The sequence below is a fragment of the Strix aluco genome, chromosome Z, assembly GCF_031877795.1.
Source record: "Strix aluco isolate bStrAlu1 chromosome Z, bStrAlu1.hap1, whole genome shotgun sequence".
NCBI lineage: Eukaryota > Metazoa > Chordata > Aves > Strigiformes > Strigidae > Strix > Strix aluco.
In genome coordinates this window covers 64,754,705-64,998,497 of record NC_133971.1, presented here as the reverse complement: position 1 = coordinate 64,998,497, position 243,793 = coordinate 64,754,705, and the positions used below count along the sequence as shown (strand labels likewise).

Genomic DNA, 243,793 nt, shown 5'->3' with positions numbered 1-243,793 from the left:
TTACTCTGTTATACCAAGCTTTCTATATATCAAGGCTCACAGAGTGGCATGTCTGTCTGCAGCTGCAGAAATGTGCCTAAGTCAAGAGGCAGGAGGCATTTGTTTTATGGACTACTGTAGCTGTACCTGCTGCGATGCATGGCTCAATGGATTTGGCTACCAGACACAGATGCCCAAAAGAGGAAAAATGAAAACAACAAAAGAAACTTTATTTTTTATTGAAAATTAAAAACCATGTGAATCATGTACAATATTTTCTCATAAGGAAAATTTTAGCTGTTTCATAACGTTTCACAAAACTGTAAAACATTTCGCTTTTATGAAGACTTTTTCACAAAACAAAGGTAAAACTAAAGTAGTATTACAAAGTTATTTTCTAAATCGTCAACAGAGAACTGAAAATGTTTAACAGATTAATTCATACAAGTGGCAGGAGGAAGGACTCTTCCATTTGTAAATCTGTAAGAGGACACAAAGGTATAGAGGGGCATGGGTTTTTTGTTTAAAAATGTTTAAAATCAAGTGACATGTTAAAAGAGTACAGACATGGATTCATAGGATTGTACAAGTTCTAGGACTGCATTTCTCTACACTACCTCAAACAGTGCAACAGTGATTCAGTGTAAATCTCTACAGTGTTTCATTGATTCAATACTTGTGTTCAAGTATGTGTCCATGAGAATGATCAAAATCCCTACTTAGCGATTTTAATTTTCTTTTTCTAATATAAGTTACAGTAGATTATCCCCTTCAGTATGTTTCTAAATCAAATGAACTGATTTCACAATACATTCTGTAATAACCTGTTCAATAATGTTAGCTTACTCACCTCAACATCTGTTGCAAAATACACAAGATCATTCTGACTCTGAATGCCAAAAATATAATAAAATTAAAAAGGGCTTTATTTCCATATACAACAAAACTATTCAGCTAAGTTAAAATAAATTCAAGATAACATGACCTTTTTTTGGCAACAGAGAGATGACCCTACTGAAAATAAACATTTAAAATACTAGTTACTATTTTTTAAAAATTCTGATAAATGTATCCAAAATTGTTCATATAAAAATTAATTATGAAAATGTCAGAGGATAAAACAAGTTGGCTGTCTAACCAAAACAGCTAAGGATGTCTGGCAGGCAAAAATAAATTAATTTGATTAAATTATATGTAATCTGATAATATTTGGTCTGAAGAAGCGTGCATGTGTGTGTGTACGTGTGTGTGTGTGTTTATAAATAATAAGATTGAAAGAGCTGAGAGCCAGCCAGCCTGACAGAGGTCAACTCTTTTGTTGCATTTTTTGCGCATAAAAGTCCCTGCATGTCTCACAGCATCGCTGATACCACCTCATGTCTTGACAGAGGTTCTTCTCTCTTATCACCCTGCAGTACACAGGCCACTGGTCTCCCAGGCACTTGAATGTTAAAGCAGCTGTGAAACAACAAAAAAATCAAATATGCATTACTGTTACATTTATTAGTGAAAAATCAGGTAGCAAAGGTGAGCAGGACACCAGAAGTGTACCTGGGGAAGGGAAAGGAGAATAGATGTAGATATTCAACAAAAAAAAAAGAGAAAAAAATCCTCCTGCTGTCAATATTTTCAATATTAATTTTTTTAAGGCCAGTTTAATTTATAAATTGGATTAAGCTGCATTGAAACTAATTGGTTTAATGTCATACAGCTGTCCCCTCATGAGAGAGTGAAGCCCATCTTTCTGCCCTATACAGAGGTGGGCTGAGGCTGGGGCCAGGGCCAGGACTAGGTGGGGGCTGCAGAGCCAGTTCCAACAAAGCTGCATGAAGAAGCAGCTTCAGCTGAAACTGCCCTCAGTCTGAGCTGGAAGTTGCCACTAGAAAAACAGAAAGACCTCAGCTTGAGTAATACCAGAACAGGGTTCTCAATGACACCTACAAGCAGATTTTTTTTTTTTTTTGATCAGAGGCAGGTAGGGAAATGTAGGGATTAAAGCATGGAGAATGCTGCTGGTTTCTTGATCAGCTTTTGCTCAAGATATCAAGACTTTGTGCCATGCTGTCAATGAATGGAAACTGAACAAGACAACATGATGTCTTACATCATCTTTCTTTGGGAGTGAAATAATCTACTAGACCTTTAGTTTTGTCTGGCTTCTTCATTCAAAGGAACAGAAATATATTGTCTTGCTAGCTTGAATGCTAGAGATGCCACACTATGAGGCACTCATAAGGTTTGAAGACAGTTAGCATGTCCCATGGTACATTTTGTAATGCAAATCCATTTTATCTAGAAAGTGAAACTACAGTATGGAATCAATGACAGTTGACATGTTGGCAAATGTACTTGTCCAGGCCTAATTACTGCATTTTGGACTTCTCAGATGCACAAACACTGTGCATTTCTTACCTTCTTGACCTTTTTCTCTCCTCTCCAAATACATTCAAAATGTTTTTTTTTCTGGTGTGGGTTTTTTTTTTTTTTAAATTGTCTTCAAATACACTGGTCTGACTGCATCACCCTCTTTTTAATCACTCCAGTGGGTCTCCCCTCCTCCACATCAAAGTCAGGATATTGTAACCTTCACATCTTTCACGTCTTATCTTCAACCAGTTATTTATGTTGCTCTATTAGTAGTCTGTTGCTGCTTTCTAGCTGTGGGAATCCCTGACTAACAAATTCTTCCTCAGAAACCTTCTAAAATGATGCCAGCCTGAAAAGCCACTGTTTGATTTATTCTACCTCTTCCCATGGTTGTTATAACTATTCGGTTCTCTCCAGCAGTTGTAAACATTCAGATGCAGAAGCCTGACTTGTATTGTATGCCTGTTGTACAAAACAGGCATATTTTCATGTGTGTTGTCTTTTTTCTTGTGAAGCCATCTGTTAATCCATCCACCTGTTTCACTTACAAAAGCCTCTTACAGTGCTTATCATAGAAAGACCCTGGTACCAAATTTGAATCTTTGCACATTCAGTTATTCAAGCTGTAGTGCATAAATGGAATTAATATGGGAAAACAGTGGAAAATAGGACAGAAGAAGCAGACAAAAATCACCACAAACACTGAACTGAAAAAAAAGTCACAGAAGATTTGAGTTACTCTCTTTTTTTAATAGAAGGGAAAGAGAAACTAAGAGTGTATTTATAGAAAAGCAGAGATGGTGCAATGCACATCAGCTTGGTGCAATCCACATCAGCTTCCACTAGCTTTACCCCCAAATCCAGAGGATCTGTACTGCATAATAGGAATGGAACTGGAGGCCAAAATGATCAATATGTTCAAAAGAAGCATTGCATTATGTATTTTGGAGATGTTAATGTTTCTACCGTCTTGGATTCTGTCTCCTGGTGGATGAGGTTGACCTGTAGATTACTAAAATCAGTGCTACATAATCCATTCTATGAGGACAACATAGACCAATATTTTTTGTGCACTTCACATTAAGTCAAATTTTAATGAATTTGATGCTGTATTTTTTTTGTGAAACTCTGTGATTCACTTTGCTCTGTGACACAAAGCTGCTTACTCTTCACCAGAGAGAGAGCATCGGTGATGGGGCAATGGCCTCTTGCTTCTGAGAGATCAGTTGAACAAAGAAGGATAAAGTATGAAGGGCAACCTTACAACACTGAAATAGCAGAGGATAGGGCCATAAGCAACAGCTGCCATCTCATCCAGCAAACTGAAACAACGCCTGCTACACAGAAATGTTTAAGGGTTAAAAACTTCAAAGAGAAATACCCTTCACTGACTTAAAGGAAGGATTACATACAGCTTGAAATTTAGACTTGCTTTACATGCAGGAGTAATCTATTTGACAGGAGGGTTTATCATAACATGGGCTCTGGAAAATCATCTGGAAAGGGTATGCTATTTTACAGCAAGCCTTTGAATATTCCCCAGTCATGCTCAAGACGAATAATCTGGGGAGCTAATGGCAAGACCATCATCAACAACCCACTAGGAAATAACAGTTAACAGAATTAAGAGTTCTGTAGTTATGCAGTAACATCATTTCTTTAAGCCCAAGAGAGACCTCCAGGAACAGCAAATAACCTCTTCACATTAGTAATTTTCCCTCACGCATCCTAATCCATCAAGCATAGATTTTAGACATTTGAACTAAAGAAAAATGGAAAAAAACTATTTGTACTTGAGGAACAAGGACAGACCTCCTTGATCTCATAAATAGCATGAGAACATAGTCTGCAGAGCTTTTAAAGAGGAAAACAAGGCATTTTCTTACGTTAGAAATGTTTGATAAAATTGAATGAACAAAGATATATATACACTTAAATATATATATAAACATATATAATATGTTTATAATGTCTCTACTATAAACATATTTATATCTAGGATGTTTTGTGTCCATAACATCATACAGTCGCTTAAAATGGTCCTTCCTTGGATAACAAAACCCTTCATCATTATGAGGTACAGTCTCTGATGTACACACTGGAAAACTGAGGTAGAGAGATGAGTCTCTGCATAGAATTTACATCTCCTGAGTCCTAGCCCTCCATTTTTAATCTGGGATTGTCATTACTCTGTAGAGAGAAAGAACTAAAAAGAGTTTCCAGCAGGAATGTGTCATTTTGACTGCTTACCTAACCTGGGTGATGTTATTGTGTTAACATTAATTTTCTCATTGCAGGGGTGGAGATGACAGGGTCTGTAGGCTGCAGGCTTTTCTGAGGAAAAGCATTCATTGCCATGCCTTCCGGTGATCTTGTGCATGCACTGGATGACTCGGGACTGCATCCCTTTGCCACAGGTGACAGAGCACTGGAACACACAGGAGACACACGTTCATTGGAAAGGTATTTTTGCCTGTAAACATGAAAGTGAAATGCCAGTCCAAGTGAAGTCCGTGGTCAGCATTCCAACATTTCTGCCTTCCATTCCATTAGCTAAATGAAAATCAATTAAAAAAGCACAAATTAAGTGGCAGTGTTTATTGAAGGACTGATTCCAGCATCCTGTTGCTGTCAAGATCCACTTTGTAGAGCCTGTGATGAAACACAGCAATGTGCCTGAAGGGAGCAGGGGCTGTTCTCCTGTATCTGTGTCCTAATTTACTCTTATTAGAGGTAAAAGTGATGGAAAAAAAGAAAATGCTCAGAGACAGTGATGGAGAGAAGCATTTTTAATTAAGCCATTACTCCTGCCAGTGCAAAAGTGCTCTTTCTACCAAGCAGAGTGTATGCCTCCTGTCTTTCTGTGACAACTACATGTTTTCAGGTGGGTCCCACAAACGAAACACACAACATGACATGCTGTCTGGCCTTTAATCAACCTTCCCATCTTGTTGCCACAGAGAATGAGGTGAGAAAATCAAACAGCTGCGCACTGTAATGATGGTAACATTGTATTTCTATCACAGTAACATAATATATTAGAATGAAAACTTGGGCAGTGCTATATAGGTGTATACAAAACCTATTCCAAACGAACAAAATACATGTTTCCCCTTCACTAACTTTTTGTTAACAAAATTTCACAGGGCATGAATTACTTTTGTGTCCATTGACATATGTTCCATTGCTTTAATTACAATTCATTAAAAAAAATATATATTGCCAATTTCTCCTACCCACTAACGATTTTGACTCAGGTAGCCACAAATTTCATTAAGTTCTGGAGAAATTTACTATAGACGACATCTTCAAATATTAAACAATTTCTTGCAATGAATGGTATGAGCACTGCCTGAAAATTTATGCCACTACTATCCACATAATTCTGAGAATATTTTTATTCTAAAAAATCTTAATTACATAAATATTGAGAATAGTTTCCTGAGGAGGTTTCAAGAAGCAGCTGGAAAAAATATTGAAATGAGAGAGAAAGACAACGAGAGGGTGCTATAACAAAAGAGGTTTCCCAACCATCCTGTCTCAAGGTGGAGATGGGGAAGTATAGTCTTCTGTAAAAAAATAATAAATTTTGAGTGTAGGAAACACGAAAAGTGGTTTTACCCTTTACTTTCATTATCTGTGTGCTTTTGAGTGACATTTTAAACCCTGTTACTTGGAGGAAAGATTTACACATGTCAAACTGGAAGTAGAGGACTTGCAACCAATTTACTGGAGGGGAGAACAGGATTTGAAAACACTAGACTTCTACTGACAAAATGGGCTCCCACTGGTTTATCTGCTAAGTGATACTGCATAACAATTCATGTATACAGGTGTCTTTGTGGAGATCACTCTGACAGCAGTCACATCTTTTCTATATCAAATGAGCTATGGCCAAAAGCTTCTTGTGACTGTAATGGAGACAATATGCACCAGCAGACAGATCTCTCTCTCGGCTAATCAGTGTTTAGGCCCCAAGTTTCTATGCAGAGTTTGACAACATTTTGATATTAAAATCTTAACTGGTGAATTAACATCCCTTTAATAACTGAGGTGCTACTGGCCTTTGTGAGATATTTCAAAGAGCATTATGAAGCATTACAATGTGATCTTCTATACAAAGATGTATACATCTTTCAAACAATTAATTTTAGTCTTGCATGACCTACTTATTAACATCACAACTTTAGAGGAAGAAACTGACAATAAAGGATGATAAAATAAAATGTCTCAGTTCATATAGGAAATATGTGGCAAAGCAGGAAAGGAAGAAATTTGCATTCTGTTTTATCTTCTTTTCTTTTCACAGATATGTACTATTTTTAACTTTGCATTTATTCTTATTTTATAAAAAACTGAGGACTTCTATTAAGTCTTGTAAGATGTGTGGGGAAAACTGTGAAGAGGCAGGACTACCACACTGCAATCCAAACCTTTCAAAGCCAGCCTCATCAGTTTACAAGTAGAGAGGTTTTTCCAAGCCACTAGTGTTTTAAAATCAACCGGGGATCTTATACTCAAGCTGTGCTCTTCCATGTTCACACATCAGCAGCAGCAGCGGTGTCTGACTTCAAAATTAAGAATTCTACTGACTGGAAGCCAGAAAAAAATAGTATCTTTTTACAGTATCGTTATTATGTCACATTCAGTAGTATGAAATAGGGAAAACACACTTCAGGGACAGCATTCAGCAGTGCATTTGCTATATACGCAGACAAACAGTGAGATTTTTGTTTGTCTCCATGGAGTGGTCTTGAACCTGAATTTGTGCTGCATACACACCAGCCAACTGCTGGTATAACTGACAGCAGCCATTGAATATTGGAGGATAAAAGGCATCCATAATATTTTTCTTTTTCACTCTGCAAAGCTATGGACTTGGTCCAATTTCACTAGGAGACACCTCAATTTCTGCAAACCAGCTAGATGCAACTTAAAGCCACAGCTCTGACCCTCATTTTGATACTCATTTCACTGCATATGCATGTGTACATTCTAGCTGAAGCAGACTCTTCCAAAGCTGTCTCCTAAGCTTGCCTCAGTTTTGGATTTCTCTCACTGAAAATATTCAACCTGAGGCAAATACCTCTCACTGGATGTGCAGATGTCACATTTTAGGTAACACTTGTATGTAGTTAAAGCTGCATAGCTTCTGCATACTTCTGGAGTTTCCATGTTTAAAACTGTAACAAAGCTTTCAACTTACAGGAAACAAAAAATACTTTCAATTTTACATATTAAGCAGTGAATTTAATCAGAAAGCAATCTGTCTGTCAAAAGTGCTTCTATTTGCCATGACTTTATATATAAATATATATTAATATAAAGCTTACATATATAAAATTTACAGAAAATGCCCACTCCAAACCAATCTGTAGCAACATGCATAAATTCAGCAGATCTCAGATTAATTTCAACCCCAGGTTTTATTACTAGTGAATGAAGAATACTTTTCTATAGCTCTTCTTCCCACTGCCTCCACCTCCCAGATGTCACTCTTGCACATGCTATACTTTATTTTTGTGGTGGTTAATTACATTTTACTTCTGACTGTTCAGATGACCTAGACTTTAAGGCCATGTAGCTGATTAGCAAAAATTCCCGTAGGACAATTGTGTTTGTAGGTTTAGACTAAATGTTCTAATATGCAGCCAGAGGTTTTTTATGTGGCTGTTAATCTGTGCATTTTGGACACAGTCCTAAAGGTACTGTAAAACCATTCAAGCAGCAAGACATGTAAAACATTCCTGTTAAAGATTAGTAAATATAGTTAACAGCTATTTTTTTAAAAGTTTTTCTTTCTTTCAAATAAAATCTACCCACCCTGCTTGAATTTTGTCCTACTTCTAAACTTCTTTTAGACATAATTTCAAGGACAGAAACCTAGGCGTTAAATATAACAATCCTTACATTTGGCATGCACACCCGTTACCCAAGATTCCTTCTTTCTGTTCCCTGCCAAAGATATATATTCTGGAGAGAATGCATATTCCCAAGGCCAACAGCTGAGAAAGGTGCTGTAATGCATTAGCTGCTTCCAGCTGGCCTTCATAAGAAGTAGGAATTCCTAAATTAAGGGAAAAATTGTCACTGGCAGACAATAATGGTCAAAATGCATCTTTTTGCCAAGACAACAGGCAATCACTACAGAAGCTGATACAATCCTCAATGAAAAACCCAATTTGTGACAATATTAACAGAATTGACTTGGACAATTTATTTTCAAGAATAAATGGACTGTTCAATAAAAGGTTTTTACAAATCTAAGTAGCATTCAAAGTGGAGAGCGATGTGCTCATAAGGAAACTCAGTGATGAGTTCTACTGGAAATTATTAGCAGAGCATTCCTAATCATTTATGTATAGGTTCATCAGTTCCAGCATTTAAGCAGTTTCAACCTTTGCATAAAGTGAGTGTGAAACAAGGATAGCAAGCAATCAGACTTAGCAACAGGATTCATATTTGCTAACATGCTTGCAATCTTTTCCTGTGTATTGTATTTTTATGAAGTTTGCTTTTGAAGGCAGGTAGTAGATAAAAGTGGTGCATTTGTTTTCAACAAAGACTTTATACTGAGTTAGCAATATTCTTAAAGGTTACCTAAAAAAGGCAAATAATCTGGAGTTTAAGCACTTTTTTTGGGTTGTTTTTATGAAGGCATTTGTGAATAGTGTAACTAATACAAAAAGAGGGACTAATGGATCCAAACATAAGATGGAGTCTGAGTTCTCCAATGCATCATTTCCAGGAAGGTCTTTCTGCCTCTCTCATTTCTGACACACCCAACACCTCAGTATGTGAATGCCAAATTTAAAATTCAGAACTTGTGCTAAGTTTAGCTGAAAAAATTCTACTGTTGGTCTCTCCTAAGTTTAGCAAGTTTGAGTTGTCCTTATTTAGTTTACTTTTCTCCCTTTTTTTTTTCCCTTCTTTTTTTCCCCTTCATTTTTTCTTCCTAGCTCTTCTTTCCAGAGTAAGAATTAGTACCGGATAACTTCAAAAGAGATAAGATTTTAAAGTAAGACAGATAGACCCCCAACTCACCTTTGATAAGGTGGGCTAGAGACAGGGTTCCTATGGAGGAAACCCTCATCTCAAGAATCTGGACCTTCCTTTTGTCCTTTTTTTTTTTTTTTTATCCTTCTTAGTTTCCCATGCACAAAAATCCAATTGTTTGGTGGACAATGCAAAACTGCTTTGGTAACAAGACAAGAAGCAACTGAAAGTTACAAGTAAAATCTGGTTGAGGAAAACCACGTAGAATTTGGTGTAATATGATGATTAATGAAAAAACAAAAAACAAATAATTTTTTCTAGGACAGTGTATAAAAATCTATATTAGAGAATATAATTACTCATTTACTCTGAATCAATAGTGGGGTTTGATAGGCTTAAATTTTAACAGACTTGCTGCACTCAGCTTGGAAGTAGCAAATTCTCTGTCTATATTTGAAACCCAGGTTCAGTTCCTCAATTTCTTTCTTGGATGAACTAATGAAACACAGTCACCCACTTAATGATTTAAAAATCCCAGTGAAACTAGTTTGTTTTGTTAGGACAGTTGGATTTATTAGTTCATTTAAGAAGGCTACTTAGAGAAGTACTAGTAGGACAAGAATCTTCTCAAGCTCAGGCAAGACTGATGCCTCAATATACTTCTTACTGGACTATGCAAGGAACAAGTTGGAAGACCCTCGAATTTTGAAGGGAAAATGTCTTGTAAGACTAAAGAGTTTTCGCATGCAGCACACAGAATGGATTTGGATCCCTCTGGAACCAGAAAAAGAGCAAAAGGGAAGGGCATGTTTTTCTGGTGGATTCTTCCACCAGCTTTATACTGACTTAAAAGCTTTTATCATGAAGATTTTCCTTTCCTCCACAAACAGAAATCTGATTATGATTGTATTACTTTCCAAAAAAAATATATTATGATAAATGTTCCTGAAAAATTGAAGATTAAACTTCAGCATTAAGCTGCAAAAATTCCATGTATGCCAACCTGGAGTCCTGATCCATAAGAACAACAGACTGTATTACAGTCTCTCATTTCTTCCCCAAATCAAGGAAGGTATCAACATTATTCTCTGATCATTAATGATCTATGTCCAAGCATGGACAAAAACTGTAATACCATAACAGATATAGGAAGCCATGTTTCTCTATATGATCCAGATGCACTTTACTTTCAAATAATTTTCAATTTTGTATTTATACTTTCTATAGATCTATATTTAATACAAAAGCACCTTCAAGTTTTAAGACCATTTTAAGCAATTCTCCACCTGAAAAATCAGTTCTTTATTCTTATTTAGGTATTTAGATACATTGTTAAATAGTATTTGACATCCGAACACTGGTGGATTTTAGAAAAAATAAGGTGGTGAATGCTAACAAATGATTAATTACACATCAGTATTCTACATGGCTGCAGTATTCTACAGTAAAAAGTGGAGATGTTCAGACTTATTGATAATATACAAATATGTCCTATGAACTCTTAAAAAGAAATTGAAATATTAGCCTTTGAGTATATAATTTAATGTTAGCATATATCACAATGCTGGCCTGCTGCTCTGTAGAAAACCTTCCAGGAAAAAGGGGCTCATCAGCACAAAAATGTAATTAAAGGATTATGGCATTTCTAATAAAAAGACAAGTCAAAGAACCCATTAAGGACATAAAGGGAATGTCACAGGAGGGGAAAAAAACTTCCCCAAAACCCCTTTCTCTTAAAATTTTCCACTATTTACTTTTCAGAAATCAAAGAAACGTATGTCAAAAACCTTTTTTGTACTACATAAAATTAGGTATTTGCCTTTAAATAGCATCACTCTATATAGCACTCTCACGTTTTTTCCAGTAGTATTAGATGTAAATGAAAGAGCTCATCCCTAACAATGACTTTACTTCCACTCAGTACAAATCTACCAAATTTTAAATCATTAAGATCTGAAGTGACAGCAGGTAACTCGGCTAAATGGATATGGAAGATATTAAAAAAAAAACCCACAACAAATTAAGAGTTTATGAGGAAATTGAACCCTAAGGACTTTTTTTGTTTTAGCTGAAATACCATGATCCCACATAAGGGTCATTACTTTTGAAATAAAAACCTTAAAAGAGAAACAGAGAAAATGAAGTAGAAAAATAACTTACAACTATCAATAAAACTTCCACCAGTTAATTTTCTCTCCAAAATGTCTAAACACATTCTTCATGGGAAGAAAATGGATTTCCACAAAATGGTTCTGACTGCTTAGTTAGTAGGAAAACCATACTGAAGTGTAATACTGTCATTATGTATGATGAGGTCACCCAAAAGCATGACTGTCCTGAGGGAGCTATCACAGAGGGCCAGGAGATAGACAATGTTGACCTGAGTTGTTGTGATCCTATGATAAACTTACCAAAGAATGATCATTACTTTTGGGTGAACTCTGTTTTATGTCAACATTATTGGAAGCATTTGTGTCAAGATTAGATGAGGGAACTCTGGAGATTAAACATAAATCTATGAAATACAGCCTGAAACAGCACAGATAAAGCTGAAAAGTAAATCTTTCTTACAGTATTTAAAAATACATAATATTGCCTGTAATTCTTTAAAACTGGTAAATAAATAATGTAGCTATTCTGATTCTGTCTTGCCAGTCAGAAATCACAGACTAATTTGAAACAATTATTTCAAAAGAAATTTTCAAGAATTAGTTATTAATTATATTGCTTTCAGCTTGTAACTAGTTATAAGGTATTAGAAAACAGTAAGAAGTGAGAATCACAGAGATTAAAACAAAATAAAAAAATAGTAAATACTTTTATGAAAAAACGTGGACGTCGTAGAAGATCACGTTTATCACAAGAGTGAACGTCTGAAGCAGTATTATCTACATTAACTGCATAAAAGATAGGATAAAAAATGCATGAAAGAAAAAAGTTTTCCAACATGCAAAAAATCAATTAGATCCCACAAGAGCAGAAGGATTACACAAATTCTAACAGAACCCAAGCGAACTGGCTATGAGTTACACGCTGGCAGATGATACAGTCAGAGATGCTGAGGAGAACATTTGGAAAGAGAGATAGATGATCTTAGAGATGGAGATACACCAGGCAAAAGAACGCCTCTGGACTGAGTCTCAGCACTGACTGAGTAATTGAATTTTCCTGCACACACTGACAGCTTTGGAATGACTTGTCAGCTATCAGAGAAAAAATCTAGGCATTATCATGAACAGACTGATGAAATGATTTGCCCAATATATATCACTAAGCAAAAGCAAGAAAGAACATTAAGACTGAATTTACAGTAACGAACATGCAGCAAAAGCCTATGCTGAAAAGATAAAAAACGTATGTGGTTCAAAATGTCAGGGGACTGGTGGTCTCCTCGAAACTGTGAGACCAGCCATGAAAAGTCAGATGAACTGCAGTGTTTTCCAGTTTGTATACTGAGATAGTCTTACAATCAGTTATAGTCAGTTATTGTAAAGAGACTAGAGATCCTTACATAGGATGGGCTGTACATACACAATATATTAATTTCCGTTAAGTGAAATTTTGAGAAGATAAAACAGAAGTTGCTGCTTTTGTTTGTCTTGTCCCCCCCTTTGCCATCCAATGTTACTTCTAATTCTATTAGCTCCTTTCTTACTAGTGATGTTATGTGATGGTATTTTTTGCACGTAAATTCAGCATAGCTCCTCGGGACACTGAAATTCTGATGCTCAGTGTAGTCCCTATCTTATAAAGTTTTGTTGAGAATAATCTTTGTAGAGCGAACCCAACTGAGCAAGAATTAGTGTCAGCACAAGGACACTGAAAGGATGCTCAGTGTTCCTACACTTCCTCATTCAGAAGAGTACTCTGGGATATGCATCCTGCTAGTGGGGCTATAAATTTCTGCATCATAATGGTTGTGTAGTAGAGTGTTAAAGATTTTACTGGTGAAGAACTATTTACCTACCTGCTGAGTTATGCATCAGCCTTCCAGAAGACTCATTGTTCAAAGATCCCAGGAGCCCTCAACAAAAATTGGTAGGCATTTCTGGGAAAGCACATAGTGAAGTCATGGATATAGGACATTGCTTCTATTCAGCAATTCCCAAGAATGCTTTCCTTTATTTAAATCTATGTTCGTATGCATATGTGTGCAAATGTAAGTCCCCTGCAGCAGTAATGTCTGGCCTGGCACTATAAGGCTCTCAGAAAAGTCTGGGAGTTCATATTTGACCTGATCAAGACTGCACTAGAATGGCTTGGAAGACGGCTGCAGTGGCAAAGGAGGTGATGGGAAGCTGCTACTGCTATGATCTGTGACTACTGCTTTTGTACCTTCATGATACATCTCCTGCTAGGTGTGAGCTTGTCTCCTTCGCTTGGCCTTGTTTGCTCCAAGAGATCATAACATCCAAATGTTGAAAGACAGCACTGAGCAAGCCTCAGCACAAGTGAGTTCCTGCTATCTTCTCTGTAGTAGAAACATTTAACAGTTATTCAAAGGCATCCTACTTGTACTTCTACATCTAATAATTATAGCTAAGGTGTTTTTTTTTTTTCTAATTATAGTTTTCTAGTTTCTAATTCAACTTTTTTTCCTTTGAAGGTAATCCCCATCTCCTTTTTAAAATGAGATCCAGTACCAAAGTTCAGTGTGGCAATACAAATGTACATGTATGATTTTCTCTTTGTGAAGACATTCAGTAATGCCATGACGCTTAACAGTTTAACCAAACTTTCTCCCTGAAGCCATACCTTTGCATTACTCTGTAAAAATCAAGAAGCCTTTCACCTAGTTGGTCCAAAAAAAAGCCATTCCAAGAACTTATCCAGTTGACAGTATCTTGTTTGACTAATCCACTTCTCATGAAAACATTTCAGCTTAATTTTTGGGAGCTGAAGCTTAATTTTAAAAAATGCTTGAAAAATATTCATACTATTCTAGACATTTAATTTTTTTACCTCATTGTGTATAGTCAAACACGATTTTTTAAATATCAGAAAGATTGTTATAAATTAGCATTTTTGAAATCTGATATATGCAGTTTCTGGACTCCAGATTACAACTCTGTTCATCACAGCTGAAAAGGGCCATTAATGCTAACAGACAGTATCAACACTTTTCAGGCTGCCAAACACCCACACTGTTACTTTTCAGTAAGGCTGTAGGAAGAATAATTTCTTCAAACACCGTCATTTGCATGGAAAGAGGTGTCAGATCACAAAGCTCAGTGGATGACCTGGATCTCTGCATCCAGTATACCACTAAAATATCTATCGCAGCCACCTATTCTTTTGCGCAATGCCAGATTGACAAACCTGGCAATTCAATAAACAGCTAAACAAGCTGCCAGTATGGATCCTAATTACAGAAGGTAAACGGACAGTTAGTCAACAATAGAGAACAGCAAAAGAGGAATTGTATACAGCATGGATACCTACAGTCTATTCAACTTAAGATAAAATGGGCTGCATTGTATAGTGAAAAGATTTTTAAAATTCATGCCAACTGACACACCAATTTTTGCTTCACTAGAAATAAAAGTCTGCCTTGATATAGACACATCTTTTTCACACCAGTAAGCCAGAATCCAATCAACCATACCTGTAAATTTTAAGGAGTGCCAAACACTGTTAAGGCAAATAGCAGCCAGACTGCTTCACTTATAGCTATGGTTTCAGGCTGTAGGTAGAACCACAGAAAATATAGCTGGAAGGAATGCCCAGGAAATTTATAAAGCTGCCCAGATTTGAAGTCTATGACTGCATACTAATACTAACAGTATTTAGTTCTAAAATATTGCTGAGCATACATGGAGGAAAATGTAATTTATTTATAAAGTTCTCAATTATCTATTTTAACAGCATTTTTATAATTTTACTTCTACTACCAGGAAGTGAAAAAAAAGCCAGCTTGTTCAGATATATTTCAGATCTCCTTTTCTTTTGTAATTTCCTAGACTTCCTCTAACTGTTAAAGTTTATGAAGGTGCCATAGAAGTCAACTTTTTCACTACTGATTTATATCCCTAGCATGCATTTCAGCATGCCTCCCTGAAAAGCACTCTTTAAAATCAGCACAATCCAAAGCCATTTCATACAACCGCTGAACTCATAGATGTTACCCTTTCTTTGTCAGACAGGCAACAACAGTTGCTGTGTTACTGAATCTCCTCTTTCCCCATACCATTCTTTCAGATAGCACCCTGAAGCATGCATCTCATTATGCAGTGAGACTGTGCCTGTACAGACCCACTTAGGCATGGGGCTGTATTTGCCTCTGCTACATGCTGCCATCTTCCAGGCATCCTCTTCTAGCTATGAAAGTTGGTTTTTTTTCATCTGTTCACCTTCTTTTTGCATTACACCATCTTTTGTGCTCCATTAGAAGGTCATTATGGGCATCCACTTGTTTACTTCTTTAAGAAACATTCAAAACAAATGTATAAAGGCTGTACCTTCTGCCCAAGACCCTCTCCTATGACACACAGGAAAAAAAAGTAGCTGTTATTAGGTGGATTTAAAATGTTTTTTACTTTCTTTCCCTTTTCATTATCTATCTGATTATATAGTTCTCCCCTTACCATGTCACTTGTCAGATAAGACTGCAAGCATCTTTCAGCAGGAACTGTAAGCTCCTTTTGTTCTTCTTTTGTTCTTGCTTTATTTTCCTATGGGACCTAGCAAGGCTCAATCATGATGGGAACTTAAGTTGATGTACCTCAACTTAATTTTTTTCTAATATAACCCCACTTACAGATAATGCAGTTCAAGAGACAACACAACATGTACCCATAGTTACCTTTTGATTCCAGTTTGGCATTCCCAAAAACTTTGTTTACCCTAAAGAGGCTTGTAGCAGAAAACCAGCAAAGATGTCCCAGTAGATCTAAGTGTGATACAGATACCAGAATTTCCCATTTCTGTGTGATTTTATGTTTGTGCAAAATGGGTAATGTTTACTTTTAAGATGTTTTTCAGTCTTATCAGTGCTTTTGCCCATGGGTGGTCTTGTTCTGTTTTTCTAGAAACTAGCATGACATTACATTTATTCCAGGAAAAATACTACAGTACATTGATCTATCAAAAAAAAAACCATCTGAAACAAATGAAGTTAGTGTTACAAGATTGGTTAGAAATGTACAAAAAACTCCCCACTCTCATTTCATTATATTGATATCTTCCATATGATTTGCTCATACTTCATTTCTGAAACAAAGACATACCTCATTTACTGGAAACTAACTGTATAGTTAAGTCAATATAAAAGTTATTAACGTGATCCCAGTATTATTTTGCATTCTATTATTTCATAAAAGTCACATAATTTCTTTGTCCATAAATCTATTAATAGTGTCATATTTTGACTCATGGGCAGCACTGTTCCATTCCCAAAATCTAAAAGAGCTAACAGTTTTGGATGGGGATCCAAAGAATAAAACCAAGGCTAATTACCTTGTCAATAAAACTGTAATATTAATATTACCCAAATTCTATTTTTTAATTGAAGGAGATTAAATCAGCTGAGTCTATTTGCTATGGAAATGTAAGGGTTGCTTAATGTTTAAGAACACAGTCTAAAGGTTGAATGTCCCATGCTGTCAAATAGTTGGCAAAAATAGAATTTGGGTTTTTCCCCTCTCTCCTTTTTCACATGTTCTTTGATTGGGACAGAAAAGAAGCAATCCTTATCACTGCTTTTTGTATCAACCAATCGAGAGATCTCTCTGTGACCTGTTGGGTTCACTCTGTGTCCCCCCAACAGCTTGACTTCCTGCTCTGATACACACACACACTTTCTAGAGGGCACTGCGTATACTATCTTAAATAAATAATTTGGAATAGGTAATGAATTTTGGGACTCACTGGTGTGAAAACCAAGCAGATGCTTCAGATTTCCTTTCAGACTCACTGGAAAAAAATTTGCAGATTAACCTTTGTTCCCCATTTTTGCTTCTTCAGGCTACAAAGTGAACTCCATCCCAAAAATTGAGACCATTACCTCAGATTTGACTCCTCTGCATCTCTGGTCTAACTGTTTAGAAATTCTGCTGCTACTGCTTCTTTAGTTTCTGTTGAATGCATCCTCTTTCCAGCTTCCAAAGATAAATGTCTTTTTAGAAGTTATACCATACTATCTTTCTTGCGTCTCTCATACACACATTATATTTCTTCATCTTACAAAAGGCTGCTCCTAAATTCTACTCCATTGTCCAGTGTTTTGATCCTATTATCCCCTGCTGAATCTCTCCAAAAATTTCTGGTATAATATCTTATTTAAGCTTTATTTTCAAAACCCACTCTCCCTCCCAAAATTCATCCTGCCTCTCATGCTACATTTATTCCACCAGTGTTCTGAAGATTCCAGATAATAGCAAAAAAACCCCAAACCACAGCTTCCTACATAAAGTAGCTTAGGCCTGCCTTTCAAGCACCCTATGCTATTGACACTGAAGTCTCTTTTGGAAAATGACTTCTACAGTGATGTGAACTCTGGTAAGCCAGGTAGATACGTGAACACAGTTCATATGCATTTCATTTTACCTCTCCCCTGCCTACTTGGATGAGTTCCTCTAAGCATGACCCTGTCCTCATATAGCCTTGAAATGGGTAGCAATGGGCAGCTTAGTAAAGGACACTGCTGCTAATAAGGCTAAGCTTACACCTTGCACTAAGTGGCACTATAGTAGCTACCAGCTATGAGCTTTCCTCATCTGAAGGTAACTTTTACATTGTTAAGTATGGTATTTCAAGGACAGCATTCACAGGGAAAAGACAGTATAATTGGTAATGTTGGCAGGTGCTGGCTCCAAAAGCTCAGTTTGAGCCTTTATTCTTTAATTTCTCATCATACTAATTTTCCTCATGAGGGCAGGCACAGAACCCGATGGGTGTTAAGAACAGCAATGTTTAGCGTATTGACCCACCTTGATGACTTAAGAGCTATTATGGAGTTTAATGCTGCATAGAAGCCAGGTTATACACCATACTTTTAAATTAAGTCAGAGTTTTAGAAGAATTGATGTGTTTATTGTCCTACTGGAGCTTGCAATTTTGGTCAAATTTTCTTTGATCTTGGTACTGTTAAAACATTAAGCAGAAGAATTATTTGATCTATGTGACTGTACCTCTGAAACAAATTAACTCCATTACAGCACTACTATGATTATTAATAATGTAATCTTTTCAGTAATAGTGCAATTTAAGCTTCATTTAAAATTACGCCTTGGAGTTCAAGGGGAGCAGCAAAGCCAATAAGGATCACATTAAGCCTCTTGTTTCAATGTGTGAGAAGCGTCATTTAAATTTTTCAAGCCAAGTCTTGGCATTGGCTTGGGGGAACTTGGCTCTGCTCAAAGGAACAGCCTTCTGTCAATGTCAAGAACAATCCTGAAGAGTAAAAACAGTGAACACAGAAGGCTGAACTGAACCTCTGAATTAGAAACAAACAGTGAGCAAAGATTAACATTTATCTGAGTCTTCTATTTTTTTCCTCCATTGCAGACATATTAACATGTATGCCATGACTTCATGTTGCTATGTACTCTAGCAATGGAACAGAATAGCAACAGGGAAAAAAAAAAGGAAATCCAAGTATACTTTAAATTGAACTCATGTCTCTGTAGAGAAATTAAAGTATCTATTTTTTGGTATAAATCTTGGAAAATCTCACAGCCTGACTATGACTTGTGCAGCTATGTTAACTGTTCAAAAGATTTTGTCAATCCTGTATGAAATATTTCCTCATCTCCTAATTTTGAAGTTTAAAGTACAATTAGGTGACAGTTTTACAGCTTTGACTGTAGGAGGAAAGCAGAACATACAAGATGTCAGTAAATTTTAAACAGGAAGAAGCAAGTTCTTGTATATTTATCTATGATAAAGATGTTTGTGAAAAGTACTGAATTAGAGAATAAAGCTCTTCTTTTCTCCGGAGGGCACTGGGAACACAGTGTAAGTGTCTGAGCATCTCGACATAGCCTCAGCAACCCTGATTTGAATGACTGCTTCAATTAAGAAAGCAGATGGTCATTTCTCCATAGTCTACTCCCTGCTGGTGTTAGTGCTAAATGATGCAGGTGCAGTTCTGTGGTGTAGAAATACAAATACTAAATTTTATTGTCGAACACATCTTCTTGTAAAAGTAACCCTGTTACTGAATGTTAGGTGCTTCTGTGGTTTCAAAAATTAATGGTTATTTGTCATTTTGAAGTAACTAAGGTAGGAGAGTTATATTCTAGTTTTTGTGAGGCTGTTCCAGAATATTTCCAAATACTTTAAATTATCACCAATATAAAAAAAAAAATCATGTGACACCATCCTTTATCCTTTAAATGTAAAGAAAATGGAATAAATAGTAATGTGATAGTGACAGTTTGTACCCCGTCATCATAAAATGGGAGCTCCCAAGCAGAATTCTGTGAAACACTAGTTGCCCACAGAGTACTTGCAGCTATTTCTTGGAAGGCTGGCTAGTCATACACTGCTGGCTTTAGTCCTTGTTTCCAGCTGTTATATCACATGAAAGACAACTAAAAATACATTAAATACTTCTCCATACAAGCAAGTTAAAAAATGCTGCAATAATGTTAGGCACTGAAAGTAAAACTGTGGTGTTCAAAGTTGTGAAGAGAAGCAAGGAAAAAAAAAAATTTACAACTTCTCTGCTAAAGTGTGGTCTGTGATATGGCAAGAGAAAACCTTGACAAGGTTCAATTTCCGTATTTCAGCACGTTTTGGATATTCAAAACTGTATCAGATCTTCAAGGTCCCAGTTCAATAACACACTCAATTACAGATATAACCAATATTTTCTGTTACAGTTTGGCCTATGCTTATATACCTCACTGAAATCAAAGCCCATGTGCCAAGTAATCATGTATTGACAGCTACATCAGGTGTTCAGAACAGACAGCAATAGATGCTTCCTAGATATTAGATATGTGGAAATTTAATAGGCTAAAGGTGATTCCTTATAAGGCCGGAAGGTGTCACTTATTTGAAATACAAATAAAATGTGCAAACACAAATTAATGAAGTGATGAAAACTGGGAGGTTAGAGTGAGTTGCAGTTTCCGGATTTGTTTGCCTGCCTACTGACAACAGTAAATTTATATTTGCACCATATAAATATAATTTGCATCATGTAAATATAAATTTGCATCGTATTGAATATTCATCTCACACTTCCTTCATATTTCTGATTTTTATTTATACTGTGGTCTCAGTGTGACTACATGTTTTGGGTTGTCTTTTTTTTTTTAGCCTCATTGTTTCCTCAGCTGGGAGACTCCCACACTTCTGATAAAAGTAATTCTTACAAACAACTCAGCTTGCAAAATGTATTACGCTGTGGGGCACTAGTATCAAGGATGCCTCACCTTAGACCAGTCTCCCATTCTCCAGACGTAGCATTTGGAATAGTCCTCACAGTCCTCTGCTTCTTTAGGTCTTGTGGACAAAACACATTTCTTGCGGGGATTGGTACACCTCACAGTCCGATGCCGTACTCCTTTACCACATTTTACAGAGCACTGTTGGAAAAAGATGTTTTTCAGGTTCTACAAAAGTTGCCAGTTACCCCATTTTATCTGCTTTTAATGACCTCTGACAGGATAACATAAATATTTCAATACTTCAGTGACTGCTTGACTTCCAATCTTCAATTGCATAGACACTGGATTTGTTAAAAACTAACAAATGAACAAAAATTCCTTACGGGGCAGAATGATAATTTTTTCATTTTCAGCTAAAAATATATAATTACATCAAAAATTATTTGCTTAAGGGAAAACTAGGCTTTTGGATAAGAAACATCTGAAAAGTTATTATGAAGTGAAAGCAAAATGTTATACTGAAAATATTAGGCAATCTCTGTTCTATGAATGGAAGGAAATATAATGAAAGAAAATCTAAATAATGTTCATAAGAATAAGATATGAAGCAACTTCAGAAAATGTCAGCTAGTGTCTAATAGACCTTTTCTGGGAGGGAAAAAAGTTAAAATGAAAAAGTAAATATTCTAAACTATGCAAGTATCCAGACTGAATTTGAAAATTCAAAGTCACTGCATATACAGCATGTGAAAACTCTCTTCAAGTTGCACAGAAGGTCTTAATCTATGTTTTTTTCCACCATTCCCACTTACACTGCCAAAAATTATGCCATTTCCTTCTCAAAACATTATCACTGCTTTTGATCATCCCACTGCTTGCAGATCAAAATTCTCCTTTGCCAAGCTGGTTATAACTGCAGGAAGCACTAATGGCTAGCTTCCAATATAATGGTGATAGTAGGAATGGCCACAGAAAACACCTCACTCTTCAAAATATATTTATTGCTTCCAACAAAAACATGCTCAATTATTTCTCCTCTCTCAAGTAAAACAAACCAATCAACTAATCTCACACCTCTGTAAGTGAATAATCTTCTCACAACCAGCTCTTGCATTGTAAACCTCTGTGTACCAAACCAGGAACTGCTGCTATTTACTTCTCTTATCTCTACCTTAGCATCTGCTTTTTATCTTTGAAAACATTCCCTATGTCTTAGCTCTTCCTTACTTGGGGATCAAGGGGTGTTGCTGAGCAGAGGAGCCCAAAGAAGGGACTGCATCCACATTCAGAAGCTGCTATTTGTATTTTGAACCCAGAGGGACCCATAGCACAGCTTCTGGTATGGGAGGCAATCTGAATTGCCTTTGCTCTTCCAGTGGAATGAGAAGCACCAAATAACCCCTTCAGCTTGTCCAGATGGCAGTGATAACAACACTCTTCTTCCTCCACTGTCAATTATTCTTAGAAGTAGTATAGCTTTTTAGAAGAAGAAGAAAGCCAAATGGACATGCACATTAAAAGATCTTAAATAGAGCTTTCTGAATAACAGTTACATTTTACAGCAATGCTTCAGGATGCAACGTATGCAAAATCATGTTATTTACAAGCTCCTTTGCACACTGCTTGTGCTGTTCTTGGAAAAAGAGGTGAGAAGAGATAGGAAGGGAAGAAAATGTTCTTCTTTACAAGCAGCCCCCTCATAGCCTCTCTGAAGCAGAATGGCAGCAACTATCTACTGATCAACATCCCTTGGTACAAAAGTGTTTCAGAGATGATCCCACTCTGAGCCCAAGGTCTGGTAGCTGATAAGTGATGGCCATAATTCCATTTACTCCTAGTTACCTACTACTACAGTCACGATATACTTGATTATACGTGCTTGAAAACTGGCCATTATTCCAGCTCATTAACTAGGTAAAATGTAGTAATTCTACATGGCTGGTTTTCCTAGTCCCTGGTCCCTTTGCCAAATCGTTGCATGAGGACCATGAAAATCATTGGGCTGAGCTGTGCCACTTGCCACTGAAGAAATCATATTCCCAGAAAATAGGCATAAATAATCACTATGAACTATTTGTATAAATAAATGCAGGACCTCAGACCAGACTCCCGCCTCCCACACAGTCATGCAGTCCTGGCCTTCACAGCGCTGTGCAGAAGCAGGCTTTGGCCCAAGGCAGTCTCTCTCCCTAGCTCTGATCAGGGTCCCATTTCTGAGCTGCTGTGTGCAGGCTACTTGTCTGTTCTGGGTCCCTTTTCCGCATGTCCTTGAACATGGAGTCCATTCTGTCATCATCCATCTGCAAAGAAATACAGGCAATGCAGTAACAAGAAATCAGGAAGGGAAAAGTACCATCACATCATCTTTCTCTCCTGCTTACCAGTACACACACCCAAGACATACTTGTGTATTTTCTGTCTCCTTTTAAGTTCACTTTGTTAATGGACTACTTATTAATCTAACATATTTTAAAATAAATAAGATGATGTTCGTATCATTTATTTCCCTAGTCCATGGTCCCTACGTTTTCAGAGTACTCTCCTCATTATAATTCCAATTAAAAAAGCTCCAAAATGCACATACATTTTTAAGACGACAGATCACTGATCAGCCTGTCTGTTATTCTCTATCTATATGACTATATGTCAAGTGCATGCCATGCATGTGAAGTCCAGCATTCTTTGAAAATACTCAGTTACAAGACAGAATCCCTCCTGTGTGAAAGGCTTGTTGCTCTAGAGGAAATACAAAAGCTCAGACTTCTTCATGTTCTTCAGGGTCAGGCCTAACTCAGGTTGCGTGATTTAAATCACAGCAGCAAGGAAAGCTGATGCATCTTGGCAGAGCCCACATATCTGGAGAGCAATCATTCAAGAACATAATTTTCCCCAGTTGTTCTGTAGCTCCAGACTATGGTCATGTGCCCTTAAAAATCAAACAGACCTGTCACTGATGCAGTACAAAAGTGTATCCCAGGAGACTTAGATTGCAAGGGAGATTTTTTAGGAAACTGAGATTTAACAAATCTGTTCCAACCTTCTGTCACGCATTTGTTGTAAGAAAATAAAACATTTAACTAAGATTTTTTTATTATCAGTCCAGAGACTCAATTTACAAATCACAGCCTGTCAAGATAATGCAATACAGTTTAAGATACTTCTTCAAGTGCCAATAACAACTAGTTATGCAAGTGTATCCTTTAGTTATATTTCTGTTGAAAGCTAACAATATTTGTTTTGTAATAATCACTAATACTGTATTAAAAATTGGACATAAGGATCATGATATCTTTCTACATCTCTCAGCACAGCATCTCTGAATACAGTTAGCAACATTTGAAATGTTTAATTTAATAAGCTGCAAGAAGTACAAAACATTGAAAATTTATAGTTGACAATGCCTCAGAAAAAGATCAGACTATTACATTTCTATCCACTAAGTGCACAGTGATGTAAATAAAATAATGATCTGCTCAAGTACGTATATAATGAAATACAAATAATGCCTCCAAAGTGTAATGCCCTAGTCTGGGGAAGTCCAAACCTCAGTGGTTTGGCCTTAAAATGCATCATACCTTGCATTTTATCAATTTCAGTATTTCATCCTTTTCAAGAAAGCTATGTCTTCTGGCTCATTTTACGTACTTTTTCAACAATATTTTCATTTTATTTACTTTGCATTGTGTTTTTTTTTTTTTAAATACCATCTACCTCTCATCCAGATGACTGCAGTAGACCTATTCAAGTGCTTACTCCTGGGGATGCTAGCCAACTATTGCTAGCTGCTCTCCCCTCCCTTGAAAGTCCACACAAGACTTTGGGACTTTATTCTTAGCTTCTTAGCTGCCATATGGAAACAGGATGGCAAACTGAAATGGTCAGTGCCAGTCTGGCTAGTCAGAGTAAGGAGCAGGCTGCCAGCTCAGCTGCAGGGACACCAAATAGGATGGGCTTTGCAGGGCACAGGTTGCATGCTGCAGCTGCCTCCTGGGGTAAAATTCAGAGGAAAAAAGCTCCTTCTGCTTCTTCCACCATTCCACTGTCAGAGTCTAGTTCTGCCTATTGATCCCCATGCAAAGGGATGGGGGGAGAGGGAGGAGCGGAGCGAAGGGAAGGCTATCTATACTTCAAGTTGCATCCATGTAGAAAACCTGATTAACAGTTATTTATTTATTTATTTACTGCTTAGTGCACCCAGAGCTTACCCACAGCTTTTAAAGGAGCAAAGCCTTGACTGAATGAAACACTAAAATATATCATTAATTAAAAGCACAGGATTAAATCCATCTTCATATGAACAGCATTTGAATTTCAATTTCATAGTACACATCAGTCTCTGAGAACACTTCCTGAAGAAAGTAATGAGCTGCTTTATTGCAGCTCTCTTTCATTAAAAGTCAGGAGAAACAACAGCCAGTGTTTCTGTTTTCCCTACGTTTTGCATTATAACCTCTTGGATGTATTTATTTACTGCACAAGCATTGCCAGAGGCAGTCATCTCTCTTAGCTCCTAAGATTTTCACATCTAGATATTACAGTTTAATTTAACCAAATCACTATTACCTGGTCTGGCATGGCTGCTCATTGCACTTGCGGATCTGTGGTTCAGGTTTTGTTAAATATTTGCACTTCTTGTTGTCCACAAGACTGATATTCTTGTTCATAATCTTTGTGCAAGAAACTGTTGTCTTTCTCTCACCTAGTGAAAAATAAAGCAGGTATGTGGGAAAACCAGGAATATGCAACTTTGTTAAAAAAGGGAAGGACAAAGGTGTCTTTATCAGGTACAGATACTTCATGTACAGTTTGGCTAAAAGAACTGTAAAACCTGTACAAGAAAATAAAAGCTATCAGGAAGCCCAAAAGGGATATTGAAGTTTGTAGGCAACAATGTGATTTTCTAGTCCAATCTTTGCACACCACTGTCAACAGTTTTGCTGCTTTATTTGTGTAACTAGTCATAGGCCAAACCTTCAGTCTTACTGGAATAACTGTTTCTCAGCCACTGAGACCCCAGCATTGAGAAAAGCTTGCAGAGGAATTACATAGAAAAGTATGGTTGTTAATTAACATATAAAATAAGGAATGACAAGTCCTGCTTCTCCGTCTTGCTTCAGTTTAGTAGTTCTGCCTAGTTTAGCAGTATATTGGCAGGCGTGGCTGGCAATCAGCTAAAGGGAATCAGCACATACACCCTTCAGTAAGGAACCTGCACTATTCCCCATGAACTAAAGAGGCCACATAGAATTATTTAGGAAGTTGGTTACTGCCTGCAGAGATCTAGTGCATGTTCTGTACAGAAACCTTGCCCTAATGGGTGGGTTGGAGCCTGGTGTCTCTTGAAGCTGGAAGTGTTAGAAATCAAAATTTAACGTAATACCTACCGTAAGCAGTAATTTGCAATTAGACTGGAGTCTAATTTTTAGAAAACTAGCAATCCTTGAATTAAAGATTTCACTTAGTAGAAAATAGGTTCATTACCATTTATTCCTATGGTTACATTTTAATACTGTTTCTATCTGGAAGTTTACTGACAAACAGGGTGTGTGCAGGAGCAGGGTAGACTTAAGCACGCAATGTTCACCAGTGGTCAGAAACATTCCTGCGGATGGAGTAGTTAAGTTATAAATGCACATCACGTGTGTGACCACAGCTGACATTTTATATGGCGCTTGTGTACGTGAGAGCACATGCAACTAATCCATCATATACAGCGTCTGAAACATTTAACAATTCTTTCTGCATTTATGTATGCATCTGTGTGTTCATATTCTCTCACACACAAAGAAAGCTTTTCTGCAACACAGGAGGTCGCAGATCAGTTACATGTATAAACATATGCAAAACCACATGGCTTCATCAATAGTTTCAATCTGACATATGCTTTAAGCATTTAAGCAAAACTACTGAAAACTGTTATATTTTGTAATCAGATTCATCAAAATATTGATGTTAAAAATTGAAACATAAATATTTATACACAGTACAAGCTGAAGCATTTTAATTTCATAAATGCTTCATATTTAAGCCAAGAACTAAAAGAATAGTTAAAATGGTTTTGTCTAAAGTAAGAAAAATCCTTCACTTGTATTTCAGAGTGTTTGCAGTAAAAACACCTTTTATGGAACTTTGTATTAACTCAGCTATTTTAGACTATAACATAAAATGAATGTCAGTTACAAGATAAAAATATAATAAATAAACATTACAGTAAAACACTTAAATATTTATTTAAGCATTAATGTAGAATAAATTACCAACATACTCATACTGCATTTTAAGACTTCTCCAGATGATAGGTAACTTTAGAAAGATTTGGGGCAATAATGAGAGATTGTGGTAGCATTTAAATTATTCTAAAAATACTTCAGGAAACTGTAAAAAGCATGAAAATTCCAAGTGAATAGGAACACACTACTAAGAAACAGAGGATGCTACTAGCACCACATACAAAATACTTTCAGGGAAGAAGCTTTCTTACCAAACCACAAAAAGCATGTTTATGGAAACTACAGTAATCTGTCATGACACCAGGATTGTTCACAGAGTCAAAGGAGCTAGAACACTGTGTTCCTTATACTGCTGTTATGAGAAAGTAAAGTGTTGCCAGGCCTTATTCAATCACAAGGTGTTCAACAGTTTTCAGAACTGCTGATTGGAGCAACCATGACTGTGAAGGTCATAAGCAGGAAAGACAGGTATCAAAAATCAGTTCAGTATTCACAGTCTATGTCTGACTAATTACACAGGTATGAACAGACCTCTACAGGTTGCATTCATTAAAAAAACTCTCAAGCGTTTTTTCAGTGTAGTTATCTACCCATCTTCTAAACAGCAGTTTTAAAGGATTTTGTTACAGCAATACTGTTCATGTTCCAGTATTTGTTTTCATAATCGTATTTTGTTCTTCCAAATTCACATTTTTTATGGTTTATAAACATAAACATAGGAAAAACAACACATCAGCATACTAATATCTGCTGTTGTAATATTTGTTCCATATGTTTCTGGATCATCCTCAACTCATGTTACTAACTGTACATATTTGATCCGAGACTGGGGTTCAGTTTTTCTGTAGTTTGAAATGTCTTTTACAGATCATTTATCTTCAATAGTTCCAAATATGGAGTGGAATGCATATGAACTTTCTATTCTTGTTCTAGCTCTTGCACTTGTATTTCTTCTTGGAAACTGTGTCCTGAATTTGCTTTGCTAATCTAGATTTTGTTCCTTCACTACCATCTTTTTCTACTTACTTTATTTGGTTTGAATCTTTTCCTAGAGTTATCACTATTCTTTTAATATAATCAGGAAGCATGAAGAATGTCCACCATTGTATGGAATCATACAGCCACAATGAGGATACTACTATTAAATACAACACTTATCATCAGTCTTAAATATTAATACACCATGTGTTTTAATCGAGATGTATATATACACACACAGCGTATATACATATATATGCATATTGTATACACACACATACATGTGTTGCATATTCTGTATATACATGCATATTGTACATAAATATACATTTTTAATATTGTGTGTTTGTAGATTATTTTATTTTACCTCCTCCACATACAGCGTCACAGTCCTCCCAGCCAGAATGAGTCCACATGAAAAGAGGCTCTGGCACTTTAGAGCTCTGATTCTCAGGAAGAGGATCCAGTGGGATTGTGTACTCGTAGTGTAGACCATAGCTCTGGTCATGGAAGAGCAGCACCTACAAGATACAGAGAAGAAAACCTACCTATGTAGACAGACACTGCACTACAAACTCTGAACTGTGAGGAGATAATCTTGACAAGCATCACAGAATGACTTAATGCCCTATAGCCCTTCAATCCTCTTGATGGATTTTGTAGAAAAAATTGAGAGCATCCAAATCAAGACAATGGGAAAAACTATTTTACTTAACATAAAGGTCAGAAAGCTCTCCATGTGAAATGAGCAAACAAAAATCACCAGAAATCTGCAGGATGATTATGTCCTGTGATTTCAGTGCTCATAAATAGAGGAGGTCTTTCTTAGATGCATCAGATTTAAAACTATTTTAGATATACCAGATAATTTGTATTTGAAGGATTTTGAATTGTGAAGTACTTCCTCATCATCTCTCCCTCTTTCTTTCTGATGACTATCAACTTCTCCACCCATACACTGAAATGCATCAAAACTCTACTTCTTCATGGAGAACTTGATGACTGCAATCATGAATTGGTGAGACTGTGCTATAGTCATTCAGGACAATAAACATCTGATATTAATTTGAATCCCTCTCCTTAAGCAGCACATCAGCTTTTATGACATTTATAAGAAAGCTGAAACCTTCCATCCTGCCTCAACAACATAAAGATTATTCTCCAATTTAAATGCATTTCTTTAGAAGTGGGCTGACAGATCTATATAGATAACCAATTTTTTTATATATATATATATATATATATATATATATAAAGCAGGTGTATCTTACATAGATCTCATTATCTTTGGGAGCCTGTAAAAACACTAGTTATCATGCTATATCATAGGAATCAGATAAAAAACCCCAATCCATATTGTCATACCAGTAAATGCAAAGGCGATGTTGTGGGACCTTTGGCTGATATTTTCTCCCAGAGACCTCTCCGAACATAATGGACAGTGGTCCCAGCAATATTGTATGTTCCTGAATGCTCTATCTTCCAGTCACTATTGATTGACTGTTTTCCAGCATCTCGAAGAGCTGTAAAATATATGATAAAAGACCATACATATATATATCTATATATATAAAAGGTGTCTGTTCATAGTGATTTGGGTCTCCTTTCATTTCCTGTTTGGATAATTTTATAAGTAGGTGAAATCACCTAACCATTTGCAAAGATATTTATGGATCCTACTATACATGAACTTCAGTTAGAACATGCTTCAGAAACACTTTGTGGAAGGAATGCTTGGCAAAACCATGTGTGTTTAACATTACTTGAAGTTAACATCAGTGTTTTAATGCCTGAAGAGACTGACAGACTCCAGCATATTTCATAATTTGATCACTGAATTAATTTAAGGTAAAGGAGCCATCCTCTATTCCTAGATCATTTCTACAATCCACACAGGCATGGGAAACAAAATTTTCACAAGACTTCAAGATTTGTGGAATTAGGCTAAAACTGAAAACATTCTAGTTCAGAATTCTTTCCCCTCTAATAACTACGTTTGCCTTTTTCACCTTTAAATGTGACAAAACTACTGTCATTGTACCTAAACACTTATTTTATACACACTCACCACAAATCTGATGCTCCCAACAAATAGGAGAAGCTTGTTCTTTTTGGCCGAATCATTCCTCTTGTTGGCCTAATTTATATTCAAAAGCATCATCAAATCAGGTAAGATATATTTCATACATTGAGAACACAGGATTTTACATTAGTTTTCTATAGTAAACGGAATAGATTCTTCTGTGAAGGACTTGAAATTTTACTTATTTTATTTTATTTTGTTGAGATCATGTCTGAATAATCATGTGAAGTAGAATATACTTGAAGTCACCTTCTGGACAAAAAGTTTTACACATTCCTCTTCATTGAAATTGCATGTTTGGCATCAGACTGTTGTAAGAGAACATCAACAGTTTAAGCCTTGTCCAGAATTTCTTTTTTTAAGTTGTAAGTTAATGTGAGTCACTCCTGTAATCATCTTCTCTCCTATTCATATTTATACTGTTATGTTTTGTTTCTATGGGAAACAATGGCAACAGGTCTATGGACTGGCAGAAATCCAATTGAGTAAGACACCACTGATGTGCACCACCGCAGCACTGTGTAATAAATGTTAAGACTATAAAATCCACTAACACTGTAGAACAACCCTGTACTAAAAATAGCCAGTGATTTTACAAGATTTAAAAACTGCTATTTTAGGTTTAGACATTCTATTATTAATGGTAATTAAGTTCTATTTAGTGTTTAAACTGTAGGGGCCTATCCTCCTCCCAGTGGAGAAACAAATGTATTCAAAAGTGCCAAGGTCCAGTTGGGTCATGCTGCTCAGATGGAGCATCATCCTCCCCCTGGAGAGCAGCAGACCTTGCATCATTTTGTCTTGTCTTTAAAATGAACCTGTGTGCCACAGCACACAAACATGTGCAGGGGACTGGAATCCCAGCCCCAGAATAGAGAAATATGCTAGATCTTGCATTTTCTGCTTTCAGATTCCTCACGTCAGCCGCTGGGGTTAGATGAAGTAAGAAAGGGTATCCTCAAGCCTAAAATTTAGGCTTGGATTCAGGCAGTCCAGCTTCTGTTCTTGACTCTGTCACACCCATATTGTAAGCAAGTTCACCGAGTTTTATTCCACACCACACATGCACTCCCACTCTACTTAGCTTTTGATAGGGAAGGATTTCCTGTACAAGGTAATGCAATACAGGAAGAAAATTCAGCACACAAGTGTATCTTCTCTCAGGCCATAAAACAAATCAAGCAATACATCTGCAACTAAAAAGACAAAGAAAGAAAACTTGGACTGGGAAAACCTACTGCAACTGTAACCAAGACCAAAATTTCAGTGCTAAAACAAGGGACCTAATTACAAGTGTACCTCTGCAGAGCAAATAGCCATCATCACAATGACAGCTAAGTGATGGTGATGGGTGCAATGTATTCCTTAATTACTGTACCAGGGATATACAGTCTTCCTATATAAATAAGGTGCAAGAGGTTACACAGCCGTAGGGATGCAACACTTTACAGTTCAGCTATTGCATCTCCCAGTGCTCAGTGTGAAGCAACAGTGTCCTGGTCCTGGTCATTCACTTGGTAAATCTGTGCCTACTAACTGTTTTATTTTTTTCCATGGAAAACTGTAAAATACTACACCACTGTATTAACTTTGAAATTTTTGCTTAAGTTGAAATTTTCACACTTTACAGAGAGGTTAAGAAAAAAGGCATTTGTACTGAAATAAGAGGGAAGTTGATATCTTTGTGAATTGTGAATTTTGCCTTTTGCTCTGTGCAAAATTTAGTCATTAGAAAAGTAACAAAACAATTTAATTTTGACTGACACTTATTTTTCTGAAGAAAATTGTTTCACTTCCATTCAGGTTATCATGTGTTCCCTTCAATCCTTCTTAAGAACATTAAGACTTAAGATTTGAGTAACTTTTTGAAAATTTCAACTGAGGTAAGGCTGACTGGTCAGTAGTTCCCAGGGTCCTCCTTGTTATCGTCTTTAAAAATGGTGCCATATTCCCTTTTCTCCAGTCACTGATGACTTCGCCTGACTGCCATGACTTATCAAATATCACGGAGAGGGGCTTGGCAACTATATCAGCCAGTTCCCTCAGGACCCTGAGATGCATTTCATCAAGTCCCATATAGTTGTGTATGTTCAGGTTCCTCAGGGGGTCTCGAACCTGATGGGAGAGACTTCATTCCACTAGTCCCTGCCTTGATGTTCAGGGGCTTCAGAGATGTGGGAAGAGTGTTTACCATTGAAACTGAGGCAAAAAACTGCTGAGTACCTCAGCCTTCTCCATGTTTGTTGTCATTAGTTCTCCTGCCTTATTTACCAGGGAGTGTGTTTGTGTGTGTGTACATTTTCTTTAATCTTCATTTTCTGACTAACATACCTGTAGAAGCCCTTATTCTTCTTTGCATTCCTTGCCAAATTCAGCTCCAACTGTGGCCTAGCTTTCCTGATCCCATCCTTACATAACTAAGCAGCATCCCTATATTCTTCCCAGGATATATGTCCCTGGTTCCACTGCCTATGAATTTTCTTCTTACACTTTAGTTTGACCAGGAGGTCCTTACTCAGCCATGCTGGTCTCCCGCCTTCCTTGACTGATTTCTTACATGTGGGAATTGAGAGATCTTGCAATCTAGGAAAAATGTTATTAAAGAGCTGCCAGCTCTGTTCTGCCCCCTTTTTCCTGAGGGCAGTTTCCCAGGGGGTTCCATCCACTAATTCCTTAAACAACTGAAATTTTGCTCTCCTAACATTCAGAGTCCTGACTTTAGTCTTCACCTGGCTCAAATCCCTCAAGATCATAAGTTGCACCTGGGCATGATCACTGCAGCCCAGGCTGTCACCAACCTTGACCTGTCTAAATAGTTCATCTGTGTTGGTAAGCAATGAACAGGGTCCAGTTATGCTGCTTCTCTGGTTGGGCTATCACCTGGATTAAGAAATTATCCTTGATGCACTCCAAGAGTCTCCTGGAAGTTTTACAGCTTGCTGTGCTGTTTTTCCAACAGATGTTGGGTTACTGAAGTCCCCAAGCAGGATTGGAGCCTGCAAATGTGACACTTCCTGTGGTTGAAGTAAGAAGGCTTCATCAATAGGCTCCCTTGGCCCAGCAGCCTGTAGTAAACACCAACCATGAAGTTTCCTTTGTTGGTTTGGCCCCTAAGTTTCACCCATAAGTTCTCAACCTGTTCCCCATTGTTTTTCAAAGATAGCTCTGTGAAGTCAATCCAATTTTTTATATAGAGGGCATTTGTTTCGTCTTGATGTGAAATAGTTTCAACAGGAGTTAGTTGTTAACCATCTTCTGTGGCCTTCTATATACGAAAGAAAAACAAGTTTCGTCCTAGTGGACTGGTGTCTGCTATGGGACCAGGTCCTCAACTAGATGACCCTGAAGTTAGAAATTACACAGTCTAAGGATTTGGTCCAAGGTATTTTAAAACTATTAGCATTACCAGAAATGAGGGATTCAAAATTTTGTACTATTTGTCAGACCCCACCTGGCTTTCCCACACCCTCTTCCCCCAAAATGTGGTCCAACATGCTTTTTTTTTACTAGGAAACATATCTCATAAAGGAATCCGACAGAACACAACACACCTATGGACCTGATACTTATAAGACAATTGGCAATTACAATGTCAGGCAGTGTTAAATTGAAGGTCTGAAGGATCTATATCCCCAAAGCGGTTTGATAGCATCTTTGAGAATAATGATACAGTTAATCCACTTCAGTTCAGCTGAAAACAAATAATTCTCTCTTTTCCAATTAGCACAAAAAAATTTTAGGTTTTATATTGTATCTCATTTGTATAGTTATATACCATTAACCAATCTTATTAATTCATTGTGGGGCCTGGACCTGTCATGCCATTATACAAGCATCACATGAATGAGCTCTCTAATCTCCAATTCTGGTGGATCTCTCACACAAAAATACCATAATCTTCCTTTTTGTATCTTACATTAAGAACTTTTTTGGAAAAAACTTTTAACACCTGTTAAATATAAATGAAAACTTAGGGACAGAAAAGGAATCATCTTAGACAACAGCAATCTAGATAATGCTTGAAAGAACTTTTTTATAGCTGTTCTTACAATAATTTTTTTAAAGTAACTGACAATGAACTAAGTCCCATGTCAACACAGTTACAAACAGACAGGGTTATCACTGCTAGTTTATTCTTTAAAAATAAATGTCAAAATTCTTTCTTAAAAATTGAATCAAATTCCAAAATTAATAAGCATACATTTTAGGAAATATCAAATTAAATAAACACTCTTCCCTCTCTCTATACTGCTACAAATAATTCCTATTCCTGAATGCTATACAGATGAAAGAAGAATTCCAATCTCTTACACATTTTCTCACATAACTTCATTAGGGAGGAATACCTAATGCTTGGCTATATCACTGCTCCTATCTCCCCACAGGGGAAAAGAGACAGTACAGACCTCGATAAATCAATTGATTCAGTAAATGCAGTTGCAAGTTACACGTTATCTTTTCTCCTAGGATGCCAGAGCTTCTGTTACTGTGGTGTATTTTGATATACCTCAGATAAAGAAGATATCTGAGGTGTTCAGGTAGAATTCCTCCAAAGATTTGCTTCAATAGCACTATCACCCAGTGATGTTAATGATGTGGGCTGTAGTTTTACTGATCACTTTAGCAACATCATTGCAGCTTCCAGGTCATAGTGACGCTGCTTTCTGACCACCAAGTAAGTCCAGAGAGGGCCATTTCATTTTGGCACCCTCTGTATTTGACCTGTGCTGTACAACAAGGATCAAATCTTCCCTCTGTTTAAATTAGCCACAGCTAAGCCACAGCTCCTACTGTATACCGGATTAAATTGTGTTTACAGCTATATCACTAATTATACAATTATTATTTCTATTAACTATATATTATATAGCACACATTACATAATAATTTATACATATATGCATATTATTCTACGTACAATTATGATTAATTATAATTAATCAAATATTTTAATAATAATTATCAGTATAATTATTAATCATATAATGAGCTATATTATTTAAAAACCTTAATCCTAAAATGTGTATATGACAATTAGCAAAACAGAAATAGTGTTGGTCTGTATCGACTCAAGTACAGAAATGCAAAGTACCATGCAACATAAAATTAGCATCCAGAAATACAAGATAGAAAACAAATCAGAAACACGAGAGAATTTAATCTGTATTACATTTCACATTTTTAATCCCAGTATTTTAAAGAATATTTTTTTCTAAAGATGAGATTTATGCCTTCTCCCCAAAACTTTTAAGTTACTCCTATTAAGAAATATTCAAAATGTTACTCCTTTTCAGTTCAGATTTTTGTGCTTTCAGAATAAATCTCCTATAAGTGAAAAAAATTTAAATACACTAGTAAAAAAAGAAAAAAAAGGTGCAAAACGGAAGTTTTAATTCAAAATATTGTAACAGATCTGCTCCTGCTTCTCCATAAAGGCTTAACCAAAAACTATTGCAGTGAAATACTGGCTTATCCTTATTCAGACTGACATTAGTGAAATTCGGAAAAGTGGAATTTAAGTGACAAGCAATTAAAAGCCAATTATGTGCTAATTAGAACTTTTCAAAAATAAGCAGCATGACTGACATTATTTCATGGCCATAAAAAGCATTACATTCTTTTTGCCTTTTGTAAGGTAAGGGATGAATCAGTTTGCTACTCATGAAAAAGGAATTAATTTCCCTAAATACAATTCCAATATTTATTTATTTTTGAACTATTTAAAAAATAAAAAGTAATAGCATTTCTGTTGTCCACATACGTAACACAGTATTCACACTGAGGAAAATAAACTTGGAAAAATTAGAAAATATATCAATAAAACTTCAGTTATCAATTTGACACTCTTACATATTCATGCCTATGGTCCATTGGGGAACAATGAAATAATCCAGATCTCTAAATGATCTGTGATATCTTAACAGGGCAGGTGCAGACCCCATGATAAACCAAGATTCACCCATTGATAACTTAAACTTTAAGATTCACCATCTTCAACATTCTCTTAACTGAAATACTGAGAAAACTCATGTTAAAAGTTCCTTAAAATGTAGATATTACTTATAAGCAGAACTAAGGGAAATTTTTCAATTCAAATTCAGGGAATTCAAATTCAAACCAGGGAAGTTTTCATTTCACTGCCTATTTCCCATATTTTCTCTCTCAATTTAAACTTAAGCAATACATGAAACAGCACCAGTTATGTTCTTTCATATATTCACTTAAATCCTGTAAAAATAATAGTAATAAATTGTACTCCCCTGCACAACAGCTTTAGAACTCATTAAAAGAGAAAAATTTTTTTCAATGAAAAGAAAATTTCATAGAAATGGAAAAACTAAAAGTATTAATTGTGATTAAATTTGTTCATTAAAAAATATAGACAATTCCAAATAATGCAAAGAATATGTTTCTGCTTCCTTAGCCTAATTTTAGAACTTTTGTTTGACTTTGTTGGGGATTTGCTATATGTTGGTCAGTGTGGGTTTTTTTGTTGTCTGAGCACAAGTTATTCCATATTTCAGTATAAAATTGTTTTCACTAGTTTTAACATGAAGTGTTTTCCTTACCACTTTCCACATGAAAAATTGAAAATGTTAAAGTATGCAGAATTTTTCTTAAACCATCTAAATACATTATTTGAAACATTCTCTAAACAAAATGAGATGAGATAAAAGTTCAAAATAAAACCTATATGAGGAATGGTGATATAACCATTCTTTTATTTTGTTATTTCTACAGAATTTCTTTAGACATATTCTTCACCTTTTTTTTTTTTCCCACACAGAGTTTTGTTTAATCACAAAAGCATGTTTAGCTAGCACTCTTCAGTGCTGACCAAAAAAGGACATGAACACTAAAACATACAACATTTACCTAAATAACTGTGAGCTGGTTTTTCTTCCACAACTTTGATTCTCCTTGCTCCTGCAGGTATCACCAAAGCTTCCACATAACCTAGACATGAGGCCAGATGTCCCGAGTTAAATACAGAAGGGTAGAAAAGTACACCTTGTATATTTTTTTTATTTCTTTTCCCCTATTTTGCTTTTTAAATGTAACAAGTTATAATTTAAACAGCAGTGGTTTGAAGGTTCTTGCGAAATGTTGAAACACACTATGAAACTGTGTGTTATGTGTAATATATATACCATGATATACAATTAAGAGTTTAGCTAAGTAAAACATAACGAGAACTAGTGAGGCTGGGCAGGTTGGGCTGGAGCAGATGAAATTGTGTCTGGCCAAGTAGTTTAGTGTCCACCAGATAACCATAAAAGAATTCCAACTTCACTCAGCATAGAGAGACAGATGATACAGCACTAAAACCCAAACATCTTCCCACTGTTTGGCTTTTGTTTTGGTTTTGTTTTTTTAAAAAATTTTGTGCTCCATCTCCCTCTTCTTGCTTTAACACATTCAAACCCTGTTTGATGAATGGCTTTAGTTTTTAAGTTTTTTATTAATCATTTGCTTTACATTACAATAAGACTATAGAACAAAGACATGCTGTTGAGCAATTTGTGTTAGGTAAAAAGGAGTGAAAAGGCAATGCAGATTGAAAAACACTGTGCAAGCAAGAATGTTATAAATAATAAAAAAGTATTTTAGATTATCCATGTGAACTTCAAAAAGTGGACAGTAAACCAAGTTTTTATTCTGTGTAGCTATGTAATGCTCTATAACAAAATACTGAGGATTTACAACACCTTTTCAATAATCCTGAAATATGAAAATTAAATTGCTGCAAAGCAGCGTTATTTTTCTTTAATTTCCTTAAGAGCTAATAACACTTTCTAAGTATTGTTGGCAGTCCAGCTTCTTAAGAAGGAAAATAACTTACGCAGTTGTTTAGAAGGCAGTACCACAATAATGTGGATTGACACAGAACTCTCAGTAAACTTGAAAGTGTGTGGATATTCACATTAACTATAAAAAGGAGCTGACACACTGTAATTTCTATTAGCAGCCATCTTCTTTGTACTTTTTCATCCTGTAGTCTTCCAGACTCATCTGTGGTTTGGGATCCCTGCTCTGCATTACCTTCAGCTTAAGAGAGGACCAGACATAAACATCTAAAGACTGACTAAATTTTTCTTTTTTTTTTGAAGTACTATACTTCCGTCTACAATGCATTGAAGTCCTTGGTTTTCCAGATATACTGTCTGCTTCTAATTACAGTATTTTTTGATGTGATTTACTTACTGTTTTGAAATTCTGCACATTTTCTACTCAAGAAACTGAAAGTGTAATGGCAAACAAATGCTGAAAACAGTTGGCCAAACACTGTTTCAAAGAAAAGACTTTTCTTGGAGAGAAGGTATACATGGTGCACATTAAGGATTTCAATCCCCTACTCTGTCAACACTATTGTGCTGGAGCCAGTCAATTATTCTCATTCAAAGAACAGATCACAGCAGTATTTGAAAATCTCATGTTCATTCTGCATCAGAAAATCTATTTGCTTTTTATGATATGTTATTGTTAGTATAAAACAATGAATAAAGAAAAGATATAAGACTTCTTCACACATTTAGCTTTATATTCTCCCATTGCCTGGCTTGGTTTAGTGATGTTACTCTAGGTAACAGATCATAATTTGGGTATTTATTTTGAAGAACACTAAATTAATCTAAACACTATAAGAATTTACAGGTCATTTATTTACTAAAAATACACATTTTATTTCACAGATTTTTTAAAAATCAGGCTCTTCTATGAAATAATATGTGTCTTAATGGAAGACAGATAATTCCTTAATTTTATAATTGAAACAATTTGCAATGATTTTGCAACAATTAAATTTAAAAATACTCATGCATTCTTATCTTAAATGTCTCATTATCTTAAAAAAAGTAGATCTGAAGTTCTTGTGAAGAACTGTATAATTTTAAGACATATAGATAGCTTTTTAAAGTTCCCAATGTTCAAAGTAATCAAACAGCTACTGGTTTCCTGAGTATTTGAAAGAAACAGACTTACCTGCTCCTCTGGTATGGTTAAAATCACCTTTAATAACTTTGCATGACTTTCCATTACCATTGCATACACCGCAATGATCTTCACGAGCCAGAGATCCCAGTATGCCATCACAGCCAAATTTCTGTGGGAGAAGAAAATAAAGCTATTGAGACACAGGCCATGCTTTTCATAAAGCTGTCTTTAGTAGTGGACATCTCACCCTTCGGCAAGACACCCTAATCAACATGATCTAGCCCTGCTCAGAATGAGGGTTGCACCAGTTTGTGTGCAGAGATCCCTTCCATAATAATTTTTTCTATGATTTTATGTAGATTGTTGTATTCACTCTTCCTATATGGTTGGCTATCTCTACCAGCTGCTCTCCAAGAGAAATATGAGGTTCCCACCTCCCCCCTGGGACCTCTGGCACTTCTGAGCCACTGTGGAACACACACCCCACAGGCCCTCCTGCTCAGCCACTGCAACATGTGCAACTCTACTGCTTTCTACTCAAAATACGGGAGTTTCTTTGCCATACCCACAATGGTAAAGTGGTGTCTAATGTCAACCTAATGTCTTATTATGAATAGGATGTGGACACATTTGGAATATGTAAATGTAAATTGTATTTCTGTTTTGCTAAAAAGTATTCAGTTTAAAATAAATTAAGTTTACACGAGCACCTCCACATTACTACGCTAGACACATTTCTATCAATAAATATCAGTGGTAGCTTGACAACAGAAATACAGTTAATATCGTATGCTGGCCTGATATGAAATAAAAGCCTTTTAAAGTCTAGAGAAGTCATCACAGGGTAACCTTGTGCACTGTATAAATGCATCTGATAAAACCAATTAAACCTCAAGACTGTTTGATAAATAATGAAGATAAAAGCTTGGTAAAAGAGAAAATAAAGGATTCCTCTAAGACAAGAAACCACAGTCTATCAAGGTGCCACCCATTTTCAGGCACTTTAAGATTGTTACTTCACTTCATGCACAGAATTTTTATTAGAGTCCTACCTAAAAAAGCAACAGAGATTTCAAAACACAGGTTATAGCGTAAGCATTCGAAGAGCTGTGTATACAAAATGGCACATCTACAAGATAGAAATAGCTAACTCTACAGCTGTAGTCCCCAAAGTTCTTCCCAATGGGTTGTCTAAGAAGACAGGGTAAAATGTGTAAGACATTACAAATTAAGACTTTCAAATCTAATTAGAGCCTATCTGTCTGACTGTTGATATGCTAAGAAGCCAACTCAGTCTTAGTCTGGTGGGTTTCGTTTAAGGCTCTTTTTTTTGTCTTTATCAGTTGGTTGTGAAAAGTGAATGATTAAACATTTTTTCAGGAAAAATGATGTATGTATTATGTTCGTGATTAAATCTGTAATTGTTACATAGTGAACTATAGCCCCAATTCAGCAAAGTATTTAAGAGTATTCTTGTTTCACGCACTCAGTCACTCAAGAATGGATAACCATAGGTACATATAGGCATTTGTATGCATATGTAGATGCAGGCATGTATATGTCTATAAGTTAATTTGTTGAAGTTATTACAGTACCTAGCAATGCTGTTTCTCTGTTAAAGGTTGTTTTTTATACTGAATTCAATGTGTACCATTAGAAGTGGATAAAGAAAAAAAACAGCTCTGTGAGATTTTCATATAGAAGAGTTTCCATATGAGGCACTATGAACGTGACAAAAGAACTTCTATGAACTAAATGAATTCTGAGGATCAGGAACAGCATAAGCACTCAGCTTTAATTATCTGTTATTCTTCTCCTTCGGTCTTGGTTTATTTAGATGTAAAATTTTGTTCTGTTGAAAAAGGCAGAATTAGACATACATACGTATACCCCATGGCAAAATTTCCAAACCTGTTGAAAGCTGAGGCTTCTCTTAGAGGATGAAATCAGTTATACTCATTTTCCACTCTGCAGCAGTTTGTTAGTAAGCATCCTTACCATCACAGATACACATTCCCCAAGCTAACCCTTCAGCTGCTTCACATACTGTGTTGCACTGAGTGAAATTAGCTTAAAATATTTTAATATGATGCAAAAAGAGGCGTTCAGTCTTGATCATGTGTATTGCAACATGCTATCACAGAAATAACACATGCGCATAACAATTGTATATGCTGGCATATGTGTGCCTGTGTATCCAGGTTCAAAACAAATAATTCATACCTGGCATCTACCATCTGCACAGACATCTAACCCATGCTGGCCACAAGAAGTCCCATCCATCACCTTTTCTGTTAGAAGAACAGGTTGATCCTTTCCACCCGGTGAACAGAATAAGGCACATGGCTTTTCTGTAGTAGCAATTAATGGAAAAAAACACCACATTGGTAAAAGATCACTTAACAAATATTATCAACATTATTTTTAAAACTGATATTTGCTTATCTGTGTGGCATGAATCTACATTAGCATAACTTAGATACAGTGCAAACAAAAAGATTTTGATCCTTTTCTCAGCTATTTGAAAAACTCAAGTTCTTTTTCCTGCTAGAGCATACTGGTGCTATAAACTTAGCCTACATAGTACTCATGTCATGTTCATTGTTGCAATTAAGAATATGCACATTACAGCTGTTGGAATATTTTGGTTGTAATCTATACTTTCATTCTACTATATTTTTGGCAGATCATAAATATTGGTTAAAAAAGAAACTTAACACTTTCCAGATTTTCTAACTATACAGGTCAAAGAGAAAAAAATTAAGTAATGGAGACATCCTGGGAAGAAAAATACACACGTTTATAAAGTCCACATTTAAAAAAAAGACAAAAAACTGAACACATTCTTTCTAACATCTTTGCCAAGGTCAGGCAATTTTTTACTATGTTTGTAAAACATTCTGCAAATCATTTCTAATTTTGAAGGAGAATAAAAAAGTAATAATATCCTATGTATCAATGTACTCCTAATGGTCATAATTTATAAATGAAGTTTGCTTCACCACTGCCAAAGTAATACCAAATAAAATAAATTAAGTCTCCTCTCAGTGGTTAACTGAGTACAAAATGACATGATTTTTTCACATCTTTATTCACAAGTGTACTGACTCAGAACTTCTTCCTAAATTTGTTGCAGATTTTTGAAAGGATAAAGTCAATCCTGAACTTGAAACTGATTTCACTTGGACACAATGTACGCCACTCTGACTTCATTCTGACTTCTAGATTCCTGGAGTGCATTTTTATTAGTAAATTAAATAGTTCCAGGAAACGTTCATGGGCACTGGAATTCTACTGTCTATACAGCTGAACTGTAAAACAGTCTATGCCACATCTTTTTGCATGTTCTAACTAGCACTAGCTTGGTCTAGACTGGAAATTGCCACCTGAAAAGAACCTTTTCCAAAAAGCAGTTCAGATATGACCATCACTTTTAGAGTGCAAAAGAGCTGAAATGTATGGACACAGACTTCTGTGCCAGCTGACTTAAACATCAGAGAGTGGTCTGTGCACTTTTTAATTTACTAAAATTGGCACAGCTTCTGGGTATCTCTAGGGGACTGGTGCAAACAGTTGTGATCTCTTTCGCCAACAGGTGAAGCCAGTCAGACACAAGACATCTCCAACTGAGAAGCGTGAGTCTCTGTCTGAGTTTGTGCCCTCTGCATTCCTGATATACTCCTTAAATAATAATCCCAAAGTTCCCTGGGACATTTAAGTATGTATCAGCATTTTTTAAAGAAATACAAGACTAACAACCTAAACATTATTTTAAGGACACTGAAATCAAAGAGACAGTAACTCAACAACACCAGAAAACTTCAACAGACTATAAGACACCTCATTCCAATACAGCATCCATTTTGGACATGGTGCACAATTAGTGTCTACAAAAAGCTAAGAGTGTAAATAATTAAGGATTTGGGAACAATGTACTTCTGTAATGCTGGAATTCTTTAGCTGGTGTCTTTTGTGTCTCCTGAGAGATACCTCAAGACAACAGGATCTCTCAGAACAAAGTTAGACAAAAGCAACCATCCATACTCCTCAACATGGGACAAGAGAGTGTTAAGATTTTTCATCAGATGACTGAATAATATAATCTAAGTTTGCAGTATGCATTACATATGGATTTCTGCCAAAATCAAATACTGATATGTGAAATACTCAAGTGTTAAGCTAAAAGGGCTCACTCTTTCCTCAAAAACAGAAGCTTACAATATCCGTATTGTCTTCTTGGCTTTGTAGGCAGAAGGATAACTGATATATGCATGCTTAATGTAGTGTTCTTCTAGAAAGATGTATTTCTGAATCACTTCATACTACATTTCTGATTAAATAGGATCAAAGTGATACTGAATTTCAGTTCATATCAAGAAGGACAAATTCTATAGGAATAGAAGACAAAAGATTCCAGAGTGTGTGAAAATACCACCAGATCTTGTCTATGAAATAAAAATGACTTACCAAAAAACTTGGGCCTGCGCTTTGTTTGTTTGCTTTAGTATTTACCATATCTTTCTTAATCAACAACAATACCAAGCTATAAGCAATATGAGCAGATGATAATAACATGGGAGATGGTTTATACTTACCATCATCAATGACAGCCTGCCACTGGTGCACATGCTTCTGATATGAAGATCTGACACTGAAAGCCTGGCACTGCCAGTCCCTGAATGCAGGCATGCCAGCAGGACAAGAAGGATTTTCACATACTCTATACTGCATCGTGGGACCGTGACACTCTCCTTCAAGGCCTGAACTAGAAAAGATGGCATATATATAATGCTTTATTGTTGGTAACATGTTGTCAAATTTACAGCACATTTATGCTATTCACAAATTCAATTTAAATAGCAGGTTTTTTTGTTGATGCATAACATTTAAAAAATCACCCACAAAAAATCAAAGTCACAGAACAAAATATGTTTGTCTTCTCTTTGTACTGCTTATATTACATATAAAGAGTCGTGGGTACTAAACCATAATTTACACTTGGCCCCAAAGAAGCACTAAGACTAGTAGAGTTGTTCAGTAAGGAGAACCTCAACTGCAGTTTTGACATCATTCAGGTGATTTTTCTCTAGCCGGACTGAGACAAAGGTGCCACTGAAAGGAAGTAACACCTGCAGATTTGCTACCTCTCCTTTTTTACAACCGTGGCATTGCGAAGTTCAGACAGCATGCTTTGTTTCTTTTTGGTAGCTCCAGTTGTGCTTGCAGGTCCCAATGAACAAATGCAAAAGAACAGTGAACTGCAGAAACTGGAGCTAATTATTTGGAACCTTGCCTGGAAAAATGAAGAATGAAAGTGAAATTAAGACATCCCTAAATTCTAGAAATAGGCATACAGCTGGAAGTGGCATTTAGATGGCAGGAAATATGAAAGCATTCTGCATATCTAAGGATTCTGTTAAACTACAATACTTTTGTATAGCCATATCCAAGTTTTCCCGACATTTCTTTATGTAAACTTCCCTTTTTTTAATCCCTCTGTCTTTCCTGTCATTATTTTTTGCCCCAAATCTGTTATATTGTCTTCCATCTTTCTTCATTGTCCCCTATTGTTCTATTATTTTCCTAAATCATCTACTGTACTCTACTGTGACCTTCCCTGCCCTACCCTTCTCTACTCTACCCTGGTGTAATCTAATCTAGCCGAGTCTTCTCTACACTTGTCTTCATTAGTTTCATCAGCTCTACTCTGTTCCAACTTCTCTATTTATTCTTTTTTTCTTGGTGTATAAATGACCCATGAAAGAGAGATATGAGATATGAGTAATTAAAAGGAAAGTATCTTTTATCTGATCACTGACTATGGTGAAACAGAATCATTCAAGTCAATGGTAAAACTCCCTTTATCCCCAATGGCAAAAGGTTTTCATTTTTACAAGGTATGGAATCTAAATGTTGTTTCCAGATCTTTTATCTCAATGTCTGTGAAACTGGTAGAAAGGTCTCTTTGTAAAAGTTGCAATTACTTGGCTCTCCAAATGAGACAGAAGTCAATTTTCTCCAGCAAAAAACTGAAAGACTAGAATTACACACTGATGCTCTGCAAGTCCAAAATTACAAATATAATTTTCTGTCGCTTCTTCAGGTGAATCTTAAAAAAAAAGTTGTATTCTCCCATTAATATTATCTAAGATTTTGACAGAAGCAGAAAAGAGGAAAAACAGTGTTACCATGAAATAAAAACCCCAAAGTACGTATTCTCCTAAGTGTTTTTCAGTGTACATAAAAAATATATTGCTTATGTATAGGGCAACTATATCATAATGGGTTTCTGTACTCTTAAGATTTAAATTCTCTTTGGAAATTCTGGTGAACAGCAATGGAAACCTGAACTTGTTTTTACCCAGGGCATTTGCGTTGTCGACTGCTGATTCCAGTGTTGCAAGTACGGCTACAAGTGCTCCACGTGCTCCACTCCCCCTCCATATGCTCCGCAAAAGAGGTCCGATTGATACACTCTCCAGCCTTACACCACTAGGTGAAAATTCAGCTTTTAGGTAAATAAATCAAGGCATATGCAAAACACTGCTCCACAAGCAACATGAAGCACAACACAAACATTTTGTTCAATACACAGTTTTCATATGAGTCAGATGATATATGTCCTCCTATTGTTCCCCATAGCTTTTTTTTAAATTTTATTCTAGTAAATACAACAGCCAGAGACCTTTCTCTGGCTCAGTGGCCAGAGAGCAGGCGCAACTCTTGTTCACAAGCTCGAACACCAGTTCATTCCAATAAAGGATGCCTCCTAGAATAGCCTACTGGGAATGGTCCCCAGACCATGCTGTCCCCTTCATTTGAGCCTGGGCACTGCCTAAGAAAGTGTTTTTGGGTCCAGCCCAAACCCACTGCAGGGATTATCCTCCAGCTGAACTGTACAGATGATCACAGCACAGTGTTCAGGACTGTTCTCGGGACTTGTTTGGTTCACTATGCAGTTCCCATGTAACTAGCAGTCACTGTCACTGATTATCCAGTGACAATTTCAATAGAAGGATATATTACAAGTAATAGAAAAAATGAGACTTTTTTCACAACTTGCATTCAAAGACAGAATGGAAGCCTCAATAAGCTAGTGTTGAGAAAGTCAAGAGAATTTCTAGCATTTATTTGAATAATAATAATATTCACGTCAATAGTCTTGTATGCATATGTCGTTTCCCAGGGCAACAGCAATTTCACACTCAAAAACCATCCAGTCACTATTGTTATGCTCTGTAACCTATGTCCATATCTGGTATAAATCATCATAACTCTGCAGAAACTAGTACTTTATCAACTTATACCAGCTGAATATCGGTCCCATGTATTATGAAATTTCAGAAATTGCTAAATAGTAAGTCTACAAGTAGGCAATGAATGCTTAATGTCATTACCATCACTAATTTAATCCATTTCTCTTTGTACTCTGAATTATGGTGAATTACTGTTACCAATGGATGAAGTTCATGAAGAAGTCTTGTATTTTGAGCAAAACAAAACATGTCACTAATGCAGTCAGTAAAGGCCTTTGTCACTTTTAGAATACACTTCTGTTACTTGCAATGTCTGTACTAAATCCTTGTCTGGTGATCTTAAACTTCAACTGCAGTTTCAAACTGGTCTTCACTGATCAATTGATCTTAATTTTCTCTCTTAAATCATGACATTACAATGATGACATAATTATACCACTTTTGAAAAGCCTTCACATAGCATGGCTCCATCATTATATTGGATTTGCGATCGGATACTACAAATTTTGTAGTGCTCTTGGATGTTTCAGACCAAAACCACTCATATTTATTTAACGATATTCCTTCAGATATAATAGGTAAAAAGGATTTTTCTCTAGAGATCATCTGCCTTATGTAGAATCTGAGGGATGCTTATAAATCCTTGACTTAAAAAACAACCAAGTTGGAGAGGCTATGCAAATAACATTTCCATCACTTACTAAGATCCTGAGAGGAGCATAAGACAATATTCCATCTCTACAATATAAGTAAAACAAACCAAAGTCAGTAACTTGTGTAATCTGAAGCTCATCTTGGACAGATAATAAAGTAAACAAGAAGAATAATCCCTTCTAATACTCAGATGTTTCAGTAATGTTGGCTTAGTTTTTTACTCCTAGAACTAAATAAGGTATCTCTGTAGCCTGGCACAAGGCTCAATAAGCTGTTCTAATTAGAATCAGTATTTCGTCTTACCCTTACTAATTATTTACCCTCTACTAGCTAAACTCTATGATAAGGAGAACGGTGTTATGTTCCTCATTGGACTCTGCCAGGACCCATGTCACTACCATATCATAATGCTCCCACAAGTATAAAGCTAGAATGAGTCCTATGCGGTGAGTTGCTATTATCACCTTTTGCAAGTCAGACATTAATATGCAAAACGCACACTAATTTCAGGTGCCCAGTTCACAATGGTGGTGGTTTCAAAACGAAAATTCTGAGCAGTCTTAATAAGAGGTGCTGCTTTCTTAATCCATACCCTGGGCATGCCAGTCTCAATGTAAAGAATGCAACATTGACTACAAAAAGCATGTCCCTGACTTTCCAGGTATCGACTTAAGACAAAATATCAACTATACACATTTATCAGAATCAAAGATCACAGCAAATGTCAGTATTTTAGAGATAAAAAAATGAGTAAGACCTTTAGCATGTAAAATGATATTATTTGAACATTTTATCTTACTCAGTTGATTGATTTGTTTAGTTTTTTAGGGGGATGATGACAGTCCTGGTGAATGTAATACAATTCAAAGAGCAAATCACTCCTGTGGGAGACTGCTGTCAACACAGTATCAGGAAAATCCCAAGATATATGAATGCACTGCTCTGTTATCTATTTGAGGTTATTTATCTTCATTTACAGTTATATACAGAGATGACAGAGATTATTCAAACAAGAAGGCTCTTGAAGGGCATTTAATATAAGTCTGACTTCAGATGACCATTTAGTTTGTCTTGATGGCATACTTTTAATGACATCTATCACTCTTACATGCATTTTAGATGTAACTCAACTATATATGTATGATTTTTATAATAATTCAGGAAAGAAGGAACTTTAAACAAGTGCAAAGACCTATTCAGCTTGTTTCCTTTACTGTTAGGTGTTCAAGATAATTTATATTTCTTTCCACCAGAAATATACCTTTCCAGTGTCACAGTCTGTTCCATCCATCGGTGGATCCAGTTTAGTTTTGCATTCCTTGTCGCTTTCCACCTTGCACCACAACCCAGTGCAAATGACATGCTGAAAACCAGACACACAGGTAAGCACAAAATCTATCTTATGCAAAATTATTTTCTGCATGCAATCCACTAACGTCATAAAGTCACCAGTTTGATGGTACTGAAGTATGTTTAAAGACAGGTTAAACATGCGCAAAAAACACAGTGGGCAGATTCTGCTTAGAATTTTAATAATCATGAACACATGGAACAAGTCAAGCTGGTGTGTTGACAGAGTGGGGAAAGAACCCTCTAAGTATAACCCTACAGGTCACAGTCTTTGCATATGATAGATCTGACAAAATACATATGAACAACTTTGTCCCATGATGTGAAGTCACTGCGCATATGCACTACCCCAGAGACTGGAAGAGGTGTGAGTGTTCTGGGAATTATTTTTAAAATTAATTAATATTTTTCCTCTTTTTATTTAGTGCTCATGCATTTTATGTGAAAGGGAGAAAAGTAGCACAGTCACTAGCAACAAAAAACAAGGTTTTAAACCCAGTCCATTTCTATATATATTCAGACTAATGAATCTTTGTGAAGCTAGATAGAACTTTCACACGAGTTTTGTAAAAATGTGTTTGTAAGAAACTTTGAGGCTTCTTTGAGACTTCCAAATCCCCCTTATTCATACCATCCCAATGGGTGCTGCTATTTTATGCTCTTCCAATGATTCATAATTCCTCTAGAATTCATTCATTCCTCTAGAAATATCTCAAAAAAGCAGTCAAACCTGATATCCACAAAGAAGACACAAAGTAAACTCACAAATCAGGATGAAATATTTTTGCTGGGAAGAAGAAGAAAAGGGACGTAAGAGGGGTACTAGCCAGTAATGAATTTGAGAGATGGAAAGAAAAGCTGCTTACTCTGTCCCTCTTAGGCATCAGAACAAGATAATTTTACCTTTTTAAAAAGAAAGTACAGCCTTGAAGCATGCTGGCTTACATTTCCCCAAATTTCCGTGGAGGCCTTCCCTATTTTCCTCTTAAAAGTCCTCCTTCTCCCATGGTTTTCATTCATGACTTTATTCTCCTTGCTGCCTTGTTCCCCCCTTACTGGCAAACTAGGTGGAAGTGAACAGAGAGCATGTGGGGCTCAATTGTGGCCTCAATGTTACTGCATGTGCAGACTGATTCCCCCCGAATATGTATAGTACTCCCAAAGAGAGGCAGGAAGGATCAGGAGAAGGTGACAGGCTGCAGGGAGGATAAAAAATAAAGAGCTGCTGTTTTTTTTAAATCAGGGTTGCCAGAAGATGTTCTTTTTCTGACTGAAATGATTTGTTACATTGGTAAACCCAGTAAGAATATCTGTGCCTTTTATAGTATGCATGAAAAATGTGTGATAAATCTTATGCTACCTTGAAAACAGTCTTATGGCACAGGAAACATAATTCAACAAAAGGCTGTGTCTGAACCAAGGAACAGGACAGTTCCAGTGGGAGTCTAACATATAAAAATGTCTGTAAGATCAGCTTTCAAAACAGAAACAAGAGACAGGATGGCAGTAGACAAATTCACTCCTGATTCATCCTGTAACAGTTTTGTGCTGAAGCTGACCTAAACAAGAGTTAGCCTATGCATATCCTAAAATATAGCTACAGAAGTCCTATCCTGTTCCTGGATAATTTTAACAAACATTTTTCAAATATCAAACTGCAATTTCTGTTATTGTTCAAGGGAGAAAGAGAATTTATTCTTTTAAATTTTTCTGAAACATGCACTTTAAGATATAACTGCAGAGCCGAGAACTAAGCAAGATTTCTGGGACAGTTTTGGAAGACAATGTAGGCAACACAGAGTATCAGCTGTTCATGAGAAAGGGCTTCCATAGCAGATATGAAATAACAGACTATACTTTTGGAACAACTCCACAAAAATATATGTTAATTTAATGTTCCTAATTCAAATAATGTTTTTCATATCCCTAAATCTTCATCAATGACTACATTTGAGGAAAAGCCATCCAGGGGTTCAAAAAATAAAGTCAAATTTTTCTTTATGTCATCACATTTAAAGCATGTTATCCTTGTTTCCTAAACACTTTGATCTTGTGCTCAGTTTCACTGGCATATGGCTGCAGAATGGCTGACAACAAGTCTACAGTTCCTTACAAATCCAGAAACAATTCTTCTAAACCTAGGAAGACATGAAGACAGATTTGCAAAGATTTGGGTACCTGAACACACAGATGAACTTGAGCTGTGTAAAGTAAATCAAACAAATCAGATCAAGATGCTTGACTGGCTAATGTGCTTTGTATACATCTGCATGTTTCTGCAAATACTTGTATACCACCTCCTTATGAACTGTGAACCTAACTTCACCAGCTAGAAACACCTTTGAGCCTTAAGTGAACTGTATTCTAAAAACACTTCTCTTCACCAATTTTTAAAATAAGCATTTAATATTACTGTAACTTTTCATCCTAGACTTTGAGATTTCACAAACCTAAGAAAATGGAGATATGGAATTACTAAAATTGGAGAATGACTTGTAAGTTTTGTTCTGGGTTTTCCATTTCAGTGAAATCACAAATAGACTCCTTAGTTACTCTTCAGATTGTACTTCTGCTGCAGAAGTAAGAGAAATGGAGATTACTGTTACCATTTAACTTTTGACATTTGGGAATTTCTGCATGTGGGTGAGGAAAAACTTGTTTTTTTCATTAGCAACCTGCAATGCTGCAGATCAGAAGTGATTTGAAAACTAAGAAATCTGGAGGACAGCGTCAATATTACAGTCACTCCAAAATCAGAGCACAAACTTCTAAACCAGAAATTTACTCCTCTGGGGAGAAAGTTTCATTCAGTCAAAATCAGGATAGCAGTTAACGTTCACAGAGGTTTACTAGTTGTCTACCATAAGCACAGTGCAACAGCTGTTACAGTTTTTTAAACTAGCCAAGGGAAGTAGAAGTTGGAGATTATAAACTTATACTCATGATATTAGGCTACTCACAATCTGTAAAATATTTCATTGTGTTTACACTGGAAAACAAAATATTGCCAAGCACATACAAAAGATTTTTTTCTGAAAGAATGTGTTAATTGTGAGTTTTTAATAGCCAAAGCTTGTAAAATACAACATGAAAGTCAAAATGTACTACAGAAATAGCAGAGGTCAATCCAGCTTTCGGGGTTTTTTTTTTGAATGAAAAGAGTGAGGCAGGTCTGTGTGCATCAGAAGGATGCTTTCTAATCATGTAAGCATCTAGAAAGAAGGTCCAGTTGAGAGGAAAGACCAGAGACAAATAAGAACGTTTTAGAATTGTATCTGTACAAAGACAAGATTGTTTAAAGTGTGGTGGTGGAGATGAGGACTTCCATTTTTTTCATTTTGATCTTTCCCTGAAATGCCTTAAAAATCACCATGAAATATTACAGTCTCCTACTTCTTTGCAAAGATCACAGCTGTGTTAAGAAAGAATTGTTTTAGTGGACCTGACTAGATAGCATTTGCATCCTGGACTTTAATCTTAAAAGCCAACATTTAATAGTTTGACAATTATATTAAATTGTCAAGTTCTACAATCACATTTAATTATCAAGAACTACTTCTGAGTCATGATCTCACTATCTGTTATGTGAAACAATGTTAGGGTCTAATTGATTCTTGTGTGAGACATCATGGGCATAAAAGCAAACTTGGCTCCCTTACAAGATAAGCATAGCAACATGGTAAAAACCTTGTACTCTGATATCCACTCACACTTTTCTCAGGCTCTATAAAGGTAAAAAGGGAAAAATAAAGTCTGGACACCATGCATGGAAGAGGAGTGAGAGGGGCTCACTTAGAAAAATATGGGAGTAGGCCTTCAATGGTCCCTTCAGTCCTTTGCTTTAACCATTAAATAATAAAGAGGAATTCCTGATAGCAAGGGAGAATAATTTGCATCTGCAGTCTTTCTGAGGTTGCCATGTAATGTGACTGTAAATTATCCTAAAGTGCTGCTCAGTAATAACATTGTAGAAAATTACATCTCAGCAGAATTGCATTATTGATTGTACCACTGATATTTGTAGATTATTTTTAGATTAAGAAAATTATTTTCCATCATTACTCAAATGTTTTCTTAGTTGAATAGCTGTTATATATGAAACATACTGGCTTAATGTAAAAGACTGCATGGAAGTCTTTTCATCAAATTATGTTCCAGTCACAAAAAATGTAAGACCTGATGTAGTTCATAATTTATCTTTTACATGTTACACTGAAGTGCATGTACTGTTCAGCAAGTAGAATGTATCCAAGAAATCCTGGGCTATAAATTGGATTTACTGAATGAACCTTCAAGTTGTATGTTTCTGTCTCACTTCCTGGCTTGTGGACAACTGTATCCACAGTAAACTGCCAGGTATTGGCAGAGTAGAAGAGTATACAGAGATAAAAGAAAGTAGTTTGGATTTAATGGAAAATTCAGTGGCTGCCAATGTATAATAAATTAATTATTTTAATAAATTAATTCTGTAACTTGGGAAATACAGTATTCAATTCAGAGAAGTCTTCTGAATGTTGACTTCTCTAATGGCAGCCACAATAATCTGCCCAATCAACACAGTGAACTTTGAATCACCTTCAGAATATGTAAAATGCAATTACTTGGTTAAGTTAAAATCAACGTATTTGTTATTTCCATGTAACATCCTCATATTTCAGAGGGATATGATAAAATTAGCAACTGACTAATAGCGCTATGCAGTTAGACAATGTTGGTGTTGCACAGTGCATGTACTAGAACTCATGAAGGATTTCTGGAAAGTTTCTACAGCTTGGTTCTAGCCCAATTTAAATAGCAACATCTTTTTTTTCTTTCTCTTCATATATAGGAGATATATATGTAAGAGCAGAAGAACTTTTTTATCCTTTGGGCTGTGCTTTATCCATTGCTCTGTTTCCTCTTCACCATGAAAATCTTATTTGACTAGGATACTGTAAACTTCCCTAATACAAAAGATGAATTTAAGACCCACATCAGGGAACAAAAGAAGGAGATCTGAATATAGTGCCTAAGCTTGCTGTAACTAGATCTTTGGGTCTACAGTCTGGGAATCAAATTTCTTGGATTTTTTTTGTTGGGGGAAGGTGGGAGTGTAAATTTTGCTTCCAGACAAAAGAACGCAGAGGAAAACCAACAAGGTGATTTTACAGAGGTTGGCAGTGGAGCTTTGTAGAACTTCTCTTCTGCTTCAGTGCCCTCACCATATTTTCTCAATTCTGTCCTTAGTATTTTTAAATTATTTTAATGTAATTTCTTATAGGTGTAAAGCTCTTAAATTTTGTGGTTCAGTATTTGCTTACATGATTTCTGGTTCAGGATTACCAGTTTTGCAGAGGATTCTGGTGAAAATGCAGAAGATTATTCCCCTTGCTCTCTTCTCAGAAACTGTTACCAAGTCCTCTTTTCTTACTGTTAGGACCATAAGGTTATCAAGCAAGACTCGATTTATGAAGAAAACTGAAAATTAAATTGCAATTTGTCAGAAACCAAGAATAGCTTAAAAGATCACTGGCCTTTTGTATTGTCTTGTATCATTACTAGGTTCTTTCTTCAAAGAAAGCCCACATATCTTTGGATTTAAGTTACAATGGTAACAACCCTAATATTCAATAGGAATTATCCTCAAATAACCATGTTAATATAAAGTAATGATCCAGTAAGTGGGGAAAAAAGAGGGATAAGTGATTTAGCTGAAATCTTACATACAAAATGCCAGAAGAGGAGAAAATTATTGAAGATGACTAGAAATGGACAACTAGGTATCAGCACCTAAGCACTCTGTGCAAACATTTGAATACTACCAGGGTAGCGTTAACTGAATTTAACTTCCTAACATTTCTAAAATAATAATGAAAACCAAAGAAAACTTGGAGCCAGGACCTCAAGAGAGGAATATTCACTGCATCTGTGAATGAAACACAAAAGGCATGGGACCACTTGGCTATCTGAATTTAAATGCCTGAATTAGAACTAAACACAGGATATTAATGGAGGAGAAGTGCCAGAGAAATTAAAAGCATATAAGGTATTATGCAACAGCAAGTCTCCAGGTTTGACTATATCTTCAATTACTTTGGAAATTCTTTTAGCTGGTAAAGACGACCTAGAAGGAACAACGCTGTACCATTTTCTTGTCCAGAATAGGTTTCTAGAGAATGAGAAACCAAAATCACATCTTTTAATTGAAAACAAAGTACTAAAAACCAAGAAACAGACTTCAATTCATGAATAAAGCATTAGAAGTAATTAAGAACATTCGTAGAATCGTTACACTGAGTTCTACTTCTCATCTCTAAGAGTGAAAATGTTTTCAAGACAGTTAAATAACCAGTAACCTACAGCTCCTTTTTTTTTTTTTTCCCCAGCTATGCCACTCTCAGCAAGCAGTAGTCACACATGTATTACAATGTTTCCTTTGAGAATATTTAGGATAAAGATTACTCTCACTGAAACTCACTAAAGAAATAGTACTATGTCCAAGCTGAAAAGATGAAGAGAACTGAAGAACTACAGGAGTAAGGAACTAAGCTTTCATAATAAATACTCCTAACCTTACCAGGCTATCAGTCTGCTCTGACTCTAATGAAATTTTATTTCACAGTTCCTCCTAGCCCTCATTCTATCAACCCATAGTTCATGCTCTTTATACATTTGTAATATCATCTACTCATCTTGGTTACCTTCTCAAGGGCATCCAACATGTTTAGTACCTGTCCCATTGACATTAAAGAAGGGTGATTTTTCTCTGTTAAAACCATTGTTAAAATGCTTCTTCAATCAGATGTCTGCTAGTATTAGGCGATAAAATTATGAAGAACTCTTCAATTTTGTTAATCTGTCTTTTCAAGGTTAATATATAGTGACACTGTTTCATGCAATGGCATGAAGCAATGTCAGCAAACTCACTTAAGTACTGGAACTGCTATTGCCATGGCACTGCACAGCTCTGCCTGAGCTCACAAGGGAGTGCTAGGAGGCAGGATATATTCAGCAGTACAGGGAGCCTAGCTAACACCACTGTTCTCCCTTGGAGCATGCACAGGCACAGCATACTCTACTGAAGGTCAGATATGGAGGTTCAATACCCAAAACATAATCAAACAGAACCTATACACAAAATCTGGTCTCAGTGGAATAAATTGCAAACATTCCATTTCCTGCAGTGAGGTGACTTCACACTACGACATTTTCTAATGTACAAGGAACATATCAGTGGTATGGTATGCTACATGATTCAGGATGTTTGGAGCTCTAAAGCCAGCCTTACAAGATAAACAAAAGAAAATTTTCATATCAACTTCAAAGTGAAGTGTAAACTTCTTGTTTCAAAGGCGCTATGTCCTCTTTCTCTCAAGCACATGCACAAAAATATCTCTCACAGAAAAATGACTTGGTAGGTATATTTTCTGAAGTATACAGCCATCCTTACCTGCATTTCTTGGCAAAAGGAAGCAGTTGGTCCAAAAAGAATCTGACACTGTTCATCTGCAGTGTACGTCATTCCTGGGAGCTTGGAGGGAATAATCACAGAATTGAGGCTCTGAGGATTCGTCTGTAGCAGACAGTTACTGGCCTTTGACCTGGCAATATATAGAGATTCATAAGCTGAACAATTCTAAACAGTTTGATTGTCATGCTGACTTAAACATGCATTTAACATTAGAAAAATGTGGGTTCTTACAATTTTTTTATTTGTCACCATTGGGCTGTCATTCAGGGAAATGACTTTGTATAAATTAATATGACTTAGTTGAGATAAGTTAATGGTGTGTTCTGATGTTGCAGATTTGCAGAAAGAAAATATAATTTATCAGCTATATTTTATTATAGAATTTCAGGGAAGCGCTGGACAACATTTTACTGTAAAATTTATTTAACTGATTAAAGTTCAGATAGAGAGTCAAACAATTGTAAAAAAGCAGACGATTGATAACACATAGGCAGTTGTGTATCTTAGTTTTCACATCTAGCAGGACCTCAAATTAATCACTTCAGATTTTTTATATATCTTTTATATATATATATATATACACACATATTTAAAAGTACATAAATTTCTGAGCTGGTAGCCAGAAATTTAACTTTTCTAAAAAACTGGAGAAAAAATATTTGAAAATACTTAGACCTGTTAAAGCACCAGGTAATGATTTTGATTTCTGTCTAGGTTCAGTACAAATGTGTCAGACTGTTATATCTAACTTACACTAAGTATTCCAGTGTCATCAAACAGACCTTCTGAGATCTGCTTAACTGCTGCAAGTAAATTCTCAACAGATACATTTATGAACTTAATAAAGGAACAGAGCTTTAGGGAACGGATCTTATTTAAAAGATAGTGAAACTAAATGTTTTATTTGGTTTCTAGGTATACTATTCTCTATTAAATATCTCATAGTCAATTTCTGTTTTAAAAATTAACATGATGTAATTATACTGCATGGTTTGATACTGAATGGCAGAACATAGATCAGAGAATCTACATAATGTTCATAGGTCATTTACTGTCCAACATTCTTCAAAACATAGCATATTAATACATTTTAAACATTTACATATATATATAATGTATATATAAATATATATGTATAATCATATACATTAACATATGAAAATATAAAAATACAAATAAATGCTGCAAACAGATTTTAGTCAATCTGTCACATATTATGTAGTTCATGATTATTTATATTATTTTGATGGATTACGCAAACACAAATCTCCTGCAGAAGTAAAAAATACTGAAAACTTGATATTTCAGGATATTTATTGCAACTATTTGTAAATGACATACAGTAAGAATTCTTTTTCTTGAATGATGTACCTGAGAAATCTTTCCAGATCTTCCCTGCTACACCGAGACCATGAAACATCCCCGAGATTCTGTCCTTTAATCCACTCCCCAGACATGATATGGAGACCATCTGCACAGGATGGGTGGTCATTGTCGTGGTTTATCCCCATGCTGAATTATGAAATTATTAAAAATAAACCAAAGCACAAAAAATAAGAAGTTGTTTTCAAAATGTTTATAAGTTAAAGCTCTTGCAAGAAGCTATGAGTAACTTATTTATGTTACACGTGGGAAATCTCTTTTGATTTTTTTCCATGGTAACTTTCACAGAAGTACATGGAACAGTGTGTGGAGGACAATTCTATAGTGAAAGATAAAAGTGAAGCCTCATTCGATGAGCAGTATTACATTCTAATCAGCCATACAATATACACTTTGGACAACTTTTTGAATGTTTAGAACTGCAAAACTACTGCAGGTTTAATGAACTGTACTTCTCTCACTAATGAGCAACAAAAATACTGGAAATTTACTTTTTGAGATCCATGAATTGTTCGATATTTTGGCAGTGATTCTATCTTAATTCCATGTGGAACTGGTTTGTTGACATTTTATTGGATAGTAAATACTTACGAGTTTAACGCATAATTGTATCTAAAGAAAAATCACCTAAATGTGTTTTCCATGTCTACTGTTAGAAATAACATTGATGAAGCAATTCAATGGATTTTGATTTTAAAGACTCAGCATCCATATGCATCCCAGTGAGTTGTCACATAGGACACTGCAATGAAAAATTCTACTAAAAATCTGCTTGAAGCTGCTATGTTAACTGACGACTCACTGTCACTCTCATTCACAACCAGTAAACAGAGGGGAAGAAGATAGACTTAAGTAAAGTTTTGAAAATCAGCTAAGTGGATACATGTTTGACTGGCATTAAGAGAAATAAATTAAATACTCTCAGCTGTTTTTGAAGATTCATAAATGAGTACGGGACTACTCTCCAGAGCACTGGATTCAAAGTGGTGCTGGAATTTTGCAGCCCTAATCTGCCTTGCATAAAAGCAAAACTTTAGAGTGAATAAAGCTTTATACCTTGTATTGATTTCTTCAGCCAAAGAGCAGTTAAATCACTTAGAGACTGCAAAGACGGGAGAAGTTTGCCGCTTCTGTAGAAAAACTAGAGTACATCATGGTTCTCCATATTTTACCACACTGCAGTGCCAAAGGGCAAAAAAGGCCTTGCCACCCATCACCAAAAACACCAGCTCAGTTTTCTTCTCCACTTTATCCCAAAACCCCTCATGACTAGATGAAATTTTATATCGTTTTGCAAGCTGCATTACCTTATGTTTAATAATGAAATGAATTTAAAAGCTGTGTAGGGCTTTATCTTGCCTATCAGAGTGCTCAGTCTTTCACAGTGATGTGCACACCCCACAATCTGAAGCACTGGAACAAGCAGCTGTCCCTGCATGAATTGGATAACTTTGTTAGTTGTAAACAGTGTAACTGAGGTAAACAAATCTGACTCTTGTCCTAGCTTCTATCTCTTCTGGAACTGCCTGAATGGGACAAAACAAGCACATGAAAGTGCCTTTGCACTTCCCTTACATTCTTCTTACATGCTTCACATGTAGAATTTGAGATATCCTTATCTCCAGAGTTACATCCATAAGAACTATGAAAGAAGACACAGAAAATCTAATGACACTTTGCTGACTGCACGAGACATAGATTTTACTTACAGCTTTTCAATTTATAGACTTTCTTACTGCAAGAATACTCATTTATCAGTATCATATATATACTATGTTTTGAAATAAAGCATTTACAACATAAAAGTACACAAAATCTTGTTGATACAATTTATTATAGAATTGATGGCTCCCATTTATGCAGAGTGGGAATTACCACATTTACATGCTATTTAAAATATTTTTTTTAATTAAAACTTTTTAAAAAATTAAAAATAATTTCTGATTACTATTATTGTCCATCCACTCTGAAGAGCAATTCTTGAAATCAGAATTTGTCACAAACTAGTCTGTAAAATCACCCACAAAAATGTGTGTTGAGCTAAACCAAGATTTTCGCTATTTCACAAAACAATTCCACTAGCCGCCATCACATACAAACAGCAGTGTAACTTTTTTTCCAGTCTACTACCACAGAAGCATTCTGTATAGTCTATCATTACATGAATTCTGAGAACATCATTGTCTTTAAAGGTAAGAAGTAGTAAAAACTGGTGTACTCATAACAACCAGTTATATCAGCAACATTAAGCACTAATAAAAAAATCTAATTCCAACTGTCTTCCAATACTTCAGCTGCTATACTTTTGTAACACTTCTGTTCTGCTTTGACTCTCAAATGTAGTTCAGAGTATCTGCACTAATACAATAGGATTCTTTCCTTAAAATTCTCACCTCCAAATTAAGTACACATAACAAAATATCCAGCAAGTAGTGAAAACCAGTATTGGAGTCTTTGACTATCAGAATGACTAGCTATTTCAAAAGGGAAGTACAGGTCATTATGTTAACATCAAGTAATTAAATCTCAAGACAATATGTGAGGAGTTTGTTAAAGTAGCAACAGAACCTGCCCTTAAACTTTCTTAGAAATCTTTTCCTCAATACGTACTGTTGGTGTCTTCTATATCATGGTATTGACTGCATAATTTATCTGACCTAGTATCAGTTACAAGACCACATAAAAGTAGATGTGCAGTAGTATCAACTTCTTATTTCTTTCACCATATCACATTACATGTGTGGTGAAAAACAGTCATTGGTACCTTCCTATCCAGCAAGAGAGTAAGTAATGCAAGCATGTATATCTACTTCATTAACAATCAAGGATATAATAATATTCGATGCTCCCACTAGTGGTCATGGTATTTTTTAGTCTTTTTTGCTGTACTGTCTACATGAAAGAGACAACTACATCCTTTCACTAAAAGAAAGGCACCGCAGAAACTGTCTGTGTAAGGTGCTGTTCTGTACTCTTCCTGTAGAATTTATTATGTTAGCATTGAGCACATTTGGAACATCTCTGTCCATAAGATCTTCTCTCCCACAGCTGTGATCATTCATGCAGGACTAAAGCAACACCATGTGCATGTGGGAGGAAGACAAGGGGAGTCTGGGGTAAGAGGATAACTTTACAAGTCTAAAAAAGCATAATTAACAAAGAAGACAGTGCTGTACTTTAACAAGGAGTAGATCATATCTACATGGAAATAAATTCTGTTTTAAGAACAGACACATTATTTTCCACTAATATATAAAAATGCTCCACCCATTCTGGTTAAAGACTGTACACAACAGATATAATATGAAAGTAGGAAGCATCCTATGGAATGCATTCCCTAACTAAAACATTAGCAATATTTCAACTCACACTATGCAACTAAACTACATTTTAATAATCTCAGTTTAAAAGTATTTTGACAAAGAGCCTTGGTCAAATAAACTCCACTACCATTATACATGGTTGTCAAGTCAACTGAAAAAATATTTTTATCTAATAAAACCTCTAAAACTTGTTTAAAAAACACTGCCAGATTTTGGGGTTTTTTTGGTGATATCATGCAGAAAGTTGGAAGAATCTCTGCTAAGTTTTGAAGATGATCTCTGTTGATGTTTAATGAGCAGTAGGAATAGTACAAAGAAAAATCCTTAATTTCTGTGCTTAGAAGTCAGAATTAACAACTCAGGCCACAGAAAGTAGGAAACAAATATTAGTTCAATTTTTCAGCTAAAAAGTGACTCTTTTACAATTCACTACTGCTGCAATTATATGAATACAGCTGGATTCAAGATAGACAACAGATTTTCTCCTGCCATCAAGGGAATAATTCATATTCTTGCAGGCACAAAATGCATTCTAGTGTCAACCCACATATCAAAAATGTACCAAATACCACACTTTGATTTGATTTGATTATAGGCAAGTACTAAGAAATAAAAGCCCTTTTAAATCACAACAAAAGGTCCTCAGTCATTATGCTATATTTAAATAAGTTAAATAAAGCTATGCACACACCTTCTGGAAAGAATTAGATCTTCATTGTAAAGTGCTATTTTATATTTCTTCTCATTATAGGGCTACAGAATTCTCCTATATATGCTACATTCATTGCATCATCAATTTGCTCAGTGACCCCACATTCTTCCAGGTGGAAAGCTTTTTATTATTTATTCATTATTTTCATTGTGCTTTGCAAATGGCAGATGACAACCTGGTTATCACCATCACATTCCACTTAAATGCACGGTACTGCAGCTGAACATGAATGATGCAATTAAGCTAGCAGGTAATGCAGGCACAAAGACTAGTATAAAAAACTTAATAGAGGAGCAATTACTAGTTCAGCTAGATGTGGCAAACTACTTTAGGTGTATCTGTAAATTAAAAAAAAAAAGTTAGAATTAAAGAGCTTAAAGAGGACTACTACTGTTCAGAGTTTTACAGTCACTAACAGTGAGACAGGTTAGGAAATGAGATGGATTAGGAAATCCACAAGAGCAAGTACCCAAGGAACCAGGGGTAGGTTGTTGAAAGTTCTGTATAATAAATAGATTCCCAAACCCTAAAAGATAACAGTTCAGCCCAAGAGATATAAGCAGCAGAGGAATGATGAGTGTAAACTGCAGATCCAGGATAACAGTACTACTTTAAGCTCATGACAGAATGAAAATTATTGAAAAAACTTTCCCTTTGTGAAGGAGATAGTAAACCTTTGAATGCTGCTGCCAGTTTATACTGGTGATGTGTGATGCGATCAGGGTGGCATCTGATTTCTTTAAAAATTCATATTTTTATAAATGCTCACTACATATAATTTGTAAATTTACTGTAATTATTATCCTATAGATCTTTTTCCATGCTAGTAAATAAATCACAAACATATAATGGATTGTATTACTTCAAAAAGCAAAAATAAGAATTAATTAAAAATCATTATTAATTACAAAGTGTTATCCTCCCTATTATTGCCACTGTTTCTTGTCATCATTACATGCAATAGTAAGTTAGAATGATTAAAGTTTCTTAAACTATGGACTTGGAAAGGACAAGGTTTAAAATCTTATATGACATTTAATAGTACAATGGTTGTCCGAATGACTTCTCTAATCTGAAATTTTGCATATCACAGTATCACAAGGATGTATTTGACAAGTGAAGATAACATCACTCATTTGACAATCACATACAGGGAGAAGGAAGCTGCACTACTTTGTTAATAGTTGTATTGCACTTTATCAACAAAAAAAGTTTTATCATACTGCTATCTTTATGGAGAAAACTATGTAAACAAACAGACTAGTAGCAGGTTTCTATAAGCTATTTTATAGAATTAATGCAAAAATATGTATTACTGTATGTTGTGTTGGGTTTTTTTTAAATCCCAGTTAGTGAAGTAATAACTCTTGTATGATTTTTTTAGAAGTGTTTTAAAATATATGAGAGCTTCACAGATCATTGCATAAATGGCATAAGACACATGGTTCTACTTGTAAATGAATTATTTAGCCTAAAGTGAATTGAAAGGCAAGTAACCTAGCTACAGAAAAACTATGATGGTAAAAGGTAGAAGATGATTTATTTTGGAAAAAACTTTGTCTTCAAAGGAAAAATAAATCAGTGATAAAAAGAAAAAATCAAATATATTTATGCAATTAATATTTCTCTTTTCTGAATCAGTTACGTTGTTTGAAACTCAGATCACATTTTCAATCTTAAAACAATTGGGTAAAAATTACATGTACATTAATATATGGACATTAGCATATACCGGATTCTACTGTCCAGCTGAGTTTGTAACTTTTGCTAAACAGCTTTCTTCTTTATCACTCCAACACTTCTAACACCATACTTCAAGAAGCTGGATCTAGAGATAGCACCATGTCATGGTCCTTTGACTTAAGCCCATAAATAATTTAAAGCTTTGATGTGACAGATGTATTTAGCATCATAACATGATGACATGTATTGCCCCTTGCTGAAGGTTTTTACAGAGAGTATACAATACAGGAAAAGTAGTCACTTCTGGCAAATATGATACCCATGCCACATTCTGCAAACTGCAGTATTTCAAGATAAACAATTATGCCAAGGAAGAACACTGACTTATAGTATTTCTTCAAATTGAAGAAAATATGTAATCAGGAAAAAGACTTTGAGCTATCATGAACTTAAGTGAATAGACAAAAAAAAAAAGTTTCCTTATTAACAAAAACCATTGACACTATTATGATCTTTCTTCAACTTTTACACATCTAAATTAAATCTATCCATCCTGTTCAGTTACTAACTGTTCAGTTTACAAATGCTATTCTAAAGAAAGCTAACTATAAATCCATTCTGGAACATTATAGTCTGGCAGAAATGGAAGCCTTGATGCCTTGCTAGAGAAAGAGTTGACTAATCTTCTAAATTTAAATTACAAAATTACTGTATCTTTTTAACTTACTAAAAATGCTGATACAGTGCTACTTCATTGTCCCAGTGCTTCATTTCTTCCTGAGCTGTTTTTTTCTTCAGCTGTCTAGCTGCCAGCAAAAGGCTAGTGAGGCTTGATTTCTGCTAGGCATTGTTGTGATTTGTTTGCATAAAATAAGATCTTTCTTGAGCCTCTGTCTGTTCACAGAATTGGACTAAGCAAAACAATTTTTTTTCACGGTTTTGAATCACTATATAAACGTTGAGAGTAAGAGTAAATGGAAATGCAAAGTATGCAATAAACTGCATCCTTTTCTGTCATCTCTAATTGCAAGTGTATTTTGTTGGACAGTTTCCAGACCACTGTGAAGTTTGGCATGATATACCCATCTGCCCAATAAGATTCTAGGCTGATTTAAATCAGCATAACTTCATGACTGCAGAACACAGATGCCTTCTTCTCTCTGGAAGACCAGAGACTGTCGATTTTTAAAGAACTTAACTAACTAAAGCATGAAAACTGAATGACAGAATCTCAGATGATCTCAAGGACCTTGTGACTGCTTTTATGGGTCAATGCTATTTTTTGCCATTACTTTCTATTTACTATCATCACAGGGGTATTAAATGTCATGCTAATATGGCTGAACATCTAACAGACACTTTGAACTTCATTAAAATAAGTTAAAAATCAAAAGAGATATATTTTTTAAAAGGCTTTAAAGATCAGTCAGTGCACTGTGGGTTTTCTTATTGCAATAGTTTTGAACATTTATCTTATGGATTCTTTTCTTAATGCAACAGTAAAAAAAGCAGCATTTGTGATGAAAGAATTGGGATGATTCTTATATATATCATGTTTGAAATAAAGACTATCTAATGCTGAATGTCACGCAAAGTGAAAACCCTGTATCACCTTTTATCAAAACATTCAACTAAGTAACAAAGGGGAAGGACTGTATCCTTCTTATTAAGAGTAAATTTAAGAAAAGTAGTTTCTTATTAAACAAGTACAATACTTTATAGATAAAATTTCCTGTAAAGTAAACATTTTTGAGCAAATGGGACAGAAAATGTTACCACAGAGAGTAAAGGAATACTAAAAATAATATAAAAATATGTCCATGTTTTATGCAGCTATCTACAAACTGCAGAGAGTTATAGCCATTTCCTCTGTAAATCCATCAATGACACAAATATGTGTACGGGAAAGATAATTTCTTATAGCTTTTTGTGAATATATTTTCAAAATCATTATAAAGCTCAATTTTGCAAACTGCAGCTGTACTTTTCAAAGTGTATTGTGCAAAAGTCAGGCTCCTGTGTCTACAATTCAGTTGACAGTCAACAATAACTTTATTTTGAACAAAAAACTCAGTAATGATGAAAATCAGTCAAAGCAGTTACAGCTCAACATCTTTTGACAGTCAGGCTGCTTTTCACAGAATAAAAGAATCATCTAGGTTGGAAAAGACCTTGAAGATCATCCAGTCCAACCATTGACCTAACACTGACAGTTCCCAACTACACCAGATCCCTCAGCGCTACGTCGACCCGACTCTTAAACACCTCCAGGGATGGGGACTCCACCACCTCCCTGGGCAGCCCATTCCAATGCCTAACCACCTGTTCTAGAAAGAAATGCATCCTAATATCCAGTCTAAACCTGCCCTGCTGCAATTTGAGGCCATTCCCTCTTGTCCTATCACTTGTTACTTGGTTAAAGAGACTCATCCCCAGCTCTCTGCAACCTCCTGTCAGGGAGTTGTAGAGGGCGATGAGGTCTCCCCTCAGCCTCCTCTTCTCCAGACTAAACAACCCCAGTTCCCTCAGCCGCTCCTCGTACGACCTGTGCTCCAGACCCTTCACCAGCTTCGTTGCCCTTCTCTGGACACGCTCGAGTAATTCAATGTCCTTTTTATAGTGAGGGGCCCAAAACTGAACCCAGTAATCGAGGTGCGGCCTCACCAGTGCCAAGTACAGGGGCAGGATCACTTCCCTGTCCCTGCTGGCCACGCTATTTCTGATACAAGCCAGGATGCCATTGGCCTTCTTGGCCACCTGGGCACACTGCTGGCTCATGTTCAGCTGGCTGTCAATCAACACCCCCAGGTCCCTCTCTGACTGGCAGCTCTCCAGCCACTCCTCCCCAAGGCTGTAGCATTACATGGGGTTGTTGTGACCCAAGTGCAGGACCGGGCACTCAGCCTTGTTGAACCCCCTCCAGTTGGCCTCAGCCCATCGCTCCAGCCTGTCCAGATCTCTCTGCAGAGCCTCCCTACCCTCGAGCAGATCAACACTCCCACCCAACTTGGTGTCATCTGCAAACTTACTGAGGGTGCATTTGATCCCCTCATCTAGATCATGAATAAAGATATTAAAGAGAAGTGGCCCCAAAACCGAGCCCTGGGGGACACCACTCGTGACTGGCCGCCAACTGGATTTAACTCCGTTCACCACAACTCTTTTGGGCCCGGCCATCCAGACAGTTTTTTACTGAGCGAAGCGTGTGCCCATCCAAGCTGCGAGTAGTCAGTTTTTCCAGGAGAATGCTGTGGGAAATGGTGTCAAAGGCCTTCCTAAAGTCAAGGTAGACAACATCCACAGCCTTTCCCTCATCCAATAAGCGGGTCGCCCCGTCGTAGAAGGAGATCAGGTTTGTCAAGCAGCACCTGCCTTTCATAAACCCATGCTGACTGGGCCTGATCATCTGACTTTTAATGGCACCCAAGCTGATCTGCTCCATGACCTTCCCCGGCACCGAGGTCAGACTGACAGGTCTATAGTTTCCTGGATCCTCCTTCCTGCCTTTCTTGGAGATGGATGTCACATTTGCCACCCTCCTTTTGTACCCAACTACCTGAATCTATGGATATTTCTATATCTACGGATAAATACCCCTATCTATGTTTCTAAACCCGGGCTGAGAAATCCAACTTGGGACCATTAGCCAAAAAGGACAGAAAAATAAAGGAAAGAAACAATGGAGGGACAATGAGAGAGTCTGTGCAGCTGGGAGGAGGCCATGATGACAAGCACTTCCTCTGCACCTTCTATGGACTGCCCCTGTAGCCCATGGGATCAGGGATTTATGAGAGAGTAGGAAGCAAGTAGATTATTTGGACACAGGTTACAGACATGGTCCTCAATGACACAACAGTTCTGCAGCAGCTTCTTTCTTATTCAGTAGTCACTGCCATGGGAATGCCCAACATTGTAGGTCCCCAAGATAACCTGAGTCAGGATGCTGGGAAGCAAAAGCTCTGAGAGACCTCAGAGAGATATTATGGCCATTACTGAATAAAGGCTTAGCTTAATTATCAGTAAATGGAGTAATGATGCTAACATGTCAACTCAATATATTCTTGGTTAAATAACCTACACTGCCACCATCTTTTAAGGCAATAATTTATCAACAAATCAGAGTTGGCTAAATATATGTCATCACAGTATCCCTCTTATGCAGATCTACTTGAAGAGAAATGCTACGCAGAGCACATAAAAATAGACATATTTTGAAATTTATCTATGCTTCCTAGAAATTAATTCACTTACTGTTTATGCTTATAACTATAAAGGGATTTGTCTCACATTTCAACGGTACAGTGCTTGGAACGACAGGGCCCCAAAATTTGCTAGCCTGTCTCCTTCTTGCTAGTATACAAATTATAACAATACAACATCATAAACATACAAACAACGACAAAAACCATCTAAAATTTTAAGAGGATGTATTTGAACTAAAAGGCATATATCTTTCTGTATAGGGATTACAGACAGAAATAGAAGAACAGTTTCACATCAAGGAAGAGGAAGCTAGAAAAGCACAACCTGAACCAGAAGGTCCTGACTAACAGTAAATTTGGTATTCTAAAGCCAAAATAAAGAAAAGGCCTTTGTGGGTGACAAGAAATTAATTTCTCAGCCTCCTAGACCAACAAATTTAGAAATCCTACTGGCTCTTAACTGTATAATTACAGAGAAATAATTTGTAATGTAGCATTAGTGAAAAAAAATTTTTAAAATGGTAGCAGAGGCTTAAAAGTTCTAACATTTTAGAAGAGAAGGCCTAAAGCTGGAAAAAAAAAAAATCACTGAAAACATCAATAAAATATAGTCACACTGAACCTAACAGTTTCATATTTTTATTCTTTCACTTGAATCAGAAGCCTGAGTAATGGATTGCAGGACAAACTCAGGAAACATACTCTACTAATGAAGGCAGTTGCAAAGGAACTGTACTTGTACTGAAACATTTCTGCAATTGAGGAATCTCGAAAGACCACCTCTTACAGCATGAGCTCCTTAGCACTTTCACCAGTTTCTGTTTCAAAACTATTCTTCAACTTACCATACCTGCATCTATTTCCGCAGGAAAGTTTTCAACTTCAGCAACTGCTTACCTCATAATTTCATACTGTGATCCACTGTCCTGATATCATATATTATTTCACTTATGGTTCAGTTCTTAATCAACTAAAATGTTCTAAGCATTCAGAAAAATTAATTTGGCTGCCTTCTCAGAGCATAAAATTGCACTACAGAAAGTATTTTTCTTCCTTTGTGGTAAAACAGCATTAAAGTGTCACTCTTGTGCTTTCTAATTTATTCTAAAATAATTAATTATCCCACATTCTGGAATGTGAAATAAATCTAACTAAATAATTATCCTAAGAACAGTACAATCTGTTGCATGGCTACAAGTCAGCTACCTCATGTAAGAGGAGAATGGTCCTACAGAAGCAGGTAATTTCAGCAGTGTGATTCAAATCACGGATTGTTCATCTAGATTCTGTTTTCAGGAAAGAAAAGGGTATTCTGTTAATATAGATACCACAATTACAGTCCTGATATAGATATGTTTCCTTGTTTGGGGAAACAGAATAAAGCTATGCTTATCATGAGCTGGTAGGAATTACAAACTCTGCCTTTGTAGTCTGTCCCAGAAAAGGGGAAGGCACATGGAAGGGGAAGGAATCTCATCATTCATAAGAAAGGCTGCTGTCACTGACCAAGTAGACAGAGAGTTTTCTTCTGGTTTTGGTTTGTTTTTTGTTGGTTTGTTTGTTTTTTTTTTTTCCCAAATGAGTACCCAAACCCCTCTCCTGGTGAAGCTAACCTTTGAGAAAGTTGCCGAACTAACAGGCAGGAGACTCAAAATTCTTGGTATACCCCACAGATGGGTATTTTGGAAAAACAGTGCCACTATCCTGTAAAACCTCTCTACGCTTCTTTCTCAAGACAGAAAAGTCATTAAAATGTAAACAGTGGGTAGTCTGTACGCATATTCACCAAGGCATCAATTAAGGCTTCATTTTTTCTCTCACAGCTGAACAAGAAGGGATCAAAATAAATGCTAAACAAATAATTTGACTTAACATCTGAGTCAAAATGCCACATAGCAAATGCTGTAATTTGGTAATCCTTACTCATATGAATCCTACTGTGCACAGTTTTATCAGTAGAAGTGACCACTAATGCTCCTGAAGTTTCTCATTATACTTGTGAATAGATGATTTTCAAGATGTAAGGAGGTCTTCTACCAAATCTAATTAATACCTTTGCTTTGCATGTGCTAATCTTGTACTTGTTAAACACAAATTCAGCTGTAAAATTCTACTTTAACCTTATAAATATCGATAGGTCTTTTTTCAGTTACTTTAATGAGATTCCCTTCTCCACATTAGTAACTCACTCACAAAGATTGGTAGACATTTGCTTTTATTACTCTTGTTGGTTTTATTGTGTTCCGTTATCATATTTTGGGCTGTGATAACAAAAATGCATGAAGTAACTGATGCTCCATTAGCATTTCCTAGTCTCCCATTTAAAACTCTCTTCAAGTTCCACTGGATTCCATACAATTGTTTAATATCATCACAAAAAATGTATGTTGTTTGCTTATGAGTTATTAAGTAGGTGATTGAAAAATTCCACAGACTTCCTGTTTGGAACTACAAAATACCTGGTAGGATATCCTGAATTTTAAAAATAGGTACATTTCATATTTCACAAAATGATTACCAAAAAAAGAATGTGGATGTGTATAAAACTGATTGAGAAATTCCGACAGTATCTCTTTCAACTATTGAAAACAACTTTTAAAATATACTTAAGTGTCCATAATAATTGTTAATTAATATATTTGGAGACACTGCAGTTTACATCTATCCTTTATTTCTCCATACTTAAGAAAGAGTCATATCCCACAGACAGCAATCTTGTAAGTAAAATGAAGATATGTTACGTGATAATCAAAATAATACCATTCCTTCTCTTCTTCTCTCTGTTTTCCACATGGAGATGTCTTTTAATTAATTGTTGTCAGTTTTTATTCTATGTAGTAATATTCTATGAAGTAATATGACTTCATTATATAATTACCTCATTGCTCATTACATTTATTTTAATATATAGCCTTTGATTTTTAAAACTGAATCCATTAATGTGTTACAGTTTTTAATCTCTGATTACAGAGACTGGCTCCTAATATTTCAGGATAGAGCTCAAAAATCAACTGTTGACTTACAACATTAATTCTCAATGTCATTAAAAGATCATCTGCTTTCAGATATACACGACTAGAACAAAGACACTTCATACTGCAAAGTAAGGTTTAGTCTGCCATTGTATTTCATTGAGAATATTTCTATTTTAATTGGAAAAAATTAAGAAAATCACAACACAACACTTCAACAAATAACCATGTATAAGTATCCAATATAAAACTGTACTTCTTCAACTGCATTCCCATGCAAGCAAACCTAGATTTCAGTGCAGGGGGTACACCCCATCCCTCCCAAAGTCCCTAAACCTGTAATTATACAAATGACATCAGTGACATTAGAGGTCTCCAAAATTGTCCTGAGTTTGCAAATGATTGTGAGATTTTACCAGAGACAAATGAATTTCAAACATATAGATAACAGCATGGAGTTTGGTGTATAAAAACAAGCCCTCCAAAAGCAAACTGTTATCTTATGAAAAGGTATTTTTATACTTAAAAACAATGGCAATTGTGAATGTATTTGTTTATGTTCTCAGGCTGATCAGTGAAAATCAACAGAGTCTATATTGCATACATTTTGTGTCTATCTGAATAATTTATGGGCAAGTATATTATTTGTTGTACAGGAGACAAAAAATTAAGGGTTTTTTCTTTGTGCTTTGACAGACAAAGTCTGTGAAAGTTTTTGTTTTTCCTATTCTGTTGAATAGGACTCTCTTCACAACAAGAGCAACTAGAATGGTTAAAGACATTAGACAAAAAAAGAAGGTAATAGTTAAGTGACTTTAAGATTCAGAAAGACTTTGTGAAGATTTTCTAGAAAACATGATGTGTTGAAAGAGAAAAAGATTCATGACTGGTCTAGATGCTGATCATTTAAACTCCATTTCTGAGACAGTTAAGAATGAGCAAGACAAATCTCTGCGAGAAATACTCTAGTTATATATGAATCTCAAAGTCCTTTTCAGTGGGCCTTTCATTCAAACGTTTGTCTTCAAGTATTTTTATATTGTCTCTCCACAAAGGGTCAACTACTCCTAAACTGCTTCTTTGCGATCACCAGGGCTAAGCTGGCAGGCAGACAGTCATGCAGAGAAAACAAATGTCTCTGAAATATCACCTTACTCTCTCTGGTGCAAGACCACTCTATTTCAGATTGCAGTGGTTAAGGACTCTGGCTCCACAATGAAGCAGGGATCAAGCTGAATGCCTCTGCATGTCTTGTGGTGGAGGCTGCCCCTTATTATTTTTTTATTTTTTTGTGGCATCTGTTCATATAATTCTGTCTACCCATTCTTTCACTTTTGTGGCAGTCTTCCTAATTTCTACATAGCTTGTTACTACCCTTCATGAGGTTGAATTTCTTGAAGAAATGTGTGGTTCAAATAATATCCTGTCCTTTACTATGAAACCAGATTTGGTTTATTCTTTATTTCAATTGTTTTAAAATGTCTACTACAGTACCTGCAGAGAAATGTGAGAATGTCTCTAAGAACATCCAAATGCCATTATTACATTGAGTATATGATGGCTGGGATATCATCATGATTTGTTTTTCCAAATTTATTTGAATTAATATGGAGGGAAAGTTCTGAAATTTCATAGTGTAGTCTTTAACATTTCTGCCCAGGATTCATACATCAGCAATTTAGTTTTTAAGTCCCTGCAGGAAGATCATGCTAAATCCTTTCTCTTCCTCAGTCTCACTGTAATGCAAAGTCATGAAAATATTTCAAGATAAGGACCGAATGCAACAAGGGTTATAGAGCCTGGCCTGTGCAGCAGTCTTGGAAGAATGGCTAGGCATCAACAGTGAGCTTCCCTGTCTAACTTGTTCCAGTTACTGTTTGGCATCCAGTGGCTCTTAGAATGTTAAAAAATAGGTCTGACTTGTCTGCTGCAATACAAAAAATTCTTCATAAGATCAGTATCCCACATTCTCAAATTTTCTAGTGCAGAACTAACACATCACCCATAACTTTGCAAGAATTTTATACCTGCGTCCCGTTTCCCAAATATAGGATTTTCTACCTCACCATTTCCAGGAATAATAAGGTGTCACATTTCTTGTTGATCAACATGTCTCTTTTTTCAAATCCAGTAATTCTGCTGCCGGGCTTTTTATTCTATAAACATATTTTAATTGTGCAGAGCATAAAGCAGCACTTATATTTCTCTAAATTATCTGGTATGATCATATCCTGCCTCGAACAATTTTCTAATTTACTCCATCAGTGAACTTATCTGCAGATCATATTCAGTAATTGTTTCTTTCCCCTTATCCTTGGTTTACTGTCATAAGAACAAGTGTACAGAAAATGAGTCTTCCTCTACCCATCCTCCCTTCCAATGTCAGCAAACACTACAGTGAAAAAAGAAAAAGGACAGCATGTGGCTAAAAAACACAAACAAATTTTTCTTTTGAAGTCTTTCCTTTATCATAACTATCACTCAAACAGGATGGCTTATATTTACCTGGTGTTGCTTTCTGCAGTTATGAAAACTCAAAAAAAGAAAAAACAGAAGAGGTCAATTTCATGCATCATCTAATACTTATGTCACCATTTTCCTCCAAGCTATATAATTGCTCCAAATTTCCTTATTTTGCATCCAGGACAAATCTTAAATAGAAATATTTTAAGTTCTAATTCTTTCTTGTAATTAATTTCATGTTTCAATATTAGATGCTATCCCATTCTCAGACAGTCGTGACCAAATTTAAACCGAATCACTTTTAATTCAAAGTGTTTGTCCTAAGATACCTAACCTCAGTGTTCAGAGGTTCAAACGACTTTACAAAACAAACATCCCCGTCTGTTGTCACTCTGAAGCTGCTATTCTAAAAATGTATACGCAGATACCTGGAGCAGACACTGCAGGTAAAAATGACAGATAAATACACACCTCCCTTTTATTTTATTTTAAAATATGAAATCTCCTATTTATTTTTCTTTAACAAGCACTGAAGCCAAGAATCAAATACAACTTTCAGTAACAAATTTGATTATTGCAATATGAGAATTTTTCACTTTTGCTTCAAAGTATTCCTTATAGAATGAGGAAAAACATCCAATTGTGAAAGATAGTTACCTTCACCTTCACTTTGTCATCCTTTTCTATTAAGGGGAGGAAAAAACAATATTAATGTTGCAATGACTGATGACCATTATACACTTTAAAGGGATCTATCCTGAGAAAGCCAAATTAAATAAGGGCTCTTCCAATTCATGATCTCATTAAAGTGTTTGTTGGCAACAATAGTCAGAGCTGGATCCAATACACAATACCACACTCCCCAAAGAAAAAACATCCTGGGGCACCATCTTTTCCTCTAGACAATGTCAGTCCTTCCAGCTAACCTAGTTATTGTGTAGCTATACATATTCTTGTATTACTCCAACTTGTAAACATTTTCTTAATTTACATACTATATATTAATATATGTCACTATTATTATTAATAACAAAAGCTTGTTTTTGAAATTTTTCACCAGATTTAAAAGCCTTCCTAAAAGGAAAAAGGAAAAACTGAAGTACACAGTCAAATTAATAAAATCATAGCAATATTACATGCAAAAAAATACTAGAGTTTGTTATCCACACACTTACTTGTGACCCATTTCATGGGCAATGGTAAAAGCGAGATTCAGACCATTGTCCTCTGCAATTATACACTTTCGTTTTTCACTGCACATTCCACTCAGATATGCTATACCTAGGAAACACAACCACCACATTCCATTATTTTTTGTTATTACTAACTGTATGTATTTGTATGTATATGTATTACTAACCCCAAACAGGTCTGAAGCCTTACTGTGGTCAGAATCATCCAAATACATAAGCAGATATCTGACAAAAGTTTACTTACTCGTAAGCCAGAATGACTGACTTTAGCACAAAATTGGATAAAAGATAGCAAAGAAATCACAAGCAGTGGTAATATTACCTGATAGTAATATTATCTGATTACACAGACTGCAATGTGCAGAAAATATATTCTTTAGAAGTGTTGCTAGGTACCTTAACGAGATGTGATAGACCACACATATGAATATCAATACTACTGTAAATGAAAATAGATATCTACAACAATAGGGCACAAATCTGAACAGGTATTTCCTCTGACAGACTCAGAAGAACAGAATGTGAAGCACAGAGCGACACCTCTACATGATCACTGTTAAGTAATGATACAGTGTTCAGCATGTTAATGATTTTTAAAATGTCTAAAAGACTCAGGTGTCACAGAATGAGAAGAATTCATAGGAGACTGCAGCCTGACAAACACATTAATTGTAGAGGCTATAATGACTCTACTATATAATACCCAAGTTTTCAAAAAATAGAAGCCTGAATGGTAGGCTTTTGAGTTCAAGTTCAGCTTCTAAAAAGTAGAATGTCTGTAATTGTAAAAGCTTAAGGAACATGCAGCTTAATTTGGGTAATGGTAATTTTTTTTTTGACCACAAATACATTCTGATGACATTGTCATCACTTGTTTGAAATTTTGGAGTAAGCAACCAAAACGCTGTTTCAAGTGTTTGGCCTTCTTCCCAGGAACATCCTTTCAATGGAACGGTGCCCTCTGGATCAACATGTTCACTCGATGTTTGCATATAAAGGTCAAGTTTGAAATGTCTGACAGTGTTTGAAATTTAGTCATAATTAGCATTCTAAGTTAACCAGATAAAAGTAATTCTTCTTACAATCCAAGTATTTGTCAGTCTGAGCACAACGCCTCATCCACAACATGAAATTCAAGTAGTAACCCCATCACTAGTCTGGCAGTGTGGCTCTCAACAGAGCTGGCTGGAAGTTTTCGGACACAGAACTTGTATGACAAAAAATGCTGTTCAGGACTGAATAAAAGAATCACAAATTAGATTTGAATAAGGCAGAATATTTCAAATTTTACTATCTATTTCCAAAGAATGGAGAAAAGATGGAGCAAGGGTAAAAGTAATTTGGGATATTAAAAAAGGCAAAACATGTTCAAAGCAAAAAGTCCTTCAAATGACACCTCATGCTAAATGTAGCTATCACTTACGTTAACTCTACTGAAAATAAGAGAAGAAATGGTCTGAAATGTAATGTTTTAATTTGAATGTTATGCTCCAGTGGCTGAAATGAAAATATTTCTAAAATCATTTTGTGCCTTGCAGTTCCACAATTACATGCATTTTCTTTCAAGTTCTGATGACCAAATTGAAAAAGATAGAGCTGCTTTTAATATTGTAGCTCTAAGAAGTAGAACTGGTGACAATACCAGAAGAAGCAGACATCAGGGCTCTGACTTCAACCAACACCAATGAATTCACAAAGTGCTAAAACAAAACAGAAAAATTACTCTTGCCATAGACAAAATCCAGTGCTGTATTTTGAAGTGTTGTGAGCATTCCTATTACTATAATGCGAAATGTTCAGAAATAGTTTCCTTACTGTGCTGGTTTTGGCTGGTATAAAGTTTCCTCACAGTAGCTGGTAAGTGGCTATGTTTTGGATTTGTGCTGAAAACAGTGTTGATAATACAGGGATGTTTTCATTATTGCTGAGCGGTGCTTGCACAGAGTGAAGGCCTTTTCTGCTGCTCATACTGCCCCACCAGTGAGTAGGCTGGAGGTGCACAAGGAGTTGGGAGGAGACACAGCTGGGACAGCTGACACCGACTGACTAAAGGGATATTCCAGACCATAAGACATGATCAGAAATAAAACTAGGGGGAAGGTTGTTGGGGGAGCTCTGCTCAGGGACTGGCTGGGCATTGGTTGGTTGGTGGTGAGCAACTGTTTACATTTGCATCACTTGTTTGTCTTGGGTTTTATTTCTCTGTTATTTTCCTTTTCATTACTATTATTATTATTACAATATTTCAATTAGTAAACTGCTTTTATCTAAACTCACGAGTTTTCTCACTTTTACCCTTCTGATTCTCTTTCCCCATTCCACTCCAGGGGAGGGAGCGAGTGGCTGTATGGTACTTAGTTGCCAGCTGCGGTTAAACCACAATACACTGATGATGGCTATCCTCAGATAAAACTTACTTGCTGGGCAAACCTCCCTCTGCTTGTTGATGCTGAGTACTAACTGAAAACTGTCTGATGCTCTGTAGTTTTTTGTAGGGAAAAGAAATCTCCTAACCATCTTTTGGCAGGTTCAAGTGCATTAGCAAGATCTTTCCATATAACAACAGGAATACTATCAGTTGTTGTCACTATCCTGACTGTCCCCCAGTTTGTTCCCAAAGAGCTACACACATTGCAAGTACCATACCTATTCTGCAGAAGAAGCAGTCAGCAGTAGTAGACATTTCCAACAATACTCAATGCATATCACCAATAGTGTTTTTATACTTGGCATTCCTTGAAGAAAACTGATTATGTTTGACCTTTTTAAGTGTAACACACAAAACATAAGACCTGCATTTCATTTAGATTAAATTAGATTTCTGATTCTAGAAATGTCCAAAAGCATCAAGTGCAATTAATGCTTTATGATTTTCCCCTATTAAACAAAGTCAACCTTGTATGTGAAAGACACATCCAACAGCAGCTACTGGATGTAAATTAGCCAACTACTAGCCATGAATTAGTTTCATGTCTTGTCCTTGGTTATTAATTTCACATGTAGAGAAAAAGAAACTGACTTCTGTAAGCAGCTGCTCTTGCTTAGTCGGCTCTGCATTAGGTAAGAGAAGGAATTTCTTCTTTAAATACGTGTATGTTCACTGCAGCTTCCTGTGGCTTATTAACACAGCTGGAACTGCTCCAAGGTTAAATCCATAAGAAAAAAAAAAAAAGAAAAATTGCTCCCTTGTTATGATTAAGGTATTCCTAGTGAACCCCACAGTCTCAACACACAGCTTCAAATTAAAACACTTAGTATTTGAAAAGTGTTGGCTAGAAAGTGGTAACATCAGCTCGCTGACAATTTAAGGAAGGATCCTGTTATTTATCTATAAATAAATCAGTGTTTTGAAGCAAAAATTCACTGAATGAATATATGCCAAATGTAAAATATTCAGATTACTTCACTCTGTAGACAGGCATTTCTCAAGTTAATTCAAAAGAAAATACATACAGTATCAACTAAGAGAGTAAAGCTTTACCATTGTGCCCATTCTTCTAGAAGAACCACATAAGTGACTACATTTTCTTATCAAACATGTAAATATATAAATTAAAATACATGCTGCTTCAGAAAAGTAGAACTTTTGCCGAAGTCATAACAGTGGTTTATTACTACTACCATTACTGCTACCCATAGAGACAGGTATTTCTAAATAATTCTAAATAATATGATAGCTATTCTTTAAAATTTTCTGGTTTCTTAATGAATATCCTCATCAAACCATCAAACTATTTATTCTTTCAAAGTAGGAACACATTAACAACTTTTCTGTTGAAGAGCCATGGTTCAGCTCACAGGGATGTTTACACAAAACACGGTACCAAGTACAGTATCCAAACAAATTTGTCAGCTTTACCTACTCATTCATGACCTGCAGCCCACAACATAAATCCACTACCTATATTAAAAGACTACTGTCAGCATTGCCCACAGGGACAAAAATTCCACAGTAAAAAAAGAAAATCACATTAAGAAATATGCAGTCAAACATAGAGACATTGCTCTTTCTTACAGTGTGACTTGAATGTCTTCATTTGTAATATTGCATTCTAAAAGGCTAGAGAATGGTTATTATTTCTCACTTTATAGTGATCCAATGAAACAGAGTTAATATTCTAAAAGTCTTAATCACACAAATAACTTTCTTAGCACATTTGAATTTATTTTTCTCTGAATTTCCTTGGTTTCACAACACATTCAAACTTGGTTTGACACGCCATTAGTTATGTGTTTATTCTGAATCCCTTCCCTCATACTTGCTCCAAAAGCTACTTATTAATTTTAGATGCTGTTAAAAGAAAGAGACACTTCTGCATATTACCAGTTTAATCCATTGATATCACCTGGATATCACCTGGATATCACCTCTACACATTCCTGAGCTATTTCACAGCCTTTCTGTTTTGGGAACAGTAATGTTCTGCAAACAGGCTGGGGTTTTTTTCTAGATTATAAGGCAAATATGACCATAAAAAATACAGAACAAAGTTTCTGTAACATATTCTTTGATGAAGAGGAATAGAGGATCACCTAGATATCCCTTCTACTACTGATCAAGAGCATTCTACCTGAATTTCCAGCTCATATAATATCAAAATTCCATGAAAACCAAGCACATATGTTCCATTTCCAACTCTTGAAAACACAGGCTGAAAGAACTGAAAAGAGTCTATGTTTGTATAGCACAGTTCAGGGAAAAAAAAAAAAAAAAAAAGCATTTCCATTTTAAAGCGTTTTTTAATGAAGGAGTATATTATATTCTCAGGAATCTAGGGATAGTATGTTCCCTGATGTACTATCTATACATAAGTAAAAATTGTCAAATTTGACCAAGAAAACCAGTAAAACTGAAGAGATTCCCAGTGCCTACTGCATTCCCTATCGTCTAGGTAATATAACAAAGCACACTATTATTACTGAATGCACATTAGATATAATTTCGAGAATATTGAAACCATTCATGAACTTCATGAACGATGGATCTATTTTTACTAAATTAGTATACATACAACTGATACTACTTAAGCACATACTATGAATAAAAGTAGTATTTATGTTTGGAATTTTCTTCTGAAGTTTCTACACCAAGTTTCATAATCAGTAGTATAAACCACTGATGAAATACAGGTAAGACTAAATAGATAAAGAACATGCAGAAAAACTCATGATGATTTGAATCACAAACTTCGAAAAAAAATCTTTAGCCTTCAGAATGTGCCATGCATCAACACACCCTTGACAGCATAACCTTAGTTTGAATTATTGATGATGCACAAACCTAGCAAACCACTGCAATAGAAACATAATTTAGTACCCAAGTACATCTGGCTTTTGATTCAAACATAAGCACTTTAAATTTGAACTGGCAAATCAGTGGGCCTGTGAGCATAAATCATAGTACTTAACTGGACTTGATTACTAATCTAATAAATTTTTCTTTTTAGCAGTCCAGATGCTTTTCTTAAGAAGTAGGTAAAAAAGAGCTTTCCACAGATCTGATATTTAAAAGTCTAATTAGCACAAGCTAATTAAGAGAGTCACACACACTGACAATTTTCAGGATAAAAAAATTTCTGTCAGTTGTCAGTGAATCAGCAGCCCTTAAACACGGCAGCAATCAAAACACCAGTTAACTCAAGTGCAAACAGAAAAGCCTAGAAATACTTTTTTTTTCTTTTTAAGTGGAGAGATATTGACAGTGATGATAACTATACCTGTATGTGTGTATATATACAAATGCACATACACATCGATGCAAGACATTAGAAAAAATAATGGGATAAAACCCAATCAGCTTCTGCTGCATTTTACACAAATGTAACACAAATTTTATTCACCTGTTTTGTTAGTTTATGATTTATATACCTCTTAGAAAAACTAATGCTTCCAGAAAAAAACGTTATCAAGTATCTAATAAGTATGTGATTTTATGTTTCAGAATAGACTATTAAGCTTACTCTTCTCCGTTTAAACAAACTGCTGCATTTAATCCTTAGAGTGGGCAAAAAGTCTAAAAATGGGAAGGGCATATCAATGTATGCTATACACGCATAAGCAAATTCTGAATGTGTGATTGTACAGTTTTAGGTCCTTAATTCTTGCACCTTATGAACAGACTACATGTACCTAATATATTATTATACGAATGGGATGGCAGAACTGCTGAAGACACTGATTTTCTTCTAAAATGAAGCCAACATGGAAAACACTTCTCTCAAGATGAATAAACAGATCAGCCAGTAAGTGAATCTCCCCACTGTTCACTCCTGGCCTTTGCTGACAAGTGTTGTAGGGATCCCCTGAGCTGAAGGCTGCATCCATACTGTTATCTTTAACAGCCACCAAAGCATTTATTCTCTGAATTTGGGTATTCCTTCTTAACCTGCTTCAGAGTTTGGGTCCATAACATGTGATGGCAAATAGCTCCAGAGTGTAACTGTGTGTACAACAGTACATTTTTCTCTTTTTATGAAGACTGCGTATGGGGTATTCTAACTAAAACATAAAGCTCTATTAATCTACTCAAAGACTTCTATGCCTTCCTAGATATCTGTCAGCTATCTCAGTGACAAACTGAGAAGCTCTAAACATTTAGTGACTCATGAGGCACAAGCTAGCCACACCTTTTTTTCATTTTACAGCACTCTGCCTACCTTACCTTCTCTTGTTCTACTACAGCCTTTCTGAAAAAAGTGGTTGTAGTCAAAAGGTCAGATGTACTGACCAGCATTATGATTTTTCTATGTTTCTGTATTTTTTCCTAGTCAGTCCTACCAGTCGCTTTACTCAGCTGATCAGTGAACTGACATTTTCAGCTACCATTCACTATCATTCCCTGACCTCTTTCTTGACTGGTAGCAAAGCCCATGGTTTCATGCATATAAGCAAAAGACTCTTTCTTTTTTTTTTTTCTTAATATGCATTACTTTGTATTTGGCAATACTTCATCTGCTCTTTCACTGCCTTTTTGGTGTCATGATGTTCATCTACAATTATTCTTGTCAGCTTTATGCTGAACTATCCAGAGTGCTTCAAACCATATGAGAGCATACTCAGGCCACCACTATTCCAAATACTTTATGAAGCAAGACAGCTCTGAACTCAAGGACACCTTCTAATGTAAAAGCTGGCAAGTAATTCCCATGTCTTGTTTTTTAACTTTTAAGCAACGTATGAAAAAAATTTCTTAGAAATTTAAAGGAAAATTTTAAAGTAACAATACACCGTAACAGATCCACTGAGTACAGTCAGTATACTTCTAAAAACTTTTAATTGCCTTTTTTTTTGGTAAAGGCAACATTACCAAGTGGAACACTTGTCCATAATATGCATGAACAGGAAAAGACAGATGCAAAAGAAAACTGCATACTGGAAAATGAAAAGAAAATGTCATAAATTGGAAAAGAGTCACAACTTCCTTTCCTTCACATCTGACCTTCTTTTGCACCTGTAACTTAAAAGCAGAAAAAACTTGGTTAGATTGTGTAGAATTGACATTGAGGAGGTCGTAAGCCATTCTGTTCAGAAGAAAATGCAAAAAATCATAGCGTATGGAGTAATGTGTAATAAAGATTTTCTTTGCTTCATATTTTCTCATACTATTAATATGAAAGAATAATCAAACATAATCTTTCTAAGCAATAACTCAATCTTCTAAGAAATTGAACTAGTTTCATTCATTACTCTAACTTCCTCATGGTACGATTTGCATAAACAAATTTTCTAGATGTTTGTTTTATATAGTATAGAAAATTATTAATAATCTTGATGTACATTTGTAAGTTTAACTTTTGGACAGAAGTAGAAAAGTCTCTTTTTTAGGACTTACACAAGAAAGACTTTCAGTCCTTAAATTACATGGGTAAATTATAAGAGTGCCTCATGAAAGCTTCATGGAACTCTGCTGTATACAATCAAATAAAATGTGACTTTGAAAAGAAGACATGTCATTTCTTTGGAAACAAAACTAAAGGGGGCTTTCCAAAGTAAAGCAGAAGCTTGTTACTTAAAAACCCAAAAAGAGGTTTCAAGCTGAGCGCCAGCCTTTTCAGAATAGCTCTCACCAAATATATGCATAAATAAATTCATCTTGAGAATATGCTTTTCACTGATGTATTGGAAAGATGTAACAGACACACAGTTTACTTTGAATGAGTATCACATGCCTCAGATTAAGAGTTGGTGCCCATTTCCTACCCTAAAACTCTATTTCTGTATGTTGAAAAAACCCTAGTTACTCTACAGACAAGATGGGGAGAAGACAACAGTGAATGCTGCGGTATTTTTAGCAACTCAAACTTGCTTTCTGTGTTTTCCAACTTGCTCTACAATTACATTTGCTTTACAGGCAGGCAATGTGACAATGTTGTTTTGCAGTCTTTTGGGCTGTATTTGTAGCTTTCTCTACCAACCATTTCTGGGGATGATATTTTTTCCCGGGACAAAAATGAACAGGGAAAGTTATTTATGTGAACTAGCTGTTTCCAGTCCTCATGATCTCTAAGAATATGGCAGATCTGATCTTGGGATTAGCTGTAGCAAAACAGAAATAAAAAATGACTCTTTACAAAGAAAAGTTTTTATTATTGTCCATTAATCTCTTTATTATTGTCCATTAATCTCTCACAACATAAAAAAAGACCATCAGTGAGAAACATCTTTTAAAACATTATGCTAGATGGAAAAAAGCAGAACTTGAATTCTGCTTTTCTTTGATAGAATGAACCCTAACCTAGAAGTGAAGGAAAGACTGCTATTAATGGATCATCACAATGACTAGAAAATATATAAACCCAATCATACATTTTCCTTTTAATTATTTACCTTTATGACCAGATACACCACTCCTCCAGATTAGCACCTACAGTTGTATAAAGTGCTACATGTATGTGTGCACATGGTAGGAAGGCTGTGTCTATTTCTTTGACTGATTGTCTCTACATTTCTGTGTACATATATATACATGTCTCTTTTTTTCCACTCTTTTATCCTTATTTAGCCCATCTTTCTTTTTTCTTTTCCACACCTGCTTTACTTAAATGAACGTGTCTATTTAAAAAAAAAAAAAATTAAAAAAAGTTTATTATTTTGTGTCTGGTCAATAAACCCCTAAAACAGAAAAAGGGTCAGATGAGATGGGCAAGGATGATGTGCTTATGAGACTGAGGGAAGAATGTAGGGAGTGACTGACCACAGCTGTTGCAAAGAAAGCTGAACTTATCTCAACAGAAAAGGGACTGGAGGTTTGTTTTAGATAAATGCCTGTATCAGTTCAGTGAATTAACTGCTTGTGTAAATGTTTTTCCCTGAGTTAATCGAAACAGCATGAATGGCTTCCTGACTCAGACAGCCCAGCACGGGGTAAGTGCATAAGTGGCTCAGCCCAAAAGAGAGTATAGAAACTGAACAACTGACAAAACGAACTTTGAACAGAGCAATGGGCTTGAGCTGACTTTAACTCACATATTCCTTCCCAGCACCTGGAGATGCCCAGCATCGTTGACAGTGAGCATATAAAGGCCAATAATGGGAATCAGATTTGTACTATGATCCAACTGTATATTGCAATGGCTACACTGTGTTTGCATTGTGATTTCAGTACACTGCTGTATCACTCTGCTAAATCAAAATCCCATATAACATCAAATATCTTCAGATAAGTAAATTTTGGTTTAAACACTAAACCCTCCTCATGTGGACTATCTAATAGAGCCTGGACAAAAAGTGTTGGATTCTGATACACTTGCATTTCATTGCTCCCCACAGAAGATATTCTTTCGAAGAATGGAAGCAGAGGTAATACAGATCTATACAGCATCCATACAGAAATAGTGTTTTCCAAAATACATTCTCTTCCCTATTGTTTTCAGTTCGAGTCAAGTTCTGTTCAGTTGCTGGAAACTAACCTCATGTCAGAGAATATGGTAGCTCCTGAACCTGTCAGGAAGCAAGAAGGACGACTATGAAAATCTGGGATATGAAGTGGCTATCTGTGTTTAATAGTGCCACACAAAAACCTGAGAGATGGAGGCATTCTTGAAAGTGGGAAATTCTCTGTGAAGTTCTTTAAAGAGAAAAATTATTCTTCAGATGCATTTAAAAATAAATGTTCCAGTGTAAGAATGGGTAACAGGGGAAAATGTTTATCAGATCTACATATTTCCTTCTAGAACATTTTTTGAGAAATAAAACTTCTGATATATGGGAACAAATATCTTAGATGATTAAACAGCCTGATTAATATTGGATGACTCATATCTGGTATTTGTCAGTTCAAAAATCTGTAAGGAATGGATGGCATAGATCTACTGTGACAATTATGTTAAAACAGTTATCTTTCACAGAAAGAGAGGAACAAGTTAATTTTCTAGCCCAGTATAAATTCTTTGTGCAAAACTTTTTAGAAGCTTACAAACTGAGGCTTCTGCTACAATATGACTTTAAAAGGAAAAGTAGGAATCACAGACTCTAGACTGAATTCAAAGGGAAGTAACTGCCAAAAAGACAAGTGAAATTTTAGTTTGCCAAGAATACCAGTGTAGTACAAGAAATTGCAATTTGAATACTCGCTAGCATTAAGGAACACAAACTGACCTCATTTTATGAAGATGACCTTTTCTAATAATTTGTTACAGCTTTGCTGTTGTATACTTTCTTGCCACTGTCAATTGTTTAATTTACTTTTTAAATGTATTTTTAAAAAAAGCCTCATCATTTAAAGTCAAGGGCCCTGGTCCATGGAACCAGGAAGCACAGTGCACAGAACAGCACGTTTAGGAAAATGCTGATGTAACGGTAGGCTTCAGTCTCCCAGGAGAGCTACGTATAGTACAGGTATTTTAAAAGTTCCCCTACTTTTCAAGATCAGTTTTGAGGTAGTCTCTATTTTCCAAATGGAAATTTTACATAACTTCTGTAACCTTAAAAAATTGTGTTGACCTTAAAACTTGAGCATATATGTCATTTCAAGAAGATTAAATGTTTTCTTTAATTTGTCAGAAAAAGTAGAAAACACTTATCGCACTCCTGCTTTAATGCAAATGCTATTTTTCAAAAACTGTCTCTTATGCTTCTGAGAAAATCTGACTCTTCCCCACAAGAAATATGATTAATAGGTGTTATCTTGCAACATACAATGGTCTAATTAGTTGTCAGAACTGCTTTCTCTGCTGTGACGTGTGAGTTCACTTTAAGATGGCTTAAAATACTATAAGCCTACAACTCTGTAGACTTGGTTCAAAATATAGTAGCATCACAGAGTAAAATATATTCCAGAGGTAATTAAGAATTATGTCACTCCATACAAATAATGAAAATATTCACCCAAGTGCTTGTCTCTCTTCTTGCCTTCCTGACATCTGGGTTTCTGTTCCCACATTCATAAAGTGCACAGCTGTTAAACTGCCCCTTGTTCTGTACCTCTATGCACATTGCATTGCCTTTGAATTAATCTCTTGTCTCATTTCAAAAACTATTTTTTTTCTGAATATGCTTCCAAGCCTTGTGTGACATCAACTTCCCTTACCAATTCGATCTACTCATAATGTATCACTGACGCTTTTCCTGGTCTTACAATCATTCCAGTCCTGATACCCTATTAAGATGATTTTCCTGCAATTAAATTTCTGGTGTCTTCTTCCCCTTGCCTGTGTACCATCCTCTGTGACACAAACAGATGTGAAATCACTCACAAGACCATATAATTTTCAGTCTAACACATCTTCTTTACACCTATTTTTATTTCTGCAACTAAGTATGAGGAAAACAAGACTGTCTTGCTTTGTTTTGTAATTTATTTTATTACAGCTGTACTATGTAAATGACACTGTGTGGTAGAAACATAAAACTGTTCTTTGACAAATAGTGCTTCAGCACAGTAAAACATTTCTTCATTTTCTGCAATCTGGGTGATTCCTGTAAAACATTTCTCATGTTTTCATGAGATAATCAAGCTAAAAGTGATATAAAAGTGATTATTTTACTGTTGTTGAGACCCCACTTAAAGAAAGTATTTAGGAATTTTTTTCCTTTTTTTAAAGCATGGTGTAATCTGCATTCTCTTTTGTGTGAGACATGGGGCAGTTAAGGGGATTGAAAGAGGTATTAGTCTGCTTTTTGTATGTTTGTTTTTTAGAATAATCAATTATTCTATGGCCAAATTTTGAAGTTTGTGACATTTAAATTTTTCATGTAAAGAATTTATACTTTGTTTCACTATGAGAGGGATGCAGTAGAAGAAAATGACTCGTCTTGGGACAGTTTATAGCAGATACCAGTAGCACACCTTGTAAGAAAAGTGAATTAAATAGGTAAATGTTCCTTTATACAGAAAACACTGTCTAGAAGTGGATAGCTAGCTTAACTAGTATCTTTCTGACAAATGAGAACAAAGGCAAAGCTATCGTGAAAAGTCTTCCATCATGAATCTTTTCAGCTAAAAACATTTAAAGTTACTACTGTTATCTCCACATATCCATCCTGTATTCTGCCTTCATTAGCGTAGCTAAGCATATATTGTTCCATGTTGTAATAGCATATGTGATGAAAGTAGTTATGCTGCCTAAGTAAGAGTCAGCGCTAACTGATCAGTGGCCCAACTTGTACCTGCACCTGATGAGTTTCTTCAAGACCATATCTTAATGTTCTTGCAAATTGCTTTCAACTCAAAAATTCTTCGAGTTTGTTGGGATGGTCCTCAAGAAGTTTGAATTCTATGAAAGCAGGCTGAAAAGGCTGAGTGTATCACGTCTTTCTTCTTCCAGGGAATCCATTATCAAAACTACCTTTGCAAAGTCTGCAACGTGCAAGGTAACTGAGAACTAGAGGAGGTTCCTGTATCTCACATGTGCAGCACTAGACCCTAACTAGTCCCTGCTTGAGCAAGATGAATAAAGGACTTAGATGAGAAACTCATGTTTTATTCAGGGTAGGGTATCATGATCCTGAGAACATAAAACCTTCAGTACAGACTCAAAACAGAAATACAAAAGAACGTGTTGCCATTTAAGTGTCACAGAAGGGAGCTATGATATGAATTCAAACACAAAATCTGCCCAAAGGCGTTTAAATGAAGAATGAGCCTTGACCCTGTCCCTCTGTTCCTTCCTTCTTGTACTTGTAGAGCACTTTTCCTTGTATTTTGACAAGTTAGATGCAGTTGTATGGATCATCCACAGTTCTCTCCACAAATATGGAGCTCCTTTTGTTTCCTCCTTAGTTAAAGGACCCATGTATCACTACCTACTCATTCCATTCTTCAAAATCCAGAGGAAAATATGCATCCATTACATGGTCTATCTAATTCCATTATGCTGATGGGTTTTTTTTGTTATATAGCTCCAGGACACAGAAACTGATGCGTTAGTCACAAGGAGCTATCTTGACTCTCTTATTTTGAAAAAACTTCCAGTAAAAAATAGTGGAATTTTTCAGTGCAAAATACTATATAAGATTGACTACCCTATTCCAATATAACTTTGCAAACTTTTGAAGGGATGAAAATACTGCACACAAGCATATCTACTAAGAACTGAACACAAGACTAGTATTAGAGAAACAGCTGGCTAACTAGAGAATGGGTATACCTTACTTTACAGTCCTGTATTTTGGATGTCTTTTATTTGTAATGTTTGACACCAAATTTAATTTTTCATTTTTAAAATTTAATTGTATGCATGATACATGGAATGAAGAGCAATTCTTTATACAAACTACTACAGGGTATACCTCAGTATTATAGCATATATAGAGTAACTGATTATCGATGAACAATTTACAGTTGCCAACCCACACAATTTTAATATGAATGTATGCAATATTTCATTTGAATGTTTTTCCCATAAAGACAAGCTATAAAAGATAAGTATTGAAGTTGTAAAATCCAGGAGACAATGAAAAATACTTTTAAGAGATCACAGCTGCTTGGGCCTGATTGAATTTTTCAACACTTTGGATGAATAAAATGACACAGGACATAATTTACTATTCAATGCAGTGAGAGGGTCACCAAACCATTCATTTGTTTATCTCTTGCAGTCTGAATAGCTAAAACTGTATATTTTCTCCTGGTAAAATAATTTTTACCAGCAGAGGCCTGAGCTTAGTTAAGCCATGCCCACTTCTGTCCTCTGCTTTGTGTCTCACCACCGTTCCCATGTCTTGACATGAGCGTCTCTTGCGTACCATGGCAGTATTGCTCTGATGTTTCACTGATTTTTCACTTTTGAATCCGGCATGCATAGCTGAAGGATTCATACATGAAGTTAGAAAGTACACAGTATTCACAAGACAAACACAAATTATTGTAATGATTAGCTTGCAATTTCCTTTTGTTTTCTTTAACACAAAGCAAATCTGTACTGTAAAATATTACAGACTCTTTTGTCCATACTTGGTAATGCCTTTTCTGATGGACACAGGAGCTTTGCCTGCGAAAGAAATTGTTCTAGCTCCAAGCACAAATATTCTAAATGCTACTGAATGTAATGTTAAAATGATTTATGTATAGTAAGTCTCTCTATATCTTAAATCCCTTTAAAACAGAATTTTAAATACCTCAGGTAAATTGTGACTAAATACAGAAAACAAGACAAAATACATAAAAAGATTTACCTAGAGATAAAGTAGTATAATCTCTAGAAATTGACAGCTATATTACATTTTCACTGAAGGTATATGGTTACACATGAAATTACAAAGAACTATGGATGGTATTATGGTATATTACAGGACCATTTACTGAGGTCAAGAACAAAATTCAGCAGTTGAGCATGTAGTTGACTCTGCAGGGATTTAAACATATATTAACAGCAACCACAGCATGTCAACTAAATGAGAAAGAGCACAACTGAATGTATCTGAACTGGAATGTACAATAAGAATTAGACATGTGTCTGAATGGATGTAATAGTTATTATAAAGTAAGAAAATAATTGCTAACTTCAGAGATATTTCAAGATAACCACAATATCTGAAAAAGTTGATTAGTAACTGAGGAATGATTGAACCTTTAGTACTATATTAACTATCCTGTATTTATTTTTAATTTAATAGTATTTATTTGTATAAGTTATAAAGACAAGCATAAATACCAATACTATAAACAAATACACAAAATTTTCCTGCACATCAAATGAGTAACATGTTAGACTGTTTTATTCTCAAAAATTATTATTCCTTGAACCAGAACATCTATAGGCTAATGGAAATTCAATGCAGGTATCATAGATTGTCTCAGCTCTAAAAATTCTAAAATTTTCTTACAGATTTAATTGTAAACTTCTGAAATTGGATGTAAACGTGAAAATTAACCTTTCAGTCTTCCTAAACACATTCAAAGGCCCTTCTGTTTCCCAAGACAGATTGTTAGCACATACTAAGTAAGAAAGCAGTAAGTGACTTCTGTAATATAATCTGAAAAACAAAACAGAAAAGATATTTTTTTTCCTTCACTTTCAGCTCTCTAAATGCATTGGCTAACTACTTCAAAGTATTAAAATGAAATAAAGGAAGGAATTGCCTGAAGCAGTAAGTGCTTGATCAATTGTTTAAGGAAGACTTGTTTTTTAAGTATGTAAGTGGTTAGTAATTAAAGGCAAGCTAGTGATTATGAAATTGCCATCAAAAGTCCATTCAGAGAGATTTATTCTGTGTTACCCTACTGTTGAGATTAATTAAGCTTTAAACACTTAAAATAAAACAATCTAATGTGTTGCAACCTAGCTATTTTGTGTCTGAGTTACAACACAGCTTGAAAACAAAGGTTTGGCTGCTTTGGTGTGAAAATGTAGCTCTCTGGTCTCACTGGCATGTTGCTATTTAGTCCAACTCAGTAAAACAAGAGGTAAGGTGAGAAGGGACTGCATCTTTAATAAGAGTTTTGCTGGAATCAAGAATCTTAATAATTTTAAAAAATTTAATATATCTGGATTCAATATATCTAGAAGAGGAATAAAGTTGAGGCTTGCAATAGCAGATGTCTGGATTTGATGACTGAGCACATGTATTGCAGTCCTACATTGTTCTGCTTTCCTGAGAAACTGCACCAAGCATGCATAATTAATGACATTTTATGACAATGAGGTAGGCTAAATTCTATTTATTTATTATGTTTTGGTTTTTTATATTTATTGGAATTCACATCTAATTAGGCTCTGCTTTGCTGTACTTATGGACATGTAACTCACTGACAAAATCATGTTTTATTTTGTGGATTGTAGAAGCCAAAATTTCCCCGATGATTTAAAAAAATCTTGTGTAGTAAAGGTATTTGTATACCACACATACTGTACTATCCTATGAATGTCACTTCCTAGGGAACTTTTGCATTTCTACACTTTCAATAGAGTTCAAATGATATTAAATAAAACATCCTGGCAAGCCCACAGGAGAAATCAATGTTCAGAGGCCACATGTGAACACTGTAGCTACTCAGACATTTGCAGTTACTGGATACACATCTGAACTACAGTACTTCTAACAAAAACAAAAGTTCATGAAGTGAAATTGAGTGAAGTCTCTATGGCTAGCTTTTCCATTAAAGCACTTAAAAGATGCTTCTGCTCTCATGGTATGAGGTGGTCCTTTATATACAGGTCAGTGAATTTATTATCATGATCCTGGTGTAAAAGAGAATGTTGTATGAATGCAAAATTGTATGTATTGTAAAAGTTACATGAATGCCTTAGATTAGGTTACACACTGGAAATCTCCATAGGAATTCTTTTGCAGATTAAATGGTGAATCGAGCTCTCTGAATGTCAGCAATCTTACTGACAAAAATTATCTTTCCTTTACACGGTATGCGTTTAGAGTATCTTCTGTTTAGGACAGTTTTTGTATTTTGGGGTAAACCAACTCACAAGGCAAAAACTGAAAGTTTACAATGCTCTTGCTGTTCTTGCAAATTCTGTGTAGCGGCAAGCTTGGAGATATGTTAGAGAACATTTTTGATCTAGAAAGTTTAACAGACTGCAGGTATGCCTTCAGTGGGAGAAACCTGCTGTGGTTGCATCTCCTCATCCAGTCTGTCCCTCCAACTGCTCATGCTCCCACTCTGAATCCCCATGGCACCAAGGACAGTAATATTCACAACAAAAGAAACAAATTTAATTACACTAGTGATGAATATCAGAAAAAAATGCAGGTCACGGTGGTCAGCTGGAGGGCTAGGTGTACATCTCTGGGTATGGGGGACTCAACAGAATTTTAAAATGGCAACCTCAAATAGTATTTTTTTACTTTAAACATAGCACTTTTCACCAATATCCAACCTGACCGTGTGCAATGGTAAAATGTTCCAAAAAACAGTTGTATGCACACACCTTAAAAAACACATCTTTCTAACTTCCACTGATTTCATTCTCTAAGCATGCCTCCTACATTTCCCTCTGCAAGACTGACAGGACTACCAACTCCCCATCTGCTCTGCTATATATAGGGCAGGACCTATACATAGGTTCTATACTCCATCCTTTGTAGAAGTAGTTCTGACACACCCCCTGCTTTCAGCCTTATCTGTCTTACAGAGGAACCTGTTCCCAAAAATGCATGTCAAAGTTTGGACATACCATAAGCAACAGGCCTCAGGGCTTACACATTCCTGTTTGCCTTGACGGATCAGAAGTCTCCCTTCCCCCCTGCAAGTGTCAGCAGCTGAAAATACTACAGTACTGATTTGTAACTGCCTTAAGCGCATTTCTTCCACAGTTGTGCCTCAACAAAAGAGAAGAAACAAAAAAACCTCCTTTCTAGTGAATATAAACAACATAGGTCCTTGTTAGTATCTTCTAGAAAAACAGACACATGCTGCAGGATCCAGTTCTGATGGTGGGGAGGGCCTGAAAGAGGGGTGACAGATTTCTCCTTGCTTCTTTATCCCAGTTAAACCAAATACACCCACTGAAAACACAGTGGCAGCACCTCTTCCTTCCTTTCCCCTCCTCTGGAGAAACACAGTTCAGGGTCCAGCAATCCCATCCTGTCTAGCCACAGGAAGTGTTAGAGAGGCAGAAAGACTAACCCTGCCTACAAGGCTTCTGTCACAAGGGCTCCTGTTCTGCAGCACACAGGTACTTGAAATAGCTTTAAATTCCTGCAAGAGTTCAGCCACAGCGGTGTACAGCTCAGCATCACAGAGTTCACCCTGCTTCTCAGCAAACTGTTACCACTCCCCTAGCTAGTTAGGCTAAGGGCAGCTACGCAAGACTACAACAGAGCATTTTGCTGGATAAGAGGAAGGACACCAGATGGAGACAGATGAGGAAGCACAGGGAAACAGACTTCTTAAGTTTATTTCTGCAGTGCTCCTGCCCATGTTCTGTGCAACTTTGTCCGCTTGCCCATTGGTAACAGGCCCTAAGCATTCAGCTTCAATATTTCCATCATTAACCTCCACTGGACAATGACAGCCTGTTCAATTTCCTATTTCTGTGATATCTCTTAATGCATAGGGCTGGACTAAACCTTTGTGCTCAGTGACGAGTTTTGGAGGAAAAGGCCAAGTCCTTTGTATTAAAGATCTACAGCTTTCACATCAGAAAAGCAAATAACTATCATCTTTGGCATTTTACTAAATTGAATGAAAGATGTGTTCTTTCACTTTGTTTTGTTTTGTGGTCTTTATTGTGTAGATGATTGCCTGATTCCTTACCGGTCATTATTTCTATCCACGATACTTAGACCCTTTGCGCCAAATTGAGGCGCCTCAATTTTCTGCTAATGTTTTTATCTCTGCAACACTAGCTATTACCAAAACTAGAAATTGATAATATATTTGTACCATCCCCCTAAAACAGTCTGTCGAGTTTTTAAGAGAGTCTTTTTAGAGGTTGAAATATCAATATTTTATTGGAAAATGCTTCTAGTAAACAGTTTAGATGTAAGCGTGTTTTTAGAAACAATGTTCTTATAGCTGATGTTTTAAATGAAAATGGTATCTGAAAATACAGGATCAAATTATACTGTATCAGGTTTATAAAATAATAATTTTTTTAAGGAAACCCTGATCATTGTGATATCATAACATACAAAATATTGTTTGAAAACAGCACTTAATTACCTTCTCTCCAGGAGACCACAATCAGAACATATTACACCTACTCTCTGCCTGAGATCAATGAAATGCTGGAAACCTTGTCTTGCATATAGCGTCAGAAAAGCTGCATTTACTATTCCTGAAACATCCTATTACTTGGGAACTTCAATCAGGACTAAGAGATAAGCAAATAATATCAGCTTTAAAGGAAACATGTTTGAGCAGAACAATATAGGTGTGTCAGCTGGAGATGTAGCTAATAAAAAGCACCTCACCATCCTGCAGTAAGAAGATAGTGTTGAAACAATCAGCTGAGGTCACTATTCAAGGCAAACCCTACCTTTGAAATGACTCATAATTCTGACATATTAGATCAAATGGAACTCAGTTTATACATGCTGAGAAAATTCCTGACCTTCCTTTGATAGAAGCATATTTTTTTAACTGAGTGCAATAAAAGGCCTACTGTAAGTGAATCTGGAAATACTACTTTTTTGGTTTTCATTTTGTTGCAATCAGTGTTACTAGGACATTTTACTAGCTATCATGAATCTTTCAAAACATTAACTATGGTCACAACACTTTACAGAGCACGTGTTGTACACCTGCAGACTTTTGATAAGGGATGTGAGAAGATATTACCTGAAAAATCAGGTAAGACAAGGAATAATGCAAGGATTCAGGTGCTTAATGTCTTATATATGGAATGGTCCATCTTCAATAAAGACAGAAAAAAACCCAACTACCAGCAGGAACTGCAATTAATATTCACTATAGGATAGTAGAATAGAAGACTTTTTGCCTGCAAATTATTTTCAAATTCTGCATGTTCTTTAAGGATAAATTTACTTGGAGCTTTACAACTTACAGTGATATGACAGCAAACCAGCATTTTAGATTTTCTTAAAAGCCACATCATAGGCACTAGATATGCAGACAATTTAATAGGCCGAATAGAGAGGAAGAACATGCTGGGTTCCTTTCCTCATAGTCCCACTTGCTAAGTCACTGATTTTGTACAGGTCATTCAGCCTGCCAGTATTTCCAGCTGTAGCAATTATGCTCATTCCTATGCCTTTTGAAAACCATTTTGAGATGATACTGCTGTGAGAACACCACTACACATCCCTGAACACTTCCAGGGCATCAGATGCTCTCAAGCACCCTGCTAGAACCTACCTGTCAATCTAACCTATAGCTTTGGCACAAATAGTGAGCTGCATGGAAGCTACAGGCAAAATTTTAGAGCATTTAAGTAAACAAGCACAATTTCCACTAAATACAAATGTTTGTGCTAAGACTTGCTGAGTCATTTTGCTGGCACAAGGAAAGACTGGAAAAGGAGGCAGAGGGATGCTAAACCAAGGCAGTTAGCAGCCTCCAAGCAGGGAGAAAGCGTGTCCCAGAAAGGACACGGCCTCCCTTAGAAACAGTCATTCCCTGAGTTCCTGCAGATTAATGAGGCTCCAAACTGATGCCAACACAAGATGAGCATAATTTTACAATCTATCTGTGCCTGTAACATTTCACACTAAGAACTCTCTATTATGAGTGTTTCCACAGAAGACGTTAGCTAGCAGCAAACAACCAATGTAATCCAAAAGAAGTATGTCTCACAGACTCAAAATCTTAACTGCTGCAGTGGAAAGGTAGACAAAGGAAGGGAAATTCAAATGTGCATACACTTGCTTCAAGAAATAGTCTTCCTGTGTTTATTTGTCAGCCTAGTCCTGGAAGGGAGTGAGAAAATATCTGTTGATTTCCATCTCCTGGTACTAAGGTTTGTGCAATAACCCACTAACAAATTGCCCTATGAATCACTGCTCCTTTCAATTACTTGAATATAATCCCAGAATATGCATGCACAAGAACAGCACAGTTATGTACTAGACCCCAGTTTACATTTCATGCTGATTCTTTTAGTACAAACCTAAGTTTCTGAAAATTTGCAACTGAATTATTTTTTAGAGTTTTCGGAAATTCGTTGAGACATCTACACTCATAATTTTACCTGTCTACAGCACAAGAAAAAGAACAACACTCCAAATCACCACAAATGTAAAAGATACTTCCCTCTGACTAAGCTAACAAAACCTGTCTGGAGGTCAGAAATGCCTTGATTTCAAAACCCAGTTGTCTTCTCAGGGAAAAGAATCTTGGACAATTACAGATCTAAACTAATCTTTTCATTAGCTAAAGTACATGTAACGTGTATATAAATATCTTTATGTTCTTCCACCCCCAGACAAATCCTCCGTTTTAATCATAGTATGTCCCTAACGATTGTACAGTAAAGCAAGGTCTAAAACCTCTCTTTAAGCTACAGAAGAGCTGTGAGAATCAGTGGTGGAACCACAGGATCTCACTTCTGTGCAGGAATAGGAGACAGGGAGCACACACGAGTGGAACAGCACGGGGGGAGGGGGGGAGATAATAAGAGTGCTGCAGCCAACCAACCAGAGAAAGCTCAAGAACACTTGGGTCTTGGTCAATTTTGAGCCTAAAATAATTGCCTTGTGGTTCTCCACACAGAAAGAATTTGACAGGGGCTGTGACAATTGACAATGCTGAAATCAGAACAGCTTAGCTGAAATCAGAATAGCTTAGCTGAAATCAGTTGACCCACTCTGACTGATACCACATGAGAGTCTAGCTTATTGTTTTACAGAAATGTGAGGTTAGTCAAGGAAGGCATTCAAGTTACTCTGGATCTACCTTGTGAAGTAAGAAAGTAGCCCCACAACTCCCCTGGCTACAGCAGAGCTTTCCAAACACTTCTAGCAATGCTATAATACTTAATATAACTCTGAAAAACATAAAATAAAGACATTCTACTTACTAAAGTTCAACACACTTTGGGAAATCAAATAAAATTCCAGAACTAATTGTTTTACTTCTGCCTACTTTTCAAAACTATCAAATATGAAGTGTTAATAATTTTTGCTTGGTCACCAAGATAGACAGAACTTTTTTTCCTGATTAAGAATGTAAAAATCTGACAAACATTCCAAAACATGTTTTCTATCATTATGGAAAAAAAATCTTATATTTTTCCACCTTAAGCTTTTGTGAAGGAATATTTGGAAGATTTGGAAGATTGGCACCATGTATTTTGTTTTAAAAAGAAGAATGAAATTATATATTTCTATGGAGTTCTGACACGTTTTTGATTTTGAGTAAACATTTTTTTCTGGTTAACACAGTTCTTGGTTAATGTTACCTTTAAACTACTAAATCTTCATATATATCACTCTAAGAGACAATGAAAAATTACTAATTGAAGACTCTGTACTTTTAGTAGAACAAGACTGGAAGCACAGAAGGTATTACTTGCCACCTAAATCCATGAAAACTTTGTCTATATAACAGAACACTGGCACTTACTCCATCTGGCTTAAGTGGGTACTCACATCCAGTCTGAAAAACGTGAGTCTTGGCATTTAATGAATAAACAATAAATCCAGTATTTGTCTGTTTCATATCCATCACTGGGAAGAATTATGATCCAACATGACAACCCTTTCCAATAATGAGGTCTGTTCTGTAAATATTCCTTTCTCATGACCTTCATTTCTGGATTGTGTAATGTGCTACAAAGATCACCTTGACTGCCTCACGTACACGTACAGTTATGTTAACATTTCACAGAAAATTGCCTTATTCCGCTCTTTATGGTAGACAAAAGTTTGCATTGTGGTGTATTCTTTGGGGATTTTGGGGGGGAAAGCAGAGGCAAGCTCTGCACAACTGGGAATTGTACATTTGATACTACATTAGCATTTCTCATCTACTTTCTTCGTCAAATTCCGTAATTTACAGCATGTTAAACATGCCTGGAATGTGCTGTCTTCCTTTGCCTATAAACATGTTGCATAAAGATCTATAGTAAGATCAAACTGCTCTTCCTTACCTTTCAATGAACTTTTACTCATGATTTTATCTAACACTAAAAATCAGCATTTGGATTTCCTAGGGAAATCAAAAGTAAAAGAAAAGATGCCAGAATGAAACCACCCTCTACCTACAGGTACTTTCAACAATTTTACATATAAATATGCAGTCCTAAAAATACTGAGGTAACACATCCATGCCAGTAAGACAATTTAAAAATTCTCTTCAACAGAAATGCACAAACTTCTCCCTAGTTTTCGAACACTCTTCCTTAGCTTCCTTAGATCAGCTCACGGATGATAGTGGACAAGAGCTTCAGAAAGACACTATCTTCTGAAGTGTGAATATGGATCCATAGTACTGTAAATGTGCATGGAAGAATTATACACTGAATTTATGGAAAGGCACTATATTTGACTGGAAAACTAATGATTAAAATCATATAATAACTGATAGAACAAAAGGAAAAGAATTACTTCAGCTTTTGCTGCACAATTGTAGCTATATGGAAAGAACTACACATATGAACTATGTTTCAATTCCTGAAGAAAACTCTAAGCAACAATACACAGAGTGGGAAAGTCCACAACAGCCATTCCACAAAATGTCAAATTAGACAGCCAAGGTCTTTTCATTTTGCTTATCACTTTATTAAGACTGCAAACTTTTTACTTCCTGTGCACTTACAGTTAATGCACTGCCTCATTTTCAAGTTTCATCCAAGCTTCTTCATCACTTCAATGTGAATGACTGAAACTTCAGTCAGTTCAATCTTATTTCATTTACAATTCCATGGACAAATTCAGAGTTAGCCATTCTATTACTTTCAAGGTTCAACCAAACAGGAAACATTTTTCAGGGAAAATCCTTGAATACATTCACTTCATCTGTGAAATCCAAACTGCAGCCTATCCTGATTTAGATACACTGGAAGTACTCCAGATTTAATCTTCAGCTCAGATCAGCATAAGATACTGAAGACTTCTTGTCACATCGCTTCTCTTTCAGCTGGAAGGAAACATTTTTCCACTTAGAAGACAAAAATAAATGCCTCTGAGCACCAAACACTCACACAAAATTCACCTAAGACCAAGAGGCCGATTAGTGGAAGAACACCATGAATTCTTAACCACTAACTGCTGTGTGAAACATTCCATTCTTCATTAAGAAGGATTCTTTATTGATACCCACCCCACAGACTTGCTCACATAGAGTTGGGATGATACAGCAGTAGAAGAAAGTAGAAATAAAGACTAGAAAGTAGTGAGGTAATACAGTTTACATAAGAATTCTCCTCAAATCTTTGCCACTGAAACTGAACAGGAAAAAAAAAACATCTACTTCTCCTCTACCTAAGAGGGAGTCCAAACATGACAATAGTTAATAGTCCATTACTATCATACTAATCTTACTGAAACAATTTAGGTTCTGAATACTTGTATTTATATATAGAACTGTTAAAGACTTCTATTAGCCAAATGAAATTCTAGGGTAAAAACATGCCATGACACTAAATGAAGGATATCATGGCATGTTTTTACCCAGAATTATGACTGAACAGAACAGTTGCTACCTTTTGCTACCTTTCTTACCAGACCTTTACACTGAAAAACCGTCTTCACAAAAGGGTGTGAACTAAATTAATGACTGTTGATAGCTAGCACTCACTTTAGTTGAAGATGTAAGAAGATGCCTTGCACAACAGTTCACATCCTGTATTCTTCTGGAGCTATATAGTTCATAAACACTGTATCACTCTACTATATGATATATTCCTATGGAAACTTCTTTTAAACATCATAGACATATTCTCACCAAAGATAAATCCACTGCATAAAAAAAAAATCATAAACGCATTTGCTTTAATATTTTAAATTCAGAATATGAAGCTGAACAATTTCGTATTAAACAGGCAGCAGGATTAAAAAGAAAAAAGTTTTAAAAGTTTGTTCTACGAATGAGATGGAAATATTGTTCTTAAACATATTCTTCTGCTAGAAGCATACACAAATCTAACAAAGTATTATTGATATTTGCACGTATTTTGCACGTTAGCTAATTAGAGCTATCCATTACTGATGCTGTTGTCGTCTTTTAGCTTCTCATCTCTATTTACATAACACTTATTTTATGAAATGATTTATACACACAGTCTCTTAATGTTTATTTACTTACCAACAGTATCACACGGTTCGTCTTTATGTACACAGAAATCCTTCCTAGAATTGGGGGGGGAAAAGAAATATGTTAAGCAAGCCAAGCTGTCAGACTGGTAATGACTATGTGACCTATTTACAAATATTTTGTATGGCTCAATGAATAAATACAGAATACCATTATATCAACAAAGAGCATGGGGAGGCAAAGGCCAGGATTACCCAGAACACTTAAACTTCAGTTTATTCTTAGAACAGATTTAGGAGTAGTCAAGCAAAAAAACAGGTACCATATATTTAAATTGCATCGTACCTAATTTCTGTTTTTTTTTCCCAAGTATCTTGAAATGTAACAAGTCTAAAATTTGTCTTTCTTTCATTTGAAATGAAAATATCTTCAGCGCTTAATATCAGGTCCAAATACAGCGTTGTAATCCAGCATTTAGATCAGAAATAGAGTCAGAAAGTTTTTGTGCTAAGAAGTCAGTGGTTAAAATGACCAATAGGAATACATTCTGGAGAAGGATTTCTGCTAGGGCATCTCATTCTAGTAGTGGAAGACTTACAAATTAATTCACTGGGAGAAGACTATCTTATCTCCAACACATATTTTAGTCCAGCCATAACTCTATAAATAAGACTGCTCAATCGCATGAAGGGGAATAAACATTTCATCTCTGTGTTAAACAACATCTGCTTGTGATTCCTTTTTAATTTCATACCTATTTTACCTGTTCTCAGATACACATAACAAAGTTACCAAAAGAGCAAAGGAAAAGCTGCTTTCTACTACAGTGTTTATAACTCATGCTAATTTTTTATTTTAAGTAAAAATAGGGCTGCTGAGGTATGCATGAACTGGGGAGGTGGGGAGGGAACAGACGAGAAACAAACAAGAAAAAAAACCCCAAATATAGCATCTAAGCAAAATACAACCCAGTTATTGAACTTCATTCCAGCATGTACTCAAATACAGAAGTTTCTGTTCTTTAGCTGTACATGGAGTAATGGTCTTTATTTTTAGAGAGGGACCATATGGGCCAGGGAGATTTAATTTTTATATTCCGTCTATGAAGCTACATAGATACACACATAGATTGATAACGATAAACATACATACATATAGAAACACTCATTTTCCAGGAACAGAATGCAGGAATTGTTTGGTGCTTGGGATGAGAGAGTACAGTAATGATTACTTATAATTTTTACAAATGTAACTACTCCAAGAGCTTTTTGCTTGTTTGTTTCCCACAGATTATTCCCACAGAGTCATTTAGACCCAAAAGCAATTTCAAGACGCTGGCAAATTTCTGACACTTGTTAAAGGCCACACAGCCAGAGACATGGGGTTATACAGCTTTTGATTCTCCAGTCACCGTTGCCAGATAATTACAGTGTAGAAAAGCAAAACAACAGCGCTAGAAACAAATCTTGTGAATAAACTGATAAAGAAACTCTGGGATTCCACTTAGAAGAGCCCTGAGAATTGAGCCAAAGATGGTAAACAAGAAACTATAATCAGATTCAGAAGGAAGTTCTTTTATTTTTTCAACCCTGCAACAAATTGCATTTAATGTGCTGGGTTATAACGCTATTCTTTGTTTTGCGCTATGTGACACAAGGGACTTATTGTCTTGTTAAGCAACATGACAGAACAATTAGAAATGCGGGACTTGTGGTGAAGCAAGAGAACATGTGTAAAGACAATCTAAGGACATAGATTGTCTTCCACTCACACTCATGCAACTGCCATAAATATTAACTGTTGTAATGACGAGTAAAAAAAAGGACAGAAATCATACCTTCAAATGTAAAAGAATACCATCTGACATTTTAGAACTGCCAGTATCCAAGAGGTTTCTGCTTATGTAATAGCTTTGTTCTCATATGCTTACTGAGCTGTTTTTGTTTTGTTTTTCCTTCTTAGCTGACTCTATGGTTATGCTATGCATCCAGAGTTTCATTATGGGACTTTGGGGAAACAGTACTGCTATGATTTGGCAAGAAGGAAGTACAATAAACCATTCTTAGTTCCTGATTTACATTGGAAGAATGTAATACCTCCTTTAATTTCCAAGAATATGATTGCATTACATACATTTGAGACTAGGCTCCTTAGTAAAGATTTACAGCTCTAGCTAGAACTACCAATGACTCTCACAGAAATTGTTCTCTAATCCCCACACGGTAACTTAAATATTCCATCATATTATAACTATGTTTCTGTGTGTGTATATAACATACACACATATATATACACACACACACAGCTCTACACTTTATATATGTATGGAATTGGCATACTGAAACTACACAAAACAAAAGAGAGGATATGGCCTCTTCCAAGTAAGAGGAGGTATAAAATAGAGCAATAAAGCACAGTACAAAGCCCTCAGGAAAGCCACCGAGATTATTTGCCTTTGTTCTTTTCCTTCCTTCTCTTAGCAAAATAGGGCAAAGATATCAGTATTATCATTAATGTATATAGAAGCTTTTGAAACGCAAGTTAGTAACTAACACTGGAAGTGAGAAACTGCTTAAAGCACACTAATGTTCCCTTCTGACCAGTATTCAGCACACAACTTCCATTACTCTACATGGTTACTTAGCATGCATATGAAGGGAAAACAGGCCCTTATTCAAGTGAGAGAGGAACTTTCATGAGATTTAGGACTTACTTCTGAGCTTGAAGAAGTTGGCTAACCCTAGAAAAGAATTCTAAGCAAGAATGGTTAACCGCTAAACCATGTTTCAGAAAATTGTAGTTAGTGCATTTCTAATTGACTACGTATAGCATTATGAATGGCCTTCACAGCAAAGACTAACTATCCAATTTCTAAATATAAATTATCTCACTACATTCTTTTGGTTAAAGTAAATCCTGATGTGTAGATGGGATGTACAACAGAAGACATCAAGAATGGCACAGGAAGACTAAAGAAGAATACAGACTCATTTTTTATTAATAGTTTCCATCAATTTGTCATGTTAGATTTATCTAACACTTGTTTTAGGCATACTAGTCAAAAGATCTATTTCTTGTCCAAGCAGTTTATCATTTCCTTCCATGTGCTAGATTGGAGAAAAGAACTAGAAGAGGACAGATGATGGTTTTTACCAGTCTACCAAATCTTCATTCTGGCTTTCACCATATTTTCAGTTTCTTAAGTTCTCTAATATTCTTAATTTTGAAAAAAGTAGTGTAGGCTTGAACCTACAGTCTAACTCCCGCCGTTACTGCTTCTAGCACTTACAGCTTTTTAAGATATATCTGAGGTTTATTGCCCCAGAAACAAGTTTTCTCAAATCATAAAATTTTTATGAATGGTAGCAATTAATGGCGCCCGTGGCAAATAAGAGTATCATCACATTGCAAATGCCTTTGTTTGCGTCGTGCTATGTGAACAATGACAACACTGCAGATGTTCTTTTTTCTTCACATAATAGGACATTCTGAAATGGTTCCCACATATAAACTAAGCACATACCTACTAACTAATAAATGTACTTTAAAAAAAAAAATCAATTTTGTAGTTAATGAACCATAAGATAAGTTCACATTTACTATTCAGCTGTGAATTTAAACAAATGGACCATGTTACTATTGTAACTGCTATTTCAGAAAGTGTTTAGTATTTTGACGGTAAACCTCAAATACACCAGTATGCACTTGTCAATGTATTTTAGCAAGTCAGGAAATACTATATTTAAATATTTTAAATAGTTAAGGGATCACTTAAGGCTCTGTAAAGTTGAGCTGAGATTAAAAAGGATAATATAAATAAGTCTTCTTCTAAAGTTTATGCTTCAGACAAATTAAAAAATAACACCTCAGAAGTATGGTAAGTGAACTAGTAATTGAATTGAATATGCAGCTAACATCTCAAAACAGATATAGAAATGTTAGGAAGCCAAGAAAGGTGTTTTTGAGTGGAGTCCAAAAGAATCTAGACTCAGCATTAGCACTAAACAGTGATCTGGAAGAAAATAAGAGAGCACTACTGGTGAAGTTTGAAAATTAAATGAGTTCTGGTAGAGTACAAATAGGAATGAAGACAAATCAATTTTTAAAGATGACTCATCTGAGTAACTTTTATTTTAATGTAGCCAAAAATGGACCCCCGAACTTGATCAGATATGGCAACAGCATGACAAGAACAACAAAACGAAATGAGCATGGGAAAACAGGCAGTAGGAGTGAGCAGTATCGTTGGATAAAGATGAAGGAAAATATCAGACATGGCACCGGTACAACCATTCACACACTACTGTGTCCAATTTTGGCTCTTATGCTTCAAAAAACAATTTGGAAAAGAGAAAAAGGTCTGGAAGGAGCTAAGACAATGATTACATGTCTGAGAAACAGGCTTAAAAACCTCTCTAATCTAAGAGAAAGATGAGAGGTAACTTGAGCACAGCCTACAAGTATTTACATAGAGAAGATCTTTCTAACAGCTCTTAAGCAGCAAAAGGTACAAATAGATCAATGGTTGAAAGCTGAAGTAACAAAAATTAGAAATAAGACACAACTGTCCACTCTGAAAGTAAATAACTGTGGCAATGGTCTACTTCAGAACACAGACAATCTTCCTTTCTTTTAAATATTTGTCTCAAAACTGTATATCTTTGTTATTCACCAGAAAAATAAAATGTGATTTTTTGATTATGGGTTACTATACAAGACACCAGAACTTTTGGCAATAGATGGAATGTACCTGTACCAGAGGTGGAAAAGGATCTTGAGGCAGGAGTTAGCTGGGCTCATTGAGAGAGCTTTAAACTAGATTTGAAGGGGGAACGGGGCAAAACTGGAACTCCCACACATAAACCCCAGGGAAGATTACCAGAGTGTGTGGGCCATTGTGCCAGAGGTGATCCTCACCCTGCCATCTCAGTGGAGGCAGGGATAGAGACATGCAGCACAACAAATATGCAAGGGATATTGATGGATCACTAACTGTGGTAACACCTGTGAAAGGTCAGGCTGGACTAAGGATGTCTAAATGCAAAAAGGTGCCGGGGACATCAGCCCATCTGAAGTGCATGTATACCAATGCACACAGCATGGGTAACAAACAGGAGGAGCTTGAAGCCATGATGAAACAGGAAAATTATGACGTCGTGGCTATTACAGAAACATGGTGGGATGTCTCCCATGACTGGAGTGTGCCAATTGATGGCTACAAGCTCTTTAGGAGTGACAGACAAGGAAGGAGAGGTGGTGGGGTGGTGCTGTATGTCAGGGACTGTTATGATTGCTTTGAGTACAAGTGTAGTGAAGACAGGGTGGAGTGTCTTTGCGTTAGAATCAGGGGGAAGGCCAACAGGGCAGATGTTGTAGTAGGAGTCTACTATAGGCCACCCACCCAGGACAGAGAGGTGGATGAAATATTCTACAGGCATTTAGCAGAAATCTCACAATCGCTTGCCCTTGCTGTTGTGGGAGACTTTAACTTCCCAGACATCTGCTGGAAATACAACACAGCAGAGCGGGACCAGTCCTGGAGATTCCTGGAATGTGTGGGAGATAACTTCCTGACGCAACTGGTGAGAGAACCAACCAGAGAAGGTGCCCTGCTGGATCTCCTCTTTCTGAACAGAGAAGGACTGTGGTGGATGATGTGGTGGCTGGAGGCCAACTAGGGCACAGCGATCATGAAATAGTAGCGTTGTCTATTCTTAGAGAGGCCACGAGAGGGGACAGCAGAACTGCCATCCTGGACTTGCAAAGGGCTGACTTTGTCTTGTTTAGGCACCTGCTTGACAGGATCCCTTGGGAGACGATCCTGAAGGGTATAGGGGTCCAGGAAGGCTGGGCACTCTTTAAGAAGAAAGTGTTAATGGCTCAGGAGTAGGCTGTCCCCAGGTGCTGTAAGAGAAGCCGGCAGCAGAGAAGACCACCCTGGCTAAACAGGGAGCTTTGGCTGCAACTCAGGGAGAAAAGGAGAGTTTACAGCTTTTGGAAGAGAGGGCTAGCCACTCACAGTGATTACAAAGAGGCTGTGAGGCTATGCAGGGTGGAAATCAGGAGGCCTAAAGACCAGCTAGAAATTAATCTGGCTTCAGCAGTCAAAGACAAAAAGAAATGTTTCTGTAAGTACCTCAACAGCAAAAGAAAGACCAAGGAGAGACTCCATTCCCTGCTAGATGCAAGACGAAACATGACAATGAGTGATGAGGAAAATGCTGAGGTGCTTAATGCCTTCTTTGCCTCAGTCTTTAATAACAAGACTAGTTGTACTGAGGGAATCCAGCCTCCTCAGCCAGAAGACAGAGACTGGGAGAATGACCCCCCCACAATCCAGGAGGAGACAGTCAGTGACCTACTGCATCACATAGACACACACAAGTCTATGGGACCAGAGGGGATACACCCGAGGGTGCTGAAGGAGCTGGCTGGGGTGCTCGCCAAGCCGCTTTCCATCATTTACCAGCAGTCCTGGCTGACCGGGGAGGTCCCGACAGATTGGAAATTGGCCAATGTGACGCCCATATATAAGAAGGGTCGGAAGGATGATCCAGGAAATTACAGGCCTGTCAGCTTGACTTCGGTGCCTGGGAAGCTGATGGAGCAGCTCATCCTGAGTACCATCACACAACACATGCGGGACAACCAGATGATCAGGCCCAGTCAGCATGGGTTTATGAAAGGCAGGTCTTGCCTGACAAACCTGATCTCCTTCTACGACAGGGCAACCTGCTTATTGGATGAGGGAAAGGCTGTAGATGTTGTCTACCTTGACTTTAGTAAGGCCTTTGACACTGTTTCCCACAGCATTCTCCTGGAGAAACTGGCTGCTCACGGCTTGGATGGGCACACGCTTTGCTGGGTAAAAAACTGGCTGGATGGCCGGGCCCAAAGAGTTGTGGTAAACGGAGTTAAATCCAGTTGGCAGCTGGTCATGAGTGGTGTCCCCCAGGGCTCGGTTTTGGGTTTTAACATCTTTCTTGACGATCTAGACGAGGGGATCGAGTGCACCCTCAGTAAGTTTGCAGATGGCACCAAGTTGGGTGGGAGTGTTGATGGGCTCGAGGGTAGGCAGGCTCTGCAGAGAGACCTGGACAGGCTGGAGCGATGGGCTGAGGCCAACTGGAAGAGTTTCAATAAGGCCAAATGCCGGGTGCTGCAGTTGGGCCACAACAACCCCCAGCAGCGCTACAGGCTTGGGGAGGAGTGGCTGGAGAGCTGCCAGTCAGAGAGGGACCTGGGGGTGTTGATTGACAGCCGGCTGAACATGAGCCAGCAGTGTGCCCAGGTGGCCAAGAAGGCCAATGGCATCCTGGCCTGTATCAGAAATAGCGTGGCCAGCAGGGCCAGGGAAGTGATCTTGCCCCTGTACTCGGCACTGGTGAGACCACACCTCGATTCCTGGGTTCAGTTTTGGGCCCCTCACTATAAAAAGGACATTGAATTGCTCGAGCGTGTCCAGAGAAGGTCAACGAAGCTGGTGCAGGGTCTGGAGCACAGGTCGTACGAGGAGCGGCTGAGGGAACTGGGGTTGTTTAGTGTGGAGAAGAGGAGGCTGAGGGGAGACCTCATCGCCCTCTACAACTACCTCAAAGGAGGTTGCAGAGAGCGGGGGATGAGTCTCTTTAACCAAGTAACAAGTGATAGGACAAGAGGGAATGGCCTCAAGTTGCACCAGGGAATGTTTAGACTGGATATTAGGAAGTATTTCTTTACAGAACGGGTTGTTAGGTGCTGGAATGGGCTGCCCAGGGAGGTGGTGGAGTCCCCATCCCAGAGGGTGTTTGAGAGTTGGGTTGACGTAGTGCTGAGGGATATGGTGTAGTTGGGAACTGTCAGTGTTGGGTTAATGGTTGGACTAGATGATGTTCAAGGTCTTTTCCAACCTAGATGATTCTGCGATGCTGTAATTCTATGTAAAAATAACTGGCTGAATTTTATGTTAGAGACTTGCACTAGATAATCAGGGATTTAAAATTCAGTTTAGGTGCATGTAATTGTACGTAACAGATCTGTATGAGTGAATGGAACATATGTAGCCTGAGCACTAAAGCTCAAAAGAACAAGCTGACAGAAACAGATAAATTCATGCAGATTTTCCTCACATGTATTATTACAAGCATTACCACTTCACAGACTCAAACACCTTGAAGTTACAGAAGAAAAAAACAAACCCAAGACAAATAGCATGTGATGACTTCAAATGAGTGAGATATTTGAAATACACAAGGTAAAAATACATGTCTTAAAATTAAAGTGATAAATAAAGGAGATTGTGGGGTTTTTTTAAAAAAGACACCTTTGATATTAAAGTATGCTGTTTTCACGTTTCCATGCTTCCCTCCGCATCTACAATACTATTAGTAAATAATTGATAGCAAGAACGTGAGATTCTAATGAACTCCCTTGATGTCTGCTGATGTCAAAAGAAAACCAGTGACCAATGTAAAACTGCAAAAATATCAAATGAGTTGGCAGTATTGAAATTATAGTGATGAAAAAATACCACGATGAAGACAAAATTAAGAATAATTTCATCTCTCACCATGCACTTGCAATAACTCATTTTTCCAGAGCTGAATTTCACTAGAAGTTTAAAGACAGCAGTAGCAGTTTAATAACCCAATCTTTATCCTGTTACATTTCAACAGTTTTGGACTGCCAAACACTGCAACCTTTTTGGGTAGCACTGTTTTTTTAGTTTCTGTGCAGTGGTCATTCAGTCTTCCACCTCTGACTTTCTTGAGGAAGTATTTCTCCTTCAAACCATCAGAAAGGTAGTAAAAAGCAGTCAGGAAAAGAACGGTACTTCTTGTGTGCATTGGAAGGTTATTACACTTAGGAAATCCTTGTCCAAACTTTGGGGGGAGTTCTGGAGGGTTGGAACAGTTGGAAATGAAACAATATTTAGCAAATTTAAGTGCTGTTTATGCCATTGTCTAATTTTATAGAATTAGGCAATTTCTTACAGTGAAAATGCCTTGCAGCACTGTTTCACTTATCTATCACCCAGAGCAAAGAGATTTTAGATACTGCAGATCAGTTTGAATTGACAGCTGATGTACACTGTGAACATGAAATATCACTGTCTATCTGATGAATATTAGGAGAATCAGAGATCTACTTTCTATCACAAGCACATGTGAAAATAGAAATTCTGAGAAGGAGAATACAGAACTTTTATGTTTACACATTTTTCTAAAAACCACTGCAACACAGATTGACTATGCACTTGAAAAGCAGCATGATTCATAATTTTTAAATGAAGGTATATTCTGCCTAGTGTGACCAACAGAAGTAGGGAGGTGATAGTCCCCCTGTACTCTGCACTGGTGAGGCCACACCTGGACTATTGTGTCCAGTTTTGGGCACCTCAATACGAGAGAGATATCAAGGTGCTGGAGCGAGTGCAGAGGAGGGCAACGAAGCTGGTGAAGGGCCTGGAGAACAAATCCTATGAGGAGCGATTGAAAGAGCTGGGACTGTTTAGTTTGAGGAGGAGAAGGCTGAGGGGAGACCTCATCACTCTCTACAACTACCTGAAAGGACATTGTAGAGAGGTTGGTGCTGGTCTCTTCTCACAGGTAATTAGTGACCGAACAAGAGGGAACGGCTTTAAACTGCAACAGGGGAGGTTCAGACTGGACATTAGTAAAAAAGAGTGGTCAGGCAGTGGAATAGGCTGCCCAGGGAGGTGGTGGAGTCCCCATCCCTGGATGTGTTTAAGGGTGGTTTAGATGAGATGTTGGGGGATATGGTGTAGGGGAGAACTTTGTAGAGTAGGGCTGATGGTTGGACTCGATGATCCCAAGGGTCTTTTCCAACCTGAATGATTCTGTGATTATTTTTTTTTTTTTTAATACACTTTGAAGATTTCAGTGCCTTGTTTACAATAGGAGCAATACGAGAACTTAAGTATCATCATAGAGCAACTGTGGATGCCATGGGCCTTTTCCTGCCTTACTTTCAGCTACCTCATTCAGGTCAGACAACCAATGCAGATAGCAACTGGTAATATCTCAGTGGCCACCAAAATCAGGACTTATTTCTGTGCACTTGCACTATGTAACTCAAAAGGCAAGAAGGATGTTGATGTGCCATGGTATATTTTTTCCTCAGAGAAAAGTGCTTCCTGATATGTGTATCTCTAAAGTAATATTGCTAATTTTTAAGTGTGAATCAGATAGCTTTATCAAGAGACTCCTTAAAACAGTTTGTGCCTTAATTCTTACATTCTCCTTATACCTAACCTCCCTGGGGATCTTTTCTAAATACACAATTCAAACTTTTTCTTTCTGTTTTCCTTTTATTTTATGGCATCATATTTTAAACAGGACATTACTTCATCTGAATAAGCCAATTTAAAGGGAAACTAAACAAAAACTAACAGGCTGAAATAGGACTACAGTAAAGTGAAACGAACAAACTTCTGGCAGATTCATATGTTTCATTACAGCTTATTTGGGCAGCAGAGAAAGTTGTGGGGAGTAGCTGGTTTTGCTTTCCACCTTACATAACAAATGCAAAACTAAGTCTTGCAAAATACGTTTTTCATGAAAAGGTTATGACAGCTCTTTGACTGTTGAATAACAGCCTCTATTACATACACATTATGCTCTTTGTAGTTAAGCATTAAAAATTAGCTCTGCAGAATGCTCAGTACTTCATTTCTAACTCTTTTCGTTACTAGACACAACTACTGGCATGTGAAAGCACAGTAAAGCTTTTTCAAAGCACTCTTGCTGTTCTATTATCATGTGAGACAAAAAAGGAGGGGTGGGTAAGTTTTAGGAGGTCTGCCACAGAATGTGTTAGATAGCCAAAACTTTACAATTTTACTTGAAAAATACAAAGCAGTTGGTGTTCACCTGTCTAAACAAAATTATTTCTCTCAATAAAGCAGGTCTGCTGTCCGAAGCTGTTCGGAAGTTGAGATAAAGGAGCTTGTTCTGCATTTGCAAAGCAGAATGAGACTGAATTAACAAAACACACAAGTGGAGCCACACATGGGGTTAGCTATACCATAAACCTGATGATATGCAGAGGGAGCCTGGATTAGCAAAACATTCCCACAGTCAGCAAACCGCACTGGTATGATTTATTAGCAGCTAAAGCAGTTCTGAGATGGGAGGCAGTATAGTCCAGAGAATAATACCACTGAAAAAATAAAAAAAATGTCTGAACAGATCAATTCCTGGCTCCAGCACCGACTTACTATCTGACATCCAACCAATCACATCCCTGCTCTCTACTTCAATTTCCTTAACACTGATCAGAGATTTACTCCAAAAAACATATTAAAACTGACAGGTAAAAAATTGTAGGCAATGCAAATCAGAATATCTTTATTACAAAGCACATCACAAAAGCATATCTTAACATATGATTAGACTTTCAAAAAGCTTTTTTACCATTTAGAAATGCATGAAATTCAAAAAGCTCTGTGGCCAAACACACTGGCTGCTAAAGACATCTCCAGACCACTGCCTCTTGACTGCTTAACTAACGCCTCACTTCCATCAGTTCTGCCTCTTCCCATAAAGGCTGGTTAAGGTGAAGATGAAAAAAATGGGAGGAAAGAGGTGTAACACGCTCTATTTCACAGTATCTTACTACTTGTGAGATATACCTCACAAGCTAAAGAATGCAGTCCTCGACTCACTCTCCTGGAACACGCAGGCTTGAAGCATTCAATTCTCCCTCAAGCTGCTGCTACAGCTACTGCTGACTGCCTCCACTGTATCAACTAAGAGAGCCAGGTGATAGGCAAGATGTCATTCAACTACTCCATATTTCTAGCAACCAATTAGTATGCAAATGCTCAGTTAACCTTGGACAGTCACAAAGTACAACTAGATGTAAGAAGGTCTTTTCCCCTTTACTTGTCAACGCAATGCCATGTATGATACTTGGCCATCCTTTATGCTTTGGCCCATGTTCACTCTTTCCTACTACTCACACGTTTCCTTCTCCATCTAGACTCTTTTCTTCAACACACTCACTGCTATTAAAATCAGTTTTGGATCTTAATCTGAAAAATTTATTTCCAGTCTGCCATCCCACATATGTTTTCTGATGAGCTAATGGAAATTTGTTACAGAGAACATTATTTCTCATGTCTTCCTCAGTAGTTCAGAGGAGTCTGTGTGAAGTGTTACTGCCTAACTAATGTATAAATGTGTAACAAAACTAACCTTCCCCCTCAAAAGCCCCAACAATCCATAAAACAGACAAACAGAACAAATAAAGGAGCATGGCACAGGGTAAGAAGACATGGGTGTGGGCTTTTCCAGGAAAAGGTATGGGATTAAGCAGCAAAAGTAGCAACAAAGCTGTCACCACAGACAATTTGGACTTCTTAATTTCCTCCTTCCACTATGTGACTGGCTCTCCAAAACAGGGAAATTTGGGGAAGCATTTCTCTGCTTCAGAAAATTGAAATACATTATAGAATTTGGGGTAATCACAATGTAAACTAATTTTTAAAAAAATGCATATAGCTCCTAGTGAGATTACCCTGAATAAATGGTGTAAGGCTACATGTAAATTTAAAGATTACACATGGTTTTAGGATACCATATCACCAACTAGCATAGGAAAGCACAATTGTATTCCAGTATATCCAATCACAGAAATTTTCTTTGGATGGAACTCTGAAGGTCATCCAGTCCAAGGTACACCAGAAATGGCACTAAGCCCAACCCTAAACCAGTTGAACCAACTGTCCTTTTCTTCAGACTATGGTTGTACACTGTCTGAACATCAAAATGCATTCTGTGCACCACTTACAAACCACGACAGCATTTGCTTAGGAGGAAAGAGGTGAGCTGGAGGCATATTTCCTTCTGAATGTGCGAAATGCCTGATACAAGTTGTAAGGAACTGCAGATCTGGAATCACACTCCTGTGGCTGCAGAGTACATACTGCATACATGATGTACCTTCAGCACACAATGAAATATACCAGTTCTATTAGACATTCTAGATCGAATTAGAGGGAAACATGACTCAGTCATGTGGCTAATGTCATGCTGATCCAGCTCTGAATGATCTAAATATGCTTTTGTATTTTCAATTAAAGTATCTACAGGTCTGTGTGTGCTGCCTCTTTGAAATGAAAGCATATGGAGAGAGGCATCCAACCTATGGCCTTAGCTATATAGCCAGAGAAGAAACAAGAGAGTGACCCATCTGTCATTTCAGATGTTTACCATCTGGAAACTATTGCTTTCTGAACCATCTTTACCACCACCTTTGAGTTCTGGAAATAAGCCTCAAGTTGCACTCTTTCTCATTGCAAAAATAAATCCTAACTGCGTTGGTCATCTGTCACTTCCTTTGATCTATGTTCACATTAGGCCACTGCCTATTTTTTAATGCTTATCTTTCAGTATTTTACCTTGTGATCAGTATGGCTGCATCAACCGAAGACATGTCTTCTCCCCAGCTTGTTGACATTTCTAAGTGTAGATCATTCTTCTTGCCAAATTCTTCATGTTGCCATTTACAAAAGCTTTCCAGCATTTTTTCCCCATGATGTCCAATATACATATCTGCCTGGAAATAAAAGACAATCCATTTTATTAAAATTATGATTCTGTAAATAGAATTAAGAATATTTTTGACTAAGTTAACAAAAATATTCTCCTTTTTATGGCATAATATATTCACGGTAGAAAGACTTGAACTTCAGGAGCAGTGACCACCTTTTTCCTCATGTTAAAGAGACCGGGTGAAGACAGTGTACTGAGAGGTGTACAGTGGATCTCTTCTCATTTATTTGCTGATTTTTCACTATTCATAGTGAAGAAAAGATTAATGAAGTGAAGATCCAGAACTTGAACATGAAATGAGACTCCTCTACTGAGGAGAGGACACTGAAGTAAGAAATACTTTCTTGTTCACTGGAAAAATATACTATTTTAAAATTAGAAACATGGATAAGGAAACCCCTTTTTTTAATGATGTAACTAAAGTATGAAAGGATTTCCATAATATTTTGTATAAAAAACAAGAAATCAAGTTGACATTGTCCTGAAATGTGATACAAACCATAGACTAATAGAAAGTCTCAATCAAGATATCAGGTGACTCATCTTTCTTCAAAAAGAAAGAACAGGATTTGAGATGATATCTGAAAAGTGCAATGAAAGAATAGTGCTATATCATGGCACCTTTTGTTCTTCTAGGTATTGGCTGACAAACACCAGTTCTCCTTCTACTGTCCACTGGGTTTAAGGGAGATGATTTTTGTACTGAGCTATATGAATGCACAAAAAGCAGAGCACAAGCAGATTTTTTAAGAACTAGCTGATTTCCACACAGCAACTTTGTTTGATTGACTTCCAAATGCAAGCACAGAAAAATCTCAATATGTGCAGCACAAAAATTAGGAGAAGGTTAATCTTTACTGGTGCTGCCCAGCAGTGTAACTGACACACAAAAGCTAACTGAGGAAATTTGTCAGCCATTAAACTCTGTGAATATTACAAGCTTTCATGGAGCAACAAGCTAAACAGCATTACCTTCTACAGGCTAAGACAAAGATAATATATACTTACTGGAGTCTCATGAAGGAGAACTAGCTTAGTCACCCGAAGATTTACTTGTAGTCCAAGGCTCTTGTGCTGGAAAAGGTTAAAAACCTAAAATAAAAAGAGTAATAAAAATACGTGCTTGTATTGTACACAACACAGTGTAGACTAAACAGAACCTCAAAAATTTCTCATATTCTACTGTGACTGCTTTAATTTTCCATAATTTGACCAGAACATTAAGCTAATGTATTGTGTTGATCTTCTGAGCTTAAGTCAGTACACATTCTGGGAGCACAAAAAAACCACTTTTTTCCTCAACGGCCATGACCACTTTAAAAACTGTAGCCTCCTTCTTAAAGTACTTACACATGCAGTAAATACTAATCACATGAAAACTTCTGTTCAGTTAAATCTAGGATCATGGCCCAAGTGGTCTGAGACAGGTTATGGCAATAATTCTTCCCATCATTCAGAATAAATTTTTTATTTATGTCCAGCTTATGCTCCATCTTTAGAACAATCTTTCCTTTCCTACATTACAGATGATAGTTTTCACTGCTTTATGCACAAAATGAGTGCACTACAGCTCCAGATAGAGCTGGTATGGGATGTAATTGTCTGACTGCATTACCTTTTGGTTTTTTTCAGCCACTAATGATCACACAATCCTTCTCAACTATGTCACCTTTCTGTAACATGCATAGATCATGAGAAATCATCCAATAGCCCAGCCTTCCCAACAACATCATGGGCTTCTAACCAAAAAAATCATCTCGTTCAGCTCTCATTTTCTGGCTTCCCTGAAGATATAAGACCAGACAGTACAGACAAGTCTGCAGCACCATGGTTTTATGCTGCAAAACATATGGAGTAAGTCTTGACAGACTGCTCATGGTCATGCACTGACTGTCCCTTACAGGTGCTCAGTCAGAATAATTAAAAGGAGCAACGAAATCAGCCCGCAGTGCTTGCATTGTTGACAAAACGTCAAAATTAATTTTAAATTTCCTACCATGTTTAAGATGGTTAGAATAAATCTTCTGGCAGCATCTGTTCCATGATACGAAACCATAGCTGGATCTGCCACCACAACAGTTTCTATATTGTACTCCTGAGGTAACTTGTAAGAGTATCGTTTTTCTCTTCCACTTTCTGATACTTTTTGATTCTTGGATTTCCTTTTATCTGTAACATAAAACATTGCTTGACAAACTCATCCTTCAAACTACCCCTACAGTACTTCTCATATTTGCAACCTATGATTATGGTATAACTATGATTATGTGGAATGTAATATCTGTGAACTCTAATACATGCTTATTTAGCACTGCCAATGCTAAGGCTTAGACTGAAGGCATATATGACCTAAATGTTAGCTCACACCAAAAAAACCAAGAATTTTATCCAGCTGCTCATATAAAGTCAGTCAGATTCTTTGCATCCTTTCACCTAACATATTTATAAAAGAGTATGTGCCTCCTAGTTCGCTTTGTGGGAGAAAACTAAATTCATGTTAGGTTTGACAGAAAAATAGTCTCACTGAGATTGCAGAATTGTCATCTGCCCATCTTCAAAATCACAGAGAAAACATCTTGATGTAACTCTATCTTAGCATAAAAGACAACAAATACAGATTTTCCAAGAATTTAATATTAAGAAAATACATGGGACAATTTCATGATTTGAAAAGACAAAATAATATTTCAGATGAATGATGGAGAACGATATGTATCATAGAGGTTTGTTGGAAACAAAAAAGTGAAGTTTTACTAACACAACTTCAAAGTCAGTGCTGCTGTCATTATAAGTAGCTAAAGTAAAACAACAAAACCAAATCTGGAAACATGCTTCTAGACCTACAAAAAGCTCCAAATCAAAACCATGTTACATTTATGGTAAACTAGAGGTTACTGCTCCTGTTAATTTTAAGTTTCCACTCTGAAAACATGACAAAATCCCCATTACTACTACAGTACGTATGAAAAAAGGAAAACTAATTACACAGAAACAGTTCAAGCTAGAAGGTGGTCAGATATGCATACAGCAGTTAGCAATGATATTTAAAATTATTTAATTTAAAACAAAATATAAAATAAAACTCTGTGTTGTAATAGCTAAATTCTGTTAGATCCCCTTGAGAGGACATAAAACTTCTGGGACTGATCTCATTGAAGTCACTGAAATCAAGTGACATTTTTTCCAGCTTCCACAATGGAATATTAGGCTCTTTGTTTACAACAAAAGTGATGCTTGAGATGACAATTATAAACACATGTCCTGGAAACAATCAAATATTCAGAAATTTTGAGGAAATATTTTGCAATTAATCAGCCCCATCTCTAATAGGAAAGTTCCTGCAGTTCATTTTATAACACATGACACTCTCCAAAAAGTAAGTCACTCTTCAGGAAAGTGCTAAAAATACACCTTAAAAGCCACTGAACTCACAAAATAACTTTGAAATATAAGATACCAGTGAAAGAAGGATCCCTGATTTAATATAAATATATGTTTAATATAGGGTTAATTTAAATATAATGTAGATATGTGCTTTTCAATGTAGAAAGCATAAAGTATCCATGCTTAAAAAAAAGGTTGTCCATCTTTTTCTGTAGTCATATGTTAAAGATGTGAGTGATTTAGTGTACCCTGCTACATTTTAGAAGGGCTTACTGATTCCTGCACAACTGGTGACAATGTAAGATTTACTAACACTGATAAGCATACGAATTTAATTAAAGAAAAAAAGTATATATTCTCCAGAAATAAATATTTGGTGTTTGATTGCCTAGAACTAGAAACAACTTATAAATTTATAAGCTATCTAAAATTAATTTTAACCTCTCCTATTTTGATCCTGCAGACATTTGCTTAGCCTTATACATACAGCTAGCCTCCAGCTTTACTCGTGTTTGCTAACTGTGGATCCACTGCCTGGTTTATAAAACATTGAGTGTTTTCATCACTCTTTTGAGAATAATTTTTAATGAAACTTCAGTGTCAGGATTTGTGCCAAAAAACCCACACCCTACAAGCTATAGAACTATGACTTACCATACAAGCATCTAATGCTACAAGAGTAGGCTATAGATCTACGTTTAAATAGCAAAATCATTTCAGTTAAAAAAAGATCTCTCATAAACCATCTGGTCAATCCATCTTCCTCCTAGGAGCAGTGATTGATACCAGGGCAGTTTCCAGCAACACAGTTTATTCATTGTTCACTTCTTCGTGAAAAACAGCAGCTAGTGGTTGAAAAATTTAATATTAGCACGGCCATTCAGAGAAGTCTGCTAACACACCTCTCTAAAATTTTTAGCTAGCAGTGCATTTTTATTTAGAATTGACAATAGGCAGCCCACAATAAAATACAGCATTGTGCTAAACACTAAGGTCACTGCAGTCCCATGAAATGTTGGAACCTGTCTTCCAGGACTGTAGTCTGCACAGCTCTGTAGACAAGCTGGCAGCAAGGGGGGCAGTGCCCATCATTTGCCTCAGATATCTGCCAGGTTAACAAACAAAAGGACAATCTGTTCTTGGCCAGCCAACCTTTTCCAAATTGCTGGCAGAATTCCTTATCACATGAGATCTCATTTATTTGAAAATTTTAGCTCTTCCCTAAGACCTTTAAATAAATGGAATTAGTAATTTTGGTACAGAGCAATCACCGTCACTTCCCAGGCTTTATTTTTCCAGGGAAAAGAAAATGGGTACCCTAGCCATATGGAAATTGCATTCTGGCTAGGCAGGGAATATTCAGGATTTTAGGAAACCATGAGCTGTACCTCCACTTTAGTTTGGATAGGGAGTTAAATGTCTTAATGCAGAGTGTCAACTTGTTTCCAACCCAAGGAATGGAAATCAATACCTCAAGCAGCACCAGTCTCCATCTTGCGCAATCTCATATATCTAGACCTATGACCAAGATTGTTTATGGATTTTATTTCATGATTATCACATGAAAACAGGCTGTAGAGTAAGAACCAACACAGCTCTCCCAGCTGACTGCCCAGTCTACATCCCACAGAGTTAAACTTCTACTTTTGATCCAGTGAAACTAGCAGGCTTTTTCCTGCAAAATGGCATCACTCTAAGAGGAGAAGTACCATTTGGTCATAACTCAGAACAGTATATTGTTTATCACCAGAACTGAGAAGTAAAAGAGGAGGCTTCCTGTCTCCCAAATACAGAAGGGATTCAAAATTTAGACCTACTGTATCCTGGGTAAGAGCTCTCGCTCACTAGTCTGTGTGAAAAGCAATGACCATTGGAGCAGGTAATTTCCCCCCGTCCCCCAAAGTGCCCCATGCCTTCACGATGAGTTAGGTTCACTATACAAACAACTTCAGCCTGGAACAAGTGCTTCAGATTAGGTAGACAAAAACCAGTTCAGCTTTCCAATGTGGTCCTTTGCTCTAATAGCCCCTTCTTCTCTCACATTTTCTCTGTAAAACACTTGTGAACTGGTTGCTTTGAAAGGTTTCATGGGCCCTGTGCTAAAGAAAGGTGTGGAGTGTGAGGTCTATGTATGTGCAACTGGCTCACATGTGTAAATAAATCACACACACACATTCAACACAACGATACACACACACTCTCTCACAAATCCAGAAACCATCTGCTTCTGTTGGCACCATTCTCTCCCTCCCCTAATTAATAAGAAAAACACACCCCATTCATGAAAACAAGTTCTTTGTTCTCTCCAAACAATTTTGGCTGTGTAGCATCTTTCAATCCAGCCCACACTAGTAAAGGACAACAGACAATACCTTCTTTGATTGCCTCTTCTAGTTCTGCATGAAAAGCTATTATTTCCAATAGTGATCCTTCAACACCTCCAGCACAGACATTCATTCCTTCTAATAATTACAATGCATCACTGGCAATACACATTTACTTGATAGGTAGCCAGGCCTTGAAATCAATTTGGCTCAAAGCCAGCATCATAAATACCTGTCCCAGAGCACCTATTCTGACACACGAGTACTGTAGAAGCAAGAGATCCTGTTGTAAGATAGGTCCATATTGCTGAGAAGTTGCTATATTGCTGAGATAATAGTTTCTCTGTGTCACAGAGCTATAACCCTACCTACCAAAGGCAGCTGTGCATAACCTGAGAGTATCAGACAGCCCCATATACTCATCTGTTTTGTTTCATTGATCTATCTAGTTTATGATTTGACTTTAAATTCTCAAATATTGCTGTAAAGGCTTATTTTTGTTGCTTCAACCCACCTTCAAGGCTGTGCCCATATCATGAATTCTTTGGTCATATTAGCTAACTGCATATCACACCAGCAAATTGCTCCTAGCATAGACAGCTTTTACTAAGCTTAGTAAAATAACCTGTAGCAGCAGAGTGAGAGACTGGTCTTGCTAGTACAACAGCATCAGTTAGACATTGCAGATATTTATACCACCCTGGCAACAAGGTTGTGCCAGCAGATGCTAATCAGTTATGCACAGCTTTTGTTATTCACAGATTTTGAAATTTCAGCCTGGTAGTACAGAGAATGAAACTTATTTCAACCAAATACTTGAATCTCTGTTGACAGACTATTTGCACCAAGTCAGAGCCTTGGGCATAAGATTATTTGAACAGAATAAACTGACTTTCCCATTTTAGAGCATAAGAGAAAGTGAAAGGATGACCAGTAATGAACAGAAGAATAATATCCTTATAGAACAGTTTGCATCTTTACTCATTATCATACACATCATGGTTTGTTACTTATCAGAGGTCCCTCTCCCCTTTCCCAGTGCACATATCATGCATACTTTTCATTTTCTCTCTTTTTCTCACCCCCAAAAAAATGCAGGCATGTGTGCTCTATAATTCACTTATCATTAATAAGGAAGAATAACCAGCTTTATTTTATGTGAACAACTTTTGCTAATACAAAAAATTTCACTTTTAGATAAGCATTTGCAATGCTAGAAGAGAAATATAGAGCCTGCTGGAGGAAGTTACATGTCATTTACTTAGTCCCTCTCAGTAACTACAAAAAGAGCTTTGCTTTGTTAATTCATCTTTGATTTCAACCTGTGGATAGATGCCCAATTATAAAAACAATAGCTCCAAAATGAAGAAGAAACCTGTGACATTTATTCTGTAACCATATAAAAGAGACAGATCAGTATAAATGTTCAGGAAGAACCACACAGCCACAGAAACATTTAGGATGGAAGGGATCTCTGGAGGTCAGCTAGGCTAAGCTCCTGCTCCAATCAGGGCAAGAGTTGAAGATCAGCTCTCTTAGAGCCATTTCCAGCTATGTTTTGTAAATGTCTGAGGATGTGGACTCCACAGCTTCTCTAGGCAACCCCTTTCCAGTGCTAAGCATTTCTACTGAGATTTTTCTTCCTTATGCCCAATAGAAATTTCCTTGAATTCAAGTTACAACTGTTGTCTTTCATCCTGTCGTAGCATACCTCTAAGGAAAGTCTGGCATCAGCTTCTCTCTGCAGCCTGTTAGGCACTAGAAGACTGCAGCTGCATCCTTCCTTTACCTTTCTTTACTTGTTTGAAATAACCCAGTTCCTTCTGACTCACCCCAAATATCATACAACCCAGCTCCCTAGCCATGTCAGTGCACCTCTGCTATTTATTTCTGTTTTGTCAGTATCTCACTTATACTGGGTTAGAAGACATGGAAAAAATGCCTATAAATGTGCACTCATTCTGGTTTATTTCCTGTGAAAAAATAACTTCTCACAACAACATTAAAAACTCTCTCAGCTCATGCTGAAGTCAGAAGACTGACATGTCCTCTACCCTTTGAAGAAGAGCTGACGACGAAGCAGGAACAACAGAATATCATCTTTTACAAAAGTAATTTTTCCCCTCTCCATGTAAAACTTAAAACTCCATTTAAGTCATCACTATGTGCCAAATTTTTGTTGAAACCCTTTACTTCAACAACTTCATCTACCCACCATTGAGGAATATGCATTAGGATTGTTTCATACACTTTTTCTAAGTTTCAATCATAGAAGAACACTGTTATAAAAATAATTTCAGTTCGGTGTCAGACCCATTTGGAAGTTCAAGACTTATTACTAACCAAAACTGGGATGAACTGTGCTAATGTTTTTTAATGGAAAATTAAGTACACAAACTTCACATAGTAAGTAATTAAGCAACTACAAAGACAGAAAGGGACAAGAAATAGGTTATAATTATTAAGTAAATAGGTTATAATTATTAAGTAAAAAAAATGACCTGAAGATTTCTACTTTCAAATAATTGGACATTAAGAAGCACTATCTATTCCTCAATGGACAGTTCCCTCTTCCAGGAAGTGAAGCGTCAGCCTCAACATGCAACCTCAAAGTCCACCGTAAATTACTTCTACAAGAATAATCAGATATGCTTTTTTGGGGGGTTGGTTCTACTATCTATGTATCTTAAAAACACATCTGCTACATTAGATCTTTTCAGCAAGATTTGTATATTACCTGTAACAACCCCACAGTACTGATTCTGAGAAGCTGGCTTTTCAGTAATTTTCTCCTCTATGGACCTTTTTCGTCTGTACACCCTGTGTGCATGACCTGTCACAGCCAAAGTGCGATTGACTGGCTCAATAAATATGAAGTCCTCATTCATCTGTATAAACCCCATCTGCAAAGAAAAACAAAAGGAACACATAAGATAAGAATTGAAGCAAGTATGAAATTTTGCACAGTCCTGCAGAAGGAAAAAAACCCACAAAATTCCATTTAAGAAAACCCTTTGTTTTAGTAACCTTACCAGTAAGGTGACTACCTTTATATTTTACAAGCCTTTCTACTTAAATGAACTAGAATAAATTTCATTTATTTCAACTAAATCTGTGTGGGTGGGTGGCTACATGCCAGTAGCAGATGCACAGTAAAAGATCTGGAATGTTAAAACTTTGCTTTGCGAGACCCATGGGGTCATTTAAATATGTACAGCATGTACAGAAAAGTCTATACATCAGTTTTATTACTCAGTGTATTGTCACATTTTTAGATAACTATATTTAATGAAATAACAGGAATTTAGGGCATAAGAATACATCCCGAACAACTATGAAGCTGGGAAAGACATCTTGTGATGCTCTTTTTACACTTTTTCAAATTTAAAAAAAAAAAAAAAAGTATTAAAAAAGGCAGCAATCCCTCCTTGGTTGCTAGCAGCTAAAACAGAAAAACATTCTAATACAGTCATTTAGTTGGTTAGCTTCCCCTCTGCCGCAATGTATTTATACATACAAACATACATAAAAAGCTAACACACCAGATGCATATCTAATATTATAAGAGTTTGGCTAAAGTTTAAAAAAATACTATAAAACATATTTACATAAATACCATACAAGCCTGACTCAGCTCAAATTGTTAAGCTGCCAACACACAAGTTCCTATCAAGAATAAATCTGCAGACAGCAAGGTTTTGTGTTTTTTTTAACTCCTAGAAAATGTCATCACCAAGACTGACAGTTAACTTTCTCATTCTCTAAAGTTAAAAACCTATTAAACAGTTTTGCTACAAAAAGAAAACAATGTGGCACGTATGGCTAAGAGAAGCAAAGAGCTCTTCTGCATGTTTCCATGTAGTATGAATGGAGAGAAATAGAATTTTGTTTCTTCTGGAATTATGTAGATGTTATTATCACATTGGATATTCTGCCTGACATATGGATAAATCCTCAAAAAGAAAGTCTGATCCGATCAAGAAAACAAAATTAAATTTTATAGGTGGTACAAAAATACAATTTCCTTCATAAGTGGGCATTACTTTAAAAAGAAAAAAACCCAACACAATCTCTCTGCACAATCACATTAAATAAATGTGAATGCATATATTTAATTTTTCAATCAGCGACACCAGCTGCAGAATAGTGACAAAGGTCATCATTAACATTGTACAGAAACATAAGAGTAGCTGGGTTTGTTGGGCTGTTCTGTTTCCTTTTTGCCCTTACTTTTTAGATCAGTTTATCTTCATCATGATCTTTAAATGTTACACATTTAGAAGATTAGCTACTTATGTATTGCTAGGTACTTTCCTTCCACTTACCAGATGCCACTTCTATATATCCTGAATAATGTTACCTTTACATAACAATTAACTTTTCTAATATAAACTATAATGTTAAATGAAATTTTATTTAAAAGCATAGTTCTCAAATACTAGTAAAATGCATAAACTATTTTTCATTTGATTTTTATGTCTAATGCTGAATTTCACTCAGGCATAGATTTTCTAAAAAATCATTATTTAGCCTATGAAATATGCTGGTAAACTCTGGATATAGAACAGGAATAGCAGCCCATCAGGTGGTGGTGCAGGTTTCCCCTGTCCACCTACAAAAAACAAGGCCTTAGTCCACCTTGAACAAAGGCTCAATCATAGCATATTTGCAGTATTTCTTCTGGCTTCATTCTTTTTGCTGCAAGATGAAACCAAGGTTTTAAGATGCTGTGCCAGCTAGACATACTGAGAAGCTGTGCTAGGACCACTAACATTTTATGCTTTCCTTCAGCTCCTTGCATAAACTGAAGGTTAATCCATTGGTAGAGAACTCCAAAAATTATGGCCAGTCTCCCGAGAGAGAAGTTGAAGAACTGAACACTGATATAAAGTTTACTGAAAAAAATTAACCTCAGTTATATATATTCAAATGGGTAATTTTGAGACAGATCTGGATAACCAAATAATCTTTGTGATCATTTTGACTGCCTTTGAAAAAAACATGATTATTTCTCCATCTCTTGGACAATTTCACAGAGAAGGGAAGATGAAGCCATATCTTTGCCAATCATGCCCTTATTTTTTCTTAATCATTAGAAATGGACTTAAGAAGATCTTCTACCATAAAACTAAACATAGAAAGCAGAGAATCAAAGCCATGCATTAAAGCACCACAGTTTCAACATGTTTTCAGATATGACAGGGCCAAATAGAGGCTTCAGACAGTTCAAATGGCAAAACCTCCATGTCATGAAAATACACAGTAAAACAAAGATTAAAAATATGTAAAAAAAAAAAAAAATAAAAATGCATCTAGGATACAACAGTGAGTTCTGAGAAACTGATCTATCTTCCACCAGTTTCATCTGAAGAGCTACCACTGCTCACAGCTGCAATTGAAAAGGCTACCAGGATGGTGGACTTATCTCATGCAAAGGTAACATAACATGCCATTCTTCACCCTGCATTCATATATCCCTGCATTTTCAAGTTTCTGACCTGAAATAAAACAAAACTTAATTGTAGCACACATATATCCCAGCAGAGTTCAAGCCCAGGACAATCTCATTTAGCAAAAAATTGCTCAGACGTCCTAAGTAAGGATGAACAGGGTACTTGCTCTGCATTTTACTTACTTTATGCAGTAGATTGAGACCCTAAGTACAGGGCAGGCTTAATCAAATGAGCATGTAGAGCATTACATGGGACTAAGCATGGACACTCTGAAATGGACTCACATCCACCACATGTATTTTAAAGTGGACACTTGCCCTCATAAATGAAAGCTTTCCACAACATACATTCACATCATACCAAAGACTTTTCACTTTCTTAAAAGAAACAAACAGAAAAAAGCCATGTGGAAACACTAGCCCTGAATGAAAACTAACATTTTGTCTTATCTAAAATAAACATAGTTCCCATCTGAAATATACCAATACTCACAAAAAGTAGGCAGATCACAATGCTTCTAAAATATGAAAGCTGGGGGTTTTTTTTACATCCTATTGGAAATATCATAGATGAGAGATGAAGAATGAAAAATATCTGAATATTCTGGGCAATTGCATCTGATAAAAGACATTATAAGAGAAACTGCTATGCCATCGTATTTCTAACATCTATATTAGAACACTCACACTAATCTTTTCTGCCCAGCATTTCTTTCCTAAATGGACAGCAATTTCTTGTTGTCCTTTCCTAGAAGAACAGCAGTTTCTAGAAGTGAAGTAAATTTGTGAAGACCACCTATGCATACAGTTACCAGATACTGGGTATAAGCCAGGATATGTCAAGATTGGCAAAGATTTCTTTAAACTCTTGTATACTCTTCCTTGCATACCAATTCAGAGTGACAGATGTCAGAACATTAAGGCTTTTTAACTTTTTTAAACAGTTTGCCAGCTCCAAAGGGTGACTCTCAGTGGTCTACAATTTATCATCAGTCACTTACATAGTAGCAGTTTCTAATCTTGCAGTTTGAGGTGGCAAAGCAAAATATTTCATTCATTAAACAATTCAGCACTGTGGTGGGTTGACCTTGGTCAGCTGCCAAACGCCCACCCAGCTGCTTTCCTACTTCCCCTTCCCAATAGGACAGGGGAAGAAATGAGATTAAAAAAAAACAACTCACAGGTCGAGATAAGGACAGGGAGATCACTTTGCTATTACCATCATGGACAAATAAGACTTGGCTTGCAGAAAATTAATTCAATTTATTACCAATTAAAACAGATTTGAACAGTGAGAAACAAAGACAAATGAAAACACCACCTTCCCCTGTACCCCAAGTGGCATAGGGTGCGTGGGGAACAGCGGTACCGTAAGCACATTAACAGCTTCTCTCTGCTGCTCCCTCATCCTCATACTTTACCCTTCCTCCCTCTCCACAGGCAGCATTCTTTCAGGATGACCCTTCTCAGGCGTGGGCTCTCCAGAGTCTACAGCATCTTCAGGGCATGCCCACATGCTCTGGCCTGAGGTCACTGTCATCATCATCACCCTCCTCCTCTTCTACCCTTGGTGTCTGCAGGGATGTTTCTCTCCTCACACTGCTGGGCAGTGTTTCACCTTTTTCTTTTCCCAGGGGCATTGCCATCTTAGCTGAGGGACTCAACTGTGACCTGCAGGAGGTCTGCTGGAGCCCACTGGGAACCCGCTGTGGCCAGCACAGGGTAGGCCCTGGTATCATCCCACAGAGGCCATCCATACAGAGTTAGGTACCCGTCCCCCTCTTGCACGTTATTACTTATTACTACCAGCTGCCTGCTTGCATGGACACAGGTGTACCTAATAACGGTGAGTTCCCCTAACGGAGCAGTAGCTTCAAGATTTCCTAATTCTCACCTGAAGTAAACTCTCACTGTGTTACACCTTCCCTCTTTTCTCACTACTCTTTTGTCTCTTCATCCATTCAACAGTCATCTTAAAGTAGATTTCAGTAATAAATGGACATAGCACTACAATGTCATGACCCCGATAAAAATTTTGCCTGCAGTCTACTCTCTGCTGTCTTGTGAAGCAGATGCACACAGTGTGCAAGGACAGACTGTATGAAACTGTACTTCTTCATGCTCCCACCATACTGCCCAAGGCAAGTAGCAATACTGTCATAGGAAAAATGCATACCTATCAAATGTAGAAAATGTACATATATTTTTTTAATAAGCATATTACAACCATCAGCACCAAAGTATTAATGTCATCTGCAGTATAAAAAGGAAAGTTTTTCTTCAATGTAGAGTGCAAGAGACAATTCTTGTTTACTAGTTCAATACTTACTAGTTTTGAATCACATTCTGGTAATCTTAGACTTTGTATTATTTGTAAAATGTCCCAGAACTGAAGATTTATTCTTGACTAAAGAGGATAATATCTTTCATTTGCATATCAGTATTCCACTCTGAAGAAGGTTTTCCTCCACAATTTTAAAAGTCCAAATTAAATTTAGTATCATGATTCTAACAATGCTATCAGGACCTGACTTCAGCTAAAACACAACCAAAATAAAAGCCTCCAGCTCTTACTAATGCAATAGTAATATTATAGTAATATCTACAATAAAGCAAGCTCAAACAACTTTTCAAACTGTGTAAATAACAGGGTAAGAACTTCACATGTTCTTGTTATTCAAACACACTACAGCTTTCCATCTTTAAGTACCTTCATTGCTGAAGGCTGAAGAAACAATTCATAATTGCCAGCAACTTCTGTCTTCAGTTAACTGCATTTCCGGGCTTTGCACAGCATACACATGGTACTTCTAGAGTCCTTCTCTATCTACCTGCTCACTCCACTCTGCTGCACAGTTAGGAGAAGTCATGGCAGGGAGAAAGTCAGTATTGTCTCTGTTGACAGGCCTTCAGTTGCCAACATAGCATTCAATCCAATCCCTTCTGGTACTTTTTTTTTTTAATGGTAGGAGTGTGCCCTAATGAAGTACACGTATATGCACAATGCCATACCTTATAGCCCCAGAAAAACATTAAGACTGTTACGCAGAGATTACTGAGTTAAAAGCATGCATTCAGCTACTGGTCCCCAATTTAAGATCTGTAGAATTTTTCCATGGCTCTTAAACTCTTCCAAACTCCTCTGCTTCCAGTCTGGTTTAAGATAAATACTACCCTGAATCTTTACAAAAATCATTCTCTATAGGATGCTGCTCTCATGATGTTTAACATGATGAGTACTTTTATCAAAACAAGCTGATGTTGCACGTACAAAATAATGTCGTCATTTTTGTTAGATACAAAGGAAGTAGAATAGTGAAGCATGCAAAACTGAGATGGGTTTTTATATTCTGACACATTTCAACAGGTGTTGTTATTCACATAACCTTACTCAACTGAGCAAGAATTTCTCAAGCTGACAGTGGAGAGTGAAGTGTAAGCTGATCACAGAAAGGACACAAATCCAAAGGAATCTGATTTGTTGAAAAGAAAATGAAGTAAAGGAGATCAATGGATAAAAAAACTATAGACATCATGTCTGCCCATGTGGTTGTTACCCTTCGAACTTCCATTTGACAATTCATTCACTGCCAGCCAAACCCTAAGATGTTTGGCATTTCCTCCAGATTCCAAATTTGATGTTTCCCAGCCAGAAAGAAAATATTTCCTTTTTTAGACTTAAGTCTCCCTCTGTAAACACATTACTAGAAATTAATGCTGTATTTGGTACAACTGCTGCTTAAATTGCCAATATTCTAATATTTGCCATGATTCTCAAACTATCTTCACAGTGCAGGATTACATCTAAAGAAAGTACAGCCTAGTTAAGGAGTGACCACAAAAAATCACTGACTACCACCACAACAAAAATATTTTAATAAGGCTGTGTGTGCAATAAATTATTTTGTAACACTAGTTTGTGATCTATTGCAAGATTTTACCAGTTATTTCAGATATTAGCTTTACTGAATGTAAGTACCTAAAATGGATTTTAGCATTTGAGTCTTTATTCTTTGGACCCCACATTCAAAACATTTTCATTTCTCAAGAGATTTTTACAGGGAAATCTTTCAATAAAAATATGTAAATCGCATCATTTTTTCAAAATCTCCCCTTCTCAAATCTTGACATCCTGTCCATCAAGGAAATTTCACATCAAGCAAAGTTATCCTCACCCTGTTTTGTCAGGCTGGCCAATCACCTGCACCACTGATACAATTGACAATACTAAGAACACAATCACATCCATGTTAAGTACGTATAAACAGTTGGACTGTGTCAGAACAAAGGTCCACCCTGTGCACTATCCTGTCTCTGACAGTGCATAACTGATGACCAGAAAGACCATAAGAACAGAGCAAACACGTAGTTTGTATGCTCACAGCCTACAGCAAACTCCAGTAGCAAACTGGTACCAGTAGCTTTACAGTATGCATAAACTTTAACTGCAGTGGAAATAAACAAAACAATTCCTCCTGCTCTCATTTGCTCATTTATAAGATTACAAGTCAAAAATCACTATTAAGGAGTTATTGGTCATGCAGGAAGGATTCAAGTTCTAGAGTATGAAAAAGAATGACAAGATACAGAAGTAAACTAGTTAGCTTTCTTTTTCCACAGTGAATGAGATCTCAAAAACATAACAAGACCATTAATAAAAACCATGATAAGAAAAATACGGAAAAGGATCTATTAAGATCCTAACGTATTGAAGGGTGGACAGGGGATTATTTAACTTTCCATGACTTACAGACTCCACTTTCTTTGACATTTATTTTAAAAAGAATCATTTTTTTCCACTTTATAATGAGTGACACACAAACACTGTTCTGGTGATCCCTGCACTGCGAGTGCTTAAAGACATTGTTGGTTAAGTCCAGCACTGTCCTTCAGCAGACCAGAACTCAAAGAAGCCAACAAATTCGTAGCTTTGGAAATGATTCAATGTTGTCAAATATTTGCTAGTAATCTCCCAATCCGTAAAAGGTTGACAGCCTCCTAAATATCACTTGAGACCTGTGATAAATTTAACGTAACTTGGAAACAAGGCAATTGAGGCAACATGATATATGGTCACAACTGTGAAACTGATAGGATTGTGAAATACCTATTGATTTTCATTCAAGTTTGCAGACATTCACAGAATCACAGAATCACAGAATCAACTAGGTTGGAAAGGACCTTGAAGATCATCTAGTCCAACCATTAACCTAACACTGCCAGTTCCCATCTACACCATATCTCTCAGCGCTATGTCGACCCTCATTTCAGACAGCTGTAGAGGGCGATGAGGTCTCCCCTCAGCCTCCTCTTCTCCAGACTAAAAAACCCCAGTTCCCTCAGCCGCTCCTCGTACGACCTGTGCTCCAGACCCTGCACCAGCTTCGTTGCCCTTCTCTGGACATGCTCGAGCAATTCAATGTCCTTTTTGTAGTGAGGGGCCCAAAACTGAACCCAGGAATCAAGGTGCGGCCTCACCAGTGCCGAGTACAGGGGTAAGATCACTTCCCTGTCCCTGCTGGCCATGCTATTCCTGATGCAAACAAGGAGACCATTGGCATTCTTGGCCACCTGGGCACACTGCTGGCTCATGTTCAGCCAGCTGTCAATCAACACCCCCAGGTCCCTCTCTGACTGGCAGCTCTCCAGCCACTCCTCCCCAAGCCTGTAGCATTACATGGGGTTGTTGTGACCCAAGTGCAGGACCGGGCACTCAGCCTTGTTGAACCCCCTCCAGTTGTCCTTAGCCCATCGCTCCAGCCTGTCCAGATCTCTCTGCAGAGCCTCCCTACCCTCGAGCAGATCAACACTCCCACCCAGCTTGGTGTCATCTGCAAACTTACTGAGGGTGCACTCGATCCCCTTATCTAGGTCATCAATAAAGATGTTAAACAGGAGTGGCCCCAAAACCCAGCCCTGGGGGACACCACTCGTGACCGGCCTCCAACTGGATTTAACTCCGTTCACAACTCTCTGGGCCCGGCCATCCAGACAGTTTTTTACCCAGCAAAGCGTGCGATCATCTAAGCCCGGAGCAGCCAGTTTCGCCAGGAGAATGTTGTGGGAAATGGTGTCAAAGGCTTTGCTAAAGTCAAGGTAAACTACATCCACGCACTACATTCACTAGGACCTCAAGAAAGGCTGCTTTGATACAGCTACATTTTTCCCATTAAACTGAACATTAACTTATATCTTCCAGTCTGAAGCCCCTTTGTACATCTTGGTTCTTCCATTCCACTCCACAAATGCCTTTCTTATCAATGTGCACCACAACCAGACTTACTCAAAACCTCCACCTCTAAAATCTCCTACACTCTTACCAGCAATACTACCTCTTGCATGCCTCCACTGCCAAAGCGTGCATCTCCTCTTTTGCTCAGCCAGACTGCCCATATTTCTTTCAGGTGATGTGAAGCACAAGAAATAATTTCTTTACATAAGCTACTGCCATTCAGCTACTTGTTGGCATCTTGCCTCTGTGCAACGTAGAATTTCCTAATGCTTCAACTGCCGTTATAAGACAACAGATATTCAAGGTACATTTTAGTCTGGAGGACGTAAATTATATAATCTGTAATTTTGTCAGACACTCTCTAAAATGGTGACATGTTAGCAACTTAGGAGCCACATCTGTAACTTTTTTTTAATACTTTAAGAATATTTATTAATGGTCACATAAATAAAACATTTCATGTTTATCAAACCCAACTGGAAATACATGAAGTGTCACTTGATTTTAAAATCAATTCAGTATAGCTGTACACTCTGAAGATTATCAGGGAGCATTCAATAATACCATTTTAAGACATACCATTGCAACAAGATATGGATAGAATTAATTCCTCAACCCCTTTTCTTTTTTTGCAAAAGTGCCTTGGAAATCTATTAATCCTACTTCAGCTTTTCCCTATTCTTTCTGAATTATGCTTATAAATTAAAAGTTCCAGCTCAAAGTTAAATCAGCTCCGTTAGAAACCATGTATATTTTATTATATGTGCAGTTAAGTCATAACTTTAAAAAAACCCAAACAGGATAGTAAATACTGCAGCACTGCCAAAATAAAGTTCCAACAGCAACATTAACTTTTGCTCAGACTGACATTCTATTTTTTTAGCTCTGCAGCATGAATGCTACATTAAAGTTTTAAAAAAACTTTACTTAGGTAGAATAGTTTTTTGAGTAAAAACAAAATGCATCTCATTGTGGAGAAAGCTCTTCCTGCCAGACCTAAAAAGAAAACCCTTCATCTAGTCTGTACAGGGTCCTATACCTTTCAGTTGCTATACCTTTCTTTTACTGAAGAGCAGTGGAGAAGCGGCAAATTTACTCAATGATAAGATTATCTCACCAGCAACACATTGTTTCATAGCGATGCTCCAAACTCACTGTCTACAAGCTTCCCATGATAGTTTCAGATTCTGAATTTTAGTTATTCAGTTCTCAGTGATGGGTAACGTACCTTGTTGAAAGACTTGGGTTCTTCCAATGGCATTTTGCTGAAATACAGCTAAGCTAAGAAAAGGTATTTCAGTTTCAACTGGGAAGTTGGTGACAGGATATATTCTCTGCAAGAATACCACAGCTCTGCAAAAATCTATTCACCAAAATGGTCCCAAATAGTGACAATCTGCTGAATGAGAAGCTCACATTTCTTTTCTCTAGATAAAAATCTGAGATTAGAAGGCAAACCTCTAAGATTAGAATGTATATCTCTAAACTGCAGACTGCACTTCTAACACATAAGACATAAAAAATTCTACACAGACTTATTTACACGTTGGCCATTTACAAAGTATAAATACCCTAAGTTACATGGCTAGCTTTTAATATTTGGGATGTATTTTTAATTTATGCAAAAGGCATCTGCAGAAATATTTCAGTTCTGTTTAATGTATTCTTTGTGATGGACTTAGATTTTATTGGAAGTTAGACAAAAATACTTCAGCATAATTTGTATTATTAGGCTATGAAGTCCACAGCTTATAATGATCAGTAATCACACCTCCAACATAAAGACTCAGAAGTCAGAATTTTTGTAGGGCACTTTTGGAAATTCTCATGTCCCATCTGAGATAATTAACCCTCAAACTGTAATCTGTCTACACAGCCGCAATACAATGTCTTTGAAGGTAGAGGACACATTTTGTTGTGATAAACAACAAAAACAGATATTATAAAACTAACATAAGTGTAGATAGTTCAAACTGTTTTTTCAAGCATTTAAAAAAAGCTTTTCAATGCTTACAGGTAAACTTCTCATTAGTAACAATAAGCTTTAAAGTGTTTCAATTAATTCCAGCTTTAAAGAAAGGAAGGAAAAAGCTATAAAGGCACATATATCAACAAGGGTCTATGTCAAAAACCCATCTGTATCACTACAACATTATAATCTCCTTATTCATGTTGCATATCTGTTCTTTGTTTCAGCATTGTCACTTTTATCATAGGTCCCATGGTTTGAGTTTACCATAAAAGTTCTCATCTCTTGCTTTTTCTGTCTCATGGAGTCTTCCAGATCTACAATAATCCATGTCAAAGATGAAAAGTTGAAATACTCCCCATGATACATGATTGTCATAATAAATGTGTAATTATGATATCATATTTGCATTTCAGGACTTCATATCAAATGGACTTTAGCCTCCATGATGTATGGTTAAGATTCTTTTTAATCAAGATACTATCTAAAAGGGTGTGTTATGAATTGGCACACAATTCACAAGGTGAACACAGAGGTACAAACACCTATTTTGGAAAAGACTAACACAAATTTCAGACTAAGTACAAATGCCCTAGTTTTCAGCACAGTATCTCCACCTATCATGATCACCATCTTAAAGAGGCACTGTTTAAAAATCTGTAATTTTCGAATAACATTAAAGTACTGAAGTAGTTATTACCCTTGCTTCTCTTGCCATTTTATAGTGTTTTACAGTGACTATTCACAGAAATACATACTCCTCACTCTCTGAAAAATCCACACAGATGCAGGAAAATAATTATGTTATTACCCAGCAGCACTCACTGTGCTACTCACTAGTAAACAGTCATTCACTACACACAAAATGAAATTGCAAATAAAATACACAAAATGTATCAATTCTAATTTCGCTCATTTCTTTTAAGTGCCTTTTTTAAACAAAAGCACAAAATGTATTTCCTAAATTCATGGTGGTGTTTTAAAATCAGGTGTTTAGTCACTGCCATCAGCAGTGAAACTCATGAACCTGACACAAGTCCCTCCAAGTGCCATAGCCTTCCGTGCAATGTAACAGACTGGTCACCAGGTTCAAGTGACCACCTCTTCATATGCCAACTACTCTCTGTTCTTCTCAGAAATACCAACTGGCTATAGACTCTTGCAACAATACTGATGATACATCACTCATGGAGTCCACTTCTTCAGCTTGTGCCAGTTTCCAGAAAAGTCAGTGCATTTTCAACTACCCTATACTTGCCCTTTGATCTCCAGAAGAATTCAGCAGAACTGATAAACCAATTGTCAGATGCTGAAAATATGTGTTTGAATCCCCTTTCCCCCACCCAAGAAGCTCTTGCCCAGGTTCTGGTTGATTAAGCTGTGTCTTAAAGGATCAAAAATACATGAAAGTTAAGAAGCACCTGTGATAAAGGACAACACACCCCAATACATGAAAAAACAGTGTATTCTGTGAAAGAGAGGAAAACCCAGCAGGAAAAGACCACTTGCTATCAAGTGAATAATCTGGACTTCTCCAGTGCTGATTGAAGGACTTGGTATTAACACAGGTCACGCATGTTTTTCTGAACAAATTACATTGCCTTGAAAGAAGCCAAGAGAACAATTGGCTGATTCCTCTAGTGACTTATCTAGCACAATGAATTTTCAGGTTTTTTTATTACTGTCTCAAAGTAATAAAAAGACATTTAATCTTTTTACTCTAGCCAGGAAATCAAACAAAGAATTATACATCACTCATGAAATTGTAGGTTGGCTTATAAATTTCACTTGAATATTAAAAACAGACCCGGCTAAACTGAACTTGCTAAATCAAATCCAATTTCCTCTTTGTCATGTGCAGCATGCATTATTTCATTATTCTCATTATACTACCTTAATTCTCATTGCTTAAGTCCTATAGTATTGAAAAATTAATAAAGGATAAGAAAGAGTCTAGAACAGAGAATGCAAATTTCCGTTGTATTTTAGATGTGTTCAATCCACAGATCAAGTCCAGCCCTCTATGCATTCAAGACTTCATAAAATAGAGGCTTTCTTACACTTATCCTTGTAACACAGATGCTTTATCAGCCTAGATTTTTTAAATGTATTTCTTTGCTGTTACTGTTCATTAAAGTAGTTTTGATAGAACTGCTGCTCTATTATTTTACTATTCTTATTTGAAATTTGTTTCAGATTTTTCTCTTCTAAAAGTTGGAAATATTTCCCACTTTCTAACCTTAATTTCTTCATGGTCATTATTTTAGATCCAGCTGATCCTGGGTCTACAATGTTTTCCTCCTTGGCCAGCTTTCCAGGCTCCTTGATATTCACTCCAGTGTTTTTATAAAAGGTAATCATATCGAATCACTGTTTCTGCTGTGTGATGATAAACACATCAGTCTTTGACTGTTACTTGATGAAATAGGCTTTACTACTGCAATTATCCTTGTAGCCACAACTGAATTCTTCTCTCTGAACTTCAGCAAACAGACCGCAAGCCGTATTTCAGCTATCATTTCACTGCAACTTTGTGAAATGAGAATAAAGTTTCTGTATCCCCACTAAATGTCCTTCACCAGTTAGATGCAACTTTCACATCCACATCATGCCTGATGTCTCATAATGATCCTGTGATAAGCAAATATGTTCCTCCTGCCACTGCCAGCTAAATCATCAGCCTATAAAGCAAATATATAAATGTAGTATAGAAGTATTAAGTCACACTAGAAGCCACTTACAACAGCCTTTGGTCTGTTTAATTCTCCTGTACCTCCCAGATCTGAATTTACCACTAAAGCAAAGTCAACTCCCCACATGTTGCTTTCAATCTTACCTCCTGTTCTTACACAAGCTAGGTTCTTCATTACTAGAAATGGCCAGGAGCTTTCCAGCAAAAGAGTGTTTTTTCTTTCAAAAATACTGAATCATCAAAAAAATATGCTCCTTATAATATAAAACTGCCTTCTCTCCACATTAATATGAACAAAAGTCATACTGAAAACTAGGCAAAATTTGCTGGAACCCTGCCTCTCACTAAGCCAGCTATATTTGTGAGAGTGGGACTTCAGAATGATCACACCAATACCAAAGGTACATCTTCCATTGGCAGGCAGCCATCTTAACATGGAGAATAAAGTCTTTAAAAAGTGCGAAAGCACAGAACAACAATCAAACACATAGTAGGATCATCACAGAACAGAGTTCCTACAGTTTGCTATTTCCAATTTGTTATTTTAAGGTCATTGTTACTGCTGACATTCTGTTTTTACAGAAATACCTTTTTTCATCTCAGACTCCTAGGTCTAACTAGTTTTGTCTATTGGTCTTTGACGCTACTTAATTTTCCTGTATTGTAGGGCACACATGTTACTAGCTAGATACGGTGGTGAAATTTTCTTCTAAGTAATGTGCCAGCAGGTTCATTACAACATCATGCATAAGCTTTCATGGATTCTTTTTAAAAAAAAACAAAAACAAAAACAAACTTTAAGAAGTTCACTGAAATTAAACATATGTTACTCTTTTCACAGATTTATTGCTTCAACAGCACATTGTAAATGAACTTCACTGTACACTCTTTTTTTGGCAGCAGTTACCCAGAAGTATAGTTTAATTGTAGTTTGCTTTAGTCAAATTAGATGTGTCAAAACACTGGAAGAGGCTCAGTGCTTTAAAACACAGAACTCATCCCAAGCCCTTTTAAGTCTTGCACTGAGAAGGCACAGCATAATTTAAACATACATAAAAAAGCACGAAACCCTATAGTTCTTAAGATGACTCTTTCTGGAACAACTACAGAAATCTGTCCCATGAACTAGATGCGCATATGCTGCTCTTTCTCTCCACAGAGACAAGTATAACCTGTTCCAGTTGGAGGTATCTGAAGTATCTTTAACAATAATTCATTGAAACCTACTACCATAACACAATTCTAAGTACTATTTTCAAATGCTTCAAACAGAAATGCAACAAATATGAATTACAAACTCCTAAAGATAAATGTATGATTCCTATAGCCTATTTTCCTAAAAAATAGATGGCAACCAAACCAGCTGTGTCTAACTGCAGATAACTTATTACAAACATGTCACAGGAAGCTAGTTATGTTACCTAATGATTTGCACCATAGAAACTAGTAATCCTCAGATAATTTAAAATTTTGGGGGTTGAAGAGGTATGACCAGACAAAGAATGTCATCTATGAGCCAGGTGAAAACATAAAGAACGGGGATGGCCAAAAAGAGGCCCAACATCTTTACAGCTGCAGAATGATGGACATGTGGATCTCAGGGAGATACCAGTCACTCATGTGACCTCATTTTAGTGCCATATAAAATATACATATAAATATATCTTTATAAATAGTTATCACCAGGAACCTCATGAAATTCAGCAAGGATGAATGCCAAGTGCAGCGCCTGGGACAGATTCACCCCCTGCACTGGTACGGACTTCTCACTGAGTGCATGGATGGATGGATGGATGGATGGATGGATGGATGGATGGATGGAAAGCAGATCTGCTAAAATGGACCTGGTGGACCTTATGGGCAGTAGGTGGAGCATGGAATACAACAAAGGGACATATGCAAATAAAGAGAAAAAACGTAAGGAAAAATTTATGCAATCCTACTGAAGTGTCACATACATTCAGAAAGGAAGAAAATCTACTCAAATATCTTTGTCCAAGGTATTAAAAAAAGCAACAGTGTTACAATTCTGCATGAATAATAGAACACTCCTGTGTATACAGTTTCTAAAAGATATAACAGCTCATTCTGTACTTCCTCAGTTTAGGCTGAACAATCCCTACAACTCTGTTCTGCTGCAATTTTGTTTTTTTTCTGGTAAGAACAGCTGATCTATACCACTGCCTACATCAACATCATCACCTCTCACAAACGGGACATGTACTTGGCTGTGATGTTGTACTAAGTTGATACTGTCCTGATCTCTAAATTCTAGTCCAATTCTATTATTTACTTTTTCTCTGTCTTTGTTTTAAGTTTTGAATTCTAACCTTGTTCTGTCACTGCCTTGCAATATAAATTTGGCTAAGATATTTATGCTCATGTATTCTTAACTAGCATTCAGTTTGGGGAGCATATATGTATATGCTGAATACTAATAATCTGAGACATTCAAAACTAGTGGCTACATTTTAAGATTTTGACATAAACAATTTAAAGACTAGCTTTCAATTGCACATCTACGAAGCAAACAGTTGCGGTTGCATAGAAACACACACACATGAAAAATGTTTGACAGAAGCATAAACACTCTAAATGCCTCTTTTTTTTCCTGTTACCATGTTACAAAGCTAAAATTACTGTGTAAATAAACTTTTTTTTTTTACTAAATTGCAGCTATGCAGATTTTGAATACACGTTCTCCACAGCTATACACCTATTAATCTACCAAGTGTTTAGGCTTTACTTCCTTTAAACAAACAGGGAAAAAAGGAGAGGGAAGAGAGAGAGACTATACAATACAGAGATGATCTGGTCTTCAAGTTTGCAGTACATGAAATTCCATTTTCTTTCACATATGGAGTTTCATGTTCAGTCATGTAAAGTATTCCACAGATATATCTTCAAAATAATAAATTCAAAATTACTAACAACTGAAGATTTATACTTAGAAACTACAAACTAAGAAATGCAGTCTTACCACAGGCATGTTCTTATTTCCTTTCCTTATGCAGCCCCCTGGAAGTTTATGAGGTACAGAAAGTCTATTACTCTTAGCACAGGTGACTATTTTATAAAATTTTAAAATCAAATTATCATTTCTGATCCAAGTGCTACAAGCCATTGTTAAAATGGGAAGTCAACTTTACATTATGTATGTGACAGTCAATTTAAAACCTGTTTTCAAGGCACACTGGGTTAAAGACACACTGAAAAAATTGATTTTTAAACTAACTTAAATTAAAAAACTATACTGTATGTTTTTACTTCAGATAACTATGTAAGGATTGACTAATATCACTAGGAATATAGACAGCTATTAGCAAGCCAGAATTCATCTGTGGTGCAGCTATTAAATGTGCAGAGTATCTGTAACTTCATACAAGGCACACTCTGCAATCCTTAAGAAAACAAATATGGTATTTTCAACCTTAGATGCCTAAACCAATACAGACTTTATGGCAAACATGACTATGTCACAAAAGAAAACATCACCCATTCTGCCAACCCATCATGTAATAAATTACTGGTCTCTTTCTGATCATTTCTTCCTTCACTCAGTAGCTCCTACTCTTTATCTCAGAAGGTTGAACTGTTTAGTAAAACTAGTTAGATTCCGGAATTATTCTTATCTGTCAAGTAGTTTTGCTTCTATTACAGACGAAACAGACACTCTGAAGAAGGGCTAGAAAGCCTTAAAGGTTGTCTATTTATTCCAATGACGTAAGTTGAATTAATAAAATAGGTATCTTTGGTTCAGAAACCTTGCCTAACATTAAGTATTTATTATTTTTTAAAAATAATGACACTAAAGACCACCCTATGTCTCTTTCAAAACCACTGTGTCTATGTCAACTATTGTCAAGCCCTCATACTATGGTAAGTTATACATTATAGCTAAGATCAGAAGAGGCCTTCTCAATTTTGTAATGTTGAAAGGGAAGACAAATGAGGCAACATCTGTGCAGAAGTAATGAATTGGCCACCTAGCTTATTCCTCTTCACTTGCACAAAAAATATACTACTAATCACAAATAAATTTAATTAAAATGGCATTTTTTATCCTACTAAGAGACCACATAAACTTTCTGTACTCACAGCTCTAACTGGTCAACTACAATTAGAACCATTTTTTTTGTTAAAGAAGTTCTTTCAGTGGTCTCCCAGCATTTTGGCCTTCAGGTTTAATATTCTGACCTGTCCCTATGTGGGCTAGAGAATAACTTTTTTATTTTTGTGAGTTCTTATTTTCATGTAGGTCTACGTTTCAAGAAGCTGGAAAACCACTAATAGTACAGCAACTCACAAAGACTATGCCTTCAGTTTGGTTCATCAAAAACACAGTGATCAGAGTACAGTTTCCAAAAGAACTGAAGGAAGTAACTACCATTACAAAAGTAAGCATTAACCAACTACCAGGGCTGCTAAACCGAAGGAAAATATTCAAAGATATCAAACATTTGAGTCCTATGGACAAAGATCTTAATTTTGTTCCCCATACAATCATACATTAAACGTATGTTTTATTTGATTGCATGACTTCAACTTCATTGTTGGAGCATGCACCAACTGACTAATGAATAAAGATGCTTCTTTTCTGTTGCCTGAAATGTTCTGGAAAGCCTTAATTTATTTTGCTTCAAAAAGTATGCTGCAGCAACATGCTCAACCAACCACAGATGACTAATACAGACCAACAAAATAAACTGCAATCAGGCTGAAAAACAAGATACAATTACACTTGAACAAGCATGATACAGCCCTTTACTTGCACAATTCAAAGTGAAACTGGCACAAAAATCAAATTTTAAAATGGCCACCTAACCTGTAAGTTATGTCTATCATGTTGTCATAACCAAGTGATGCATGATGTTAACAATCACTTGGTTTTGCTCATGAAGTACATGCTATATTAAATGGAACATGACCACTGATTTACTACTAAAAAAAATAAAAATTCACAATCCCAACCATATCCACTTTCCTGAATAAATACAACTTCTCTAAAGTAAGCCAGTATTTAAAAAACTTTATTCCATAAATCTTAAGTTAAAAATTATTTACAATGAACAGGTTTAGTGATATTCCAGATTATTCATTATATAACAACATTTCAGTAATTATTAACATTGTGTAAGAAAGTCCCTTTGCAAAGCTAAACATGACTAGTCCCAGAAAAATCAACATCTATGGAAACGCATCACCTATGGAAAAAATCCTTGCAATTAAAGACTCAGTGCTTGTAAAGATGTGTTTCTTCAGAGCATTTTGGTGCAATATGAACAACTTCAGTAGTTCTTGTGGTAAGACAAAAAACCACTCTTTCGGAGTATGAATCAAACTGCTGTACCTCTAGCTAATGAAACTGCATCAACGCCATTTCTTTAGTGCAAACCTGGGTTTAATACCATCAGAATCTACAATGCTATTTGATGCAGGCAAAAATGTAACAGTACACAAAGGATGAGCACAAAGCTTTCTACACTGAGTCCCATGAAGGAGATTTAAACATAAAATACCAGCAACTGTGTTTGTAACCTACATTAGATCAAACACCTAGACTAGTACCAAAAAGACCAACACAAGGGATCCAAGTTTAAATTGACTCATCCATGTAAAACACTCAAATACTGCATACCAATGAGCTACCATTGTTCAAACCCATGTGCTTTCATTGTAGCCACAGAGGGATGTGGCACAGCTCCAAAACCCACCCATGATTGTCCATAGAGAAATTTAATCTCTGCTAATCCTTATTGAAATATCTATCCACAACTCCATTTTTTTTTTCTTTTGAGGGAGGGGCTGAACTGCATTCAAAGACTATTTAATTCACAGCAACACTACATGAAATTCAGTTTCATTCAAATCTACAATTTGCCAAAGCTACTAACTGTGGAAAACAGTAATTCAAGAAAGGAAAATAAATTATAGTTATGGGCATAGAACTATTCTTCAACACATCAAGTTAGTCCATCTATAAAATAAAGTTATGCTTAGGCTTTTTATATCTCTCTCTAGAATTACATGAATCCAGAACTGGTGGCTTTAAGAGAAATAAATAAGACTTTCACAATTTAGTATCATTTTAGATTCACAGTGTTTAAAAAAGTTAAAAATATATAGAAGTCATATACTTCTATGACTCCACTCCTAACTGAAATTCATATATAGGTTTTTTTCGAAACTAGGCATAGGGTTTTTTGCCTTTAACTTCCAAGCTTAGTTTCTCCTTCCTCTTTTTTGGGGAAAAAATATAAATTTACCTTTTGTTGCACATAGAAACTAAAGTTCTGCTACCCTCATGAAAGGAGGAAGAGTAATTATTTTTCAAGAACGATAATTTTAACTAATAGGAAAAAAATAGATTTTGGAAGAAGGCTTTCTTCCTTTTTTTTTAAAAAAAAAAACCCTAGAGCTTGATTTTGTGTATAAAAATAAAAATGGTGAGCAGAATGGAGTTTTGATATTAGCATCTTGAACCAAGAAGCATCAGTCGTAACTGGTCTCTTTTAAGCGAATTTGTTTTTATCAAACAAGCAAAAGATTTATCACCCAAATAAAACAAGAAAGGAATGAATTGTTTCCTTCCATTATTTCCAATGCAAATAATTTAATATTAGAAGAAAAAAAAGCCCAAAGGGACACAGAAGAAATCTTTGTTATTATGTGTCCTTAGATAGGTTACTACAGAAGAAACAGGTGATCAGACAGAAGAAGGGAAACATGTTACGACCATCAGCCAGAAATTAGAAAACTAAGTTTTTTATATACATAATTGTATCCATTTTACTCTATAAACCCTCTTCTACTTTTAACTCCCTCACTCCCCTCACATGTTACTTAATAAATATTTGGGGTGAGATCCACTTACGTCATACAGGGACAAATGAGATCGGGGAACTCTCTAGGCATAAAATCATCTATGCAACTTCCTGTCCCCTAACCTGCAACAAGCTTGTAAATTCTCAGAAGATTTTAAAAATTGCTTAAATTAGAAGAGTTTCACACAGAGATTACAATAGAGCATAGATCCAGACAGCTTTGTGCTTAGAGAGTATTTTTAAAAAGCAAATTAAGCAAGACCGCAGTTAAATATTAAATCCTGAGAATATGTGTGCAAACCTGGCCTTATGTTCCCTGCACATACCAAGAATAAGAACTCAGCCTTCACCCACTGCTGTATCCCAGAGCAATTCAGCTTTTCTGTGTCCCTTTTTCTTCCAGTCTCCCATCTTCAGAAGAAAAGCAAAGCACTTCATACTAGAAGCCTTAAGCAGAGTTACACCTGAGTTTTCAAGGTTATAATCTAATCGCCAGGGTAATGAGTGTTCTCACTGACAAAAAGAGCACTGAGAAGTTTAAGCACACCTGAAGCACAGCCTAACATTTTATATAAAAGATGGCATTACTGTAACAGCTCTAGCTGTTACTTGGGCAGTTCTAGCCAGTATCCACTTAAGTCCCAAGAGTCATAACAGGACATCTACTCTGAATCATGATTTACTGAATCATAAAAAGTTGTCCCCAGTTGAACTGACATACATGCAGAAATATCTGTATTTTCCTTAACATACTGCTATCTAAATAAGCTTGACCTGACTTGACCCAGTTAAACTTCCGACATCTAACGAGAACTTAAGGTAGCACAGCTGAGATCATAAAACAAGCATATGCAATTGTTGGAGGACAATCACACAGAAACTAAATCACTTCACAAGTCAATTTTGGGCACATTTCTACATTTTTTGATGCAAAACTCATTCAGAAAATAATTCTGACTGAAGTACTGGCAGACCCAAGAAAAACATTCACAGCACAGGCTTCCAAAAACTTTTACTTCTATTCACTTCTGTGTAGATGCATGGATTATTAACAACTAATGTTACAATATTGATTTATCATTCTAAATACATTGTTCTACACTAGAAATGTTCTTCATCATTTCCCTTCCAAATAATACTTCTTTGCTTATTTATGCCATTATTAGAAGCAATGGAAAAAACCAAGATAACCAGATTGTCCAGGCAATGACAGGTTAACAACAAAAGGTTAACTGAACTGCTAATACACACATGCATCTGATTTTAAATCTAGTATAGATATTTTGGGCTATTGGTTTATAAAAGTTTGATCAACTACCATCTGGATATACAATATAACACACACATGCATGTATTCACCATTTCCACTACACTGCTGCTTCAGTTAAACAAGGAGCAACCAACCAGCTTTCATGCTATGTCCCTAAAGTCATCAGTAAGAGACCAGAGTAAGGAAAGGCACATGCTCTACAGAAGAACTTCTCCAAACATCTCATTCTCCCCCAAATCCAAATGGCTTTGACTCATCCCTTCCTACCGTGGTAGCTCTCTTTATCACACAGCAAAGAGAGATGTGCATCATTTGCATGCTACTTGTACATGACCATCAATTTTCACAGATGGATGCTTGAATACCCTCACATACCATCAACTCCATAATGACTACTACACCTATTGTTTCCTCCCTATTTCCCAGCTCCCATATTGTTATGGTATTACATCTTCAAAATCACGGATGTTCCTATTTTTTCCCCGTGACAATCTGTTATTAACTACCAAAAAGAATCTCCATTCTTGCAGGTCCAAGGATATTTTTTAAAAAGAAAGGCAAAGAACAGTGCTTTTAAAATAAAATTACAAGGCTTGCAACCCAGAGAACATTTGTTTCTTTTAAAAATCTTGATTCATTTGCTATAGAAGAAGCAACCAGCACATATCATGAGATATGAATAAAAGTCAGGGACACAAAACTAAATGTTAATTTCACTAACCTTAACAGTTGCAGCTGGGAGAGGTTAAGTGCTCTGTCTTCTTTTTAAAGCAGTTACCTTCAAACTAGGGAGTCAAAACTTTACTAATTCAATTAATGAAAAAACTTTACTCATTAATTTACCCAGTTTTTCTGATTTACCATCTCGCTTCTGTACCTTGCAAAACAACCTTGATAATTTTATACTTACTGACTACAATGGGTAAAGATCTTAAGTGACTCACAACAGTTTCAATTTTTTTAAAATAAAGCTACTCTGAAGATAGCATATTTCTCATTTATAATTATAGCTTGGAAATATATTGCAAAGGAAGTATCTGTACTGAAACTAAGCACTTCAGAAGAACAGCAGGCTATTATAAGCAGGATTAGAATCACAAATCAAACCTGTCTCAGAATGGAATGATTACATGATTATAGGATAGCTCTCAGAAGGAGAAAGGAATCATTACCACATGGTCTGAGGCATCTTGGCGCAACATCTCGCATACCATGCCCCAGCGTTTAATATTAAAGGAAACAGAGATCGTTATAGGTCAAATGTAGTCTCAACCTAAATCAAAACCGATTTTCTAAACCTTTCAGCTTTACATTAACACTACTGTTCCTATGTCTAACAGACTTATGCTTCATATCAATTCACAAAAGTTCTCAGACACACAAACCAAAAATCCAACCAAATGATGTTTCATCCAGAAAGACAAAGATGAATAGCAACAGACTTCAGCATCAGAGCTCAGGAAGGAAAATAGAAACAAAGAGGGTTTTAGTCCCTTATTTTTACATAGATCTTCATTGGTTATGGTTCTTAATGACACTAGTCAAACATTTAAAGGGATACAATCTTCAGTACTCCTTTATGAAAAAATAAAAATGAACCATACTTAGTAGTTCTGTTTCTAATTAACTTGCTGTTAAGGTAGGATAAAGCAATGCTTGTTAATAGTGCTTGCTTGTACATATATGCTGGGTATTCCAGCTGGCCATAGTCACTTTCTTAATGTTAATTTTCTCTGGCTTCTCTACTGTGTTTTCAGTTGTGCTTCATCAGATGTTCAAGGTGAGATTATAATGAAGAGATTTTAGTAAAACAGAGGGATTAAACAAAAATAGCAGATAAATCTATTCTGGAGGAAGGTGCATCTGGCCTAAGCATGCCAAATTAATCTCATGTAAACTACTTGTTTTGTCCTGTTGGAGACCAGACTTCCTGAAAGCCTGGCTGCCCTACTCCCTTCCACATTCCCCTGCCATGTAAATCCAGGAGGAGCAACCCGACCCACATTCAACACATACAATGAAAGTATGGGTATTCTCCCAGGAACACCACCACACTTCATTGGTTCTTCTACCCTACGCAGAGGTGGAAGGACCAAATTTTAGTCCAACATTTTATTTTCCCAGGGGTGCTTCTGTTTTTTCTGCAAAGAAACCCAAAGAGCAGAGCTGCTTTCTGTTAAGGGATGACATTTCCACTCATGCCCTACCTGGCCCACCCATTTCTACTGATGACATTTTATACTGCCCGTTTAAAGAATTTAAAACACAAATAAGCTAAAGTCAACAAAGAAAAACTTGGTGAACCTGTGACCTCTCAGTGAGGGATACTCACAAGAGTATCCTCATTCACATGTTTCTGTCCCTCTCAGCAAAGTTTCATTTCTTTAACAAACTCACAATGAAACAGTAGGCAGACTGTGCGCTAAGAAATAGTTTAGCACTGTAAATAGATAATGGAAAAAAATCCCCCAAAACACACCTGTGACTTCCCACATTTTTCTGTCTTGAGTTTACCCTAGTTTTTAAAAAGAGGGGATCTAAATATGTATTTTAATGTTTGTATTTGTCCTCTTCTTTATTTTAGGATCTCAGGAAGCTGGGTGTATAGGAGGGAATGTGTACTTCATTTCATCCTGGCAGCCTTTAAGGATAATCCCATTTAATTTTATAATCCTCCTCCTGCAATGTCAAACTTTAGCCTATATGTATCAAATGGACCATGAATATTGCTAACAATCTTTTTTCTTTCCCCTTTTACAAAAAATTGTTGGTGATCTCTGTTTTCTAATGCTTACACTCAGCACTGTAAAGGAGCTGTAATTGTCTCCAGTTCCTTCTGGAAAAGTGTCTGGTGTGGAAGTTACTCAATAGCAATGTGTAACTGCAACATCACTGAAGTGGGAAGGTAGGGGTACTATTTTTGGCTGACAAGAGGCTTGGTATTTAACCCATTTCAGGCTTGTATGTTGGTACTGTATGGTCCAGGACATGTAATGGGGTAGCTGTTCTCCAGTTTCACTGAGACTTCTTAGAAGTCTCAGAGCCTTACACCAGGAGCTCACGACCTGCAATAGCCCAGTTTCCCAGGGCAATTTATGATGCCCATGAGTTGCTCCTGAGCACCGGCTCCAAGAGACCCACAAAAGCAGGGATTCTCATGCTTGCATGTGCACAGCAAATCTCAGGCTCACTACTCACACACAGTGCAACCAATCTATGCATTCCCAACCAGTCTGTCCCTATTGACAGAAAAGGAGTTGCAGCAGGTTTAAGACTGCACTGCCACTGAAAGAAGCTGTAGAACCAAAAGGTAGAAGTTCAGTACAGCTTTCCAAAAGCGCCCAAGCTGTCCAAGAATTCAAGTATACTTGCCATGTCAGACACTACTTTCATTGCAGGAATCACTAGGAAGTGTAACGAAGAACTATATTTATTGGGAGTTTTCCCATGTAAAAATGTCTAAACACTGTGGTTAAAACCCTTCTCTAGGAGGAAAGATGTCAAAACAAGGATTCAGCCTTTTTTCATTTCCTCAAAAGTGACTGTGTGCAGAATTTTAGGAATACAGAAAATATTTTTTGTTACTACTGTTCTATTACAATTTCATTCTGCTTGTTCTGAGACAGACAACCTGTAAAGTCAGACTGTCCCCGAGTGATAGATACAAAATGAAAAATTCTAGTTTTGTAGAAGCTCTACTATGTATCCTGAATTTAAGGGTCTTGTGAATTTAGAATATCCTAAAAAATCTAAAATATTTTGAATACATCATGTGTCATTCCCTTACTATTACTTAATAGCAGTGATCTTCAAAACACAGTTTATGTCAGAAATTTTAAAATCATGCATTTCCTGTAAAGGTGCTTCAGGTTTTTTTCAGCTCTTACATACAAGTATTCCATTAGACAAAGAAAGCACACAGTTTTTATCACATCCTAATTTATTTCAGCTTTATTGTAAAGGTAGGACGTTACCATAGAAAGTATTTGTTAAAATATGCTGGTCAATGATATCTGGCACATCTCTGCATGACACAGAACTACTGACATCCAGTCTTTTGCTGATGCTGGCAGCATTGCTTTGGATAGTGCGCTTTAAATGTATGTATAACAGCTGGAGTAGATCTGTGACTACTTGCCGATAAACTATAGATCAGATTTTTAAATACCTGCTTGTTAATGGCAATGAGGCCTAATAAAAGCACCATACACTTCTCTGGAGAGAGCTCTTCATTGGATTGGAGATGTGTTAATACATGTTCCCACTCAAGTCACTGGGCAAATGCACATTATTTTTAACTTCAAGTAGTATTTGACACTGACTCTTCGGGGATTTAGAGAACTATAAATAATGCTATTGACCATTTCACATTCTTAAGATCCACTGAAAATACAGAACCACACCGATGAATCTCAAAGCTTCTCTCCAGTAAACTGACCCAGCTGGCAATGCTGTCTGTTTAGGCAGATCTCCACACATATTCTGTTAGAGAATCTGCCAAGTGCTGCAATGAACAGCATAGCTGTATGGAGTTGCATTCTCCTATCCATCCTCTGTGTATACATTTCCTCTTACTTGCACTTCCTAACAGTTTAAACATATCACATTGCTTTTGGTATAAGAAGACATTTAAATCCTTTCTCTGCCTAGCTGTTCTCTATTTATGGCAGACTGCTTCAGTTAAAAAGACAAAGAAATACTGTGAAAACCCCTGCCTGTCACCACATAGCCACAGAGCACTACCTGAGCAGTTCAGTGCTGAGAAAAAATGACATTAAATGCTTCTCTTTCTGAAATAAATTACGTGGGGTATAAAGCACACATTTGCCGCGCTTACAGCTTTCTTTGGGGAAATGCAGCGAGCCTACTTCAACTTCCATGCTAGCAGCAGAGCAGGTCATTGGTAAAGAGCCAGTAGCCAGGTTTCTTAATTCTAAGTCCACAGTAAGTTTCTCCTGGAGCACGCTCTAAAAGTACCACCAGTTTTAAGCTACATATATTTCCAGTTACAAATAAAACTATTTAACAATATTTGACATGCTGCTTTTTCTTATTTCAAATATTATGGCAGAACACAAGCAAGCAGTAGAAACGACCATTTAAGTAATTAATGGTCCAGCTCTGCAATTCATCACTTTCAGAAGAGCAGTCTCACTGGCATCAGCAGGACTGCTTACACCCTGGTATTTGGCTAACGATGAACAACAAGTAGGCAGTCAGCATAGAGATGAAGAATTCTTGGAAACCTCTCCCTATTAATCTTCCCACAGCACCAGTGCAGAATCCCAAAACATACTCAGAGCAAATGTCATTGAGCTACACAAGGATGTAAGAATACACAGGTGTTTTACCAAGGAGTTGGATAGGGCTGTCACCACTGATCATGCGAACTCTGCGGTTACACCAAGCCCATGGTGATAAGAGTTCCTAGGCTGTCAATGCATATCTCCAGTCTTTAATTTGATCTTAGAAAATATCCACTGCGTTATGTTTCCTTTCACCTGTCAAGATAGGTTGCCAAATGAAGCTAATGCTGGCAGTCAGAATTTGGTTAGTAATTGTCTGGGAATACAGCTTCAACTTTCACTTGTATATTCACATGATTAACATGGTATGTTACGAATCCCCTCCATATTGGTTTTTGACAAATAGCTCAAGAAAAAACACACTACTGAAGCTCTCAAGAACTGTGAAATAAGAAATATGGAGAAGGTTTCATGTCATGTCATGATGTATGTTTCATGCTTTACCCAACTGCAATCAGCGAACTATTCAACGAGCATCTAAATCCCTCTTCAAGGGGATAAGGTGCCTAACATCTGCAACAATATTCTTCCATTTTTCTGCCTACAGAAGGAGCAGTTAAGACTTCTACATAGACATTTTTTCAGTTTCCTGAATGTCTCTGGTATGTCAGGTCTCTTCATGCCTTAAGAAGTTGGAACCAACACCAACATCCTAACTTGGATGGCAACAACAATTTCATGCAAGGCCTTTTTTTCATCTCATTTCATTTCATTGAAGATCTGGTATCTTTTCACAAAACTAGCCCTACAGCATCAGCCACACATATGTACTGCCATGTATCACCCGCCACTGCATGCCAAATCTTTTCTTTACACTTCACTCTTCCTCCTGTGTGGCAAAATCACTGTTGTCTTCAGACTACTGTTACTTTTGTTGGTGAATAAAGAGATTCACTAAAAGGCTACTATCCAAAGAACAAAATGGTGGAAGTTTTGTTGTTAGAAAGAGATGCTGTATTTCACACTGAAAAGAAAAATTGCTGAGTGGAATCTAAGCTGCATATTAAGGGACTTACAGCCCATTTGTTGGCTTTCCAAAGTGTATGCAGTGTAGTAATCCTAACACAAAGTCTGAAAGGCTTTGAAATTAAGAGTATATCTAAGATATTCATACCATTTTTTCTCTCAAATGTCTTAATATTTAAAATGAAAAAATAGATTGTAATTGAGGTAACTACAATAAAGTATTTGTAGGTTCAAGTTTCAATGGATTTTTACATCTTAAAAAAGAAAATGTAGTTTGAAATATTGCTTGGCTCTTTTTGCAGGGCAAAGCCTAGAGGAAACAGGGTGGAATATGCAACGCATGTATGATGTTTTTTCAAGACTCTTGGAAACAGAGCAACTTACATATATAATAGAGCCCAAGCAATGACTGAATAAAGAATGACAAGTAACTTCAAGATTTGTTGTGACAACTTTGACATAATAGCACTGTGCAATTTTTTTATTTTTTTTTAAACTACGTGCCCGACACATCAACACTGTCAGGAAAAATAGCTGCTTAACTATTTCACTGCGAACAAGACCATGCAGTTGAGGATCATGACAACACCAGTCAACATCAGCAACAGTTTCCAGTTTTGAGATACACAGAATAGTTTATATTTCAGCTGCAGCTTTCTGAATGGGGAACATGATCTGGGCATATACATGCTTAAATGGCCAGTAGGCTGGGAATGAGCTGGTACTCCTAGGAAAAGTCTGACTGAATCAAAAATTATAAATGGGACTCCTAAGGAACTGGGGTCTATTTGAACAGTGAATTTCAACAAATCAACTCAAAGGAATTACAGATATGCAATGACGTACATCACTTTTGAGCAGACATTTGTGATAATTATCTCTACCAATTTCTTTGCATTACCATTTACCTATACACAATGTAGAAGGAAGTAATATTCTAACAAGAACAAGGTACAGAAGTCAAATGCTTTTCCAGAACATAAAAATCCTTTACCTGATTGCTTTCAAACCACCCTCAGGTGACTTTCAGTATCTTTCTCCACAATTAATTCTGCTACCATGCTTTGGAAAATCTGACAAAATGTTAATAATTAGATGCCAACCACTTAAGAGTTGTGTGAAACTTGATTGTTTCACTGCGCAGGAGTTCAGGCAAGTATTTTATTTGGTGTCAATCCACATATGTTCCCTCTCCACCACTTTCAGTTTGGGTTTTGACTTTTGAGTAAGTCCAAACAGGCAAATAATAAGCAGTGTAAAATTTCCACATTTTACCTGGTTTCACTTCATGACCATGCAAATAAAAACCAGGCAGGAGTATCTTCATGAATCAACAATGAAACAAGTTAGATGTTCAGATTTGGAAAAAAATACAAGAAAACATCTATCATGTGATTGGGGTGATTTACACCCATCTAGCCACCCAAAAAACCCAGGGTCATGATGATGTTAACTCTCCCTAGCACCATTACTATTTGTATTCTATATTCTGTAAAGTGCTGTAGGCGTGTGCATTTATGATGCTATATAAAGGCCCAAGATGAAAATAATAGTAGTAATAATTGGTTTTGTTTAAAATCTTGCCAGCATTTTACATCATCTCAGCTGCTTTCTACTCTTTCCATCCACCCCCAAGTATCTTGGGATTGCAGCTCACTGGATCACCACTGCTGTTGTCAGTGTGCCCAATTCTAGTCTTTATCTGGTAAAAATCACAACTGATCCAACAGAAATCATAGCAGGTGAAATTTGTTTTAAAAAAGGGAGGTATGCCACAGAAGTAACAACCATTCAAAAGGTCTGACTCTATTAACATTTCTGCTGAGAACATACTCATTGCATACTTCTATGGAGGAACTGAAAGAAGGGTAGGGAGTCCCAAATCCAAGTAACTACAGGTACCACATCTGGGAAGTTGTGAGGTAGAGAAAAAAGGCCAAAGGGATAAGAGGAATGAAAGAAAAGGAATAATGAAGATGAGAAAGCAGACATAAATATTTGTAGAAGTAGGAAAGACAGAACAGTCGGAAAACAGAGATGCAGAAGATATGAAAGATAACACTGATGAGAAAGATAACTTTAGAACATAGGATGGGAATGAAGAACAAAGGGATTACAGATGGACTGGAAGAGAGATGATATAAGGAAAAGAAAGGAGAGTGAGCATGCAGGTAACTAATTACAAGCACACACTGTAGACCAAGATAAAACTAAGGATAGAGATGAGAAAAGTTGAAGGAAAAATGGCACAGAATAAAAAGGAGATCCAAAAAAGAAAGGTATGGGACTAAGAGATGAAAGTGTATCTGGAAACAGGACAAACATAAAAACTTTACATGATAAAGGCAGAAATGGGATTTGAGAAAAATTATGAGTGGGATAACAGAAGTATGAATGGCAAAATGTCTCAAAATAAGTACAGAGGAGGACCCAAGAGGATATGAAAGGAAGAAGACCTCAGGAAAGGGACAGGAATGAAAAGCAGCAGATGAAGCTGACACTTGGATGGAGACCTTGGTGCTACCCCTGCATGCAAGGTCATCTTACCAATCCACCACAGGTACTGAAGGAGGCGAAGGAGCCCGGGTAGCGGAGGACAGCACCACTGTAGTAACAAGCTCTCTCAGGTTGCGACTGTGCGGCACCGGGTGGGCTTTTGCCCTCACCCCCGAGCCGCTCCTCCACGGCAAAGCCAGGAGCCAGGAAGCGGCTGTCCCTCTTGAGCAGCAGGTAGAGCTCCCGAGCAAAAGCTGGGATCCTCAGCAGCACCTCATCTCCGCCCTCCGCTGGAGGTGGTGGTGGTGGGGATGGTGGTGGTGGCAACTGAGAGGCAGCGCCAGACCCCTGAGGGAGGGGGGACCAGTGGTAAAACTCCTGAGACTCATACTCATCCTCAGTGTCCTCTTCCTCGGCTGCCTCCCCCACAGCCTGCACCTGCCCCTCCACCGAGGAGGAGACTGAACGCACCTCCCGGGAACTGCCGGCCACTGGGCTAGGTGTGATGGGGGCACTGAGGGTGCTGCTCCGGTTCCCACAGCTGGGGTCGGCACTGCAGCCCCCTCCACCACCGCTGCCACCCGCCGGCTCCTGCTGGCCCCTGCTCCACAGCGCGGGGAAGACGATCTCCCACTCCTCAGTTTCTTCTGAAGCATGGAGACCTGCGGGAAGGCCAGCAGATGCTTTACCTGAGCGGAGCACCCAGCGCCTGCCAGAAACCCACCCCGTGCCCCCCACGACACGCTCCTTCTGGCTCCCAGCCCACCAAGCGTGTCACCCAAAATACAGCGGGCTCCCTTTGGCCCCCGGCCGCGTCCTCCGGCACGGCAGGCGGGCCAGCCGCTAGATGTCCCTGTGCCTGTGCAGCGGGCGGGGACACACCACCGTCCCCGTAATCGCCGGGAGGCAGCTGGAGCCTAAGCTGGGCACAAGTTGTGGTTGTACCAGTAGCTGGGGATGCTCTTCTTCATGACCACCTCCTCCACGCAAGGAGAGCTGCACAAACCTTTAATCATTTAGACAAAGTGGCAACTTTTTCATACAGCTAAAAAAAGTGTTATTCTAGCAGGGAAAAACTAAACAAAAAAAAGTTGCTCTCTGCATGTTTTGCAAGACCCACTATGATTTTAAAAGTGCAGCTCAATGCACACACACCCCATGGCCGCACATTCGCGAGTGTAAGTACAAGTGGCAGATGCATGCACTTGCTGTATCATTATCGCTATAATCAAACTGAATTATAATCACTAATTAGTGAGGTCTGCTTATTACACACACCATATCACAATTTAACCAAAATTCCCAGCATACCAGCATTATGTTTATAAACATCCGACTACACAGAATCTCCACCAGCCTGAGGCAGAAGACAGTTTTATTTACCCATTCATACCACACGCCGGGAATAGCACTGCTGGGATGACACAGCTGAGTATGAAAACTAGTATCTTGTTCAGACTAGCGCACTGCCAAGGACCCTCACAGCGGAGGTACACGTTATCTGATCACCCGTCGGTGACAGGAGATGGGCAGAGCTGTTAAGGCGCCGAACAACGGGGCAGAACCGGCTACCGGCGGCCGGCCGGGCACGGAGGCCGCTCGAGGCTCGGCCCCGTCCCGCGGAAGGCGCGCACTTACCTGCGGCGAGCCCGCTTGACAGCACGCACAGCTGGTAGAAAACGCAGCAGACGCGGCTCAGGCGCATTCTCCCGCCCATCCCCATCGGCTCCGCGCCCGCGGGACGCCGCCAGGCGGTTCAGGGAGGGCCGAGCCGAGCCGAGCCGGGCCGAGCCGAGCCGGGCCGGGCCGGCCCGGGCCGTGCCGGGCCGGGCAGGGAGCGCCGCGGAGCGCAGCCACCTGGGCGCCCGCGGAGAAACCGCAGGCGAGCGCGAAGCGCGCGTCCCGCCGGGGCGGCCGGGCGGGCACCTCCGGCAGCGCGGGGTGAGCCGCGCGCGGCGGGTGCTTGTGGGTGTGCGTGGGCGCGGGCGCCGGCAGGCAGGAGCGCGGCCCGTGCGCGCACACAGCGCCCGGCGGCGGGCGGGCAGCTGCGCCCCGGCGGCGGCGACCGCGCTGCCCCCGCCCGCCGCCCTCGCCCCCACGGGGCGGGACGCGCCGGGCCCCGGCCCGGCCGGCCCCGGCCCGGCCCCGCCCCGCCCCGCCCGGGCGGGCCCCCGGCGCGGCCCCCCTTCCTTCCACCCCGCCGCCCCCCCCCCCCCCCCCCCCTACTCCCGCAGTCGCACCGCGGGCCCGCGCCCGAGCGGCTTCGCGGGCAGCCGAGTCCCTGCCGCGCCCCTCGGGCACCTTGCGCGGGCGCGGCCGCCGGGGACCGCGCTTCGCACCCCGCCCGCCTCCAGCGGCCGTGGCGGGCGCGCACCGCGTGCGTCCCGGCAGCGGGAAGGGCTCCTCTCGTCCCCACCGCCAGCAGCGTGGTCTACACAGCCTGCGCCTCGGGCTCAGGGAGCGGCAGAGACTGACCATTTCAGCCTGGTTTTGTGTAATTTGATGCTAAACTCCTTTTGCCCCCACTGCGCGGCTCTCCGTTGGAAACCCATCACTTCCCACCCCAACCCTGTCAGCAGACGGGTGAGTAAATGAGGAGTCGAGCAAAAGCTTTAAGTGCACATCTAACATCAGCATAAGCAACAAGTAAACACCTCCCTCTAAAAGCCTGATTTCTTATCACAGCTTCTCCTGCTTTACCTACTGTGGTTGGTGTCAAAGGTGACTACTGTGCCTTGGGGGAAAGCAAAGTAATCCAGTGCCGACAGGAAAGCCATCAGTGCTGTTAAGGGTAGGCTACGAAGTTGCAAGAATTCTTCCTAAAAGTTAGTTGTATAAAATTTAAAGCAAAGCAAACAAACAAAAATCACATGTTAAGGCTCCAAATAAAAAACACATTTAGACTCCACAGAAGCCAAATGCAGCTGGGGTTTGCTCTCCGCTGTGTGCAATAGCTGCTTGAAACCTATGCTGCACACACATGTATTCGCAACTACCTCCAAACAGTATTTTTGATTAGTTGTTTGGTTTTATAGGAAAAAAGTTACCATACAGCAGTCCTTTTTTTTTGGCATCTGAGCCAGCTTACACGAAGAAAATCAGAGGGACTTAGTAAAAACAAGATGACAGATTTATATCTAACAGTTTAGGAAGAGGGGAGTTTTCCAGAGGTTGCAAACTAGTATTTCCTTGATAATTAGGTTACTTTAAAAATGTATTTAAAGTGAAGCTTTTTTTCCCAAGTAAATAACATACATACTAATTTACAGTGGAATTAGTTAATAGGCCCAATACTGCAGCCTTTCCACAGCAAAAACTGTCCTTACAACCGATTAGGAAATGCTGTAAAATGCAGTTTATAAGCTCCTGTGCAAATACTAGATACAAATTCTCATGGTATTTTTTTTTTTAACAAATCAGAATATATAGACAAGGTGCAAAAATACACAGAGAAAATCTTTACTTACGGTGCATACAGTTACATCCCAAAAGATATAAATGGACAACCAGCAGGAATAAGAAGAAAAGACATGGCATGTGCATTTTCTCATTTTAAAACTGCAAATTGCTGTAACTGTTTTCAGTCTGCTGAAGTTAAGTTAGTCCCTTTGGACCAAATTCTGTCTCTCTTATTCACATGTATAATCTTACTAAAAAGACAAAAGAACTGGTTTTGTCAGTAAGGTAAGCAGAATTTGGCATTTTAACACAAGCTGCAGCGTGTAAAGAGACTGTAAGAAGCCAAGTGAGAAAGACTTTAATGTGTTTGACTTTATCACCAGCCTTTAAAACAAGAGGAGCATTTCAAATAAGCCTCCACATAAGAACACAAGGCAAGCTAAAGTCAACATGGAGCTGCAACAAATTTTTTTAGCTCGTTTTATGTTTTCTTTTTATCGTTTTCAACCGTTAAAGGAAAAATATAGGGGGAAGTTCTCTATGTTTAACTTTGGGGAAAGTGCACTATAAAATAGAGCCCCTACTGGTGTTCGTTAGTTTTAACAAAGAGTCTGGTCATAGGTTACTACTGGTAGACGGTATTGTAGCCCACCACATGCTAACTGTCGTCACTGTGAAACCAGTGCAGAGAAGTCTATGTCTAAAAGAATAAGAATTAAAAGAACAAAACAATGCTTTCATACTGCAATTATTTGCAGAGAGAATAATATTGTATCCACATGTACTGTACAAAAGACTATTTTCTGAATCACAGAGCCACCAAAACTCTGCAATATAGCTTTTGTTTTACAGAACATACTGCATATGGGCTAGTATTAACTATGCCTTCGTAAAATTGGAGGGACTAGTATCTTCAAACTCAGTATAGAGCAAAATGAAAAACATTTGATTTGCTCCAGTAGATTCTTAAAACTACGCTTCCTATCTGAAAGGTCTAAGCCTTTTGACTCGTGTGGACTCACAAATACACTAAGTAAAGAATGTGTTGATTTGTGAAGTCTAGCAATGATCCAGACCATCTCACTGACATGAAACAAAAATGACAGAAAATGAGGTAGAGAATACGTCCTCATCAGTCCTTCCTGATTGAGATAGATCAGCCTAATTTTGTTGAAGTAGAGATTTGGCAACTTTCTCTCTTTTAGTCCTTCCTGATGTTAAATTTACAAGAGTTGTGCCATTGGTCCCTTAGGGGCTGGCAGGGCAAGGGCTCTCTCAGGCCCCACCACAGGCTGATTTCTCATTTCTTCAGTGCACCAAGATCATGATAGTGCAACAATCACTGGTGACATACCGTAGACATCTCATGCCACCTTTCGAAGACATGGACATTTTTCTTCAGCCTCCACACCCTTCACCACTATGGTTTTATTCAAATTTGTGCTGCAGTTACTGTCTTATATTACATGAGCAAGGGCAGAATTTTCCCCCCATCTCATAACGAATCTGTTTCAGTCATTTAATTCTGTGGATTAAGATAAGTATGGACAAATCATAATGCTGAATTCAAAATGTCAGCTTCTAGCAATACAGACACCACCATCAGTCAGGGACTTTGCTTGGTTTATTTTTTTCTCTTAATCATCTAACTTTAAAAGCTATCAAGTTTATACTTGAAATTACCTCAGTTTTACAATATATACAAAATTGCCTCAAGTAATTGTTACCAAAACCCCCCAAACCTTTAATCCTCTTCACGGAGAAATAGTTGTTAAATGTTAATGTTGCTTTATATATATCTGTTGCTAATGTAAGCTTTATATATATCTGATTGATGATATCATTGATTTTTTTAAAATCTTTGAGTACAATTGTTTCAAATTTTTACAACTTAACAAAATATGCTAGATGAGTGGAAAAAATCTCTTCTGTTTTGAATGGTGTTTACTATCTTAAGGCCACATATCATATGACCATTGAGATTAGAAACAAACTCACATCTTCCTGTTTTTAGGATGCTTTGCAAATGTTATCTCAGTATAAATAAACTTGTTTAAAAGCAGATTGAACTATTTTCAGCTGAAACATACATGTTGTATAATGCAGATTTTTTCCACTTAAGTGTGAATTTTTTGCCATTTTAGAAAATGTTGTGTTGCCTGTTCCTTGAACTGAACAGTGAATTTCCACTGCCTGTTAGCTCACAGACTCTGAATGTTTAGTCTGTAATTCTATACTGTTATTTACATGCTCAAAATGAAGGGTTTATTTAAAATATATGTATTTAAGACCACTTCAAACAACTTCTCTTCATCAGATCTTGCTTCAGAGTAAATCTCGCAGTTACATCTAAACTCAGTAGTACCATGAGATGATCTGTGGAGTAAGATGTGTGCCGAACTATTGTGAGCTTAATACCTCTACTGATTTAAAGTGCAAAAACTTCAAAAGAGCAAAGATAAGCTTACAGCAGCTCAATGCTATTATGCTATGCCACCAATTCTTATGATCCTATTGAATTCAGATAATGCAGTGAAATTTACTCCAAAGTCACAGTTGTTACCTTGTGAGTTACTTCACAAAGTCATATTGTAAAAATTGATCAAGATCTTTGTGCGTGGTATATACAGGTAAAAACACACTTTCAACACACTATTTACATAGAATGATTGGCAGAGTCACCACTTTAACCAGAATAGACTTTCGCAGCTCTTTTACTATATCCTTTTCATTTAGTGACTTTTTTTTCTCAGAAAAATTGATGCTTGTCAATTGTGGACAATTTGTCGGAAAGCTTAGTCTGTGCAATGGAAGGTACCAGAGTACTCTGCTCAAGCTGAAGCCACTTTTAAGTGGCCAAGACAGCAAGGCTCTCTCTGTGAAACCAAGTCCCACACAACTTGCCAAGCTAAAGTCTCCCACAAAGAGGAGCTTCCTCAAATTTCTAAACTGGAAATCATCTATCAAGTAAGTATATAACTTGATCGATTATGGGGAGAAGGCTAATCTAGAATGATCCACAAATAGTTGCCATTTTTGGAACACCTTAAAAGAACAAGTCTTCAAATTTGAAACCTGCAAGTCACTGGTTGGTGAAAAAAACCTCCTAATTTGTGAGAAATCTTCTCTGGGGCAGAAATCAGATCTCTAACTTTTGAACATGAAAAAAAAAAAAATTAAACCAACACAAGAAACAACGTAGTAGGTCTTAAAAAACCCCCTGAACACCTATACCCTCCCCCAACTTTAAAACTCTGCCTATGGGTAGTGACCCAGTTAGTAAGGTTTCTTTTATACATTAAGGATTTCAAAGCTCTGCTTGATTTCTTCCAATACAAAAGCAAATCCATCAACATTCTGAGCTTCTCTTCAACTTCAGACAACTTAAGAAGAAATTGTATTTACTGAATTTTCAAAAGCATGGAAAGAACATCCTTCTGAGTTTCCTCCTAATTAAGAAGATGGCAAAGGACAGCTTAATTTGCATTTTGGGAGAATTCTCTGAGAATTGCGATCATGTAAACATTCAAATGCAGAGTTCTATCTAAAAACTTCTAACTCTAACCAGAGAAAAGGCAAAAATAACAATTCAGAACCACGTGTGGCATTGGGAATCTCTGATAACAATTATTCCATTGACAGTAAAAAGCACTTGCTTGTTTTCTGAATGAAATTGGTTTAAAGAATTAGGTGGAAGAATGATAGGAAAAATGACATGCATAATAAAAAATATTTGGAAACAGTTTCATTAGTCTATCCTTTGGACTTTTGTCCTTTGTATTTTCAAAACTTTATTATTCAAAGCTAAGGCAGATGAAGACACTAGCTTTTAAGAACTTTTGAGATTGCCTTTTGAATCAATCTTCAGTAAGAATTAAGGTTCTAACACTTCGATGGTCTACATGCATGCCTGAATTTAGAAGAGTAATCCTTTTGAGGTCAATGTGTGTAAGCTTAACGTTATTGCTATATTGGTGCTATTGAAATCTTGTTCCAATCTTTATAAAACTCTGTACTTAACAACATGTACAATTTACCATCAAAACAAGTATATTGCTTTTGCTATCATAGGGATAGAAGAGATGCTATAGCACAGACTACATTATTAATTAACACTGCATGATTCTTCTTGACAATTACATTTTAAAATAGTACAATAAGTGTGTCTTAAAATAGTCATGTCTTCAAAATAAAAGTACTGTTTACAACTGTAGTATAATTTGTAAATGTATATGAGAACATGCAAACATGTTCTGGGAAAAAAGCAATAATGGAAAATATCCTTAAAATAGCTTGATGGACATGAATTCCCACAGCAGAGGGAAGTATCTCTCTGAAATAAAGATAATGAAACTGACTCATTTGCCAAACTGTAAGAGCAGGTTAGAAGATCAAAGAAGTTTTACATCATCAAAAATGGTGGAAAATTACAGTTCTGCTTCCTGTTGGAAAATTATCCCATTTGTGACTGTAGCATTTGTATTTTAAAAAATTCTAACCTCTTCTAATTAATGTCAGAAACACATTCAGGGAACTTGACTAGGCTACTTTACTCTGTCCCTGTCAGCATGTCCACACATTAAAAGGCGGTGGGGACAGCAGGCAGGAATACAAACTGTACAACAAAGGAAAGTGTTTGGTAGGAACTGCAAATATCTGTGACTGGGTACAAAACTCTGTGGCATTTATGATCAAACCAGAACAACTGACAACTACATCAGATTATTAGTGAATGGTAGGTAGATGTCTGCTATGTTTAAAAGATTCTGTAAGCCACAGTTGTCCCAACCCTACTAGACAACCAGTCTGTTTCATAATTTATTCTGATTTTATGCAGAGAAATGGAGCAATCATGTTAAGAATTGTACAGTGCGTTAAAAATTCCTTTCCATTACTTACATACACAGTTTAAGTGGCTGAGTGGTATTACCACAGTAATGCATTTACACCATTTTAGCTTCAGAAAAAAAACCTAAACCCAAACTTTCTTCTTTTTTTTGGTCAAGGAATTAGTAGCACTTGAAAACATATAAACTTGAAGATAAAAATGAAGAATACAGGAATGGGAATGTTAATATGTAAGTGAGAAATATGAAAGGCAATGCAGTCAAATCTTGTATAACATGAAATAAGGCTTCAAGAAAGGTTTAAAAAAAAATGAATGAGCTTTAGAGATTCTGGCAGTTAAATTGCTGTATGGTCTTCAGTTTACCAGTATAGATGCATTACTATTTTTATTATATAACTATATATACTACACTATTAGCACAAACAGAGAAAAAGAAGACAAGAGGCAGGAGAATAGATCCAGTATCAGGAGTAACCGGTGTAGAGGTGATTGAAAGCTGATCAAGATAACAAAGTCAAGGAAAACAAGAGAGGATAAAGAGAAGATAATGAGATACCACTTCAAAGGCTGTAAGTAAATCAAAGGAAATGGTCCATGCAGCAAGTTCGTTTTCTTGCTGTTTTGTAAGGTGAGGCATATAAGTAACCTTGCTTTCTGAAACACATCTTTCTTTCTGTATAAAGAAAGCATGCAGTAGGATAGCTGAACAACGATAGTCCCTGATTTCTAGACATCCTTCTTCAATATGTCATCTAGCTGCAAGCACTGAAGATATCATGAAGCCTTATAGAAATGAAGTTAACTAGTCTCCAAGCCATTATTCATTTAAATGATATTGCGGATATCCTATTTGCACTCTCCCCTGCCTCAGGAAAGAAAGACTTCATTATATCTACCAGATAAAATACAAACATTGTAGAAAAGATTTATTTTTTCCTATCTAAAGGATTTCTTCATAAGAACTGCTGTGTGGTAGCCTGCAGAACAGGCTGCCTTGCTCTTTTAGCCTCTGTAACTGGGAAACCCATTAAGACCACATGAGTTGTCAAAGCATACGGTATGTTGCATACCATATGAGTACTGTCCACAGACACTCACTTTGAAGGCAGGCCAATGGCAAACAGTGGCATCAGGAGAACAGCTAAAATATAGAGAAATCAAGGTGACAGCACATAAAACACAGGTTGTGCAAGACCTCTGTTGAACAGGCAAAAAGCCAGGGACACATGACTAAAAGGTTTCCAACCTCTCTAGTAGTCTTTTGCTTGAATTGAAGCGGAAAAAAAAATTACTGGCGTCATACGAGATATTTTCAGTTTTGCTCCTCAGTTCTTAATCACTGCCTCCCTCTACCTCCCGTTATGCTGAAACAGATAAGAATAAAAGCGTAAAAGTTGGTGTACTAAAGTGAGGTCAGGCAGTAGAAATAAACAAATTGTCAAGCCACACAACGGTGATCGTGTTCCTGGCCAAAGCCAGGAAGTGTGGGTCAACAGAGAGCTCAAAGATCTCTGTTGTAGAGGAGACATTATTTCCTGTTTGCAGAACACCCTGAAGATTAAAAGTGCTGTACATCATTAATGTCCAAAAAGCTCTGTTGTTCGGTAAAATGCAAACTCTGATGTATTGTCAGAAAACCTTGGGATTATTTATAAAGACTTTCTCTAAACCGGCTCATGTAAATCTGGTGTCCATGATTGCTCCTGCTTTTTCTGCCAGTGTAAGACCTTGTAGACCAAGGATTTTACCTTCATGCCTAGATTGCAGCATAAGCCTGTTTCATGGACAATATGAAGGAAACAGATTTCTATGTATTCAAAGTACTATAGTGTATGACATAGGTAGTATAAACATATTACCAAAAAACCAGAAGGAATGGCTATCCTGCCAAGAAACGGCTAACTGTTGTTCTGATAATAAGAAATACATGGAGGAATTTTCCTATCAATTTCCCATAGGACATTAAAGTAATGGCTTATTACAAATCCAGTTATGTTGTACCTAACCATAACTTTTAAAGGTCCTGCTGTCATAGCCTTTTATGGGTTTTGGTACTTTTAATCTACTCACATGCCTGAAAGATAGGAGAATGTATTTTTATCTTAATTTTTGGTGAAACAACCTAGACACAATCCAGTGATCTGTTGAAAGCTACACAAGGAGAAAGTAGTAAAAACAGAGTTTAAAGTCACATCTATGATTCTGTGATTCTATGATCTCTTACTTCCCAAGCTGGTGTCCTAGATACCAGACCCAGTTATCTTGATATTTATGTTATGTAAAGAAGATAATCCAAGTTGTTACACATTCAGTCATCTCCTAAATAAGTAAGATTATCTGCACTTTTCCCCTCCCATCTTTTACCTTAATTTTGATGTGAAGAAAAGGAGAGGACCAGGCTCTAAAAACGTATCAATAGGGGTGGCTGACTTGACAAGGCTGGTGTCAGTGTGACAGTTTTTCAGAGATAACGTCTGACAGAAGGTACTCCCATATATTTCTGGTGTTCATTTCACTAATGCTCACTTTGATCCTTGATTTGGATTCTCTGTTGCATATCAACACCAACTTTTTAAGCTATCCAGCCACTCATTTTTTCAGTGAAATACTATCATTCCAAGTTTAGAGTCACACTTTCGTTTCCTGAGGGGTGTCCCTCTATGAAGATGTCCAGCTCTTCCTCCATGGAAGAATTTTTGCGAGGGTTGTGCCCATGAAGTGAAAATAAGCTCACCCATATAGCAATCATAATTCTGACTCACAGACACCTAATTTTTATACAGCATTTCCTCACTCTGTTTTCTTTCCATAGGTCTTACTAGCAGTCAGAGCTTTTGAATACACCTACAAGAAGAATGAAGCGTTGCAACCAGTACAGTCAATTCTGACTATTAGCTTATTTTCCAGTAACTCATACATTCAAGGAAGTGTAAAAATGTGGGAAGATGCTCAAAGAAAGGCTTAGATATGTTTCCTTTTTTCTGTCCTAAGGAAGCTGACCTTAAATTATTCATCGTGATGGTAGGGAGAGATAGGGTAAGCATACGAGAGAGATTCCCTCTCCCTCACCTCTTCACATCATCTAATTCAGAAAAATATGTTTAGGCAGGCCATGTGTCTACCTTCCTGCCCAAGCAACAGTTGTAATGCCAGTGTCCTGTCTGACAGTTGTGCATCAAATCAATCAGGAGATTTAAAACCTCAGTGATGAAAAATCCATGCTCTCCAGTTTACATCAATTCCAGCATTAAACTGTTGTAATTGTTGGAAAGCCTATTTTTCCTTAGGTCTGATCTAATTTTTTTGTGTTCCACTTTCAACCTGTTACTTTGCTAGCTGTAGATACGAAGAAAATTTGTTTACCTTTCTCTTTTCAACAGCAGCCTAACAAACATTTATCACTGCTTTTTGGGTTCTTTGTGCTATAAACCCAATACATTTTTTCAGTATTTTCCCACTGGTCATGTTTTCAGATTCATGCTTTCTAGACCTCTGAAGGGCACTGTTACTCTCCCCTGGACCCTCAAACTGGCCCACATCTTTCTGGAAATTCAATTACCCAAAACATGTTCTTGCTGAAGCCTTATCACCTCTCAGTAAGAGCAAAAATTAACTCTCTGAGTTCTGACGGCCTTAGTCCAATCTGTAGTGCCTCTAGGGATGCTTTGGACTTCCCTTTGTGTTTCAAAGCAGAAAAAGGGTTTTCTGTTTGTAGAGTAAGAACTAATAAGATCTAAAATAGTGGTTTTTAAGCATCCCAGTTAGACTTTTCAAGCTTCTCCCACCGAAATAATGGTGCGATAGGACATGAACTCAATTAGATATCTTATCCTTAGATGCAGAGACATGTAGTAATAAAATCACACAGAATTGTAGCTGCTGAACAGAGAATTCAGGACCTTTGCGACAGTGTGAATTAAATGTTTCTTGAAACTGGTTTAACCTGTTATACAAACAAAATTGTTCATAAATAGAAAATGTCTTTAAAGGGAGAATATAGTATTTTAAATGTAAGTATTATGCCTATCTGGCCTGTGCTCTTTTTTAAAAAATGGAATATACTTTTTCATCTTTCAGTTACCTAGGAAAGGTAAGTATTTGCAGAATACAGATCAGAGAATGTTGGGGTTTTTTGCTTCAGCAAAACCTGTTTTTGGTATCTGCACATTGGTGCCAAAGCAGCACCTCCAGTTTCCTTCATAACATAGAAAAATTTCTTTGTACGTTACTTATATCCTCATTCATCAGTCTGCAGATATTAGGAGAACAACTTTGATCTTTGGAAATAAAGACAACTCTTTTGGAAAAGCTTCTCAAATGTTAAAAGGAGCCAAAGAACTAATTTTTGTAAAGCAACGAAGAAACCCGGGTGGGGTTGGGAAGTTGGAGGCTTTATAATACAACCTGAGGTTAACAAATGCAAGTTATTATGGATTAAAGGGAAGAGTGGGGTGCCTTGCCTGGTTAAATACCTTCCTTCTTTGTAGCCAGGTATTCCAGCACAAGTGGCCTCTTATGACTTCAGCTACAGCAATGGGGGTTGTGAAGGCAAAAACTTACACAGATAGGACCCTTACCATTTAATCAAAATCTTAAATTCAGCTTTAAACCATTGGTTGCTCAGAAGAAACCTGAGTCCAGAAACCTGCATTCAGGCTTAGCTTACTGCTGGCAAGGAAGGTAAATATGTTTTTTATAGTACATATTCACGATGGTAGCTATCACTGATATTTCACAGTCTATATAAAAGCATAATTGATATTATTCTGCTTTTCACTTGATATTTATATAAAGGTAGATTGATTCCTTTTTGACCTGAGATCACAAAGGTTAGTGTTTTTACACCCTAGGAGGACCACGTAGTTTATATTCTCCTTTTGTATGACTTCTAGAGAAAAAAAGAGATGAAGACACAGCAAAAGTAAACAGGGATATGGTTTGATTGCAGGAAATTATATGGAAATTGGCCAAATAAGCAAGGTCTTCCTCTGACTTCCCTCCTGTCCTATGAAATGTCCATCTCAGCAGTGAAAATGCACCAAACGAGCAAGCTGTTCCTCCTCCCTTTAGTCCTATGAGAAGGACCACTGCCTCATTCAAAAAACGTACTTAAGGACAAAATCTTCCTCCCCTTTTAAGCACTAAAAAACATATTTTAGTAAAGTGTTAAATCCTTAATACATGGGAGATCAACTGCGATTGTTGAACCAACACAAATGTGCAGTTCAGATCTGGCTGGCAGTGGAGTGTCACCTTGCCCATATTAATATACTGTAATTTTTCCCTACTTGCTTTGCTTCCTTTCTTAAATACTTGCCAGTATGCAAAATCAAGTGCCTCTTCTGTTAAGAAGTGTGATTCATAAATACAAGCAAACCTGATGAATGAACAAGGAGACAACTAAAGAAGGGGGAAAAAAAAGAAAAAAGAGAATATCCTTTTGCCTTTAATGTTTATGAATACTGCAAGGTTCCTGCGGTGGCTCTCTGACATACCAGAGAGCTCTCAGCTTGAAACGTGCTGAAGTTTTGCTCCTGCTTTGGTGACCTACAGAGCTTTGAAAAAGGCATACTATTTTAAAACATTTAAGGCATTATGTCAAAATTCTGCTCTCTTCTAAAATGGAGTTTCTATTAAAAGCGAAACACCCATCCAAATAAAATGAATCCCACTTCCACCTTTCAAATGATTTATTTAAAATCCCTAGCATCTATCAGTAGGTTACAATGTTTGTTTTCCTAATATCCATCAGTAGTTTATATCATTTAAGAAAAACAAATGCTGTCATTGTTTTAAACGAATATGCCAGTCATAGTAGATCAGCAGTAGATATTAAAGTTCTAGGGCTGTTGGGGCTCAATCTTGGAAAAAAGGTCCTTTCTGTTTTATGGAGTATTCGTATATAAGTTGTGTAATTTAATAGTTCAGTGGAGACAGTCATATATTAATGAAACTGCTCAGTTCCTGTTCCTCAAAGCTTCAGGGTGACATTGGTCGAATGTGGTCATGATAGCTTTTACTACCCTTTTATTTTTTGCTTGATTTGTTCCTACACCTTTAATAGAAGATTTTGTTAGAAATGCATTTATTTAATTAAGAAAAATAAATGTATTTCTGTAATACATAAAGTAAAGCAGCAAGCAAATGGTGATTTTAAGAAGATCTGCTGCATCATATCAAATATATTTTAATCAGTACAAATCATAAAGGGGATATGTACAATGAAGATAAGTAAAAAATTTTTAAAGAAAGTAAATGCTATCAATTAAAGAGTGTTGCAGTCAAGTTTCATATTGTTAAAAACAGCTTTCATAGCAAGACTGAACTCACTTTTCTTTAGTTAATGTACGTTCCCAATTACAAACTTCTTAAGAACCACTCCCAATTTTATACACAGTGAAAAAGTATGACCTGTCTTTTTTGGTGTTAATTTAGGTGTCATCATCTTTTTTAGGCATGTTTGACATGTTCACAATTTCAAAGCTCTTTTCAGGTATCTTTTCACATATTTCCAAGATAAAAGTGGTTTTTCTTCTCTCTTAGGCCTGTGATGCACTGTATAGAGAGCTCTTTCGAAATAAGTTTGATTCCCAGAATATCTAACCTTAACTTCTGAGAAAACATATGAAGCAATTTATTTTAAGAAAGCAAGGAGAAAAGCAGTTTTAGAACCCCTTCAGAGGACACACAGGATAAAATGACTGGGAATAACTAAACTCTGCTAGAGGGAGCTCCGCAGCTACATATTTACTCAAACAAGTGAACTTTACAAGAAATTTGCAATCTACCTACTGTTGTACACAAAGTTAATTGAAACTTGGAGCCAGCAGCTTAAACATTAATAATAGCTAGGTAGACAAAGTTAGCAGCTTAAACATTAATAGCTGGAGTAGACAAAGCCTGTAGATCATGGTATGTGAACTGTAACAACCATATTACAACAGGCCAAATAGCTAACTATAGAACCAGCCGAAATCGACCTAAGAGGATGTGATATTGTATAAGAAGATGACCACTTAGCAACCGTTTAGTAATGAAACAGCAAACAAATCAAACCAATAAAAAGGCAAAAAGACCCGAGACCTTAATACTACTATTGGTCCAAACTATTGTGTGAGGGGTAGGGAACTTAGATTGTAAGGGTGTAATTGCCCAGGGATTTCTTTGTTCGGGGTCCCTCTTCAGAGGCATCCAGCTCAAGCTGTAGCACTATTAATACAAAAGGACTTTAATCTCTTCTTGTCTTATCGATTCAGCAGAAACCTAGAGTCAAACCCTGTTATGGTGGCTGGCATGATACCATAACACCACACAGAATTATGATATTTTATGTCATCCCAAGCACAACATCTAGGTTACTGATGATCTGTAAAGCATTAGTTTTTGCTTTGAATGTTATTTTTGTTATCAAATTAGAGTCTGCTTTTAACAGCAGTATCTTTAAATGTTAGTTCTGTTATGGATGCAAGAGCATGAATAATTTTATATGATAAGGAATAAACTTTCTTTCCTATTCTCAAACCTAAATGTAGACAGGGAACATGATGTTGTACAAGAAATACAGTGAAAAGCCTGATTCTGTGTTAGGCAAAACATCCAGTGCTTTTAGAGCACAACCAGACAAAACATAGGAGCTCTGAAAAAGTTACAATTTCTACTCATGTGCTTTAAGCTGATCCAGAATGCAACTACTTTTCTTGATTAGGCCCATAAATTACAGTCAAATTATGTCAGTTCACTTCATCTGCTTGTTCCTCGATAGGTAAGTCTACCTTCTTACCCACTGTTCAATCTGCTACCTCCTTACAGCTGTGCTGCCACGACCTCTCAGCATCTGCTTTGCATTAGTGTGTACCTGGCATTGCTAGTAGTCAAGGCAGCATGAAATTCCCTTGTGAGAAATGGCCCCCGTGCAAAACCCTTGTGAAGCAAGAAAATATTCTGATATTTTACCTATGCTAGATGCTAGCCACTGTAACCGTTGCTAGCAGAACTGAAATCTACTAGTTAAGGCCCGTTTCAGCGGACTGTACACTGCAGTGCTATGCACAGAGATGGCCTGTAACTGGGGGAAAGTACAAAGTTAAGAAGTGTGTGGTGAGAGAAAAATCAAGACCTTCTTTACTGGTGCATCTGATTTAATAAAAGTATTTTATTTATTAATCATTGCAGAGACAGAGTTTATCTCATTACTGACTTCTGGCTTTATGTCCCATATACATCTTACTGAGCAGGAGATAGAGCTTGGTGTTAAAAATCAGGGAAGAAAAGCTGACTGTTACAAGATACTCGTGACATGCTTCAACCTCCTGTGCTATACTACAAGAAAGCTTTAGTGTAAGACTTCATTAAATACAAGGTAGCAGATGGTTCCAGGAGGAGCTTATTGCCACAAATAAGAGAGCATATAAGCAGTTGTAAAGTAATTAAAAGTACAGCATGATTGATTTTTTTTTCCCCTTAAAATGGGAAAATACAAGCATTCTAATTTAGAATTTAAATTTAAATAGGGTATTTTTGCAAATAATTTGTTGTTAAAAATATCACAGAAAAAGATCAAAATAACCAGCTAAAACAATGGCCTCTTGAGTCCAAGCATCTTAACAGATGGTTTCTATTAAACTTCTATTGCTTCTTCAAGAATTGCTTTAATGTCTACTACAGTTTTATTATTATTATTATTTTGAGAACATACCTACAGTATTTTAGACATATAATATAGGAGCAAAACTATGCCAAAAATCTGACAGAAGCATTCCTAACAGGCTTAACTTCTACTCTTTTTTTAGCTGCTTATTCAGGTCACATTTTCATTTACTTTCTGCTGCTGTTGGGCTTGATGAACGATTCTGTTCAACAGGAGGTTCTTTCACCACAGTTCAGTTTCTTTTCAGCATTTCCTCATGCTTTTCTTCATCAATAGCACATTTGAAGAAAAAGTGGTTAAAAATATTTTGTTTCCTTGGCTTTAAAAAGCACAACTATTTAGGACTTACAAGAAGGCATCCAGCAACCCTTATGGAAATTTGTTGACATAGAGTTTGGTCCTCATCCCAGACAAGGAAACTCTCATGACTTTAAGTCTTTTTTAAGCATAAGACCTAACTATGTAAAATACTTATCTTGTGTTATTTTATAAGAAATGCATTCCAAAATGATAAAGTGATGTAAACCAGTATCGGTACATTGTATTCCAGGACACTATACCATTTCTTCTTCTAGAATGAATGTTATGCAAAAGACACATAGAAATATGATAGATTTTGCTATATACAAAAGACCAGTGAAAACAAGGTGAGGGAAAAGAAATTTATCACACAGAGCACTCTTTGTTTTCCACTATTTTGCTGTTAGAGTGAAATTAAGAACGATAATGAGGGATTCCTAGTATCTCTGAGTGAGGCATATTCCCAGTATTAGCTGGAATAAGCTTTATAAACTTCCTCAAGGTATTTGATAGGGTGTTGTCTGCCTCCCTATGGTTTCTCATATTTTTCAGATTCAGCATTAGGAAATATTATGGTGATTTGTTATTCTCCTTAGCAGATTCTCTAGTCATAAACCAAAGAGTTATGCCTATCCACACAGGCATTTTATTAACCTGTGACAGCTGTGAGACCTGGTTCTTCCAAATGGCCTTCAATTTCAGTTGCTTGTAGAAATAGTAGGTCTTTTTAGTAAACCTCTCTCTCAATTTAATAACAAACAGAAAGAACTTCTAAAAATATGAGACTGTAGACTACAATTTTGAAATAAACAATCAGAGTGTAGTAGTTCCACAGAGAACACGAAATTTACTACCAAAAAAATATATTCACCTGTTTCTATAATGATCTCACGTAATCTAATCTAACTGAAAGCAAATATAATGATCTCAGCAAATGTCTGCCTCCAAAAACACCATGGTTACTAATAGCATTTCCTTTTTTGGAAATACTACATGATACTTATGTGAAAGGAACCCAAACTGAATTTCATTTGCAACTATTATTCTGGTTTTCCCAACCTCAGGGTTATGCAATCAAGAACAGAGAATAAATGTGCTAACACAGTGCAAGCATATTTTCATGAGCCAGCCTCTGGAGGGAAGCAAGACATTTACTGGAGGTCAGGTTCTCAGGCTTTGTAAGAGTGGTTATAAACCTTCTCATCATCATCATCATCCTTTTGTTTTTTTATGCATTTATGTTTTCCTCTGTGTCCCTCTAACCTTCTGTCTCTGTTCCTCCCCTGCTACAAGGCAGGGCCTCAGCCATGGCTTAGTAAGGCTGCTGAGCTGTTTCATCATTTCTCCTTTGCACTCCCTAGAAACTAATCAGAACAACCTTCCTGCTCTCTGTTGCATCATCCAGCACCAGAGTGATTACAGTAAACATTTCATACAGATTCTGATAATGATATCCTTTAACCTGTTTGGTAGCCTTTATCATAGATAGAGGTTCTCTGCCTACAACACACATGGATGCTATGTGGCCATATATTCGATAGCAAACAGAAATTGTGTATGGACTGTGTGAAAGTCTAGGAGCAGATGCAAGCCTGCAACTGTATGTGAAACTAAAATGTTGGAGCATGTGGTGGTCAGAAAGGATTCGCTTCTTTTGTGATAGAGATATGTCTGAATTAGTTGAATAGGATCATGACATTGAATGATAACACAGTAAGTTCACAGTTACTATCTTATTCTCCACAATACAGACAACAGTATAGAGGAAAGAAATAATACAAAACAAAACAAAAATCTTTGTGCTAAGGGTAGGGTACTTAAAAGACAGACCTAAAAGCCCCACAATATGACGTCAAAAAATCAGTAATTACAGTCGCTCAGCTCAGCATGGGAGCTTCTTAAAAATGTCAGAGAGGGCATGCATAACCTTAAGCATGAAAACAAAATAGCCAAAAGGTATCTTAGAAAACCATGGAAATTCAACCCTATCAAGAAAAAACAGCAGAATGTATGTTCTGTCAGGGACAATGCAAGACTGAATTTATGGAAACTATCAAGTCTGAAAGAATTTTAAAATATTATTTAAAGCAAAAAACCCCCCACCTAATGTAAGAGTCAGGAAGCCAGAGAACTAAAATAGAACATTAGATTGGTAGTAATAGAAATAAAATAGCACGTAGAATGAACACTATGAAAAACTGTTGCTAGCCCTTCAGCAGTAGATACTGTTCTGCTATATAGCCATGCACATGGTAGAATTTTTCATTAGCTTCAACCAGCTGCGGGACCAGCACTGATTTTCACCATCCAGAAGCCTGGCAATCCTTGGAACAAAAATTAGGGAAGTAATACTGAAGGAAATTGAACAGTTGTTTTACTGAAAAAAAATAAACAAAAAAATTATGACTGAGATAAAGACTAGGAACAAGATTGTTTTTATGCCCACATTGCAGTTCCATACTTCTACATATTTGAACATCTAGTAAGACTAACAGGGTATCTAATGTCTTCTGAGCTATTTATTTATTTATTTATTTATTTACAGTGGGTCAATTACAGTCAAACAGAATGTGTATTTTATCTGAGTGACCAATCTGGAAGATCTTTCTCTGTCCCTTCTGATGAGGGAATCATAGAATCAGAAAATGATTTGGGTTGGAAGGGACCTTAAAAATCACCGAGGTCCAACACCCTGCCATGGGCAGGGACACCTTCCACTAGACCAGGTTTCTCAAAGCCCCGTCCAACCTGGCCTTGAGCAATTCCAGAGAGGCGGCATCCACAACCTCTCTGGGCAACCTGTTCCAGAGCCTTACCACCTTCAGTAAAGAACTTCTTCCTTATATCTAACTTAAATCTTCCCTCTTCCAGTTTAAAGCCATTATCCCCTGTCCTATCACTACATGCCCTTGTAAAAAGTCCCTCTTCTGTAGGCCCCCTTTAGGTACTGGAAGGCTGCTATAAGGTCTCCTCAGAGCCTTCTCTTCTCCAGGCTGAACAAACGCAACCCTCTCAGCCTGTTTCCATAGGAGAGGTGCTCCAGTCCCCTGATCATCTTTGTGGCCCTTCTCTGGAGTTGCTCCAACAGGTCCATGTCCTTATGTTGGGGGCCCCAGAGATGAACGTAGTATTCCAGGTGGGGTCCCACCTTTTCATTCACTGCTACCACCTGGGAACTAATATTGCATTGTATTTCACCACAGTTGTCTTAAATTAAAATCTTAGTTCTCAGGAAGTGACTAAGATGGGTTATAATGTGCTCCTGGGTCAGCCACTTTCATACATAAATGTATAAGGGAATTCTGGCACTTGCTGGTGTCTTTTCGAAACCAATTTATGTAGGAGAAACATGGATTTGGGCTTTTGCTTTTTTTGCTTTTTTTTTCTTTAACATGTTGTTTCAAATGAGTTCTTAATTCAAAAATTAAGTTTTTTTCCTTGGAGATTTATTATTTCAATTTCCCATACCAAAGTTGTTTTGCTTTATGCAGTGGTTTTGCTTTTTGTTTGATGACAATCGATGCTGACATTTTTCAACTTTAGGTGATGTGAACTAGTTAGAAAGATTCAGTTTTCATTTAATGAACAACATAGAATCAGCACCGAGCATAATGTGTTTGTTCACAGTTTGAGAAGAGGCATACCAAGAAGTTTGTATTTTTCAGGGTATGTACGGAGGATTCCAGCAGTGGGGTGCCAGGAACAATCTAGAGGTATGGCTTAATTGCACAGAAAGATATTTGTGTGAATTGCCATTTTTTCCCTTCAATCATAACAAGTTTCTGAACTTGTACCATGAAAGTTACAGTGAACTTAATGTCCAGTTTTGTTCTGGGCATATATTTGAAGCTTGCCTTAGATCATGTTCAACTAAAGCAAGGATACCAGGAACAATTTGAAATCCACTGAGATCGTGAATATTTTCCCCTGGGCACACCCCCAAATACAATCCTTCCAGTAGGTTTTAGTAAGTGATTGTGAAAGGCATCTGTTCCAGACAGATACATATGCACACACAAACATGGAGAAAGAAAAACAGAAACCTACTATTCAGTTGAGAAGAAGAAATGGGATCTTTACCTTTGAGTGTGTAGGAGAATTTGTAATAGGTTGAGAGAATCCATGCATTAATGTACTGATAGACAGAGACACCAAAGACAACCTAGGCCATAGTCTTGTAATGCAGCTCCTGGGAGGTTACCAAGAGCAGAGAGTCCTGCTCTGTGTTCTTCTGGTTTACCCAAGAATTTGGGAACACTGCCCAAGCATATGGGCAAACCCACAGGCTTGTCAGTAAAAGAAGCATCCATACTGCATGTGGATACACCTGCACAGAAACACAGTGTCTGGTTCCCCTTCCTCAACTGGTGAGTGTGTTGGATAATTAAAATTAATGAGGATGACTTGAGGTTCCCAGGGAGGAAAAATCAGAGAAATATCAGGCAAGAAATTGAAACAGAAGGCTTTAAAGAAGAAGAGTCAGATGGAGATTTATCTTCTTTGACAAAGAGAAGAGGGCTCTCTGGATAATATGGGGAGTAAATAAGGGAACAGGAAGAAAAACAAAGAAATAGTCGTTACAGTAAAAAAGAGAAAAGTTGTAAGAACAAGGCAAGCAGACCTGATACTAGAAAATGTCAAATAAATGGAAGTCAGGTAAAATGCACTGGAACAACAGGATTTGCTCCAAAAGGGGACACGTACAACAACAAAGACAGATGCTGGAAAGTATGCTTAGTGGGAAACCCACTCATGCAGCAGTAGGACTGCATGGAGGCAGTCCTGTCTAATGCCATAAGGAAAGGACTGGAGAGTCCCTGAGTATTATACTTGAAAATTTATGTCAAAGGACTAGGCCCTTTGGTCTCACTATAGGCACAGCAAAGACAGGACATTGATTGTTTGTAACCCAAATAAGAGGCACATCAAGGAACAGAGAGCAAGAAATATATGTTATCTTTGTCAGTTCTTCCAGGATTATCCTAGTAATAATTACAATTTAGCATAGTTGAATTGGAGTTCCTTTTGTGAAAACCAGAAAATTCTTAAGGATTTCACATATACTGATTAGCATCTTCACAAAAGACTACAATAATCCTATCTGGGACTTTTAACTATGAAAACCCCTTCATTCAAAAAGGCTTTGCTTCCAATTTCTCATGAATAAATGGTCAATCTTAGTTTGACTACTGTAGATACTCTCATCTGCCATGGCAGCTGTCTTCTGAGTGTTGCTGTCTTTGAGCCACATAGGAACCAATGAAATTAAGGAGATAGAATTTTAAAAACAAAACCAAAATTCAAACCCAACCTTTGTATTACATCTGGAAATGAAAGCTGAATATTGCAGAAGTTTTCTTTCTGAGAAACTTTTGCTAACAGTCACTGTAATCCTCTCAGCTGAAAGCTCTGGGATAAAGTCCCCAGTTACAACTGCCCCTAACAGAAGGTAGGATAATTCCGTTAGCTCTTCTGAAGAGTTTTTACATGAGTAATTCTGTTTATTTTCATTCCCCGTTAATTTACCTGCATACATGCTCTCAACAAAAGAAACAAGATGACTACTGGTATTGTACCTAGTGAATTACAATGTAAACCTGAGTAATAGATGCAAACACTACTATTTTATCACCATCACAAGTTGTCTTGAAAATGGGAGTGGTAGACTCAGAAGCTTGTTCTTAATCTATAAATAAATCAAGTAATTAAGTATTTAAATAAAAAATTACTCCAAGTTGTATTTATCTCTGTCATCTTGGACTATGGTTATAACCCCTTTTGTTCAATTAGCATCAATGACTAGAGTTTACAATCTATTCTCATTTATTTTGAGGTGGCAAACAAGCATTAAAGATCAGTGAAGTATTGTGCCACAAAATATAAAATGTGAAAAAAAACAATGATTTAGAATTTTTTTGCTCTCAGTATATGTGTTATCATAGAAGTTATGTTTCCTGGCAAGTTGGTACTTAGAGAACATTTCAGTGCACAAAGAAATGAGAACTAAAGCAAGTTTTCACCATTTCTAACTACAAATGAAGTGGTATCTTGCTTTCTCCCAGTAATTTCATTGATCAAAAGCAGCTTGTGTGTTTAGCTTACTTATCAGTTTGAAACTCCTTCAGTATTTCTAGAGTGTCACCAAGAGATACTGTTGACCAAAACTCAAATCAAAAAAACATTTGTCCTTTCTGAAGCCAGCCTTTTTCTTTGCCAGCCAAAAGTCAAGTCTGAGTTTTAGTGAGTTTATCCAAGTATAACAAAAATTCCTCATCATGAAACACTCAACCAGCCCCAAGAGTAGACAATTACTTGGAACTAGTCACTGACTGAGATGTTACAGATGTCATGGAAAAGAAAGCTCATATATTTTTTCTTGAACAGTCATGGCATAAAACACAGTCTTTACCAGCATCTTTGTCACTGACACTCTAGCTGTCTTCTGTGATACTTTAGGACATTGTTATGCTAAATCTTGAGAAAGATTATTAGGCAGCATTGCACCTACAGCTGTGAGCACATCAGTTTAACAATGACTTAACAGGCAGCAAAAGAGATCTTCTTCAGGGCTATAAATAGCCAGTCTGGATCAGCAAATGGTCCAGACTATAACAAGGAAATCCTTAATCGTAATATATTAGGGTGATTTCTAATTGGACTTTATATAGAATACAGACTCTGTATACTGCAGTGTTGCTATCTCCAGTCCTGTACCAAAAAGCAAGACCCAGAGAAAGACACACTAAATATGAAGGGTACGTAACAACCTTAAATATTCCTTTCATTGCCACTTACAGAAACTATGGATTTCTGAAGTTGTCTGAGGATTTGGTGTCCATATGGGTACTACAGTTGCTCAAGGCAGTAAGCTTCTTCACACTTGATCAGCTCCAGTAGGAGTATTTTATTCAGCTAAATGAAATTATTTTAATATTTAATTTAAAATAAAATAATGCTATTTATTTGAATAGAAAATTGAAAAAATCTACAATAAACACCTCCAGTGACTTACTAGAGCAAGGGAAGTTCCATCAGTCATTTCATTTGACCGGGATTTCACCCATGGTACATGGGTGAATTGTAAGTAGTTCTATAACTGGCACCATAAGTTAACAGCAAAATGCTATGAATATTTGATGGAAATTCAGAAAGGCTGAGGATATCTCATAGTTAATGATGTAGGTAAAGTATGCAATTGGGGTGGTGAAGTTAGCGTACTTAAAAGTGTACCACTGGTTAACAAGTGGCGTCTGTGTCTAACATTAAAGTGAATGGTAATATTCAAAAACTGTATCTGAAATTATAATGTCACATTAAAACACTGGACCACTACTTTCAATGAACCCAACACCCTGGTATTAAATGGGATACAGTGTGTGTGGAGAAAAAAACAGCATTAATAGATTCTGTTGTACTTAGCAGTTTGGGCTTCACATCAGAATTGCTGGAGAAGCACAGCAGGAAAAGAAGCAGCAGCTCAAAAAGTGGCAGAGATTGTAATGCAACCTATGTTTGATGAATCTTGATGCAGTAAGCCTAATAAGCAGGAGAAAGTGACCCAGTTGGACATTAACGTGTTCAAATTTTAATTTTGTTTTTGTAAGAGTACAACTGAGGTACATTACTTCTACCATAAGTAAAAAAGATGTCACAATGCAGTAATCACAGAACTTACAGAATATTTACAGAATCTACAACCTTCCATTGGACCATATTGTCCAACTTACATAACCTCAGTGAAAATGCAGATGCCTCAAGAAATGAACTCTTCATTTCACAAAGAAGGTGAGAATTTCTTACCATACTATAAAGCTGGTTAGGCTTATATAAAGCAATTCACACATGGATTATTAAAATACTTTAGACTTCAACAGGAATTGCCCGTGGGATCTACCTGCAGGGTTGGAGCCTCAGAATGTGACACAGGCATCTGCTGCTTCTATTTGTTATTTTTTTTAAAAGCTGGAGACCATCCCAAACTGGGTTTGCATGCCTAATTTGTGATGGGAGCAGTGTTGATAATGCACTGATGCTTTAGTTATTGCTGAACAGTGCTTATGCAGTGTCAAGGCCTTTTCTACTCCTCAAACTGCCCTGCCAGCAAGCAGGCTGGGGCTGCACAAGAATTTTGGGGGGAACACAGCTGGGACAACTGGCCCCAACTGACCAGCAGTATGTCCCATACTGGGGTTATACCATGACACAGGCCCGGGAAAGATGCAAGGACCTTAAGGTATCCTTGAATATACAGTTTTTAGGAATATGCTAGTACAACTCCCCTGACTGAGACTGCTGTACCCCAAAACTGGTACCTTTCATACTTTGTCCTTCTTTAATACACACTTTCAAAAAACCTCAGCTGTTTACAGGTTTTGTCCCACATTCCTGGGAGTCTACCTCTGTTTCTTCCTTCAGTAACAGATTTCACTGACTCAGCGAGATCCTGGTGAAAATTGCTCACTCAACCTTACTAAATTCTCTTTTAGATTCTGTACTTTTACAAAGGGACTTTCAGAATAGACATTATTTCTAATCTTTTTGAAGTATTTCGTACTATGAGGGAGAAACTTTACAAGATTACTTGCAAGAAGTAAATACAAATTCACTGAGGCAGGAACAGGTCTCTACACCCTGAAAAGCACAGGACTAGGAGCATCCTAATGCAGCATTTAATCCTGCCATCTGCTCAGCATGCTAAATAATCTCATCCACAAATGGATTAAGAACCATCATTCAGTTCAGTAGTCCTATTTTCCCATCATTATTACTGTTGGAAAGTTGTTCTATAGCACCACTGATGGTTAGAAATATTTAGATACTGATGATTTATGTCTATTTGTTTTTGTGTCATATCACCCTTAATAGCTGAAGGCCTTCTCATTTGAAAGAATTCTGACAAAACAATAAAGCCCATTTATTATTCTCTTGTGAAACACTTTCTATTCAATTTGTCAAGAAAATCCCTTCTCATCAACTTTTTCAATTTGCATCCATCTTCCTTATAGCTGGATCTCACTCTGCATAGTGAAAAAGCAACAGTATTTCTTGATCTCTGCTGGAAAAAACTTTACTTAGTAAAGCTTGAGATAGCTGCTGTAGTCACAACAGTATCTGTCCTGGTTTCGGCCAGGATAGAGTTAACTTTCCTTGGGCTGAAAGGAAGCACAGCTAGAGGGCCGGGTCTGGATCGGTCATTGAAGTGTTCTATATCATGTGACGTCATGCTCAGTGTATAGGCGGATGCATGCTCACTCACAGCCTTTTTTGGTTTCAATTTCCGTGGGATTTCTGGTGTGGTCGGGATCGCTGCTGGAGGCGGGCTGCGTACCAATTGCTGGCCGGTGAGCCACTGCTGCATTTTACCCATTTGGACTTACCATTTTTACTGTTGTTTTGTTACTATTACTAAATTTGTTTTTATTAAACCTAGGAATTTCTTTTGTCCCTCCCCTATTTCACCAGGAAGGAGGTGGGGAAGTAAATGACTGGCCACAAGGTGATTGGCTACTGGGTGAGTTCAAACCACAAAAGTCTTTTGGCACCCAGCGTGGGGCCTGAGGTTTGAGATAACGACAGAACAGGTCATGATGTTGATTGCTTGGCTCCTTAAGATTTTATCGCCTCATTTGCAATATGTATTTCCCATGCTGTTGCTCACCATCCATGAGAGCTGGGTTAAGATTTTGGTTTTGCTGTACTGTGTAATGCTGATCTATGACAGGGTGCAGTCATTGGCCCTGGGGCTATTTACAATTGTGTTTGAGAAATTCAGGAATATCAAATACCCTTGGAATGTTGACATTGACATGGTCATCTTACTCCTAGGAGCTAGTGTGTTCCTGCATGTGGTTCAGGTTTTGTTCAGGGTTAAGCAACTATTTAAGAGTATCACCTGGAAACCTACCCCAAGGTTGGAGAATTATGAGTAGCTGGGGGTATGGAGTAGCATGGGCAAGTACCTACAACAGTGGGTACTTCCAGTGTATTGGAACTTCACTCCTGCACAAGTGCAGAATCCTGAAGAACTAGTAAAATATTTGGAAAAAGTATGTTGTCAGCCAGGTAATTCCAGAGAGGCAGAGCTCACTGCAACATGCTGGGGCCTAGCCCACGCTTACCGAGTGCTATTAAACACTGTTAGCACCCTCAAGAGGAAGAGAAGGGCTCTGGAACTGTTAACAAAGTAACAAAAACTGCAGCCACTAGAAGCTGCTACCATACATAAGAAGAAATACACAAGAAAATCCCCTCGCAGTCTACAGGGTGATGATGAACCAAGCCCATCACAAGAACAAGAGGAGAAGGCAGAGCCAGTGATAGTCACCTGATCTCTTATCTGAGAGTGAACTGTGAGACATAAGAAAATATTTCAGCCGACATCCAGGTGAGCAACTCGTTACCTGACTGCTCCAGTGCTGGGATAGTGGGGACAGTAGTGTGGACTTAGAGGGTAGGGAGATGAGGCAGCTGGGATCCCTGTCTAGAGAAGTGGGCATTGACAGAGCCATTGGAAAGGAGACACAAAATCTCAGTCTTTGGACGCGACTCCTGTCAAGTGTGAGGGAGAGGTATCACTTCAAGGAAGATTTTATATGTCATCCAAGTAAGTGGACCACTATGGAGAGAGCCATTCAATACTTGAGGGAGCTAGCTGTGCGGGAAATCGTTTACTATGACCCAGATAATGCACAGCTACCCACAGATCCAGATGAAGTCCAATGCACCCAGCCCACGTCTCGGAAGTTTGTAGAGCACACCATCATCATATGACAATGCATTAGCAGTATTGGGACTGGAGAGATGAAGAGGGACCAACAGTGGATGAATTGGCTCGCTGACTATGACCGTATGAAGAAAGTCTCTATTCCTCCCTTGTCACAGCTGTAGAGAAATTATCTCAAGAATTCCAGCAATTTAAAGAGGACATGTCCTACTCCCCACCTGCATGGACTAGAATCTCGGCTCTTAGGAGCAGTCGTTTCTCTACTTGAGAGAACCTGCACACACCACGGGGGAAGGTGTGGCATTGCCTGTGTGACTATGGAGAAGACATGAAGAAATGGGATGGAAAACCTACCTACCTCCTAGAAGAGCAGGTATGTGAGCTGGAAGGAAGAACAAGTACAAAACGGGGTTCTTTTAGGAGAAATGCTGATCCAATTTCCAGTAATCAAGTGCCCAAACAGAGCAGAAAGGTCGACTTTGCTCATGATCCTATGAGAAGAACTTCTGATTTGTATTCTCAAGAAGTGAGTGATCAAGGTGAGACTGAAGCCCGTGCACACCACACTAACCCATTTGTTGTTAGCGGGTATTATGACCAACATTAGAGGGGCTCTGCCTCCAGCCAGGCGGAGGACAGAGACAACCAAGTTTACTGGACTGTGTGGATTCGATGGTGTGGCACATCTGACCCCCAGCAGTATAAGGCTCTAGTGGACACTGGTGCGCAATGCACCCTAATGCCATCAAATTTTAAAGGAGCAGAACTCCTTTGTATTTCAGGAGTGACAGGGGGGTCTCAACAGTTGACTGTATTGGAGGCTGAGGTGAGCCTAAGTGGAAAAGAGTGGGAGAAACACCCCATTGTGACTGGCCCAGAAGCTTCATGTATTCTTCGTATAGATTATCTCAGGAGAGGGTATTTTAAGGAGCCAAGAGGGTATCGGTGGGCTTTTGGTATAGCTGCCTTGGAAACAGAAGGAATTAAACAGCTGTCTGTGTTACCTGGTCTACCAGAGGATCCTTCTGTTGTGGGGTTGCTGAGGGTTGAAGAACAACGGGTGCCAATTGCCACTACAACAGTGCACCAACGGCAATATCGCACCAATCGAGACTCTGTAATCCCTATCCATAAACTGATTCGTCAACTAGAGAGCCAAGGAGTCATCAGCAAGACGCGCTCCCCTTTTAACAGCCCCGTAAGGCCAGTGCGAAAGTCTAATGGAGAGTGGAGATTGACAGTAGACTGTCATGGCCTGAATGAAGTCACGCCACCGCTGAGTGCTGCCGTGCCAGACATGCTAGAACTTCCGTATGACCTAGAGTCGAAGGCAGCCAAGTGGTACGCCACGATTGATATTGCCAACATATTTTTCTCCATCCCTCTGGCAGCAGAATACAGGCCGCAGTTTGCTTTTACCTGGAGGGGTGTCCAATACACCTGGAATCAACTGCCCCAGCGGTGGAAACACAACCCCAGCATTTGCCATGGACTGATCCAGGCTGCACTGGAACAGGGTGAAGCCCCAGAACATTTACAGTACACCAATGACATCATTATATGGGGTAATACAGCAGAAGAACTTTTTGAGAAAGGGGAGAAAATAATCCAAATCCTTCTGAGAGCTGGTTTTGCCATAAAGTGTGGTAAAGTCAAGATATCTGCACAAGAGATCCAGTTTTTAGGAGTAAAATGGCAAGATGGACATCGTCAGATTCCAAAGGAGGTGATTAATAAAATAACAGATATGTCCCCACCAACTAACAGAAAGGAAACGCAAGCTTTCTTGGGTGTTGTGGGTTTCTGGAGACTGCACATTCCAAATTACAGCCAGATTGTCAGCCCTCTCTATCAAGTGACCCAGAAAAAGAATGATTTTATTTGGGGCCCAGAGCAGCGACAGGCTTTTGACAAATTAAACAGGAAATAGTTCATGCAGTAGCCCTCGAGCCAGTTTGGACAGGACAAGATGTTAAAATATGCTCTACACTGCAGTCAGGAAGAATGGTCCTACCTGGAGTCTCTGGCAGAGAGCATCAGGGGAGACTCGGGGTCAATCCCTGGGGTTTTGGATTTTGGGGATACAGAGGATCCGAGGACCGCTATACTCCGACTGAAAAGGAGATACTGGCAGCATATGAAGGGGTCCGGGCTGCTTCAGAGGTGATCGGGACTGAAGCACAGCTCCTCCTGGCACCCTGACTGCCAGTGCTGGGCTGGATGTTCAAAGGGAGTGTCCCCTCTACACACCATGCAGCCGATGCCACGTGGAGTAAATGGGTCACATTAATCACACAACGGGCTCGAATAGAGAGCCCCAGCCATCCTGGAATATTGGAAGTGATTACAAATTGGCCAGAAGGCAAAGATTTTGGAATCAGAGGAAGAGGGAATGGGTGCTGAAGAGGCCCTACCATATACTGAACTACTGGATAATGAGAAGCGATATGCCCTGTTTGCCAACGGGTCCTGTTGCATTGTGGGGAAACATCGAAGGTGGAAAGCAGCTGTGTGAGCCCCACACGACGGGTCACTGAAGCTGCTGAAGGAGAAGGTGAATCGAGTCAGTTCGCAGAGGTGAAAGCCATCCAGCTGGCCTTGGATATCACTGAGTGAGAAAGGTGGCCAGTGCTCTACCTCTGTACTGACTCATGGATGGTGGCAAATGCGCTGTGGGGGTGGTTACAGCAGTGGAAATGGAGCAACTGGCAGCGCAGAGGCAAACCCGTCTGGGCTGCTGAATTATAGCAAGATATTGCTGCTCGGGTAGAGAATGTAGTTGTGAAAGTACGCCATGTAGATGCTCACATACCGAAGAGCCAGGCCACTGAAGAACATCAGAACAACCAACAGGTGGATCAAGCAGCTAAGATTAAGGTGTCTCAAGTAGATCTGGGCTGGCAACATAAGGGTGAACAATCTATGGCTCGCTGGGCCCATGACTCCTCAGGCCATCAGGGAAGAGATGCAACATACAGATGGGCTCGTGACCGACGGGTGGACTTAACCATGGACGTTATTGCACAGGTAATCCATGAATGTGAGACATGTGCTACGATCAAGCAAGACAAACGGTTAAAGCCCGTTTGGTATGGAGGACAATGGTCAAAATATAAATATGCGGAGGCCAGACAGATTGATTATATCACACTCCCACAAACTCAGCATGACAAACACTATGTGCTTACAATGGTGGAAGCAGCCACATGTTGGTTGGAAACTTACACTGTGCCCCATGTCACTGCCCAGAACACCATTCTAGGCCTTGAGAAGGAAGTCGTATGTCGGCATGGCGTGCCAGAAAGAATTGAGTCAGATAATGGGACACATTTCCAAAACAACCTCATAGACACTTGGGCCAAAGAACATGGCATTGAGTGGCTATATCACATTCCCTACCATGCACCAGCCTCTGGGAAAATTGAGCGATACAATGGGTTGCTAAAAACTACACTGAGAGCAATGGGTGGTGGAACTTTCAAACACTGGGACGTGCATTTAGCAAAAGCCACCTGGTCAGTCAATATCAGAGGATCTGCCAAGCAAGCTGGCCCTGCTCAGTCAAACCTCCTATATACTGTAGATGGGCATAAAGCCCCCATAGTGTGCATTAAAAATATGCTGGGGAAGGCAGTCTGGGTAATTCCTGCATCGCGTAAAGGTAATCCCATATGTGGGATTACTTTTGCCCAAGGACCTGGGTGCACTTGGTGGGTAATGCAGAAGGACGGAGAAGTCTGATGTGTGCCTCAAGGACATTTGATTTTAGGTGAAAATAGCCAATGAATCAAACTGTCAAATAACCCTGTTATTGCTATTGGTGCCCCGCAACATCCTCCTGCCACATTCAAAGCCTCCTGCTCCACTGACTGAGCCAAATCTATCTCATTCCTCCAGCCTTAAAGACTCTCATGACAAATGGAACCCAAAGTTGTGGACTAAATGAACTCAGTAGACATTTTGGAAGCATGGCCCATAGATTAAGGGAATGATATCTGTGAGACCTGGGAAAAAAAAGGGCGGTGATTCTTAGAATGTATTTGGAACCTGAGCATAACATAAATAAATATGGAATAAAGGGTGGAGACGGTCCTGGTTTGAGCCAGGTTAGAGTTAACTTTCCTTGGGCTGAGAGGCAGCACAGCTAGAGGACTGGGCCGGGATCGGTCACTGGAGTATTCCATATCATGTGATGTCATGCTCAGTATATAGGCAGATGCGTGCTCACTCAGAGCTTGTTTCAATTTCAATTTTGGCGGGATTTTTTGGGGCAGTCAAGATCGCTGATGAGGGCGGGCTGTGTACCGGTTGCCAGTTGGTGAGCCACTGCTGCATTTTATTTGTTTGGATTTACTATTTTTACTGTTGTTTTGTTACTATTACTAAATTTGTTTTTATTAAACCTAGGAATTTCTTTTTTTTTGTCCCTCCCCTATTTCACGGGGGCGGGGGGGGTGGGGAAGGGGAAGTAAACGACTGGCCACGTGGTGAATGGCTAACAGCCAAATTCAAACCACGACAGTATCCCATCACATTCCTGTGATTCATAATCCAATGAGCTTTATACCTTTTTTTCCTTCCTCTTCCAAAAGGTTAGCCTCTAGTTTAGAAAGAAAAACTTATTTTATCATTCATAAACATGTAGCACATGAATCCCATGTGCACAAAAAATCAGGTTAGATTTTCTCTCTATAATTGAATCTGAACCCCAATATACTATAAAGGAGGGATTTGCAAGATTCTGCAGTGAAGACTGTGAAGATTATGAAGTTCCCCTGATTTGAAGGTAGTAAATCAGTGAAATTCTGTTTCCATCTTTGATATAAAGATTTCTAGTTCCATATTCTAGCCATCCTGCCTTGGCCCTTGAACTCAACTTTAGCATCGTTCTGGAAAGGTAAAACACTAATTTAATTTTGGCCTCTATTGTCCTCTCTTTCAGTTCCATCTTCACTGCATAGTGCCACCACATTTATGATCTTTTTGTTTACGTGGCCAAAGAAACTTTATCATTGGATTCAAATGTCTGTGCAAGATCTTTCGATCCTGTTTTGGGCTTCTTACAAAGATGTGTATTCTGGGTCTATGGTACATGTAAAACCATGTATTTGTTCAGAAGCAAATACCCTTGATATGGGGTTGCATGAGTATACTTATTTATTATTGTATTTCTTGTATTTTATTAAGATGTTTAAAATGTTGTAGAGTTACTTTATTTACATAGAGAGACATGCTGCAAAATGCTGAATATTTTTCTGAAGGATAAACACTTTCTTTAACATAGGGGGAAGTTGAGACATAAGGCTGCTCAGTCTACAGACAATATCCTTGACTATTACTATTCAATGTGCAGACACATGAAAGAGCTGGTCACTAGATCTTAACACAGTCCTGTCACTGTCCTGAAAGGGACAGGAAAAAACATTAGCACTACTGAAGAAAACGTGGTTCAAACATGGTAGGCAAATTCTGCCTTATGTTCTTTCTCTACAGTTCATGAAAATGATCTTGTTCCTTTAGCGCTTACTACTGAGGTCTTCTTAGTAATAGCCAATGGCATTACATTAAAAAAGAAACAGCTGCTGACATATTGCCAGCTGCAGTTAATTTTCACAATGAGGATGAGACTACATATATAAAAAACATTGAATCCTTGTGCTAGGAGAAGGGGCATGAAATTCAAACCAACCCATGAATAGTAGTTGAAGTGAAAGAAAGACGCTGTTTGTGATCTTCAGTAATAGAAATTTTAATGTTAACAGTTATTTTTAAGCAGAGAGTCGAGTATGTGGGTGTGTAAGGCAGCCACAAAACAGACAATGTAGAGATGGTAGCGATAGAAATCTGAATCCTGAGGTTGCCGTGACTTTGTTCTTGGAGCACTAATAGTTGTGCTACCTATGGCCTGAAGTTCTATTCACTGGCCAGTCCTACTGATACAGAAAAAAATATTCTTTAAGAGCTTACAACTTGCTAGGAGTATTTTGCTAATATTCCCTTAGACTGAATAAGTCATTTGTATGTATAACTGTGAATATCTCAGGTATTGTAATTACTACTTAGCTTAGACTATGAAAGTTGAATTAGTTTCAAATACAGTGTCAATCACCCTTGATAACTTTTAAAATCCATTTGAAAATGTGATTTATTACATTTAGCAGTGCAATTAAATTTATTTATTAAATTTTACAGAATTTATTCAGGGATTTGTATTTACAAGACTGGAAATTTTAATTCATTTGCCAGCATTTCTAAGCTTACATGCCTACATTTTGGATTAAAATCATTCCATTTAAGTTTAACTACTTGAGTCTTTCTACATAGTATTTTTCATCATAAAACTATTATTTTTAAGTGGTATGGAACCAGTAAAATTGATCCCAAATAAAAAATAATTTTCCCTTCTTTTTCTGATTTGTGCTGTTTATCCACGGGCTCTTTTTTTGTTTGTAAATGATTCGTATTCTGAAGTACATATGATTAAACGTAGTCCTTTAGAATCTCCTCTGGAGACAAGACCACCAGCAGGATGTGACTGCTTTCTGGGAAAAAACAAACAGTAGGCTTCCTGGTATTTTCTTGAACAATCATACCTTTCAATGCTGATAGCAATTTAAATCAAGTAAGAATCACAATATTTGACCCAATAGATCTTGCTAGTTTCCTTTTTTTTTTTTTTTTTATGGAAACAGAGAGTGAGACAGGTAGCTGGGGATTTGCACCTCCTGCATACACTACACTTTTGTATGGGGATAGGATTTTCAGGGAATATTGATAGTGCCTTACACTGTCTAAGAAAGATACTCTCTTGACCAACCTTGAAGAAAAGGTAAGTATTCAAATAGGGAATAACTAGGGAAAAACTAGAAATAAGGATGATGTAACAGAGGAGTTCATCATGGAAGCTCAGGCAGTTGTTTTCTAAACCAACACCCTTTTTCAGTCTGGACACAAGCAGTAATGGATATCTTCTAAGTTAACTGTGAGCATCTAAAGCTGTGTGGGCTAAAGTACAGCTCACAAGGTTTGTTAAAGCCAAGGTCAGCAGATGTTCCCAAAAATACTAAATGAAATTTTGGTTTTGGGTCCCAATGGATTTACAAGGTTAGAAAGGTTTTTTGTATTGCTTTTTTTTTTTCTTAGAAGCTAATGAGCTCTTCAAAGACAAAAATCTGTTTATTTCCATTGGCAACTAATAACCCCAATGAAATAGATATGTGTTTTCCATTGGGGTTTATACCATTTGCTCTAGTGTTTATATTACTGGCTTGTACAAAGGAAAGAAATAGTAGCTTGAGCTCATAATATGTTGGGCAAAATATCAAGAAGATTAGGCCACATGATAGAGCAAAGTCTGATGGAAAACATACATTTACTGCAGAGAAATAGTTATGCCAGAATCTAAGAAATTCTACTGCAAGACAGTGTCTGCCTTGCATCGTGGTCTCTTACTCTGCATGAAACTGGGCCTTAGCAAAAAGGATCTGAACAGCATATTACTTCAAAAAAGATTAAGAGAGTTAGTGTAGTAAAAGAGAAGGGGAGAGATGGAAACAGAGAAAATCTAGACCACTTTTTATTAGCAAAAATATTTATCTTTTTCCATTCCATAAAGTGGTGGCTGCCACAAATACTAAGCAAACTACAGATGTTGAAGGAGACCATCAAGTGTACTTTACAATGTTTATGATATTTATTATGATGACCTCATTTGAGATTGACTCTAATAGTAATTATGCTCTGCAGCTGCTACTCTACTGATGGCCTCCTCCACTTCCACAGGGAATAAAGGAAATGCTCTCACTACACCACATCCATGGAAAACAAGCTACATGTTAGACAAACTTCTCCTTCACACATTGCAAGGCTGACGACTTCCTCTACCCTGTTCAGTAAATAGTCATAACCCAAAACACAGCTGCTGTCTACAAGGCTGAGTAGCCCAACATCTGCCTCTTTCACCCTCGCCAGAACTGCATTGACGGCACCCCTTTCTTCACAATTGTCACCTGCAGGAGCATGCTACAGGAGAGGCTGAGCTGACTGTGAGCATGGCTGTGCAGGACACAGCCTTTACTTTCAACATTTGCTAAGCCAGCATCAACACCTGCATGCTGCAGAACTCACCCTCACAAGCGCTGCTTCACCCCGTAAACCATCTTCCTCTTAAATACACATTGGCACACTGGGCAATATCCTGTTTCCTACTGACACAGAAACACATTGGGGACAGTTAAGCCCATCCTAAAGCCTTAATGATTTGAATGTTGGGCTTTGGATCTTGTAAAAAGCTTGCAGCTCTGATAGTAGTAGTTAGTTATGTTTCTTTCACTGACTTACCTTCCATTTTTGTTGTACCAAGATATAGACAGAAGTACACTTTTCAGCCCTAAAACTAAGAAAGGTCACTAGTCATTCTGCCTTTCAGAGTGGACTGGGATGTAACTCTGAAAGTAGGGCTGCCTTCCTGTTGCAGACTTCGCCTACTGAATTCCTTCTCCAGTTATAGCAAAGTTACACTTCGTTGGTGGGATCGTTTGCCACATAGTTATTTTGGTGAAATATTTACTGATCTTTGAAGATGCTACCGCAAGTACTGTCCCTGTTGTAACATCCTCATATTTTTTTTCTTCATCTTTGGGTTCTTCTGACCACAGTCTCAGCAAAACACAAGTGTCTCCCAGAATGGTTAAGACGCAGCCAGCTGCTGAAATTTTAACCTTTTAAGCACTGCCTAAACAGATGTCAGCAGTCTCTTGTCAGCTCCTGAGTTCTTCCAACTTCCATCTGGGTCTTGCCGTCATGGCAACCTTTCCTCCTCTCCACATCATTGTCCTACAGGACTGGTTTATCTTCCACAGCTTCTTTTAACCAAGAAATCATCCCCACCCAGTTCAAGTCCTGTGCCTGGTCCTGTCCTCAGCCCTATGTCTTCCTCAGCTCTCTTGTCCTTATTATTCATACTCAGATGTAAGGGAGTCGGAATAGGAAGGAAAACTCTTGTATGCATGGCACTGGAAAAGTGAGGCTGTGGTGAAGAGATAGCATGAATAGTAAAACTACTTGATATGTATATTGAAAAGATCCTCATAGGTACAGATATTTGTATGAGATTGTTCAGCAGTGTGGTGCTCTCTTTCATACTTGCCAAAAAACAGGTGTTTGTCATTCTTAGCAGCCAAGCAGACCATAAGACTATGAAGAGATGTTAAAAAATAAAAAGAATGAAATCCCTGCTGCAAAACAACTTCCTGAGTTTTTTCTCCATTTGGAAATGAAAAAAACACGTAAAACATGATGCTATGAAATCGAAACAGTACATGCAAAGTTAATTTCAAGCACATACAAACTTTTTACAAGAAGTGTGTGTAATGTGGAAATGATTAATGACAGTCATTGCGTAGCTTTATTGTTAAGTAAGATTTACCAGACAAGCTAATCTAATTTTTTTCTGACATGAATAGAAGAACACCAGCATAGCATAATATGTCCATTTGAGCATTTACTACATGTTAAACATTTTATTTCTGCTTTAGTCAAAATGAAATAGAATTATCACTTACAGTGCTAGATGCCATGCTAAACCACAAACAATTTCACTTTTAGCTTATGCTTCTCTTAGAAAATTCGTGGGATAAATCCTGATCTATCAGCCGATTTCACTGTGCTGAATCACACCATGTCCTAAGTAAGAATGAGATTTGGCATATGCTTGGGGAAAAGAAAGTGTAAACTCTTTAATTGTTTAGAGCTGCAACACAGCACAAAGCATGATGGGTATATGTAAAGAGTACACAGCTCTGTAGTAAAGCTCAAGACTTTCAAGTCCCTGTAAGCAAGTAGGTATCTGTCAACCTAAAATCCAAAAAGAACTAGCTTGCAACAACAGCAAATGGGTTTATTTATGGGACCAGTCCCAAGTCCAGTGAAGGCAGCAGGAATCTTTTAGTTGTGCTCTGTCTTAATGATAATTTTATTGCTTTGTACATTTTCAGTTGTACAAATATTGACTCAATTTAAAATTTACTTAATATTGAGTCTGTCAGGAGCATCAGATTGAAGCTATTTACACTTACATTGCATTTGGGTCTTCAGGTCCCAGAGTGCCCCCAAAGATCCCAGAGCTCCCAGCCCAGCCACCTTGCAGTCCATTTCCCTTGCAAGCAGCATAAACACAAACCAAGTTCAAGCTACTAAAAATCCTTGTGAAAGGTGACTTCAGGGACCTTCCCAGAAGAATGGCAAGCTTTACTTATCTGCCAGTTGTCTGTTGTAGAGTGCTACCACAAGAAGGAAATTGAGGATGCTGAGCCCCATTGCTGTGCTGGGATAGGTGAGGAACCTGGCTCATGGTCCTTCACATGCCCTCCTCTATCTTTGTGCCTCTCTCATCATCTTCTGTTGTCTTTCTGTGCATCAGTCTGCTTCACAACACTGTATCATGCTCCAATTACCAGCTCCTTTGTCAGCTTTTCAGAGACATCTAAAAATCCTGTCCTGTATTATACCCAATCTTATCTGTTAAGAACTCTTGCCCTCTTCATGCTTTAGGTAGAAAACCAGATCTGGGACTTTGTGAGATGCATAGATTTAAAAACAAATCAGCACTAACCGCGCTTATGGTTCTTTACTTCAACTCAATGTCAGGAATAGCGAGGTGTCTAGCAGCATGAGGAGGCTTTTACAAACAGCACTCAGCAGACACTCCCAGAACATGAGCTTTAAACAGACTTAAGTGCAAGCCTGCCATGGAGGAGACAGCACATGTAACTCTTTAGTGTCAATAGATGTGGGTTATTGTCAATAGACACCTACAGATCAGTAAATTCAAAACATTTTGTGTATTTTAAACAGCATGGGACACTCATTCAGGAAAGAGGGAGACTTCCTACAATCCCTGTCAGGAAAGCAATTAAATAAAACAGACAAAGATGTGGACATACTGGTTTTGAGCTGGACAATATCTACATATGTCTGCCTCTTGTGCAAGTCTGGCTAGAGAAACTAAATTGAAGTAAGTGTGACAGTAGCTGTGTTTTACTTTTAGATACAATGTTTTAGGTAAAGCCTGCACAATCCTTGACAAAATACAATCTAATCATGATTATCTGTTCCCTCATTTTAAAATTCCTGACTTTTATTTTCCTGAAAAATCCAACCCCCTTAATAGGTCTTCAAATCTTTTTTCCCAAATTTCAGGATTGATGTTCAACCAGCTGCAGAGCTGCAACAAGGTCAAGTGACATATGAAAAGCAAGAACACTTAAAAGTTAAAGCTCTTCTTCTCAACTATTCAGTTACTCCTGAGGAAATGAAGTAAACCGGTTTCACAAACTTAAACATAATCCGAAAATGTGACAGTGTGGTCAGTATATTTCAAAAATCTTTCTGTTTATAGACATAATAAACACCTTATATAAAAATGCATTCATTTGCTATGTTATGCCTGAAAAAGTTTACTTGGTCTTTAATAGCAATCTATTTGTCCCCTAAGGATTTTGTGAAGGTTTTTTTTTGTTAGTAAAAGTTTTTGCAATATTGTCAAGGGGAACATACAGCACAGATGCTTATCGTGAATGCAACAAATTAAACTTCATTGCTACAGTATTTATAAGCTGGTTGCATTTCATAAATGAGCCACACAGAGTGGAAACAACTGAGAAGACAACTGGTAACTGGGAAGCAAGACAAGATTTCTTAATAAAGAAGGTCTCATTCTGGGAATAGCCACATCTCATGAGTAAAAGACATGAGCACATATTGTGGTTCCCCAGCTGTCAGGGACAATGAGTGCAGAAGCAGAATAAACCAATTCAGTCCAGACACTCCAAGACAGAGTATCCAGTAGTAGGACATTTTAATTTTTTAAGTCAGATTTTTATTAGGCACAACATTGCTGATAGTTGCAGGAAAGCTACTCTGAGGAGCAGCATTTACCAGCAGTTTGTGAGGATTATTATAAACACAGCTCTGTTAGCAATCAGTGCTATTTTAGTAGACTTTCAAACTCTGCCAAACACAAATAATATGGCATGTGTAGTTAAGGCAAGGTGTTTGAATGCAGAGCACTGCATAAAGCATATCAGATACTTTTGATGTATCTATCTGTGATGTGTCTTGGTGGGTTGGATCCATGGATTCTCCCTCAGGCACAGACACTACTTTTGCTACAGATGTTTAAGGGATCTCTTTGCTTTGGTAGAGGCATTAGTACTAATTTACTATCGCTGTTATTTGAGACATTCTTGTGCAAACTGGCAGGTTCCCATTGCCCCTTCTCTTTGTTTTTTGGGTTGCTGGGATGATAGGACCTACCTCTCCTCAGTTTCTGTCTGCCAAATTTTGGGGACCCCACTACAAGCTATTACTATTGTTTTCCCCTGTAAGATACATAGTATCTTTTTCTGTATGGGAAAGACCTTCAGATACTGTACCATATTGATTATTCTCTTTAGCCTTTTTTGTTTATTTGTACTTCTGCAATTCCTCATTTCCTCTGGCATCAGTTTTAAATATTACAGACTGACTACATCCAGTTTTCTATTAAATATGAAAGCTGTACATGGTTGATGCCAAAGTATAATTTGATAGTTCAAAGTATGAATGACTCTACATGATTTTTCTGAAGGTACTTTGCTATTCTGAAATAGTTTTCCTGTTGGATTGGGATGAGTGATCTAACCTCAAACTTCAGTACCTGAAGTCATTCTCAGTGGTCTGTGCATTATGCATTGCTGTGATGTTAGATATATCATATCTACAGAGTGCAAAATTATCTGTTTTCTCTCAAACTTACCTTTGGAAATGAGATTTATGGGCTTTTAGGGAAGCTCTAGGTTCACTGTGTGTGTGGACTGTAAATTTTCTTTGGGTATGGCTCCTACCCCCTCAAGTCAATGTACCAGTTTTTCTCTGCTTATCTTGGGGGTTGTCAGTTTTTGCTCAGACTGCAAAACCAAATAATTTTGTTTGATTTTCCCTTCATTTATGGCATTGCAGGAAACTATGACAGTTTCTTCTAAATATTTTGCCAAATATTTTTTATGGATGTTCTAGAAATCTGTTTCTGTTCCAGTTTATGACCAGTCTATCTCAGTCTTACAAAGGCTCAGGCCAGGCCAAAATTAGAGTCTGTAACTGAATTGCAGGTAAAGAATCAGGTTCTTCCATAATTTTACTTCTCTTATGTATTTTTACACACTTCTTTTCTACAGAAGGGAGTGTTAGCACATGATGTACCTACATCTTCCTGTTACACCGGAGAACTACTAAACATAATAAATATTTTAGTACAAGACAGTTTAAAAAATAAACCCACTGTCTGAAAATCTTAGTTTGTATTGGTACCCAAGTACAGAATGAGATACCCCTCAGCAATCTGATTTTGCAGATCTGCATCCGCCATTAGCTTGGTTCCAGTGGCCTTGCATCTACATACAAGAAGCCTCCATAGCAAGTAATACTGTCCTCTGAAGTAAAGAATTTTTAAAAAAATCTTAGCTCTGAGTATAGAGTCTATTTTCTAAGAATATATTTTCTAAGAATATATATCCATTATTTGCAAATCAATCTTAATTTAAAACATGTAATTTTAGCAAAGTAACATTTAAGGTAATTGGGGGGGGATCTCAATTATTTCAAAAGAAAGAGAAATATCAGATAAACTTTTTTGCAATCTCACCTCCCCCAAATTTCCAACATCATGGCTAATGATAGTTAAAAAGCAATGGAATTTTGTGGTCTACCATTAGAAAAAAATTAGGATTTAATTAGGTTAATTCTAAATCACATAGGTAGCAGGTATCATGACTTCTGTGTGGAAACAAGGCAGTAACTCATCTTGTTCTTAGATGGGGCTCTGGCTATACTTGTAGAAAATAGTAATTTTAGAGATACAACTAAGCTGCCTGAGCAACTGTGCTGTAATTATGACTGTGTTTACATGTGTTTTATCTAGCAAATAATCTTCTTCTTTTGCACTCTCAACCAATACAAGCCTTGCCACATTAGCATGGCATCATGATAATATACAGTGCTTCACAGCAGGGCTTATTATCTTGGGCTCTGTGATATTCTAATGGCAGTTAAATGGCTCTTGTTGGCTCAGGCTCTGGGAAGAACTTGTCCATGTCTGCTGAAGCATAACTTTTAGTAATACCTCATGTAGTAAACATATTAATTAATGTAACTGGATGGGTGGTCTTTTTTTTTAAATTTTATTTTTGAGATGAGAAATAGAGTGGAATGAGAGGTAGCAGGGTATTTTGCCTGTTCTTTAACCTGAATTCTGAGTAACCTGGACTTTTAATAATTTTTAAAGACAATTGCAGATCCTCACTTATGTTCATGTTCAAACTAATATTTCTGTCTTTTGTTGGTGTCTGTGCAATAATTCTTTTCTGTTGCAAAATCCTCACTCTAACTGCTGTGTGTATCTTTGCAATTACAGTTGTTGGCTCTGAAGCTCCTCACTGTTGCTGCCTCTCCGTCTGGCTTCTTTGGGGGTCGAAGCTGAAATGGTCCAAGAAAACCAATCTGTTTAACTCTGCACTGAAGGAGTGCTCATAAAATTGATTATTTCATGGTAGGTGAAAAGCCTACAGACATAGCTCAGCAACTGCTTAAGCAATAGTCAATAAACTTCATTAAGCTAATGATTCTTGAGCCTTCCCCTGAGTTGTACTATCATCACATTCACAAGCCTCTTTCAAGCTGTTTCTTAGGTATATCAGAAAATCTTATCCTTTCTGTTCATTAATTTTTCATTTTTTTTTCCCTCTGTCATCATGATTAAAAAATTCTCTTTGTTTCCATGTTTGGGTGTGTTTCTTCAAATCACATGGCTTTATCTAGAAATCATGGTAGTTTTATACTGAAAGAGTGGTAAACAACATTAAGTTTCTAAATCAGGTTGTTTTATGGAAAAGGATGGCATGTTTTTACATTGGTAGTTCTAAAATTATGAAGTGGTAATTACAGATTAAATTCACCCGCATTCACAGAACCTTACTTAAATCCTCTCTAAATGTGACAGGAGGTGTGCTTAAATGGTGCAGAATGTGATCACCCAAGCCTCTGCACTGGCATTTAATTTAGATGTACACAGTGCAACCTCTGGAGAAATTACACAATTCTGATTTCTAATATTGTTTTCCTTTTGTTGAGATACTTTGTGTACAGTTTTCTGCTGTCTAGTCAGGAGAGTTTGAATTACAAAAGAAATGGTGAAGAGCCAACTACTCTCAGTGTGCCATATTGCAATTTGAACATGAGAAGTTCTGGTCACCTCGCCATTATATGAAAAGAATACATAAAGTTATTTAAGCTATCAACCTAGCTGTAGTTGAAGAGTGTCCACCAGATACTCAGGACTCATATTCTAATTGTAAAATAAGTTTCCCAGAATCTATTCCTTTATGCCTCCATCACACTCATCTGTCATTTGCTAAATCTCTGAAATATTCCAGACTTGACCTTGTTCCTGTTTTCTGTTTCTGTTTCTATTACTTTTCTACTGGCAGCTTTCACATATCACGTGGCATTCTGTACCTCATTGAAAAGTCAGGGTGTTTCATAAAAACAGTTTCCTGGATTGTAGCATCCTTATTACTATAAATTAGACCTTACAGAGCAGCTCTTCGAGTTAAATCATATAGTAATTCATAACTCAAGTTAAAAAAAAAATTCTTCAACTGGTCTGGTAAAAGGAAGGATCCTCCTGTAAAACTATGTATAACCAGGGCAGTAAAATTGTGGAAAATGCCTGTAGTAGTGCAATTACTTCCTACTTCAGTTTGGAAGTCAACATTTTACAAAATGAAAGAAAACAGCTCACACATTATAAATTAGCCTCATTATGACACAGATGAGAATTCATCAAACAGTATACCTATATACCTATACTTGAATTTTTGTATTTTTTTATATAGTATTTAAAATGTGGCCAGTAGAAAGAATGAAATACAGTCCTTGAAAGGATGACTCAAAGAAGGGATATCCCTTTCCATTTATTTAAAAGGGAGCTCTACAGCATAAATTTGCCTAAAAATGGGTGCTGGAATGAATTTAAGGCTTGCTATCAGTATGAGGTGTCTTTGACAGGTGTAAGTATGTTCTTTCAGGCTGTACTAAAATGTCACATTCTTATAGCCTTACAAAGTTTTGTTGCTTTTATGAACAGAAAAATGGTCATTTACTCAGCTTGGAGGGGAATTAGCCACAAACCCCTCTGTTTTAGAAAAAGCTAATATGGATTTTAGCATTGGGATTAAGAATCATTATTTAATTTCTTTCTTTGAATTTGTTTCTCCTTCTATAAAGCATTTCTCACAACTTATATCATGCTTCATACAAGAGAATTTTCATCATATTTTAATCAAATTTTGTTCATATCTTGAGCTAAAGATCTTTTTAAAAAATTATTGCTTGCTCAAATCCTCTTTTATTTTTGTGACAAAGGCTTAGAAAATAAATGCAGTAAATATGTTTAAAATGCTTCAGTTTATAAAACTGAAAACCTCCAAATTCATCATGCAGCTATAGATTTTATATTTTTATATATGTATTTTTAATGTACACTCTCTTTTCAGTTTTGGGGACTGAAGAGCACAAATATTATGGACAATTTTAGGGATACTCATGTAAACAAACGTATACTGAATCTCGTATGTTCATTTAAGTCATCCACTATGAAATGAAAGAAATTACTGAATTACACAGGATTATCTTCTTGTTTTATTATGCAGTCTCATATTGTCAAATTCTGAAATACAATTCTGTATGAAGAAATATCATGCAAGGATTTGCACAAACTCAAGCAACCTATGCTGAAAAAAGTAATGTGAGATTTAAAATCACTTGGTCACAGAGACACTGCAAGGAATCTCATTTGGCTTGAATGAGACCTTAGTAGTCAGCTCAAATTATGGAGCAGAGACAGAGAAGACAGCAAGATGGAGGAGCAAAGTTAGGTGAAGTTGGACAAGTTAATATAGTGAATTAGAATAATTTATGAAACATTTTGAAAAACACCATTTCAAGGTTGATCAGAAGGTCAGTCTAAGTAGAAAGCTAGGGAATGGTCTGGAAGATGAAACTGATATAGTGATATTTACTGGGTAGACTGAACTGTCTGGCTGTGTTACTTCAGTCCCCCTGAAGTGGAGATAATAAGGATTTATAAAGACTATAAAGTGGGAGTAGCAATAGTCCGGATAAGAAATGATTAATGCGTGACTGAGGATTTCAGCAAATGAAAATAAGACCAAATGCAGGCAATGTTCCATAGGTGGAAAATTTACAGGAAAAAAACCCAAAAAACAAACAGATAGAAATGTTTCTTGAAAGACCAAGATTGTTTACAGGGCTTTCTCTTATCTAAATACAAAAACTAAGAAGAATGAAGACAGCTATGTATTTTAGGACTATGTTTAAGTAGGACAGCTTTAAAGAAAATTATTATGGAATACTTAAGTTTCTTGTATGATAGAGCTACTTTTCTCTGCATTTACACTCCTACTTCATATGAAATGCTTATGAAGTTTTCCTTAAAGAACACAGAATCACAGAATTGTCTAGCTTGGAAAAGACCTTGAAGATCATCCAGTCCAACCATCAACCCAACATTAACAGTTCCCAACTACACCATATCCCTCAACACCACTGCGTCCAATTGTCCATGAACAAAGACTACAAAGTAAGAAAACAACTCCTTCTACACAACTACTACTCTCTTAATAGTTTTTTGTTTAAAGGACAGTATATGCAGCATTCATTCTCAAATTGTGATAGGCAAGTTGTTATGGTTTGCATAACAACTCTGAATCTTCAACCTCAAGAGCCTTATTCAGAAATGTAAGGTTTGACTGCTGTACCAGCTAAATAACATAGATTTTCTTTACAAAATGCAAGAAAATACTCTGCCATCCTCATACATACCTGTGTAACAGAATACTGAAGAAGAAATAACATTATTTAGACCAAATTCCACTTAGAGAATTCCACTGGACTTCTCTGAAATTGTACAAGAATTACAGGAATTATTTAAAAATGCTGAAATGCTATACTTTTTCAGTTCTGATGAATACATATATTTTATGCAGGCCCAGTTAACCCATACAGTAATAACAAAAAAAGCCCAAAGATATAACATAATCAAAATTCTGTAATCTTTGCTGTTTGGAATAACAAGGTAAAGATGAATAGCCAACAACCCTTTTTTTGATAAAATTATAGGGCTCTAGAGGGAAAAGTATCCAGTGGGAGGGAGGTAACATTAGAAAAATGTAGAAATCATATAATGAAATCTAAATCCAGGAACTTAACAAACCAGCAAAACCAAGTAATTTAGAAAAGAAGAACCACATTATCTAAATAGTTGAAATAAGTAGTCATAGGACTACTTGGAAATGATTATTAGACAGATGTACAAACCTACAATCTGATGTACATCAGTATACTTACAAGTCAGTTTATGTGTATTTTTTGAATAGGTACTAATACTAGCTTGTACTCAAAAATGCATACCCCGCTTAGTCTAACTACTTTTGATATAGATGGGAGCTTTTCTTGAATGAACTGCAATTTTTAGCATTTTAGTCAACAAGCAAACAGAAAATATATGCTAGCACATATATGCATATATGCCTGTGTACAGTCATATGCAAGAGTATGCAGGATCAGGTCCTCAGACAGTAAGTCCTTTGGAGCAGAGAACTTCTTTTACTGCATGTTGACAGCATCTAACTGATAACACCATTAATAATAAAAGAAAAGGAGAGGGTAGATTATAGCTTCTCCATGCAGTTTTCAATATTTGCTCTTTAATCTACCATATGACATTTCGTTATTATCATGATCACCATCGGAGAGTAATGAGATTTCTGGACTAGTGCACCTTTCTAAAAATGAAGATGCAGATTCAACAGGTCTGCTGGTGGAAGCCTGTACAAGCCCCCTGCCTGGGCTGTGGGTGAGCTGCCATGGTGGGGAAGCTGGACAGAGTTTCTTGAATGTGGCCCTTCATAGAAGACCCTTGAGCACTCAGAGTTGTGTATAGTAGTGTATCAAATCCTAAATCTTCCATTTTGTTTTCAGCTCTCTATTTATTTTCATTTTATTTAATGAAATTTTTATATGGTGAAAAAGAAACAAAGTCTAAAATGTAAGGTGCTGGTAACTTTTAACTATTGCTACTATAATTCCATCCAGTCATTTTTGGCATCACCTTTGAAACAGCTATATTAACCCAGCATATCAGTTCTTATATAAACCACCATGTGGGCTCTGACAATATGTGGTTTATATTAACTTGACTATTTTAATTGGCAGTATTATTCAACCATTGTGTTCAATGAGATAAAATTTGCCTTTGACACTAAATCATAATCACACATAGTACTATATATTTCCTATTTTAAAACAAGAGTAAAAATCCTAAAGGTATCCTATTACATGAATTCAGAGGGTTATATCCCAGAAATTTCAGTTCAAGGCATAATATCCTACCATACTGCAGTGAAAGACAGAGTGAATGCAGTATCTATTAGCTTTTATGTAACGATTATGCCAATGGCAGGAACAAATCACATGCAAACATCCTTATCATCCATATGTAAGCCTGGCAAACCCCATAACAAATATTCCCTCACCCTCTGCCTGAGCATTCAGCTCCAGAACAACTCTCACTGGGCTGTGAGTAAAGGCTACAGCAAGATGTGTTTTCATCGTCCTCATGAGTCCTCAGCCAATTACGGTGCCAGTACCTCTGACTTTGGCTAGATGTTGAAGAAGGTACTGCATGCTCCCTGACTGACACCAGTATGACTCTACCTCCTAGTTAATTCAGTGAAGATGTTAAGCGCTCATCTCCTTGCAGAATATGGCCCTGCATCTGTTTAAAACAACATGGTTTCAACCAAAACACTTGATGACAACTGTCCAAAGAATTTTTACTTCAACAGGCTGACCGGTTACCTGAAGAAGTTGCCAGTACAAAATGTAGTACATTTTAGTCCATGAATAAACATTAGAGGTAACTGCCAATTAAAAAAAAAAAAGTCCTGGTGAAGCTTCCTCTCCTTCCTGCCATCCTCTCAGTGTCACTATCTTTAGTCTATCATATGCCCTGCTGTTTTATATGCCATGTGATAACTGTGGTAGCAAGTTTGAGCTCTACCCAGTCCTTCTTGGCTCATGTTAGAAAATCTCCATGAAGGGGGGAAAAAATTACTTCCAAAGCTTAGTGTTACCACTTTACTGACACTAAGCAAAACCATGAGCCAGGACCCTGAACCAGGCCACTGAAAGGCATTGAGAAGTGAAAATTTGGGTGGTTGTCTTCTGCACGATTTTATGTAAAACATTCACTTCCTCTGACATGGTCGCTGAGCTGCAGTTTTGTTTACATAGGATTCTTTGAAGTGCTCCCTGCTACTCTCTCTATTTTTTTAATCTTAGTTCAATTTCAGCTTTGTTCATCAAAAAACCATCAGTGAACTATCTGCTTGAATACTGACTTAGGCCACTTGGGGGTACTGTGCCGTAAAGCCAACAGAGCAAGCAACATGAAAAAGCAGACAATCTCATTCACAGCCTAACGTTGCAGAAGGACACCTGGAATATAAATGTGTCTGGATAGGACCGTGATTTCTGTGATTAATTGCCAACTGTTGTCTGTAGGAGATAGAACTACACTGTGAAACCAGGAAAAGGTGTTCCTTGGGGCCTCCACTGCTTCCCTTCAGATGTACCGGGGTGGGAAAAAACAGTGAAACTCACAAGCAGAAATAGATCTTTTCACAGAACAAAAAAGCCTAATATTGATGCACTATTTGCTCCCTTGTCATGGCTGTTCTCAATTAAGGGTTTATGCAAGGTTGCAACCTGCCTTAATTTCCTGTGTGTTTCCACAGCTTCCTTTTAGAAAGTATACCTTGCCTAACCATAAATTCAGTTAAGAATCACAAGCTGTGCTATTTAAGCATATAAATGTGGTAAATGTCTGCTGAGCTGCAACTTATGGAGTATTGTAGTCAAAAGCAGTAATTTGCTTAAACTGTCAATTCAAAAATAACTTAATAACAAATATTAACTGACAATATAAAAGAAGTTACAAACTTTGATATGTTGTTTTGATGAATTGAATAAACATAGAAATAGTAAAATTGCTTATTATTTTACAGATCTATAGCGCTTCTCATACAAAGGTACTAACTTTATACTGTGGCAAGATAGATAACTATGAGATTTCAGAATTATCCAATTTCTCAGATGTATAAAAAGAAGCTAATACATCACATCAAGTCATACACTGAATCATAAAACCTAGAAAGTAAATCCTAGAAATACTTCAAGAACAGATCTATCATTTTCTCTTGAGCTTTTCATAAAGCAATTTAAAAAAAAAATGTTTCTCTGATCATGCACTTACAGGACCTAATGAGTACAGATTTCAAAAGCAACCAGATGATTTAAGAAAATAAACCTATCTCTAGTAATGACCTACTTGTCTAAGAGAGTGGGATATAAGTTCCTAAGTAATAATTTCTTGCAAATAGGCATTTTTTTATACTTTTCAATATTTTAGATAGTACTTCCAACTGTGTAATGTGCTGAGTACTATCCCTTTTGAAAACAAGCTTAGACTCTCTTGGGTTAAATACTTAACACTTTTTCATGTGCAGAGCTTCAGCAAGTGCATAATAAAAATCATCCCATTAACTTGCATTTTTCTCTAATGTGATGTAAGAACATAAAAATGTAAAGATCCTCCTGGAGCATAGTCCATTTTTACTGCAAATAATCTTATCTCCTCTCTTCCATAAACATGTAAACTTTCACTTAACTTGTTCTTTTTTATACCTCCAAAATCTTATTCCTTGAATCCTTAGAAATCTAATTTCCAGTCTGAGTTTACTCATAACAAGTTTTCACTCATTTGGTTTTCCTGCATGTATCCCTTCCCCTCATCAGTCTTCCTGATATATTGATAGATGTCAATAGCTGGGCTTTTAAAGTCACATCAGATGTGTGAAAGATGTTTTAGAAACATCTTTAGAATGATGTTGAACTTTAGAAAGATGTTTAAAAGAGAGCTACTGCAGATACTGAAGCTTTGAAAAATACTTTTGTTTCAGCTTTATGAACCTTACTTAATTAGAATCAACATCAGTTTGCCAGTGCAGGCAAAAAAAAGATGAAATTTCTCTCCTGAATCACTGAGTAGATCATTCTGATTAATCCTTTTAATCTAAAAAATTCAAAAAGGCAGTTTTTCAAAGGTTTTCAATGAGTTGTCATTTCTGTTTATTTTATTAGTTATTGCTAGATTCTGTGATTTGGAGTAAATTTGTCTTCAATGAGTTACTTCTTCATTAACCTGTTGTCTACAAATATGTGTGTTTTCTGGATTCTGCTCTTTTTTTCCGTACACACATCCAGAATTCCTCCCACAGCTCCTTTACTGTTTTCATTTAGTTACAAAACTTATATTTTACTCTGAGACTACAAATACATTAGAATCTTACTTTTCTCTTTTTGCAAAACCAGTTTTATCCTATACCAGGTTAAAAATGTAAAGATGATTTTGTTTCAGTCAGTGGTTGGCTGAATGAATGTCTTCCAACAAGTCTCTAGGGAAAAATCCTAGGTCTAAGAAAATTTCAGAATGGAATTCTCTTCCTATTTTCTAAATCCTGGGATCACACAGCTAGAGAAAATTTGATTTATTTTTTTCTATTTCCCTGTTTCATAAGAAACCCTTATTTTTTTCCCCAAAAATGTGCCCATCCATTCTGTCAGTAATATATGATATGGCCATGCCATGTCAATTCTATAACCCTCTCTATCTGAACTAAAAATTCTTCAAGAATCATCGCAATTGCTTGTGCAACTCGCAATCTCACACAGACTGAGGAAAAAGAAACAGACCAAGCTGTTCAGAGCAAATTTATCTCTTCATTACATAACCATTTTCAAAAAAAGTCTTATCACTTAGTGATTTCATTGATTATCATTAATATTGTCTGAAAATAGATGTTAAAAAAAAGTCCTGCAAGAATACTGCTTGTTCAGGGCATGAATTTGAATGAAAACATGATTCTGTGTTCTGCTTCTATGCAATTTAATTAAGGCACTTTTAAAGGAATAAAAAATAATCAGCTGTTCCATCTGCAAAATTTTAAAACTGGTACAGCTTTTTCTAATATTTGTTTGACTGAATTACGTTGTACGAAGCGAACTAACAATTAAGAGACATGTATAGGCTACCTATACTGAAATGATTTTCTAAGCACTTTACAGCGTCAGCTGAAGAACGGGGAGATTTCAACAGAAAGTGGATAAACTGACTGAAGGTATGCAAAGTTGGTGAGCCAGATAACTGGCAGGCTTGACATATTGGCAGTTTTGCAAATAATTGTACTGAACAGTTTATGTTTATGATAATGTGCAGATATTTTAGAGATTTTTTTCAAACAGAGATAAACCTGGGACCTATGCTCTAAGTCTCTCTTATTCTGAAGTTATAGATAGCAGAGTGGCCTTGTGCTGGACACACGTAATAGTCGTGAAAGTATTAGACATAAATACAGTGCTTCAGGGGAAGCTTGTTCATGGCTTGTCTTGTCTCTACAGTCAACAAAACTGTCTTTAACAGGAAAGCAGAAATGGATTTTGAAAGCAGACTGAGGTTTGCTATTTAGCAATAGTGTCCCATTAAAAGAGGGTGACATAGAAAGGCAAGAAAATCTGAGAATTCATATTGTCTTGGAATAGGGAAAAGTAAAAGACGGAATTAAAAGTAGTGAAAGACTGAATTGTGTGAGACTTGTAGGGCATTTTTAGTAGGAAGGACAGATATTAAACAGATTAAAGGTTAGAGATGGGTAAAATATATGCTAGAAACAGACAAGAGCATGTGCTTTTAAAATTATTCTTTTAAAAATCTATTATAATTTAACAATATTTTATACATTTTTTTTTCATAAGTTTTCAGGAAACGGAATTGTTGTATACATACACTACATGCAGATGGTCTGAACAGGGAAAAGGAAAATACTTGTGATGATTTGACGTACACTTTCTAAATGAGCAAATCTAACATGCAGGGCCAGAGCTCTGCAATAAGGATTTCGTTTCCAGCTACACACAATTACTTGCTCCTACATTATACCTAATATTGCCCACTGCTAAACAAAGCAGAATGCTTGCAGTATTGTGCTTAACTGGTATTACAGATGTCAGATTCCTTTTGTGGTTCAAAAAATTCCTCTTACAACCAAAACACCAGCTCTCCCAAGGGCTGGAAGGGTAATTAGGAGCCTAAGTCTGCTGCCGTCTCCTGGCAGGCTGTGTCACAGCAGACCGTAATAAACCAAGTTGCTTCCAGCAAGACAACCAGAATTAATGGAAAGCTGCACAAGGGAGTCCTAATACCTACCCATATCCTGTAAACCAAAGGTATATCATTACTCCGGTTACTCAGCTGATGGGAAGAAGGCAACCCGAGATGCAGTCGAGGAGGGAGGCTGAACACCATCATAAAAGAGTAAGGCTTGACTCAGGAGTGAGTGAATCTGATGAAATAACATGTCCCCACCAGGCTGAGGAGAGCTGCTCTTAGTCCTTTTTTGCTCAGTTTGGTTTGGACTCATGCTAACTGTAATGGTCAGCTGGTGCCCTGCTGCACTGAGGTGGTTAGCATCAGTTCAGGAATGGCAGTATATCATCTCTGTTCACAGAAAGAGTGGTCAGACAGTGGAATAGGCTGCGCAGGGAGGTGGTGGAGTCACCATCCCTGGATGTGTTTAAGGGTGGTTTAGATGAGATGTTGGCGGATATGGTGTAGGGGAGAACGTTGTAGAGTAGGGCTGATGGTTGGACTCGATGATCCCAAGGGTCTTTTCCAACCTGAATGATTCTGTGATTCTGTGATCTGTTTAAGATAAAGGCTACATAAAGCATTGCTTGGGTTTGATTACTCTGCATTTGATATAGGGTGGGTATACCTTTCAGCACAAAATTCCCAACACCAGGAAATTTTAGGCAGATTTCCCAGTTCTGTGACAGTAACATAGCCACATGTGAGTCACTAGGGGGTTACTGTAGTTTTATTCCAACACAGATCACAATGCAAAGGCTTTCAGGGCTCACTGGTGGGTTGCATTTCCCACTGGAAGCTTTAGGGACTGCCGTTCCCAGAATGAGCTCTGACTCTGCTGTGCATCTGGATGGAGCTGAAAGTATGGGGCACACAGAGCCCACGTCTGCCTCAGGCTCCCTTGCCACCCAGCACATACTGCCACAGCTGCAATCATGTAGCGGTCTCAGGTTGGGATTTCATTTCATTCAGAAGGGAACTTCGGCAGGGAGTTTTTCTTTTTTTAAAAAACAAAACTATCAACTTCACAATGCACTTCCCTTTTCTGAGCCAAACACAATGTAATGCAGAGTTTGTTAAGTCTCTCAAACTCATCTTTTAAGACAGAGTCAGATTGTATTGCATGGCTTTATCATTTTACAAGTTATGTTTTCTAGTTGTCTATATAGGAAAAACATATTTCCATATGTTTCTGGTGTTTTGTATAGAATATAATGTTAATTTGACTGCACTCTGTATGTGTTTGTCAGAGTTAACATGAGTTCTGAGTAGCAAATGACTCTTTCAATACCTTTCCATTAATAAATGTATGTTCTTGCACACTCAGTTGTGTCACCTTGCCCACAGGCAGTTCCCTAAGAACAACTTCTTTAAACTTTTCATGGTGCTTTTCCTACTGTGTTGCCTAGTGACCAGGCATTCAAATCACACTTTAAAAAACCCTGAGCAGCAGCAGCTACATTTGCTTCTTTGCTACATGTTATAGATAGTTTTTTGTAACTAACATCACATGTCCTGGATTGAACCCCAATACAATTGCAGCATTCTTGGCTCTAATGGACAGAATGTGTTGATTCATCTTTTGTTTTGCAGTTTATAATGCTCTTTTCTCCTTTAGGTTTTTGATCAGTTCTCAGGCACTTTGAAGATTTCTGTTTCTATTCTTTTACTGCCCTTAAGCTCCTTATATAGTGTTTGATTCAAAGGAAAGAAACATGTCCAGCTTCCACACCACAGAACCACCAAAAATAGATCATTGAGACTATTTGCATTCATACCCAGACTTTTAAAATGTTGAAACCAGCCACAGTTTAGCTGGCCATTTAAGGTAATTTTCTTCATTTATGTTCTTCATAAATTTTCAGAAGTTTGCTGAAAATTGCTTTAAACGTTAAGGCTAAGATACAGAAAATGCATTACTTAGACACAATTCATCCCCTCTGTGCAACCAAAGTTGCTCCTTATATACTCCTTCCTCCCAGGCCTGACAAGAGCTGATGATTTCTGATATCAGATATTTACACTGCTTGATCACTGGGTAATATAAACTGGATCTGGAGTAGGTGTATTTTGAATTAATTAGCTGGAGCATATAGCTAGGTGTTTATGTAGTATTTGCCACAAAATTGTCAGCCATGGCCCTGATTGCTTGTGTTTGTCCTCTTCTTGCATGGTGGTGAGGTCGTATCCCATACATGTCTGTGATGCTAAGTCTATCACCATCAGTATGGTTACCCTCATGTCTTGATGACTGGGCTTAGTTCCTGGTGGCTATCCTAGCAACAGACTGGTTTTAAGGTTGGACACTGCTGTCAATAAAAGCTTAGATAAAATGACAGATCTCTATACCAGGATGGGTGGCAGAGGACTGTGCCACAAATTTTGGACTTTGGGGAAAATGTCAGTCTGAGGAAACTTGTTTCCATGTACATCAGTGTTTAGACTCAACCTTGGTAAGGAAGCTAGCCAACAGGAAATTTCTGCTAGGCAAAGAAATGCCACGGTTATTTGAAAGCAGCCTGCCACAGACATGTATTGTGCTGTTTCTCGTTATTTTGGTGTAAGTCAGCATCTCACTATGACTCGGGGGGACAATATGTGCCATTCAGAAGACATTTTTGTCATGCTAACTGCAGATGGTTCACCCACAGAAAGTCACAACAAGATTTATTGACATGGGTTTCCTTATCCATGACAGAACAATCAATTGGATGTATATGATGTATGCTTCTGTTCTCTTCTCTGGCTACTCCTGTTTCTGTAAACACAGGAAAATACACACCTCTGTTGCACTTTAGACTGTCACTGTATCACAGTAAAGGCTTTACCACCATCTCTGTACATTGCATTGTCACTAGTTACAACACCTAGGTAGAGACCTTTTCCTAGTCAAAACAACACCAAGAAGCCAGAATGTCCCTGGTGCTGAGTCCCTCACCACTACTAGTTATATTTGGTAATGGATGAGTCTTTCAAGTTTATCTTTTACACTTAAACCACAGATGATTTCATTGACTTTGCTTTCAATGCTATCCCACAAAGAACAGCAGAGGAACAACCAAGGACTTGGTATGCAAGGGCACAGAAACAGAAGCACCATTATGAGGTTAAGAGAGGGAAAGGGTTCATTCAGCTATGCGCCCTGAAGAAAGTAGTTATGGATTGCCACATGCTTCTGAAAAACTATGAAAAATAATTTCTCATCAAAAAGTTGACTCTCCATCTAAATAGTGAAGTTGAGCCTAAGATATATAATGATTGAGATTGCAGAGTAAAAAAGCATGTAATTTAAATGACTAATCTCAAAGATAGAAATTTAGCCTGACTATCAGATTAATACAACCACTCTACAATGAAGCCTGCGACGTAGTGGGAAATATTCCCTCAATTCATATTGATAATGAAATATCAGGGAAAAGTGTTTTTACTAAAGAATTTATATATTAAGAAAAGTAACTGTATAAATTCTTCATTACAAGTAATCTGCCCAGCTCTTTTTTAAATTCCATTTAAAAAAAGAAGAACTGGGAGAACTGATCTTGAAGTTGATTGAAATAATAGTAAGAGCAACAACTAGTTTCTCCCTTTTTTTATCTTTTCTGTTTATGATTAATGTAGTTTAATTTTAGTGTATAGGATCTGTTTTGTTTTCTTTACAGTTGAAATTACATAATTGAGTCTCCATGGACTTGATGTTTATATAGCATTTTATAAGTTTAAAATCTTTGTAACATACATGTTATTTGTTTTGAGGCATTGTATTTTAGCAAAGATTCTACAAAGGCTAGGCTGAATGGGGATGAAGATCCTAGAAAAGTGGTAAAGCTATTAGACATAATTCTAAATGTCAAACAGTAGGGTTTAACTAGGTGACAAATAAGACATTAAACAGGCCACAGTCTTTACAGAGATCTTGGCATTACTTTGTAATGAAAGGAGGATTGCAGACATGAACTGAGTTCAAATGCTTTTAATGGAAGCAGGATGGGGGAGACTGGATGTCAGTAAAAGTCTGTGTGATATCTGATTTAAGCCTCAAAAGGCAAAAGATCTGCGTGAACTAAATAAAAAACAGTAATTCAAAAAACCTGCCAAAACAAAAACAACAACTAAAACCTAAAAAAACCCCCCAAAAACAGGTACACGTATGAAACTGGCCACTAAACTCCTTTTTTAGGATAGCTTATCCAGCACCATTGCCTACAATATTTATACAGTATCTTTCCACAATGCAATGCTTTTAGTAAGCTAAGTACAAACATACAAACCCCCAAACCCACAACCTGAAAAAATAATCTTTAAAATCTTTGAGTAAGAAACAGGAAGAGCTTGAAACCATGATGAAACAGGAAAATTATGATGTAGTGGCTCTCACAGAAACATGGTGGCATGTCTCCCATGACTGCAGCATGCCAGTTGATGGCTACAAGCTCTTTAGGAGGGATAGACAAGGAAGGAGAGGTGGTGGGGTGGCACTGTATGTTAGATACTGTTATGATTGCTTTGAGCACAAGAATAGTGAAGACAGGGTACAGTGTCTTTGTGTTAGAATCAGGGGGAAGGCCAACAGGGCAGATGTTGTAGTAGGAGTCTACTATAGGCCACCCACCCAGGACAGAGAGGTGGATGAAATATTCTATAGGCACTTAGGAGAAATCTCACAATCGCTTGCCTTTGTTCTTGTGGGAGACATTAACTTCCCAGCCATCTGCTGGAAATACAACACAGCAGAGCGGGACCAGTCCCAGAGATTCCTGGAATGTGTGGGAGATAACCATGACGCAACCAGTGAGTGAACCGACCAGAGAAGGTGCCCTGCTGGATCTCCTCTTTGTGAACAGAGAAGGACTGATGGATGATGTGGCGGTTGGAGGCCGACTAGGGCACAGCAATCATGAAACAATAGAGTTCTCTATTCTTAGAGAGGCCAGGAGAGGGGGCAGCAGAACTGCCATCCTGGACTTCCAAAGTGCTGACTTTGACTTTTTAGGCACCTGCTTGACAGGATCCCTTGAGAGACGATCCTGAAGAGTATAAGGGTCCAGGAAGGCTGGGCACTCTTCAAGAAAGAAGTGTTAATGGCTCAGGACCAGACTAACCCCAGGTGCTGTAAGAGAAACCGGCGGCAGAGAAGACCACCCTGGCTAAACAGGGAGCTTTGGCTGCAACTCAGGGAGAAAAGGAGAGTTTACAGCTTTTGGAAGAGAGGGCTAGCCACTCACAGTGATTACAAAGATACTGTGAGGCTATGCAGGGTGGAGATCAGGAGGTCTAAAGCCCAGATAGAAATTAATCTGGCTTCAGCAATCAAGGACAACAAGAAATGTTTCTCTAAGTATGTGAGCAGCAAAAGAAAGACCAGGGAGAGCCTCCATACCCTGCTAGACGCAGGAGGAAACATGGTAACAAGCGATGAGGAAAAGGCTGAGGTGCTTAATGCCTTCTTTGCCTCAGTCTTTAATAACAAGACTAGTTGTACTGAGGGAATCCAGCCTCCTCATCCAGAAGACAGAGACTGGGAGAACGACCCCCCCACAATCCAGGAGGAGATAGTCAGTGACCTACTGCATCATACAGACACACACAAGTGTGACCGGATGGTGCTGAAGGAGCTGGCTGGGGTGCTTGCCAAGCCTCTTTCCATCATTTACCAGCAGTCCTGGCTGACTGGGGAGGTCCCAACAGACTGGAAATTGGCCAATGTGATGCCCATCTATAAGAAGGGTTGGAAGGATGATTCAGGAAATTACAGGCCTGTCAGCTTGATTTTGGTGCCCGGGAAGCTGATGGAGCAGCTCATCCTGAGTACCATCACACAACACATGCGGGACAACCAGATGATCAGGCCCAGTCAGCGTGGGTTTATGAAAGGCAGGTCCTGCTTGACAAACCTGATCTCCTTCTATGACAGGATGACCCACTTATTGGGTGAGGGAAAGGCTGTGGATGTTGTCTGCCTTGACTTCAGTAAGGCCTTTGACACTGTTTCCCACAGCATTCTCCTGGAGAAACTGGCTGCTCAAGGCTTGGATGGGCACACGCTTTGCTGGGTAAAAAACTGTCTGGATGGCCGGGCCCAAAGAGTTGTGGTGAAGGGAGTTAAATTCATTTGGCGGCCGGTCACGAGTGGTGTCCCCCAGGGCTCGGTTTTGGGGCCACTCCTGTTTAACATCTTTCTTGACGATTTAGACGAGGGGATCGAGTGCACCCTCAGTAAGTTTGCAGATGGCACCAAGTTGGGTGGGAGTGTTGATCTGCTCGAGGGTAGGCAGTCTCTGCAAAGAGATCTGGACAGGCTGGAGCGATGGGCTCAGGCCAACTGGAGGAGTTTCAATAAGGCCAAATGCCGGGTGCTGCAGTTGGGCCACAACAACCCCCAGCAGCGCTACAGGCTTGGGGAGGAGTGGCTGGAGAGCTGCCAGTCAGAGAGGGACCTGGGGGTGTTGATTGACAGCCGGCTGAACATGAGCCAGCAGTGTGCCCAGGTTGGCCAAGAAGGCCAATGGCATCCTGGCTTGTATCAGAAATAGCGTGGCCAGCAGGGACAGGGAAGTGATCTTACCCCTGTGCTCGACACTGGTGAGGCCGCACCTCGATTCCTGGGTTCAGTTTTGGGCCCCTCACTACAAAAAGGACATTGAATTGCTCGAGCGTGTCCAGAGAAGGGCAACAAAACTGGTGAAGGGTCAGAAGCACAGGTCGTACGAGGAGCGGCTGAGGGAACTGGGGTTGTTTAGTCTGGAGAAGAGGAGGCTGAGGGGAGACCTCATCGCCCTCTACAACTACGTCAAAGGAGGTTGCAGAGAGCTGGGGATGAGTCTCTTTAACCAAGTAACAAGCGATAGGACAAGAGGGAATGGCCTCAAGTTGTGCCAGGGAAGGTTTAGACTGGATATTAGGAAGCATTCCTTTACAGAACGGGTTGTTGGGCATTGGAATGGGCTGCCCAGGGAGGTGGTGGAGTCCCCATCCCTGGAGGTGTTTAAGAGTTGGGTTGACATACTGCTTAGGGATATGGTGTAGTTGGGAACTGTCAGTGTGGGGTTAATGGTTGGACTGGATGATCTTCAAGGTCTTTTCCAACCTAGCTGATTCTGTTATTCTGTGAAAAACTTATGCATCCAGCTACAATCAGGTGTAATTAACAGTTGAGGTGCAAACGGTCTGTGGTGTAAATACATACTCAGTTATTTTTCCAGACAAAATTGAATGCACATTTTAAAAAACTATTTCTCTTCCTTAAAAGAGAATTCCATTACCTCTGGAACCAACATGTATGATAGAAAGATAGTCTGAAATTTATCATACTTTACTAATTTGAAGTTGTAGATTTTTTCCAAACTTTCCTTTTCCCCTATACTTTTCCAAAAGTTATTATGAAATAAACAAGCTTCAGTAACAAAAAAAAAAAGGAAAATGTAGAAAGGAAAAATCAACTAATGACCACTGAATAATTGTTTTTAAAATGTCAAGAAAAATACTATTTTTACTAGTACAAGGTACTCAGGTCTAAATTTAAAAAAGAAGATGAAGAGTTTTTTTCTAAAAGTGCCTTTTTCTGCAAATTTAACATGCTGAGGTTCTACTGTCACTCTTATTTTTGTGGGAGAAATCTTGTCTTTATGGATTTTTGTTTTTCTTTTCCTATTCTGGCCTAAATGTAATAGTATGAGTTCAGGTTTTAACGTGAAAGTACTCAGGGGAGAAAATGGGAGAAATCATCATCCTTCCAGTTCTTGGAGTCAAAGATTACTGACAACTGTGCTGCAGCCTACACAAAACATGCGGGAGAAACAGATGGGAGTAAAGATCATAATCTTGTTCTCTTCTCTGTATGAGTCAGAAGAGCAATTCCTTACATGGATGAGATGTACTTCATTCAAAAGGATGTGACATTTCCATTTTGCCCTTGCAGCCCAAGAGACAAGAGATGTTCATATGTCACAAATCTTCTGACTCCAAGCAAGGAGGAAGTGGTCAGGGTGCCGGGGAACAGTTAATGGTCTTCTTGTGTTTTCTGTGGTATATTCATTGTGGATACTATGAGAAAGTATTTCACACCTGCTATAGTCTTTACTTTTCCAAAAGGAGAACATTTTCTCTGAAGTATTAGTCAGTGTCCTGTGGATATGTTATCTCTGGCACAGATTATCTGAGTGCATCTGCAGGGAGAGGTTGCTCTGTAACCTGTTAGCAAAGGTTACACAAGAGACACTGGAAGCTCCCTCCAACACTTTACTGTCTCATTCTATTTTTTTCATCCTTGAAGTTGCCAAGTGGAACCTTAGCTAATGCCTACAGCTATAATTAGTTATAATATTTTGCCCACTAAATTCCACAGCAAGGCAAGCCTGCATAAGCTTTCAGTATGCTTGCAATGTAGTAGGATTTATTTGGAAATATTGTTTGTTTTGGAAACTTGTTGCCATTAATAGGAAACACTTTCCTACTCTCCAAGTTATGCATGATTCTTGCCATCCTTAGGTGTTGCATTCATGTATGCAACTCCATGTCTGGAGTTTGCAAGTGACACTTCAGTCAAAATTAGAAGTATTGTATACTGTATTCATAAAGACCTGAGTATTCTTAAGTGAAGATTAACAAAGCTGTTATGGATGCCAAAGAGTGACAGCTGTCTGCTCGGGTGGAAATCAGGTATTCAATAACAGGATTCCCTGTGATACGGCTTGCTGTGTATAAAAGGATGTAGGTGAAAAAGGACTTATAATGTCAGCCTAAGAGGCTCTTGAATCAGGTGAGATAAATGAAAGAGTAAGTACCTGCTGATTGTATGCCTCAAGGGAAGGTCTGTTACATGAAAGTGCATCTATTAAAGTATTTAGTAGTATCTCCACCCTTGAAGATATCCAAATCCTGACTGGACACAGCCCTGAGCAGCCTGCTCCAGCTGCCCCACTTTGAGCAGGGGGTTTGGGATAATTGATCTCCACAGGTTTCTTCCAGCCTCAACCTCTCTGTGAGTCTGTGTAATAATATCTATGTGATAATCTACAAAGCCTAGTGGACTTTTAGTTTACTTGGATGCGTTTCTTCGCTCACCCATACTCCAACTGCTAATTAACTTCATTTGGGATGCTTGCAAAAGAAAATATGTCAAACTTTGTTCTGGCTTTTTTATATTTTTTAAAGTTCTAACACCAGAACATGGAAATTGTTGTTCTCCCAAAGAAGTTAAAATGCTTTCTGTTTTGTTTTGTTTTGTTTTTAAATTTTTAAAATGTATGTAATTTTCTCTCTTTTCAATAAAAAGATAATTTTATTAGTTGTAATTTGAATATCTCCTCTGTATGCCATGTCTTCACATACACAATTCAGGAGCAGAATTAGCTGATTTGTGGTTCATACTAAGCCATATTTGCCCCTGAGCTATTGGGAGTTGTACTTATATTTTTGTTAATCAAGAAATAGGGGATGAAACATGATAACTCTTTTTCATCCTTGAAGTGTCAGTACTAAAAGCCCAACACTAAAAGTTCCTGAGATATGAGATTTTATAGTCATGTTTTTTCTGGATGAAAAACATAGTGAAAGTCATTCTGGATTTTTGATAACTATCTAAGTTTGAGCCCAGTGGAGCTAGTTTCACAGTAACTTATGTGCTGGGGGTTACAAATTCAATACAGAAACTGTACACTAAATTAAACTGGACATCACAATCAGCTTCCTGGGCACCAAAATCAAGCTGACAGGCCTGTAATTTCCTGAATCATACTTCCAACCCTTCTTATAGATGGGCGTCACATTGGCCAATTTCCAGTCTGTCGGGACCTCCCCGGTCAGCCAGGACTGCTGGTAAATGATGGAAAGAGGCTTGGCAAGCACCCCAGCCAGCTCCTTCAGCACCCTCGGGTGTATCCCATCCGGTCCCATAGACTTGTGTGTGTCTATGTGATGCAGTAGGTCACTGACTATCTCCTCCTGGATTGTGGGGGGGTCGTTCTCCCAGTCTCTGTCTTCTGGATGAGGAGGCTGGATTCCCTCAGTACAACTAGTCTTGTTATTAAAGACTGAGGCAAAGAAGGCATTAAGCACCTCAGCCTTTTCCTCATCGCTTGTTACCATGTTTCCTCCTGCATCTAGCAGGGGATGGAGGCTCTCCCTGGTCTTTCTTTTGCTGCTCACATACTTAGAGAAACATTTCTTGTTGTCCTTGATTGCTGAAGCCAGATTAATTTCTATCTGGGCTTTAGACCTCCTGATCTCCACCCTGCATAGCCTCACAGTATCTTTGTAATCACTGTGAGTGGCTAGCCCTCTCTTCCAAAAGCTGTAAACTCTCCTTTTCTCCCTGAGTTGCAGCCAAAGCTCCCTGTTTAGCCAGGGTGGTCTTCTCTGCCGCCGGTTTCTCTTACAGCACCTGGGGTTAGTCTGGTCCTGAGCCATTAACACTTCTTTCTTGAAGAGTGCCCAGCCTTCCTGGACCCTTATACTCTTCAGGATCGTCTCTCAAGGGATCCTGTCAAGCAGGTGCCTAAAAAGTCAAAGTCAGCACTTTGGAAGTCCAGGATGGCAGTTCTGCTGCCCCCTCTCCTGGCCTCTCTAAGAATAGAGAACTCTATTATTTCATGATCGCTGTGCCCTAGTCGGCCTCCAACCGCCACATCATCCATCAGTCCTTCTCTGTTCACAAAGAGGAGATCCAGCAGGGCACCTTCTCTGGTCGGTTCACTCACCAGTTGCGTCAGGAAGTTATCTCCCACACATTCCAGGAATCTCCAGGACTGGTTCTGCTCTGCTGTGTTGTATTTCCAGCAGATGTCTGGGAAGTTAAAGTCTCCTACAAGAACAAGGACAAGTGATCATGAGATTTCTCCTAAGTGCCTATAGAATATTTCATCCACCTCTCTGTCCTGGGTGGGTGGCCTATAGTAGACTCCTACTACAACATCTGCCCTGTTGGCCTTCCCCCTGGTTCTAACACAAAGACACTCCACCCTGTCTTCATTATTCTTGTGCTCAAAGCAATCATAACAGTCCCTGACATACAGCGCCACCCCACCGCCTCTCCTTCCTTGTCTATCTCTCCTAAAGAGCTTGTAGCCATCAACTGGCATGCTGCAGTCATGGGAGACATGCCACCATGTTTCTGTGATAGCCACTACATCATAATTTTCCTGTTTCATCATGGTTTCAAGCTCCTCCTGTTTGTTACCCATACTGTGTGCATTGGTATACATGCACTTCAGATGGGCTGATGTTTTGCCCCCTTCCGCCTTCAAGTCTAGTTTAAAGCTCTCTCAATGAGCCCAGCTAACTTCTTCCCCAAGATCCTTTCCCCCTCCGGGACACGTGCATCCCATTTAATTCGAAAAGGTCTGGTGTCCTCTATACTAACCCCTGATTGAAAAATCCAAAGCCCTGATGGTAACACCAATCTTGGAGCCACAAATTAATCTGTTGAGTTCTCCTGTATTCTTCATCCATCCCTGCAACTGAAGGGATGAAGGAGAACACAATTTGTGCCCCCAAACCCTTAGCCATTTTCCCCAAGGCCCTGAAATCTCTCTTCATTGCTTTAGGCCTTCTCCTGCTAATGTCATCATTACCTACCTGAAAAACGAGGAAAGGGTAGTAGTCCTTGGGTGTCACTAGAACGGGGAGTTTTGCCACGAGGTCCTTGACGTGGGCCCCAGGGAGGCAGCAGACTTCCCTATGAAGCGCGTCTCACCTGTATATGGGGCCTTCAACACCCCTCAGAATGGAGTCACCCACTACAATGACTCTTCTGGGGGTCTTTTTAAAACTGGTTTTAATACCTGGCCTAGAATGACCCGGCCTTGGTGGACCTTGGTCTTCCTCCTTGTTTGACTCATTTTCTTTGTCCTTCTCTACTTGATTCAAAAGTTCCAGGGCCCCGTATCTGTTGTGAAGAGACACCATGGAAGGTGAGGGATGTCGGGAGAGGATTTGATGCCTCCCTGAGCAGGGACCTGTTTCCAGCCTCCCCCATCTCTTAGGTCCCTTCCTTCTGCCTGTTGGCAAGAGGGTGAGGGACAGGGGTGCCAAGGTGTTACTCCACCAATCAATTTCCCTTTCACACTCCCTAATACTTCTTAATCTTTCAGCCTCTTCTCTGAGTTCCTCCACCAGGCTGAGCAGGTCACCCAGCTGATCGCAGCACACACGGGTGCTGTCACTGCTGCCCTCCGGCAGGATTGACGGGCTCAGGCACTCCCTGCAGCCCGGGACCCGGACCGCTGCATGTTTGCCTGGCAGCTCCATCTGGGTCACCACGTTCTTTCTGGTGGTGGTTTTGATGCAAGTGGAGACCATGGTTCAGTCTGCTCGTGGAGGACGATAAGATGAAACTAGCTCAGATAAGCTCTAGACCCAGGAGATGGACTGTGCCCTGCCTGCGCAAACTGCCGCGCGAACTGCCGCACCATGTCCTGTTCGCCACGGCCCTGGGGGTGCTTTTGTACACGAGGGTGTTGGGCGTCGTCACTCCAGTCTCCGCCCGCCCTGAGTCCCCGCTGCCCTCGGTCGCAGCTCACTCTTCCCGCTCAGGGCAGTGGCTTGAGGCTCTCCCTCTTCCCTGGGCTTCTGCCTTCTCGGCTTGCAGTTTTGATGCAGGTTTTTGATGTGTTCAGAAGGGTCCCCCGCCGCTATCCTCCTCTTTAGAGCCCCTCTCCCCAGCAACACAATTTGCAGTTGTCAGCCAATTTGTGGGGGGAGGCAGGTGATTCGGAATATCCGAATTGAATTGCAATTCTTGGTCTTAATTATCTGGGTGCTGAAAATTGCATCAGCAATTTCCAGAAGAAAGTTTTACTAGTAATATTTCTGAATTGTGGGCCATCTAACCTCCCTGCAAATACCTGTAAGTTACATGTGTACTATAAAATGGTCAAACTGAAGGTAGCAATCTTTCTCATCCCCCACTCAAAGAGCTGCTCAGCAATATAATCAAGTAACACATAAATCACTAGGTTATTTTTAAATATTAAGTACAGTAAATACATAATTCCTAATTTTCCAATATGGAATTCTCATCCTGTTCTTTACACAAGTATGGATGTACAAGGAAAATATCTGGTCATCCACACTCAATCTGATTCTTACCTAAAAGAAGCTGTAACTGTCATCATTTCCCAATCTGCACTGAAGATTACAAACCAGGAACAGACTCTCTGCACCCTCTGTAAAAAAAGCTGTACCACAGGTCTTTAAACCTCATTATGTTTCATGGGATTTTGCACATTTGCAAAAGAAGGAACTATCATGAGACAGGTAACAGAAAATGACTGCACGGCTAACAGGTGATGACAAAGGTGAAGTCACCACAGTTATGTAGTTATTCTGAGTTGTTCTTTTAATTTAACAAAACTCTTTTTTTTTTTTTTTTCAAAAAAATGCTCTTAATATTGAAGACAGTGAGTATTTTAGTATTGACCTCAGTGAAAGAAATTTATAAGACTTCATGAAAGAAGGGATGGTAAGAGCTTGAAAAGAAAGTCAAGGTATGCCAGATGGCACAAAGAAGAGTATCTAGGCAGACACCTCAACTATAAATATACATGTACATGAGAAGAAAAAAATGTGGCATAATTTCATGTTGAGAAATCAGATCATAACAAGAAAAGAATAATTGTACCCATTATCAGAGCTCCAAGATGACATTAGAGTCAGAGCAAAAATGTCAGATTACAGATCATGCTTCTCAGATTCTTTTCAGACTTATTTTGATTACTTGGAAACACTGAAACATCTAGTCCCAAACAAGTTCATTTTTTCTTTTCTGTGTTTATCAGAGGACTGCGAAATTAAACCCTACTAACTGCTCTTAGGTTTCTGTATTTTCATTCTAACTCTGAAGCTGACTTTTTCATACTATATAGGAAGTGGTAGAATACCAGTTTTTAGTTGTTTTTTATTATTATTGCTATTATTATTATTAAATTTTGTCCTCAGTGTTTATTAAGCAACATCACATTTCTTATCTGATGCTTTATTTAATACTTATTGGAGTTTAGAATTGCGGTCCCAAACACATTTTGATGATACTTTGAGTGGTGTTATTAATTTCAATAGTTATTGTCATAATTGTGACATTATTGTCATAATTTATTTACCTTAGCAATAGATACAATAATGGATGAAAAGATAATTCATCTTGGCAAAACAATATTGCTTCTAAAGTTTTAAGGCAGGTGAAGGCTACAACAAGCAGACTGTGTAAGAATAAAACAGCATATCTGAGAAAACAAAAAGCGTCTAAAACCCGTAATATATTCAGAGGTAGAAGTCCATTTTAGCAAAAATTTGTGTAAGGTACATTATTTTTTTTTGCATAAGCTTGACCTAGTTGTTTTGCAACATGCCAAAAATAAAAAGAATCAAAATAGAACTCCAGAGACAAAATCCCATTGAATTAGACCAGAACATTTCAAATACTCCCAGGATAGACCATACTACAAGAAAGAAGTTTCACAGGACTCAGAACGCATAATAATGTCCTACTACTATTAATCTTTTTTGACATTTATTAAATTCCCCCCACCTTCAACAAACTGTGTCAGGCAGCCCCTACTTCTTTCAGGGTAGGTGCCTGGTAGTGAAATGCATGCATACAAGAGCCCAAAGCACTGAAATCTGGAGAAAAGAAGTTAAGAAAAAAAATAATTTTCATGGTGGAAAATCTTAAAATTATATAGATGTATTACTGATATTTAATACATGAGTAACTGGCTTACATTGAAATGTCCGCTTTATCCATATCTGAAACTGGACAGGAAAATCTCCACCTCCATCTCCATAATTTTGCTAATGAGTAGGAGTTTGTCAAACCGGAATTTTTAGCTATCCTAGTCACATGCCAACCTGAAACTAGTGAAACCTGGGTTTAAGCTGTCTGTCTGGCAAATCTAGGCTGTTCATGTACTGTCATTAATGAGAAAGATTTTTCTCTGATCATGAAGGTTTGTTTAAAACCTGTGGACTAAAAACATTTGTACACGTAGCCCAGATTTTCATTATACCTGTTACAAAATATTTAGGAAATCAACCATAATTATAAATCCAATTACAAGGAACACACAGGAAGCTAAATGTCTGCTGGTTTTGACTAAAGAATGAGACCCTTAGAAGTCCACTGGGTTTACACCCATAGCTAAACAAATCCTGAAGCAAGCATGTCTGTGGTACAAAGTAGAAAGGATTGGGAGAAAAGACAGTGGAAAGAAAGAACAAATATATAAAACTTAAATAATGAGATACATTCAAACACACAGATTATTTTCTTCTCAAGTTCACAAAGTCTAAATGTGGTTCAAATATTTATTTGAAAATCAAATTTGTCTTGAACATATATACAAATGATCCAAATTGCTTTTGCATGGGAAAACACCTATTACTTGCAGTAATTAACGTTCGTGCTGTTGGCCTGATGTGTTGTATACCAGTTTTAATAAAAAAATCTATTTTCCATGGATAGAAGCCCTGAAAACAATGATTTACCATGGAAATATTGACACAGCGCAACACACAATAACACCAGTTCTGCTTTTAGACATAAATGATTCATACTGCAGTGAGTCACTGCTCTACATAATTTCCTGGCGCCATCACTGCTCAGTTTATATCCTAAAACATTATACTTGAATATTTGCCATAATATTAACTTGCATAACTACAAATATTAATAAAGACTACCAAATTATCTACAGAACTACATTATTTGTTCTCCTGTGTCACAGATGTAGATAGCAATGCCATGCTTCATCAAAAACCTCTCGTACTTTTGAAGATTAGGTCAGTATGCCATATGGTTAACCTCAAGTTCCCTCAAGGAAAACACTTCTTTATAGTCAATATATCTAAAAAGCTGTAATTACTTGGCCTTAATTCTTTGGGATTATTTCAGTTGTACTCTCTTATACTTATTTGTTATTTCTTATGGTTTATTGAGAGTTGGTTGTTTGCCTGATGTTGTGCAGACATAAAGAAATAGATTGAATAGTGCACTTCTTTATTTCTAATGTTCCTTTTTTGTGCAATAGACTTGTCATTTTGACGTTTCGCATGGACACTTGTAACTCAGACTGAACTGGGAATTTATATACAATTTACCAGTGTGACTGCATGCAGTCAGATATACAAAAGATGTTTATTTCAAGTAGATAAATAGTTTGTACTTTCACAAACTGAAAAACATATAACCAAACTACAAAACATTTAAATTGCATAATCCCATGTTGTCCTGCTGTTACAAAGAAAGACAGCTTGTAACAAAACCCGACTTCCAAGTTAAAGGCATTTGAAAATTTAGATTCACATTTTGAGGCTACAGTCCATTGCTAGCCAGAGTTATTCAAATCCTTTCTGATTTTAAGCCAAAAGTCAACAGAATTAAATGAAAGAGGGATCTGGCCAAATAATTTGTAATGTAAAATGATTTCTAGTATCTTATAAAAACATGCTAACCAGCTAGTTCCTTATATGGTCAGAACAAACACCTATTTGCTTGCTAGGTGCAACAGCAAGAAGTTTGCATTTCTTCAAGCTAATAACCGGGCATCTTGCTGGATAAGGAAAACCACAGTGCAAACACATGATGGAAATACAACCATGCCTCTCTAAATAATATGAAGCATAGCAATCATAAATGTTCAGTTGTTCCTGCTCAGCATTACAACAGTAGGAAAAAGCTGATGAGGAGAAATGTTGCCACGTGGTGGATTATCTGTTCCCTGAAATCCTGAAATAAATGAATTATACTTTTCTTAGCATTCAGACCTTTCCTTACAAAAAAAAAAAAAAAAAAAAAAAGTATCAGACACAGCCAAATGCGTCAGGCAGATGTGGCTGGAGAACCTACCTGAGGTGCCAGCTGGATTTGTACTAGCATTCTTGGAGAGACTGAAGACACAAACGGCTGCTTTGAATTTAATATATGTTATTTCCTGCCTGCTGGCATTACTTACAGGACATTTGCTGTCCACTCTGCTGTGCCCTCCGAATGCTATTTTTTTCTTCCCTCCAATTTTTTCTTCATTTTCAATATGGACTTTTCATGAAATGAAACAAAAATATTAAATTGTTGCCCTGAACATTTGGCTCCAATCACTTAGCTCTTAACCAAAGACAGACAGCAGTTCACAGTAAAGAGTAAAGGCAAACGGTTAACACATTTTAAGATAGATTTTTGGCAATGAAAGAAATTTGTGAAATAGTTTCTGACATTTTTTCTGAAACAAAGCTGCTTACTAGAACTACTAGAATATTTCTGTGACACTATTGCCCTGAAGAAGCTTATTTGCAGGTCACATTGTAATTATGTAATATGAGCCCTGCTGGTGACAAACAACATAGTTTATCTAAAAATCTTATTTATACAAACCAAATCAGTAAGCTTTACAGTAAAATTGGTGGACTTGACCCTAATCTTAGTGGTCGAATACTCTGCTCAACCATCTAGGCTTGAATTAACAAATTAATGTCCTGTTGCCAAAATGCACTGAAATAACAAGAGCACAGAATTTGAAGTTCTTTATATGGACTACGTACATCACATTATGAAGGTTTCAGAATTAGTGCATTCATATGCAAATATGCATATATATCTAAATGCACACACATGCTCGCATGTGTTTTGGATGTGTGTGTCTGTTCTTGTACCTTTTAGATATTGTTTGCTTCCTAACAGATGTATGGTGCACATAATTTTAAGAACTGTATTTGGATGCTACCAAGTGAGTGTTGAACCCTGTGTTTTGTTTAAGTAGTTCTTTGACAAGATACAAATAAAGCTGTAGAGGTTTTGTTCTTGATTTATATTTTTTTAAATATTTATTTTATAGAATGGTTGAATTCCAATGCCCTGCAGTCCTACACAGCCAAATTCTTACTCCTTCATGAGCCTGGCCACAACCTGTCAGGTCCCTATGTATCTTTTCTTGGCCTGACAGCCCAGCAAGAAACAGCACACAGTGTGGCTTGGTGAAAATCACAGCCATGCAGACTGACCAGCAGCTCTCCATGAGCCGACTGCCTGGCTGGTTGCTGTTTCTTGGCTGCTGAGTGAGCCTAAACAGAGCAACTCAACTTTGAGGGATCAAACAAACAGCTCTGGAGCCTGAATGAGGCCCCTGGGCAATATTTTGTGCAGGCCAGTTGAAAGAGCTTAATATCTTTGAAAACTCAATGTCTTTGTAAAATTTTGTTGAAACTGTCCAACGAACTCCAGGGTACTAGAGAGAGACACAGACACACAGACAGCATGACTTTCTAAGCCTTGTTTCCTCAGGAAACCAGGCTAAAAATGTGCCTAGAGATATTTTTAATGTCCCAAACTGTTAAGCAGTTCTCAAGACAAGGAAAAGAAATACCTACATTACATATTGTTTGGAGGAAGATTTCAATGCGCACAATGAGAAGAAAAATAAAAATCCATTCAGTGCTATCTAAACCAATGATTTTGGATTGAAAAGGAGTGCCAGTGATTTCTACAACTTGCACTTGAATGAAATCAGCACCAGTAACTACAACAATTATAAATGGCTATTAATTATAAATGCTTATAAACTGGTTCATGGCAATAGCATGTCTCTTGTTGAAGAGAGGTTGTTCTTATTCTTATTCTTATTCTTATTCTTATTCTTATTCTTATTCTTATTCTTATTCTTATTCTTAATTTATATATGAGTTTAATATTTATTTTATGGAATGGTTGAATATCATGCTCAGAATCTTGTCCCATATAAATTCTCTGTCACAGGTTGTGTTTTTGTTCTCTTCCAGAAATATTTACAGATGCCTCCTATTTCTGCAAAAGTATTTGTACAGTACTCACTCTATAGTTTGTCTGATATTGTGTGGTTTCCAGATCACATGTTCTGTTTTTAGTTGAAGAGAAGGCTAATATATCTTGAATATGGAGTCAAAATTAACAAGCATGGAGGAAAGAATATTCTTTTTCATATGGTAATATCTATCTAGGTGTACTATCTCAAGAATCATTACTGCAAATATGCACCTGTTATCAAAGCATGACTGAAAACTGTCAAAAGATGGGGAGTAGAGTTTAAGCATATTCTGAAGATATGTCTTTATATCTTCATAACTTTAAAAATGTGAAGTCCCACTGATGTTAATGAAATCATCTACAAATTTCTGCTAAAGGAATAGAATTGAGGCCTGTTTGATCAGCCTTACCTAAGAAACCATTCCTACCATGAACTAGTAACTAGATCACTCATTCTGAAATTGAAGTATAAGATGTACAAATAAGTCAATCTACCACTGGAAAAGAATTTATTCTCTTCCATTACATGTTTGCATTTCAGTAAGCACAAAGGACTTTTCTTTCTAACAAGATGATCATGCAGAATAAGGTCCAAACAGCACTAGAACAACTCATTGCAAGAGAGAAGGAAAACAGCCTTCCTTTTCCACAAGGTCTCGATATCAGTAGGGGTCAGCATTGAGTGCATCCTGTGCAAGCTTGTAAGGACCCTAAAGGCAAAAAATGGGTCTGTGTGCTAATATAGAGATAGTGTGAATTCTCTCCTCTGCCTGCCTGCCTGCTCTGCTGTCATTAGGATGCTCTCTGGCACTGTTTAGGCTGAGGCCAGCTTGTGCTTTGCCCAGCATCATTTGGGGGATAGCAAACTCCAGGAACTGTTCCAGTTAGGAAGACTCACATGTGACTGTCTTGTTTTAGGAGTTCTAGCTGCAGACAGGAAAAAGAAATTTAGGTGCGTGAACTCAACCCAGGCATTGCTACTTGGCTTTGGAGCCAGAATATGGTCCCTGGTTTATTTTATTTAGCAATGCAGACAAAGTCTCAGTGCCTACACTTGGGCACTTTTGAGTCTGCTGTGGACAAGCTGGCTTAGCAAAAAGCAGTTTTTCTTCAAAGAGAGACAATTTCAAATATAAAGGCAATAAGGATGTGTAGAAACTTAATCACATAGCTCAGAAGAATTTGGAGGAGCAGATAAGAGCTTGCAGAACAACCCAGCAATTCCTCTGCCCCTTGTAAATGTCCTGCCCTCATCCACAGACTTCGTGATAGACCACAACAACAAGTGTGCTTCAGGCACTGAATCTGTAGATTCAGCCTACAGAGTAAAAACTGGCTTCCTTATTTTGAAGCTAGTAGCTTTGCCTTTGGCTATTTCACAACTCTGAGCAAAGCAGACAGGAGTTCACTCAAATTTGCAGTGAAAACTCTATTACATTGTATTACAAGGAAGGGTGGTAGAACTCTGGAAGTTGTGTTCCATCCCAAGTAGCTTGCAAAGAAATCAATGGAAAATTTTCTTTCCTTTATTATGTTACAGTATTTACATTTCATGAAAAGATTCACTTTTCTGAGTCATTTCATTTTACTTTGAAATGCATTTACTTTGGTATACATTCTTTGATATGAATTCTCATGCATATGCAGGAGAATGCATACGCAAAGAGGTGAAAATACCTTAAATTATTTAGTTAGCTGGTCTGTTAGGATATAGAATCATGGATTTATCTGAGACTGCACTGTGCCTTTTGTGGGTACAAATGAGGTACATTTAAGCTCTCTCCTGTGTATTTTTATCTGTTACTTTATATTAGATCTCCATAGTCTAATTCCCATGTGATTTTAACATACACATTGCCTCTAGATTACTGGGAGACTAGATTCATAAGGTACCATTTCAGCTGTTCTTTTACATTCATGATATACGCCAAAACAAAAAACTTTGACTTTTTTTTCTTTTTTTTTGCATTTTTGTGTGGATTTTCACACTGCTGAAATCCTGTTCATTTGAAAATGCATATGTGCAGAAATATGCTATTAAAAGGAATTCAGAAAACATTGGCAAGCAACACTTCCCTCTCGTGAGCAACTGATTTGTATTTCTAACTGCAGATATTGAAAGTCATGACTAAAAATTAAGAATAAGAAATAATAATTTTCAGACAGAAGTATCTATCAACTTCCTACTGCAATTTTTGTCTTGTATAAAGCACTGCTGAAAGTTTTTATTGCATATAAATGACCACAATCAATTTTTAAATTCATAGCTTTTAAATATGTTTAAACTGTATGCTAATATCCAAGGTCCAAGGTCCATATACCCTGTTTATTTGTTATTATACTTTGACTAACTACATTAAAAAGAAATATGCAAATTTCTTAATGTACTAAGTAGATACACCTTCAGAGAATATGCTTGTGATTACTGATCCTTTGCAATAGCAGTCTGCCTTATCTATCAAATCAAATAGTCTGCACATTCAGTACTTCCAAATAGTATTCAGACCTCTGTTATATGCAAAACAAGAATAAATGCAAGTAGCCTTACATCACTGTTTTCCAGCTATTTTTGTAACCTGAGAATGGGCATTTCTCACTTCTTATTTGATTTTTCCCCTTCTTCTTGCTGTGACCATCATCCTCTTTCTCACTTTCATTCATTTATTCAGCAATATGGTGGAGCTGGTGCAGCGAGTACACTAATAAACTGAACTGGACCCACTAATAAACTGAACATGTGCCTCTGGCCCCAGCGCCTTGGGTTGTTTCCATACTGAGCTCCTGGTGTAGGAGATGTACAATAGGGACACTGGAGCTGGCTGAAAGTAGGGCACATTTGCTTGCACCCTGTGCTAGTATTGCCAGGGAGAGCTACTGCCTTACCTATCTGGAAAGGTGCATGATGTTTCATATTCCTATGCTTTTAAAGTGGTTTGGGATTTTCAGGCAGAAAATAATATTAAATTTAATTTCAAGGTAAAGTATTTTTGTTCTAAAGTGCAACAGATCTTCAAATTTTAGCCAAATTTAAAATCACTAATAAATGCTTTTTAAATACCTTTTAAAACCAAGCTGTTTAAAATTAATACCTTCTTCATTTAAAAACCAAAATCTGGGGTAATGAAGGCTGCTGTGGTTCTGGCTTTTTGGTTCTTGTTTTGGTTTTTTTTTGTTTCCATTTGTAGTTGATGGCATCTCTAATATGCAAAGCAAATATGAGGAACAAATTTGTATTGCTGCTTTGGATGTTTGTAGGGTCATCTGTTATAAGAGAAAAGCATCACTCCAAACTCATATTTTGGCAGATAAAAAAGTTGTTTACAATGTTCTGTGTCTTGCTTTAATTGCCCTGTGAAGACATGGTTATTAGAAACATATTTTTATTTCCATCTGTTTGTTATGACTACCAGTATTGGGCTTACCTAGTTATTTACAAAGTAATTTTTCCTTGATAAAGAAATATTTGTGAAGACAGTGAATTTCACATAATTTGTATTAATGATACCACAATTTACAGTTCCTCTCACAACAAAAGGGGAATTTTTCTAATGTAAGTTACAAGATACTATCAGTAGGAGCCAGGTAACAAGCAAGTGCATTTACATCTAAAACTTTTAATTCATAGGAAGTTATTTGATACCACATCCTAATAAGTCAGAGTTGTAACATAAAAAATATTAATACTAACTTTCTGAGGACATTTTCTAAGATTGGTACTTAGTACTTACTGAATACTCTTTGCTGTCTTTCAGAGATACTGAAAATTACACAAGTTACAATGAACCTAATTAAAAGAACGAAGAACTGTTAGGTATAAATCTGCAATACTACACAATGTACTCCACGGAATTAGAGATTGAAGCAGCAGTGTTCCTTTGAAATCCCCTGTTATTGTGGGTATAGTGTCTTTGATAGCAACATCATCTTTTTTCAGCTGTATACATCTGATGAAGCTTTTTGCAGATCTGTTAAAAGACTGATTAAAATTAGTGTTTACATTGATGAATAGTTTGAGATTGATTAGATGCATCATGAAAGAAAGAGTGAAAATAGTTTATTGGCTTTTTTGTCTGTCCAGTTTATGTGAGCCTATCAGCAAGCAAGTAGAATAATAAAGTAAGATCATTTTTTCAGCATTCCATTTCTATATTGCAAAACTTTAAAATGTGCACATACACTATTATGTCACTAAGAACGTCATTATGGATGCAGAGTCAAGTATGTACAGGACTTGGACTTTCCAGAGCACACAGATATCTGACAATATAGTGAGAGACCTCTTGACTGTAAAGCCAAAATTATATATAAACACATACATAATGTGAGATACCTCATTTCAGAATACAGTGGTGTTTCATAACCAGTAGGATAAGACATTAAGTTCCTTCTCCTTCAAAAAGAAACTAGAAGAATGATCCCAAAACTTTTACAATTCATCAGAGTCTCAAGAAAAACTAAAACTGAAGGGCAATCTAAAAAAATAATTAATACCATCAAAAAGGGGACAGAACTTGCGTATGTTTATTCTGGTTCATTACTAATCTTTCACTCATGAGTACAAAACAGCATGAGTGAGAAGTTTATGAGAATAAAGACTTCAAGACAGGGACAGAAAAAAACTGGAATACTAAGGAATGTTATTAGCATGAGATTGGTAAACGTGACATCTTCTACTAAAACTCTTACGTAAACCTGATTAATCATTGTCATGAATGTTAGTAGGCATACATTTTTGAAATAATAAATTAATTTGGTTTGCCCAGCAAAATATAGTATTTGTGTATTCTTTAAAGAATGGTTTTACTCTAAATATATGTTCTTCAAGTATTTTTAGAGCCATCTGTTACAACACACTGTAACACAATGTAAAAAAATGTATACTAGGAATTCCAGATGAAATGGTGCTCAACAAAGAAACTGATTGTCCCCTCCATTGCCTTATTGAAAGAATACTGAATAATTGTCATGCATGTAAAAATCTGAAAAATGTGGAGCATTTAAATGTAAGATATGTGTATTGTTAAAAAAGATCTGTAAATGTTAATCCAAGTTGTGTATTCCTATGTGCTTTACATCATTGTAGTCACATACTTGGAATAAAAGTCAATCTGAAACAAAAGTTATGCTTGTCATCATACAGACTTTGTATCTCAAGTAGGCAAGTAGATTATTTCTTAAAAAAGAAGAATAACAGAGAAAAAGATAAGCTAGTTTTCCCACATTGTTAAAGCTGGAAGGCAAATTAAGGATGAATTGTTTAATGATGTTTTTTAAAAAATGAATTTAATCTAACAAATCAAGTTTTTAATCTGTATTTTTGGAAGTTGAAGGACATTAATATTTTAGGTCTATTTTTATTCTGATATGTGAAATAGCAAAACTATTATTTTATTCCCTAGATTTCCAGTAACAATGATAATTGGAAAGAAGTACATCTTGGAAAACTGGTTTTGATATTATAAACTCTATTTCAAGAAGTCTTTATTAGCTTTAACACACTCTTGCTGTTGTATGTCATAATATCCAAACGTCTGTTACAAACTTGGGTCATTACAATGTTAATTCACCCACTAGTAGTCAAACAAATGAGCCAAGTCACTTCAAAAGTTAAAACGGTGGCACAGATAGAAACTGTAGGACTTGATGAAGAGTGTCTCAGACAACAATGTTAGACTGAAATGTATGTGTGTAATTCCTTGGGGAGGTATTCCTTACAGTAGTTTAAATATAAAAGTCATCTTTAATGAACTTGACAAAACCAAACAACTCAAAATAGAAGAGATGGAAAATGCTGCAAATTATTATAGTATGTAAGAGTTTGGGCCCAGATAGGCTGAATGAACAAAGGTCAAGAAGACAGAAAAGATGATCCAGGATTACACAGGAGGAAAGCCTCTTCTTTCCCCTGGGCTGCTTTAATTCTGTGAAAATGCTAACCACTTTATTCCAGAATTCTTCTCAAAACAATTCAAACAGACTTACACATACTCAGTCTGAGGTTTTCAAAGAAGTGTAACCTTTATTTTCATACAAAAAACTAAATCCACCAGCTTCTGAATCCCTCTGAAGAAAATAAATCCTTACTTAATAACTAAATAGGAAACTCACTCTTTTCTCCACTGAAATTACAGGTTGTGCTCAAATGAGCACCTTCAGATTATATGTTATCTTCTGTCTGGGAAAAGAACAAAACTGTGAAGCCTCTCACTCCAGTTCTTCCTGCCCTCAAAGCAAAATAACAAAGAAAAATATTAATATGACCTGACATTCCTAAATGCAAGGAGTAAAAAAAGACAATTAAAAAAATATAGTAGTTCTATCTGTTTCCTAAACAAAAGACTAAGGTCTCTCTCAGTTGCAAATAACCTCTAAAAATAATAGTGTTTACTTTGCATATACACACAAGCACGTTCACAGACTCTTGTCAAAGAAATCTGGAAAATGAAATCAGTTGTTTCATTGTCATTTCCTATTATAGCTAGATAAGTCCTTCACCACATTATTATTTCTCCAGTTTTGAAAGGAATTGAGATCATATGTAATCATTCCAACATACTAGATTTTTTCCGAAAGAAATAGAAACATTTAAATTTTTTGTGAGTTTCAGTCAGTTACAGTTCAAATCTGTAAGGAAGTACCAAGTATGAAATACAAATGAAGTTCCTTAGACATATAATCAACTGATCCCACTGCTTTACTATACCATGCTAATAGATCATTAAAATAAATCTGGTGTTAAAACGAAATGGCGTTTGATAAGGGAGACCAATTTTTAAGAGTCCACAAGAAAATCAGAACCAAAAATGGGTAAGAATCTCCATCTTTAGCATTACGTATAAACATTGATATATATGTATATAATACCTCATCTGAAAACATGTCTGAAATATGTATCTGCACAGAATAGTTTGGTATTAACAAATTGGACTAATTCCTGAAAGATGTCAAGCTCTTTTTAAGGACAGGAATAGAGCCTTTGAAATCACAAGAAAGACTTGTTGACCTCTGCAAAGACCAAATCTCCAGCTGCCACGTAATGAACAAAACAAAATCACTGTGATAAACAGACATTAGCAGCTGCACAGTGTTTGCAAAAGTTATTTGTTCTTTTAAGCCAAATTTTTGTGATTTTTGTATAAAACTGTAATGTGTGTGAATAAACAACTCTTTAATAATAAATCCCTTTATTGTTATAAGTGACAGAGCACATATTTCATGCTGATATGACCTGGTGAAAAAAGAGTTTTATCACTATTTGTTTCAGCCACATGTTCTCATTCACAATGCTGCTTACAGAACTAAAAAATATTTATCTTATAGATTAGAATGTTGGTTGCAGATTCCACAGCATTACATGATGCGTTGAACTCACAACACAAAATATCATAGCCTCTTTACTAAATTTCGCTCAACCCTAGAACTAAAATCTTTTTGAAGTACTATTTACTTAAGTTTTCTGATCACATTGCTACATTTCTCTACTTTAGAAAAAGGGACAGGCAGACAGAGAGAAAGGCAGACATGCAAAGGAAGAAGGGAAGAAAAACAAAAGGAATCAGGTGTATTTTTTCTCTGTCCCATGGCTTTTTATGGTTTTAATCTTCTTCAGCCCCACACTTGACGAGTTTTTGGGGGATGGCAGAACCCCTTATTTTGGCATTTCCCAGATGTTCTGGAGTGTACAGGGTCATTTAAGAAGTGGTAGCCGAGTTCTATACTTTTCTAGGTACCGACCTTACATTTCACTGGGATTTTTCAGTTATTACTGGTTTACAGATTTGTCAGACACCAGCTGAAATACTGGAAGGAAATAGTGGACTTCTTTGTTAGCTCCTTTGCAAGACTTTGTCTAGGCGAAGGAGTTCAGTGTTCACTTCTAAAATATTTTTGTTCTTAGTTGTAAGGTGGGAAGAGAATTTATCAAGGTGAACTCTTCCAAAAAGAAAAGAAAAAAAGGAGAAAAAAAATCAAAAACCCCTCAACTAACAAACGATTAGATTGCAAATCTTTATTCTACTGTATACTCAAGAGTTATTCCAGGACGTGGCAATTAAGTCAAGTCCTACAGTAATTTAGCATTCAACAATCACATTCAACCAATTGTTCTGAACTTGGCAAAAGACCTTCATACCTTTCCCTCCACCCCACACCTCGAAAGAAAGGATACAGAAGCAAAACCAAGCCTTATGTTTTGTAGTTTTTCACCACTTCAAGACTTGCTCTGCAAAGACCACGTGCACAGTCTATTAATCGTAGAGATTAGAGAGCTTCTCTTATCTGATAGAGAACTACAAAGGAACTATGCACAAATTAAAAGAGAGATTGAATAGAAAATAAACAAAGAGAAGTCATGTCTAATAGAAATATATTCCTTTGAAATTTATGCAGTCTAAAACCAAACTAAAGTCAATGTATTTCTAAATTATCGAAGACTGACTTGACACTCTAGGTTATACTGAAACACAATTTTTGGAAATTCACTGTCACTATACCCTTTGGAGTTCTGAAGTTCTGCATCTGCAGCTTCAATAGTGAAGAAATTAAGAGACTGATAGGAGAAAGATCCTCTAAAGACTGTGATTTTTAGTGAAACTAGGTATGGAGTAAAACTCTCTATGAAGTACAAAAATAATGCAAATTCTGAGGCTGGAAGAACTCCAATTGTTTTCCCAATCTGTATCAAATCAATCCTTATTACAATTATTAAACTTAAATTAAATTGAGTAAACTTGCACTGTTAAAATTCTCAGCTCTCTCAGCTAATGATAGAAAATGTCATTATGATGAATTGTTGTCCACCTACTCCTCTACCAGTATTAAAAAGCTAAACTAATAATACTGGCATACAAAATTTACACCCCTCACTTATTTGTGTCCTTTGTTCTTTCATCAACTAACCATCAACTAGATTAACCACACATGTGCAATACAAACATAATTTTTCAGTGCTATAATATATTTAAAATCTAAGACCACTCTGATAGAAAACATTGAGAAGGGTCTAAAGACACAACCTTCAATATAGTTAATAGTTCACTATCAGCTCATATGTGAATTTGAAAAATTGCTTTTAAATTATTTATTTTTTCACCCTACAGAGTTTCAAATCTAGGAGTGAATTTTAGGAGATTGGGGAGAAGATATGGAGGGGTGGTGGTAAAATGAGGGTTAGTAATTTATATTTTAGGATTTTAGGAAAAACAAACAAATGCTGCAACATTAACAAAAAGGATCATGCGAACTGGTAGCACTGCTATGTGTTCAGGATTTGTCTTTTAATCTGTTACAGATACAGAGCTTTCACTGAATCACTCTGAATCCTACATCACAGACTGTGACCATCATATGAAGTGTCAGGAGCAACTACCAGCTCTGGCTGCTGTCACTGTGTCAAGGTCCCTCCTTAGAGCCCTGCTCAGCAGTAAGTCAGCTGAGAAACTACTCACCAGTATAAATTTTTTTTTTTTTAAAAAAAGCAGATCAATGCAAAATCAATAAAAACCATTAATAAATTCAATGCCTACAGAGCTCAGCTCTGAGTCCAGACCTGTCTTACATTAGATTAAATTGCCATTCTTTTTTAAAAATAATTTTTGCAGTGAATATTGAAAATCATCATGTACTCTGCAGAGGAATACATACTACACCAGTTTAGTGATTTAATACTTATGACTATGTGCACATTTGCAGTGCCAGTACATAGAACAATGGATAGGATGAAGACTATCTTTGTTCGATTCTTGAAGTATCACCTACCAGCTATATATCTGAGTGTCAGTAAGCCCTCAGCATAGTGCCGTCATAATGAATATGCATCACATGTGGCCATCCATTACACAGACAATATCAACATCATGCAAAAGCTGTAAAATATATGCAATATATTAAAACTTAAATCCATATATACATTACCCACGCTTTCTTTCAATTACTATACTAAACCTTAAGAGTAAGCAAGTTTTCAGCAATTGTTTCATAGTTTTTTTCAAATATGTCTGTTATAAAGTTAAAGACAGAAAAGGGGGGAGGGAAAGAAGGAGGGAGGAAAACAGATATGGATTCTGACCAAATTCCCTAACTGCAAAGTATCACCCATTAGGAGGCTGTGACATGCTAAGAGCTTTATCCTGCAAAACAGGACTAACTCTACATCAATAAAATTGTCTGCATGAATTCTCACAGGTGGGTGATAAAAAGCAAAGGAAGAGAGGAGCTATAGAGCAGCTCAGTCTTTCTTCAGTTGCTTATGCATCTAATGCAACAAATGGGGAGATTGATCTGGTATGTACAGTATGAGTGCAGTATGTCAGACTGCTCTCCATGCAAGGAACGCTACACCCCAAATATCTGGTTTTACTCTCATATTTGTGTGCTTCCTTGATGTCATTTTGGTGTCTCTCTCCCTCTCACTGAGCTGAATTTCAGTGACAGAAGATATGAGCACAGCACTTTTGTGAAATAATAAAAGAATGTCAAGCCACAGATGATTTAACTAGTTCTAAAGGTTATAGTGAGAGTGGAGACAAAACCTCATTACTTCATTATTTATGTATTTTGGTAAATACTATTTCATATTATTGTTGGAGGTTGATAATATCACTGCTATACCCCCACTCATGCCCTTGGAAGTCAGGGACACTACAGAAGTAGGCAATATCTGAATTGCTTGTTCTTTCAACACACATATACATTTGAAAAGACAATGAAACAGATGTTACAGGTATGTAGTTAATTTCCTTCATATTTCACATGTGATGTTCTTATAGTCTTTCATCACTGCATTTCTCCAGGTTGTTCTAGAAAAGCAAAGCAAGAAGAAAGTAGATAAACTGATTTTTGGAGGATCTTAGCAAGGACAGCACTAAACAGAATGAAACTAAGAGCTTCACCTAAGAAAAATCCTTGCAAGCAATAAATACATTTAAACATTATGAATTGCAGATTTTTTTCTTTACTAAATAGGAAACATCATCAATTCACTTAGTACCAGAGAACTTCCTGAGAGCATTTAGACGTCTCCTGATTTGTTCTCTGCCAGAATGTACAGATGACCCCCATGTGAAAACATGCAGCATGTCTCTTTATTCAGTGCACATCTCTACACCTTTGCAGATATATAGGTGTATCCTATCTAACAGGGAGACAGAAAACATCTGTGCTAAAGCAGTAACAAGATAAGGGCTTTGTCTTTTGGGGACAGTCACTATGAATGCTGCAAAATGAATCAAAGAACAGTAAAACAGACTCCTGTCATATGGAAGAAAGAAAATAGTGTGTCACTTACAGCAGCAGAGAAGTACAACTATGCACATTGGACACAGGAAGGTCAAACTTAGACACCGCAAGTCAAGAACCAAATCTTGCAGAAGACTCTCCTGTGAAATGAACCTGAGTTTTTAGGACTCCCAATTGTATCTGTACTGGCCTAGGAGCCCACTTTCAGTCATTGAGCATCCTTTTTGAAACCTAGCCATGTCAATGCCAGAAATTACAGACCCCCACTGCAGACTCCCTCAGGCAGCACATCCCTTTGGATCTTGTGGTAGAGATACTCATCTGGTATGCCTTATCTCTTTTTTCAGTTAAAATAAGTGGATTCAGGGCATATGCAGTACTTAGTTTACAGTAGCACAGCAGATTTCAACTGAAGCAGGTGAAGTAGCTGTTGTATGAGAAACGTATACGGCAGCTTTAAGCAAATGGTACCCTCTCGTATGAATGCAATGATGAAAATACTGTTTGCTTCAGGAATAACAGTGGTTGAAAAGTCTTTACAGTAAAAGCCCTTTAAATGGCAACAGAAATAATTAAAAATAAATAAATAAAACCAAGAAACCATCATCTCCCTGAGATGTCTCCAGAATTTAAGTAGGCACAAGTTGCAAAACAATGACATAAGTAAAAGCTGGAAAGAGAAAAGTCTTGATCTAATCATAAGCAGCTACAGAAACTCTATGTCCCAGCTGTGATCTCAGGAGAGCCATATTAACATAGGGGTGTTGCTAAATGTATGTGTCCCAAATAGTTGAGACCCATGGAGACCAGCTTTATATAATGAGCAAAAGAAGGTTAGCAACTGCTGAATACAAGCAGAAGTAGCACAGCCCTTCATGTATCTATCCCCATACCACCTATAAAACTTGAAGTGCATTGAACATAACATTTAACTTTGGCTGAACTTGATAAACAACTTGAACAGGGTAAGAAATGCTTAAGTAACCTCCTCTGCTTTCTGTGCTAACCCACTAATAATTCAAACATAATTAGGCAGCTTCAGTTGCAAGACATCCCCAATATGTTCTTAACCATTCCAGTGCTAAGTACTACAGCTCAGCTCTACAACAGTACTTAGGCACGCAAGTCCTGCTGGAGTTAGTGCTGTATATCTCTGGGTATCTAGTTGCTTAGATATTTCTGTTGACTTTTTGGACCCAAATTTCTGTTTAGAAGAGGCTTTTGCACAAAAGAGGAACCATATCTAATACAGTGGTAAAATTGCAAAAAATCAATATAGTTTGCTTTTGGCTAATATCACATGAATCTTTACATATGTATATTGTTTAAAATATTAAAGGGCTAGTTCACCTTGATTTTCAGCTCCCTACTCATCCACAGACTATTTTGCCTGGTCCTCCACGCTTGCATATCTTACCATAGGAAGTTCTTTATCTTCTTGAAGAGGAAAGAGAGGAAGGCAATAACTGGGAGCATTCTGATGAGTCAGGAGAGAGTGGAAGGCAACAGAGCCCTGTGCAGAACTGTCTCTCAGAAAAAGTGGATCCATGCACTGCTGAAGTGCTTTCTCAGGACATATTGTGACAGAGGCATGCCTGTGAATTTTCAGTCTGGATTTGTTCATAAATTGCCTGTTCATCTATTTTTGACTTGCTAACATGTACCTAAGCCCATTCACAAAAGTACAGTTAGTTTCTGGGCTGAAATAAAAGATAGTAAATGACAAGCATGAGATGGTTGCTTCTAAAACAGTTTTCCAAATATTTCTAACTTTTAATTTCTGTTTCTTTCCAGTCAAGCAGATGAGAGTAAGCAGCTTTAAGAGACACTGTTTGACTTTGTACTAGAAAGAAGTGGAAGAAGAAATAAGTGCAGACAGAAACTCATTTCACCTGCAGCTGAAATCAATGCCCAGACTCTATTTACTACAGCTGATTAAAGTGAGTGACCTTGATTTTTCCCCAAAAGCACCCAAATGAGGACTGCTAAGGCAGTTTCATCTGTCTTCATCCTTGGTGAAGTGAGTGACTATTTTTGTCTCTCAGACATGAGAGTTTTCAGTGGGGATGTGATAAATGACTGTCACTTGTAGACACTTCAAAAAAAAAAATCTAAAATATCTGTCTTGGTGAGAGGCCCAAGATGCATTTAGTGAACTGAAATTTGCAAAATTATTTTTATTACTAGTTACCTTAGTTGCATCATTCCTTAAAAAATTGCTGAAGTTTGGACTCACAAAGAATAGCTTCTCTCTTGGTTAACTGCAGCAGTTCCTGGAATACAGGTCTACATAAAGTTGCTGAAGCAGTGTCTCAATATTTTATGTTACTAGTAGCTTTTGTTTTATGGTATCACTGAGAGGAGGGGAAAACAGTTTAGAAAAAAATAAGAAACTCGTTTTACCCCCATGACCTGAACCTTCATTCTTTTCTCTCATGCCAGACCAAACTCTCTTGCAGCCTTGGAAATGTTTGTTTGAGTATTTTCCTGACATTATTTTTCATTGTTGCATACTTCTGCACTTGTGTAAGGAGAACGTCGTAACAGATGAAGCAGAAACAACTGTGAAACTACAATAAATAAATTGTATGTCAAAGGTTTCCATGGACAAGAAAAGTGCCAACAAACAAGGTAAGTTTTAGTCATGACCTAAAAAATCAATTAAAATATTGAGACTTTAAGACACATAAAATGTTTTTAAACTATTGTTTTAACAAAACAATGTTAAATAACCTTGAAATATATGACAAACATCCTTCGGTTCACAGCAGAAGCTCCTAACTCATGAAGATCAGGAGAGATTTCTTTAGCATAAGCTAAATATAATGGTTTAATTTGTATTGATCTAGCTAAAAAGATGAGAAAGTAGTTAATTCCTTGAGAGGGGCAAATAGGCCTTTATTGTAATTATTTATTAAACATTGTCATTTTGTTTTTTTCTTAGAACTCTTTACAGAGGAACACAGTCTTTTCATATCTCTTAACATCTACAACTGCTTATTCATTTTTACCCAAGAAAAATGGGTGAAATTGTCCACTCAGTTAAAAATACAAAAGTGAAATCATACCCTTCCTAATAGCAATGATGTTTTTTTCCCACAGGTTTTATGTTTTATCCTAGATGTGGAATTTTTTCTATTTTTCTGAGCCCAGTCATCTCTAACTGAGCACACACTACAAGATGCTGTATGTTAGAAAAGTTATGTATGAAAAATCTCCACCACTTATCTTTCTTTCTCAGAAGAAATTCATTCTAAGGTGGTTCAGTTGCATAATTAGCAATGCACAGTGAATACAAATGGTGTTCATGGTTGACCAAAGCCCCTCTTTTTGGAAGTTTATTTGAATACTGCAAGTTTCTCTTGTTTTACAAATTACCCAGCTCTAATAACTAAGCTTTCAAGTCTGACTGCAGATTGGACAATTTATGAGTCACAGTGTTGACAGTAACAGTGAAACAGAAGTTTGTGCCAGTGGTTCAAGGACTGGGCAAGGTTGTGGGAAATGCACATTCCATTCTTTTTCTACCCCTAAATTCCTCTGTGGTCTTTGACAAGTCATTGTAGCACTTCGTACAAGTGTGCCCAGTTCTGAAATATAGTTATGCCTTTGGAGCCCCCACATGTGTTCTGGTAGTGATGTGACTTACACAAGTAACCAAAATAAAAAAGGAACACCTGGCCAAAGAGAAGTTATTTACAGACCATCTGTAAGGACATGAAAAAGTGGCGTAATTTTTGAACCCCAATTCCATAACTAGACCCATATGAACAAACCTGTGAGCTTTTATGGAGTCTTATTGTCGTCTTTTTTTTTTTTTTTTTTGTTATTTATCTTTAAAGCAGCTACCTAGAAGCCTGGGGCTTCACATACATTGTTCCAGATTCAGAATCAGGACCATCAATGCACTTTTTCTTCTTACAATAGCATTGTAAATAAACAGCTAGATCATGGACTAAATTGCATGAACTGAGAAAATCACTTCTGATAGTGTAGCAGAGAAGACTAATGCAGAAGGCCAGCCAAGAACACTATTAACTGCAAGACAGGACAAAAAAATTATTCTAGTGATGAAAAGAAGATAACAGTGGTGAATAGCTTTACCTCAGATAGGAGGATGGGGTCAAGTGTAGTGCTGTAAGATGAATGCAGAAACACCAGTGAGTTGGATGGATTAACACAAAGAAATGAAAACAGTTATTGTCTATGCTCTGGCTCACTGCATAAACCAAAATTCCCCAGTGGCCATTCTCCCAACACAAACGTTTTACTGAAATGACAGTAAGAAAGCTAAATCCTGTCATTTTTCCTCTAAGTGAAATCTGGATGCAAAAATGGAAAAAATAATGGCTTAACAAGAAGTTCACTTCACTGTATAATAATGCATATATATACACACACATACACATATAGTCCTGCATTATATACAGGCATAATTATTGTGTTTGTATCTTGTTCCAACATACAGGCCATTTGCCGAAATGAAACACCTAGGAAAAAGATTGTAATTCATTTCATTGCTTAACTTTTTGTTATATTTTGGTGGGTTGGCAGCCACCTTCATATCTCAGGCTGGAACCCACAGAGCAGACTGAAGAGAATACTTAACCTCTTAAATCATGTCTCTTATTTTTCATCATCTTAAATTCTAAAATTTCTTGGCAAAAGTATCAGGAGGTTAACAAGAGAAGTTCTTGTTTGTAAATTGTACTTGTGTTTATGGCCAAAATAACAGCCTTTAAATGCAGGTTCACAAATAAGATTCCCATCTGCCTAAGCATATCACGTCTCATTCAGTCAATTACAAGATCTTTCAACATGTTGCATGATTTGTACATTTCATACTTAACTCTCAGTACTGTTCATTAAATGCTGTGTCTTATGGAATTACCGAGTTCAGAAGGTCCTTATATTTGATTTAAAACTCAACTTTCTAGTTTCTTATTAAGAAGAGTATTGTAGCCAGTGGGATGTGGTGACAGCAGAACAAGGTCTACTTCAACCCAAGCATTAGAAGTAAAATGTTATGTTGCATTTACCCCCCAATTTCAATTTCTTTTCTTTTTCTGGACGTGTACACTTCTTCCTAGGTGTAAATATGAATTCAGGTTGTACTGTCAAGAGTTTACGCTTATGTACAAGAAATAGCTCAAGAACTAGAAAGTTTCCCACTGAAAATGTGATCTCAAAAGTGTTGTAAAAACAATAAAACCGCCTTAAAGGACTTCCCTCAAATGCAGTTTGGAGCATATCTGGTACAAAAAAGGAAAAAAAACAGGCAGAAAGTGGAAAAATACAGCCATCTTTTTAGTACAGACTGGGCTGAGACAATTCTCCTAAATATACATTTCCCCTAAAAGCAGAATTTACCAAAATTTTAACTTATACTTGCCTAGACTTAAGTCAGTATCAGAATAGAAGACTGAAATAATATTAACTGTACTACTGACTCGAAATCTTCTTTCCTTCTGGAAAGCTAACAATTGTAAGACAGAAAACATGTTTCTATCTAGAAAAGGTAATGAATTTTCTTGAACTAACTTTTAAGTTCACTCTCAAAATTCACTGATCTTTCTAATCTTTTAGGATCTACCCAGCAGAGGTTATTATGTACCTCAGAATTAGTAGTGAAAGGAAACTTTCCTTACATCTTCAGAAACAGTAACTGATGGACTCCAAAATGTTTTGCTGCATTATCGAATGATCCGTTTATTCTTTCACATTGCACATAATAACTGTGAAGCCAAACAGCTGGAAGTCATGCTGTGTGTATATGTTACACTTCATATGTTATTACTACCATCTCTGTTAACAAAGTACATTCTTTAACTAAATCCTTCTTCTCAAAGTGATATTTCTTTAAGTCTTTGACACAATGTGATCAATGTTCTGCCACCAAAGTTTATAAACGAAAAACAAATGCTGAGGGTTTTGGGGATGGTGGCTGGAGAGTATTTTTTTTTTAAATGTTGATCCAAGTTATCCACTTTTTAGCTGATCTTGTGTTATCATTTTATCTACATACTCAAAAAGCCTCACAGTAATTTGTCACTAATAATACAGTAACACACTATATATCTAAAACTGCCCTGCAGTGTAGTCCTGGAAATAAATTATATAAAAAGTTTCCCTTTACTTTTCTAATTACATCACTGTAGAGAGGATGAGTATAAACATTTTTTCAAGTATTTGTATAGTGAGCAACTACTACTACTTTTAGATGGAGGAAACAGTACTAAATTCCAGTAAGACTCAGTGGGTTTGCACTGAATTTGGATGCCTACCTAGATATTAAATACCTGTCTAGAAAGCCAGCAAGTTCAGTGTACTTCTAGAGACTGTAAGGACTTCCTGCTTCTGTCTGGGGCACAAGCTTGTGGTCTGTTTTTCTGAGAACTTTAGATAGATCAAGTGTGCAGGACAGTAAGAGGACATGTCCAAGATGAACCCCTGCCTCTGATTTTGAATGCCTTGAAAACTTACTGTCAACATTAAGACAAAAACTTTTTAAGGACACAGACTTTTTTTACTGAGTTACATCTTTTTTGTAGCTTTTTTGCTATTTTCAATTTAATCATAGAATGATAAACTCAGGTTGGAAGGGATCTCAGAAGATCATCTGGTCCAACCTTCCACGGGAAAAGGAGCCTAGATGATATTATCTAGTATCCTAGCCAATCACATCTTGAAAATCCCCAGTGACAGGGACTCCACCATGGCCCTGGAGAGGTTGTTCCAGTGACTGATTGTTCTCACTGTAAAAAGATTTTTTCTTCTATCAAGCTTATATAACAGTTTAATGTTTCTAATTTATTCTGTGAGGTCCTATCTGCCTAAAATCAAGCCAAATACAATTCAAACTATTGTTTACACAGCTAAAATGTAACCATTAATATGGTTACCACTGAGGAGGCATTGCCTATGTCCTGATAAACAATCTCTTACCTGTATTAGCAATCAGCTCCTGTGTCAGCAATCTGAAACAGAGGAGACAGAACTTTTTAGCAACCTCTGAGAGTAAAGAAGTGGGGGATTGTTCAGTTGTTTGCTTACACTGATCAAATAATTTCTTTCAAATCAAAATGGAGAATCAGCATTCCTCATCAATAAACAATAACATAAACAATTTAGGATTAGATGAGTAATACTTCAGTGGCCATATCATTCAGCTAGAAAGCTCCATCAGGATTTCAGAGGAATGGTAAGAGATGGGAAGTGCTCTGAGGTAACAACCAGCTACTCATCCCTTCTCGACAATCTGTTTTCCATGAACTCTCTAGTTTCTCTCTGCTAGCTTCAAAAGACAGTGCTCCAGAGTGGCCCACGCAGGCTATACTGCAGAGACTGGCCACACTGAGGGGAGTGCACCACTCAAAGGATGAGGAGAGATGAGAGAGAAACCGCTTCGAACAGTGGAGGGTGTCAAAGGCCTGGACATGTACAATGAAGGAAGCTCTAACTTTACTTTGCAGGGAAAGAAATATATGAACTACTGGGGAAAATATTTAGATTATAGACAGTGGGAAAATTACATCTTTCATGTATGAAATGATGAGTGATTATTCATTTCTTTCTGCTGACCTGTCTTCTTTCCTCAATAATTAACAATGCCCTCAGTAAAGCCCTTAAAATGTAATAATGCACAGGAGGAGGCCAGATGTTTCCAGTGCCTTGATCCTTTTATTTCATTTCACCTTGCTTTCTTTGCTGGTTTTACATATTTCTGTTTCAATTGTTGCTAAACTGTTGCTAAATTTTACACCCTTTTTGGTCAGTGTCAAACTTTTTTCTCTAAATGAGTAATTCCTGACCTACTGACCTAAATCTCTAGTCACAGCAAGACTGCTTGAAAACTACTACTGTGGTGTAATGACAACTCATTAAAAGACTAGCATATTCATGTTTTCTTCCTCACTTCATCAGTAAGAGAATAACACAGCACAGTTAATTAAATATATATGGAGAAAAAGATCAACTCCTTGTATCATGCTCTGAGGCTTGCACTATTTTGCATGGTTCACATCCAGGTAAATTACAAGCTAAATTTTGAATACAGTAAATACAAAAATAGCAGCTGTTTTCATGCTGTCTGCCTACAGCTATCTGGCAGAGGAACGCAAATAGTGGCCATGGGGGGAAACCTGAGCTAGAGAATACAAGTAATTGCAAATCCCGGATCCTGAGCTCAAAGTAGAAGTCCACTTTGGACAACTGTCCTTACAGGACTGGGTTATATGATATTTTGTTATGATCTTTAGAACAAAAAGAAAAGTTAATTATTTTCAGTTGGATGTTGCTAGTATTATTTACCGATTCAGTGGCAAAGGTTTTTATTTCTATTTTCTTTTTTAGTCTTGCTCTCCTTGCAATCCCGTGTCCTAGGGCAGGGGATTGTGCCTATGCTTAAGGATTTCTCCATAAAATTAAAAGGCGAATGTTACTTGTACGTTGAGTCAATCATTATGTAACATGTTCATAAACTTTTGCTACCTTCCACAGCGTTACCCTATGCATTTTCACCTCACTATACAATCAAGGGCATTGCGTGGAAGATCTGTGCATGGGATGGGTATGGTTATATTAAAAAAATACTTAATTCAACATTGACAACTTCACCACATGAGGTCAAGAAGTGCTGACATAATAACCCCACAGGGCTTTTGGAAATAAAAAAGGTGAAGACAAGAGAATGGAAACAGTATGTAAGACAGATAGACTGAACAAAAAGAACAAGAGACTGTTTTGTAGAAGTGATTTCCAGGGTTCAAACAATTACTGCACATCTAACTAAAATTGAATTGTTCTCATCCATGATCTTTAAAGCATTTCTGCTGCTCACAAAAAGTTACACAGAATATTTTTGTTTTCTGTTTTATAATCCATTAAATCAAAAACACATGAATGAGGTTTATGCAATGACATATGGAAGCCATTAATGCTGCTTTAGTTCTCAACTAAGTACTCAATCCTGTACTCCTTTAGGAAGAAAAACTCTTACTGAAGTCATTGTGAGTTTTTCTTGCATAAAAGGAAAAAAAACTGAGTACTAAATGTAATGATCTGTAGGCTACTAAAATTGCCCAGTGACCCCTATGTCAGTCCCTTTTAATAGACACTCTTTTTGCAGGATATAAATTCTCACTATACAGTGAGTTATTGTTTTCTGTTCAACCGGGGACCAATTTGGCTTCCACAAAATCAAATGCAAAACTCTCACTGACCTCTATAGGAAGCAGGATTAAGACTTTTACATAGTTCCTTTATAAGAAATCTTCTGTCTCAACAGGCTGTCACCTTCTCAGTTAGCTGTAGATACGAGTGGGCTTCTGTATCAGTGTCAGTCACACATTTCTTGATAAAGTGCAGAAAAGCTTACCAGAACATTGCAAGGTGAAAATTACAAAAATCAGAGACACTCAAACCCTTATACATTGTCTACAGAAAGGACCCTATTAGTCTTTAAGGAGATGAGAAAGCAAAAAGTCATCAGGTGCTATTTTTCTCAATTAACAAATGCTTTAAAGCACTGTTGATCTTGATCTCAACTCAAGCTTATGGAAATCAATGACAAAAGAAACCTCTGAGAGCAGTAAGTGGGAGTGGATTCAGAAATATCTTTGCCTTTGTGAAGTAAAAACTATAGATAAGAAATATCATTACTATTCCCAAGATAGAAATGTTATGTGAAGTCTCAGAATTTAAGTATTGTACATCAGATTCTGCTCACATTCTCTGTTATTCTGACTTTTTATATCTGCATATTATTCTTCCATAAATAGGTCACCTTGATGATTTCTCCAAGACATAAGATCTTCAACACTGGAAAATAAAGGTGGAAACTGAAGACTGGAAATAATTTTCAGTAAAAAGGATTAAAGAGAGGTATGAGATACCCTGACCTTCATGTATTCCCTGCCCAGCTGAACAACTGCATCTATGTATTTCTGATATAACACTGTATATTTGTACAAATATATGTGCAAAAGACAAATTTATATAGATTTACATGGTCTCTATAGTCCATTAGAGTATTTAAACATGTTTATTTTAAAAGATAACATCTGTTCTTAGTAATTGGAAAGGAGAATTTAGATAACGCTGTGTTGCAGTACAATGATTACTTGTTCCAGTGTTTTTCTTGGAACTGACTGACAATTCAAATCTCTGTGCATTCATTATCAGCTTTCTAGTACTTCAGAAATTCATTGCAAGATATAATAGAAAGTAAGAGAGAGAAAAGAAAGAGAGGCAGAATAATGATGGGGGAGAAGAGAGGGGAGGGGAGGGGAGGGGAGGGGAGGGGAGGGGAGGGGAGGGGAGAGGAGAGGAGAGGAGAGGAGAGGAGAGGAGAGGAGAGGAGAGGAGAGGAGAGGAGAGGAGAGGAGAGGAGAGGAGAGGAGAGGAGAGGAGAGGAGAGGAGAGGAGAGGAGAG

At 37.3% G+C, this 243,793-nt stretch overlaps 1 protein-coding gene across 1 annotated transcript; it reads right to left on the bottom strand.

The window, feature by feature from the left end:
* Positions 1-202: 202 nt before the first annotated feature.
* Positions 203-152,921, bottom strand: ADAMTS19 (ADAM metallopeptidase with thrombospondin type 1 motif 19). The gene is made up of 23 exons (XM_074812052.1): positions 152,705-152,921; positions 151,118-151,728; positions 120,597-120,762; positions 114,148-114,320; positions 113,160-113,243; positions 111,998-112,155; positions 98,647-98,690; positions 73,527-73,632; positions 56,985-57,125; positions 55,593-55,743; positions 48,075-48,176; positions 45,265-45,395; positions 43,499-43,668; positions 41,127-41,254; positions 38,952-39,072; positions 36,846-36,926; positions 29,252-29,409; positions 28,254-28,407; positions 25,242-25,377; positions 22,774-22,978; positions 20,724-20,876; positions 4,597-4,774; positions 203-1,437 (listed from the first exon to the last, which is right to left on the bottom strand). The coding sequence occupies exons 1-23, from the start codon at positions 152,787-152,789 to the stop codon at positions 1,286-1,288; spliced, it is 3,588 nt and encodes a 1,195-aa protein (XP_074668153.1). The 5' UTR covers positions 152,790-152,921; the 3' UTR covers positions 203-1,285.
* Between the last annotated feature and the right edge of the window lie 90,872 nt (positions 152,922-243,793).

Coding starts and splice junctions, on each gene's coding strand:
- ADAMTS19 (XM_074812052.1), bottom strand. CDS start 152,789: ATGGGGATGGGCGGGAGAATGCGCCTGAGCCGCGTCTGCTGCGTTTTC. Junction 114,321..120,596: donor GTACTGTGGGGTTGTTACAG/GTAATATACAAA, acceptor TTTATGTTACAG/ATAAAAGGAAATCCAAGAAT. Junction 25,378..28,253: donor TGACGCTGTATGTGGAGGAG/GTAAAATAAAAT, acceptor ATTTTTCACTAG/GTGAGAGAAAGACAACAGTT.